This window comes from Odocoileus virginianus, chromosome 5, assembly GCF_023699985.2.
Source record: "Odocoileus virginianus isolate 20LAN1187 ecotype Illinois chromosome 5, Ovbor_1.2, whole genome shotgun sequence".
Lineage (NCBI taxonomy): Eukaryota > Metazoa > Chordata > Mammalia > Artiodactyla > Cervidae > Odocoileus > Odocoileus virginianus.
The window spans coordinates 22606164-22873410 of record NC_069678.1 but is presented as its reverse complement, the minus strand read 5'-3'; the positions used below and the strand labels follow the sequence as shown (position 1 = coordinate 22873410).

Genomic DNA, 267247 nt, shown 5'->3' with positions numbered 1-267247 from the left:
TTCCAATTTATATTTTGTATTGGAGCATAGTTGGTTTAACAATGTTATGTTAGTTTTAGGTATACAGCAAAGTGATTCAGTTATACATACATATATTCTTCAAATTATTTTCCTATTTAGGTTAGAGAAGATGTTCTTTTGATGGGGGAAGATACTTGGGTCGTGGGAGTCCGTGGGAGGTGGTAATGGATTCTGGTATTGGTAAAAGAATGGAATTTCTGTCTTTAACTAGGAATAATAACAGGCTTCCCTGGTGGCTCAGACGGTAAAGGATCCACCTACAATAAGGAGACCTGGGTTCAATCCCAGCCACGGCTACCCACTCCAGTATTCTTGCCTAGAGGACCCCACGGACAGAGGAGCCTGATGGGCTGCGTCCATGGGACCGTGGAGTCAGACACGACCGAACGACTAGGCACACGCAGCAATAGCAATGAGGAGACCAGAGGGCACCGAAGATGTTTCCATCATCTCTAACGCTACCTATGTAGCCTGCTCCCAAAAGGGAAACAGAGAGAGCCTCTTCCAGCTTCTAGCCTGTGATCTCCTAGTGTCTTACAGCCTACTGTCTGCTGGATGTGAGCTCATTGAGGGCAGAAGCCGTGTCTAACTAACATCACAGCCAGCCCATCTTCTTCAAGTCACCTTCCAGCACCTGCAGGAACAGAGCTTGATAGACACACAATTCTGTGCCCCGTAGCGTCATGGAATGTACAACCTGAACAGCTGCACATGGCGTGCCTCCTTACCGCCTTCACACCACCAGAACCTGACTCAGGATCTGGCGTGCAGTACGCACACATAGGGGCTTCCCAGTAGCTCAGTGGCAAAGAATCTGCCTGCAATGCAGTTGCCACAGGAGGCGCAGTTTCGATCCCTGGGTCAGGAAGCTCCCCTGGAGGAGGGCATGGCAAGCCACCCCAGCATTCTTGCCTGGAGGGTCCCGTGGACAGAGGAGCCTGGTTACAGTCCATAGGGTCACAAAGAGTTGACTGAAGTGACTTAGCACAAACACACGCAGGCACATAGTAAAAGTGTGTTTGGAACTGAGTTCCACACAACTGGAAAGAATTCCCTAAAGGGCTTTGTGGATGGCAGATACCTCATTCCCCATCAGCAATTTGTCCTCTCAAAAAAAAAAAAAAAAAAGAAACCCAGGACTAACTTTCCAGTCCAGATACATCCCATCAGTGATCATACAATTTTGAAGAAATAAAAATTGCTTTATTCCTGGGAAAGAAAATTTAGGGATCCCTTATGTGTGCTTCAGTTCAGTTCAGTTCAGTCGCTCAGTCGTGTCCGGCTCTTTGCCACCCCATGAATCACAGCATGCCAGCCCTCCCTGTCCATCACCAACTCCCGGAGTTTACTCAAACTCATGTCCATCGAGTCGGTGATACCATCCAGTCATCTCATCCTCTGTCGTCCACTTCTCCTCCTGCCCCCAGTCCCTCCCAGCATCAGGGTCTTTTCCAATGAGTCAGCCCTTTGCATCAGGTGGCCAAAGTATTGGAGTTTCAACTTCAAAATCAGTCCTTCCAATGAACACCCAGGACTGATCTCCTTTAGGATGGACTAGTTGGATCTCTTTGCAGTCCAAGGGATGCTCAAGAGTCATCTCCGACACCACAGTTCAAAGGCATCAATTCTTCGGCGCTCAGCTTTCTTCACATTCCAACTCTCACATTCATACATGAGCACTGGAAAAGCCATAGCCTTGACTAGACGGACCTTTGTTGGCAAAGTGACATCTCTGCTTTTTAATATGCTATCTAGGTTGGTCATAAATGTGTGTGCTTAGTTGCCTTTAATTCCATTAAACAATGGAATTAAAATCTTAATTATGCTGTTTTTAATCTATATTTATTTGTAAACCATGATGGAAACAATTGGGGTGGGAAGAGACTAGAGTTTAATGGTGGGCTCCCTGACCTCTTTCCTCCACCAGAAGAATAACTCACTGGACACTTTCAGCTGCTTAAGAGGTAACGTGGGGCTTCCGTGGAAACCCACCAGGCCCAGGTGTTCTAGAACCCAAGTTCTATTCCAATCTTTGATCCCTTCCTCATTGAACCCTGTCTCTTGCTTGGAGCATAATTCAGGCTGCAGAAGGCCCAGCAGTGCATCTAAATGTCCATCGCATGGTGTCTCCTGGAATTGTTGGCACAGAACCCACTGGACTTGGCTAAAGCTGGGCAGGCGTCTCTTCTCAGGCTGGTCCCGTCACGGACATTTGGGGTCCCTAAGGCCACCTCCCTCCTGACCTGGTTCCCCTCACACCCCGGACGAGCAACCGAGTAGATGTTCAAATGGCCTTCAGGTTCTGATCCACAGCAGCCTGGAAGCTTCTAGAGTCCACACCTCTGAAGAGTGGCTTCACTTATTCAGTTCACGTCACAGTTAAGAGAAGTCAGCTTTTGGGGAGAACAGATTGTCCCAACAATGTTGAGTAACTTTCCCTGAGAGTTACAGTCCCCATGCTCCCTAGGCTGACTCACACAGACAGCAATACTGGAGGAGTCGGTTTTGTGTTCCCAAGAGTTCTCATAGAGCTGGGACCCAAGTGTCCAGGGTGAGGAGTACGGATTCTGCACACAGTCAACCAGAAACTGGCTCTTAGGTCCCCCAGCTGGTGGTCTTGTGTCTGGGGGAAGTCACCTCACCGCTCTGGCTTTTCTTTCTTTCCCTAATTTGCAAACATCAGATAATAATACCTACCTTGTAGGGTAAAAGATAAATTGACCCAGAAAGCCCAGTGTAGGAGTGTGTGCTTTGGCACAAGACATATTTGAGTTTGAGTCCTGACTTTGCCATTCATGATGGACATCAGTCTCACCAAGCCTCAATGACCTGATCTGAAAGTTGGGATAATTATGCTCTTTGCCCTAGGATTCTTGTCAAGATTATATAGATGATGTGCACAAAGCTTTTATCACAGCACCCAACATAGAAGATGGGCAAAAATACTAATTTTCTTCTAAAGCATGAGATTGTAATAGCTAAAATCTTATCTCTGACTTTGAGACCTACCATAATATTCTATTCCATATCCTGGTCAGGATCACGCAATGTCCTGTATAAAGAATCAAACCATTCTGATTTCCAGTTTTGGTTTAACACTTGTATTCTAGTTTGTATCTTCATCAGTAAAATGGAACTAAGGCCTCACTTAAGTATAAGTGCTGACAATGAAGTGGAAGAGGTTTGGAAACTGTAGTGCCTCTGTTCTCTCACATGCTGGGAACTAGTTTAGGATGTTGCCATGGTTATAAACGGGCTTCTCAGCTGGCACTAGTGGTAAAGAACCTGCCTGCCAATGCAGGAGGCATGAGACGCAGGATTGGGAAGATCCCCTGTAGGAGAGCTTGGCAACCCAATCCAGCATTCTTGCCTGGAGAATCCCATGGACAGAGGATCTTGGCTATAGCGCATGGGGTCACAAAGAGTTGGACATGACTGAAGCAACTTAGAACACAAGCGCATAGTCATAAACAGGGGCTCTGGAGTCAGCCCAGCAGTCCTGGTTAAAATCCCATCTCTGATCACTGAGTGACCTTGAACACGTGACCTGACCACTTAGACTTTAGTCTTTGACTTTGTAAACTGGAAATAATAATAGTACCTGCTCACAGGGGCCTGCTGAGAGCCTTAAGTAAGTGGATCTATGAGACACACAGCACATGGTTAGCTCTTAATTTCAGTTGCAGTATCTATTATTATTGATCCAAATATTTTCTACAGGATTCCTGCTCTGAAAAGAAAGTCCTAGACTCTGTGGCAAAGGACCCTCCCCACTTTCCATACTGTTATTCTTCAACCTGAAGGCTCCCCAGAGTAGCCTCTTCCTCTGTGTGTACACTTCATCAGTGAAACATAGTCTCCCCTACCTTCCACAGAAGATGGCCCTGGCGATGAATGAGATAATGTTATGACACTGCCTTGTACATGGTTAGGGATGATTAAAAAGATACTATTTGCTCAGCAAGCATATCTTGGCCTTGACCACTCCTGTTCTTAGCATCACCAATCAAGTGATTTTTGATGATAAATCACCAACAAAGTGATTTTTGATGATAATCATACCTTACTTCCTTGCTCAAAAACTTTCAACGATTTCCTTTTGTCTGTGAGGCAGGAGTTCTCACCAGGGGGCAATTTTGCCACTTCTTCCCTACCCCCACCCCCAGAGGATGGGAGGTTTAAATGTCTAAAAAGATTGTCACAACTGGAAGAGATGTGTTGGGTAGATGCCTGGGATGCTGCTAAACATTTATGATGCACTGGACTGCCCCTGTGACAAAGAACCGTCAGGGCCAATGTCAATAGTGCTGATATTGAGACCCTGCTCTCAAGCATCACTAATGGAATAGAAAACTGAATGGAATTTTCCTACTGTTAAACATTTGGCTAAAGTCCCAATGTGTGGCGAGGAAGTTCCCTCATAGTCTAAAGAACAAGTACAAATGCTTTCACACAGGACTTAAGATAAATGAGCTGGTGTACATTGTTGGTGGGAATGTAAACAGCCACTGTGGAAAACTGTATGGAAGTTCCTTAGAAAACTAAAAATAGAGCTACTAAATGATCCAGCAATTCCATTCCTGGGTATATACTCCCCTCAAAAAACCCCCACAAATTCGAGATACATGTACCTCAATGTTATATCAGCATTATTTACAATTACTAAGATATAGAAGCAACCAGATCTCTTCAAGAAAATTGGAGATGCCAAGGGAACATTTCATGCAAAGATGGGCACAATAAAGGACAGAAATTGTATGGACCTAACAGAAGCAGAAGATATTAAGAAGAGGTGGCAAGAATACACCGGAAAAATTATACAAAAAAGATCTTCATGACCCAAATAACCACAATGGTGTGATCACTCATCTAGAGCCAGGTATCTTGGAACGCAAAGTCAAGTGGGCCTTAGGAAACATCACTACAAGCAAAGCTAGTGGAGTGATGGAATTCTAGTTGAGCTATTTCAAATCCTAAAAGATGACGCTGTGAAAGTGCTGCACTCAATATGTCAGCAAATTTGGAAAGCTCAGCAGTGGCCACAGGACTGGAAAAGGTCAGCTTTTGCTCCAATCCCAAAGAAAGGCACTGCCAAAGAATGTTCAAACTACCACACTATTGCACTCATCTCACATGCTAGTGAAGTAATGCTCAAAATTTTCCAAGCCAGGCTTCAGCAGTATGTGAACCGTGAACTTCCAGATGTTCAAGCTGGTTTTAGAAAAGACAGAGGAACTAGAGATCAAATTGCCAACATCCACTGGATCATCGAAAAAGCAAGAGAGTTCCAGAAAAACATCTATTTCTGCTTTATTGATTATGCCAAAACCTTTGACCGTGTGGATCACAACAAACTGTGGAAAATTCTGAAAGAGATGGGAATACCAGACCACCTTATCTGCTTCCTGAGAAATCTGTATGCAGGTCAAGAAGCAACAGTTAGAACTGGACATGGAACAACAGACTGGTTCCAAATAGGAAAAAGAATACGTCAAGGCTGTATATTGTCACCCTGCTTATTTAACTTATATGCAGAGTACATCATAAGAAATGCTGGACTGGAAGAAGCACAAGCTGAAATCAAGATTGCCATAAGAAATATCAATAACCTCAGATATGCAGATGACACCACCTTTATGGCAAAAAGTGAAGAAGAACTAAAGAACCTGTTGATGAAAGTGAAAGAGCAGTGAAAAAGTTGGCTTAAAACTCAACATTCAGAAAACTAAGATCATGGCATCCAGTCCCATCACTTCATGGCAAATAGATGGGGAAACAAAGGAAACAGTGAGAGACTTTATTTTTCTGGGCTCCAAAATCACTGTAGATGGTGACTGCAGCCATGAAATTAAAAGACATTTGCTCCTTGAAAGAAAAGCTATGACCAAACTAGACAGCATATTAAAAAGCAGAGACATTACTTTGAAAACAAAGGTTCATCTAATCAAAGCTATGGTTTTTCCAGTGGTCATGTAGGGATGTGACAGCTGGCCTGTGAAGAAAGCTGAGCACTGAAAAATTGATGCTTTTGAACTGTGGTGTTGGGGAAGACTCTTGACAGTCCCTTGGACTGCAAGGAGATCCAACCAGTCCATCCTAAAGGAGATCAGTCCTGGGTGTTCATTGGAAGGACTGATGTTGAAGCTGAAACGCCAATACTATGGCCACCTGATGCGAACAACTGACTCACTTGAAAAGACCCTGATGCTGGGAAAATTGAAGGAAGGAGGAGAAGGGGACGACAGAGGATGAAATGGCTGGATGGCATCACCAATTCAATGGATATGAGCTTGAGCAAGCTCTGAGAGTTGGTGACAGGAAAGCCTGGTGTGCTGCAGTCCATGGGGTCACGAAGAGTCAGACACAACTGAGCAACTGAACAGACTGATTGGAAGCAGCCTAAGTGTCCATAACAGAGGAATGGATAAAGAAGATGTGATATGTCTGTAGAAGGGAATACTACTCAGCTGTAAAAAAAGAACAAAATTTTGCCATTTTCAGCAACATGAATGGATTTGGAGGGCATTATGCTAAGTGAAGTATGCCAAGTCAGACAGAGAAAGAAAAGTACTGTATGATGTCACTTATATGTGGAATCTAAAATAAACTGGTGAATATAGCAAAAAAAGAAGCAGACACAGATAGAGGACAAGCTAGTTGGGTAGAGGGGCAATATAGGGGTAGGGGATAAAGAGGCACAAACTATTGGGTGTGAAATAAACTACAAGTATTAATGTACAGCACAGGGAAAATAGCCAATGCTTTATAATAACAATCAATGGAGTAAAACCTTTAAAAATTGGGAATCACTGTATTTTACACATGTAATATAACAGCAATTGTACTTTAATGAAAGAAAAAAAGATGAGCTGATTCTGTGACTTTTACTTTATACTTCTTGAGCCTAAATTCACAGATTTAAATTTAAGAGGAGATTTCTTGAGAATAAAGGGTACTCGGGGGTGGTCCTGCGGCTTTACCCCACCACTTCAGGGGGCCAAGGAGCGGGAAGGGACCCCTACATACAAACCTAATGAAACAGACAGAAAAGAACACCCTCACTGAGACTGGACATGGGTACCTACAAGAAGGGGAGCCCGGTGCTGGCCAAGTTGCAGAAACACAGAGCCAGCCTGATGGGAGTGAGAGAGTGCCTGGAAGGCCTGAGGAATACCTGTAAACATACAGACTGATGCCTTCCTGTTGACCCAAGCACTCTGAAGACAGGAGTCCATCTTCCTGTCTTCCTCCACCTTCCCCCAACTCATGTCCCTGTGCTCCTGTCGGGCCACAGTAAGGGGCTTGAATTCAACGTGAAATTGAAGTTCAGATTCCACCAGATGTTTCAATGACTGAAATGAGGTGTTTTGAGCATTGCCTGGGGCACCATCAATGGGGAGAGAATGAAGATGCCACAGGGCAGTTTGGGGGCTGTCTGGAAGAAAAGAAAATCTTCCCCTGTCTATCTTTAGAGGTTTTACAATATGATGCGCGTATGTGCTAAGTCGCTCAGTCATGTCCTACTCTTTGTGACCCTAGGACTGTAGCCCGCCAGGCTCCTCTGTCCATGAGATTCTCCAGGCAAGAATACTGGAGTGGGTTGCTGTGCCCCCCTCCAGGAGATCTTCCCAACCCAGGATCGAACCCGTGTATCTTACATCTCTTGGATTGGCAGGCAGGTTTTTCACCACCAACGTCACCTTGGAAGCCCTTGAAACACTGCAGCACTGGTCAAAACCAGGACCCAGACATGCAGCACCTTGACTCTGCTTGTTTTGATTGCCTTGGCAACACCATGCCACTTCCCCCTTGGAATCCCCTTGGAATTGACCCAGATGGCCCATCTCGAGCCCTTTGACCAAGCACATTAGGTGTAATGATTTCATTTCGGATTTGAGATAAGCCCATGCCTTTTAGCAGGGCAACAAATGTGCCCCAAGGCTAGGCCACAAAGCAAAACTTGCTAGCTTTCTCTTTCTTACATATACCAAGCACTCACCTCCTGCCAGCGTAACCTTTCTCTAACAGTCTGCTGGTGATGTCTTTGCTCAAATGGTCTTCTCTGCCTGGCATGACTACTGTGTCAGATTCACTTATCAAGTCTATTCATCCTGTAAGGCCAGCTCAAATGCCACATCTCTAGGAAGCTTGTCCTGGTCACTCCATATTTGCAATTTTTCATTATTTTGTGCCTCCTTCTGAGTACATCTAACATGGTACTTGGCATTATTGGCCATTTGTTTGTGCTATCAACTTTACCTGCAAACTCCTTGAGAGTGGAGATCATGTCTGATTCAACTGTGTATCCATACCAGATCTGAGCAGACTGCAGGGTGCTGTTCAATACATGTTTAGTGGAATTGGTACCTTTGACTTCATTCCCAATAGATGGCAGCCCATTGCAAGTAGGAGTCCTGAAGCAAGCCCAGGAGCCCCATCATTGTAGCCACAAGCCAGAAAACCAGCCTTGGGTAGACTGTTAACAGAAGGTATAAAGTCCCCACTGTCTTCTGAGTTACTCTTCATGGCACATGACCAAAGACATTGAGGCATGTTCTTTGCCTTCAGGGAACCTGAAATTGAGAAAATAGTACAAGGACCACAGGACACTAAGAAATGAAATGCCTATAGCACTCTGGAGTTCACAAAACACATACAGATCTGTGATTGTAATCTGGCCTCAGAGTAATAGGCAGGGGAGCTCTTGCTAGCTCCCTTTTAAATATGAAGAAACAGACTCTGCAGACCCATACCTTGCCCCAGGACCCACAGGCAGACTGAGGGCCTCAACCACCCTCAATGATGATGCAAAGCAAGTGCCACTGAACTCCAAGACCTCTGGTCCTTTATCTTCAGCACTACCTTTATATTTGATAGCCAAGGCGTCTACATGGATTAACAGATTGATAAATACAATGTGCATGCTCAGTGGCTCAATCATGTCTGACTCTTTGTGAACCCATGGACTGTAGCCTGCCTGGCTCCCATGGAATTTTCCAGGCAAGAATACTGGAATGGTTTACAATTTCCTTCTCCAGAGGATCTTCTCGACCCACGGATTGAACCCACATCTTTGGCATCTCCTGTATTGGCAGGTAGATTCTGTACCAACTGTGCTCTAATAAATACAGTAAGCAAAGAAAATAATAAGGAAGGGTGTTTTTAATAAATGTGGAACTTGGGCAAATAAATCACATTGAAATTGTAAAAAATTTTGCTGAAATGATATTTTGTTTGGATCGTTATCTTTTACACTTGTCTTCAGAGCTGGTTTAGAGGCCACTGGAAAAAAAACGGTCTCATGGTTCTATATCAAAAACTCATGCATGCACCTTGACATTCATTGCAGCTCTACTTGAAACAGCCAGGACACAGAAGCAACTTAAATGTCCATTGACAGAGGAATGGATAAAGATGTGGTACATACACACAATGGAATATTACTCAGTCATAAAAAGGAATGAAATAATACCATTTGCAGAGACATGGATGGACCCAGAGAGTGTCATACAGAGCAAAGTAAGTCAGAGACAGAGAGACAAATATCGTACAGTGTTGCTTATATGTGGAATCTAGGAAAATGGTGCACATAAACGTATTTGCAAAGCAGAAACAGAGTTACAGAGGTAGAAAACAAACTGGCTTCCAAGAGGGGAAGAGGAGAAGAGATGAACTGGGAGATTAGGATTGACATATATATACTACAGTGTTAGTCGCTCAGTCATGTCCAACTCTTTGTGACCCCACGGACTGCAGCTCACCAGGCTCCTCTGTCCATGGAATTCTCCAGGCAAGAATACTGGAGCAAGTTGCCATTCCCTTCTCCAGGGGATCATCTTGATCCAGGGATTGAGCCCAGTTTTCCAACATTGCAAGTAGATTCTTTACCATCTGAGCCCCGGGGATACTCATTAGTTATCTATTTTATACATGGTAGTGTGTATATGTGTAACACCTACTGGATAGCACAGGGAACTCAACTTCGTGCTTTGCATGACCTAAGTGGGAAGTAAGAAACGGAGTAAAGAAGGATGTAACAGTCGTTAGCAATTGCAGCCCTCCAATATGAGCCCTAAGGGCACTCAGGAAGGAGAAGAAATCATAGATGGCTGTGATCTAACAGCCATCAGGCTGCAGCCACTCCATATTGTGAGCCCCAACGAAGCTCAAGATGTGAAAAAACACTGGAGACTAGCCCCAGACAGCTGAGATGCATATGAAAGGAATTATTTCAGTGAGCCCAGACACTTGCATCACAAAAAAGTGCTAAATTCCTTAACTTGAGATATCTGGTTTCCCTTAATTAATAATAACTTTTTGATGTTCCCACTACCTGCCTTTTGTTGTAGAACTTCTATATATCCTGGCTCCCCCCACCCGCTCACCTCCTCAGAGCAGTTTTCTCAGAGTTACTTGAGATACCATCACCCTTGCTTGAACTCCTAAAAATACCCCCAGAATAAAACATAACTCTCAACCTTTTAGGTTGTGACTATTTTTTTTAGATCAACAGAATGTCAAAAGATAGGGGATAAATGTATTCGTACTTTACAGCAGAAATTGACACAAAAGGGTAAAGCAACTATACTCCAATAAAAATCCCTTTAAAAAACTCCCTAACGACAACTGCAATCACTGCCAGTGAATCCGGAGTCACAGGTCACCCTCATCTGCCCAGAGCTCCTTACACACCAGGCCCTGTACTTTCATACCTCCAGGTTTATATCATCCCTTATTTAATAGATTTGGGTCCAAATGACCTCTGAACGTCTTTGGGCTGCTTCCAAAAAAACAACAGAAAAAAAGTCAAGTAAACCCTCTGTGAATGTTAATTTGCCACCGCTGATGTAATTCAAAAGACTGGGACTCAGACCTTGGAGGATCTGTCCCCTAAAAGATCTCAGGGCTCCAGGCAATAAACCAAAAAATGCCTTCCTCCAGTAGAGAGATTGGGTCCCCAGATACGGCGTTAGCTTAGGGCGTTCCTAGGAGGGGCTGCGGAGCGAACAGAACGGAAAGCCCTTCCCTCCCCCCTTCCCCTAGGCAGGCAGGAAAGCCGAATCTGGGAAAGGACCCTTTGCGAACGTGCGAAGAGGTCGAGCTCATTCCCAGCCAGGGAAGAGCAGCTTTCACCCCTCTCCATGGAAAACTCCATGAAAACCTCTCCCGTGACAGTTTCGGAGTGCACAGGCCACCTCCGACCACCCTGAGCTGGCCCAGGTCCAGGCCCCCAGGGGAGGGTCTCCGCGGTCAGGGCGGCTGCTGACCGCCTTCACCCCGCCCGGCCCCAGCGGGACGGTGGGTGCCAGGATTGTTTAGCCCTGGGCGCCCTCTGCTGCCGGCTCAGGGCCTCACAGTCACTTTCCCTGGAAACCCGCAGCCAGGAGGGGCGGGACTTTCAAAAGAGAAAACAGTTTGAAAAATGAACCTCACATGGACTCAGAAGGTCAAATAGACGTTCACTCAATGGAGGCTTAGCTTTGGAGAATTAGGCCCAGAAGAGAAATCTCAAAGGAGAAAGGCCGGAGAATCTCATGGAGATTGTGGAGAAACAGAGGAGTCTTCTAAGCTGGGAAGGAATCATCTTCTTGGTAAAGGGGCTGCAGACCTGTGACTTGCTAAGCCACCAGTATTACGTGTGAAGTCCACGGACAAGGCCACATCAGGGATGATTCAAAGCTGGTTACTATTCAGCTACTACTCAGAGCAACATCGGATGTTTCCAAGGCACCATTGACAGACTTCTTTCTCAGAGGTAGAGCTGGAGATTTTGGAGGATGACTGAATGTCAGTTTTCAATGGGACTGTGTTATAAGATGTGTTGTTTTTTTCTCTGTCACAAGGCAGTTGCAATGTAGAGTGTAAAAGTGCTAGATCACTCCTTCCAAAATGTGCCAAGCCAGCTATGGGCATTCTGAGCAAGCTGAAGTCACAGCACACTTGGAGGCGGCAACGCTAATGTCAGGCTACCTAGTGAAAAACGAAAAGGACAAGAGATAAGAAGGCTGGGGTCCCCTCCTGGTCACAGGCAGCAGGCTCCTTTTCTGACCTTGGAGAGTCACTGGACTTCTTAGGACTTCAGATCCCTTCTCGGCAAAGTCAAAGATTTTGATGAGATGAACTGTTTCCTTCTACCTCATTGAATTAGTGTCTTAGAAATTAACTGATCTTCTATTCCATGACTTCATAAGGTAGTAGGAGATCACCCTGATCTCCCAGCACCGATTCTAGAGGAAATTCTGAAAGATCTTATATCTTAGAAAGTCCAGAATCTAAAGTATAAAACAAATAGATTAAAGATTGTTAAATTATTAATGGAGCCCCTGCCCCTGCTGTGGGTTTAGTGCTTGTCCGATGATAGAGCGGTATAACTGGTTTCTAACCCCAGTGGACAGAATTTTGTTTGTCCTTCTCAGTCAATTGAAAAACAAACCATTCACGACACCGCTGTTGTTTCTTTCCCCCCTCATCTGCTATCTCAAGTAGAGGTGAAGTGAAGTCGCTCAGTCGTGTCCGACTCTTTGCGACCCGGTGGACTATAGCCCACCAGGCTCCTCCGTCCATGGGATTTTCCAGGCAAGAGTACTGAAGTGGGGTGCCACTTCCTTCTCCAGAGGCTCTTCCTGACCCAGGGATCAAACCCAGGTCTCCCACATTGTAGGCAGATGCTTTACTGTCTGAGCTACCAGGGAACTTCAATCTCAAGTAGAAATCCTCCCAAAGTTACCTCTTCTTATGTATTTCTAGTAGGTCCCTGAAAATCCACTTTCTGTTTTCTTCTGTCTACATATGACATCTATGGAAATTATACAGTATTGTTTGTATGTTTTAAAAATGTACATGAATGACTTTTTTGCTATCGATCTCCTTTTGATCCATCCTCCTTTGTTTTACTCAGCATTATGCTTTGGGATCCATCAGTGATGTTCTGTGTAACTCTAGCCCATCCCTTCTGACGGCTGCACATTATTCTGGTAGAGTCGTCATTGGCCTAGAATCCTTTCCCATAACAGGCACTCTTGTTCAAGGCTCCTTGTTTACCTGTATGGGAGTTTCTCTGGGGTGTGTACAAGGGGTAGGACTTGCCTAATTGCAGAGTAGTCACATGCTTATTTCACTCATACCTCTACTTCGCTCTCTACAAATTTCACCAATAAATGCCACCACTGGAGCTTGAATGACCCATTTCTACACATCCGTCCTTTCATTTGGTCAAATTCTTGATTTTGTCAAATATGTTGCACATCAAGTGAGATATTTCTCTGAATTTCCTTTCTTTTATTACTGGAAAAGCTGAGGTCCATTCAATGTTCTTATTAGCTATTCAGATTTCCTCTACCATGAATTTCCTATTTACAGTGTTCTAAGGGATGCAACCAAATTCTTGTTAATGATTCAAAGGCCCCCAACATTCTGAAAATTGATTATTTTTTTCTTTCTCATAGGAAACCAGTGGGCTCAGCCAGTTGTTTCTGTTATCTTTTTACTTAAATAAATTACAGCAGGAGTTATATGCAACTTCCTCCAAAAGATAAATTTCACATCTTGGCAACAAACAGAATGTATCATGCATGCACAGATCCTATGAGAAAATTTTGGTTCAAAATTGGACCAAGTTGCTGTTCATTGCAGCTGCTAAAGAACAGAAAGGAGGCTGCTTGTTTAATGAGCCTCAGGTGCCCAATGGGATTTTGACTAATTGTTATCGCTGCCAGTCATTGCTACCCTAAGAGGGTATAGAAGTAACCATCCTCACCTTCTGAAGGGGACGCATAGGTACAGGTAAGTCCTCTAAAACTGTTTGGGGGAAGGGTGCAGGTTTGCTTGTGCATAGGAAGTAAATCACAAGAAAAGGACTGACATACAGATGATAAATTGATGGGTTGAATGACAATGTGTTGGGTAGAGAATAAGGAGGAGACTGAATTAAAATTTGAAAGTATCCAAAGGTTTCTGCTTTCTTCCTATCTTAATTAAAAATTAGGCCTGGCCTGAGTCACTCTTTTTGGACAAGCGCCTAACACATATGTCTTTCATCCAACTTTTTTTTTTTTCCAACTTTCTATTTTGTTTTTCGATGTTGCTTACTGAGTGGCAAGGGTTCCTTAAATAATTTATATATTACATCTTTGAAAACTATAGATGTTACAAGTGCATTCTCCCAATCTAGTATCATTTATTATCTTCAATACAATCTTTAATTTTGATGCAGTCAAAGCTATTTCCCATTATATGGTGTACAAATCTGGAGTCTTGTTGGAGAAATATCTTTCTTCCCAAAGTTAGTGAAACATGTTCTCATTCTGAAGTATGTAGGACATTAACCTAACCACAGACTCCAGGAGCCAAGTGAGAGTCCAAGTATCTGCTTTGTAAGTGGTAGATTTGGACTAGGACTAGATTTGGACTATTTCTTCCTGAATTGAAGATGTCCAGACCCGCAGTGCAGGCTGACCTGATTTGCCCCGGCCCCTTCCCAGGTGGAGAAGCTGGCAAAGGGCACCCTGGGTGGTGAGCGTGGCCCTGCTTGAAGGCCCATCCCGTGGATCTGGGGAACACGTGGCTCATGCACTTGAACACACGAGGCACGCGGCAGCCAGTCAGGGCTGCGCTGCTCCACCTCGCCCGAGAGGTAACGAGGCTGAGCGAGTGTTTACTTGCTCCCTGCCCACCAGTCAGACTAGTCACCTTCCCTCCCGTGAGGAGGAACAAGTGACAGGGCAGAGACGGAAGCTAAAAGGTTTTTCCAGTTTACATCTCTGGTCGAGAAGCAGAAGCCTTTCAGCTTCGGGCTGGGGTGGAAATGTGAGATTGGGAAGAGAACAATTCCTTTCACCAGATGGACAGAATATCTTCATGTTGCAGTTGAAGAGAATGAAACTTAGGGAGGTCAATAACTTGTCCTTGGTCACGCAGCAAGTAGTACAGCGAGAGTTTGAAACCAGCTCTTAATTTCTCCTCTGTGACCCTAAGCAGAAGGATGAACTCTGATCCCCTCCACGCTGTATCTCCCTCAAATCACTGCCTCTCAAGATACTGGAGCCTCATCTTACTGCTGAGAACTCAGAGAGCAAAAGGACTTGTCTGAAGCTGCCAGCAAATCAGAGGTAGAGGATGTGTCTTCCAAACATATAATGAAGTTCCACCCATTGCTGGTTGCTCTTAGCCTTGAGTTTTTGTTCTGAAGAGAACCAGTGTAAACAACAGAGACCCAACTCAAGCTGATTTAAACAACAACAAAAAAAAGGAACACACTGTCTCCACAAGCAGAAAAGTCTAAAGGCAGGTCCAGCTTCAGGCATAGCAGGATCAAGACACCTGGTTGGTGTCTTTTGAATTCCTCATGCCACCTCTTGGGTCTGTCTTTCTCTCTATGGAAACCATTCTTGGTAAGCTTGACCAAAGATGACTTACAAGGAGCTCTCACTGGGCATCCTGGCAGAGCAGCAACCCTGGGAAAAAGAGATGTTTCTCTCTCCTCCTATTCCAGTATAAACCCTGAAGCAGGCATTCACAGCCTCTAACTGGTTGGACTCGAGTTCCAGATACACTTGTAGGGATGGTGGTAGAAACAGCAACACTTGAATCACAGGGGCTGAGAGCGTGTAGGGGAAGCTTCTTAAACTGAAATGAAAAATGAGATATGGTCACCAAAGAGGTTGGGAATGGATGCTGAAAGGCCAGAAAGAAAGAAGATGACACCGCTGGGAAATTCAAGCCGCCGTCACCTATGTGTGTTCGTCTGTGGTTACCTGGCTGTGCTCCCAGGCGCCTACGCTGCACACATACGCTATGCTGGTGTTTTATATAGGGCCTCAGTCTACCCTCCAAGCACTTCTGTGAAGTGGGTACCACCACGAGCCTCATTTTAATGATGAGGACAGCCAAGCTCAGGAAAGTTATATTACTAACTCAAGGTCACATAGTAAGGAATGGAACCCAAACTCAAGAATGCCTTCACTTAAATTACATACCATTCACCACTACGTAGCCTCCAAATAAGACAGCTAATCCCAGGAAAAGAGGACTGCGTGCATTCTGCCGATAATATGTCTCCCTGCCCCCTGTTGCCAAAAAGCGCAAATCCGTACTTTCATTGCCTGTGATTTCTGTCTTGAAATTCTGGATTTCTGCTCTACTCACAGGTACTTCCTCCCTTGGAAAAAGCTGACCACCCATGTGGGAGACCGATGTTGTAAGGGGACAGCTGTTTGGGGGCTGTTCACAGCCATAGACACATTTTATTTATTTTAAAGCTGGAGAAAGATATTCTCCTCTCAAGATGCCTGGTTCCAAACTGGCTAAACCACTTTTTGTTCAAACTTTCCAAGCAGTTTCATCCCTGGGGTGGAAACAGAGCATGGAATGATTTGGAGCAAAAGGACAATTTGGGGACAATTATGAGTGAGTGAAAACAGAAGGTTATAATAGATGTTGTCTTTCAACCCTGAACTCCGGCATCTTGTAACCAAGAATTCTGTCCCTCAGGTTTTGGTGGTGGGAACGTAATGCTGAGCAGTTGTCTGGAACTGCTTCTAGATGTTCAGTAATTAGAAACAGGAGCACTGACTCAGGAGCACATCAGTTGGGTTACAGAGCACCAATTCACACACGAAAAAAAAGTGCAAATGTGCAAAGATTAACGTTGAGCAAAAATGAATAAATATTTCCTATGAATTTGAAAAGTGACTTGCAGTTCTCCTTTCAAAATTGAATTGTCAACTATTTCATGTATCTTAGTCCTATACGAGGAATGAGTTGGAAGCAAAGTTGAAAATTTTTCAGTAATGACGAGAAGGCAAAATCTCGCGTGCAGGGGTATGTGGTCAGCGCAGGGAGGCAGTGCGGTTAGGAGGAAGTCAGGTGACACCCTAGGAAGTTGTCTGCAAAAATGTATGTTGAAATTTGGTCCAGGATGGGATCAGACATATTTCCCATTTCCTTGATGAGATTTAAAAGCTGGAAAACACCCAGCTATTGTCCATGACCTAGACACAAGTCTTCCTGGAGGCAGAGAAATGCTTTTCTAACTTCAGGATTCTTCAGAGCCTGTCCATCATACCGTGGGTGCCACAGCAAGGAGCATGTGGAGACTGTGCACATTGTCCTCACACACACACAGGCACACACGGACTGTGATCATTAGACAGCCAGGCTCCTGTGGGATGCGGCAGAGGAGCGAACAGAGGCTCAGACGGAGCCACAGGGTGGAGCCAGGCTGTCTGGGGCTTCCCACCCAGGTAGGAGTGCCGCTTTTGTAGCAGCTGCAGCCGTCACAGCCGCTGTTTTCCCTCTGGGAAACCAGGGTCGATGAAACCAAGTGGCAAGTAAGATGTTGACTCCTGGATCTTTATCTGTCTCATACACCACTCTGCTCTCTTCTTGGGAATATTTTGCGAGCAAACACGGCCAGAGCCTAGCACACTGCTAGTCTATACCTGTTCTACGAATGTCTACTGAGGGAATAAATGGTACTTTTCAGACGTGGGCAAGGGCTCTGATCTGGCAGTCTCCTGGATCTTCGGCTCAGGGAGTGCTGAGTGCTGGAGTGCTGGGGCCTGGGACAGAAAGGACCGTCCACACGCTGAACTTCGGGCGCCCGTGGGAGACGCTGCCGAGCCCCCAGGTGGCTGACTGCTGCCCAGTTCACGTCCCTTCTTGGTACTCAAAGGGCTGCCAGAGCTCTAACCCATTAACAGAGAGGCCCAAAGGATCTGGCCCTCATGTGCAGCATTAGGCGGGCCTTAGGAAAAGTTTAAGAAATGTAATACTCATCAAACACACGTTATGTGTAAAGCAGACATTTACTGTATGTGCAATTCTATGCCAAGTAACAGGGTGATGCATAAAATGCTATTTTATTTATTAAAAAAAATAACTTAATCTGACACCACACTTATGGCAGAAAGCAAAGAACTAAAGAGTCTCTTGATGAAAGTGAAAGAGGAGAGTGAAAAAGTTGGCTTAAAACTCAACGTTCAAAAAAAAACACAAAAAACCTCAATGTTCAGAAAACCAAGATCATGGCATCTGGTCCAATCACTTCAAGGAAAATAGATGAGGAAACAGTGGAAACAGTGACAGATTTTATTTTGGGGGACTCCAAAATCACTGCAGATGGTGACTGCAGCCATGAAATTAAAAGACACTTGCTCCTTGGAAGAAAAGCTATGACCAACCTAGGCAGCATATTAAAAAGCAGAGATGTTACTTTGCCAGCAAAGGTTCATCTAGTCAAAGCTATGGTTTTCCAGTAGTCATGTATGGATGTGAGAGTTGGACTGCAAAGAAAGCTGAGCCCTGAAGAATTGGTGCTTTTGAACTGTGGTGTTGGGGAAGACTCTTGAGAGTCCCTTGGACTGCAAGGAGATCAAACCAGTCCATCCTAAAGGAAATCAGTCCTGAATATTCATTGGAAAGACTAATGCTAAAGCTCCAATACTTTGGCCACCTGATGTGAAGAACTGACTCATTTGAAAAGACCCTGATGCTGGGAAAGATTGAAGGCAGGAGGAGAAGGGATGACAGAGGATGAGAAGGTTGGATGGCATCACCAACTCAATGAACGAGTTTGAGTAAGCTCCGGGAGTTGGTGATGGACGGGGAGGCCTGGCATGCTGCAGTCCATGGGGTCGCAAAGAGTCGGACACGACTGAGCGACTGAACTGAACTGAACTGAATATGGGTTATATGGTATACATACATGCATGGGGAAAAGACAGAAAGATGTACATTGTTAACAATTGTTACTACCAGGAGTAGAGTGGAATTAGAGATGGTACTAAGGTGTATCTTTCATCTTCTTTATTTCTTTTCACAATGACATGCATTTATATATCACTTCTGAAATTCTTCAAGACATTTGTCATTTTTTGTCATTAAATACTTACAAATGTATATGTATTTATTTTCTGTCTCCCTCATGAAAATAGGAAAATTATATGTGGTGTGTCCAGGACTTGGGAGCACCTAAATTGTTTACCTTTGTGTCCTCAGAACTCCAAACAGTTTCTGGCACAGAGTTTTTAATATATATTTATTGATTAAATGATAAATTATTTATAAAATAAAGAATCAGAAAAGCATGTACTCCAAATGGTGGGCTTGATAATTTAAAGATGGTGGAGGAATAGGATGGGGAGACCACTTTCTCCCCTACAAATTCATCGAAAGAACATTTGAACGCTGAGCAAACTCCACAAAACAACTTCTGATCACTAGCAGAGGACATCAGGCACCCAGAAAAGCAGCCCATCGTCTTCGAAAGGAGAGAGAAGAAATCCAGCTCCACACACCAGAACACCAACGCAAGCTTCCCTAACCAGGAAACCTTGACAAGCCAATCATCCAACCAAATGGCGGGCTTAAGTCTCTAGAACGGAGCCTGGTCATGCGAAGGATCTAATGTGTGCATTTAAATTGAATACTTCAGAAAAAAATAAATTAATTAAATACTTTGATATAGAAGGCTTGGTGCCTGCTGTTAGGGATTTTCAAATCCATACATCCATATTTCCAACCATGTTACAAACAGATTATGACAAGTCTCATAAACTGGTACAAGCAAAGAGTAAAAGGGCTCAGGAAAGGGAGCTGTAGTTTCCAGTGGAGGTAATTAGGGCAGGCTTCATGGAGAAGGTGAGGTCTGAGAAGGGCTTTGAAAGATGATATCATAGTGTCCTGGGCTTACCATATGAGTTACAGTTTGGAGGCTTAAAACAATAGAAATTTATTTTCTCACAGTTCTGGGGGCCAGAAGACCCAAATCAAGATGTCAACAGGGCTGTGCTTCCTCCCAAGGCTCCAAAGGAACCCGCTCCTCACTATTCTTGCTGCTCCTGGATGCCGGGAGGTTCTTGACATTTCCTGGCTTGTGGCTGCATCGCTCTGAGCGCGGCCTTCTGTTCACATTGACTTAGCCTCTGTGTGTGTCTGTCTGAGATTTCTCTGCCTCCATCTTATAAGGATACATGTAATTGCATTCATAAAGTGCTTCTCTCAAGATTATTACTTATCCCTTCTTTTGCCATATGAGGTAATATTCAAGATTCTGAGGTTTAGGACAAGACTATATCTTGCATTTTTCTACCTAATAGTGCTGGAGAGGACTTCAAGGTGTGGAGGAGAGGTCAGTATATACGGGGTGCTGGGAACGGGGTATCACCAGTCCAGGACTGGTAGGTGGTCTGCTCAGTGGAAACTGGGTGGGTGAAAGGGAAGAGTGGGCAGTTCCTTGTCTTTGCACAGTCCACACTCCATATCTGTGGGTTCCTCACCCACAGACTCAACCAACCATGCATTGAAAACATTGAAAAAAGTTCCAGGAAGTTTTAAAATACAAAACTTGAATTTGTCACATGCCAGCAACTATGCATAGCATTTATAATAGATATTGTAAATAATCTAGTTGATGATTTAAAGTACATGAGAGGATGTGCATTGGTTTTATGCAAATACGACACCATTTTATATAAGGGACTTGAGCATCTTATATTTGGATATCTACTAGGTCCTGAAACCAGTCCTCCACAGATTATAAGGGACAACCGTGTATACCACCAAAGGATTTGAAAATAGCGATTCAAACACATATTTGTATGTTAGTGTACATTGCAACATTATTCTCAGTGGCCAAAAGGCAGAAGCAACCCAGGTGTCCATTAACAAATGAATGGATAAATTTAACATATGGTACATCCATGCAATGGAATATTATCCAGCTATAAGAAGGAAAGCAGCTCTGATACCTGCTACAACATGATGAACCTTGAAAATATTGTGCTAAGTGAAGGAAACCAGGCCCAAAAGGAAACATATGTTTCCACATATATGAACTCTGTAAAGTAGGCAAATTCACTGAGACAGAAAGATTAGAGACTACAGGAGCTGGGGTAATTGGGGAATGGGGAGCTACTGCTTAAAGATGATAGAGTTTCTGTTTGGAGTAATGATAAAATTTTGTAAATAGATAGTGGTGATGGTTGCACAATAGTGTAAATATAGTTAATGCCACGGAATTGTACACTTAAAAGTGGTTACAATGCATACACATTCGTCAACACCAAAAGTGAGCCCTAAAGTAACTATGGAATCTGAGACAGATAATCAGCATAAAATGCTGTGCTGGTGTAGGTTTTTCAATTGTAGCAAACATACATATTTACTGGAGGATGTTGATAACGGCGGAGACTATGCATGTGTGGGGATAGGGGGCATATGGGATGTTGTATCTTCTGCTTAATTTTGTTATGAACCTAAAACTGCTCTAAAAAGTACAGTCTATTTTTAAAAAGGTTACAATGGCACATTTTATGTTATACAAGTTTTACTCCAATTAAAAACACAAGGAAAGAGCAGATCTTATGGTTGAGAGGGACGTGGGCATGAGTGAGTCTGAGGGAGAGGAGTGGATGAGAGGGTCCCTGCCTAGAGCCTTCTTTAGGGGTCACAGAGTCATCTCCCACCTTCCTCCAGCTGCTGGGACTATCAGTTGTGGATGTCTCGGAGCCGTGTCCTTTCTGCACTGGGGAGGGCTGCTTTGCCCAGACTGATGCCCCTTTCCTGATGGCAGACTGTGACCAGTAACCGGCTGATGTCTGGACCTTTGCCTCAATTCTGGATCACTCTGCAAAGCCATCCCAGACCCGGGACTCCCCAGCAGATCTGCAGGGGCCTCTGTTACCTTCGCATATGGCCAACTCCCGCCCCTGCCTCCATCCTGCCCTCACTTCCTTACAGGTCTGTCTCCTCAGAGGACCCCCCAGCGAACCTTCTGCATGCAGCTCTCCTGTTCCAGTGTTTCAAGAGGGCCTAACCTACAACAGAGACAACTGGGAATTTTATTTTGGTTTTTAACTTAGGGGTGGCAGCCTGAGAGCTGTGACTTGGGGAGATCATTTAACAGAACTGCATAGGATTAGTTGGAAGAGGAGAGACCAGGGGCAGGAAAACTATTTGGGATCCCCTCAGAGGACACTAAGATCATAGCATCTGGCTCTATTACTTCATGGCAAATAGAGGGGGAAATGGTGGAAGTAGTGACAGATTTCTTCTTCTTGGGCTCTAAAATCACTGCAGATGGTGACTGCAGTCACGAAATCAGAAGATATTTGCTTCTTGGCAGGAATGCTATGAACAACCTAGACAGTGTGTTGAAAAGCAGAGACACTACTCTGCCGACAAAGGTCTGTATAGTCAAGGCTATGGTCTTCCCAGTGGTCACGTACGGTTGTGAGAGCTGAACCCTAAAGAAGGCGGAGTGCTGAAGAATTGATGCCTTGAACTGTGGTGTTGGAGAAGACTCCTGAGAGTTCCCTGGACAGCAAGGAGATCAAACCAGTCAGCCTTAAGTGAAATCAACCCTGAATAGTCATTGGAATGACTGGTGCTGTAGCTGAAACTCCAGTATTTTGGTCACCTGATGTGAACATCTGACTCATTTGAAAAGTCCCTGATGCTGGGAAAGATTAAGGGCAGAAGGAGAAGGGGGCGTTCGAGGATGAGGTGGCTGGATGGCACCACTGATGCAATGAGCATGAACTTGGGCAAACTTCAGGAGATGGTGAGGGACAGGGAGGTCTGGTGTGCTGCAGTCCATGGGGTAGGAAAGAGTCCGACATGACTGGGCAACTAAACCGCAGAGCGCCTAAGGACCTGAAGTAGGATGTTGGCAGGAAACAGGAGAGGATGGGAAAAAGAATTTGAGACAGAATTGGTGGGTGAGCGCAGTTGACTGGATAGAGGATGGAGGTGAGGTTGAGATGCTAAGCCTGAGGGAGTTTGACAGTCACAGGGCATGCGAAGCAGGTCAAGGATTGGGGTGAGGGGATGGGGCGTCTGAGATGCTGCTGAAGGTGCGTCCTACAAGGACACGGTGGTGTAAGTTCTCCCCCAGGATGAGAACAGGCTCAGGGAAGAAATTTGGAGAATATGCACCCTTGAGGAGATGTGACTAACCAGTGAAGGAGGAAAAGGAAGAGGGTATACAGCCAGGGAAGCCAAAGGGGAAGTTGAGCAAGAAATGTCAGGTGCAACAGGGGGAGCCGATGACTGTGGGCTGGTTCTGCACACACTTGTGTGCTGGCAGTTTTTCCCAAGTAGAACAAAGGTGGTGTGTCCCTGGTTGGAGTGGAACCTGGCTCTTGAGCTCTCTCCCTCAGCCACCCTCAGCTGTTCTATACTTTACCCACTTGCTCTTTCCTGCTTCTAGGTGTTTGTGCAATCTGAAACCCACATTACAATCCTTGGCTTGACCCCCCTAGAAACCATTTCAGGCCCCATAGATGCCATAAATATAGATCCACAATAGCAAATATCCAACCCAAGCACTGCAGACTATAATCTTAATATTTATTACTCTAGCTTCTCATAGAAATATCACCGAAAAATGACAATTTATCATTATTCTGTCTTGACAGTGCTATTTTGGTGAAACTACTTTGGTAGATACCATTTTATTGTTCAGTGATATTAATACAAAGAACTTGAAAATAATATGCCCTCATCCTTTCAGAGCTAGGGAATGCTTGCCATTCCACACTATCTGATATACTGTCTCTCTTAGAAAACTACGGGCGTTGTGATATATCCTTGTTCCTGTTTTTTCTGTTGGCCATTGGGATGCTTAAGGTCAACTTTTGCACCAGATTGTGGGAACTTCCTTTTGGTCTTCTGGTATAATCACTCTTCTTATCTGTCTTCTTCACCCCAGTTCAGTTCAGTTCAGTTGCTCAGTCATGTCTGACTCTTTGTGACTCCATGGACTGCAGCACGCCAGGCTTCCCTGTTCATCACCAATTCCCACAGGTTGCTTAAACTCATGTCCATCGAGCTGGTGATGCCATCCAACCTTCTCATCCTGTATCTGTCATCCCCTTCTCCTCCTGACTTCAATTTTCCCAGCATCAGGGTCTTTTCTAATGAGTTGGGTCTTCACATCAGGTGGCCAAAGTATTGGAGCTTCAGCTTCAGCATCAGTCCTTCCAATGAACACACAGGACTGATCTCCTTTAGGATGGACTGGTTTGATCTTGCAGTCCAAGGGACTCTCAAGAGTCTTCTCCAACACCACAGTTCAAAAGCAGCAACTCTTTAGTGCTCAGCTTTCTTCACAGTCCAAATCTCACATCCATACATGACCACTGGAAAAGCTATAGCTTTGGCTATATGGGCCTTTGTTGGTAAAGTCAAGTCTCTGCTTTTAAATATGCTGTCTAGGTTTGTCATGGGCTTCCTTGGTGGCTCAACTGGTAAAAAATCCACCTGCAGTGTGGGAGACCTGGGTTTGACCCCTAGGTTGGGAAGATCCCATGGAGAAGGGAAAGGCTACTCACTCCAGTATTCTGGCCTGGAGAATTCCATGGACTGTATGGTTCATGGGGTCTCAAAGAGTCGGACACAACTGAGTGACTTTCACTTCACTTCACTTCACTTCTAGGTTTGTCAGATTTTCTTCCAAGGAGCAAGCGTCTTTTAACTTCCTCTTCACCCCAGCCTTTTTCACCCCAGGCCTTGTTCCTTGGCCTCCTTTCTTTCTCTTAATAATTTGATGGGTAACAATATCATTCATGGTGCATCTCTTCAAATCCTTTTTGAAGGTTGGCAAGATGTAGAAACTAAATGAGTGGATGAGAAAGATAGGCTTCAGTACTGTGAAGGGCAGATAATTGAGTTATTTGGTACTACTGGCTGGTTTCATCAACAAGTCCCAAGTCACATCACAGAGACAGCGGCCAAGATATAGGTGTGGCTTGTGTCACCAAGATTGTGTCCCAAACCCGAGCCTCCCTGGCATTGTGTAGTGTGGAGGAGATGGAGGTTGCATGATGTTGATATGCCAGGAGCAGCAAAGGCAGCTGATGGATGCCCTAAGTAGCTTCAGCCAAGAGACTGGCCCTGGAGAGAAAGCCCCTGTTGCTGACACTGCCCTGGGTATGCCTGGTGTGGCTCAGGAAGCCACTGTGGGGGCCAGGTGTGGCTTTTCCTCTGTTATATTAAGTAGCTCTACCTGTGTTGATGATGAAGTGGGTGTGAGACTTTGGTTGCCTTAACTGAATGGCTAATTTGCAGTGTGACCCTACTAGACTCCTAGGAACTGGAATATACTAGCACACCGAAGCTCCCACATGGCCTGCCCTCTGCCATGGGGTGTGGCATGAGGGCTGGGCGAGTGCCCGGCAGCCTGGCTGCAGCATGCCAGCTGAGTGCCACCCTGAGCCCTGCCAAGAGGCTGCGGGGAAGCCGGAGGCCCCCTGGGCTTCTCTCTGCGGCTGCAGTGGTTTCTCCTCCAGCCAAGTCCGCAGCTAACGCCCCTGGTTTCAGGAGGACAAATGGGATTCGAAGGAGGCGCTGGAGCAGGGCTCTATTGAGAGCCAGATCTGCAGAAGCTTGAAGATTGACTGCTAGTTCTGTGTGGGTCTGGAAAATATAGCCTGGTGGATGGGATTCGAGAAGACTTTTCCAGGGCCGGAACTCAAGGACCGTCTTCAGGATGAAACCTCTCTAGCCTAGAAGTGCGCCTTCCATGCACGCCGAGGTGCTGTCCCCAGGAAGCCTTCGGCTTACTCACCTTCCCAGTCCTATCAGCTCCTTGTCCCAGAAAAGGAGGCCTTATTCACAATGCTCTCACTCAGGGAGTGGGTTTGGCGCCCTGAGGAATCCCACTGCCCCTCTGGAACCTCTGGCTTTGAGTGGCCCCTAAAGTTCTGAGGAAGGCCTCAGACCCGTTTCCCCCCGAGGTCTGAGGTAAACTCTGGAAACGCCTGAAACACTCCTGACCAAAAACAAATACCCACAGTGTTCGTCCAGTGGCCACTAAAATAACAGAAAGGGGTCCTGGAATGATCATGTCTCCCATGCATCAAGACCTTCTTTTTAAAAAGCCTTTCTTGAAAACTGTCTTTGTGAGACTGAGACAGTGTGACTCTTTGTGACCCTATGCACTGTAGCCCACCAGGCTCCTCTGTCCACAGAATTCTCCAGTCAAGAATACCAGAGTAGGTGGCCATTCCCTTCTCCGGGGGATCTTCCCAAACCAGGGATCGAACCTGGGTCTCCTGCATTGCAGGTGGATTCTTTACCTAGAAAACTATGGAGGCATGTATGCTGCCTGAGCCCCTGAATCATGATCTCTGAGGGTGGCTGGATATTTGTCTTTTTAAAGCTCCCCAGGTGACGCTCATGTGTAGGCAGCGTCCAGATCCAAGATGCTTCTCCCACGTCTGGGCAGTGAGCCCAGAGAGGTGACTCACCAAGACTGGCGGACCTGGGCCTGGAGCCCGAGTCTTCCAACACTCAGGCCAGTGTTACACGCCCCGCGACTGTCGGGCTGCCCTGGCTGAAGCCCGCACGCCCACCCGCACGGCACCTCCAGCCGCTACCCCCGCCCCTGCAGCCCCACTCAGCACGCAGCGCTGCATTCCGTGGCTCATGCTGTGCCTGCTCTTTAACCTACTTTTAGAGGAGAAGTGTTTACCTGTCCCTCTGATTCCCACACTAAAGCATGAAGTCCATGAGGCCACAGACCACAAGAAATCAAACTCAGTCCCAGCCACAGAGCAAGGGCTGCGGGCCTCACAGGGTCTGGAGAAACGTGGAAGCCGACTCCTCCAGGGCACGTGTGCTCAGGTGCTCAGTCGTGTCCAACTCTTTGCGACCCCAGGGGCTGTAGCCCACCTCTGTCCATGGAATTTTCCAGGCAAGAATACAGGAGTGAGTTGCCATTTCCTCCTCGAGAGGATATTCCTGGCCCAGGGATCAACCTCCTGCATTGGCAGATGGATTCTTTACCACTATGTCACCTGAGAAGCCCCACTTCCAGAGTATGAGATGTCAGTTTTCAAACCAGTTTTTGAATCTGAGCTTTGAATTCTGGCCTCGCTGAGCTTTCACTTCTTCAAGTGTAAAATGAGACTCAGAGGGTCAGAGTGCCGTCACAGGAGTTAACATAGGTGGAAGCATCTGGCTTATTAGATGCACGATATTGGTCAGGATAGGCTAGGTTTGCTGCTATAACAAACCTCAAAATCTTAATGCATAAGGCAAGGCTTCATTTCTCCCACACACTGCCTGCTCAAGGGAGGGGTGGTAGAACTTGGCACTCGGTTGATCGAAGGCACTCTGGGACCCAAGCTGTCAGGGTCTCCATAACCAGCTCGGCATCAGACCTCTAAGTTCACAGAACACGGGAATCTCAGCTCTCAAATGTTCTGCCCCGGAATTAACATACATCATTCCATTCACATTTCCCTGGCCATAGCCAGCTGCAAGAACACATCTAACTTAGAGGGACACGTGCTCAGAAGGAGACGAGAATCTGAAACCTTGATGAGTACTAGTAATCCCCACCCCTATATGCAAGGACCTATTACTGTCCAGGTGGCAGAAAGAGACCTGACCACACTGGGACCAGAGCCCGGCTTCCTGGACTCCGTTCGGAGACTGCCTCTCATTCCTCCAACCATACAGCTGCCCATGGACAGTTTCCTGTTACACGAGCTCCTCTCCCTTCTGAGTCATTTGCTTCTCCTCTAGTCAAATGCCAAAGAGAAACATTTCCAATGGGTTACCAAAATGTCTGAGCAAATAGAAAGAAATTCCACTGTCAAGCTTTCCAGTTTGAGGAGTGTTCCTTCTTGCAGGGTTCATAACTCCTGTCATATTTCTAAATGGCTTATGCTTGTCAGCAAGAGTACTTCCTCTGTAAACAATGGAATTTGAGGTATGACTTACAAAAGATTTATCATTCTTCAATACATGCGTTTGACTTGGGGTGTAAGTTTACATTATGGGTCCCTGAGCAGTCATTTGCAAAGACTTCCTCTTATAACCAGGCTCCTCCAGAAGAACCATCACCATTGTCACGGGAGGGAGCCCTGGATTTGGGGGGAGTGCCTTCCCAGCCCTGCAGAAGCTGCTCTGACATCAGGTCCACTGAAACACTGATGAATTAAAATTAAATTTAAAAAGTCAAGGAGAAGAGGCGAGAGATTCAGCAACTGAGACCCTCCCAGGTTACACAAGAGTCTTTCCTAGGAATCAAAAACGCAAGTGGAAGTTCTCTTAGAGACTGATTATGTATGTGTATTATATTCAGCTCTTGCTCTAAGTCACTTCTGATCTAGATTTCAGGATGTGCCAATGAATGAAACAATTCTCTGCCCTCTTGGAGTTTACATTCTGAGAAAAGAAGAGAAAAACAAACGAGGGAACCCACAGCTAAGAGTCCATGAGGAAGACAACAGTGCAAAGTGAGGGAGAAGAGAGTGACCTGTGTTGGGGCGGGGGGGGCAGTGCTATTTAGACAGAGCAGCTAAGAAAGACCTCCTGATGGGGAGACGGCTGATGGGAGAGGTGAATGAGGAGAAGGCGCCAGGCATGCTACGATGTGGCAGAGTGTTCCGTTCAGAGGATGTGCGTGACTGTATGAGTGTGCATGTAAGTACTGACATGCGCAGGCAGAACAGGCTATAAGCCTTCATATTGTGTGCAGGTTGGCGTGCACTTGGGTGCTAAGATCCACATGCCATACAGGCAGGGGTGGCAGCAAGTGCAAGGCCCTGAGGCAGGAAGTAGCTTGGCTTTCTTGAAAAGCAACAGTGACCTAGCGAGTGAGACGAGGAGAGGGAGGGGATGAAGGGCTGTAGGAGGGTGGCCTGCTGTTCACGGTGAGACTTAAATTCTGATGCACCAAACTATGGCCCTTTTCAAAGCCCACACTGGCCTCCATCATCCAACACCATTCTGCTGTGCAAAGCAGGACGGCTGCCATAAGTTACTGCGGCGACGCTGCTCGTGGCAGGCAGGGGTCCAGGCAGGAGAGGCTGAAGCTGCGCGGTGGCCCTCAGTGTCCCCTGGAGGCACGTGAGCATCACTCTGTCGCTGGCTTGGGAAGACGGTGTGTCTTCCTCCCTCCCTTCCTCATTTCTACCCTCCCCACTGTTCACACAGCCTCACGATTCTCAGTGCTTTTGAATCTACTTTCCTTCTGGGATGTTTCCAGGGCTCTCACTGAGCCCCGCTAAGAGATGAGGGTCTGAGGGAAAGACAGGCGCCTCTCTCTCTTTGGGTGGGTTATGGGACCCTGGACCTCGGTAAGGAGGGAGCCCTGGGAGCTTCCAGCCAAAGGTCCTGCTGGTCAGCCCTGAAGTGGAACAGGAGTTTAGAAAGCCAGCCCAACCTTGTCCAGCGCATCCTTGTCCACCATCTGCTGACTGCCCTCCATCAGCCCAATAATTGTTTATCTTGGCATTCCGGGTAGTAGGTCAGGTTAGATTCTTTTCTTTCAAATAGTCTCTTGACATCAAAGAGGAAGGGATGTAAGGTAAAAAGAAATAAATCGGGGAGGATTCCGCATGCTTCACAACTGCTTTCATGTCTGGGATACGCAGGAATGCCGGGGTGGGCACAGATTCTGTTATCTCCCCCAGGTCAAGGAAGGGTGGTGGGTGGGAGTGTGGTGTCCAAGAGCAGAAATGATCTGGACAGATAGCAGGGCAGCGGGCTGCATGAAAGCAAGAGTCAAGGGCAAGATTTTTCAAATTGAGATAGTGTGCTGGATAACATGGGGCTCAGGATGAGCAATAAAGCATCCGAGTTGGTGGGAGGTGGCCGCACAGTAGGAGGAATGCAGAGTGGCTGAGGATGTCAGTAGAGGGGCTCTATGGCTTACATGTGGCCTTAGGAAGCGCTCAGCCCCTGTGGCAGCCCCAAGCTCCTCACCTGTAAAGTGGCATCTTTAAATATGGCCTTTTCGTATTTTCAGCTCTTCCTGAATAGTTTTGACCTGGGGATGATTTATTCTCTTCCAAAACAGCAAATGGTTACCTAAAGAGCTAAAACCGATTTCATTTCCCTAGCTTAGCTTTGAACTTCAGAAGTTGACAGTCTGATGGAGACAGTGGGAGCATGTGGCAGAGATGGCAAAAATCTCAAGCAACACACAGTAAAGAAGCAGCTAAATGTTAAGTAGAAAAGAGCCTTTTAAAAAACTTCTTTCTCTTTAACTGGAGGATAACTACAGTCTTGTGTTGGTCTCTGCCATAATCAACATGATCAGCCACAAGTATACCTCCAGCCCGTATCCCTGAACTTCCCTCCCACCTGCCAGCCCATCCCACCCCTCTAGGTGGTCACAGAGCGTCGGATTTGAGCTCCCTGAGGCACATAGTAAATCCCTACTGGTCTCTATTTTACGTTGGTAAGGAATGTGTTTCCAGGCCACCTTCTCCATTCACCCCACCCTCTCCTTCCCCCACTGTGTTCACTAGTCTGTTCTTTGTCTGCATCTTACAGAAGGGTTTCCTGGGGGAAGACAGAGAGGATCCATCTAGGAAACTTCCAGGAGAGGGAGGGGCTGGAGCTGGTAGAGAGAAGGCTGGGGAGCAGCAGATGCCCATCTGAAGAGCTGGGAGGGTTCATCCAAGTCCCTGTTCTGGAATGTACCCATGACAGCACAGGCACGCAGGGCTCAAGGCAACTTCAAGTTTTAAAAGTTTCCCCCTGTCTCCTCCTTCTTTCAAATGAAATTTATACACTTTTTTCAACAGTGCAACTTGGTGGTATGCCTCAAAAAACTTTAAAATGGTCAAACCACTTCCCCTGAAAGTTCTACTTCTAGGAATGTATTCCAAGGAAATAATCAGAGTTAAGAAGTACCTAGGTGCAGACATGCCAAAGCAATGATTTTATTATAATTTATTATTTAAGTACAATAAAAGTAAGTATTTAAGTAATATTATTTATTATAATTTTCTTATAAAAAAGCATTATTTTATTTTGTTTTCACCATAACCCTATATAGAAGATACATGCTTTGTGAGGTAAACAACACCTAGGAAAAGTTAGTTAATGTACCTAAAATTATTAATATATTGAACAAGTGGTTAAAGCCAGGATTTGAATCCCTGTCTGAGACTGTTTTCAAACTCCAAAAGATTCTCCCTCTTTAGGGACAAATATCATCATTTAGGTGTAAGAACTGATTAAACCAATTATGGTTCATATGTTATATATTATAAAGATGTGAAAAACTCACAATGTCCCAATGAAGTGGAACACTTCAATGCCATGGGAACTATGTATAACATGTTCAGTAAAAAATAGGTTGTCAAACATTGTGCATAATGTGAGGTTAATTTTAGGGAAAAAATACAATGGTTAGGTCATAATAAAATAAAATGCTGATAATTGTTATGTGCTAATATTGGAATTGTGAATGATTTTGATTTTCTTATTTATGTTTTCTGCAATTGCAAACTTTCTTAAAAGAAATGACGTGGACTTTTTGGTCACAAAAAGGTAATTTCTTACCTTTATTTTTTGATAACTGTTATCACAAAGCAGTTGCTTCTTATTATAAAATGAATATGTGACCAGAATTAAAATTTTGGAATCTACCTAAAGGCAGAGGAAGAAGATAATGACCCTAATCTGGATACTTAACGGAACAGGGACGACTGTATGAGTGTACCTCCTTTCAGGCCTTCATCACTGCAAGCCTGTTTATGGGTTTATTTTACACAGTTGAACTCAGGTTTAAAAGTGTGCTATGGCCTTTCCGTAGCAATTGGGAGCAAGAACCTTTCATGTCTTCACTCTCTTGCTCACTTGCCTCTACAGTCTGTGAAGGAGGAGGCAGCTTTTTAAAATTTTTTCTTGTTCTTTATTTGCAGCCCATAGTTCAGCGCCCTCACTTTGAAGACGCTCGATAAATACCGGCCAAATGACTAAGTGGCGGGGCAGGGAAGGGAGTGGCTATGAGGTTTCGCAGAACCTGAGCCGCTGGGCATTGGAAGGATTTGGGTAGGGCGAGCAAGATGGGGGGCTGTGGGGGAGGATCTGAATGCAGGGCTAGAAATTGAGACTTAACATATAAGGCCGCAGGGACTCACTCTGGTCTTCCAAGTGGGGATGTTCCATGATCAAAACCAGGCAGCGGAAACGCGATTCTGGCAGCTGCGCTGGGGACCGCGGCCCTGCGAGCAGCAGAGGGGAGGCCGGGGCAGGGAGGCCGGGAGGCTGTCCTCGCTAGTTCTAGCTGAAGGCTCTCTAGCAGATCGCGGCCTGGGGAGGCTGGGCTGCGGCTGGGGCTGGGAGAGCGGAGGTGGAGAGAACTCCGAGCTCTGCTTGCAGGGACCGGGACCGAACGGGAAAGGAAGGAGGGAGGGCGTCAGGGAGGATTCAAGAAGGCGAGGCTGAGCGCCGGCGGCTCCGGGGCCAGCAGCAGAGGGAAAGTGCGGTTCAGGCAGCACCCCGAGTCCCCACCTCTTTTGGCTCCTCGGTTGCCTGGGTGTACAGAGGAACAAATTTGTGGTGTGGAAGGATTCCAGGCCAGTCATCCATCATCCACAATGAATGCTCACTGAGCACTCATCACACACTCGGCAGCCTCACCCTTTCCAAGAGAGAGTTCTGGAAGGGGTCCAGGGGTCTGCCAAGGTGACTCGCCAGATTCTCCCTTGAACTCTGGGCTCCCTCCCTTGCTCTGTTCCCCAGTTTTCTTTTAATTCAGAAAAAGCAACAAACAGTTCCCAGCCCCTTCCCTCCATCGGCCACGTCCCTCCCTGCGGTTTGGCAGGGAAAGCGCGCGGGCCGTCCCGGAGATTATCTAACGCCGCGTGCGAGGGCCGAGCGGCCGAGCCGTCGGGGCGGGGGGGCCGGAGCGCCCCGGGGGGCCCCGAGTCCCGCCAGCGCCTGTCCTCCACGGAGGGCCCCTCTCGGGAGCGCTCCGGGCCTAGCGCGGCGGGAGAGGCCGGCACCGACCTCCGCGCCCCAGCCGCCGAGGCAGAGGGCAGGGGCCGGGGCTCAGCGCCAGAGGCGGGCCAGCAGTTCACCCCAGCCTCAGTTTCCGCGTCTGTAAACGGTGAGTGACAGAACCCGACCTACTTACAGGTCTGCTGTCAAACCCAGATGTGGGGCTGCTTCTCGCAGGCGCTGAGTACTGGGATTCGTATTGAACAAGTACTGGTCTTTAATATTATTATTAGTCAGCGTGTGCTCAAGCCTTACCTTGAAAGGTGATATAAGGGATACGACTGGGGTTTTTCTTGTGATGCGGTACCGGCTCGTCCTGACAATGGGCGTGCGCACTCCCATGTCAGGACGTTTTACCATGGTGTCTGCCACTGATTATTTATGTAGTATTATGGACCGATCAAATCAAGTATTTCATGTTTGGAAAAACAACATTTTTTCAAAGCACAATAAAAACCCATCAAGTTTGAAAGCCTTGCTTAACAGGCTTATCAAATTTAACTCAATAGACATATAGGGCAGTTGAGACATGGAGATAATAATACCGAGGGAAGGGATTTAATGCAACATGCTAGAAGGCAAAGCCATGTTTCAAGGATTCCATGGCCAGTTTCTTTGTGGGCATCATTCCGTTCACTTTGGAATCACTGGAAAGCACCCCCGGCTGGGTCCTACTTGAAGGCCTCATTCTGTGCTCCCAGCGCACCTGGGTGGATCTTGAAGCACCCGCTGCTCTGTTCTGAAATCTCTGCTTCCTTGGCTGTCTCCCCCAGCAGGCTGTGGGCTGTGTGGGGGCAGGCAGGGACCGGCAGCCCATCGGGCAGCACGGGTCAGAGCCACAGAAAGTGCCCCAGGATCATCTGCTTACTGAATGTGTGCACAGGCTGGTGATCACCAGGAGGGTGGGCCGCACTGGGAGGTGGGTGGGATGAGAGGATCTTTTACCCAAATGGTCCTCTCTCCTCTGCCTCCTTCTCTTGACAGGCAGGATGGCTGCAACATCCCAGCCACGCCAGGTAAGTACAACAAAGGTGAGGTTTTTGCTACTGTGATCGACTCAAAAGGAAACAAGCTCTAATTGTCGCCAGGCTTATCTTGTGATCCATTTGGGTAATTTCATTTTGGAAGGTGATTAACTTGTGAGGGTTCATGAAATATGTTTTCCCTCCCTCTCCTGTCAGCTGATAGAGTCCACCCATGACGACTCTAATGGGAGTTTGGGAAATCTATCAGATGCTCACAGCCCAGGGGGATCTGTCTTAAAAGATGGGAACACAAACCTGCTCCATGTAACTGGGAAATCCAAAGGGATTTCATGCCCAGTAGCTGGGTTTTCTCAACTGAAAAACTGAAATTACTATGACTGGCCTTCGTGCATCTCTCAGGAGGAGGGAAAATATGAACTTACAGAATTTCCCATGGAGAGCTTTACGGACAGAACACGCCAAGTCTGAGGCATGTGTGCTTTGCCCTGCCGGTGACTGACAGCCAGCCAGGAAGGGGAGAGGTGGACCGCTCTTCCCTCTCAGGTGGATGGAGGGGAGCAAGTCTGATGACGGACATGCACAAAGCTGAATCATGGATCTTCCACGTAAAGGGTCAGTCTGTGAAATGGAAGTATCAACTCTCAAATAGCACAGACTTGAAATAAACCACTGAAAATCACTTTAAAACACACAGGGAATCATTTCATAGCTAACTTAAACTCTGTATTTCTTTTGACCAAGGAAGGATGTTTTCTTTCTGAAGACAACATGTACACATGAAAAACTGGTATTCAAAAAAAGTTACCGGCAGGAGAATAAAAGCCATTCTAAGTCACACTAACTCAAAGTGTAACCATCACTAACCTTGGCAACCTATGTCATATGCGAAAGTACTGATGATGCAACACGTCACTAGTGTGATTTCTAAACCAAGCCTGGACACAGGACTTCCTCCAGCACTGCCTTCTGGAGGCCAGAATACTTTGGGGGTCCTAGTTGAGGCAGCAGTACCCTGGGGAGTGAGCCGGATTCTCTGCTCTCTGCTAGGCCTTCTGAAGAGGACCAGCGGGTTTGAGGGTAAAGACCATCTGACTGAAGGGATAGGGACACCGCGTGGGCACCACGCGGCAACTGAGACTTCGGATACTCATGACTTGATTTGGCTCCGCTGGGCTGGTGATTGTGGGAGGATCAATCCTAAGTCCTAGCCCATGACTGGAGAGGAGACTCCAGTGCCTTTGAAACTAATGAGGCCCAGCTGAGTCCCTGCAGCCGTGAGAGACTTCGTCCTACTACAGACTCGGTTTGTTCTAACTTGTGTCCTCCGAGAGCAAATAGATACATTCAGGCTTGGGGTCTGCCCTGGTGATGAAGTACTTGTGGCATATGTGGGTGAGAGGCTTGGCTTACATAGGGTACTTTAGGGCCACATATAAATTAGGGGAACAACTGAGACTAATTTGTGAATTGACATAATTACTGAGAGTTGCCTCACAAGTTACTCAAAGAAATCTGGAGGGAAAAAAAGCAGTCCTGGGCAAGAAGTTTCAACATGCTGTGGACCAGATGTCAGGGTTTACAGGGCTTTATTTAGGGCTTGTTTAGGACACTTCCCAGGAATCACAGCCTGTGCATCCCATCAGCTCTGTATGGACAGCTTGGAAGGAACGCTGGCAACCTAGAAAATTTTACTTGTCCTGTTTATGATTCCAGGCTGAGTATTGACAGGTTTTATGTAGGAGCGGCAGAAGTCCACTTGTCACACCCTAAACCTCTAAATTACCATCCACCGCTGCCCCTACTTTCTCCCAAGCAATGGGGAAATTCATTTCTGAGAGTGATCCCTGCTTCTAGGAGCTGATGCTGGCTTTTGTCAAATCCTGGATGGCCCTGGTTTGCAGGAGAAACACATACAAGCACCCAGAGTCTCCCACACTCAGAACTGGCGATCATGCAGAAATGTTCTCACGTGAAACACACCATGACTCTGAAAGAGGAAAAGGAAGTGCCGGTGAATGGCAAGCATAAAATCATGGAGATTGCTTAAGCTACTTGGGAGCAAGTAACATTCAAGGCATTTTACAGATATTCTTTGCATAAAATTAATGTGCTGATTACAACAATTCAACAGTTTAAAGCAGTTCCTCAATAACTTAAGTTGTCAACACATCTAGATGAAAAAGCTAGACAAGTAATGTTCTGGATAATTGGTTTATGAAAAGTCAAACAAATTAAGTACCCTTTTGTCTTCAGTCATCACCCTGGAGGTTTTATGGGAAAGGGCTAACTTGAGAGTCATTATTGGCCTGCCTGACAGAACAGTGATGTCCTCACAGTCCCTGAAGGGTCCTAACTCTGAATGTCCTGCTCTGAGCTTTCTGAGGTTGATGTATTCAATTTCGCTTCCCTCTTGGTCATCTCTGCTCTCCATTCTCATCTTTTGTGTTGACAATGTATTTCTAACCTAAGTTGTCATTTCAGCCTCTATAATCATTACTATCTAAAATTTGATTCCTTGGCTTTCTGTTTTTTTTTTCCTTTAATTGTTGTATTTTGTGCCTCAGTGTCTTCATCTTAAAATGGGGTTGATAATAAAACCTATCTGATTTGGATGTTACATGAATGCAAACTATAACGCAGTTGTAGTATGGCCCATCATGTAGTAAGTTCTTAATAAATATTAGTTGTCAATGTTGTTTGATGTTATTATTATATCATTATTAGTATCTGTTTCTTCCTGCTCTTCTTGATTTGGATGCTAGGTGAATTTCACTTTATAGGCTTTGACACTCAGTGAGTCTCACTTTCTTTTGGTTAGCAAAACAACCAAATCTCAGCATATTTCCTGCTTTTGGCTATTTTGGGATATTCTCATTGCTGCTGATGCCTGAAGGACTCTTTGATTACTTCTGGGTTTGTGGGTTTTCTTGGCAGTTGAATTGAATTAAAATGAATTGAGAGATTAAGTGTCCGAGTGCTGAATAAGGAGAGTGTCCCTGAGTTTGAAAATAATAATAAAAGTATATTTCACTAACAATTTTAGTAGTCTAGACCTTCCAGTCATTCACTTTTGCCTTATTTCCAGGGTAAAAATGAGACAGGCATGAAGGGAAGCAAGTGCAAAGGCCCTGAGGTGAGATTATGTTTAAGAACATATGAAAGGAGCTCAGACACCCACATTTTATTTTATTTTATTTTATTTTTTTATTAGTTGGAGGCTAATTACTTTACATCATTACAGTAGTTTTTGTCATACATTGAAATGAATTAGCCATGGATTTACATGTATTCCCCATCCCAGTCCCCTCTCCCACCTCCCTCTCCACCCGATCCCTCTGGGTCTTCCCAGTGCACCAGGCCCGAGCACTTGTCTCATGCACGCAACCTGGGCTGGTGATCTGTTTCACCCTAGATAATATACATGTTTCAATGCTGTTCTCTTGAAACATCCCACCCTCGCCTTCTCCCAGAGTCCACAAGTCTGTTCTATACATCTGAGTCTCTTTTTCTGTTTTGCATATAGGGTTATCGTTACCATCTTTCTATATTCCATATATATGTGTTAGTATACTGTAATGGTCTTTATCTTTCTGGCTTACTTCGCTCTGTATAATGGGCTCCAGTTTCATCCATCTCATTAGAACTGATTCAAATGAATTCTTTTTAGTGGCTGAGTAATATTCCATGGTGTATATGTACCACAGCTTCCTCATCCATTCGTCTGCTGATGGGCATCTAGGTTGCTTCCATGTCCTGGCTATTATAAACAGTGCTGTGATGAACATTGGGGTGCACGAGACACCCACATTTTAAAAAACAAGGGGAGGGATTTGAGAGATCTACAAGGCCATAGCTAAACAGATTTGGAACTCATATTCGGACTAGTGAATGTTCCAGATGACAACAAATCATGAATTTGTCTACATTTATGTTTTCAAATAGGCCAAGATCAGGAAGAAGTTTTAATCTCATTTGTCAAACCCAGCTGATCTGAAGTGGCCGTCTGGCACCTCCTGTGGCTGGGCAGCTCAATGCTGTGATCAGTTAGCTGTGTGTCTGAATGCGGCTTTATTGTCATCTGGGACATTCACTCAGTCTGCTAGGCATAGGTTGCGTTTACTCAGGCACACACCTCTTCAGAAGAGGTGACAGCGGTTGACCAGTTAGCTTCTCTGGTCCTAGGCTCCCGGAACCTGAGGTCAGCTGAAGAGTGGTGCTGGAATGATTTACCCACTGTAGTTTCAGTGCCCCAGTCCCTACGGTTGGTTTTCTTCTTACAGCTCTCTAAAACCTCCAATACATAACTATTCCCATCTATGACCCAAGAGCTACTCTCAGGAGTTTGAAGAGCCAAGTCTCGGCTGGGTACTCAGCCTTCAAACAAAAAAGGGACTTGAGCTGAGTCAAACAAACCAGTGGCCAAATGGAGAAAAGGCTGGATAAAAATAAGAGGGAGATGAGGATGCTAAAGTCTGCTTAACGCCACAGGAAGGTGGGAAAAGAACATAAAGATCTGGATAAAGTAACTTTCATCTTCAGTGCTGCTCTTCAGGCCAGTGGACATGGGAGCTGGGCAGACGGCCCTCACGCTTTTGCGGTGATCTGCCACCAGGGGGCGCGCGAGCTCACAGCCGTGTCCTGGTGTTGCTGGAATCCAGGTGGGAGGCATTCTGGGAAAGGAGGGGCAAAGACTTCATTAAAAGGAATCCCAGTAAAATCATTAGGTTGAGTTGGTGCTTCCTAGTGATGACAGCTGAAGAGGTTCTGTTTCTTACATGTCATTGGAAGCTCTGTTTGTCATTTCAGCGGCTCTTGAAAAGAGGGTTTTGACTACACTGGTGGAATTGGTCTACAAAGAGCCCTGCTGGGTTTCAAGCGGAGACACGCTGACCATGACCTCCCTTTTCCTGCTCAGTCCCGGCCAGCCTCCTCTTTCCACGCTTCTCCCAGCACTTATCCAATCTGCTGCTGGGTGTTGTTATTTTAAATTTCATTTTTCACTGATAATGATTTTTGATAATTTTTTACTGAGATCCCATCAGCTGTAAAAGCTCCTCTTTCCTCTGCAGTTCTGTCTTTCTTGAGTGGGAACCACCAGACAGGTTCAGTCCGGTTTGAGGAGGCCGCGAGTTCTGTGCCCCCTTCTCTCCTGGCCACGGTGACTTCTTTCTCTTTCCTCAGTTATGGTACTGCCTGGAAGGAATCACGTCTGAGAATTAAGGCTGTCTGCCAGACCAGTGAAAGCTTACCTGTCTCTCACCAGGCCAAGTGGGGCACTCAATGGGCACTTTTATTTTTCTGGGTTTGGGTGGGTTGGGTGAGAGTGGGCAAGAGGGACAAAGGCCAGCTAACCTGCATTTTTCATCTCCCCCCATCCCACCTCCACCCCCAGGCACAGTCACAGAGCCTCCCTGCTGGATGAGGGCAGAGGGAGCTAGGGTCCCAGGCAGTGTGGCGGGTCCCGAGAGTATGAGACCTCAGAAAGCTGGTGGTGCCCGTTTCTCAGCCTCAGGCCCCATGTCTTTCCCATGTAGGTATATATTGAGCATTTGCAGACTAAATTTTTCAGGTGGGCCTTAGGAGGGTCTGTGATCCAATAATCAGAGTTAAATGTCTAGTTAATATTAGACTCGATAAGAGTTACGTATCTGTCATAGTCTGGTTGGACACAGAAGCCACCCCAGTTACTTGAACAGTGAGGATTTCATATGTGTGTGCTCAGTCACCCGGTTGTGTCTGACTCTTTATGACCCCATGGACTGTAGCCTGCCAGGCTCCTCTGTGGAATTTTCCAGGCAAGAATCCTGGAGTGGGTTGCCATTTTCTTCTCCAGGACCCAGGGATCAAACCTGAGTCTCTTGTGTCTCCTTAATTGGCAGGCAGATTCTTTACCACTAGCGCCACTTGGAAAACCAGAATTAACATAAGGAATAGTTAACTAGGCAGCACATTGTTAATTATGTCACTGAAGAGGCAGGAAGGGAACCCTAGGTTATCATAAATGTGGCAATTGTAGGGGGCCTACCACCCATTGGGCTCTGGGGACAAAGGGAAGAAATTTGAATTATAAAAATTAGGACCTTGGAGGAGAGGCTTGGCGGACGCAGGACCCTGACCTTTGAGGATGGGGCACAGCTGGTTGGAGTGTCTCAGTAGACCCTAAGTAGACACGGGGGAGCTGGCTCAGCAGTGTGAGCAAGATGCACACCAGATCCCGCTGCTCTCCGGGGGAGGCATCACTCTTATTATGGAGAGGAATCCTTGCTGGGGTCCCTCAGAGCCACAGAGAGAAGGAAGGAAGCACAGAGAAGCAAACTTCCAGGACGAGGTGAATCCCTTCTTCTACCACCCTGACTTAGCAGAGCCTAGCATGGAATCATCTGGAAAACAGAAATGTGGTTCACAGAGTTCTGGCCCCAGCAACAAGGCTGAGTTTAGAGCTGCGAGAGAACAGCCTAAAAACTGGTACACTGTGCTTGACTGGTCTAGCAGAGGGGGATCAGGAGTGGGCAAGATGGGAGAAAGACTCAACCAGTATTATTTTTTTTTTTTTTCACCCCTTTCCTTTTTTTTATTTTGCTGACAGTTCAAGACTAACACGTGTGATGATCAACCACTAAAATGTCAGACTGGCTGCCTGGGACCAGCAGGCTTACGTGAGTTCCTGCACCGGAAGACAGCCTCATTCTTGACCATCAATCTAGGGAAAGTCCTGCGGAGGCTGGCAAGGCACTGAGGTCTCCGGGGGCTGCTCTCCGAAGCCTGGAAGGACATCCGAGAAACTGCAGACGGGGGAGCGGCCTCCCTCTTGTGGACAGCTGCGGTACTGCAGGAAGGTGATGTGCCCTGCAGCTGGCTGGCCACTTAGCCCTGAGCACCTTGAACTCCAGGAAGCCCCAGCTGGGAAAGATCGGCTTGATCCCCTGAAGCAGACAGGAGGAGTGCTTCAGCACTGACTCGTGATGGCGCTGATGCCTTTCTCCAAAAGGAATAAGTCTCATCACGGAGGTCTGGATCCCCTGCTCAAAGAAACGAATGGGCTATTTTTTTTTTCCATTTATTTTTATTAGTTGGAGGCTAATTACTTTACATCATTACAGTAGTTTTTGTTATACATTGAAATGAATTAGCCATGGATTTACATGTATTCCCCATCCCAGAATGGGCTATTTATACAGAAATAGGTGCCCAAAGCGGAGACAGACAAGCGCGTCTCACATAGACATCTGCTTTGGGTCTTGGAGCGTCTTTTAAAACAAAGGTTAGCAAGTTTTTCTGTAATGGGCCAGACAGTAAATTCTTTATGCTTGTGACTCTACTGTCTGTTTCAACCATTCAACTCCATCATTGTAGTGTGAGACCAGCCACGGACAGTCATCAAATGAGACAATTGTGTTCCGGTACAGTTTTATTAGGGACACCGAAATTTAAATTTCGTTACACATCATGAAATATTATTCTCGTTTTGAGCTTATGAAATTTTTAAAAATGTAAAAATCATTCTTAGTTTGCAAGCCTTACAAAAAGTGAGCTGGAGCGGGCCATGGCTAGAGCGGACGGGCCCTTGGCTTGCACTTTTCAGCAGTTCAGTCATTGAGTGGTGCCACTGGGCGCTAAACTCATTGGAGTGGTTTCTGTGCCGCCCTGCAGTAACTGGGTGCCAACAGGATCTGGCCCCTGGGGTCCCATGGGCCATGGGGCCATCTGAGTGCTTGACCCCTTGTTAAAGTTTGAGGGATTATCTGTGGGAGACACTCTAAATTTTACCCTTTTCCTAACTGAGCTGAGAACCTTGTTCTCACTGAAATGTATCTCTGGGTTCTAACAAATCGAGGTGTTAGCATATCTGAACAGTTCAGGAGTGCCATGGTATCCAATGTCCTCGTTGATAACAAGAATTTCACCTGGGCATCTTTAAACAATATACCTGTTAATGCACCAAAAATATGATGGGTTTAATGACAAAGTGATTTGTATTTGGGCTTTTCCTGGTGGCTCAGATGGTAAAGAATCTGCCTGCAATATGGGAGACCTAGGTTTGATCCCTTGATCGGGAAGGTCCCCTGGAGAAGGGAATGGCTACCCACTCCAGTATTCTCGCCTGGAGAATTCCATGGACAGAGGAGCCTGGTGGGCTACAGTCCATGGTGTTGCAAAGCGTGATTTTTATGTGATTTTCCAGGAACTCAACCCTTTTTAAAAGCAAGCTGCACTGTACTGTAACTTACATTAAATGTGTGGTCTTATTTGTTTTGTGAGTATTGAAATCTACAAGTTGGACATTTAGAAGGAGATAGTATGAATATGAAGAACTTTGAAGGATTTAAAAGATTTTTTGGTAGAAGAAAAGTTTTGAGTCAGCAGTATTACTGTTGGGGTTACAAAAGGCAGAGTTAAGGATCTGTATTTTCTTTGCTGCACATAAAGAAAGTCTGGAAGGATACAGAAGAACCAAATATCTGGTGGATGTTGGGGAGAACTGTGGGAGGGGGTGCCGGGGGCAAGTTTCCTGCATCCATTTTTATTCCCTGGTGTTTGAGCCGCGTAAGCCTCTGTCTTTCCCAGCCTCCCTCCTTACGGGTTAGCAGGGCCTGACTTGGTCAGGCTCTGATACATGGAGCCCCGTAGGACACAGATGTGTGTGTTTTCAGTGAAGGAGGCAGGCATCTAAGGAAAAGTTGGTCATATTGTGTGATAAATGCTAATCAGCCTGTGAATTTACCCAGAGGAAGTGCTAGTTACCTGTCTGAGAGCATCAGAGGTAGATACTCAACACACCAGAGAAGGAAGAGGAGGGGGTTACTCCTGACTGAGGACACAGCCTGCACCCAAGCGCAGGGATGGACTAGGGTGATGTCTGGGTCATGTCTGAGGTGCAGAGAGAGTTAGTGCATGGAGTTGAGTGGGAGAGCAGAGAAAACAGCAGGGGAGAGGGGAAGACAATGCTAGAAAAGTCAGTGGGGAACCGTCTGTGAGAAGAAGAAAGTGAGACTTTTCTTGGGATGGAGGATCTATCAGAGGACCCCACGTGTTGGTCTAAACACCAGTGATGATGACGTGGGGCAGCAGCTGAAGACCAGGGGTGCCCCCATCTGGGAGGGGAGAGGTGAGACCCACTGAGCCTGGGCTGGGGGGTCCCTTCCTTCCAGGGCTGACTTGTCATGACGAGGTCAGTGTTTCTTCTCTTTGTACGATCACCAGCCCTGTCCAGCTGAGGTTCCACCAGGTGCGTGTGGAACCCTCTCATTAATGCCCTACCATCTCGGGAAAGAAGAAATGCTACCTGCCCTGCTGCTCTGGGGAGAAGACGCAGCTCCGAGGGCAGTCGCTTGCTTGTGCCTGGGAGTGAATCAGTGATGAAACCAGAGTCCTCTACCCAGTGGGAAGACAGATGAGACGCTGAAGAAACTCCAAACTCTGATGGCTGTGCTCCGCCCTCCCCACCCTGCCCAGATGTTCTGGGAGACTCTGGCTGAACTCTGGGGCACACCCATCTGCGTTCCTGGCAAGCATGGCAGCCGGGAGTTTGCACTACCTGGCTCTGAGCTGCTGCTGGCCCAGAACCAGGATGGGGTAGCTTAGTCCTTGGGAAGACTCCGGGTTGCTTGGGATGGGTGCAGTACCTTCGGGTGGGTGCCCTGTTGTTGCTGCAAGAATCCGAGGCAAAAGTTTGGTTCATGAAACTTGGCAGCTCCAAAGAGGGGCAGTGCATTTTTCAGGCTGACGTTTAGGGCGGGTCTCCCTCTACTAGCATATGAAATCAATGAGATAATGAATGTGCAAACATCTTGAAAAGTCACCAAACTTCTTGTTGCACCCCATCCAGCTGCTTTTTCTGCTGCATTTCCCACTTCTGTTTCAACATTACCACACATTTCGTTTACTTTTCTCCTTCCTTCCTCCTCACCTCACAACTAAACAGATGCTGAGCTTTTTGGACTTGGTTTCTGAGAAGTCTTTTTCGCTCATCCTGCTTGATTTCATGTCTGCTGTCCCTGCCCTGGTCCAGGCCCTGGACTTCTTATACCAGAGTAGTAAAGTTTATCTAGTCTACCTTCACTTTCTTCTGCTTTTTGTATTTAGCTACGCCACCCTGCATGTGGAATGTGGGATCTTAGTTCTCCAGCCACGGATCGAACCCACACCACTGCACTGGAAGCACCGTGACTTAATCACTGCCCTGCGGGGGAAGCCCCTGTTTTGCCTTTGAATTATCAGCCACACTGCTACCAGATTTAGTCATCTTAGACCATATGCCTAAATATTTCACTCCTCCAGTCTCAGACTTTCAAAGGCTTTCTATTACCTCCAGAGTAATAAATTCTAATGTGCAGTATTCAGCCCTCCTGGCTTGCCTCACTTCCTTGGTTCACAGAGATCCTCCAACAACTCACCTTGGCTTTTTGCCCTTTGTGCGCTCACTCAGTCTGCCTGGAATGCCTTCACTTTCAGTAACCTCCTGAATACTGCCCCCCCCCCGCCCCCCACCATCCTCCAAGTTTCAAAAAGGATTGCAGATAAATTATTTATGGGATAAGAAAAGTGGAAGTGAATATATTTCAGATGCATCAAGGAATCTCTTTAATGATCTCATTAATGTATTCATGTAGCAAATATTCATTTTGTGCAAGAAATGCTGAAGATTAGGGTGGAATGGTTGACTATTTACCTACTTGTGTGCAGAGATCTAGAGCTATAAGGACTGCTTACATAAACAAACCCACCATCACAACTCTAATACTGGTGCAAAAATATCTGTAGAGTGGCTATTTCCCTTTTTGCTCTAGCTACCAGGAAACTCAAAGACAAATTTGACTTGCAATCACAGTATTCATTTGCTCATTCAAACATGCATACATAAAAGTTGCCAAAAAAGTATTCAGAACAATGTTAGCTCAAACTAGGTGAGCAAGACATAGACATAGCTCCTGCCCTCAAGAGGTGACTATTAACTCATATTTAGCATATCTGCATTATTTCTCTATTCCTGATCTTATAGTTCTATTTTATCATTATCTACCTTCAGTTTTATGTTAAGTTCTTTTAGGAAGAAGAGAGATACAGTCAATATATAAAAGTAAAAATGTTCCAGCACTATTAGTGAGGTCACAAATTTGATTTCTATTGCCATGAGTTACATAGTTTGGTTCTTTTATTACAGACTTTCTCCTAAAGCCAACTAGACATATAAATACAAATGATACACAGTTAGATGAGATCAGAGCAGTTTTCTAGGGCTTTACTTTCTGTTTCACCTTGTAAACTCAGAATGACATTTAACATCTATTGTGATCAAAAGATTCAGTCAGTTCAGTTTAGTTGTTCAGTCGAATCTGACTCTTTGTGACCCCCATGGACTGCAGCACGGAGGCCTCCCTGTCCATCACCAACTCCCGGAGCTTATTCAAACTCATGTCCATTGAGTCGGTGATGCCATCCAACCATCTCATCCTCTGTTGTCCCCTTCTCTTCCTGCCTTCAATTTTTCCCAGCATCAGGGTCTTTTCCAATAAGTCATTTCTTCACATTGGGTGGCCAAAGTATTAGAGTTTCAGTTTCAGCATCAGTCTTTCCAATGAATATTGAGGACTGATTTCCTTTAGGATTGACTGGTTGGATCTCCTTGCAGTCCAAGGGACTCTCAAGAGTCTACTTCAACACCACAATTCAAAAGCATCAAGTCTTTGACACTCAGCTTTCTTTGCGGTCCAACTCTCACATCCACACATGACCACTAGGAAAACCATAACTTTGACTAGATGGGCCTTTGTTGGCAAAGTAATGTCTCTGCTTTTTAATTTGCTGTCTATCAGGTTTGTCATAGCTTTTTTTCCCAAGGAGCAAGCGTCTTTTAATTTCATGGCTGCAATCACTATCTGCAGTGATTTTGGAGCCCAGAAAAATAAAGTCAGCCACTGTTTCCATTGTTTCCCCATCTATTTACCATGAAGTGATGAGACTGGATGCCATGATCTCAGTTTTCTGAATGCTGAGCTTTAAACCAGCTTTTTCACTCTCCTCTTTCCCTTTCATCAAGAGGCTCTTTAGTTCCTCTTTGCTTTCTGCCATAAGGGTGGTGTCATCTGCATATCTGAGGTTATTGATTAACCTCAAGATTAGAAGATTAACCCTGCATCATTATTTTGGGGATGATTTGCTTTTCTGTTTCCTGTACATAATTGAAATTCCATTTCAATATTGATAGTATTCATATGTGACCTAAAAACTTTTTTGGAAATACATGGGATATGTTATGTAAATAAATTAACAACTGACAATATTAATAGTATTAAACAGGGTATATTTCTCATAAGAAATGAGAAGGTGTGTAGGTTAAGGAGTAGGGGCCTCCTGAGTATTCTGGCAGCAGCCACTCTGGTTTCATATTCTTGAAGGATGAAGATGCCGATAGGGGCCGTTCCTTCCTGAAAATCGCTGTAAGTAATGGTGGGCTTGCTCCTGGGCTGGCGCAGGTGGTCTCTGCACCTGCTCAGCGCACAGCTGCCGCTGGGTACCACCTGTCCGGGGCGCTGCAGAGAGCTTAACCAGCCCCCCAATTGTTCCCCTGAATGCAGGGCCCTCCTCCTAACCCACATAGGGGAGATGGGCAGAGGAACCCAGCCCGGGATGGTAACAGACTGTCTCTTCACAGGTCCCTCTCTGTTTAGATGCCTGGGGAGTTTGCTCCTCATGCCCACCGCTCCGCATCCAGGTTCCTGGTGCCTAGCGTGAAGTGCCACCTGTACATGTCAAGAGGGGGCTTGTCAGAGCCCAGAAATGAGAGGCTTGTGCAGAAGTCTGCAGTATGCGGACTTGTTTAGGAGATGTGGGACTGTTCCAAAAGAAACTCCTTCTCAGATTGTACGTGGAACCTAGAGCCAGTCAGCCCTTGAACTTCACTCAGTGCCAAGACTGTCTTCAATTAGGTATTCTGTCCAGTGTAATTCCAGTCACATTCTCTGGATACCACTGCCTGAGGCACTAGGGCCACAGGTGTAATAAAACAGTCCTCGGGGTGCTATTGTCTGATGGTGATGACGATGGTGATGACGACGATGATGGTGGTGGCCAGGGTGCTGGCAACTGAAATTCATCTTACTATGTGCCTATCACTGTGGTAAGTGTTTCGTATGTATTTTTCATTTAACACACAGAGAAACAACTCGATTATTACAACAGTTTATTAAATGGGGAAACTAAGGGTTGGAGAGATAAAGAAACTTGCCCAAGGTTCATCCTAAGTGGCAGAATTAAGCTCAACCTTAAGTCTACGTGACCCCAGGACCCACTCTGTAACTGCCTTGCATCTCAGGCAGAGAGCACAACCTACCCCAAGCACAGGAATCTCTCAATTACCAGTGACAACTACGGTCATTAGACACATGCACTCTGCCTAAATGCTGGTGCGGCTCCTGTTTGCTCATGTGACCAGGGCAAGGTGAAAGTAATTTTCCTTGAGAAACTATGTCTGCTCATTCATGGGGAGGTTAGAGTGAGATAGAAACATCACGTGACCCAGATCCATCATCTCTACTAACTCTTGAGGAATATTTTATTCCTCTCCTTGTAGAGGTAACGAAACTGGAAAATGGAGAGATTGGGTGATTTAAGATTAAACCATTTATAAATCTGAACTCGGGCCTCTCTGTTCCCAAAGTCCAGGTATGTTCTTTCCAGTTCACCCAGTTAGGCCATGGAATTTACTAGAACTTTAGAGCATAAGCCTCGTGCGGGCACAGGAGAAACACAGATGAATCTGACATGGATCCTTTTCTGAAGGAGCTCACAGTTCAAGACAGAGATAAAGTGGGCATGTAGATGGTTCTATTATAAGATGCAAAGAATGCAATGCTTTAAACGGTGCCTTGCCGGCCTGGATGAGTCTCCTCCGTGTCCAGGGCTGTCCTTGTTATGATGGTGGAAGAACCTGGCTCGGACATCGCCTGATTTCCCTTCTTCTGGAGCTTCTCCCTCTCACCCCAGAAAGCCTGGAGGCACCTGGCTCCTTCGAGAGATGTTCGTGTCCATGCGGGGCCAGGAGGTTCCCGGGAAAAGAACCCGGAGGTCAGGGGAGCATGCGTTTCCAATGTGTCCCCACCGCACTCCTCTCTGGCTGCCCCATCAGCGTCAGCACGTTGCCTTCCCTGTCTAGGCAGTAATGTGTCTGCTCTTTTTCCTCTTGCTTGAAATGCGCTTTGACATTTTTTAACAAATAACACAATTTTCCCTTTGTGTTTCCCTTAATAAAACACAGAAATGAGAGCAAGAAAAGGAAAGTAAAAAAATATGTTCCTGTCACCTCCACTCTGTAGCCGGACGTCCTTCTCCCTCGCTTTCTGCCTCCCTCTCACCAAGCACCGGTCCACCCCCTCTCCCAATCTCAGCCACAAGGATTCAGGAGTATGGTGGTGCCGATCTCTTTTTTTGGCCATAGAAAGGCCGTAGCTCCGCAACTGGTCTGAATGTCTCAACCCCACCTTCTGCAGACTACTGCTTGACTGGAGACAGATAATGGGAGAGGACTTGAACGGGATCTGGTCACCTCCCACTGAAAGATGTACCCCCGGTTACAAGGCTCCCGGGCACCCTCTTGGAGCCCCATGGAGACGCCTCATTCACTGGCTTTTGTCTGCCCTGGGTTTCCCTGATAGCTCAGTTGGTAAAAGAATCCGCCTGCAATGCAGGAGGACACCCTGGTTTGATCCCTGGGTTGGGAAGATCCCCTGGAGAAGGGAAAGGCTCCCCGCTCCAGTATTCTGGCCTGGAGAATTCCGTGGGCTGTATAGCCCATGGGGTTGCAAAGAGTCGGACACGAGTGAGTGACTTTCACTTCCACTTTCACCAGTGACAGCAGCTGGTGGACCAGCCTGGCAATGGCTCCACATTTTCTCCTAAAGCAGACAACTAGGCTTACGACACAGTCTTGAAGTTGCAAAATTTCTGATGTTTGGGACAGCTGCCTATCTCTTACCAGGGATAAGTGTAAGTTTCCACACTTGAGGCCAAACACCAACTGTATAATGGCAATCTGGGAAAGATGTGGCTGATCAGCATCCTGTATGGAATAGGACTGAGCAGTTGAGTCAACAGTGACCAGCCCCTGAAAAGGCTAACAAAAAATCTGACTGTGCTAATGAGTGTTTTATGGCCAGAGAAAGGAGATGAGGCCCGGAACACAGGACCACTGGAAAGTTGCAACAGGTCTGGCTGTCATAATTTATGAGAGATACAGAAAAACTGGAGCAGGTTCTGAGAAAAGTGAATTGGATGCAGAAGACTGCTCTGCCCACATATGACAGATTTTGGAACGAGGATTTGACATTGTGAGTGGCCAGCTCTGAGCAATCAATGGACCAGAGGTGGCAGTTCTAGGGGAAGAAATTTGACCATGTAAATGAAATGGTTGGACCAGATGCGCTTTAAGGTCACTTCCAATTCAAAAGGTCTGTAATCTGGCATGTCTCTTCTAATGCCTGTTTACCCCACTTGGACAAATTATTGGAAAAAAATATTTCTTCCTGATAAAAGGGAGAACCTGGCTTATTTTTCATGAAGAGCTTCTGAATGGTGGCTCTGTGTTTCTTTTTTCATTAAAAAGGTAAAATAAGAGTGTTCGGAAAACACAAGGCAAAAAATGGAAAACACAAGGCAAAAAAGGATGGTTCACAAATAGAAATATGCCCGTTCACTCATTCACATCACTGAGCAGACTAAGGCCACAGGGCAACAATATGGTGTAGGAGTGGGATTCACGATCTCTAATTCATTGGCAGAGGTAAGATAAATCATACAAGAGAAAATTCTGAATAAACACAGTGTATCTTTATTGGTTTGGGTTTCACAGGTGGCTCAGTGGTACAAAATCCACCTAACAGAACAGGCGACTTAGGAGATGTGGGTTCGATCCTTGAGTCAGAAAGACCCCCTGGAGAGATGGCACCCCACTCCAGTATGCTTGCCTGGAGAATCCCATGGACAGAAGAGCCTGGTGGGCTATGGACCGTGGGGTTGCAAAGAGTGGGACACAACTTGGCTACTAAGCACTGCTACTGCTATCTGTATTGATTTAGACACATCACTTAGACATATCAGCTAGTCTACCCGTAGACAGATTCTGCAAAGCACATGGTAAGAATACACTGGTTCTACTGCCCATCCCGTTGTCCAAAGGTAGTCTGTTACATGAACTTTAGACTATGAGGGCTTTACAGACCATATTTAAAAAATACAGCCCCCTCATTTCAGAAGGGAAGCACTGTTGGCCAGAGAAATGAACTGATGCTGCAACCGGCCTAGTGACAGAGCTGGGAATGAAACTGAGGTCCTTTGATTCCTGACCCACTATGTTTGCACCTTTACTGAGGTGCTCCCTCTGCCCACCAAAGGTTGAGTGCATCCCTCATCCATCAATTAATCACTTGTTGATCACATATATGTGCCTAGCTTTGCATCAAGGACCCTATGACTTACAATGTATTATCAGATACATCTGCATCCTGCAGACGCCCAAGAACCATCTGGGGAAAAACATTCCCACCAAATCCTTGGGTAATCTACACTAATCAGGCCACTTTCCAGATACAAGGCCCATTTGAAAAAGTTGGGCCACAGATCCAACTCTGTGGATCTACCCACTTTCAGGATATCCTCTCAAAGAAATATTCTCATCACTAGTTAACATATTTTACAAATTCAAGATCTTTAGTGAAACCAAAACTCTGCTGGGCATTTAAAAATATTCTTTATGATTGTATTTGCCTAACTTTCTTTCTTCCCTAACTTCTATTTTATGTATTATCCTAAGAATCCTTGTAATTCATACACTTTTTTTTTCCACCTCTTCCTCTACATGAGGTGACAAAAAGGACAAAGGACTGGTGTCAGGGGACATGCAGCTAGCCATCTGGGCAACATCAGAGAAATCTCCCAGCCCTGCTAAGCCCTGAAGATTCATCTGAAACAACGGGGAAAACTATTTGTTCTGCCTACCTCACAGGTTTGTTGTAAAGATCAAGCAAAATCATGTGTGTAAAAGGGCCTTGAACAGTGTAAAATAACGTTCAAATGTAAAGTATTAAATTCTTTGCCCTTTTCCCTGGTTCTTCTGAAGTGATACTCAGGGTTTGGCGTGCCCTTATTGGTCTAGTGTACTTAAAGTGGGGTCACTGCTCTTAAACGCACTGGAGCAAGTGCTGCCAGTATTTTTGCTTTAAAAATAAGAAAGCTGTCCTGTCCTTGGAGCAGGTAACAGGAAACAAGCTTGCTCAGCGGCATCTCCTCTGCTCAGGTTCGGCTTGCCAAAATGCGTGGCAATTCCAGTTCACTTCTGTTCGGTTCAGACCTGGGGGGCCCCCAGAGAACCCCACCGAATGGAACCTTCCTGGAGTGCTCAGATGCCCTCTGTGTTCTGTTTTCATCGCCTGTTAACACTGGGATAATGTCTCCACCTCATAGGGTTGTTGTAAAAATTAAATGAGTTAACTCTGCGACCAAGACTAAAACAAAAGAAATATTCGGTTAAGTATTAGCGGTGTCATGATTTTTCTTTCTTAATTAGCATCCACTTGGGGCGCAGAACTGTGCTAACCTCCTGGAATACACAGGAGACACAGTTTCTGCTCCTGCAGGGGTTAAAGTTCTACCACCGGAGGCTAGGGTTAGGAGGTTTAGTGAGTTAACATTCCCCCCACCCCACCCCCAGATGCTTTGCTCCGCTAAGAATGCCCCCTTAGCTGACTTCCTGCGCGCTGGTATTCGGAGCTCGTCGCCTTGGGGTCAGATCCCGTGTAGTCGCTCCCAGGAGCCTGATTCAAGTTCTGGCCTTGGATCCTACGGCATCCGCACACCCCAACCTTGAGCGGTTTTCGAACTGAAACGGTGAACGGCGCTTCCAGCCCAATGGAAGCTGGGAACGTGTGGGGGCCCCGGGTGGCCAAGAAGGGGCTTGAAGAACTCTGAGCTTCAGGGTCCCGCAGCCACGCGCAGCAAACTGCTTCTTGGCCTTGTTCGCGACTCGTGAGGTTTGCGGTGCTCTCGAAGTGGCTGGAGAGCGGCCGCGGAAGCAGCGTGCGGGCGCCGCGGTCCAGGTGGCGGGGAGATCTCAGCGAAAACGTAGCGGGGGCGCGGAGCCGCGGGCGCCGCGGCGTCAGCGCGTCCAGAGGTAGCGGTACACGTGGAGAGGAGGAAACTTTGCGTGCCCGGGAGGGTCGCATCTGCCGAGGAGCTCGCCCGGCGGGGGCCGCGAGGCTGGGCTGAGCCGCGGGGCTGGGAAGGGACGACCGCTGGCCCTCCGCGGGACGCGCTCCCAGCCCCCTCCCTGCGCACCCCACCCCCTTCCCTCCGCCGCGCACGCAGCGCCGCGGTCCCTGTCAGAAGCGGCCGGATCCGCCCCAGCCAAGCAGGGCCCGACTCGCACCCAGGACCCTGGGCCTCCGCCTCCGCTCTAGCCTGGGAGAAGCATCGGGCCCTCCTCTCCTCCCGAGGAGGACGCGGGCGGGCAGGACGTCCCAGCAAGGCCGGCCGCCCGCGGCCACGTCCCGGCCCGGCCCGGGCGCGCCGAGGAGCGGAGCCAGGGGCCGGCGCTCGCTCCGGCTCCCTCCCGGGCGCGCCGGAGCCGGGGGCGGCCGCTCCGGCTGGAGCCTCGAGGGCCTGCGCCTCCCCCGGCCGAAGCTTCCCGCAGCGCTCGGCAACTTCTTTTGGCTCCTGCCACGGGGAGCGAGTTCACCCATCAGGTAAGGAAGGCTGCCTGTTCCTAGGCTCCAGCTCGGGCGGGCGTGTTTCTGAAAGTTGATTTGAAATGCATCCAAGAGTGAGCAGGGCCAGCCGCGCTCCTCCCCGAGGCGACTTCTTCGCTTCTGCAGACATTCCCGGCACCGGCCGACCGGCGGGCGGACCTCCCTGCGCGCCCCGCGCGCCCCTGGCAGATCCCAGCGCCCCGAGTCTGGGAGCTGGCGGGACGCTCTCCGGATCGCTCGCTCTGCCCCTTCTCGGCCGGGGCAGGTGAGGGACGCAACGCTGCGGGTCCCGGCGCGGGCTGTAGATCTCATAGTTCCGCGTGCCTGGGCTCGGCCCCGCGAGGGAAAATACCCACTTCTTTTTTCTCTTACACTAGTAGCTGGGTTCCCGCCGAGGCATCCTAGGGCCCTGACTGGTATAGGTTGGGGCGGAGTCGAACTCGGGGTGGGGAAACCTGGGGCTGGGGACCTGGCGAGGGGGTGGGGGACAGGGGCAGGAGAAACGCAGTTGGGGGGCGGAGGCCTAAGTACTTAACGCGTTGGCTTCGAATGAAATCAGATCAGTCCGAGCAGTTCGCTGTGACTGCTTTCTCTCCTCCTAGCCCACGTTTCTCTTGGCTGAATTCTACCCTCGCAGCTCGTTCTGGTCACCCTGGACACTCCCTCCGTCCTTTCCCAAGAGTGTGGCGGCTTGCGTGTGCCGCGTCCTAGGGGTTCAGACGCCCAAAGCGTCGTTTCCTCTCTTCTGCAGGTCCACCCCGCGCGGCCCGAACATGCTGGACGGCCTGAAGATGGAGGAGAACTTCCAAAGCGCCATCGAAACGTCGGCCTCCTTCTCCTCGCTGCTGGGTGAGTGTTCAGGCCTTGCGCCGCGGGCGCACCGTCTTTCCGCCAGGCCCCAGCTCTGGCGTCCAGCTCTCTGGGACACAGCAGTAGGGGAGCTAGCGCCCCGCTTCGCGCACTCAGTTGAGCTCACTCCCTATCTGTCAGAACCTGTGGGTCCTCCCCACCCTAAACCGACCAGCCGCCCCAGGCCTCTTGGGCCGGGCACCGAACTCCCTGGAGCCGAGAGGGGCGGGCGAGCTTGCTCGCGGGCGTTTGAATGGCAAGTGATTAAAAATACCCAAGGCTGGATTTTTAATCATAGAGCTGATCGACATCTCATAAATGCCGCCCTCTTTTCCGAGACTTAGCGATGCGCACACAAACCCGAGGTCTGGAGCACCCAAGTTCGAGACGGCTTCTCGCCTCCAACTCCAGCCCCAGTCTCAGCCTCGAGCACCGCCAAGAGGCTTTTCCGGGCGGGTGGGCAGCGCATCGCGGGGATTAGCCCGCGCGGCGGGGCCCTAGCCTCGGCTTTAATTAACTGGTGCCGGATCTCTCGTCTCGCGGGTCCCGCTCCCTCCTGGGTCTCCCCAGTCCCTTCGCAGTGACTGCGGAGGAGCGGCGAACCCCGGGCCTCAACCCAGACGCGGGTCAAACCGAACCGGAGCCAAGGATTCTCACTCCCACCTCGCCGCCCTCGATGCTTTTCAAGTTTGGTGAATGGGTGTTTTAATTTTTTTTAGTGGGGGAGCGGGGTTTCGTTTTGTCATTTAAACCCCTTGCCTCTTTTCCTAACTCGGAACAGCTAGAGCGGGGTGTAGGCGGAGGATGAGACAGTTCGGCGGGAGAAACCGGACTGAGGGAGGAAATCCTCCCCCCACCCCGCCCCCCCACTCCCCAGACGAAACGAAATCGCGTGCACCGCGTTCCCCTCTTTGAACCGCCGTGTCGGAAACTTCCCGACTCCATACAGCCTCGGAAGAGCCAGAGGGTCAGAGCTGGCCCGGACCTAGCGCAGGGCGCGCTCGAACGTCTGGGGTTCAGCGGGCATCGCGGCCAGGCCGGGGCGCCCTGCCCGTCTCAGGTCCGCTCTCTGCGCCCGGGGTCGCGGCCCTAGACGCCGAGACAGGGCAGAAAACCATAGGAAATACTTTAAAGAGCCCACTACTTCTAGCACTGCCTGCCTGAATCCCAAGGTGACTGGCCCCGCTCCTGAGCCGATAGCTGTGTCTTCTAAGGGGAAAGGGGCCGAGTGTAGCAGGGAAACTTGGAAGCGTCAGGCCCTTGGGACGTCTCTCGCAAAAGTATTGTTACTGGGGGACAAAGCATCTCCAAATAGCTGCGAAACGTGCCGACAGTGACCGAGGTGGCCGAACACCCCACAACCCTAAAAAATAAAAAGCCCTCCCAACCCGCACCCGAAAACTAAAGGAACAAAACTGCCGCGAGTGCAGAGGTTAGGATTGAGAAGAGTCCTTTTCCCTCTGAGTCGGTTTGGGTTCGGTTTAGCCCTCTTTCGTGACTGCTGAGCTCGCCTGATTCCAGGAACACTGGCTGGACACTGCAGTGTCTTGGAGTCCTGCTTCTTTCCTCCCCAGCCCACCCTCCCGCCCCGCCCTTCTCTCCGTTTTGATGTTTTTTAATTATGGAAAAACCCATCTGCAATTTGCAGGCCATCCAGCACTTTGGGGCTCATTGGTTTGAACAATACCGTTTGCCTAGGGCGGGAATGGTATTTTCTTGCAGGCACGGGACTTTTTAGTAAGCAAAGAAAATGTATAAAGTTTTTCTCCAAATAAATAGAACAAAATTGCATTTTAGCAAAGGACAAAACCAAACAACAGAAAAATTATTTTTACACACTCATAGTTTTAATCATAGACAGTGCAGACAAGCATAGTGAATTATTTGATGATTAGCTGATTAACCTGGGAGCACAAATCTATTTGTAGGCTGGTTTTTACATGAGGTGTGCAGGATTGTGCATACCTGGATAGGTTTGATAATTAAAGGCAACTTATTGATTTCTGCCCCTCCCCAGGTAGAATTTAAAACCTTCCCACATAGTCCCTGTTTATCAGAAACGCTATTTGGTTTTGTTTGTTGTACTCTCCCAATCTCAGCTTGGATGTTTAGCAGGGGGCTTTCCGGGGTGGGGCCCGCGGGGGTGATCCGTGAGTGTGGAGTGATGGATCTGTGGCGGTGCGGGCCGGGTTTGGGGGGGATGCTGGGCCAGCGCGGCTCATCGGTGGACGTCTGTTGCTGCTGTAGGCAGAGCGGTGAGCCCGAAGTCTGTCTGCGAGGGCTGTCAGCGGGTCATCTCGGATAGGTTTCTGCTGCGGCTCAACGACAGCTTCTGGCATGAGCAGTGCGTGCAGTGCGCCTCCTGCAAAGAGCCCTTGGAGACGACATGCTTCTACCGGGACAAGAAGCTCTACTGCAAGTTTGACTACGAGAAGTAAGTGCCGGCGCCGCGGATCGCTCCCCACACTGCCTCGGGGGGCGCGGGGGACCCTGTCCTCCTTACCCCTCACCCGCTTCTGGAAGGTGCAGGACGCGCCCGCGTGCCCAGATACGCAGGTGCCATCCTGGAAGCGTCCCGGGGCAGCGGAGGCCTGCGCCGACGCGCGCAGCAGTGCCCGGGGCCCCACAGCAGCGCCGAGGGACGGCTTTCTCTGCAGTCTACTTGTCCAGTTTTCTGGGCCTGGCCATCCCCCCGAGGACACTCCACTGTGGACACTCGCACCCCATCCCACCGGCCTTGCCTCTCCCTTCCCCGCTTCCCTGGGGTGCCCTGCGGGGGTGGCGCGGAGCTGCCCGTGGCCCGCCTCTGCTCTCCGGCTCCCTCTCCTCCGCGCCCACCTGTCTGTGCCTTCCAGGCGCTTCTGCGGAGCGCTGAGGCTGTACCGCACAGCTTGCATGCCCTGTGCTCCTTCCTTCCTTGACTTTGTCCACTGGGGTCCCCGACAGATTGCGCTTCAGGCACAGCGCGGTTGCTCCTCTGAACTCCGACGCTACGCACACCCCGCTGGCCTTTTCGCTCCCCGTCTTCTCCCCACCCCTTACACCGTTTTCTCCAAAACCCTGGGCCACACGGGCAGCTAGACCACGTCGTCCATCCTCCGCCTCCTTCCTAACTCCTGTCTGGGGGTGCGTTTCTGCCGCGCGGCAGGTTCCACAGGAACCCGTCTTGCCCGGTCGACTTGAACGTTCCGGTGTGTAATGAGGAGAGTTAGGAGCCAGGTATTGAGGGAAGTGGACAATTTCAGTTCTAGCTCTCCATAATGTCTGAAGCCTGGATGACGCTGGGGAATGGGAATTTGAAGGATTTGCTGGCTCCGGCCAGGCCCGCCGGCTAAGCAGAGGGTGAGGTGGGGAGGCACTGCTTTTCCGGGTCAAAAATGGCGAAATAATGGGGACACCGACTTCACAGAGGCGTGGGGGTATTGAAGCAAAGAAAAATGGCTGAAACGGAGGCCTCTGTTTTTGTACGCCGGACTGGTGTAAGTGACGGGGTGCCCTGGGGGAACGCGCAGGAAAATTCCGCATTTGTCACTGGTGAATAAAAGGGACAGCAGTATATGAGGAAAATCAAGGGAGGTTTAGTGTTCATGAAAAACAGTTCCTATGATGTTATTAAAAACACACCATGAAATGAGGTGTGGGGGGGAAATCTCAGTATAACACAAAAAAGCTCAGAGAGAGAGAACAGAAATATCTTCTTTTTTTGCCTGGACTCTAAGGTTTACTGGAAACTGACAGAGTCATCAGATCCAGTGACCACACACAAAAATTCTTTATGCTACTCACACTCCTTTGATATAGTATTCCTGCATTTTACCCCCGTGTGGATAGAGTACTGGTCATTTTGCTTTGTTTTGAAAAGATAACTACATTTTTCAGCACATAAAAAATAGAGGTTTGATTTTGAATGAGTTGAGCAATACAGAAATATGGAGAGAAGTGCATCACCATTACCCAAAGTGGTAACTGGTTGTACATTTTTTTAAAAAGACGATGTGCCTGTATCTGTTGTTGATTGTTCATTGCCCTAGTGTCTGAGTGAAAAGTGCAATTTTTAGGTAATTAAGCAAATTTTGCACACACAACTTAAAGTACCACCTTTGGATAAAGCTTCTGTTCACTACCCCCCCCCCCCCCCCATTGCTGTCTGAAAGTTTTGGGATTGTGTAGACCCAATCTTTATCTTTGTGCTTATAGATTACTGAAATGTCCACATCCTTCAGGCACAACACTAGCAAATTCAAAAGTATGGGAGCTTAGGAAAGGATTTAGGTGGTGAATTTCTATTCTGTTTGTGAAAAAAAAATCACGAATCAAAGAAGGCTTACGGGTCAACACAGCTGTCTGGCCAGTCAAATCTTCTTTAAGGAAGTCAGGCTGTGTCAAGAGGAGAAGAAACAGTTGTTGTAAAGTACTTAACACAGCAATGTCCCCTCACTGCAGCCTCCCAGGTTTGGCGCGGTTTGGGGCTGATTAGCCCACTAGGGTCAGTTCTCCCCGCACAAAGCTATTTCTGCAAAGGGAAAATTGCAGGGATCAACTTGCCAGCTGTTGGCCAGAACCAGGAAGATTTTACAGAGTAGTGTGAGCGACATTGTTCAGAGAGATGTTGATGTTGCCATGAGGGTTTTTAATTTTGATTTTAACACGGGTGTCCAAAATGGAGTTGCTTATCTCTTTTGCTCACCATCAGCACTTGTGTGTGCCCAGCGCCCCCATTGTCTTTTAGATTAATTTAATTACGGTTTTTCTCTGCTGTGTCCCATCCACATCCCATTCTTCTTTCAACCAAACCGGGATGTAGTATATTTGGTAGTCTTAATGGCATTAGTCTTCTTGGTAGTTGCTGTAAAACAGGAAGGGTGGGGGGTTGTTTGTTTGTTTGTTTTAAAATTAGGCTCAAGACATTTCCCTTTATTCAGCAAGACATTTCCCTTTATTCAGGCAAGGAACTAGGCTTGGTGATGGGAAAATATTGAGAAAATGTCTCAAAGCCTGCCTTCAGGAGGCTTATAGCCTATATTATCCTAGCTATTGAGTATTTGTTGTAAACCTCTGCTTAGACCATAGGACTAAGTATTGAATGGAAGTTGTCTGGAAGAAATTTATCCTCTGGGGGATGCAATTTAATGTTAAATAATAGTCATAAAACAGACAGCACATTTCCTCTTTAACAAATGCATTTATAGAGATAGTTTTTGCCTTTTTCCTTTGGATCTTTTTAAAAATTTGAGGCCCAGCCAAGACGAACGGAGAGGAAATTAAGATAGAAGTTAAAGCTATAGGACAACACTGGTGGTGAGTTATGGAACAATTCACAGAAATGAACATTCAGGCAGTGCCCTTGTCTCCAGAATAAATGGAGTTCAAATGCTATTTCTGCACATTAAAAAAAAAAACAAACCATATAGCTAATGTGCAGTCTTTAGTGGAGTTCATAAACATATTAACACAGTGGCCTTATCATATTTATGCTAGCCATTTGTATGTGCATTTCTGGCTGTTGGGCACTTTTGCATTTGAATTATGAACTGCCTGTTCATGGTGTCAGACAGCCAGTTAAAAAGTGAAAATTCTACTCTATCAACTAGTTGTTGCATCTTCTTGATGTCAAACACCATATTTGTCTAATTTTAAAAAATTGAATTGACAGTGGCATTTTAGACGTACAACCATCCACTTGAGGACTTCAGGGCATTTTGTTAAATATTTGTCTCATACTTATGACACTCTTAGGAATAATTTATCTTCTCAGCATCCAAAACAAATAAGCATTTAAAGCTGGAGTGTAGAAAACTGATTTATGAATATCCAGAAATTAAGAACTGGAGGTGACCTTTATTGTTCACGACATGGCCATCAACGAAAAATAGCTAGTTCGGTGGGATGATACATGCACAGAATTGCTGAAGGAGCATCATGTCACATAAAACTCAGGATGCTATAGGTGTAGATGCTTAAACGTTGGACTCAACTGTCTTTGACGTTCTTGAAAGCTAGTAAATAACCAGTGTTTTTCAGCTTGGGGAAACTTCTACTTGTATAACTATTGTTCCCTATTTAACTGAGTCCTCTAGGATCTGGTTGGTTTGGAGTTTTCCCTGAATGTGTTCCAGACAAATACTGTAGCTGGACTTAAGTTGGAGACAGAAGAGGCTGCTGATTAACAGGAATGTGGTGATACAATAGAAAATTAAGCCTTCTGGAAGAGATCCCACATTTAAATCAAGTTTATATTGTTTCTTTCATGTGCCTGGCGGCTGTGTGTGTCAGGCAGGGCCCTCTCCCCTCACATGTGAAGTTTATCATCATCCCTTAGATTGTTCTGGACATCCTAGGAGCAGTGTGGGATAGTATTGCTGTCATCAGGGTTCCTCTTATAACATCATAACTCCCCACATGTCAGCAAATCGCAGGTCTTGGGAAACCTTGTCTCAGAGGACCAGTCCATGTTTTCCACCCTTTCTTTTGGAGCAGACCAATTTTTCTGAAGAAGGGGACTCCAGTGAAGCAAAGTGCATATCCTTCATCAGAACTTTCTTTCTATCTTTCTTTCGACCTGCTGATTGGCAGCCCCAAGGAGGAAATTGCTGAGGTAATGATCTCTATTAGGATCAGTAATGGACTAATACTGGATTTTATCAAGGTAGTGTAGGAGGTGTGTAGGGAGGAGAGTTAGTTTGGTTTTATTACTGTGACATTACTTGGAGATTAAAATTGGGCATCAGTTCCTCATAAAAGGAGCCCGCAGATGAAATTACAGAGGCAGTTGTTAGATTTTTACTTTATCTTCTGTTGGCCCCACGCCTGGCATGGTAAAATTTAGGAATATAAAAATCAAACACAGCTAGGTATTAAATTGATGTGCGCATTAAATTGCAGGGGGCTCTTAGCTTGGGATAAGCGTGGTCCATGGGCTGTGACTGTGTTTGTGCAGGCTGACTTATCTTTTTTTTTATTTAAAGGATGATTGGAAACAGTCTTTGTTCAGAGGTGTTTTCTCTTTTTATATGAATTGGTCCCTAGGTAGGATTTTCTGAATCTCAGACTTTAAATGTTGAAATAAAATTAGAGCGTAGGAGTAGATATTAATAGTATTCTGGGGATTAGATATGAACATTTCCTTTCAGAGTAGGCTTGTGGGATTCTTTTTATCCTTAACGTAAATTGAGCATGTTAAAAAAAGTTATTTATTCAACCCAGTTTTGCATACTATAGAGTTCTGGGATTTTGTCATCCACCCAGCTAAGGAGTTGCTTTTGCTGTTCAGATTTCAGTGACAAGAGCTCTTCTGGTAATTCATTGTTTGTGTTGCTTTTTAGTTTCATTTTTCTTATTTATAACTTTTGTATGACCCAAAATACTGTTACTAATTTTAGAGAGCCCTCTTCATTGTTGCTTTTATTTCTGGGAGGATTTTTTGAAGTTAATGAGTAGCTACTGTTTCTCTAATGAGAACAGTTCCCTTCATTAAATGATCAGCTAATTATTTTTTATGGTCAAAGAAATTATTTGGGTTCTAATATTCAGAAGTGAGAAAATAGACAAGAATTTAAAATACTCAATATATTCCCAGGAATTTATTAAAACATCTTGGGATAAATTCGTATACAAGATGTCATTGTTGTGTTATATCAAGTTCGAAATAACCCATATTAAGTTGATTGTTAAGTATATTGTACAATGCTGGGAAATGGACTATAGGGGATAAAGTACAATCACAGCCACCATAGAAAGACTTTAAAATAACTTGAGTTAACTATGAAATCTTAGCTGTACTTAAATGCTTTGAAATTTTTTTTTTATCATCTTTCTAACATGGAAAATTAAATGCCCACCTCTTCAGATGAGAGTTCTTGGTAAGCCACTTGCAGGGTGGGATAAGGAAGATTAGGGACTGTATGGGGTGATGAGTGCCTTCCCCGCCCCCAAAGAAGCAGAAAGTTTCCCATATGGGGTAGTCCTGTCCTATTTCTGGCATAACCTGAGGCTTCCCCCTAGGGAATGAATGCCCTATATATTTTTCTGAAAGTTTCTTAGCAATTGTAGAACAGTATTGCTCACAGTCTTTGTAGATTCCATTTGGGAAAGTTGGTAATTTTAGGAGCCAAATATAGGAAGGTACTGGAGGAAAGAGGCCCTTTTCCCTTTGGTGCTTCTTTCTGAAACTGACAGAGAAGCTTGGTGTGCCTGATGATTTCCATTTTTTCCCTTCATCTCCGCGCGATGTGGGACAGTTTAGTCAATTCATCACAATTAGAATTAGTTGTGTTATCTTTAACCAATGTCAGCTGCAGCTTTGTGTCTCTTTGTCATATATTAAATGAAACCTAGCCAACTGTCTTGCTGAAATGAAGTGAACACCTTCCAAATGTCAAATTGTTATTTTAGTCAAGCACAATTATCTGTCTCTATATTTTTAACCAAGTTGAAATTAATAAAATTGCTGTGGCCCTGGCATTAATTAGCAGGAGGATTAGAGCTATATCAGCTAAAAAGGAGGTGTAAACACTGTAATCTTACTGCATGTTTGTTTTCACACTACTGAAAATAAATAAAATGAGACTTAGGATAGGGATTAAGTTTCTTTTGGCATTAGACAGCAGATGCAATCGGAATGCAGCAGAAACACTGAAGTATTAGTGAAGACATTATCGGAAGAATAAAACTGTGGCTCAGCATTGGTTTCCTACCTTCTGGGTATACATGGTCCCATCACAAATAGCCCCATCTGGGTAGTTAAAAGAGGATTTTAAAAAACTACTTCCATGCTATACTTTTCAGTGGTGAACAAGGCAACCAGATTATCTGTAGGGCTTGTCACCTGGCTGCCATGCTAGGATTAGCTAGAATTTAATGACGCCCTTGCCAGATTCCCCATTATTGCAGCATAAAGTCATAACAACTAAAAATACAAAGTGGACAGTGCTTTTCCTAGTCCTTAACTGAAGTCACATGGAAGAGTCTGGTCTCTTCCAGCCTTTCAAGATTCCAGTTGGGGGATCCTATTTTTGGATAACAGTAAATATGTCTGGCTTTTCTGACTCTCTAGGCCTCCCGTGGCCTTCTACCCTGTTAGATTTGTGTTTTATCATCATAACCCTATAATGGACAAGCCCTGGTTAGATATCTGGCCACTATGGGTTGGAAACATTATGTGATAGGCCAGTTAAACTCTTCATATTTTAAAAAAAATACTTTTGACATTCAGCATTAACACATGGAATAGCACGTGGAATGGACCTCATGCTATATCTGACTTCACATCTAGCTGCATCCCATTCTGCCTCCCCTTCACTCCCCTGTGTCCTGTGGAATTCGTCTCTTGAAGGCACATGATAAGACCTAAATATCATCTCATCATTGCCTCATTTTTCAGCCAGGCCAACCTTATCCTTATGGACTATTGCATGCGTATGTGTCAGTCATGCCTGATTCTCTGTGACCCTATGGATTGTAGCCTGCCAGGTGCCTCTGTCCATGGGATTCTCAAGACCACAATACTGGAGTGGGTTGCCATGCCCTCTTCCAGGGGATCTTCCCGGCCCAGGGATCAAACCCACGTCTCTTATATCTCCTGCATTGGCAGGCACGTTCTTTACCACTAGTACCACCTGGGAATCCTCTTTTAATTTTTCTCACTTGAAGGAAACAACTTTGTTTTTTAGATGCACAAAATAACGGTCCATCCAGTTATGGAGCAGAATTTAGCTACAGCAGCGGGTGAGGGACGTTATGCCCAGGTCTGCATGATCTCATGACTGCGCTGTTTGGGTGACCAGTTAGGGACCCTTGAACATCTTCCTGAGTGTGCCTGGCACTTTCATGGATGCTGCGTTACATTTTTCGGTGGGTCAGAGAAGTGCCTGAGTCTGATGTTGTCACCAATAAACCAGGACAGGCAGTCATTTGGTGAGAAACCTGGCTAGCGTTCTGATAGCGTGTACTCACGCTCAACTTTTTTGGCTGCTTCTCGGGTTGTCACACTTCTCCACCTGGAAAGAATCATCTTGTATCTCCCGAGTACCAGGTTCTGCTGCTGCAGTGAGAAGGGGTCTTTAGAGCAGCCTCCTCTCGGAGTTCCATCATCCCTTTCAGTTATACCGTAGCCACTCCTTGACTCACAATGCTCTTGCCTCCTCCCTCTCCAGCCTCAGGAACCTTTAAAAGGATTTTTCAAAACAAAACAAAACAAAACACCCCCTCCTGAACTCCAGATTAGCCTCTTAAGCTCATTAAAGTTCCTTTAAATACCAAAATGTTGGGCTCCTGGGGACTATCCCCCCAAACCATATTTTCATTCTTAACATTGTTGTCATTCACTGTGCAGCAGATTAAGGCCAGCTCCCTCTGGGCTCAGAAGCGGTTCCCCGTCTCTGCAGGAGGGTCCAAATATGTCTTTGTTTGAGGACTGAACCTGAGTGGAAGCTGATGCCAGCTTGGCTGGGGGCCCCCAGCTCCAGGGTGGAGAGGAGGTTGATAGGATGGGGCCCAGAAAAGGGAATTGGCAGGTGAGTGGACAAGGTGTGGCTCTTACAGTTTTGGGGAGTTTGGTAGTCTTGGGGCCCTCTCCCAGTTGCTGGGGAGAACCAGGACTAGGCGAAATTTAGAGGCTTGCCCTTGCTCAAGAGAGGGCGGCTTTGGGATCTGTTTTGATTGGGACCCAGCAGAGACATGAGAGCCCAGTTTCTGCTCACGCCCAGGCACTGCGGGCTGCCGCTGTCCAGAGGTGGACTTTTACAGCCTCACCTGCCTTTTGCCTGCTGCTTGCTCCCTTCTTTATTTCAACCCCCTTTCCAAAGGGCCTCCCTAATACTTCTTCCCCTCTCTGTCATTTCAGGCTTCCTTCCCTAAAGCTGGCTCTTGGGGAGAGCTTTCTGGTTTTGACAGTGGAACAAATCCTTTTTAACATAACCATCGAGAGTTTCCTCCCCTGCTGCTGACTCCCCTCACCCCTTCTCCTCCTGCCCCTCCTCACACTGTAGCAGAGATTCCCATTGGGCACGTATTCCCTGTGCTTGCCTGGTGACAGCCTGCTGTCTTCACAGGGATAGTGTCGTGGTAGTGCCTTCTTGGTGGGCCCATGAAGTAGACTTTGGAAATCTCAAGGGGAAGAACATCCCAGGAGACCCTTCCCTGCATGTGCTTGGCTAGAGTGCACCTACCTTTCTCTGGGGATTTGTATAACTGCAAGCCCCAAACTCAACCACAGCACTGATTTTTCAACCCCATTTTCAGGATCTCAGCTTTCAGCTCAGCCTTGTATTCTTGCTTATCTTATGCTCTGAACCCATCTTATGACCTTTTAATTTTCAAATTATGCTGTATACAGGTTAGAGCCTACTCTCCACTAGCTGTCAAAATGGAGAGGATATTATGAAATATCACATTGGGATATACGTGATAATGTGTACCTTTCAAAGGTACTTTTTAACTGGAAGAGTGTTCGCTCAAAGCAGTAACTATCTCATGGTAGAATTTTAGGCCCCAGAATGGGATCATTCTGGGCAGAGAATTTTGGGCAGAATGCAGGTATCACTTTGTCAGATGCTCTCCTGTTTACATGTGAGGCCAGCCGTGATTCTGCACCCACTCCTTTTCTTCTGGGTTTTGTTTTCTTTTTGTTCTGTTATTGGTTGGGATCTTCGATTTTAGAAGTACATGTCCACAGATGGAAGAGGATTGGACAGGTGAATATGAATGGTTTGGGCACTCCACAGCTCTCTTCATTACTGGAAAAATAATTTGAAACACATGTCCTACTGTTAAGTGATATCCAAGCCACAATTTCCTCATCCATACAAAGGAATAGAATAATAACAACTTCATAGAGTTGTTGTGAGAATTAAAAAAGATAATGAACTTCAAAAACCTCTTGGTGAAATGTGGAGAACTATATATGCTTGGGTATTGTTATTGTTGGTTTTTTAATATGAGTAAAAGAATACATATTCTTAGGAGCTGTGTATAATAACTCAACACAGTCTAGTGGTTAAGAGCATAAACTCTGGAGCCAGAGTGTCTGGGACCAAATTCTTGCTCTGCTGCTCACTAGCTGTGTTACCTTGGATGGAGGTCATGGTTTCTCTGTGCCTGTTTTCTCTCTTTAAAATGGGGATAAGTACCAGCCTCACAAATTTACAGTTATAAGATAGATTAGCACTAGAGATAAAAAGCATGATATAATAAATATGACAAACACTGCTATATGTTAAGAGAGTAAATCTTAAGAGTTCTTGTCACAAGGAAAACTATTTTTCCTATTTAAAAAAGTTTTGTATCCATATGAGATGATGAATATTCACTACATTTATTGTGGTAGTTGTTTTCTGCTGCATTTAAGTCAGGTCGTTATGTTGTGCACGTTAAACGTATGCACTGCATGCCCGTGTGCCTGCTAAGTCACTTCAGTCGGTGTCTGACTCTTTGCAGCCTTATGGACTGTGGCCCACCAGGCTTTTCTGTCCATAGGATTTTCCAGGCAAGAATACTGGAGTGGGTTTCCATGCCCTCCTCCAAGGGATCTTCCCCACCCGGGGATTAAATCTTTGTCTCTCATCTCCTGCAAGCAGTTTCTTTATAGCATATTCAGTGCTGTATGTCAATTAGAATTCAATAAAATGGAAATAAAAAATTGTACTGACCTCATAATGTCATTTTGGGTTAATGTTTATAAAGCAGTTTAATGATTGTCTCATAGAAAATGCCATAAAAGGATATGTTGGGGAAAATGTATCTTTTTCAATTTTCAGAGAACCTTCACAGATATTACCTTTGTCAGACTTTACAGCAATTTAAAAGGGTAGATATGGAGAGGCTCCCTCCGCCACCCTGCATTTTGTAGGTGAGGAAATTGAGGTTCTGTGAGGTTAAGATCTTGCCCAGGGTCATGCTGTTGGTAGAGAAGCTAGGATGCTCTCCACAGCCTCTGACTTCAGGTTCAGTGACCTTTCCACTAAATCACACCATCTGCTCCTTGAATTCTGGTGTTCACACCCCTGTGAGATCACAATTCTCGGTTTGTCCTATTGAACCGGCTCTTGGAAAACAAGTCCCCACCTGCTAGATACTTGAGCTTTCCAGCAGCTTTCTGACGGTCAGCTGTTTATACATTCTGTGGTTCTAAAGGAAGTCTTTTTGGATTTGGGGAATGCCTGTGTGTGTGTGTGTGTGTGTGTGTGTGTGTGTGTGTGTGTGAAAGCTGTTAGTGTACACTCGTCATTCCTATTTATCAAACTCTTCTGCCAAAGCAAAGCCATCCTGCCCACCCCTCCTCTCCCATCCCATCCCATCTGCATAGGTCTCCACTGACCGGCTAGCATCACTGTTCTCCCACACGGGAAGAATGACAGAGGGAGACACATCCCTCATCCTGCTCTCTAGCTCAGTTTGCTATTGGTGACTTTTGTCCTGAGAGCCTGTCTGCACATTTGGCAGCAGAACTGTTAACCATCAGATCTGGAGCCTTCCAGACATACTTCCATTGGGACCAGCCAGCAGCTGTCCATCCATTCCTCGGATAACCCTTTCCAAGTTTTCTTCTGAACTGGGTTGTATTTTCAAACAAGCCCCAGCCTCAGCTAGGAAAGAACCCACTGTGTCCCCGTGTGAGGCTGATTTCCAGAACTGTTCGCTCCCTCTTGTTTATCACTTGGCCTGGCTGGATTGAAGAAGGGATCATGGAACCTTGGGTTTTGAGGAAATTAAGTATTCCTGCACTGTGTTATTTCTCTCGCCACTGTTGACACTTGGTTCTCTTAAAAATAGTTCTAGTCAATTTTATAGAGATAAAATGTATGTCTGAATTTAATCTCTGTAAACTGGCGGTTAATGAAACTAGAGATTTCGGGTAATATGCCACCAGTTGGAATGCACTTTACCTAGTTGTATGTGGATTTCTCAAATTTAGAATTAAATAGAATCTTATAAACAGTTGGTTAATTAATTAAATTACTCATTCATCCCTTTAATCATCAGACAGACTTATTAAATTCTTGCATGTGCCAGATGTGTAAAAATGAATAAAACAAAGCACTGATGTATTAACAATCTAGCAGAAACTGATCAGAGATATAAATTAACAGAGACTCGAAAGAAGAGTAAACTTGTTTTATGAGAGGCATGGCCAGTGAGACTGGGTACCAGCTTACGTAAATCCCTTGGTTCTATATCACTTTTCATTATCTTTATAGTACCTATCATAATTTGAAAGAGATATTTATTTGTTGATTTACTGTTGTTTGTATTACTGAGCCATAAGCTCAGTAATGAGGGCAGGGACCTTCTTTTTGTTTTGCTTTTTAACTCCTGTATCTCCAGCATCTTACACGGTTCTTGACAAACGTATATGTTAGACAAATATATGGAGAAGGCAATGACATCCCACTCCAGTACTCTTGCCTGGAAAATCCCATGGATGGAGGAGCCTGGTAGGCTGCGGTCCATGGGGTCGCTAAGAGTCAGACACGACTGAGAGACTTCACTTTCACTTTTCACTTTCATGCATTGGAGAAGGAAATGGCAACCCACTCCAGTGTTCTTGCCTGGAGAATCCCAGGGCCGGGGGAGCCCGGTGGGCTGCCGTCTATGAGGTCGCACAGAGTCAGACATGAGTGAAGTGACTTAGCAGCAGCAGCAGACAAATATATTTTGGTTAAGTGGGTAAATGAATCAATGAATGGCTTGCTTGGGATTGTTGAAGAGGCTTCATGGAAGAGGTGATATGTTAACTCGCTCTTGAAGTGTGAATGGAAATGTGAACCATTTAGGTGGAGATGTCCACGAGGCAGTTGCGAAAGATCTAGAAATTAGCCTGGACAAACAGCTTTAGGATATGTTATCAAATAAATATGAGAAGTGCCCAAGGGGATACTACACAGAGTGAGAAGGGGCCCAGGGTATAACCTGGGGGGCTTCTGGCATTCTAGGAGCCCTGGAAGAGGCTGTGATGAAATGACATGGACACAGGAGAGAACGCCAGGGTGAGTGGGCTTCTGGAGGACAGAGCGGAGGTGGGGATTTTAAAAGTAGGGCCACGTATTTGCTCTTGGAACTGGCTTAGTTGTTGGTAAGCTTATCAAGAGTAGCTCTGTCAGAAGCTTGGCGGGAACAGGACAGCATTTTAGTGGGTTTTACAATAAAAAGGAAGAAGTAGTAGAAGGAGTGAGTAGAAGGAGTGATGGCCAACTCTTTTGGGAAGATGGGATAATCTTGAGGCTACGTGATGGCTAACGTGAGTTTCTCCAGGAAAAGGGGGAGCTTGAGGACCCAGGAGAGAGAGGGGCCCCCAGCTGATAGAAGGGAAGCATGGGGCAGGGGCAGGGATACACCCCGAGCACATGCTGAGCCCCTGCTTTGGTCTTTTCCAGCCATTCATTTCCTTTGTCCTTTTCTGCATCTCTCCCTGGATTGGTCAGAGCTGATCACCAGAGGACAGAGGCCAGCAGAAGGTGGCTCTGTTCCCCGTGGCGTCTCAGGATATCTCATCAGCTGGCACTGCCACCTCCCCGTGGCTCCTCTCCCAGGTCACCCTGGTTCGGGGGCCGGCGGGTAGCCATGGGGTGGTGGGGAGCGGGGCTCCAGCTGAGTCCTGCTGCAGATCCCAGTTGTCCTAGTGTAAATCTCAGTCGTCCACCTTCTTCTTGTTTCTGCTCCTCATCCGTGCAGATCTCTGTTCAGCTACAAGTGCGCAGCGGGTGTCTGATTCCCCAGGAGAGGTGCGTACGTCTCCCCCAGGAAAGGAATTAGTCAGTTGTGCTTGGCGAACCGACCAGTCCACACCGCTGCCTGTGGAAGGGCTTTTGCTTCTTCTGATTCTCAGGAGAGAGAAGGGAGTCCTGTTTGGGGACTTTGTCATCCTTATAGACCATGTCATGTTGGCCCGGTCCCCTAACCCACTATCATTCTGTTTTACAGTCTTATTCACGCGGTTGATTCATGTTAGCTTTCCCAGATTGGAGGCTAGAGTGACCTAGGAGATAACAGTGGGTTTTTGGAATCCTGGAGCTGTAGTCCCTCCTTTGCCCCCTGTTTGTCTGGGTGGGCCTGGGCAGATCATTTCAGCATTTTGAGATTTCCCCATTGACCTCAACACCTGTACCTCTTGAACTCTCTGAGCTGTGGAGCATGATCACAAATTGCCTGATGTGTGGCACAGGTGAGCGGTGATGTTTTTGACAAGAAGTTTTGAGACCAGTGTAGGGTTAAGTGGGAATCCTTCCTTAGGACTGTTTAAACCTATGTGACCCAAGAAGAGAAAAGGTGACAGGGTCATAAGGGGCCAGACCTCTTAACTTAGAAGGGAATTACACTAAAATTGGTGCTATCAAGGAGGCTGAGTATTTTCCAATGGCTTTGCCTCTGTGGCTAGTAAATTCAGTGGAGAATATGATGGCTTATGTGATATCGCAGACAGCCAAAAGATTCATGGGATGAATTTTTCTACTTGTCAACTGGTTGTAAGAGCTCAGTTTAAACCGAGCTCAGTAGTGCTAGGAAGGAGAATTGGGTGGAAAACTGTAATACAAATTGCAGTACTTTGTGATGTATTGTTTTTCATTTTCCCTGTTGATAGTGAAAGGGCAAGTGCCAAACGGAATGTACTCTTTTAAATGGCAACATGGACACAATGGGATTGTTGGAAAGCCATTAGTAGCCAATCCTAGTTAATATCAGCTCAGGTAAACACTTTTCATCACTGGCCTCATCCCCCCAACTCAATTATTAAAGGATTAAAAGACTTCCCCAATGAACTCCTTTAAAAATTTAATGATGTGTGGTATTGTAGAGGTTGATCTGTTTCAATGAAGTAATTTCAGCTTCACTCTGACATTGCTGGTTAATCAGAGAGAAAAGGTTTTGAAGCTCGTATGGTAAGACCAACCATCACTGAAGTCACATGCCATGGAATCCAGGGAGCTCATATTCCTGACTTTTTCCCAGATTGAGTTAATTCTGGGGACAAGACGGAGGGAGAAGATGTCCTGCCTGTGACCCTCCAGCCATTTGTGGCTTCCATCCAGATAGCACTTACTCTTTCTTAGAATTAAATAGTGATTTTAGGAGGAGCTGATGGAGAAATTTGCATCCAGGGCCTTGGTTTGATGCTGTGATTGTGCTGCAGGTGGTCAGTCGGTCCTCCATGGTCACCTGTGGCCTTCTTGAACATGAAGCATGTGTTTTGAGTTGCTCTTTCTTAGGGTTGTAACACAAACACAGACCATATTCTGTCCCTTTGTGTAACTGAGGATGTACAAGGTCAGAGGTGTGACTTGTGGCCAGATAACTGAACCATGTCTCTTGATTTCCATGGAGACCTAACCTGTATCCTCAGGCTCACCATCACTGAGTGATAAATGAGTGAACTGCTTGGCTTAAAACACAAGGGCATCAGTGCACAGTGTCTGCGCATGCAGGGCTATAATGGGGAATGCAGCTGGGGGTGAGGTGCTGGCACAGTGGCTGGCACTTCCCAGATTGCTGGCTTTTTTCTTACCTGCCATGTCTCCATGTACCTCAGCGACCATTCAGCATTTAGGAGTCCTGTATTCAAAGGTCATTTCTACTTTTAAAAGCCTTTTTGATATTAGATATCCTGGAGTTTTTTAAAGCCCATTTCTTATTTGCCTTTTTAAAAGTAGGAGCTCAGATTATTATTGTTTTCATGTATAGTAGTTTTCATCTTTCCTTTCTAAAAGGTGACTCCAACTTGACTCAGTTTCCTTCTCCTTGCTTTAAATTTATGGTTTAATTAAGGGTATTGATATTTTCAGGAAGCTTTAGAATTGTGGCCCTAAACCCTCAGTTGTGGCCAGCCCAAAGGTAAATTTAGCTCTTTCATTTGCTTCACTTATTTAGTGCGTTGTCATAGACACTTGGGGTGGAGCAGAGAATACTCACAGAATCCCTGACTTTCAGGAGCCTACCTTCTACAGGGGAGGAGAGACAATAAACAAGAAATGAAATATGCATTCCCTAAATCTCCCCAAGTTTGATTCCTCCTTCACGTGTTTAGTCAAATATCCGGCTATTTAACGTTGCAGCCCACGTTGACACTTCCCATGCTCCCATAACTTCTACATATTTCCTTTTTCCAGCTGCTGATCACCTTTTAGGATGTGCTGTAGTTTACCTTATTTTGCCAATATATTGTTCACCCCTTTAGAATGTAGGCCCCATGACAACAAAGGTAAAGGTCATGCGTCGTTTAATAAAATACTTTGCTTTATTGTGCTTTATTGATTTATTTATTTTTTTACAAATTGAGGGTTTGTATCAGCCCTGCATCAAGTCTGTAGTGCCATTTTTCCAGTAGCATTTGCTTACTTTGTGTTTCTGTGTAATATTTTGATTATTATCTCAGTATTTCAGACTTTTCCACTATTATTATACTTGTTATGTGATCTGTAATCAGTGACCTTTGATGTTACTATTGCAGAAAGATTACAACTTACTGAAGGCTCAGATGGTTAGTTTTTTTTTTAAGCAATAAAGTATTTATAAATTAAAGTATTCCATTTTTAAGATATTATGCTATTGCACACTTAGGCTACAGTATAGTGTATACATTATTTACATATGTACTGGGAAACCAAAAGTTCACGTGGCTCACTATGTTGCAATATATGCTTTGTTGTGGTGGTCTGGAACTGAGCCTGCAGTATCTCTGAGGTCTGCCTGTATTTATTTTGTTCAATGATGAGAGCCTGGGACATAGTTTTGTTTACTAGTCTGGTGCCTAAGAAAAAATGGGTACCCAGTGATTGTTGTGGAAGGCTTCGAGTAATCAATTAATCAATAAAGCTGTCTTAGAGCAGTGGTGAACAAAAGTGAAGACAAGAGGATGATTCCAAGACATTCCGCCCGAGCTGAGTATTTACTGAGATTGCAAAGATGTGGGGGAGTTGGGGAGAGACAGCAGTGGGGGTGGCAAGACTTCTCTTGGTTGTGGACATGTCTCCTTCTCAGCTCCATTATTTCATTCCTTAAAAAGTTACATGCTGCTGCTGCTGCTAAGTCGTGTCCGACTCTGTGCAACCCCATAGATGACAGTACACCAGGCTCCCCCGTCCCTGGGATTCTCCAGCAAGAACACTGGAGTGGCTTGCCGTTTCCTTCTTCAATGCATGAAAGTGAAAAGTGAAAGTGAAGTCGCTCAGTCGTGTCCGACTCTTCACGACCCCATGGACTGCAGCCCACCAGGCTCCTCTGTCCATGGGATTTTCCAGGCAAGAGCACTGGAGTGGGCTGCCACTGCCTTCTCTGAAAAAGTTACATGGACATCATGAAACAGGGGGAAATGTAAAGGAGGTAAGTGAGTGAAAAACCCAGCAGTGTTGATATTTGGAAACTCTATTTGGAATAGAAGTTTTTAAACCTGGGTTTTGGGTCAGGATATATACCTTATTCTCCCATAAGTATGTGTGTGTGTTTCTGGGGGAGAGGGTCCATAGATTTTTATCAGATCCTGGAATCTGCTTTGGTTCCCAAATGATTATGAGTTAGTGATCTGGAAGAAAGGGAAAGCATAAGGTTGGCCAAAAATTTCATTTGGGGTTTTCCATAAGGAAAAGAAATGCAAAAAGTCAAAATGGTTGCCTGAGGAGGCCTTACAAATAGCTAAGAAAGGAAGAGAAGCTAAAGACAAAGGAGAAAAGGAATGATATACCTATCTGAATGCAGAGTTCCCAAGAATAGCAAAGAGAGATAAGAAAGCCTTCCTCAGTGATCAGTGCAAAGAAATAGAGGAAAACAATAGAATGGGAAAGACTAGAGATCTCTTCAAAAAAGTTAGCGATTCCAAGGGAACATTTTACGCAAAGATGGACTCAATAAAGGAAAGAAATGGTATGGACCTAACAGAAGCAGAAGATATTAAGAAGAGGTGGCAAGAATACACAGAAGCAAAGTGAAGTGAAATTGCTCAGTCGTGTCTGACTCTTTGAGACCCCGTGGACTGTAGCCCACCAGGCTCCTCCACCCATGGGATTCTCCAGGCAAGAATACTGGAGTGGGTTGCCATTTCCTTCTCCAAGAACACACAGAAGAACTGTACAAAAAATATCTTCATGACCCAGATAACCATGATGGTGTGATTGCTCACCTAGAGCCAGACATCCTGGAATGTGAAGTCCAGTGGACTTTTCAAGAGAACAGCATCGAAACATGTATATTATCTAGGGTGAAACAGATCACCAGCCCAGGTTGATGCATGAGACAAGTGCTCAGGCCTGGTGCACTGGGAAGACCCAGAGGGATCGGGTGGAGAGGGAGGTGGGAGGGGGGATCGGGATGGGGAATAGATGTAAATCCATGGCTGATTCATGTCAATGTATGACAAAAACCACTACAATATTGTAAAGTAATTAGCCTCCAACTAATAAAAAAAGAAAAGAAGCATCACTATGAATAAAGTTAGTGGAGGTGATGGAATTCCAGTTGGGCTATTTCAGTTCCTAAAAGATGATGCTGTGAAAGTGCTGCATGCAATATACCAGCAAACTTGGAAAAGTCAGCAGTGGCCACAGGACTGGAAAAGATAAGTTTTCATTCCAATCCCAAAGAAAGGCAATGCCAAAGAATGTTCAAACTACCACAAAATTGCACTCATCTCCCACGTGAGCAAAGGAATGCTCAAAATTCTCCAAGCCAGGCTTCAACAGTACAGGAACGTTGAACTTCCAGATTTTCAAGCTGGATTTAGAAAGGACAGAAGAACCAGAGATCAAACTGCCAACATCCACTGGATCATCACAAAAGCAAGAGAGTTCCAGAAAAACATCTACTTCTACTTTATTGACTATGCCAAAGCCTTTGACTGTGTGGATCACAACAAACTGTGGAAAATTCTTCAAGAGATGGGAATACCAGACCACTTGACCTGCCTCTTGAGAAATCTGTGTGCAGACCAAGAAGCAATGGTTAGAACTGGACATGGAACAACAGATTGGTTCCAAATCGGGAAAGGAGTACACCAAGACTACATATTGTCACCTGCTTATTTAACTTATATGCAGAGTACATCATGCGAAATGCTGGCTGGATGAAGCACAAGCTGGAATCAAGATTGCTGGGAGAAATATCAATAACCTCAGATATGCAGATGACACCACCCTTATGGCAGAAAGCAAAGAACTAGAGAGCTTCTTGATGAAAGTGAAAGAGGAGAGTGAAAAAGTTGGCTTAAAACTCAGCATTCAGAAAACTGAGATCATGGCATCTGGTCCTATCGCTTCATGGCAAATAGATGGAGAAACAATGAAAACAGTGAGATATTTTATTTTCTTGGGCTCCAAAATCACTACATATGATAACTGCAGCCATGAAATTAAAAGATGTTTGCTCCTTGGAAGAAAAGCTGTGACCAACCTAGATAACTTATTAAAAAGCAAAGATATTACTTTGCTGACAAAGTTCCATCTAGTCAAAGCTATGGTTTTTCCAGTGGTCGTACATGGATGTGAGAGTTGGACTATAAAGAAAACTGAGCACCAAAGAATTGATGCTTTTGAACTGTGGGGTTGGAGAAGACTCTTGAGAGTCCCTGGACTGCAAGGAGATCAAACCAGTCCAGTCCATCCTAAAGGAAATCAATCCTGAATATTCATTGGAAGGACAGATGCTGAAGCTGAAACTCTAATACTTTGGCCACTTGATGTGAAGAACTGACTCATTGGATCCTGATGCTGGGAAAGATTAATGGCAGGAGAGAAGGGGATGACAGAGGATGAGGTGGTTGGATGGCATCACTGACTCAATGGACATGAGTTTGAGCAAGCTGTGGGAGTTGGTGATGGACAGGGAAGCCTGGTGTGCTGCAGTTCATGGGGCTGCAAAGAGTTGAACGTGACTGAGCAACTGAACTGAACTGATGAGAACTTATGTCCCTGAACGAACTTTTGGGCTATCCCAATTTTAGGCACATTCTCACATGAAAGACTGTAGCATGAGAATGGGTGGCAGGAAGACCCCTTGCTCCTCTCACTCCCTGCCCCACATAGACAAGGGTTCAAATCCCAGTTCTGTTACTTGGCAGATTAACCTCTGAGTAATCTTCCTCCTGACTACTAAAAGGCAGAAACTATCTTCTTTACGTATGTTATAGAGATTAAAAATTGTACATGTTTATACAGCATCCAACAAGGATCCTCACTAGATGGCAGTTAGTTACACTAATGATTTACCTACTAAAGTTAAACAATGCCATCCAATTGTAAATTATGCCCATATTGACCATTTGTTCTCATAGCAGTGGTTTGTTTCTTCCATTACTTTTAAACCTCAACATGACTTTTCTAAGAATTCTCAAGGGATATATCTAATATTTTAAAAGGATATAAAGGCAGACAGATTGCCTTGTGAAGTAAAACACATATCAGATTTCAGAAATAAAGAATAAGGGCAACAAATACCTCATTTGAAAATAGGAGTGTTAAAACAGATAAAATCTACTTACCCTTGTTGGTTTATATAAACTGACTGATACACTTAAGTGTATTTATATGTTACATTAATCCTAAACTGAAAGATAATTAGCAAATTTGTTAAGTAGGCTTATGTTTACTCTTTGCCAACAATTATGATCATTTGTTGGCAACTGAAGGTTGAACTGAGTTCTACTGACTTAATTACAGCTGTCAGGAGGAAATAATGCATTTGAATTTCACAAACCTGTGAATTTACCAGGTTTCGTGTGATATTTAACAGAGGCTCAGTTCAGTTCAGTTGCTCAGTTGTGTCTTTGTAACTGATGGTCTGCAGCACACCAGGCCTCCCTGTCCATCACCAACTCCCGGAGTTTATTCAAACTCATGTTCATTGAGTTGGTGATACCATCCAACCATCTCATCCTCTGTTGTCCCCTTCTCCTCCTGCTTTCAATCTTTCCCAGCATCAGGGTCTTTTCAAATGAGTCAGCTCTTCACATCAGGTGGCCAAAATATTGGAGTTTCAGCTTCAGCATCAGTCTTTCCAATGAATATTCAGGATTGATTTCCTTTAGGATGGACTGGTTGGATCTCCTTGCAGTCAAAGGTCCTCTCAAGAGTCTTCTCCATCACCACAGTTCAAAAGTATCAATTCTTTGGTGCTCAGCTTTCTTTATAGTCCAACTCTCACATCCATACATGCCTACTGGGAAAATCATAGTTTTGACTAGATGGACCTTTGTTGGCAAAGTAATGTCTCTGCTTTTTAATATGCTGTGTTGGTTGGTCATAACTTTTCTTCCAAGGAGTGTCTTTTATTTTCATGGCTGTATTCACCATCTGCAGTGATTTTGGAGCCTCCCAAAATAAAGTCTGTCACTGTTTCCACTGTTTCCCCAACCATTTGCCATGAAGTGATGGGACCAGATGCCATGGTCTTAGTTTTCTGAATGTTGTATTTTAAGCCAACTTTTTTTCTCTCCTCTTTTACTTTTACATCAGAGGCTCTTTAGTTCTTCTTTGCTTTATGCATGTGGTATCATCTACATATCTGAGGTTATTGATATTTCTCCCAGCAGTCTTGATTCCAGCTTGTGCTTCATCCAGCCCAGCATTTCTCTTGATGTACTCTGCATGTAAGTTAAATAAGCAGGGTGACAATATACAGCTTTGACCTACTCCTTTTCCTATTTGGAACCAGTTCCATGTACAATTGTAACTGTTGCTTCCTGGCCTGCATATAGATTTCTCAGGAGGCAGGTCAGATGGTCTGGTATTCCCATCTCTTGAAGAATTTTCCACAGTTTGTTTTGCTCCACAAGTCAAAGGCTTTGGTATAGTCTATAAAGCAGAAATAGATGTTTTTCTGGAACTCTCTTGCTTTTTCGATGATCCAACGAGAGGCTCCGTCTCTCTCAGAAGGTACTGTAATGACAAGATTTATCAAGTTACTGATCATCTTTCTAAAACAAGGCCACAAGATAAAGCCTAATTAATGTTATGCTAATACTAATTTTGTAATATGCTCCAATTTTTAGATATATCTCTGATACTATTTAATTTATACGTATATTGTATGAATGTTTTAGCATTCATGAGAGAGCTCAGAATCTTTGAATTTGTATTGTGTTTTAAAAATCCCATATGGTTGCTTTCAGCTCTAATAATAATTTGGCATCTACCATGCACAACTGATGACCCTGGGCACTGAGAGCCTAAAAGATGAAAGGAGACCTAGAGAGTCTGTGCGGACAGGTGCTGCACCATGAGATCATCGCCACCGTCTCATCTGAGATGAGGCAGGTGAGGCTCAGAGCGGCTAGATGCTGGTCCTGAGGTTACGTGGGCTCTGAGCCGTGGAGGTGGGGTCAGCCCCAGGCTTTCCAGCAGCAGGCCCGCGCTCGTCCTGCACCACGGCTGCCTTGCCTGTGTGCAAAGCCCTGGAGACGCTGTCTGTCCACCCGCCAGGCTGAGCGGACAGGTCATGCCGGTTTCTCCCGTGAAGGCTTAAATTCAAGCACTTCTGAAACAGCTGTGTTGCTGAGCAGATATAGGTTTAAGTCGCTCTCTAGAATAAGTGAAGTGATTTTTCTGGACACACTAATATAAAACCTCCGTCTGGTTACCTGACACAGTGGGTGCTGATTGAGGATAAAATCAGTGCTGGTGGTGGTGCGGTGACTTGGAAAACTGTCTTTTCTATCATTTCTTCTGGGCTTGGGTACACATGTAAATTTGACCATTATGTATCCTGAGTGTAGAAAAAACTATGTATATATTATATATGTGCTTGTGTATATATGCATGTATATATGCATGTGGGATCATTGGGTTTTAGAGCTGGAGGTACTTCATAGGTCATGGATAGTATGATAGGTAAAAGCAGGAGATTCACAACAGACTTTTTTGATTTTTAATCTCTATTTTTAAAGTACCACTGTTATGGGCAACATATAGCTGAATCTTGCTTTTTTATCCATTCTGATAATCTTTTTCTTTGATTGAAGTGTTTTGTCCATTAAAGTTTGGTGTAATTGATGTATTTGGAATTATAGTGTAATTATTCATGTAGTGCAGTTTACCATCTTTCTGTTTCTATTATTTGCTTTCCATTTACACTCTCTTCTCTGCACTCCATTTCTCCTTTCATACTTTCTTTCGGTTAACGAAATGCTTGTTTTTTAGAATTTCATTTTAATTTACTTTTGGCTTTTTAATTATACCTCCTGTTGCTCCCAGGATTATATTATGCACACGTAACTGTTCACAGTGAACTTAGAGTTAATGTTGTACCGCTGCCATAACACGGAGGAACCTTGGAACTGCTGTATGTATCCGTTTACTCTTTCTCTCTGTCCTTTTAGCTGTAATTGTCAGGCTTTTTTTTTTTTTCTTTGTCAGATTGAATTTCTGTTGACCTGTATCTAAGTTCCTTAACACTTTCTTTGTCATCTCTAATCAGCTGGTAAGCCAATCCAGTGAATGTTTGTTTCCAATTGTATACTTCTTAGTTTGAGAACATGTGGCTCAGTTCAGTTCAGTTGCTCAGTCGTGTCTGACTCTTTGCCACCCCATGGACTGTAGCACACCAGGCCTCCCTGTCCATCAACCAGCTCCCGGAGTTTACTCACACTCTTGTTCATTGAGTCGGTGATGCCATCCAAGCATCTCATCCTCTGTCATCCCCTTCCCCTCCTGCCTTCAATTTTTCCCAGCATCAGGGGCTTTTCCAGTGAGTCAGCTCTTTGCATCAGGTGGCTCAAGTATTGGAGTTTTAGCTTCAACATCAGTCCTTCCAATGAATATTCAGGACTGATTTCCTTCGGGATGGACTGGTTGGATCTCCTTGCAGTCCAAGGAACTCTCAAGAGTCTTCTCCATCACCACAGTTCAAAAGCATCAATTCTTCCGCAATCAGCTTTCTTTATGGTCCAACTCTCACATCCATACATGACTACTGGAAAGACCATAGCTTTAACTAGATGGACCTTTGCTGGCATGTGGTTATTTAAATCTAAATTCATTAAAATTAAATACAGTTTAAAATTTAGTTCTTCAGTTGCAGTAGCCACATTGTAAGCACCCAATGGCCATATGTAGCTACTAACACTGTTTTGGGCAGCACAGATAAAAAACTTCTATCATTTCAGAAAGTTGTGTTGGACAATGCTACTATAGAATTTCCATTTGATTCTTTTTTACAGCTTGAATTTCTGTGATGTTCTTATTTTTTCATTCTCCTTGAGCATATTTTTATGTCCTTGAGCATAGTTATAATAGGTGCTTTAAAATCCCCGTGAGCTAATTTTAACATCTGGATCATTACGGCGGTAATCTCTGTTGATTTTCTTTTTCCTTAAGTATGGCTTCCCTGGTGGCTCAGCTGGTAAAGAATTGTCTGCACCTGGGTTTGATCCCTGAGTTGGGAAGATCCCCTAGAGAAGGGAATGGCTACCCACTCCAGTATTCTGTCCTGGAGAATTCCATGGACTGTGTAGTCCATGGGGTTGCAAGAAGTCAGCCATGACTAAGCAACTTTCACTATCATGGCTCATATTAATAATTTTATATTGTATTCTGTACATGATACATTATAGATAACCTGAATTCTTATGTTCCTTCAAAGAGTCTTTGTATTTTAAAGAAGTTTCTAGTAGGCAGTTAACTTGGATGAACTCAAACTGCAAACTCTGTATTCCCTGTGGTAGGCTAGCCTGGAATCTCAGTTCAGTTCTTTGATCTTTAATTGGCAACTTGAAGTCTACCCACTACACATGGGGTTCTGGAACCAACTAGAGATTTGGGGCTGTCCCTCTCTGGGTGGGGTTTCCTGATGGTTCAGTCGGTAAAGAATCTGCCTGCAATGCAGGAGACCTGGGTTTGATCCCTGGATCAGGAAGGTTCCCTGGAGGAGGGCGTGGTAACCCACTCTAGCATTCTTGCCTGGAGAATTCCATGGACAGGGAAGTCTGGCGGGCTGCAGTCCATGGGGTCGCAAAGAGTCGGACACGACTGAGTGATTAACACACACATGCTCTCTGGGTACTTCCTGGCTTCTTTTCTCACTTTTAGCTGCGGCAGTTGCTGTAAATTCTGTCCTTTGGGGCTTTCAGTCAGTAAGACTGGCTTTTTCATCTGAGTCTCAGTTATTCTGTGTGACTGAAAGCTTTTGAAACAGGAAAATTACCCAGTTCTTGTCCATTCCTCCATATGTGGGTGCCTGCTTTGGGTCATCATCTGGTATCTTCACATAGTTGCTTCCTTTATTTTGCCTAGAGTTTCTAGTTATCTGTGGGGAAGCTGGTCTGATGGGAGCTCCTCAGTCACTGCTGATGAGCAACCTTGCTTTATTTATTTTTTTTAAAGTTAGAACTTTACTAAGATTTCCAGCTTTTTCTTTTTTTTTTTCCATTTATTTTTATTAGTTGGAGGCTAATTACTTTACAACATTGCAGTGGTTTTTGTCATACATTGAAATGAATTAGCCATGGATTTACATGTATTCCCCATCCCGGTCCCCCCTCCCACCTCCCTCTCCATCCGATCCCTCTGGGTCTTCCCAGTGCACCAGGTCCGAGCACTTGTCTCATGCATCCAACCTGGGCTGGTGATCTGTTTCACCCTAGATATACATGTTTCGATGCTGTTCTCTTGAAACATCCCACCCTCGCCTTCTCCCACAGAGTCCACAAGTCTGTTCTGTACATCTGAGTCTCTTTTTCTGTTTTGCATATAGGGTTATCGTTACCATCTTTCTAAAGTCCATATATATGTGTTAGTATACTGTAATGGTCTTTATCTTTCTGGCTTACTTCACTCTGTATAATGGGCTCCAGTTTCATCCATCTCATTAAAACTGATTCAAATGAATTCTTTTTAATGGCTGAGTAATATTCCATGGTGTATATGTACCACAGCTTCCTCATCCATTCGTCTGCTGATGGGCATCTAGGTTGCTTCCATATCCTGGCTATTATAAACAGTGCTGTGATGAACATTGGGGTGCACGTGTCTCTTTCAGATCTGGTTTCCTCGGTGTGTATGCCCAGAAGTGGGATTGCTGGGTCATATGGCAGTTCTATTTCCAGCTTTTTAAGAAATCTCCACACTGATTTCCACAGTGGCTGAACTAATTTGCATTCCCACCAACAGTGTAAGAGGGTTCCCTTTTCTCCACACCCTCTCCAGCATTTATTGCTTGTAGACTTTTGGATAGCAGCCATCCCGACTGGCGTGTAATGGTACCTCATTGTGGTTTTGATTTGCATTTCTCTGATAATGAGTGATGTTGAGCATCTTTTCATGTGTTTTTTTGCCATCTGTATGTCTTCCTTGGAGAAATGTCTGTTTAGTTCTTTGGCCCATTTTTTGATTGGGTCATTTCTTTTTCTGGAGTTGAGCTGGAGGAGTTGCTTGTATATTTTTGAGATTAATCCTTTGTCTGTTGCTTCATTTGCTATTATTTTCTCCCAATCTGAGGGCTGTCTTTTCACCTTGCTTATAGTTTCCTTTGTTGTGCAAAAGCTTTTAAGTTTCATTAGGTCCCATTTGTTTATTTTTGCTTTTGTTTCTAAAAGTCTGGGATGTGGGTCATAGAGGATCCTGCTGTGATTTATGTCGGAGAGTGTTTTGCCTATGTTCTCCTCTAGGAGTTTTATAGTTTCTGGTCTTACATTTAGATCTTTAATCCATTTTGAGTTTATTTTTGTGTATGGTGTTAGAAAGTGTTCTAGTTTCATTCTTTTACAGGTGGTTGACCAGTTTTCCCAGCACCAACCTTGCTTTAGATCCTGACTCAGCCACATACCATATGACCTTGTTACTACCTTTTGTATCTCAGTTCTCCTGTTTGTAAAATGGGAATGCCAATACCAACTTTGTAAGATGAAATACGTGCAGTAAGGGCATTTAGTTATTTCTGGCATAGACACATTGCTGTGTGTTAGCTGCTTTGATTTTACGAGTCCAGCCTTCTTGTTTAGCACTGGTGGGAGTCATAGAGCTGGTTGGTGACAGAGTCAGCCCTGGAACCCTAATCTCTAACTGGGCTGCACAGACACTCCATGTATATACACAAGAAATGTAGCAGTCTTAGTGATCCATTTGCCCATCAATAACATTTGTAATTATTCAGTGTGCTATACCTCTTTATACATTATTTTGTTTTCATAGGAATGATTTTTTTTGAGAGGTGGATGAGAGGGCAGTCCGACAGACCCTACTAAAATGTTTCTTTCCATTTTGTCCGCTTCATTCACCTACATCACTGTAAGGCTTCTGGGGAGGAGATATTTTGATATGTGGGCACTTACTGCCTCTGATCATGTTGCTGTCTTTTCTTTTCCAGTTTAATGAGACTGTTCAGTTTCACTCTCTGTAAAGAGAGTGCATGAATCAGCCTTTGCAGACCCATGTCATGCTCATGCTGGCCTTCACTGAATGGCCTTCGTGTTGCTGAATTGTTTTAGGGACAGAGAAACCTAGTCTTGCTTGGAAATCCAGCCAGGTCTTTGCACATCTGCAAAGGTGTGGGTGGGAGGCCCTTCCAGCCCTCAACTTGAGGCATTATTTTACCCTGGTGTGTGGTCTGCCCGGATGCAGGTCAATATAATCATTTTGTGTTTTGAAATTTCTGCCCCAGAGAAACATTGCTTTTCTCCTGACTATTGCATTGTGAGTCCACATTGTCCCCAGAAACCACATTCTTTTCACATGGCTTTGGAATAAAACAAGAGCTCGAAGAGAGTGGGGGGATATGGCATGCCCTTCCCTTTGTCATTCAACAGAACTCATTGCAAAGGTGGTGTCTACCCTCACTCTCTCTGTGAGTGTGATTGAACTGCAGAAACTCAGGCACTTTGCTGAGGCTCATTCTCACAGCTGAGCCTCCAGCGGGCTGCCGGCCATCATGGGCACAGGTGCGCAAGCTCTGATGGTGTTCCCTCCAGGTGAATCTCTTGAGTGTCTTCACCGAGTTCCTGATCAGGTGCTGGGACAGGCTTTCAGCTGGATGAGGGCACTGCAGAGGCTTCATGAAACTGAAAGTGTTCGTCGCTCGGTCGTGTCCGGCTCTGGGTGACCCCGTGGACTGTAGCCCACCAGGCTCCTCTGTCCGTGCGATCCTCCAGGCAAGGATACTGGCGTGGGTTGCCATTTTCTTCTCCAGGGGATCTTTCCACCCAGGGACTGAAGCTGGGTTTCTCACATCACAGGCAGATTCTTTACTGTTTGAGCCGCCTGGGGATATATCACGGGGCGCCTGCTTTCCAGCCTGTGGGACTTGTCTGCTGGGCTTCCTTGTACCCACTTGTCCACACGAGGGAGGCAGCCCCATGCCTGGTGACGGAGTGGCAGCCACGCACCCCCCTGTGTATGCTGCCTTAGTCTCAGGCTAACAGGCTGTTGCTGGAGCTGGGAGTGCTGTTGAGCAGAGTGAACCTTCAGGCCCCAGGCTGATCACAGGAGCAGATATTTGGCCCCGTGGGCACTGCGTCCCAATGCAGATGCTTCCGTGGGAACTTGGGAGAAAGCGCTGAACGGGGGGCGTGCCTTGGCGTTGTGGTTAGTGAGTTTTCCTTTCTCCCGCTTTCTGTCTCATGCCTTTTCCTCACCTTCCTCTCTTCCTCTCCCCCAGTCTCTATCCCAGAGCCAGAAGGAATGAAACCATGCACTTTCCAGGTCTCCATGTTCAATGGAAACATTTTTCCATTAAAGTTCCTTGTTAGACTGGCTCAGTAGAGGTGGTGGCTGCGGCAGCTTTGGCCTGTCCCCACCTTTGAGAATTGCCCAGTCAAGGCCTCTTGGGGAGAAGGATTTACAATTGAGACAATGCCCCTTTCACAGTTTTTAATTACACTTGACTCCTTCCAAAGTCTCCTGCTGGCAGTAGCTACCTTGTTGAAAAGAGCCTGGATTTGGACTGAGAGCAGTGTGGGAGGCCCTCCCTGGCTGGGCTGTGTGTCCAGACCATGAGTGGCCCCTGCCATCCAGCCGAGCTTCTCCCCCTGGTGGCGGAGGGCTTTGGGGGGATACCCAAGGCTGTCCATGGGGAGGCGAGTCCTAAGTGTGCTTCAGAGGAGCCAAGGAGGGCTGCACTTGTGTCCCATGTCTTTGCTTTGGCTGCGCCACTCAGCCTGTGGGATCTCAGTTCCCCGACCAGGGATTAACCCATGCCCCGTGCGGTGGAAGCGCACACTCTGAACCCCTGGACCACTAGGGAAGTCCCCCCGTGTCTTTTTGGAGTTCGGTGCTGGGCCCTGAGATTCAGCAGTACCGTGGTTGCCCTGCAGACCCAGAGGGCTGGTGTGGCAGTCCATGGCTGTCTCTCTGAAATCAGGTTTGTCTCTGTTGAGGTCAGGAAGACCTCGGTCCTTTCCTGGGTGTCTGTATCTGCTGTCACAGCCTCTTGAACGTGGCTGGGGCCTGCAGTTGCTTTGGATCATGTGCAAAGGCTGAGTTAGCCCAGGGTTTAGGATGCACTGGGGCGCAGCCTCTTCGGGATGCTGCCTTTTTCCGTCCTCTTAGTCCCTGTGTGGTCCTTTCCCATGCCCCTCTCTCTCACCCACCTTCTCCCAGCCAGGCAGCCACTCTCCTAGTTGCTGTTGGCATCCCTCAGAAAGTGACTTTTGAATCCCAAAACTGAAAGTTCATCTCTACTCTAGTTTCTGGACTCATGTTATCAATGTCCTAACAAGGAGATTGGAACCAAGTTGTTGAACCAGTGGGTTCCGTAGGGTTTCTCCATCTCAGCCCTGCGGATGTTTTGGGCTGGAGAATTCTTTGTTGTGGGGCACTGCTCTGCGCACCGTAGGGCGCTCAGCAGCTTCTCTGACCTCCCCCCGCTAAATGCCAGTCTCATTTGTGACAACCGGGAATCTCTAAACATTGCTGTGTCTCCCCTGGGGGGCACAGTCTCCAGGGAGACCCACTGGGATGCAGTGATAGCAGTCCCTGAGACAGGGACCTCAGGGAACTGAGCAGATCTGGGGAAACAGATGAGCTTCGGTACCAAGGATGCTGGTGGCAGACAGGATGAGGGGGGCCTAGGAGGAGGTGGGGAAGAAAGATCTAAAGGCTAGGGGTCCAGTCTGGGCGCTCCTCTAGCCAGTCAGCCTAGTCATGTGACTTAGCTGAGCCTTAGTCTCTCTCTCCATAAAATGAGGGGTCAGCCTAGACGGATGCTGCAGCTCTGTTGCCCTGTGAGGGCTTCTCCACTTGTTTCACCCCATTGACCAATTTGAAAAGGTCGCCTTCTTCATGGATGGAGGGATTCCTGCAGAGGGAAAGAGAACAGATGAAGGGGGAACATGCCTGCTGAGAGGCTGGAAGGTGCTGTGGTTCATATTGCCCTTATTTGCAGGTAGGTATTCCTAGCTGATCCTCAAAGAACCAACCGCACATTGCCTAAAGGATGCAGAAAAATACTGAGCCTTAGAAGCCATCATATGGAAATTGAACTCATGACAGCTCACACATGTCCAAAACCCAAATATACTCCCTCCCATCGCATTTGCTGGCTTCCCCTTGTCCCTCTCTCCAGCTCCTTTAATCATCATTTCCATCCCGGCTCCTTCAGCCTATTGGAAAGATCTGGGAGGCTGGTGATGGATTTGACTGAACAGTGTGTAATATAAAAGGGCAGAGCTGAGCCTGAAGGGACTGGGGGCTGCACGAGCTCCAATATTGCTTCTTCCAACAGGGCAGTGCTGGGGAACCCCTCTGGGATTACTCACACAATATTACTGCCACCGGTGAGGGTGGAGGGGGGATGGGGAGGCAGGCAGCATGGGGGAGGGGCTTAGGAGAGCTGCCACTATGGCCTGGAATAACAACAACAATGGTAATCTCAATATTTGAATAATAGTAAGAAATAGTAATCATTGTGTTTTCCAGGTTTATTAACTTTGGGAAGTCTGGTTTATTAATTCTCCTGGCTTATTAACTTGGAGCCGCCTTTGCTGGTTGCCGCAGATGCCCGAGGCTTGTGGGTGTGTTTGAGTTCATCCGTCTCAGGCAATCCGAGAGGAAGAGGGGCACAGGAGAGCGGGGAGGAGGCAGGAGCAGTGATATTTGAAGTAATTAGAGAGACTTTATTGAAATCAAATGCACAGGCAAGAGATGGTAATTAACTGAGGGAAGAGGATGCTCTGTTCTCTTTCATCCAAGGACTGTGGGGCTGTCATAGATAATCCTCATCTTGGGGGCACTGGATAGACAGTGAAAAAGCAGCACTGGAAAGAAGACTTGAAAAAGCAGGGATCTAAAGTGAACGATGAAGGAAGGAAGCATCCCTTTCCTCCTCTAGTTACCATTGGTACAACATGTCAAGAAGTAAAGTAAAAAAGACAGACTTTATCTTCCTTATTTAAACCTTCCTTAATTGGAAATTCAAGTTCTGTCCCTGATGCCATTCACTAGTATGAATAATCCAAGACTCACTAAATAAGGGAGGAAATTGATTACACAGATCTGGAGAGGTCAGGTAGAAAACTTGATCAGAATTGCAGGGTCTTGTGGGGGTGGGATTTCACTATTTGAATTTAGTATTTGAAGCTGAGGTCATGCTATTGGCACTAGGAATCCAGAAGGTTGCGTTTCCTTGGGATCTCTTTGGGTCTGTGCAGGTACCTTTGGAAGGTTTTGGAGGTGAAGGGGGGTGGCCATGGGGGTTAAGGAGTGGGATGAGCTCCTTGGAGAAATGTTCAGTCCAACGTAAGGAAGACTTTCTAACACTGCTTTTGAACTTAGAGTCAGCCCTTTATTATGGTGGTGGCACAGAGGGTGTTAAATCTTATGTTGAATATATATTTATTTTCTACCATCTTTCAGTACAATAAGGAAAAACTGGCTTAAGTAGATGACTTTGAGATCAAAAGAGCACTGGATTTGGAGAAAGAAAAGCAGAGTTTAAGATACCCTTTGAACCTCAGTTTCTTCATGTGTAGAAATGGGCAAATTATATCTCTGGCAGGGTTGGTATAAGAATTGCAAGAGACAATGAAATCTGAGTAACACTTGGTAGACTGTAAAGAGCTGTGTACCTTTAGAAACAATGATTATTATTACTACTAGGTATTGCTGTTTTACGAATACTAGCCTCCATGGTTCCAGTTGCAAATACTCTTTTTCTCCCAGCATCTCTGGTGGTTTTGCTTTATGTTAGCCCTTCTGGAGCTGGACGGGGAAGAGCTGCTCTGTCAACATTGACACAAGGATTGCTCTGGGTCTGGATGTATTCAATCAGTAATTTCGCTTGCAGCTTCTTTTGTTAGTGCTTTGAGACTCATGGCCAGAATGCACTGTGGACACACAAAGTCTCTCCTGTGTTATTGGGATTGACTTCTAATTAGGAGAGTATCTAAGTTGAGAGCTAGACCCCTCATCAGTGTAGAACCACTCTTGGGTTGGTGGAAGGAGGCTTAAGCTGGAGCTGGGGGTTGAGCTGTGTGGTCCAGGCTCCCATCAAGCGCAGACACTCACCCACAGGTGGGCCTTCGTCTTCCCAGCATGACTAGTCCGTACTCACCCCTCTTATCTTTGCAGGTGGTCTGTCTGAGAAGGAATCATCCCACTTAGGCAACACTTATTCCTCCAGATCTACTGAATGCCTGCTATGTGCCACGCCTGGGTCTTATTTTAGCAAACCGTCCTTCTCACTGGTTGGTATCTGAGTTAAGCTGTTGATGTGGCTGCACTGTAGCCTAGGAAATGAGGTGGGTGGGTTTTGCTCCATCTTTGAAAGAGAGATGATAAAAAGATTACTAGTATTTAGTGGGCACTTTTCATCCATTTAAACCTTTATCCATTCAGCAAATGTTTGCTGTACTGTTGTTGGGCCTACGGGAGGGAATTAAAGAAGCAAGATCCTTACATTTTGGTGCTTTATGATCTAGTGAAGGAGTTGAAAGCACAGATGAGAGAGTATTGGGAACAGTGAAATCAACAAGTGCAAAAGTAATGGAGTGTAAATTGAACATGCAAGGACTTATCGTAATGAGCAAAAGAGTCACTGTGTGTGTGCATGTTCAGTCACTCAATCATTTCTGACTCTCTGCAACCCCATGGGCCGTAGCCCCAGGCTCCTCTGTCCGTGGAATTTTGTTGGCAAGAATACTGGAGTGGGTTGCCGCTTCCGACTCCAGGAGATCTTCTTTACCCAGGGGTTGAACCTGCCTCTCCTGAATCTCCTGCATTGACAGGCAGGTTCTTTACCACCGCGCCACCTGGGAAACCCTACAGGAGTCATTAAAATGAGCTTAAAAACATGGCAGGGAGGGTTTTCTGGAGTAGGGAAGTTTTGATTCAGGTCTTTCAGAAGGCAGTTGGCAGAGACCAGTGCTTCCCAGATGTGCTGCCAGTGGTGGTACAAATGGTGAGTGGACCTGGCACATAGGTACACATTTTGTCTTGCAAATCTTTACTTTTAACATGTATCTTTACTTTTAACTTGTATAGACAAATAGCATCAGTCCAATGATGTCATTGTAGTGATATAAAGTTTCTATCTTAAAATAAATCTGGGGATTCCCCTGCCGCTTCAGTGGTGAAGACTTCACCTTCCAATGCAGGGGGCGTGGGTTTGATCCCTGGCCAGGGAACTAAGAACCCGCGCACCTCATGGCCAAAAAGCAAAACATAAACGGAAGCAATATTATAATGAATTCAGTACAGACTTTAAGTAAAATAAGTGAATTGATTACAAATAAAAGGTTATACTAGCAGTAGAGGTAGTGAGATGCTTGGCCTAAACCGTGTCTGTGACATGGAAATTCTTGGAGTTTGTGAAGTACTGGTAAAGATGATGTTGTCACCTTAAACACAGGTTTGGTGCTTTACAGCTCACGCTTTCATGTATTTTGGGTAATGTATCATCATATCTACCCCATAGACCTGTCCTCTGACTGGGCAGGTAATGTTACCCTGGCACAAACTAGAATTTTAATATGTATGTTTATTAATTGAATTTTAACCACGCATTCTGCATGTAAGGACATGACGCTTGGAGAAGTTGATTTACCCAAGGTGAGACATCTAGTAAGTAGTGGACGGGGATCAGATCCTGAGTCTTTTGGTTCTGAAACAACGATTCCATGGTAAAGGATTAAGGGAGGTGGTTCCAGGTAATAGGGATGGCATTTGAAGAAATGGTGTTAAAATGAGCAAATTGTGGTCTTATTTAGTGAGTACAGCAAGAAGTTGTTATAATAATTAGGACATGATTACACATGAATTGAAAAATCAGAAAGGATGCCATCCCTCTGGCCTGATCCCTGGACGCACCCCTGCCCTCACCCCAGATAAGGAGCAAGCTGTCCCCATCTTGGGAGTAAGCACGCAAGGGAATGTGTTGTTTGTTCTTGCTCCCCGCCGCTGCTGCAGGAGCCCCAGTAAAGCCTTGCCTGAAAATAAAAAAGATGGGAGTAACTGGAGAAGAGTTTTCAAAGACCGTGTTAAGGAACCATGGTAGGTTATTAATTATCATCATCATCATTATTATTATGGTAAAAGTCGTATAACGTGAAGTTTTAACGTATACAATTTTAACGTATACAATTTGGTGGCTTTTAGTACATTCACAATGTCTAATTCCAGAACGCTTCCATCATCCCCGAAAGAAACCCTGTACCCATGAGGCAGATCCTTGTCCTTTCATTCCCCCAGCCCTTGCCAAGTACAGCTCTTCTTTCCATTTCTGTGGATTTGCCTATCTGTATGTTTAACGCGGGGACTTCCTCGGTGGCTCAGAGTAAAGCATCTTCCTCCAATGCAGGAGACCCGGGTTCAATCCCTGGGTCGGGAAGATCTGCTGGAGAAGGAAATGGCAACCCACTCCAGTATTCTTGCCTGGAAGATCCCATGGATGGAGGAGCCTGGTGGGCTACAGTCCAGGAGGTTGCAAAGAGTTGGACACGATTGAGCGACTTCACTCACTCATTCATGTTTAACGTGAATTGAATCATACAATATGGCTTCTTTCACTTAGCATTTTTTTAAAGGTCGTCCATGCCATAATATGTGTCAGTACGTTATGTCTTTTTATGGATGAATAATATTGCATTGTGTGACATACCACATTTTGTTTATCATTCATTCATCAGCTGATGGACCTTTGGGTGGTTTCAGTCTTTTGGCTAGTATGAAACATCCTGCTGTGAACATGCATGTACAAGTTTTGTTTCACTGTCTCACCTGTTTTCAGTTCTCTTGGGTACATACCAGGGATGAAATGGTTGGGTCATGTGGTATTTCTATATTTAACTTTTCGAGGAATTGTCAAACTGGTTTCTACATCAGCTACACTGTTTTGTGTTCCTACCAGCAGTGTATACCAGTTCCAGTTTTTCCACATTCTCACCAACACTTGTTATTCTCCTTCTTTAAAAAAAGTATAGTCATCCTAGTGGATGTGAAGTTGTATCTTGTGATTTTGATTTGTATTTTCCTGATGGTAATATTTTTATACACAGTTGACCCTTGAACAACGTGGGTTTGAACTGCACAGGTCCACTTTATACGTGAACGATTTTCAATAGTAAATGTTGTTTAGTTGCTAAGTCATGTCCGACTCTTTTGTGACCCCATTGACTATAGCTTGCCAGGCTTCTCTCTTCATGGGATTTCCCAGTCAAGACTACTGCAGTGGGTTGCCATTCCCTTCTCCAGGGCATTTTCCTAGCTCAGGAATTGAGCCCACATCTCCTGTATTGGCAGGTGGATTCTTTACCACTGAGCCACCAGCGAAATGCTCAGTAGTAGATACTATAGTGCTAAATGGCCCTCTATTTCTTAAGTCTGAGGGTGTAGACAATAGATAGCTCAGGTGGTAAAGAATCTGCCCGCAGTGCAGGAGACCTGGGTTTGATCCCTAGGTCAGGAAGATCCCCTGGAGGAGGAAATGGCAACCCACTCCATCTTGTCTGGAGAATTCCATGGACTGAGGACCCTGGTGGGCTGCAGTCCATGGGGTCACAAGGAATCAGACACGACTGTGACTAACATACACACGCAGATAATGGATCTGGAACAGCTGAAGGGAGGGCCAACCATAAGTGGATTTTTAGCTGTTTAGAGGTTAGGTCCTCTGAATCCCACATTGTTCAAGGGGCAATGTACTTATGAGCCATTTCTATGTTTTCTTTGAAGAAATGCCTATTCAAGATGTTTTTAAATTATGTTTTTTATTGAATTTTTAAGAAGCTTTATATATTGTGAATCCTAGGCCCTTATAAGTGATAAGGCTTGCAAATGTTTTCGTGTATTCTGTGAGTTGCCTTTCCATGTTCTTGAACATGTCTTTTGGTGTGCAGAAGACATGGACTTAAGTTGAACTTAAGTCCAACTCCTTTTTTTCCTTTGTTTGCTTGTGCTGTTGGTGTCATATTCAAGAATCCATTGTCAAATCCAAGGCCACTAAGGTTTACTCCTATGTTTTCTTGCAAAACCTTTATCGTTTTAGCTCTTTTGATTAGGTCTTTGGGTCTGTTTTGAGTGAACTTTTGTAGGTATGATGTGAAGTGAGGCATGTAAGTTCTTGACCACAAAAAGTTACTCAGTGGTAACATAGGGAAGATTATTCTGGCAATTATTTTTCTAATGAAATGGAAAAACTGGTAGAAAAATGAGGAAGCTGTGGTAGAGGACAGAGGAATCAAAAACATATGGTTTATTTTTAACATAGCAGTTTTATTGAGATACAATTTGCTTATCATAAGATACACTTTTTAAAGTATACAATTCAGTGGTTCTTAGTGTATTCATAGTGTTGGGCAATTATCACCCCCATTTTCATTTTGGAATGCTTGCATCATCCCCCAAATGAAACCCTGTACCCATTAGTAGTTCTAACTATCCACAACCCCCCAGACCATGGAACGCACTAATCTCCTTTCTGTTCCTATGGGTTTGCCTGTTGCAGACATTTCTGATAAAAGGAATAAAAAAATACGAGGTCTTTTGTGTTTGGCTTCTTTCACTGTTTTCAAGGTTTATCCATATTGTAGCAAGTATCAGTACTTCCTTCCTTTGTATGATGAATAATATTCAATTGTATGGAGAGACCACATTTTGTTTAGTTCAGTTGATGGACATTTGGGTTATTCCCACTTTTTGGCTATTATGAATAATGTTGCTATACCCATTCATGTAAAAGTTCTAGGGTAGATGTGATGTTTAGCTTCTCTGTAATACTCAATAGTATTTTTGTTATCACCCTCTACCTTTATTTTTCCTTATGGTATCTTCGACTGAGCTCATGGAATTATTAATCAGGTACTCCAGTGAGAGTTGCTGTTGCTTCCTGCGCTTGCCACCGTTTGCTGTTTTCAATATTTGGATTCTGGCCATTCTAATAAATATGTAGTGGCATTGTTGTTTTTCATTGACCATTGTTTTATTAACAAATATTTGATGATTGATAGTGCTATATTGCATTTTTAGATTACATATATATTTGAAGCCATTTGTATTTTTCTGCTTTTCTGATTCCTTCTTTTATAACATACCTTTCAGTCTCTTTCATGTGATAAATTAACCCATTATCATATTTAATGGGTATGTTTGCCCCAGTTTGTAATTTGCTTTGCAAGATTTTTAATCATATACACACATTTTATCTTATAATGAAATATTCCTTTTCTTTTGTAATTTCTTTCATGGTATTAATCCCAATTAGTGAACAAATGTGTATGGAAGCCCTTTTTTATGTCAGGAACTCTGCCAAACACTTGAGAAATTATAGTGCAAGTCAGATGTGGTCTCTGTCTTCATGAAGCTTAGAACTGCTGAGATCACTTATACTATATTTTTGCCTTTAGGATTTCATATTTTTATATTTAACTCTTCCATCCATCTAGAATTATATATTGTCAAGTGAAGAAATTACTTTTCTCTAATATCCAGTTTTCCTGACATCTTTTGTAAAGTAGCTTCTCTTTCATTTGTTTATGATGCTTTTGTTATCATCAGCTGAACTCATAGCCATGAGGGGATTTCCCAAGGTGACTTAAATAGATATTTATTGTCTATCAATTCTAGGCATGGCAGTGTCATACCATTTTAACTCATGTAGTTTTATAATATATGTTTTAATATCTTAATAGAGCAAGACTGCCCTTATCACTGTAGTTTAATTTTTTAATAAAGACTTTTTGGTTCTCTTTGATTTATTCTTTATGCTGTATGTTTTATTTTGTCAAATTAAAGAAAAAATATTATGATCTTGACTGAGATTGTCTTAAACTTTGGAAAATTACTGCCTTCATAAACCAGTCTTCTCATTAAGGAACAGGACATGTCTCTATTAAAATCTTTTACACCTTTCAGTGATGTTGTATTTCATCATATTGAACCCACATATTACTTTTTAGGGTTATTCCTATATTTTGTATGTCTTCCTGCTGCTGTGAATAAAATGCCCCCTTCTGTTATAAATTTTATTATTAACACTGTAGGAAAAATACTCATTTTTACATACTGTCTTGTGTCTCTATTTTACTAAATTTAATTTCACGAGTTATTCATTGCCCTTTTGGTTTTACTCATTTTCAAATAGTGACTGTAATATCTCATTATTTCCAGGTGTTGTATATCTCTTTTATCTACTTTTTATTTTTTTGACTGTGGCTCAGAGCATGATTTATCTACTTTTTAGAAAGAACTTTTCATTTTTTTAAAAGACAGTTATTTACTTATGTGTTTGTTTTTGAGTGCATGGAGTCTGCATTGCCTTGTGTAGATTTTCTCCAGTTGCAGCGGGCGGGGGCTCCTCTCTGTTGTGACGTGTGGGCTTCTCATTGCAGTAGCTTCTCTTGTTGCAGGGCATGGCTCTCGGTGCATGGGCGAAGTAGTTGTGGTGCACAGGCTCAGCTGTCCTGCAGCGAGTGACATCTTCCCTGACCAGGGATCAAACCCATGTCCCCTGCATTGGCAGGCAGAGTCTTATCCACTGGACCACCAGGGAAGTCCCTAGACAGAACTTTATGTTTAAGTAGCAGCAGTAATAGGGAATATTCTTGCCTTTTCCCATGGATTTTAAGGGGAAATGACTGCTTTTTGATTTTTTAAATAGGATGTTGGCTATAGGTGTAAGGTTGATATTCTTTATCATGTTAAGGAATAGCTCTATCTTCTATGAAAAGGTTGGTGGGTACTGGTGTGTCTGTGTCTGTGAGAAGGAGAGAAAAAGAAAGAGGGGAAGGAAGTGTGGAGAAAGAATAAGAGAGGGAGAGGGAGAGAAAGAGACAGAGAGGGATGGAAATTCAGTTGAATTATATTCCGCTTCAAATAACATTGGCACTAGTGGGAAAGAACCTGCCTGCCAATTCAGAAGACTCAAGAAATGCAAGTTCGATCCCTGGCTCAGGAAGATCCCTTGGAGAAGGGCATAGCAACCCACTCCAGTATTCTTGACTGAAGTATCCCGTGGACCGAGGAGCCTGGCAGGCTACAATTCATATGGCTGCAAAGAGTTGGACACGACTGAAGTGACTTAGCATCAAGTAACAGAAACCCAATTAACCTGGCTTAAATGGAAATGGAGTTGCTGATTTTTTCCCCACTACCAGAAGTCTAGGGGGTAGGTAGTACTGAGACAGTGCCATGGCGCGTCAGCAGTCAGGCTTTTTCTGTATTTCTTCTTTCCGTTCTCAGCTTATAGACCTTTATCCTCATGCCCAAGAAAGTCTGCACAGCTCAGCCTCGCAATCACATCCAAGGCAGGAAGAAGAGGAGGGAAAGGGCCAAAGAGGCTCACCAGCTGAGTCTTTTCTCCTAGGAGCCGCCCAGGGGCTTTCACGTACATCTCATTAAGTCAGACGGGTAACCTTTAACAGTACGAACTGGGAGAAGGGGCCTGAATATGTGGGTTGGGTCAGCCAGGCAACAGCAGTGCCCCAACTCAGAAGCGAATGGTTTGGAGCCCCTAGAGAAGAGGAGAAATATGCCTTAGGCAATGCTATGAAGGGAGCCAGTGGATTTTGTTTGATTTTGGACTTCTCATCTGGCCCTTTATGCCAGAGTGGATAAGTTACTTAACCTCTGTGTTCATAGGGTGATGTCTGCCTTGGCTGCCTGGGTGCCCGTGAAGTACAGATGAAATCAAATCCTAAGAGTGCCCCTATTTTGATTCCTTTTTTTGCATTAGGATAATTTTTTATGTTAATAAGTAAACGTCTCTTTCTCTATGATTTTCATGGTATTATTATTAAATTACCTTAGCCTTAACTGAGCCGGAAGGTGAGCAGCATGTCAAAAAAGGTAGCATGGAGAGCTGTTAGCAACAGGGATGATGTCTCCAAAATGGAATAGAAATAAAGTGCTAAAAGCCAGAAATTCATTTCACCTTCTGCAGAATCACGGGAGGGAGGCGGATAGAACATGTAACAAAGTAATTCAGTACTTTGCCCCAATCTGCTTTGCCTCTCTTCTCTGACTTGGGGTAAGAGAAGTGCTTTGCTTCACAAGTTTTATGGGGGAAAGCACCGTCCATCATGTTGCTTTGTGGCAACTATTAATTGCTTCCTGAATTCATACAGCATAAATGAAGTAGGTTGCCAGGGAGTGAATTACCCAGCAGAGAAATGGTGGGTCATTAATGCAGTGTTGACCCTGAACCTGGAGGATGACGTGAGATCTACGAAAGCTCTTAGGAAATTTACCAGAACCCATTTCAGCTGGAGGTGATGTGTTTTAAATCCCTCTGTAATGCCGTGAGGGGAATGAAATTAGATAATAGTTTGCAGAAATCTTCTGGGCCTGGAGCCCCACTCAAAAGGATTTTATTCTCTTGTGTTATCACGCTTCACTTTTTAGGGCTATCCCTATGTCCCAGTGACTCCCAGAATGGCTTGATTTTCTCCCACATGTTGAAACTCCAAATTGACACATCTGAAATGGCTTGTTATGTAGGAGTTCTCTGTGCCCCTATTTTTTTATGGTTATTTTGTATTAATAAGTAAATTCCAACTTTGCTGGGAAGGGGGAAGGGATTGCTGGGGTGTTAGGAATCCACATTTACACATTGGTATATTTAAGATGTATAACCAACAAGGACCTACTGTATATCACAGAGAACTCTTCTCAGTGTTATGTAACAGCCTGGATGGGAGGGAAGTTTGGGGGAGAATGGATATATGTGTATGTACGGCTGAGTCCCCTCACTTTTCACCTGAAGCTGTCACAACATTGTTAATTGGCTATACCACAATGCAGAATAAAGTTTTTTTTTAAGGATTATTTTAGCTTGTATTAAAAAATTCCAACTTTGCCTTATTCCAAAGTCTAAGATTTTAAGTAACACAAAGAGAAGGATAAGTTTAATATGTCAAGCTTACCCACCCTCCTGCCTTCTTTGTAGCTTTCCTCTGTAAGAATATTCAGGGTATTGTTCCCTGGGTATCACACAGTCAGAATAGTTGGAGTGAGTGAATTAATTGCATTTGTGGATAGTTGTATTTCTGTAAGTCTAACAAATAGGACTTGTAACTGTTGAGGGGTTTCATCTCTTTCCTCGCTCTGCCTGGGTTCCGCAAATCCAGGGCACCCTTGAGGAAGAGAATAATTCCCATTGGTTAAGGGTTACCTGTGTATGCACTGGGTGCATGGAGGTGAGGTGGGGTCAGAAATGTGGGAGAGAGTTCATTTTCTTCTTGGGCATTTGTGAGTATCAATTTCATAAATGATCCTTTCAGGGTATTTTTTTTCTTGAGTTCATTTCTTCTTCTTCTGGTTTTTCTAAACTCACTTTCACTGAACCAGATCCTGATCAAGAATGTAACTGTGTCAAAGGGGAAGGGACACCTCAGTCTGTTGGGGGTAGCAGAAAGGAAGGCAGAAACCTTTCCTGGGTCCTGGGGTACTTTGGGACCCAAACGCTGACTCTTGCCAGCTGCTGGACCTTCTTCAGCCTCTTCCTTCTGCATTTCCCTTGTGCTGTATGTAAAAGGGCCAACACACCTGCCTCCATCTTCTGCTTCGTATGTGTAACTCAGGTGTTCCCGGGAGCTGCACCTGCATGTGGATGCAGATGGGGCCGTATTGACATTGAGGATTCCTGGGGCTTCCCTGGTGGTCTGGTGGCTAAGACTATGTGCTTCCAATACAGGGGGCTGGGATTTGATCCCTGGTGGGGGAGCTAGATCCTCCATGCATCAACTAAGTGTTCGCATCCTGCAACTAAAGGTCCACATGCTATAATGAAGATTGGAAATCCCATGTGCCACAACCAAGACCCACAGCCAAATAAATGAAAATTAAAAATACGAAAGATTCCTTCCTCTGGTTCCCCTGCTCACGTGGGACATTTAGGACCCTGAAGACTGCCTTCACCCCCGTCCAACACACATACTTCCCAGCTTGTTGCTGCCCAGTCTCCAGGCAGAATTCTGCTGAGCCCCACAGGGCTGTCATGAAGCAGCCTGAGGAGAATCACGGCCCTGCAGTCAGGAGTGCTGGCTGGGGGGAGGCGCTGGTGTGCGTCCTGAGGGGACGCGTGGGGACGCGAGGTGCCGGCTGCACATGGAAGTGGGTGTCGTGGTCTGTCCCTGGGCCCTGCGGCAGCAACACTGGTGCTGGCAGCCCCGACCACTCTGCCCTCAGCCAGCTCCCCGTCAGTTCTCAGCACAGGTTCTCGGGGCTGGGGAGGCGACAGGCGCTGTGACTGCCTCTGTCGCCCGGAGTCTGTCTGTCTCTCCCTCAGATGTGTGTGGTCTCCCTGTCTCTCTGTCACACACACACTTGTACATACGTGAGACAAAAAACCACCATGAGGGACTCAGCCACACAACTGAAAAGGAAAAATCTCCCTTGTTTTTTGAATCGAGAAATGAAGCACTCCGTGCCGCCACATCATGAAAACAGCCTGTGGATGAGGAGCGTCCGGGCATAGCAGCCTCTCTGATCCGGGCCCTGCTCTGAGGGCCGGACAGCAGGTCCTCGCTTGAACAGCTCTCGTCTGCCTCCGTGAGGGTACCTGAGGCCCTGCCGTGGAGAATAGCCCGTGAGACCTTCTGTGTTCCGAACTCTTGGTGTAAACCCACCACTGCTGAGAGGGGCACGCCTTGAATACTTCCTGGGCGATAACTTGGGTGAGGATACCTGACTCAGCTGCTGGACCCAGGCTTTCTAGGAGAGGGGCGGAGGTATTGGGCGGTGCGGTGAGGGCCACGTGTGTCAAGAGGAGTGTCAGGAGTGGGTGGGACCCTCTAGACCTTCCTGAGCCTACTTGGTGGTTTTGAGGTCCTACCCAGGGCCCTGCCAGTCAGAGGGGCCAGCTGTTGACGACCCTGCTCTGTGCCTGAGACTAACACCCAGTCAGGGTGACAGGGATTTAGTTTTACAGTGTTGGATTAAGGACCAAATACAAGTTGACATGGACAATTTTCTCTCTGCTCGCTCCTTAGCTACAAGTAATTTATTCTAACCTTCTTTCATAATGCCAATTACAGCTGTTAGCACGTACTTCAAAGGCAGGGTTCAAAATACAAAGCTATGGTTAGCATTTCCTGCACTGATATCCCAGGGGGCTTTAAGCCAAGGTTGGATTGGTGGAGATGAAAGGGAGTGGGACTTTTCCCGAGTGTTCTTTGGTCCGTATGGATGCTGGGAGAGCTTAAGGAGGTGGAGGGGAGCCAGTCCAGAGAGGGTGTGGCCAGAGAGAGGACCAATCAGGACTTGTGGATGTGACCTGACATCACCTTTGTAAACACAGAGGTTGTGTTTTACTGGAACCCTGGCTTTCCCTGAGTAGTTGGGGGTGGGTGATAGAATGAAAGGTGGCGATGAAGAAGGAGAATGGGGCCATTATGAGACGGGATTAAGTGGTAGATGTGTCCTGTTGGACAGCTCACAAGGGGCACACAGTGGAACTCCTGGCTCTCATTTCCAGGGCCGGGCTTCTGATCAGTCGCTTGACCTCGCAGCTGAGGGGTCGACAGCAGAAGGAGCTGTGTGCACGCCCACCAGGAGCTCTGGGCTATTGGCCTCCAGGGCTTCTGTCTAGAGGGAGGGCATGCCGCCTGTGGTCATTCTGCCCCTAGCTGGTGTGAACAGACACCGTGGACTGTTATCTGCTGGCTGTGCCCTTAGTCTCGTGATGGCTCAAAATTATTGGGTGTTTATTGTGGGGAAAGGCAGGCTTGCCCGCTGGAGAAAAGGGAAACTGTCAGTCTTGCATAAAGGAAGAAGGTACTGGAGGGCTTGTGGGTCTGGAGGCCATGAACATCAATGCTGTTTGCTCAGTCAGAGAGACTAAAGAAAAGAAAAAAGGGAATGAATCTCAAAATGAGAGGTAAAGCAGAAAAATAAAGATATCAGGAGAAAAAATAGTTTTTTCAAGGGAGAGCACAAACAGGAAGTAAAACAAAGAGAAAGAGAAGCTGAGAGGCAAAGAAGGAAAACAAGACATAAGACTAGCTAGAAAGCAGACCAGCCTCTTCCCTGACCTTGAGGTTACTGTACTGTCTCTTGGTGGATCATCAAATTAGGAGAAAGTGACTTAGGAAAATGCTGCCACTGACCTAGAGGTTGTTTTTCTTGTTCAGTCACTTAGCCGTGTCCAGTTGTTTGCAACACCATGGACTGAAGCACGCCAAGCTTCCCTGTCCCTCACCATCTCTCAGACTTTGCTCAAACTCATGTCCGTTGAGTTGGTGGTGCCATTCAACCAGCTCATCTTCTGTCATCCCCTTCTCCTCCTGCCCTCAATCTTTCCCAGCATCAGGGTCTTCTACAGCGAGTTGACTGTTCACATCAGGTGGCTGAAGTATTGGAGCTTCAGCTTCATCATCAGCATCAGTCCTTCCAACGAATATTCAGGGTTGATTTCCTTTAAGATTGACTGGTTTCATCTCCTTGCAGCCCAGGGACTCTCAGGAGTCTTCTCCAGCACCACAGTTTGAAGGCATCAATTCTTTGGTGCTCAGCCTTTTTTATTGTCCAGCTCTCACATCCGTACATGACTACTGGAAAAACCATAGCTTTGACTATATGGACCTTTCTCAGCTAAGTAATGTCTCTGCTTTTCAATATACTGTCTAGGTTTGTCATTGCTTTTCTTCCAAGGAGAAATGCATCTTTTAATTTTATGGCTGCAGTCACCATCCACAGTGATTTTGGAGCCCAAGAAAATAAAGTCTTTCACTGTTTCTATTGTTTCCCCATCTATTTACCATGAAGTGATAGGACGAGATGCCATGATCTTTGTTTTTTGACCCAGAGATACCCAATGCTTAAGTACAAGCTTAGAAACAAGGTTGCTTGAGTCCATTTTGAAGCAGCCTTGGACATTTGATTTTTAGAGGCTGAGTCAATGAAGCCCTGTACCCTTTTGGCCATGCTCACTGCTTTGGCCTCCAGGGGCCAAGCTGACGCTATGTCCTAAAGCTCAGAAAAAAGCATGTGGTGACTCCCCACTCCTCCCTACTCTGCCCACCCCGCCCCCACCCCTGGCCCCGGCTCCTGACATCTCCCACACAAACGGCTGAGACAGCATTTATTTCTCAAGGAGGTGTCAGCTTGTGGAGATGTTTGCTGCCTCTTTTAGGCCTGGCTTCATGGCCTCTCTCTGTTTGCTGTTAACTCTCCCTCTGTGGCTGTGGGCTGAGGGCTGGCCCCAGCCAGGTCCATCTTAACCCCTCGCTGCCCTCATTGCCTCACTGCTCAGTCCAGCCCTGGCTTGTGAGGGCAGCTGAGGAGATGGCAACCAAAAGATACTTCCAGTGACACCGGGCTTGTGTCTTAGATGAAAAAAATAAAAGGGCAAAATGTTGAGGTTTTCTAAAGGCTTTCCCAGCTTCCTAACAAATAAGACTTGGCTCTCACATATGTCCCCATGAGACTGACTTGTGAGCTGTGCCGCTGTGGACTCAGCTGAACTCTGACGTCTCTTGGGTTTGACCAGGAAGAGATGATGCTAGGAGAGCTGGGGGCAGAAGAGGATGAGGCTGGCTATTTATTCCCCTGGCTCTGTTCCTGTGCAGTCCTGACATGCTGTCTTTGTCCTTTGACCAAAGCTTTAGCTGCTGTCAGATGTCCTTTCCACACAGATTTCTTGGGTGCCTGTAACTGTTCCTCCTGACTCAATCCTTGAGCTTTGAGGTGGACCAGCTCCTTGAAGCTCCCCACCGTGGGCTACTGTGCCACCCTTGGTTGGTTTCCTTAAATCCTTCCCACACTTTTGTAAATAGTCCTAAAAACTCTTCTCTAGTACCTAGCCCAACAATAACAAAAAGGGGAGGATATGTGTGTTTGCCCAGGTATGAGGTTGGGTTACTCATTTCTAAGATGCTTTCTGACACTAGGCAACTTCTGCTTTTTGTTTTTGTCTGGATTTTTGCCTTTTGTTTTTGTCTGGATTCCAGTTTTGTCTGGATCTTTCTAAATGAAAGTATGAGCATAGGGCCCAGAGGAGGTGGCTTTCTAGAGTTTAGGATACATGTGCCTGTGATGTCAACCAAGAAGCTCACTCAGCTGGGATGCAGGGCTGGCTTCATGGATGAGAAACCCACGCAGTCACAGAGAGCCCTGGTCTCAGAAGGGTCCCACATTTAGCTTAATTCTTTGCTGTCCCATTTTGAAATTCTTAATAATTTTCTATAATAACAATTTTCACATGGAGGGTCTTGCATTTTTAATCTATCACTGGATCCCATATGTTATGCAAGTCCTGTTGGTATAAACTTGCTATGGATTTTATCCTGTCTCCAGCGGGCATAAGTTGAGCATGACTCATCCTCTGCCAGTGATGGGGATACAAGGCTGTGTGACTAGAAGGTTACTTCTTCTGGAGACCTTTAATTTCCTGGTATGTAGCCTCTTTGAGATACAGAGCAGTCACTGAAAGATAATTCCTCTGTATTTGTTCAGTCCCCTTTTCTCCACTTAGAAGTCTGATTATAAGTTCCCATTACTTATGGCTGCATAGCAGAGCACACCAAAAGTTAGTGGCTTGAAACAGCGGCCTTTTATTTTGCTAATGAACCTGCGATTTAGGAGGGCTCGGCAAGGATGGCTTGTTGCTACTGGAGGCAGTGTTGGCTGGAGTAGCTCAGCTGGAGACAGAGGACCTGTTTTTGAGGTGGCTTAAACGTGTGGCTGGCAGTTTGGTTCTGGCTTTTGCCTGGGAGCTCAGCTGGGCTGTTGGCTAGGGGCCCTGGTTCCTCTCCATGTGGGCCTCTCTGCACAGGATTCCTTGGGCTTCCTTACAGCATAGTGGCTGGTTTCCAAGAGTGAAGGATCCAAGAGACAGGAAGTAGAACCACCAGTCTTAAAATCTGGGTCCAGAAACTGGCACAGCGTGACTTCCATTGTCACTTTCACTGTTAACAGTGCCCATGCAGATCCACGGTGAAAAGATATCGTCCCAGCTCTTGGTAGGAAGAGAGTCAAAGAATTTATAATCAGATATCCTTAATCTTCTACAATAAGCATACTTATTTTATATATGGAAAAATTCAAGGCAGCAATGCGATGAAATCTTTCTCTGAGCAGCCACAATTCTGGGACAAAGCTGGACTCAGTGCCTGTGAGCTCGTGATTTCCCAGACTGTGCTCTATCTAGCGTATCATACTGCTGTTTTGCATAATCTAATAAATAGCAATAACTCTTCTCTGTCCTCATGGCCCAAGTTTTCAACCTCAAAGCACATTAGAATATTAATAAGGGAGATATACCAGTACTTTTGTCTTGAACTACTGAAATAGAGTCTAGGCATTTGGAAAACAAAGAAAAACATCAAAACCATAAAAACAGACAGTCCTCATGGTCTTGGTTGATTAGGTGATATGGGGGGTGTAATATGGTAGCCTCAGGTTATAGTGGCAGAGTGCATAGCCCAGAACCACTTGACTGAATGCCCATGATGGGACTAGGAGGCCTCTTGTGGGTCATTTTGAGGTTATGAGTTCATCCCCCACCCCACCCCCCCCAGGCCTCATGAATGGCATGCCACACACTGTGCCCTTTGGAAATCTCCTGAAGCTTATAGTAACAGTTGCCTCCATCTTCTTTGAAAGAACTTGATTATCTTGTCCAGATGGAGCCCCAAAATGAAGAACTCCCTTTCCCAGGAGCCTCTGGGTCCAGCATACCTTTATCCTTCTCCAGTAGTGCAGGTCTATAGGTAAGAACTGTCCCAGCCCAAGGTAACATCCCTTAACCTTTGATGACAATGCTGGAAAAGAGGTTGATGATCTCTAAACTTTGCAGTGCATGGCCCTTCAGCTTGGCACAGGGATTCATTTTGTCTTGTCAGGCGTGTCTGTGCAGTGACTTCAGGGACATGAAGTAGATGAGAGCCAGCCAGTGAACCTTCACATCTGTCAGTTATGGTACCTGGAGTTCAGAGGGATAGGCTACTCCTGTCCTGCTCTCTCTTAGGTCGAAGCAGAATGGTCTTGGGAATCCATTGGTTTCAGAATCCAGTTGAGTGGAGATTTCTTGCCATAAAGGGTTTCCCTGATAGCTCAGTTGAATCTGCCTGCAATGCAGGAGACCCTGGTTCAATTCCTGGGTTGGGAAGATCCACTGGAGAAGGGATAGGTTACCTTCTCCAGTATTCTTGGGCTTGCCTTGTGGCTCAGCTGGTAACGAATCCGCCCTCAGTGCAGGAGACCTGGGTTCAATCTCTGGGTTGGCAAGATTCCATGAGAAGGGAAAGGCTACCCACTCTAGTATTCTGGCCTGGAGGATTCCATGGATGGTGTCCATGGGGTCGCAAAGAGTTGGACATGACTGAGTGACTTTCACTCACTTTCTTGCTACACAAAGCCATATGAAACTGGGAATGTGGCATAAGCATGATTGGACCTGAGACTCCTTTTACACATAGGAGATTCTTTTCATTGGTTTATGAACCTGATAAAGTCCTTATCGCTTCAGGCCTATGTGTCTGTCATATTGAAGAACTCAGAATAATAGATGCAGTTCTAGTCTGTCCTCGCCTAGCGAAAAGTGAAGGACCCAGGGGGAGGAGAAACAAAATGTGAATCCTGTTGACTGAAATGCTTAGTTCCTGGGCTTCCACTGCATCTGTGGAGGTGATTTCAGGTAAGTTTTAAGCTCTTTGAATATTAGAGGACATGGGAAAGTCAGGATAGAAAGAGACTTCCAGATTTGGGGGACATTATAGCAAAACTGGGCTTCCCTGGTGGCTTAGATGGTAAAGAATGTACCTGCAATGTGGGAGACCTGGATTCGATCCCTGGGTCAGAAAGATCCTCTAGAGAAGAGAATGGCTACCCTCTCCAGTATTTTTCCGTGGAGAATTCCATGGACAGAGGAGCCTGGCGGGCTACAGTGCATAGGGTCACAAAGAGTCAGACACTAGTGAGTGACTAACACTTTCACCTTCATATAGCAAATACTGTCATGATGGCGGATTTTGTATAGAAAGTTCTTTCCCTGTCCTGTGGGTGATCAGATTTACCCAAGATTATTCTAGGAGTCATAATCAAATATAATATCCTTTCCCAAGTCCTTACCCACATAGCATCCCTTCTGTATTGCCGAGTACCTAAGTCTGCACAAATGAAATGCTCTGAGCTCTCCCAACTCTAGGTTCTGCAGTGAGCTGTAATTACTTTCCAGTTGATCTCAGTGACCCATGCTGACTGCATGACTCCCCAGATCATCTTCTAAGATAAGGAAAGACTAAAAATACAGGGACGAAGAGAAGGAAAGGTGGGAGAGGGAAGGTGTGTGGGCCACATCTGCACCTCTCTCTTGTTGGGTGGAGGACCCCTCTGCTAATTGTTCCATTTGCACAGTCGCTGATCTGCTTTATCTCCAGTTCCCTTAGGGGTAAGATGATGTTCAGGTACCCTTGATAACTCTCTTTGAATTACTGCTCCATCTTGGGTATCCTGTGGATTTTGATGGTGGCAGTTTTGAGTTTGAAATGCTCCATCTTGTGACTTTCCATTGAGTAAGAAGTAAAAGGAACAGGCAGTTGAGGTGCTTCTTATCCTGTTGCCCTGCTCGTTTATTTTATAACTTGAAGCCTGCTAACTCTTCCCATCCAGGAAGAAAGCTTGGATGGAGGGGAACAGAAAAGGAGGAGTAGCAAGAGACCAAGTCTGGCTAGGAGAGCAAGTATCACTGTCACCTATCAGTGATGAAAATTCCAGTTTATACTGCATAAAGCTAGGACAGATTGCTGGGGTGTCAAGGTGCCTGCCATCCAGGAACTGTCAGACCACTGAAAGGGTCAGGAATCCAGAGAGCAACAGCCTTCAGTCACCAGACCTGGGTTCATCTGAAAACAGCCACTTACTAGCAGCAGGGCTTTGGGCAGCGTTCTGTATTCCTGAGGCTTCTGCTCAGCCGTGAAACAGAGAATGTGCCATGAGATTGCTGTGAACATCTAATGAGATGACTTTGAGAGATGACCACTTAGTGTAGATAGACAAGTGTTTTTCTCACTTCTGTTTCTTTATTTTCTCGTTGAGGCAGCAAGATGGGCTATGTCTTCTCTCTGGGCCTTAATATACAGTGACTTTTGCAGAGGTGAATGCTGTGATGTGGTTTGACAAGATCAGCTCAGCAGCAAGCTTGTAGCTCCAGATACGAAGAAGTGATGGTTTTCATGGGTCACGGGGAAGGTAGATGGTTCATGCGTCTCCTTGAGCCCCTGGCAGTGTCAGATCCCCAGCAGTTTTCATTCCTCCCTGGGGAAGCTTCTTAGAGCCTTGTAGGGAGTGCAGATTACTCTGAGAGTTTGTAGCAGATGAACTTCCAGGGAGGACTGGGTGGAACTTGACTAGAGGTGGTGGGTTGGAGGGGAGGACTCCTCCAGGAAGAAGGGAAGAAGCCACTATATAGACTGTTGTTGCTGTTGTTAGATCCAAGGCGGAGGGCCTGAGAGGAGGTCACAAGTGGCCTTGCATCTCGGGCTGAGAGGTAACAGATGAGCTGACAGTCTGCCCTCCAGCCCCCTACCAGGACTTCCTTGGTTTTGCCACTGGGAGCTCTTGCTAGGCAGTGATGCCTTCCCTGCCAGGTTTTTGTTATTAAAGTTGATCCCATGTATCAGAGAGTGGAAAGCAAGCCTTGGAAATCGGCATCCAAGTGGGATTCGAGGCTCTCTGTAGCGGTGTGTGCCAAGGGCTGGGGGTGGGGATGTGCGGCGAGCTCTGCGCTCAGCATCCAGGAGCAAGCCCTCAGCATCATTCACTCTGTCAGGGTATCTCGGTGGTAATCACTTCCAAATGGCTATGGGGCGGGGAGGGGGCTCCCCTCCAGTCGCCCAAGGAATGCCTTGACTTAGGGCGGAAAGGGAGGTTTTTCCGTAAGCAGCTCCTCTTTCCAAAGGGGACCAAGGGGAGAATATGAGACACCCATAAACCTCTCTTAGCATCATCTTTAATAATATACATGTCAGGAAAACAGAGGGGTAGGCAGTGATAATCCAGGGTAGTGTCAGGACCCATATTCTGACCTGGGAGGTGCTTTCAGGATGAGCAGCTCACCCCTCCAGAAATGACCATTACGGCTTGAGCATCTTCTGTGATGGAGATTGTAAGTGTATGCATAGACACAGACTCTGCTCTAAATGATAGGTGCTATAAAAGTCACCTGTCACACATAGACAAGAGCTGTAGGACATAGTACAAGAGTCCAAGTCACAAGTGTGGGAGACTAAACCCACATTGTTCCTTATTAGCTATGTGCTTTTAACTGAGTCACTTAACCTTTTTATGCCTCAATTTTTCTTACCTGAATAGAGAGTACACTCCCTACTTAGTAGAATTGTTGCTAGGATTAAGTAATAAAACTTTTGAGAAAGAGTGAATTACTAAGTAGGTGCTCAGTACAGTTTAAAAAAATCATGTTAAAGGGATTGAGTGTCTTTCCTGTTGCTTTACCTTAGACACCTTGCTGTCTTCAGTTGCTACTGAACACTTTGCAGAGTCATGTGTAAAGATCATATCCAAAATGTGTCTGGAGCTTTCTCGCATTAAAAAGGGTTTCATCTCTTTCATGCCACAACTCACATCACTTGCCTTTGCAGTGAGGAGCCAGAGACTAGTAGGGCTGGAGTGATTTGGTCCTGTGACTCGAGTACAGGGTGTCCTGGGTGCTCTCGGCTCTCCTAGGTGTGGGTTCTCAGAGGTCTGACCCGGGGCTCTCTGGAGTCCACTGAAAATCCACCTGGCCACTGGCCTGGCCTCCTGCACTGAGGATGTGTTAGATGTGTCTATTTCACACTTGGACTAATCCTTCCTTTATTAATATGCTAACTGGTTTTCTCCTCAGAACTATTTCTTCCACAGTTGATTCCTTTCTTTCTTTTCCCCTCGCACTGGCAAACAGGTTCCAGCAGGCCTTCTCTGACTGCTTGGCCTCCAGCAATAATTCTGTGTCTCAACCTCTATTAGGGAGGAAGGGGAAAGTAGCATTCCTTACCGTGGTTAGTGGTCTTCACTGTCTTTCTCTGCAAGTTGAAGTTTTAAATGTGCTGTTGCTCAGAGACTATTTCCACGTAAGATGTGAGTCCAAATTTTGATGGCAGAAGGAGGTGCCTGCTGTTAGCTCACTGTGTGTCCTCTAGATCCTTCCATCATGGGGCAGGCTCCTCTGGGTGGAAATTCCCTGGAGGTGTGTGCAGAGTGCCAAGACCAGCTGACCTAGCACAGGGTGGCTGCTTAGTTGCAGACTCAGAAGGATCTGTCCTAAGGGTATTACTGAGGTCTGGAGGTTGCAAGTGAAGCACCAAGTAACTCACCAGCATCTTTATTAAGTATGTACACACTGCATACATAGACACAAGAGCCTGGCAGGCTACAGTTCATGGATTACAAAGACTCAGACACGACCGATGCATACACACTGCATTACACGTCACCTAGAATTCCTCCTGGGTGTAGCATGACCCTGGGGATGGAAGTCCTGCTAGTGGTTTTTTTTTTTCTGTCTGTGGGACAAGCATGTTTGTGGCTAATATCTGTCTCGAGTTGTACTATGGTCTTGGCCTTGTTCACACCAGCCCTTCCCCCACCCCTTTTACATTTCTGTCTGGCACCTGAGCTATCCAAAATTCTTGTGGAATGGCAGGCCGGCTTTCTGAACAGAAGATATCTGCCAGATTTAAGCCTTTTTGGAACTAGATTCGGTGAGGTTTGGATGGACAGAGTTATGAGACTGATGAATTAATAGAGATTGATGTTCACACAAGAGTTAGAGTTCCTCTCTCACTTTCTTTGTCTCTTGCTCCCTATTATCTTTCCTCTGGCTTTCTCTCTACTTCCAGAGCTGTGCCCTGGCATTGCTTCCTGTGTTGGTCAGCAGAATGAATTTCCTGCCATTTGTTTCACTGTCATTTCTGGAACGGGAAGGGAAGCTTGGCCTGCCTTGCCTGCACCGCCTGATTCCCTTGCATGAAGCCACAGGGAGTTGTCATTACTACTGCCCATATGCACAGACACAGCATCTGTCTTCTGCCCGGGAGGACACAGTGAGTGTAGCTGCCAGCAGCTCAGGCCTGAGCCCCAGCTCCTGCTGACCACTTCACTCTATGTGCTGCCTGAGCAGGGGGAAGAGAAGGAGGGTGGGCTTCCAATAAGGACTGGGGTGAAAATCCTGTGATGCTGGAGAGTCTGGTTAAAGCAGCCATCACCGGCCGCCATATCTCTGGGCAGAATCAGGGGTTGTATCCTGGGTGTGCGATGGTGTGAGAGACCCGCAGGCTGGCAGTGAGTTTCAAAGACCATCTGCGCTGACTGCACTTGGGAAGGCGCTGTCACCATGTGATGTATACAAATGGAGGAAGAACAGGCAGATGATCACATTTAGCTTTTTGAGAGTGTATTGGTTAGCTATTGCCACAGGAACGCAGCATAACAAAGCATCCTGAAGCTAGGGACTTAAAAACCCAAGCATTTACTTTTCTCACTTATGGGGCTCTGGGTTGACAGGGGCAGTCTGTTTCGGGCTGTGGGCCACTTGGACTTGGCTTTAGGTGTCAGGTTGGGCTCAGGTCTTGTCTGCATTCCCTTCGGATCAGCAGTCGTGAGCCATGTTCTCAAGGAGGATAATAGCAGCCACACCACGTGTGCACATTTGCTCACATTCCATTGGCCAAACAAGTCCTGTGGTGAAGCCCAAAGTTAATGAGGGAGAGAAAGTTACTCAATCTCAAAGTGAAATGGTGGGAGTGGAGTGAATATTTATTGTGCGTAGCTGGGGTATAGTTTCCCAGGTGGCTCAGCGGGTAAAGAATCCACCTGCAATGTAGGACACACAGGTTCAGTCTCCGGGTTGGGAGGGTCCACTGGAGAAGGAAATGGCAACCCACTCCAGTATTCTTGTCTGGAAGATCCCATGGACAGAGGAGCCTGGTGGGCTACAGTCCATGGCATCTTGAAGAGTCGCACATGGCTAAAGCAGCTGAGCATGCATGCACACAGCTGGGGTGCGGGTCCAGGCAGGAGTTGGGCAGTGAGGACGTTAGCTTCTTTGAGTGCACGTCTGGGCAAAAGGGCTGTCCTGACTTTCCATGTGCTGTGGCTCTTGGCTCATCAGTCCTTGTCTTACACACTGCACCTTATCTATCTCACAAAACTTTACAGAGGAGGAAACGGAGGCATGGAAACGTTGAGTAAATTTCCCAGAGGGACCTAGTTAGGAAAGAGTGGAGCCTGGCTTTACCACCTCGGTTCTGGCCATCTCCAGACCTGAGCTTCTAACCAGTATGTGACAGAGTGTCTGCCTGTGGCTCCCCCTCCAGGCTCAGAGTCTTTACACTTTGGATGGAGGGTGTGCATTTTAAGAAAACAGTATCTCATCTGGGCTAATCCCACAGAGATACTAGACAGGACATCCTGTGTAGAAGACATGGAAAGTTTTATGCTTTGTAGCTTCTGCCTTGAAAAATCCACCCTGAGCTCCAGAGCTTGAACCAAGGCTATTAGTCTGAGGGGTCTCAGACCTGGCAGGGCATTGAGTGTGGAGGAAGTGGCTTCCTTCTCAATCTTACCTTGGCTCCTTGCATTGCTATCTGGTAGTTGTCTGCTTCCCATCATGCTTTCCCTCCTTGGGACCCGAAGGACTGGTGGTTAGAGGGAAGAATAAGGCATGGGCGTAGGTGCTGTCTGGAGGAACGAGTCAGTGGGCTGCCGAAGCCAAGTCCGTGACCAGCAGGGTCCCAGGAGGGCCAGCAGTTTGTGGTTACTTGGCCACTCTTCCAGCTGAGGAATGTGTTTCCCCTTTCTCATCTGTCTTGTGTTTTTGTAAATTTTGACGAGGATCCATGAATAACCCAAAGCTCCAGAGTGGGTACAAGGTCAGCCAGCCACAAAGTGTTCCCAGCCCCCAGCACATTTGGAGAAAGTCAGATGCCACTGGTGAGCCATAAAGGAGATAAGCATGTGTGTAGATAAATGCCCATGTAAAGATGGGTGCACAGGGACCTGTCCTGGATTTACCTTCACATTTGGGAGCGTGTTGGGCTTTTCTATCTGTCTGGTATTGTAGTCTTAGCACAAAAGAAATGTTCTCACCAGCTCTGTATTAATGGATTTAGCCTAAGACATATGAAAATTACACATTCTCTTTCTCCTCAAAACTTGAGAATTTCAGTATTATTATTTATAAGATACCCTTCCAAAGATGATTTGAGGCAATAATAATAATATTATTAAAATAATAAAATAATTATTATAATAAATATAATAATAAAATAATAATAGTTATTATTAATCTGATAATGATATCAGATGCTATGGACTGAATGAATTGAGAGGAAGGGACAGTCATATGTTTAACCCTAATCCCCCATGTGATAATATTTGGAGATAGAGACTTTGCGAGGTAATTCGTGTTAGATAAGGTCATGAGGGTGGGGACCCACATGGTGGGATTAGTGCCCTTATAAGAAAACGAGGAGACCGGGGCTCTCCCCCTTCCGTGTGAGGACAAAGCAAGAAGGCTCCATCTGTAAACCAGGGAGCAAGCTCTCACAGAAGTCAGATCTGCCAGCACTTTGATCTTGGACGTCTCAGCCTCCAGAACTTAGGAAGTAAATGTTTATGCTTTAGGTCACTCAGTCTGTGGTATTTGTTATAGAGTCTGAACTAAGATAACAAAGACACAATAAAATGATTGAAAAAAGAATGAAAGAGGGAAAACAAGGGTGGTGCAGAGCAAGAGGTGCTCCAAAAGACACAGGCTCAGAGGAGTTCATTCAGGTGAGCCCATGGAACTTAGTTCTGAACATCCTGGAAGCCAGGGAGAAAAGCAAGTGTGCTGAGTTACATGGGGCTCAGTTGCTAGCAACTGGCAGCCTCCCCAGGCATCTGGAGAGAGAAACTTCCCCCAGCACTTTGGTCTAAGGAGGAGAAATCGTAGAGGTGATTATCCTAGGATCGCTGGACCACTCAGAGGGCAATGATTTTGTAAAAATGCCTTTGCCACAAATTCAGTAAGAATTACTGCCTCATCAATCTTCATGGCACCCAGGTAAGGTGAAAGGCAACTGGGTGCAGGTACGTTTGTTGGGCAGCACAGGACACTGAAGGCAGGGATAAGCAGCACCGCTGCCGAGGGTCATGGGGGAGAGGAGGAAAGAAATCAGCCTCACGGACATCTCTGAGCATCCTCTTCCTTCAGTGCTTCAGTGTGGCGGAGCAGGAGGCAGGCAGTTGAGGGCTTCGCTTGCCTCCACCGTCAGCCTTGGAGAAGTCACTTAACTGTGGGCCAGCACAGTGTGGGCCTCGCAGTTTCCTCTTCTGTAAAACAAGAAGACAGTTCATGTCCTGAAGACCCCTTTGTGCCCCAGCCTTCTATGATTTGGTATTTTTCCCCTTCCCCGAGAGCCATAAACTTAAGTGGAACCCAGTGAAAGAAGTCATCCTACCAAGAAATACTTCACCTTAAAAAAGCAAGTGGCTTTCCAGAGATAAATAACTTGGCAACAGTTGAAAACAAAGGAGAAAGAAAAAGAACTGATTTAATCTGTGTTCTTTCTTTTTTGGTCCTCTCTGGCTTCACTGTCCCACTGCTTTTCCTCCTGATTTTGTTTTCTTCTTCAAGTACCTCTTGGAACCTGGCTGTCAGTTTTGACACTAGGGGAGCATATTTAGCAAAGTGGTCTCACCTTTTTTTCTTTTGACACTGAATTCCATCAGGTTGGAAGCTGCTTGTCTGTGTCAGCTGGGAGGAGGGCAGTGCTTGGGTGCTAAGGAAGCAGAGAATGGTTACATGAAGAGATGTGGTGCATTTCCTGGCTACTTTCAAAGAAAATAAATGTCAGAATTTTATTTTTAAAATTTTATTTATTTATATTAACATTTATTTATTTGGCTGTACCAGGTCATAGTTGTGACATGCAGAATCTTTAGTTACAGCATGGGAACTCTTCCCCTGGAGAAGGGAATGGCAACCCACTTCAGTATTCTTACCTGGCGAATTCCATGGACAGAGGAGCCTACTCGGCTACAGCCCGTGGGGTCTCAAAGTGTCAGTCATAACTGCGAGACTAATGCTTTCATTGGGAACTCTTACTTGTGGCGTGTGGGATCTAGTTTCCTGACCAGGGATAGAACCCAGGCACCCCTATATTGGGCGTATGGAATTTTAGCCACTGGACTACCTGATAGCTCCTTCTCGTCCTCTGTGTGGGCTTGCTTTACATAAACTCCAGGTCTTACAGAGACCCTAGAGGGCCAAAGCATTGCATCTGCAGAAGAGTGTATGTTTGGGGGCAGTGTGTCTTGGGCTCAGGCTAGTTTGGGTGTGTGTGTGTGTGTGTGTGTGTGTATATATATATGGGAGTCCCCCGGGATTGCAGTATTCAGCTCCATAGGTGACAGGTGGGATGACAGGCAGGTGGGTGTAACACCCAGTAGAACTGGAGTCACAGAAATGTCACTTGTTAAAGGGAAGGGATATTAAGTGGCCCGTCGGGGGTTTCCACAGATGGCGCAAGGTGGCTGCCCCACAGCTTCTCACCAGGTTTGGGATTGTGTTAAGCTGGTCCTGAAAGTTGGCAGCTTGGAGTCAGCATCAGGCATATTTGCACAATGAGGAAAATTTACCATGATTTCATGTGTAAGGAAAATACATAATGAGGCTCTTACTTTTTTGAGGGTCCAGAATCTACTGCCATCAAACTCCTGACCCTTAGATTCCCTCTCTTTTAGATGCCACTCAGAAGTCTCTCTGGTTTAGCTCTCCAAGATGCAAGTCCCTCTGTAATTTGCCTGCGTCCACAGGCATCCTGGGATTCATGGATGCAGAAAAGCAGGTGGGGTAGGTGGGGGAGGGAGTATTCTGGGCATTTCTACAATATTATATGCAAGTGCTGTGCAAATAAAATGCAAATTAAAACTGAGCGCTCTTGCACTGCGCAAAGGTGATGCAAATTTGCTTTTAATTTCTCTTCTGTGCATTGGCAGGCACCACAGAGGCATCGGGGAGCTGTTATGGGAGGGGAAAGAGGGAATAGCAGGGAGAAGCTGAGGCTGCTTTTGGTCAGTTGTGGACTTGACCGTGGGCCTTCCTATTTTAAGCGCAAGTACAGGATAAAGTGCGGCTGAGCTTATGAGAACTGCTTCCACCCTGGCATTTTTCTCTGTATTTAGAAATGAGGGGAGGCTGGGGGGAGAGGAGAAGAGGACTTAATTGGGGTCAGATCAAGATTCTGATGGGGAAAGAGGTTGTGTTGGGCACTTTCTTGCATGTCTAGAGGAAAACCTGAAAGCAGTCTGAACATCAGTGATGAGAAAAATCCTTTCCAGAAGGTCAGTGAGAGAGTTAAGACAGTCCTGCATCAGGCCTAAGGTTGTGACTAAGTACATTTTAGTTGACAGCAGGTTCTGGTCAGTGTTGAGCTCCGAGTGATTTGGTGGGAACTCAGGATGCCAGCTGAGAACAGTATGGGTTTGGAAGGTTGGATTGATGAGGAGGCTGGCTTGTTCCCACCGGTTAGAATCAGGCTCAGCGGGCCTTTGTGAATCAGAATCGCTATGTGGCTGACTCTTCCCACAGGGCCCCGAGTGAAGAGGCTTTTGATCCAATGGCCTTTGTTCCACAGAAGGTTCTTGGGCAGCCTATCCTTGATGCCTGAACCAGTGATCTGACAATCATGCTTGGTCAAGGTCAGGCCCCTTAAGCAGGATTTAAACTTGCCCTGCCTAGGAGGAAGTCTAAGGGAGAAAAGAAAGGCTTTTGGAGATAAAGTCAGGAGTCAGGAAGAGCTGACTGCCACCTCTTGGAAGCTACTAATAGTATAGTTCCAAAAAGAATACTTCTTTTTTTTTTTTCTGGTGTGTTTCTTGGTTGCCCTGTTATCAGTCATATGTGCAGGAGCTCCAAGAGAAATATGTTTTAACATCCTGAAACTGAATTATTAAATGGGGATTAACTTGGTGTTGATTTTTCTTCATGGCTGATTTGCAGTATAAACTGGGTTTAAGGCATCTTTTACTAAACCGTCTGGATTTTAGTAAATCGCCTTGGATGAGGCATTCATTAAAGATTTCATGCTGATGTTATTTGTTTAGGCTTTGATGCCCTTTTTCTGTTTTCCCTCCCCTTTTATTCAATAATGATATCTTTCAGGCAGAGAATACCTTCCATCCTGTGGTATTAAGGGCTTTCCATAGTGGAGAGCCGGGCCCCATGGCCAACAGTGAGGCAGGAAGTCAGAGGACTTTGGTGGACTCCTTGCCTCATCCCCAGATAGCCAGGCAGCTAGGACCTCAAGGATGGAGCAGGTACCAGACACCCTGTTTGGCAGATGCCTCATCCAGCTGCTCTTTGAAGACTGGGGTCCATTAACAAGGGAATTCACCTTTACCTTTCACTCTTAAATGCCCGGAGAGAAGTAATGGCTAAAATTCACCTGGACTTGTGAATGTCCATTACCGCATTCTGGTCGGAGAGCAGATCGCTGAAGGGAAAGAGGAAGGGGATGGTGTCTGTGGTTGAGATACACCAGGACACTGGCTTGTTAAAAATCTTGAGTCTGAAACATGCTACTCTCCAGCAGGTTATTCAGGCTCTTTGAATCTTATTTATTTTTTCATCTACAAAATGCAAAAATTAAAATCTCTTGGAGTTGTCGGGATTAGTTATAATTATTCTTGTAATGAGCTCAGCAGAGAATAGATGCTCATTATTCCCTTCCCGTGTGCAGACACAGTTCACATAACTGAAATCAGAGTGTTGGCATCACTTTACTACATCAGTCTTACAAAACAGGTACCTTCTTTGATTTTGCAGTCCCTCTCTTCTTCATTGTTAATGGCTGACCACTATTATGTATGGTGATTTGCTAGATTCATTATTGTTGATTAATTTGGTGTTTCCCGAAAGCTACAGTCTCTTCTGTGGGCCTTGGAGCCTGCCATTTCCAGAACAGCTTGACCTCATGGGGATTCATAGCCCAAAGTGTTGCCAGGCTTTCTTCTGGAGCATGGTGAGGAAAGGTGATCTCAGCCGGCCTGGCAGCATTTCAGCCAGACCAGCCACCTCGCTCTGGCCAGAGGTCAGCCACCAAAGCATAGAATGGCGCTTGGAATGTCATTCGCAGCCCTTTGGATCCCTGCTCTGCAACCAGGCCTTCAGACTGTATGTGTTGGAGCCCCTGCCTGCAGCACCACAGATGTCCTGCTGTCTGTTTGGAGCCCTTTGGCCGACTGTGCAGAATTCCTGCCTTTGACCCCACTAACAGCAGCCTCAGCCCCTGGGTCACACGCCTTTCAGCTGAAAGTTGCACTTGAGCCTCCAGAGTCACTTCGGTCTTCAAGTGATGGAGGTCCTCCCTGGCGGTAAATCAGCTCTCATCTCCCCAGCTGGCTCTGTACAAAGCAGCCTTGCCGGGGAGGAGCCTGCATCCACCAAGGTGCATGCACAGTCCCAGGAAAGGAAAGGAGGTGGGCCTAGGGCTTCAGTACCTGAACTCAAGGAGGTGCTTCTCCGGGACATTTTCATTGTCAGCTCTTATCTCAAGTTTAACTCTCCCCAGTTCTGTAAAGTTACTTCTTCAAAGACCACTTCAGATTGTCTATATGTCATGTATTTTTGCTCTCCTGGCTTAAGAAACAGGAATCGATTTGTACAATGGGGTAGACACTTGCCAACCATTGTCACATGTGAAGCCTCCCTACAGCTCAGTGCAGTGGGTTGGGTTTTTATTATCCCTGTTTTACAGATGGAAGATTTTCACAGATGAGGAATCAGGTTTTGAGAAGTTGAATGATATGCCTGAGTTTGCACAGCTATAAATATTTATGTTGTTAATGGGACTCAGTACCGCTGATTCTGGGGCTTGGAGGTGGCAGAGCAGACTGGACCTTCTCTCTGGCTTCATGGGCTGCCCTGAGACTGGCTTTAGAAGATCTCAGAAAGGATCAGTTGGGACACAGGTTTGGAGGACATAATAAGAGCCTGAAGTTGGGGCCTTGAGTCTCCTGGGAATCTATTTCTGTTTTGACCAGCATCTAGCTTCTAGCTCGCCCAGACCCCCTACTGTCTCTGTTCAGAAGGTAGAGGCCATTGCCTACCACTTTGCTTTTCCATGTTGAGTGTTCTGCTCCTTCTTTGCAAACTGTGGAGATCCAGAGACTTTAGACATTTTAGCATCACTTGGAGTTGAGACTTTGGAGCTGCTTTCAGCTCTGTGTTTCTCTGCTGTGATAAAAGACACAACATTCCATCCTTGGGAAGCTTTAGATGCCCAGGACCTGTCCAGGCCTGTTCTACCAGAATCTCTGGGGGTGTGGCTTGAACATCTGAGTTTTCAAAGGTTCTTTGGGGATTCTGAGAGTGTGCAACTGGGATAGAGAAAAGACTTTTTAAAAAGTCTCCGAAGGAAAGAGATTTCTAATACATGGGCAGACCCAAGGGCAGAACTGGGGAGGGTCTGAGTGAGTAGGGATGGATGTTCCAGACGCTGTGCTGGATACTGGTGTAGAGATGTCTAAGGTGCTTACTCTCTTCATGGTCTGAGGGGGAGACATACGCAGAGAAGTAACTGGGCACCTCTTAGGGGTTTGTGAATCCATGTACACCTAAATCACCCATGGAGCTTGTTGTATGTGCAAAAACCCTTTGGTTAACACACACTAAATGTGGGCTTATCCTCCTACTAAATCACACAAAGTCAAACCCCATAGATGTTCTTGAAACCCACACCATAATGGAAAGGAAATGCACATTCTTTAGAAACACCGTGCAACAAAATAAAGGTGTGAGGATACATTGCCTGTGATACCAGCCAGTTCAGGGAGCCCTGTTCTTTGAGATGTCTGTCATTCATATAAGGAAGAGCATGTGTCAGAAGGAAAAATATCCAAGGCCTGGACCCCACTGTACAATATCTGATTTAGTAACTTTGTGGTGGGTAGCACGCATCTGCCACTTAGCCTTCCTTCAAGGCATGAAGAGAATGCTCTAAAGCACGCGGGGAAGAAGCAGTTAACTCTGAATGGAGGCGGTGAAGGCTTCACTGTCAAGGTGATGTCTGGAGCTGGTTGGCTAAGAACAGGCTTCTTCTCTTGGCAAGCACCCCCCCCCCCCCCATTATGGCACTTGACAGGGCACAACATTTGCATTTTGCAGAGTGTGCTGGTACCTCTCGTTTGAGATGGCAGCCTCTAGCGTGCCCTACAGGACCGTCTCAGTTTCCTTTCCCACCTTTCCCTCCTGACTCTTGGTCCTCTGGTGCCTTGCATGCTCTTCCCTGTCTGTGATGTCCTTCGCACTTTTTTTCAGTTGCTTGACTCCTGTTTGTTGCCAGACCCCTTCTGCAGTCAAATACTCTACCGCTGAGCTATGCCCCCTCTTCTTTCGCACCAAGATTCTGCTATAGCTGAGGAGCATCCTATGCAAGTTTGATACTCTCTGTTTCATGGTTATTTTTGTCCAGAGATGGACAAAATTTGACAGAAGGTGGTTGGGAAATAGTATTCAGCAAAGGGGAAGAGTGTAAGCAATTGAGGGCAGAGTTCTCGCGGACTGGCCAGCCCCCAGGGCATGGGCACAGGGCTTGGTCAGGGTGGTGTATGAGGCTGGGATGGAGGCTTTAATGGGCTAAACCTGAATCTGGGGCTCTGGTGTGGGATTTTCAGCAGTGCTGTGATGTGATCAAAGCTGTTTTAGAAGGGAAAAGACGAACTTTTGATGGCAACGTGGAGTATATGATTGCTTCCTCAGATCTCAATAGAAAAGATATTTTGGAGCTAATTATAAATAAAGACAAGAGGCTGTATTTTTCAAATGTTTGTCCCATGTGTTTGTGTGTGTTTGTATTCAAGCAATTTGAAAGAACTCACAAGCAAGTTAGATTTTATCAGTTTCTATTTATGTGTATAGTTTGAGTGGGATTGCTAAACTGGATTTCAGTCAATTCTCCCAAGGTTTCAGCTATTTCTAATCAGCCTTTTCTGGCTAAAGAAATATATAGATGGAGAGAAAAATAAATGTACAATATTTTCTCCTGTTGTTCAGGATGGTGCCCAGACCTGGTGTACAGATTTCAGGATGGTCTGTTTGACTCATTCCTATCAGTAACGTGAACTTTCTGATCCCAGCTGTCCTCCCATCTACCTCTGGGGAGGGAGTCTTCTCCTGGGCTTGTATCTGAGAACTGTCACTAGGAGAGTCCTCGCCTTAAAGATTTTTTTTCCCAACACAGCACAAGCTTTATTCAGTGGCCAAAGAATAGAGAAGCAGGAACTAAGTTCTCAGATTGACTTCTCATTTTGGTTCAGACATGGGTGCGCTTGTCCTTAGGAGGGCTGGGAGCTTTTGTCTGGCAGTGGGGAAAAAATGAAACATCAAGCTTGTTAAGGTGATATCATTAGATTATTCTTTTTAGAAAATCATTATATCTTATTATAAAAGGGCTTTGTATTTATTATAAAGAATTTGGAACACATAAAACACCATAAAGAAGAAACTAAAATCATCTACCATCTCACTATCTAGAAATTGCTATTAATGTTTGGATTCTAGCTTCCCATCTCCCATGGTTTTATTTTCCTTCTGCCTGTGTATTTTTGTAGGGATCATATTATTACATAGTATTTTAGAGTCTGCTTTCACATTTGACAGTTTATTGTGAACACTTTCCCATGTCATTGAAAGTTCTTTCACATATCCAACATTGTTTAAATGACTGCATATTAAGTTGAATTTATGTACCATAGTATCCAGGTGTTAGACATGATTGATTTCTTTTTTCTCTTCAGGGATTTGGAGCTGAAACTCACAGATAGGTGTCAGATTGACATCCATGCATCCTCTGTAATTGCATGCAAACATTCGTGGGCATTTGATTTTTGAGGAGAGAAGGACCCTATCTTTTATTAGATAGTCAAGGGCTTAGCTGCTGCAGGGTTGGAAGTGAAGCCATTTCTCAGGTCAGATCCCCAGAAGGGCAGTCGCCGGTCTAAGTGGTTTGTACACTGCCACCAGCAGGAGCTGAGGGTGCTCGTGTCCCTGCATGTGGTCAGCCCCGACTGCCGGGACCACGCCTGTGCATCACGCCTTTTGAGACTCATCAGTACGTCATCACTAATGTACAGGCTTTTTAAAGACCGGGATGTTGTTGCTTTACGATGTGTTAGTCTCTGCTCCTCAGCAAAGTGAATACTACGCATCCATCCCATGTTGTTTGGATGTCCTTCCTGCTGAGGTCACACAAAGCGCTGAGCAGAGTTCCCCGTGCTGCATGGTCAGTTCCCGTGAGTTATCTGTCTTACACACAGTAGTGTGTATCTGTCAACCCCAGTCTCCCAGTTCATCCCCACCCTGCCTTCCCCCTTGGCGTCCATATGTTTGTTCTCTACGTCCGTGTCTCTATTGCTGCTTTGCAAATAAGCTCATCTGTACCATTTTCCTAGATTCCACATATATGCGTAAATATGCACTATTTTTCGCTTTCTGACTTCTTCACTCTGTATGACAGACTCTAAGTGTACTGACTCTTTACTCGTAATTTACTCTCAAGTCTCATAGAATTAGTGCTACAGTTGGTGTCATCCCCACCCCAAAAACACTGAGAGGCTTGCCAAGTTCAGCTGAAAGAGCCTGGGTTTCTAACTAGAAGATCTAAGTTTATGTTCTGTGTCGTCATGACCACTATAGTGTAGTTTGTAGGAACTTGGTCACTGTGTTCAGACGTGATTGTGTTTTTACTTGGGGCCTCTGCTTCTAACTGTGTTCCCTTGCACTGGATACGTAAGCACTCCATCATTTTCCTCACTTATAGGATAGGGGTCTAACATTAGTGCCCATTTCACTTGCAAAAACTGTGGTGAAGACCCGCAAGAAAACCCTTGTATGGCACTTAGGTTAGCATCTAGCCATAGCACATGCTCAGCAGTCATTAATGATCATTATTAGGCATGTGCCATTCTTTAGGTCACTTCCTCTGAGTCTTAGTTGTAATGTTGAGAATCATTGCCTTTTAGAACTGGAAAAGGTTTTAGTGATCTTTAGCCCACATCTCTTATTTAACAGACGAGACAACTAGGGGAGAGATGGTGATGTGACTTGTACAGGTAATCATGCTTCCTAGCAGAGGATTGTTTTGAGGACCAAATATTGAGTGTAAAGTTCTTTTAGACCCTGCACACTAATCCAACATTAATTGTGCACTGTCTGTATGGCCCATGAAAAATAAAACCCAATAGAAATTGGCTAACTGGAACTCTGGTTAAACGGACTCTTCTTTAAGCCCTTGTTTCCCCAAGGGCTTCTGGGTCAATGTGTTGCATATAGCTTTAATTCAGTAAGTGTTTTTTGATACTAACAATGAGTGTGAAAAGGGTGTAAATCCCAAGACACCAGGCTGTGTAGAGGGTCATTTATATCCCTGGTTGTATTTACTTTTCTGAGTTCCCTGGGTCTTGTCTATCCCTGAAACCCAACACTTTGCACACATTTTGAGGGAATGAACAAATAAATAATTACATATCTAGAAGAAAGAAAGGGAGATAATTTTCCTCACTGTGTGTTTTAAAGTACAGATCAATCAGACCTGTTATCTGGTAGGTGTGGATTGAGGCCACAGTCTTGGCACTTCTGCTGCCCAGGTGGCCTTCGAGGTGGGAGGCTGCTGGCTCCGCTCTGAACGGGCCTTAGAACCACCTTGCCTGTCTAACCTGTCTTCTTCTTCCTTCTCTGCTATTTGGTGTATAAAAATAAATCCTACCCCTGGGATGGGCTTCCAGCTTTTAACACAGACCTCTCAGTGTGGTTCTCAGAGCTTTTAAAATGAAAACAGTGTTTCCAGAATGGGCAAGTATGATGGAAAGCTGCTATGAAAGAGATGTTCCAAGTCGCTGTGCTCATTTTGATTCACTTGTTTAAAAAAAAAAGAAACCCTCCAGAATCCTGCAGAAACATGATGCCAAATCTTCCTTTTTATAGTTGGTTTATGTTGGCTGTCTTTCAAAGCCAAAAGTAAGTGTTGACTGCCTTTGTGAGGACCATCTTAGTCTATGTGAGCAGCCAAATAGCAGAGTTGAGTACAGGTTCAGCCCTAACCTATGGCTGATTCATGTGGAGGTTTGACCGAAAACAACAAAATTCTGTAAAGCAATTATGCTTCAATTTAAAAAACTTCTTTTGAAAAAGGGAAAGAAAAAGAGTATAGGTTCAGATCCCAACTCTAGCTGTGTGATATTGGGAAAATTATTTCTCCTCTCTAACCAGTTCTTCATGTATAAAAGAGAAGATGACAGAACCAACCTCGTGGGGTTGAAATTAGGACCAAAATGTTTAAGATGGCACTTGCTGCAAGTTCCATTCAGGATTAGGCATTGTCGTTACTTGTTAATAATAATAAGGCAATGAGAGGAGCACTCTTGGCCCCACTACAAGCCGTAGATGGTTAGACATTGTCCAGTTCCCTTGCTTCATTTTCTAGATGAGTGACGGGTCCAGATTTGGTCAGCTGGTAAATCTCATATGTGGAAGGAGGCACACCCAGGCCTCGAACCCTCCTCTTCATCTCAGGGTGAAGTCCAGCAATCTGTGTTTTACCAAGCCTGCTTTAATCCTCTTCATCTCTAAGCTAGGGGCAGAAAGCTGCTGCCGCTTTACTTGTGTGCGAAGCGTACCTTTGATCAGTTTCTCCATTCTGATAGTCACATCCTTAAAGCTACCCCCTCTGCGTTGTATCCCTTTCTGTCCTCTCCAGTGTCTTGGGTAGCACTGTTGACCAGAGGTTGGCATTCAGCATTAGCTGGCTGCTGAATTACTCAAGTTCTGGGCTGTGAGATTGGAGTTATTGCTAAGGTGGGGTGTATTGGCAACATGTGCAGTGTGTAGGAAACAGTAATAATGATTCTTAGATCTTGTGTTAGTAGCTTGAAACCGTTTCTCACTGTTTCAACTGTGAGCAATGAAATGGGCAGGTATATAAAGCGGTGGTATGTAAGCAGAAGCTGGTTATAAACTTAGCAGAGATATTTGAAAAAGAAGTCTAGAATATAGGAACTCCATGGTCTCTAGTCCAGTGGTTCTCAGGCATTATCGTGCGTCAGAATCACCTGATTAAAGCAGGCTTGGTAAAACACAGATTGCTGGGTTTCACCCTGAGTTTCTGATTCAGAAGGGAAGAAAGAGCAAGAATGTGGCTTTTTAATAAGTTCCCAGGTGATGCTGGTGGACTGGGGACCACACTTTGAGAAGCACTGCTCTAAGTGTCTTTCAGGTCTCAGAGTCTGTAATTCTTAACAGTCCTTTAAAAGGCTCTTGTTAGCTGCTGTGTTCTCAGTACTTAGCACAACATCTGACTATAGTAGGTGTCGTGGGCTGAAGGTGTCCCCACAGAGATATGAGGTCCTAATCCCTGCAGCTTGTCAGTATGATCTTATTTGGGGAAAGGTTCGTTTTCCCCACGTGACTAAGAGAAGGATCTGAAATGAGGAGATTACCCTGGTTCAATGGGCTCTAAATGCCATGACTAGTATCCTTATAAGAAAGAGACAGATCACTCACCCCCACCCCCATACACACACACAGTTGATGTGAAGACGGAGGCAAAGGTTGGAGTAGTGCAGTCATAAACCAAGGAACGTCAGCAGAAGCTGGGAGAGTCCTTTTCCCTGCGTCTCTGGAGGGGGTTGACTCTGCTGACACCTTCATTTCAGCCCCGTGAACTTCCAGCCTCCAGAGCTATGTGAGAATACAGTTCTGCTGTTTTAAACTGACATGTTTGTGTGACTTTGTTGCAGTGGCCGTAGGAAATGAGTGTAGTAGGTACCCAGTAAGTATCAGTGAAATGAATGGGGGGCTCCATGCAGGTGTCAGGGTGCCCATCTAACTGACACATAAACTGAGGGTTTGACATATGTGATCGGTGTGCTGCTCATATTTATGGCAAGGGAGACCCACATCTGTCAACTACTTCAGTTTCCACTCCACCCACCTGGTGGCTTTCACCTCCAGTTGCACATTTGTTGTTGTTTAGTTGCTGAGTCACGTCTGAATCTTTTGAGACCCCAGGGACTATAACCCGCCAGGTTCCTCTTCCATGGGATTTCTCAGGCAAGCATACTGGAGTGGGTTGCCATTTCCTTTTCTAGGGGATCTTCCTGACCCAGGGATCTAACCCATGTCTCCTGTATAGCCCCAGTTGCATATTAGAACAATTAAATTGGAATCTCTGGCCATGGGGCCTATGATGTTTCTTTTTTTTTTCCCCTAAAGAACTCTTCTTCAGACAGAGCTTGTACTTTTTTTGTTTTTTTAAATTTGTCTCTGTGCCAGGTCTTAGTTGCGGAATGTAGGATCTTCAGTCTTTGTTGCAGCACGTGGGATCTAGTGGCATTCAACCTCTTAGATGCAGCGTGTGGGGTCTAGTTCTCTGACCAAGGATCCCTGACTCCCTGCATTGGGAGTGCAGAGCCTTAGCCATTGGACCAACCACCAGGGAAGCTCCTGGTTCAAAAAGCTCCTTGAGTGATTCTAATCTACAGCCAGAGTTGAAATGGCTGAGACCAGGCTCTTCAGAGAAGCTGGCTGGTCCTTGTGATGACTATTAAGAGAGGCTTTGAATCTGCAAAGTACCCCTATCAAATTGAATCCCTACCATAGCCCCATGAGGCAGGCAGGGTAGGTGCTGTCCTCTTTTTTCAGATGAATTACAGGGCTGAGGAGAATTTAGATGATGCGGAGTGATCGGTCCTCACCCAGGTTCAGTCCTCAGACCCGCACTCAGCACCGCTTGTACATGTGGCATGTCACCCGCCTAAGCAGCAAGTTACGATTATGTGGGCCTAATGATATTCGCATGGATTGTCGGCCCTGAAATTCTGGAAACAGGACACTGGAAACAGGAACACTCATATATTGAACCACATAAAATGAGCAATAGGAAAAGAGGTTGGTGAGCTTGGAGGCCAGGGAGACAGTGACAGTTATTCAGAAGGAATTTCAAATCCATCCCAAGTCAGTTCCTGGGGCACTCTGCATCTGACTCTGCCCAGGGTTGGGTGACCAGTGGCTCCAAACGTGGTTAGCGTGCTCACTGGCCTCAGCATCCCACTCCAGGGACAACTTGACGCACAGTGCCATTTTTCTTATGTGAGTATCAGGACTGCTGGCATCACCAATTCAAGGGACATGAACTTGGGCAAACTCCAGGAGATGGTGAGGGACAGGGGAGCCTGGCATACTACAGTCCATGGGGTCTCGAAGAGTCAGACATGACTTGGTGAACAACAATAACTGCTTTATAATGCTGTGTTAGTTTCTGCTATACAACAATGTGAATCAGCCGTATGTGTGCTTGTGTCTCTCCCTTGTGAGCCTGCCTCTCCTGCCGTCCCACCCATCTAGGTCATCACAGAGCCCTGGACTGAGCCCCCTGTCCTATGTATAGGACTTACGGATATACGTAGGACCTATGTATAGGACTGTGTATAGCGGCTTCCCACTAGCTCTCTACTTTACACATTGTGATGTGTATGTCAGGGCTGGTCTCTCAGTTCATCTCACCTTCCCCTCCCCTCACCCTGTGTCCATAGGTCTGTTCTCTACCTCTCATCTCTGCTCCCTGCAAATAGCTTCACCAGTGTCATTTTTTCTAGATCCCACATATATGAGTTAATATATGATACTTGTTTTTCTTTTTCTGAGTTGCTTCACTTGAGTCTATGGTGTTTAAGGTCGTGGTTCAGATGGTAAATAATCTGCCTGCAATAAGGGAAGAAGACCCGGGTTCGATCCCTGGGTCAAGAAGATCCCCTGGAAAAGGGAATGACTACCACTCCAGTATTCTTGCCTGAAGATTTCCATGGTCAGAGGGGCCTGGCAGGCTATGAGGTCCATGAGGTCACAAAGAGTCCGACATGACTGAGTGACTAACAGCACACGACAATAGCCCTCCCCTGTCTAACTCCAGATGGACGCATAATCATAACTTCATAAATATTACCACAAAAGATTAGATGCAGGCACAGGCAAGGAGGCTGGAGTCTCTGGCATGGGTGTTCCCAAAGGCACCTCCCGTGGGGGGCCAGAAGTCTGTTTGCTCTGTCCACGCAGCCCAGCTGCCAGCTCCTATGATTTGCTCCGCCAATTGGATATTACCTAGTGATTTTTATGGAGTTTAAGCTAAAGGAAATTTGAGGAGGAGATCACTTCCTCTGTTTTAATTAGAGTTCTGAGACTGCACCACCGCACATCTGTAGCAGACCGGCTGCCGGGCCAGTAATAAGGCCCCGTGAATTTTAAGTATCTGGAGAGGTTATTTGAAGAGCTGGGTCGTGACTGCTGCTGCTGCCTGAGTGTGTATGAGTGCACACTCACAGGCACACATGGTGTGCCGCGTACAGATGTTTGAACAGTCCCCGGAGAACACACATTTTCTGTTGTAATAAAGGAAAACACGGTCCTCAGCTGTAACCTAGGAGACACGGGGTCCCACCAGAGCTGGAATCTCGAGCCGCGTCGTGGCTGCCTGCAGGAGCGGCCCAGGAGGGCTTTTCCTCTTGCAGGCGTCCCGTTGCCGTGCAGTTCCCGGCGGCAGCTGCCTGCTGTTAGCTCACACATAAATCCCCGGGGAGAAATAGGAGCTAAGTGGTTGTTACAGAGGGGCGAAAGCGTCGACTCCCACGGCTAGTCACAGACACGTTTCTGGCTCTAACGCAGGACAGGCACTGCTGATCCCAAGACACCTTTCTGCCCTTCACCTCCGCACATATTTGGGAGTCACAGAGCTGGAAGAGCGTTCGGGGGCCACCTACCTGTCAATTCTCCGTCTCTGCTGGTCCACCCCGGGGGAGCTGTCCATCCAGGCCCCCCTGGGGTGGGCATAAATATTGTTATCTCCACTTAATAACATGGTGCGAGAGCAAGGTAGAGCGTGTTTGTTCCAGGGGAAATGACAGCGGTTTTAAGCCTAGTGACTTGGAGGTGATTTAAACCCCCTCATCTGGATTTGTTTAACACACTTCAGTTTTATTATTCAGTTTTCATACAGGGAGTTAATGAATAACTCAGTCTGGCTGTATGGCTATACAACCAAACAAGGGACCCTGGCTGGGAGTTCATTCTTAGGACAGGAGGACCTCGTTTGACACAAGAATAGCATCCTTGGGAAGTTGGCTGTACATCAGATATTTGAAATAAAAGAGTTTTTAAGGAATATAGTGGCCAGTTGGTTTGTTGTTATTGTTTGTTATTGTTTAGCAAAACCAAGAACATGGATAACTTTTCCCTAATTGACTTTTTATAGGTTTGTTGGGAATAGAGTAATCCTCAACAAGACCCTTATATTCTTAAGACTAGTATTTTAAAAAGTACTCTTGTATTTTTAAGGCAGGTGTGGCCCTTGTAGGAAATATTGTCTGGGATTTGAATGAAACAATACTGTTAGCCACTAGAAGTTTGGGATGGGTGATCTGGGTGGAAAGACTCAGCTTCACCCTTCTAGGACAAATAACTGCAGCCTCCCAGACCTCTAGAACAGAAAGAAACAAGAGTTCCCAGATGAAGTCCATGCCGAGGGCCCAGTTCCAACCTCATCTTGTCACTGCCTCCTTTTTGGCAAATCACTTTCTGAGTCTGGGCTTCCCTGTTTAAGGAGGGGTGTAGTCCATGCTCTCATTTACCTACTGGGAGTGGCGTGAGAAGGAGTTCAGTGCTTCAAGCCCCAGAGAGAGGTGGATTCTTTTGTTTGTGAAGAGGATTTCTTAAGTCACTGATCATATTCTGCCAGCAGAACCATCTCTAGGGTCTAATAAATCAGGCTGGATCAGATGGATTTTATGGAAGGCAGCCCAACCCACACTACCTGAGGCAGCTGGCTAGGCAGTGGATAGGAGATCATTTAGACAATATTAGTAGTTTGCATTTTTAAAGTTCCGAAGCTTCCTATTATCAAGACAAATACAGTGGGACATTCTTCATTTATTTTTCCTATTAACCTAGTCTTACTGTTAATTCCCATTGTATTTATCTCCTGGATTTCAACTGAGCTGGGTGATAGGAGCGGGTAGAGGATTTAAGGTAGATACACCTTGGATACTGCGCTATTTAAGAATTGTTGGTTCACTTCCAGTATCAAACATTCTTTATAGTGTGATATTATCATTTACTTTCCCCTAATTATTTCTAGACACAATTTTGCAAATACTCAGAACACCTCTTGGAGGTATTTAAAAAATGCAAAAGGACTTGTCTTCAGAGCTGAATAGGTTGAATTTGAATCCTGGAGCCACACCGGATCTATGTGGTCTCAGGCAGTGTACTTTTCCAAAGCTGTTTCCTTATCTGTGAAATGAGTCAGTAATAATAAACTTGCAAGAGTTTTGAGGATTCAAGGACAGTATGAAAAGTGTTAAGTGTAGTGCCTGGTACATGGTGGGTCCTCTCCCCTCCACGCTGGATACTCTTGTGCCATCTTTACCGAATCAGGAAACTGAGGCACAGAGAGGCTAAGGGAACTTGATCAAGACAAGCCAGCTGAGGAGTCCTCAGATTCTGGTTTCGGAACCTGTGTGCTTTCATCGCCCAGGTGCACAGAGTTGGGGTAATTTAGACCTTTTGAGGGTCCATCATGAAATGAGGCAAAGGAACTGTCAGGCTGACCCTCTCTGGCTCTTCCTTGCTTCTGTCTTCCCGCTGAGACCTCTGAGGTCAGTGGGGTCAGTTCCTGCACAGATCCAGAGCCTGCCAGGAGGAAAAGAAGCCTTCCACTTACACATTTGCCAAGTGCCCGTATGACAGACGCTCTTACATAATTTATGTGATACAAGAACCTTTCAAGGTGGAAATTGCTGATGATCACTTGAAATCAATTATGATAATTATTGATTATTTATCGATGAGGGCTTTAAAGTTCAGGGGTTTGAGGTAGTTTGTCCACAGTCACAGAGATAGTGCAAATGGTGATGGATGCAGTCAACCCAGCCCTTTGGACTTGAACCTCAGCCCGTTGGACTTGAGACAACAGCCTTGCTGCCAACTTCACCTCCACCTGCACGGTGACTACTCAGGGATCTTGCCCCTTCTTGGACTCAGCCTTTGAGTCTGGATAAGTCCTGGGCTGTTTTCTTTGTCTGCTTGTTCTTTCTTCTTGTTTTTTTTTACTGTCATTTTTCTAATTATTAACAGGTAGTCCACACCCTGTCCTACTCCAGGGAGGATCACATGGCTTGCAAAGGTGGGCTATCGTATCGTAAAGCCCCTGCCCTTCCTCCTGCTTCCATTCCCAGGCAACTGAGCCACCTCAGACAGACAAGGGCCCATCATGCCAGAGCGGGAGTTTGGAAAAGAGGCTTATGATGCTTCTCTTAGTAACTGGTTGCTGTGTTTCACACCCTGTCATGGCTAGGAATGCTTCCCTACTTGTAGCCTAAGCCCAGCCCATCAGCCAGAGCCTGCTTCCTTTCATTTGGTTCTCGGTGGAGATGGTGAGCAGCCGGTTCTCGTGGGCTAATCCTTCACAGGGAAGCCTGTAAGCGTGCATTCACCTTGGAGATGTCAACCTTCTCTTGCCTGCTGGGTAAGAAGACTGTCCTTCCTGGCAGCCCTGAGACTCAGAGCAGCTCTTAACCAGAACAGGCTTGCAGGGTCTTGGAGCTGTCCCTGACTTCTTTTTCAGAATGGTCTCTGGTTTTGTGGATGTCATGGGAGGGGACAAGGAGAATTGTAGGCTTGTGGTGTTTAGACTGGAAGAGACGTAATGCCCCGTCTCCTCCACATCTCATTCTACAGAGGAAGCTCATCCCACAGGCGCAGACTCACCCATCCTGGGCAGAAAGTAGCGAATGGAGTTCCTGCAGAACTTTCTTCTCCCAGGGTTTCCTTCCAGGGGTGGGATGGGCTATAACTGTGAAGTGAGATGAGAATCCTTTCACTTTCCTCCCTGGATCCCTTCATCCTGGCTGGAGATCCTGCTGCGTGTCCCATATGAATGTGTAAACCTGGGAAACACACTTATTCTTTTCAAGAAGAGTAGCCTGAGTTGTGGCTAAGTTGTAAAGGACATTCTTATAAACATCAAACACTTCTTACCTTTCAGAGCTTGGCAAAGTCAACATCCATTTTTCCTGTCGCCCATTGCACAGATAGAGACACTGAGAGCCTCTGGTTCTCCTCAACGCCACTGGTGTTTACCCCCATTGTGGCTCCTAGTCCTGGGGCCGTTGCAGGCTGGCCGGAAGTCTGAACGCTTCATGCGAGGCTCCCACATGCTCTTCTCTGTGGGCAGGAAGATCACCCAGAGGAGCTGGCTCTTCTTCACACCCAGGGCTCAGGCCGGCTCTGTGCAGCTCAGGCTTTGTGAAGGGAAGGACTTCCGTGTTGGCAGACCTGCTCACCCTCAGCAGAGATGCCCGTAAATCCTGCTGAAAACAAACGCTTTAGAAGAGGAGGAAAGTTTAAGAGGCCCTGTGGGCATATTCTAATCAGTGCTCACTAATATCAGCCAGCTCCGATTTACAATGTGGTGTTCCCAGTGGAGGAGGCCTGGGTAGGCACCATGTAAAACGCCGCCGGCTGTAATTAACTCTGACCTCCACTGCCTGCCGGCTCACTCGCTCTTAATATTAGCTTTGACTCCCAGAATGCGCTTTCCGTGTTTGTTGTCGGGATGCATTCTTTAAAATTCATTGTTAGCAGCCCTTCTTTAGCTCTTTTTCTGACCCAAAATACACATACACACAAACATATGAGCCAAGGTGATCAATGCTATCAATGAAATCAATAATCAGGTAGATCTGCAGTCACTGAAAATTCCATTTATCTCAATAATGGGCAACAGCCCCTACATTTGTAGCTTATACTTTACAATGTGCAGAGTGATTTTATGTACTTCATTGTTCCTTATTACAACCATTTTCAGGTGGGCAGGGCTGCTATTACGGTCATCTGCTTGATGAGAAACAAAGAAGGCCAGAGTGAGCCTGAGGTGTTTGGCATCCCCTGTGTAGTGAGTGGCTGAGGTTCAGATTCAGACTTAGGTCTTTGGCTCTTAAAACTGCTTCTTAACTACTGGTGTTCAAATGGACAATAGAGCTAGTTTGTCATGATGGAGGTTGGGGTGAGGGGGAGTGAATTGCATCTTTTCCTTACTTCTCGCCAATCTAGGCAATGACTGTTAGCAATTTCTTTCTTCTGCCTCATGGCAATAAAAAGATATTAGATATAAAGTAAGCGCAGGCTTGTCATGTGTAATATCTTGCGGACAAGGAGAATGATGAGAAAATTCTACCTAAGTACCTGTGACCATAAGGCAGTGTTTGCATGTGTTTTTTTGGTTATAAGAGCCCCACAAGTGAAAATGCTTTGAGAACCTGCAACATGCCAGGCTCTGTTCTAGCCACTCAGATGTGATGTCTCTGTTCACTGAATTACATCAGAGCTAGAGGACACAAACCGGGAATAAAGATGCAAATAAGAAAGCCAGTGCCATGTAGGATGATATGTAGAAGCTGAGCAGGTGGGTATTTCAGGCTGGGTGATTAGGGGGCCTGTTGGAGCTGAGACCTGACTGCCAGAGGTAACCATCCACGTGTAGGAGGAGCAGGAGTAAAAGGGGGAAGGGGACGCAGGGAAGGAGGGAGCGGAGGAGCAGGAGGAGGCGGAACAGGCGGCGGAGGTGGCGGTCGCTCTGGACAGCGGAATGTGGTCAGTGAGGACGCCCTGTGTAAGGAACAAGTCGGCCTGCTTGAGCCCAGAAAGAAGCAGTGAGGCTGGAGCTGAGTGAAGGAGGGGAGTGGAGGCTGGAGCTGGTGGCAAGGACTGGACTAGAAGTTCCATCAGTCAGAGCAAGGATTTTGGATTTTATTCTAGATCCCTTGGGAGTCCTTGGAGGGTTTTCCACAGGGGAGTGAGATCTAATTTACATGTTCAGAAAGTCCCCCGGCTGCTGTGCGGCAGAGTTCAGGAGGGCAAGGAGTGGAGCTAACAGCGGAGACAGGGAGAGAGGAACGAGCTCTCTCGTGACGTGGAGGCCGCACAGGACGGGCTGGCTTAGATCTTACAGTGTGGATGCCTCCTAGGTGGATGGAGACCGCCCCCCCCCCACCTGCCCCCCCGCATTCACTGCCACATGGACAGTTTCGGGAGTTGATGGGGAAGAAAGTTCTGCCCGGCCCTGTGAAGTTTGAGATGTGTTTTATATCCAGGTGGCGGTGTCACATAGCAATTGGACATGCGTTTGGAGTTTGGAGAAGTAGCCGGAGGCGGGGATTTGGGATTTATCAGCCTGTGGATACTGCTACTTGTGGGTTCAGGAGCCTGAAAGGGAGGTCTTTGACACACAGTCCCTATGCACGGCTGAAGGCACCAGTACACGCGTGTAGCCATCATCTGGAAAAGGCCTGCTTTCTGCTCCATCTGGAGTCAGCCTGAAAGTTTCCTGGTCCTCACCTCTAGCAATCCTGGAGTCTCTTCTGTGTCTTGAGGTTGGAGTTGGACTCTGTTGTTAAGCTCTGTGCTTGACGTATTTCCCGGCTTCCATTTTTGCAGTGATCACCTCTTAAATCTGCAGTCTGAGGCCATGGACGCTTAGGTCACCAGTCCAGGTGGCTTCAGCTCACAAACGTTCAGAGGCTCTGCTTCATGTTTCCGGGTCGGGTATCGCTTCCCAGCTGCAGCTTTGCAGTGGTGATGGGGGTTCAGGGAAGCCACATGCAAGAATATTCAAGAACTAGAGAGTCTTGAAGATTTTTAAATAAAGTTTAGTATCTTGCACTTGTGGATGAAAAATGTCACCTGCCAAATCAGTAAACAAATGATATTATAGCCATCAAACCATCAGTCACTGCAGCCGTTCCTAACTGCACTCTGAGGGGATTCAGGATGGCCCTAGACAGTTAAGCTGTGGGCTGCACCTAAAAGACCCTGCTTGCCACAACTGAAGATTAAAAGGTCCCATATGCTGCAACAAAGAACCAAGATACTGGGTGCTGCAGCTGGGGCCCTGTGCAGCCAAATAAATAAATATTGAAAAAAATAGGAAGAGTGCTAAATTCATTAACTTGAGATATCTACTTTTACTTTAATTAACAGTAATCTTTTGATGTTCCAAATATCTGGTTTCGTTGCAAAAGCTCCTATGTATCCAGGCCCCTCCCTTACCTCCTTGGAGCAATCCTTCAGAGCTATCTGAGAGACTGCTTTCTGGGCTTAAAGCCTCAGCAAGTCCACCGATATAAAACATAATATTCAACTTTTGTGCATTTTTTTCCCAGGCAACACATCTTTCTCCGAGGCACTAAAAGTATTGATATTTTCTGCTCCTTATTCCATTCACCCCAAAGCCTTGGAGTAAGAAGTGCTACTCTTGTCTTATGGAGGAGGCCCCTAACAAAGAATCCTGTCTGAGGTCCCAGAGTTAGTTAGCAGGGGGTGCTGGTGGGGCTGTAGCCATCAGGACCAGCTCTTCATCTCTTGGAATGAAGAGGTACTTTTTCCTGCAGGAAAAGCTTTGATCTCATGAAATTTGCAGATAGTCCATATGTAAGAACCCCAGAGTCTAGTCTCTGGACCCTAAATTCTTGTTCTCTACCAAGTAATACTCAAGTCCTGGGGAATTTGGGTACAGGATAAATAGGATAACTGGAGGGGGACGAGGGGAGACGTGAAAGCTATGCTAAGTAAGAGTAGAGTTAGATGATGTTCATGTCTGATTCCATATATAAGCCTGCTTCCCTACCTTTTGCCCTCTTTCCGTTGCCCCATACATTCTACAACAGAAAACAGTTCTTCAGTTGCTAAGTTGTGTCCAACTCTTTTGTGACCCTATGGACTGTAACCCATGAGGCTTCTCTGCCCACCGGATTTCCCGAGCAAGAATACTGGAGTGGGTTCCCATTTCTTTCTTGAGGGGATCTTCCCGACCCAGGGATCAAACCCATATCTCCTATGGCTCCTGCATTGCCAGGCAGATTCTTTATCACTGAGCAATCAGGGGTTTCCCAGCTGGCTCTCTGGTAAAGAATCCACCAGCCAAGCTGGAGACATGGGTTTGATCCCTGGGTAAGGGAGATTCCTGGAGGAGGAAATGGTTACTCACTCCAGTATGCTTGCCTGAAGAATCCCTTGGGCAGAGAAGCCTGGCAGGATATAGTCCATGGGGTTGCAGAGTCGGACGGGATTGAGAGACTGAGGACGCACACTCGCATCTAGGAAGCAGCAAAAAGCAGGCTGGACTACCAAAAATCGCCTGCTAGTTCATTAAGCTAGCTTTCCATGTGGGTACACACATGCTAGTCATGGTACCTGTGGCTTTAAAAATAACACTGACAATGGCATCACCAAAAATAAAGTAACCTCAGGTTTGAACTTTCACAGTCCTGGTCATAAACAGTTTGTTGACAGCACTGAATAAATGTGAGATGTCATCTGAGGCGGGATGCTGAGACGTGGAGGTGAATCCAAGAACTCCATGGCCTTCATCTCTAAGCGATCGTCCTGCAGACCACTGAGGGCACCAGCCTTGGGTGATGGCTCATCAGAGTGGGGGGCTTTGGGACTGGGGCCAGTGGTTCTTCAGGGTTAGGATCAAATTTAAAAGCACCATCATTTACCTTGGTTGCTAAGCCCCCCTGAGCCTGAAGTGAGGAATTCTGATTGGCAGAATCTGTAGGAATTTAGACAAGGGGAACAGCACGGAAAAACGGGAAGCTTAGGATGGGGAGCCTGGCTGCAAAGCAACTCAGTGCTTCAATGAGCCCGAATCTGCTGAGAATACATTTTAGGAACATGCAGCTAAGTCGGCCGCCTTTGTTTGGGGGTTTGTTAAGCATTATCTAAAGAATGCCATGGTTCAGCCTGCTCGGTGTGAAGTCTAATTCTTCCCCTTTCTGGAGCCACGGCCTGGTGTGTTCAATTTTTCTCTCTCCATAGGGCTGCAGGCTCTCTGGTACTCCAGCCAAAAAAACACTCATATTTTAGCAAGCTTAGTCCCAGTCTGGTTGCCAGGCAGTAAAACGAGCACTTGCCCGCCCCAGGGAGAGGGGGACCACTAGACAGAAAGGGGTTATGTAAATGGCTCCTCACCAAGCCCTCCCTGCAAATCCCCGTTTGAGAGTCTTTGGGGCAGTTGATATGTTTATTGGTGTGGAGAGATGTTACTGCATGGGCTCGAGGTGTGGTCATTTGTCAGAACTAATACTGTGAATTATTTTTATTATTATAGAGATGCTGATTAGAAGGTAAGTGTGCCCCGTCCTGCTTCTGGAGGGGCTAGATGTACTCAAGTGACTGATGTGGTTGGAGAGGCGGTGCGGATCCCATTTAACTAGAGGAGGTCCTGAGGCATGAAGCAGCTGAGCTGCTTGTGTTGCGGGAACAGACGACTCGGCCGTCCCCTCACGGGAGGGCAGCCTTGCGGGTGGAGTCCATGCCAGCGTCTCTCTGAGATCTCTGCAGCTCCCCCGCTGTGCAAGAGTCTGCGAGAGAGAGAATAGCCCTGGGAAGACTTCCTAGGGCTTATGTTAAGAAGAGGGTGCAAAAATAAAAAATAAAAAAGAGGGCGATGAGCTGGACCCTCTGGTGCTTCTTCGAGGCTTTGCTGAAACAGGAAGCAGACTTGGGCCAGTGCCTGCTGACCCTGGCGCTAATTTTCAGGGGCGAGGCCTCTGCCCCCTGGATGGAGGCCACACTTGCTTATTTTTTCACAGACCGCAGAGTCCCTGTCAGGGGATCACTGATTTCAGCCATGATTGGACAGACCTGGGGAGTTTGCAGCCCACGGTGGAAAGGATCCAAGTTCTGGCCTGGAACCCAGTGGCATGGGAAAAAGCGTTGAATGGCTCACAGGATGTAGCTGGTGGTGGGCGTTTAACTTCTAAGTTCCTCAAGCCCAGACTCCAGAAGAATCCCTCCCAAACAGAGGAGGCTGCCTCCTTTGTTGACGCACGCCTCGTCCGCAGGGCCGTCTGCACTGGTCTGGGTAACGCTGCAACGCCTTCCTCTTGGCCTGGCTGCGGTTGCCTGGCAGGCAGGCTTCCTCTGGGTGAGGGCCTTTTACCGTGTACTCTCCCTTGAGGACCTGTGTGCTGAATTTCGTCGAGTCCTATAACCTTCTCTGTAACCACCAGGAAGTAGTCCTGAATCGGGTGCTGGGGCTGGTCCTCGGGCTTATGAACCAGTGAGGTCCGGCGAGACTGCTCGGGTGAAGAGGGAGGACCAGAGAGGGGATGAAGCAGGTGGGCAGGGAGAACACCCGAGGCAGGGCAGCTCCCAGGTGTGATGAAGGGCTGGGCATGGTGGAGGTGCCAGGGAGAGGTGCGAGGATGTGAGAAAGAGACCGCTCTGAGAGGCAGGAGGAAGCTGCGGATGGAGAGCCTGGCTGCTCATCACTGTCCATCCTTCCCCAGAGTGGCCGCCGCGTGTCTCCTGGGTGCTGGGTGCGGTTCTCGATTCTCGGCATGCGGAGCTCAACAGGGCATAGCCATGTGCCAGATGTTGATGTGTAGATGCCTCTAAGACGGTCAGGCGTGGTGAGGTCATGGGCCTCTCTGACAAGGTGACTTACACTGAGACAGTATGTCAAGGTAGTTTTATGAGCTCTGGAACTGGATGTCCTGGTTTGAATCCCATCTCTACCATCCATCAGCTGGTTCTGTGACCTTGGTACCTTAGTCTCTTGGTTCCTATGTTTTCCCCATCTTTAAATGGAGGATAAATGCAGTTTGTGTCTCCTCTGTAAGGAGATAAATTAGCTGCTATGGTTTAAGCTCCTGGAATAGTAACTAGGGCACGGTAACTGACATTATATTAGCTATGGTAGTTATTCCTAGAAATGCACATTAAGCACCTACACACAAAACCGTGCAATTTCTGGGGGTTCATAGACCTCCTCATGCCCAATTGTACACCCTTGGATATTGGAAGAAGCTAGATTCTTGCCCTGAGAGATAACAGATGCCCTTCTTTCTCTGCTATCCTAGCAGAATGCATTTCAGGTGTGTGCGGTGCCATGGCTTGGAGATGGGGTTCTTTCAACAGAAAGGTGAGACCTGCCTGTGGCCACAGTGAATGGGGGCAGGGCAGATTCCAGGAATCTGAAGCTCACAAGGGGCTGATGGAGCAAAGGAGGTCTTGGGTTTTTCAGGAACTCACTCAGAGCAGTGACAACCCGAGTTAGATCCGTCTCTGAGCTGAACGTACACTTGCCTGTGATGAGAGGAGACCTGATGAGTGATGTTATCCCAGGTCTGGTTACCCTGTTTGTGGGCCCTGAACAGCCTTCCAGATGCTGCGTGGCCCTGGAATGCCCCTTCCTGGGTGGAAGATTTGGCAGAGATGCCCTCTCAGAGCTGGTGCCCCTGGTCATGAGCCCTGGCAGAGAGTGGAGGGGTGGGCAGATGCCAAGACAACTTCATTGAGCGGACACGCCTGCCACAGAGCCTCTCCGGCCCCACCTCCTCCTGCTGCCCGTGTCTCGTCACTCAGCTCCGCCCTGCCTTCGGGACCCCAGCAGCCCCAGCACACTGGCCACACTGCCCTGACTTGCGGCACTCACCAGTAGCCCCTGCAGCTTCCTTCCTGGGGGTCCCCTGTTCCTGCCCTTAACAGTGGAATCTAGGTCCAGAGCTGTTCCCCGCAGCACCCTCCTTTCAGCTTCTGCTTATTCGTACTCTCTGCGTACATCTCCTCCTCCACCTGCAGTCACAAGTATATGCTCTTTTCTAACCCCTCTCTTAAGAGTTGAAGAATGTGTTTCAACCAAGGAAGCTTGTCACCAGTCACACTTAAAAATGTGTGTGTGTGTTTCATTGCATATATGTAGAATATCCTTGTCTGAGGTGATTTTAGCAGCCTGAATCTGGAGAGTAACTATCACCTCAGGTTTTTGAGTCCTGTGTTCACTCTGGGTTAGAGTTTAAGGTTGTGGGCCCCTGGCTGTTCATCCTCTTAGGTTATCCATCAGGTCACACATGCAGATTCTTTCCGGGACCTGAGGCTGTGTACTTGGGTCTGGGCTTTGCCAAAGACTGTGAGCGTGAGGTTGGAGGGGCAGCTGCCTCTTGGGCAGGGCTGTCTGGTTGGAATCTTTTTATGTTTCAAGAGCTCTTCATCAGCAAGGGGATGATTTTAAAATCCCAGCCAGCTCTTGTTATCAGAAAAAGAGGGGCTTGTCCTAGCTTTAAGGACCTCTTGATGGGCAGGAAAAGGCTGAGAGGGTTTTCCAAGATAGGCTGTGACCGGGGAGTTTGAAAGTTGGGGAGGAGAGTCAGCAGATGCATTCTCAGGACTGCAGTGTAATGACTTGACCTGAAGGAGTGCTGTTTAGATTTTTGCTCTCTCCTCACGACACCTCTCATGACCCCACCCCTCCCGATCCCCTGCCTCCCTCTCCCTCCTCCCAGCGTCTCGGGGTGTCCATCCCATCACTCGTGCTCTGGCTCGCCTTTGGAGCACCTCCGTGATAGTCCTAACACAGCTGTGGCTGACTCCTGGCCTCACCGCAGTCTGCTCTTCTTCTGAGTGGGCTAGTGTTCAAGCTCAGGGGGGGAACACACACACACACATGCACGTGAATGTTCTAGAAACCTGTGGGACAGGGGCACAGCTGTCTGTCTTGGATGCTATCCGTTTTTCATTCTCTTCCCTCCCCTTCCATCTGCCTCCCTGCCCCCCTCTTAGAGCATCTGACGTCTCTGCCTCCAGAGCACCTCTTCTTTCCCTGGAGAAGGAAGACTGGGTGTTTGACGTCTGGATTTGTTACATTAAAAAAGAGGGGATTCTGCTGGGGAAGTGGACGTGAGTCAGAGGCGTGACGCTGAGTGAAGAGCAGAGGTTCTGGCCGGGGTATACGTGAGGGAAGGTATTGCAGTGTGGCTGGGCGTCTCCTGAGAGTGAGTGGGCCTCTTCGCCCTAGTCAGGCTTAGTGGGATGTTCTTTGGAGCCTTTTACTGCTGTATTTCTCACAAATGCTAACAGGCAGTTGCGCTGGGCTCTGTAGCAGAGCTTAGACTGCTGCTGGTTGGGGGGTATTATCCACACTTGCTAATGAATAACTCCCGTTAGTGTATTTAGCAACCACGTGACTGTGGGGACCCAGAAGCAAATTACATGCCTGGTAGAGGCCCAGCCTGGGACTGAGCTTGGGAGGAGTTGAGTCCTGTAGCTCTTTGGTTGCAGTTTCAGATGTCAGTCTGGCTATGTTTGATCAATGAGGAGCTTCGCTGATTGGAAACCATAGGGTTCCTTCCACCCTTAACCCCAGAGTCCTACAAACTCTGGTCTAGGGTGTGTGAATTTAAAAACCGAAATAAGAGCCCCCCCACAAAGCTCACTTTCACAAGATGGGATGACACTAGAACTCGTAAAAACAGGTAAGGGAATGGGAGTTGCTATCGATGGTTGAGAGCCCACTATGCTCTTGCCATGGTGCTCTGTCTTATTGCTGAATTAAATCCTCCCGACAACCTTATGAGCTGTGTTATCATCTCCATGTTACAGGCAGGGAAACTGAGGCTCAGAGAGGTTAAGTAGCTCACTCTTCCCTGTGATGAGTTCCCATCAGCGTTGCACCTCTAGGGAGATTTCATTTTTTCGCCTCCATGGTGCGTTACATCCGTGACCTCCATGGCAACACTGCCATAAAGTTCCAAGGGAGTTAGCAGCCCTGAGGCTGTGGCTGGAGACTGCGTCCCACGGCTCTTTGTGAGGGTGGTGGCCATCCATCAGTCCCGCTGCCGCCTCCGATTTCCGCAGTAAATACTCACCCCTGGAGTCCAGTGCTGGGAAGGTGGGTTAGTGGGGCAGTGTGGTCATTCCTCAGTTCTGGGAGAGAATTAGCAATAAACCCTGACTTCTGTACCCTGAAAACCCAAACCCCAAATCAGTTACATTGAAGTTCATTTTAATTCAGTCTGACAAACAGTTGTTGAGTACCTACAATACTGCGCATAGCTAGTTCTCTGTGTCCTGGGGAATAAAAAAAAAATGAATATTATTCTTCTAGGGACAAAATACAATGAGGGAGACAGATATAAGCTGATGGCTGTAAGTTCAGTGACACAAACCAAAGCAGATGTATAAAGTGTTCTCAGATTATGAAGACGGAGCACAAATACATGTGTGTGCAGAGCTGCTGAGAATGGGCATGGGGCATGGCCAGGAGAGGACCAGTTTCAGGCCCACAATTGGACCTGAAAAGCAGAGGAGAGAGATGAAGTAATTCCAGGGGCCCAGGCAGCTGTGCCCTGCTCAGGACTCAGGGCGGATCCATCACACTCAGGCTGAGCTTACGCTCCCGTAAGCTCTCTGTGGGAATGTAATCTCTAAGATGGGCATGGGCGCCGTGTCTGACTCGGGGTAGTGACGAGGAATAAAGGGCCTCGTCTGGTGCCTTGAAGGGTGTCCCGCGCATGCGAGGCTTCGGCGAGTGTGACAGCGCTCCTGCTCTTCTCTCTTGTCCTGGTGCCGTCTGCAGGCATTGCTCCGTGGTCCTGCATGTTCTCCTAAAGCTGCCCGATTTGTGCTCAGCATGCCACTGAATGTTTCCTTGCACCCTTATCTTCTTAAATTCCTGTATTGTCAGCACGCTTTTCCTACGCTTATGTTCAGAACATATTAGCTGTTAGACTTCCCTGTGCTTTGCAATAATCAGCACTTGTTGTTCAGCCACTCAGTCATGTCCGACTCTTTGTGACCCCAAATAGTCAGCATGGAGTGACTCAATCCAATGGGTGCTTAATAAAGGCATGTGTATTACAAGTAAGATAGTACATGTAAGATGCACTGTGTTTGCTGGGGGCAGCGTTCATATTAGAAGAGACTAAACAGGTGTGCTCATTGTATGAACCCATCTTCCCAGATGAGAAGGTGACGTTTGCCTCAGTGGACCAGCTCCAGAGGAACCCTGGTGGGTTGACCTGCCTCACTTGACAAATTCCTCCCCTTTGCGGCAATTACACATTTGTACCTGCTGGATGAATGGTCTTTGCATGGACGCAGAGGATCCCAGAGCTTGCTGTTAGCTAGGAGGGGCCGCTGGGTGGTGTTGGGCTGTGCCTCAGGCCCCCCTTATTAGACCACCCATGCTATGACCCTTTGAAAGGCCTGGGGATGGCTCTCTAGGCATGACGGGTCCTTCCGTGACGGTGCTGGCTTCACAAATCCCTCCTCCAGGAGCTTGCTCGAAAACCGTTCTCCGTCAGCCAGACACAGCACATCGGGACGAGCCTAGATGGTGAGTGCACGGAGTGCTCCCCACGCACGGCTGGGGTGCTCTTACCTGAGCCAGAGGGTCCGCGCTCTGTCCCCTCCCACGTCGTGTCTCCAGCTGGGCTGGTGTGAATGCAAGCCGAGAGTGCTCCTCCCGGGACAGATGGGAGTGCGGGTGCAGTGCGGAGGCCTCCTGCTTCCTCTGCCTGCTGCCGGGGTGGACTCGTGAACGCCGCTCTGTGGCCCGTGGAAGAGCGTTCATGGCAGGTTTAGGTCCTGCCTTCTTCCCAGCTGTCGTGCTGTTTGGGGACTTCCCCAGGCTGCAGGCTCAGCTGAGGGCCTTGTCAGCCCCAGGCTGACCCTCACTAGCCTCTTCCTGAACCACACCATCAATAACTATCTCTCACATCCCCAGGCAGACCCCTAACAAGCCAGCCTGACTGACCTGGGCCTCCTGGGGGCTTCTGAGTTTCTCTGTGCCTCTCATTTCAACACTCACCAGACAGGGAAATACAGCCAGCTCACTTCTCTGGCCGTCATCCTTCCGCCCCTTCCTGCCATCATCTCTTCCTGCCCCCACGGTGGTTTTCCTTCTGAGTTGATGGGGAAGCGGGTTGCACGCCCTGGACCTGGGGCGTGCACTTGCTGAGCACAGTGGAGGTGGGAACAGGCTGGGTGGGAGGGGAGAGGGGTGCTTGAGGGCTGTTTTCACACTTTGGTTGCCACCCGCATGTGGGCCCTGCCTCTTCCGATGAGCGAATGAAGCTGGTTGATGCTTCAGCCACTGGTGTAACCAGATCTCTGTGGGCTCTTGAAAAATGGAGTTCTCTTCAGCAGCAAATGTTTGCAATTAACTTTAACATATGGTGGAATTTGTTTTTGTGTCCGTAAAGCATGATAGGCAGTGAGGATCTGGCAGGGAATGCACCCAGCTCGTCACGCCCCGGGCTGAGCTGCTGGGCGGAATGTCTCCACTCGGTTTATAGCACCGAGACGTTCGGTGAGCGGAATGGTCATTGATGGGTCAGCCGGGGCCCTGGCGCATCCTCTTCCTTCCAGGTGTTTCTGCCTGGCCAGCAGCAGGGTAAAGTGCGGTTCTCTTCCTTTTTACGATGGGGGCAGCAGCCACTAGCTTTAGTGACCCCTGCTTCTCAGTTCTGGCCACTGTCCCCCTCCTATAATCTTGGAAGACTGTGCTTGCCACTGTCGGGCTATCCTGCAGGGTCCACGGACTTTGATCTGCATGCGACAGGAAACACAGGTCAGCTCTGGAGTAAGTCCCAGGTGACATTAGAACTTACTAGGTACTGAGCTTCAAATAGCATGAAAACGAATGATCAGGGGTTTAAATCAACAGGAAAGTGATTTTTTAAAATTAACCAGAAATTGGGCGGGATGCATTTCTGTGTTGGTTTGGCCTTTTTACTGTGTTATCATGGCTCCCGTCTCTCTCCAGATTCCTACCCTCTGTCCTCTACGTGTTGACCTCATTGTCCTGCTTGCCACCTGGGCCTGCAAGATGGCTTCTTATCCTCATAAGACAGGACCCAGAGTGAGAAGGGAAGGGCTTCTGTCCTTGTTTGCTTCCTCAGGGCAGAATCTTTCTCTGAAGCCCCCAGCAGGCTTCCCTTTATACCTCCTTGGCCGTAACTGGGCCACACGCCAACCCCCAGGTTAGTCACTGGCAAAGGGGCAGAGATTGACCTGCCTGGTCTAGATCAGTTGTGACTCCTCCCTGGAACGTGGTACATTGCTGCCCAGCAGTGTCGGGGTCCCCTTTAGTGAGGGAGACGTGGCAGTTGGGAAGGCAACCAACGCTGTCAGCTGTGGGGTTTGCCACTGTCAGCAAAGGCAGGGCTCACTGGGCTCAAAACTGCTGGAAGGGGAGAAGTCACTCCAGGAATCAGAAGGCTGTGGGGTGTGTGGTGGCTTGGCCCCCACCTCCCCAGGATTCTTTTGCATCTGTCCTCTGTGATGCCCTGTTAGTTTTCCTCCTAGAGTGGCCTCTGCTCAAAAGTGCGTCGACTCTGTCCATTTCCTAGGAAATAGAGGTCAATCTCTGCTTAGCATTCAAGGCCCCCTCCATCTGGCTCAAGACAGCCTCACATCTGGCATGAAACACACCTTTCCTATTTTATCTCTTAATGCTCCTCTGTGCCAAGCAGGGAGCAATCAAGCTACTTTCTTTAATTAATTTTTCAATTTCACTTTGGAGTATAGCTGATTAACAGTGTTGTGATAGTTTCAGGTGGAGAGCAAGGGGACTCAGCCATACATATACATGTATCCATTCTCCCCATTGAGCAGAGTTCCATGTGCTGTACATTAGGTCCCTGGTGGTTATCCATTTAAAATTTAGCATTATGTACATGTGCTTCCCCAAATCCCTGACTATTCCCTCCATCCTTACCCCTGGCAACCATAAGTCCATTCTCTACGTCTGTGAGGCTATTTCTGTTTTGTAAGTTCATTTGTATAATTTCCTTTTAGATCCCACATATAAAGAATGTCACGTGAAATTTCTCCTTCTCTGTCTGACTTGCTTCACTCAGTATGACTCTCCCTAGGTCCATCCACGTTGCTGCAAATGGCATTATTTCATTCTTTTTTATGCCTGAGTAATATAGTCCGTTGTATACATGTACCGCATCCTCTTTATCCATTCCTCTGTCAGTGGATATTTCGGTGGCTTCTGTTTTGCCTGTTGTAAACAGTGCTGCAATGAACATTGGGGTGCATCTGTCCTTTTGGATCATGTTTTTCTCCAGATGGATGCCCAACAGTGGAATTGCAGGGTCATACGTTAAGCCAGGGAGAAGGCAATGGCACCCCACTCCAGTGTTCTTGCCTGGAGAATCCCAGGGACGGGGGAGCCTGCTGGGCTGCCGTCTATGGGGTGGCACAGGGTCAGACACGACTGAAGCGACTTAGCAGCAGCAGCAGCGGCAGCATGGTAAGCTAGTCTACTTTCTACCTGTTTACCTCACCTGGAGCTTTTCGTCTGTGCATCTGCGCTCACTCTAGTGTCCCCACTTGATTTGTCTGACTCTGAAACTCAGCATGTTCAGACTCATCATGTAAGGTTCTCTTTAAGTCACCGTGTCTTTGGAAGATGCCTCCTTGCCTGTCCCCAGCTGAGCTTTCCCGTGTCTTCTGTAGGTCTCATTCTCAGTGTCCCCACAGGAGACACAGAGAGAGCCCAGTGGGCAAGGGTGACTTCATGGGGGCAGGTATGAAGTGAGGCTGGAGCTGACCCGTAACGGCGGGGGGACAGAAGCCATGCTGTGCATTCACAGGACAGAATGAGGCTGTGCATAAGAACACAACAGGGTCTTCACATTTCTGCTTTTGCTCCACCTTCAAGCTCCTTAATGCTCTTTCTCCAGGAGCATGTAAAATTGGCTCCTGACTACCATATTGAACAGACAGATGCAGGCATTTATGTCATTGCAGAAAGGTCAGTGTTGATCTGAAGGGTTACCCAGGGAGGTGTCTAGTGGGGCTGAAATCCTAATGTCCTTTGGTACAGGGGCAGCTCCCACATTTATTCTCTTAGTTTGCTAAGCCCTGACCTGGTGATCTCTAGTGTGGGGTGGAGATGCAGCACTGTACACACAGGCCGCTGAGAAGCTAGTTCTCACCTGGCCACTCCTAGGTAGCCCTGCTCTCAGCGCTGGCATAGGTAACACCCTCGGGAGTCCGTCTCCAAATTGAGAGTCCAGATTGAGCATCTCGCCCTCCTTTTCAGTATCTCAAACCCTTCAAAGGGGCTGAAATGTGCTTAAGGAGGTCATGGGAGTGAATGATGAAACAGGGCATCCGACTCTGGGTAGCTCTTGGTGAGCCTTTGGCGGCTCAGCCAGGGATGAGTTGATGAGTCTGGACTGTTGAGGAGGTCAGACAGCTGAGCTGCTGGGGACTTCTCACCGCCCCGTCCTGGGCTCTGACCTTGGCTCCCCTCTGGGGATTCTTGTTGCTTGTCATAGGGTCTTTATGATAGCTTTCAAATTAAAAAAAAAAAAAGAATGAATTTGAGTCAATTCTATTGAGGTGGATGACCTAGAGCCTGTTATACAGAGTGAAGTAAGTCAAGAAAGAGGAAAACAAATATCATATATTCACACATATATGTGGAATCTAGAAAAACAGTACTGATGAACTTATTTGCAGGGCAGAAATGGAGATGCAGATGTAGAGAATGGACTTGTGGGCACAGTGAGAGAAGTAGAGAGTGGGAAAGACGGAGAAAATATCTTCAGCATGTGTATACTACCACGTGTAAAACAGGGAGCTGGCGAGAGGCCACTGCATAACACAGGGAGCCCAGCCCGGCCCTCTGCGACGCCCTGGATGGGGGGAGGAGGGGCGAGGGTGAGACTCGGAGGAGAGGATATGTGTAGTCGTGGCTCACTCACACTGCTGTGTGACGGAAACCAGTACAACAGTGTAAAAATTAAAAAACAAAAGATAAAAAGTTTCACACACACACACACAAAAACACTTGTGAAGCACAACTAGACAGCTGAAGCCAGGTTGTGTGGGTAACTACGGAATATTTTACAAACTGCTTTTAGTGATGTCCCCTCGTTTGCTGCTGAAAACTGGTGATATGGGTATCATTAAGCCCGGTTTTTGATTGAGAGCTTCAGGCTCGGAGAGGTTAATGCACCTGACTAAAGTCACGCAGATAATGAGTGGCTGGGGCGAGGGGTCTCAAACCCAGGCCTTCAGTGCTCGTTTGACTGCAGAATCATTGCCCCTTAAATGATGTTATAAAAAGATATTTTAGCATCCGTCCCACCTTACTTCCTGTTTGTGCATATTGGCAGTAGATGTGGGAATTCTGGTGAGATGCTACTGGAGATTCTGCTGAGATGGTAACGATATCTCTCCGAGCTGTTCCTAAGCCTCGGCATCTTGCATGTTGTGCGAGGTGCAGGACTCATTTTATGCAGTCTCTCTGCTCCCTCCTGGGCCAACTGCTCCACTATTTATGATTGTGGCTTTAATGTTAGCCCAAAAATATCACAAGAAGGGTAGATCTGAGGCAGAGGACAATTATTTGGCATATATGGTCAAATATTAGTGCTTTGATTTATGTGATGTTCTGACTTAAGCTTGGCTCCCCTTGTGATTAGATCAGACAATCCAGAGTGATCCAGACTTGGGCTTCTTTCAGCATGACTTTCTGGGAATTTTGCCTCCAGCACCTGGCAGGCTCACCTGGCTCTAAGGTGAGGCCAGTGCTCGCTCCACGCGGGCTCTGGGTTCCGAGTCCTTTACTGTGGACGTTGCTCCGGCTCCAGCACTTCTCTGCCACCTCTCACATCCATCCTGGAGATCCCCTTCATGACACATCGTTCTTATTAGCAGACATTTCAAAATTACTCTCCTTAAACCCATCCTTGACTCCTCACCCCCTCCAGCTATCATTCCCCTTTCCTGTGCCTTTGCGGAAGTCCTTGAAGGAGCTCTTTGCTCCTGTGGCTCCCTGTCCCCACCCCTACAGAGGCCCCCAGCTGCCCCGCTCCCTTCATCTCCACACTGCCGAGCCCAGTGGTCAGCGCTCAGCTCTCATCTTCCTGGGCCTGTTAACGACACAAGATGGGTTTCATCATGCCTGTCTCCTTGAAAGGCTCCTTCACGTGCTGGCCACGTCCCTTCCCTGCTTCCCTCCTCTCTCTGGTCACGTTTTCTCAGTGTCTGCATCATCTTACCTGCAGTGTCTCAGAGCCTCCTACCGACTTACCCCCCTCCATACACAGCTCTCAACACAGTGCTGAAAGTGATCCCAGTAAAACTTCATCCTTATACCCCAAAGAATGGAAAACAAGGACCCCGTCAAGTTCATGGGTGCACGTTTGTTAGCAGCATCATTCCCAGTAGCCAAAAGGTGGAAACAGCCCAACTGTCCGTCAAGAATGAATAGATAAATAAATGTGATGTATCTGTACAATGGAATATGACTCAGCTATGAAAAGGAAAGCTTTCAATATTCCATTGTACTCAGCCTTCCTTTTTTTTTTTTCCATTTATTTTTATTAGTTGGAGGCTAATTACTTTACAATATTGTAGTGGTTTTTGCCATACATTGACATGAATCAGCCATGGATTTACATGTGTTTCCCATCCCGGTCCCCCCTCCCACCTCCCTCTCCACCCGATCCCTCTGGGTCTTCCCAGTGCACCAGGCCCGAGCACTTGTCTCATGCATCCAGCCTGGGCTGGTGTTCTGTTTCACCCTAGATAATATACATGTTTCGATGCTGTTCTCTCGAAACATCCCACCCTCGCCTTCTCTCACAGAGTCCAAAAGTCTGTTCTGTACATCTGTGTCTCTTTTTCTGTTTTACATATAGGGTTATCGTTACCATCTTTCTAAATTCCATATATATGTGTTAGTACACTGTATTGATCTTTATCTTTCTGGCTTACTTCACTCTGTATAATGGGCTCCAGTTTCATCCATCTCATTAGAACTGATTCAAATGAATTCTTTTTAATGGCTGAGTAATATTCCATGGTGTATATGTACCACAGCTTCCTTATCCATTCGTCTGCTGATGGGCATCTAGGTTGCTTCCATGTCCTGACTATTATAAACAGTGCTGCGATGAACACTGGGGTGCACGTGTCTCTTTCAGGTCTGGTTTCCTCGGGGTGTATGCCCAGAAGTGGGATTGCTGGGTCATATTTAGCCTTCCTTTTTATGGAAAAACAGGAAAATGAAGTGGACACCAAGTGAAGGGAGTGTTTCAAGAAAACAGATCAGTTCAGTTCAGTCGCTCAGTCGTGTCCGACTCTTTTTCGACCCCATGAACCACAACACGCCAGCCCTCTCTGTCCATCACCAACTCCCAGAGTCCACCCAAACCCATGGCCATTGAGTCGGTGATGCCATCCAACCACCTCATCCTCTGTCGTCCCCTTCTCTTGCCCTCAATCTTTCCCAGCATCAGGGTCTTTTCCAATGAGTCAGCTCTTTGCATCGAGTGGCCAAAGTATTGGAGTTTCAGCTTCAGTATCAGTCCTTCCAATGAACACCCAGGACTGATCTCCTTTAGAAAACAGATAGAATGAAAAAATTGCTGATACATGCTTCAAAGTGGATAAACCTTAGCATAGTAAATATGCTAAGTGAAAGAAGCCATACAGAAAAGGATACCTACTATATGGTTACATCTATATGGAATATCAAGAATAGGTATATTAATAGAGACAAAACAAAATAGGTGGTTATCCACATTTGGAAGCAGGGGGAGAACAGAGGAAAAACTGATTAATGTGCAAGAACTTTTATTTGGTAGTCATGGAAATGTTTTGAAAAGAGAGGTGGTCCTTGTACAACACTGTGAAGTTACTGAATGCCCCTCCATTGTTGCAATATGTTAAGTGAATTTCATCTCACTAAATTAAAAAGAATGAAAAAAAGCTTCACCCAGCACATCACTTCTCTGCAGAGCGCCCTCCACTGTCTTCCGAAGGAAGAGTCCCCACTGTCACCTGCAGGGTCCTCTGTCCAGCCTTGGCCCCATGACTTCTCCAATCTAGCTTTTTACAAATTTATTTGTCTGCTTTTAGTTTTACTGAAGTATAGTGGATTTATGGTGTGTTAATTTCTGCTGCACCGCTAAGTTATTCAGTTTTACATATACTGTTTTTCATATTCTTGTTTCCATTGTGGTTTATCTCAGGATACTGGATATAGTTCCCTGTGCTATACAACACGACCTTGTTGTTTATCCATCCTACGTTTAACAGTTTGCATCTGTGAACTCCAAACTCAAAACATTCAACACTTCCCTTCCCCCCTTCTCCCCCTTGGCAGCCCCAAGTCTGTTCCTGCGTCTGTGAGCCTGTTTCTGTTTTGTTGATATTCTTTGTGTCATAGCTTAGATTCCACGCACGTGTCATCACATGATGTTTGTCCTCCTCTGTTTGACTTGCTTCACTTAGCATGATAATCTCTGGGTCCTTCCATGTTCCTGCAAATGGCATTATTTCATTCTTTTTAATGGCTGAGTAGTATTCTGTTGTAGACATATGCCACATCTTGTTTATCTATTCATGTGTAATGGACACTTAGGTTGCTTCCATGTCCTTGCTATTGTAAACAGCACTGCAATGAATATTAGGGTATGTGTGTCTTTTTGAATTCTAGTTTTCTTATTGCAGCACTTGCCACTCTTCCTCTCAGAAATGAACACAACACCATAAATGTCATAATGTCATCCAGTGATAAATGTCATGCGCAAGTGTCATCCAGTCGCACTGAACTCGATGCTGTCTCCTCAGCATGCTGGTGGTGCTTCTGCCCCAGGCCTGTGCACTGAACTGCGGTCCTCTCTGCCTCGAACGGGCCTCTCACAGAGAGTGTCCAGGCTTGCTGCTTACCAGCTCCCTCAGACCCCTGCTTATACATCAGCTACCCAGTGAAAATTTTAACTCCCACCCTGACACACGCCATCCTCTTTATGCCTTCCTTTTAATCTGCTGCACTCATCTGACATTCTGTTTGATGTCAATAGAATGATTGGCATCAGATAGACGATTTGTTTTCAATCAAATGTAAACTCTAAGGACTGGGGTTTTACTTTGTTTGTTCACTGTTATATTTCAAACACTTAAAACAGTGCCTTGATATTAGCAGCTAGAATCGTGGACACTCTGCAGTTATTTGTTATTTGCATGAATGATCTGTAATTTGGGCTTCCCAGCTTCCTCTTCAATATTTCCTATTTGTGAAGACCTTGTGTGTCTTTATGAGGAATACTGCAAAATTCATAATTTCCCCCCAATTGTGCCCGTAAACTAGTTGGTCGTGGCCTTCATGCTGTTTTCTGCGTAGTGAAGGTGTGTTGTGGTGCATGTCCACCCTCTTTTTCTCTGCCCCTCTTGTGGCTGCAGTTTGGGCAAAGTTTTTTTTTTTTTTCCATGGAGCTACTGACCTGTTCTTGGAGGGATTCAGCCCACAGCAGTAGTCTAGGTAGCAGTATGTTTCAGTGACAATAACAATTATCAAATGTACTTCCTGTGTGTCTCTTCTGGCTGCAGCTGGGATAGAGATTGATGCTGGTCCATGAAGTGCCTTCGTCGCAGTGGAGAAATGAGTAGAGCTCAGGAAACACTCATGTTTGAGTGCAAAATAGTTCCTGCCTTTCTTTCAGAAGTCCATTCTTCCTGGACCGTGTCTGCAGGCCTTTGAGAGGTGTCTTCACTACAGCTCCTCTGCCTGCTTCTCTGCCTAAGTGGAAAATAAATCCCGCCTCTGTGCCTAGTGGAAGTAATCTGCCTGGCACCCAGTGATGAAGGCAGGTACTTCTGTAAGTGACAAGAGGACCTGCTAGCCTTAGATTTTGACTTGGAAGAACAAGTCTTCAACTTTTTAATTGTTCTTAAAATTCTAACTGGGATCCTGGAGAACCCCAGGAAGCGGAGAAGTGGTGGATTCTTTCATTATCCTCCTCCTTCTTATCCTTCCCTATAGATTCTGAGCTCACTGCCCTGAGTGGAACAGAGACAGCGCTAAAAGTTCATGTTCCCTTCAAGACTTCCCCTGGCTTGGGGACATTCTAGCTTGTCATTATTCCCATTGTTGGGGGGATTTATGAATTACTTCTTTTAACTTTTGCCTATAGTATGCTTATATAGTAAACATCCTTACATATGTGTATGTAAGGGAGTGTGTGTGCCTGTGCACTCACATCTGTAAGGGAGTGTGTGTGTGTGCACTCACCTCTGTAAGAGAGTGTGTGTGTGTGTGTGTGTGTGTGCACTCACATCTGTAAGGATGTGCGTGTGTGTGCACTGACCTCTGTAAGGGAGTGTGTGTGTGCACTGACCTCTGTAAGGGAGTGTGTGTGTGTGCACTCACCTCTGTAAGGGAGTGTGTGTGTGTGTGTGCACTGACCTCTGTAAGGGAGTGTGTGTGTGTGTGTGCACTGACCTCTGTAAGGGAGTATGTGTGTGTGCATTCACCTCTATAAGGGAGTGTGTGTGTGTGTGCACTGACCTCTGTAAGGGAGTGTGTGTGTGTGTGTGCACTGACCTCTGTAAGGGAGTGTGTGTGTGTGTGCACTGACCTCTGTAAGGGAGTATGTGTGTGTGCATTCACCTCTATAAGGGAGTGTGTGTGTGTGTGCACTGACCTCTGTAAGGGAGTGTGTGTGTGTGTGTGTGCACTCACCTCTGTAAGGGAGTGTGTGTGTGTGTGCACTCACCTCTGTAAGGGAGTGTGTGTGTGTGCACTCACCTCTGTAAGGGAGTGTGTGTGTGTGTGTGTGCACTGACCTCTGTAAGGGAGTGTGTGTGTGTGTGTGCACTCACATCTGTAAGGGAGTGTGTGTGTGTGCACTGACCTCTGTAAGGGAGTGTGTGTGTGTGTGTGTGTGTGCACTGACCTCTGTAAGGGAGTGTGTGTGTGTGTGCACTGACCTCTGTAAGGGAGTATGTGTGTGTGCATTCACCTCTGTAAGGGAGTGTGTGTGTGTGTGCACTGACCTCTGTAAGGGAGTGTGTGTGTGTGTGTGTGCACTGACCTCTGTAAGGGAGTGTGTGTGTGTGTGCACTGACCTCTGTAAGGGAGTATGTGTGTGTGCATTCACCTCTATAAGGGAGTGTGTGTGTGTGTGCACTGACCTCTGTAAGGGAGTGTGTATGTGTGCACTGACCTCTGTAAGGGAGTGTGTGTGTGTGTGCACTGACCTCTGTAAGGGAGTGTGTGTGTGTGCACTCACCTCTGTAAGGGAGTGTGTGTGTGTGTGTGTGCACTCACATCTGTAAGGGAGTGTGTGTGTGTGCACTCACATCTGTAAGGGAGTGTGTGTGTGTGCACTGACCTCTGTAAGGGAGTGTGTGTGTGTGTGTGCACTGACCTCTGTAAGGGAGTGTGTGTGTGTGCGCACTGACCTCTGTAAGGGAGTATGTGTGTGTGCATTCACCTCTATAAGGGAGTGTGTGTGTGTGTGCACTGACCTCTGTAAGGGAGTGTATGTGTGTGTGTGCACTGACCTCTGTAAGGGAGTGTGTGTGTGTGTGCACTGACCTCTGTAAGGGAGTATGTGTGTGTGTGCATTCACCTCTATAAGGGAGTGTGTGTGTGTGTGCACTGACCTCTGTAAGGGAGTGTGTGTGTGTGTGTGCACTCACATCTGTAAGGGAGTGTGTGTGTGTGCACTCACCTCTGTAAGGGAGTGTGTGTGTGTGTGTGTGCACTCACATCTGTAAGGGAGTGTGTGTGTGTGCACTCACATCTGTAAGGATGTGCGTGTGTGTGTGTGCACTCACATCTGTAAGGCAGTGTGTGTGTGTGCACTCACATCTGTAAGGGAGTGTGTGTGTGCACTGACCTCTGTAAGGGAGTGTCTTTGTGTTTGCACTGACCTCTGTAAGGGAGTGTGTGTGTGTGCACTCACCTCTATAAGGGAGTGTGTGTGTGTGTGTGTGCACTCACATCTGTAAGGGAGTGTGTGTGTGCACTCACCTCTGTAAGGGAGTGTGTGTGTGTGCACTCACCTCTGTAAGGGAGTGTGTGTGTGTGTGTGTGTGCACTCACATCTGTAAGGGAGTGTGTGTGTGCACTCACATCTGTAAGGGAGTGCGTGTGTGTGCGCACTCACATCTGTAAGGGAGTGTGTGTGTGTGCGCACTCATATCTGTAAGGGAGTGTGTGTGTGTGTGCACTCACATCTGTAAGGGAGTGTGTGTGTGTGTGTGCACTCACATCTGTAAGGGTGTGCGTGTGTGCGCTCACATCTGTAAGGGTGTGCGTGTGTGTGTGCACTCACATCTGTAAGGGAGTGTGTGTGTGTGTGCGCTCACATCTGTAAGGGAGTGTGTGTGTGTGCGCTCACATCTGTAAGGGAGTGTGTGTGTGTGCGCTCACATCTGTAAGGGAGTGCGTGTGTGTGTGCGCTCACATCTGTAAGGGAGTGTGTGTGTGTGCACTCACATCTGTAAGGGAGTGCGTGTGTGTGTGCACTCACATCTGTAAGGGAGTGTGTGTGTGTGCACTCACATCTGTAAGGGAGTGTGTGTGTGTGTGCACTCACATCTGTAAGGGAGTGTGTGTGTGTGCACTCACATCTGTAAGGGAGTGTGTGTGTGTGCACTCACATCTGTAAGGGAGTGCGTGTGTGTGCGCACTCACATCTGTAAGGGAGTGTGTGTGTGTGCACTCACATCTGTAAGGGAGTGCGTGTGTGTGTGCGCTCACATCTGTAAGGGAGTGTGTGTGTGTGCGCTCACATCTGTAAGGGAGTGTGTGTGTGTGTGCACTCACATCTGTAAGGGAGTGTGTGTGTGTGTGCGCTCACATCTGTAAGGGAGTGTGTGTGTGTGCACTCACATCTGTAAGGGAGTGCGTGTGTGTGTGCACTCACATCTGTAAGGGAGTGCGTGTGTGTGTGCACTCACATCTGTAAGGGAGTGTGTGTGTGTGCACTCACATCTGTAAGGGAGTGTGTGTGTGTGTGCACTCACATCTGTAAGGGAGTGTGTGTGTGTGCACTCACATCTGTAAGGGAGTGTGTGTGTGTGCGCTCACATCTGTAAGGGAGTGCGTGTGTGTGTGCGCTCACATCTGTAAGGGAGTGTGTGTGTGTGCACTCACATCTGTAAGGGAGTGCGTGTGTGTGTGCGCTCACATCTGTAAGGGAGTGTGTGTGTGTGCGCTCACATCTGTAAGGGAGTGTGTGTGTGTGTGCACTCACATCTGTAAGGGAGTGCGTGTGTGTGTGCGCTCACATCTGTAAGGGAGTGTGTGTGTGTGCACTCACATCTGTAAGGGAGTGCGTGTGTGTGTGCGCTCACATCTGTAAGGGAGTGTGTGTGTGTGTGCGCTCACATCTGTAAGGGAGTGTGTGTGTGTGCGCTCACATCTGTAAGGGAGTGCGTGTGTGTGTGCGCTCACATCTGTAAGGGAGTGTGTGTGTGTGTGCGCTCACATCTGTAAGGGAGTGTGTGTGTGTGCACTCACATCTGTAAGGGAGTGCGTGTGTGTGTGCGCTCACATCTGTAAGGGAGTGCGTGTGTGTGTGCGCTCACATCTGTAAGGGAGTGTGTGTGTGTGCGCTCACATCTGTAAGGGAGTGTGTGTGTGTGTGCGCTCACATCTGTAAGGGAGTGTGTGTGTGTGCGCTCACATCTGTAAGGGAGTGTGTGTGTGTGCGCTCACATCTGTAAGGGAGTGTGTGTGTGTGTGCACTCACATCTGTAAGGGAGTGTGTGTGTGTGTGCGCTCACATCTGTAAGGGAGTGTGTGTGTGTGTGCGCTCACATCTGTAAGGGAGTGCGTGTGTGTGTGCGCTCACATCTGTAAGGGAGTGTGTGTGTGTGCACTCACATCTGTAAGGGAGTGCGTGTGTGTGTGCGCTCACATCTGTAAGGGAGTGTGTGTGTGTGTGCGCTCACATCTGTAAGGGAGTGTGTGTGTGTGCACTCACATCTGTAAGGGAGTGCGTGTGTGTGTGCGCTCACATCTGTAAGGGAGTGTGTGTGTGTGCGCTCACATCTGTAAGGGAGTGTGTGTGTGTGCACTCACATCTGTAAGGGAGTGCGTGTGTGTGTGTGCGCTCACATCTGTAAGGGAGTGTGTGTGTGTGCACTCACATCTGTAAGGGAGTGCGTGTGTGTGTGCGCTCACATCTGTAAGGGAGTGCGTGTGTGTGTGCGCTCACATCTGTAAGGGAGTGTGTGTGTGTGCACTCACATCTGTAAGGGAGTGTGTGTGTGTGCGCTCACATCTGTAAGGGAGTGTGTGTGTGTGTGCGCTCACATCTGTAAGGGAGTGTGTGTGTGTGCGCTCACATCTGTAAGGGAGTGCGTGTGTGTGTGCGCTCACATCTGTAAGGGAGTGTGTGTGTGTGCACTCACATCTGTAAGGGAGTGTGTGTGTGTGTGCACTCACATCTGTAAGGGAGTGTGTGTGTGTGCGCTCACATCTGTAAGGGAGTGTGTGTGTGTGTGCTCACATCTGTAAGGTGAGTGCGTGTGTGTGTGCGCTCACATCTGTAAGGGAGTGTGTGTGTGTGCACTCACATCTGTAAGGGAGTGTGTGTGTGTGTGTGCACTCACATCTGTAAGGGAGTGTGTGTGTGTGCACTCACATCTGTAAGGGAGTGTGTGTGTGTGTGCGCTCACATCTGTAAGGGAGTGCGTGTGTGTGTGCGCTCACATCTGTAAGGGAGTGTGTGTGTGTGCACTCACATCTGTAAGGGAGTGCGTGTGTGTGTGCGCTCACATCTGTAAGGGAGTGTGTGTGTGTGCACTCACATCTGTAAGGGAGTGTGTGTGTGTGTGCACTCACATCTGTAAGGGAGTGTGTGTGTGTGCGCTCACATCTGTAAGGGAGTGTGTGTGTGTGCGCTCACATCTGTAAGGGAGTGTGTGTGTGTGCGCTCACATCTGTAAGGGAGTGTGTGTGTGTGTGCACTCACATCTGTAAGGGAGTGTGTGTGTGTGCACTCACATCTGTAAGGGAGTGTGTGTGTGTGCACTCACCTCCATAAGGATGTGCATGTGCACTCACATCTGTACACATAACTTGTGCACGTAACTGGGCACTGTGAGTCTAAGCCAGGAGTCTTGTTCCAAGAGATTTCTGTGGTTCTTTAGCTCCTCATGTCTGTCCCTGCTCTCTAATCCTCTGAATGGAGCTGGCTCTGGGGAGTGGAGCCGTATGAAAGGCATCCCAGATGAAAATCCTATCCCAGACTTGCACATGGATATTGTGGTTGGGGGTGGGGGTTTGCTGGCTGGTGCTCCACACGCACTGCTGCTCCTCCTGGCTTTCCTGTTTTTCTCCCCATTTTCCGCTTGATTGTTTCTTACAGAAGTTCCAAGATTGATGCTGTTCTGGGTTAGTTAGACCTGGACCGGGTTGTTGATCTCAGAGCCTGAGCTCCCTCTCCAGAGGTGGTGGGCAACCTCTGGCCTTTCCTTTCTCTGTAAAATATTTCAGTAGAGTTGATTGATATTACACTATAGATATAGATGAACCTCATTCATCTAGCTTTACCTTATCTGGATCTTTGGTTGATAATGGTGGTTGGTAATAAAGATGCTGGGTGGATATAATTTAGATTAAGGAGAGTGATCTGAGTGGAGATAGAAATGTCAAAGTAATTTGCAGATACATAACACTTAAAGTAGTGAGATTGGAGAAGATCTCCAAGGGCAGTGGTTTAGGTGGAGAAGGGGATGGAATACTTATAGGTTAGGAGTGAGGGGAACTAGTGAGAAGACCAAGAAGGAACGACCAGTGAGATAGAAAGAAAACCAAGAAAGCCAGTGGTCCTGGAAGCCAAGTGGTCCCAGTGTCAGATGCTGCTGATGGGCTCAGTATGATGATGACTGAGAAATATAGAGGCCACTGGTGACCTTTGTAGGAAATGAGAAAGAGTACGTAGAATAAGTGCCTCCTTGGGTTGGCCTTTAGAGAGACAAGAAGGAGAGGAACTGGAGATAGAAAGCAGAAGTAATTTCTTTTTGAATTTTTCTACAGAGATTATCAACTAAATGAGGACATACCTGGTGGATGAAGTAGTATCAAGAGAAGGGTAATTTTTCTTAGTGTGGGAGAAATTTAAAAAAAAATTAAAATGTTTACACAGAGAGGAAATATACGACGTAGCTTTTGAGTAAGCCTGAAGTGATGAGGTCTACTGTTTAAGTGGAGTAGTTGGCCTAGATAGACATTGAATGGGATGGGGAAGTCCTTCATGTAACACTTGATTTCATATAACTGAATCCTGACTACAGCAGGTTAAGTAAAACGGGATTTTATTTTATTTTGTTGAAAGAGAATCAGGAGGAAATAGGAAGTCCAGGGATGGTACAACTGTTCACAAAAGTTTTCATAAACCCAGGTTTCTCTCCTCTTGTATTGCCTGTTTAGCAGGCAGCTTTCACCATGGGGGCTCTTTCATCTCCAGATGTTGTGTTTTAGTTCCAGACAGAAATAAGGGAAGGGATGAAGAGCAAAATGTCTGTATCAGCTGAGGCTGTCTCATTGTCTCAAGAGGACAACAGCTTTTCCAAAACTTCCTCCTTGCACCCCCACCCCAAATAGAACCCCATATACTACCTCACATGGCCACTTCTAGCTGCAAGGGGGCCTCAGCAGGGGAGATTTTCAACTGGGAACACAGTCACCTCAATTCTGGTTACAAGAGGTAGAGTATGAATGTGTCTTATAGTTTTTTAATTAATTAATTTTTGAAAATTGTGGTAAAAGACATATGAAATAACATTTACCATCTCAGCCATTTTTAAGTGTACATTTCAGTGGCATTAAGTGCATTACATTGTTGTGCAACCATGACCACCATCCAACCACAGGTCTCCTTTCATCTTGCAAAACTGAAACTTTGTACCCGTTAAATAATAACTTCCCATTCCCTCTTTCCTCCAGCCCCAGACAACCACTATTTTACTTTCTATCTTTCTGAATTTGATTACTCAGGTTACCTGAGTGAAATAATAGAATATTTGTCCTTTTGTGACTGGCTAATTTCATTTAGCATAAAATGCTCATTATGTTGTAGTATGTATCAGAATTTCCTTCCTTTTAAGACCAAATAATATTTCATAACATTTAAGGCTGACTAATATTACAATATATTCCAACATATATACAATATTTTGCTTATCCATCTATTGATGGACATGTGGGTTGCTTTCTCTTTGCAGACTTTAAAAATTCTGCTGCTATGAATATGAATGTGCAAACATCTGAATCTCTGCTTTAAACTATTTTGGGTGTATACCTAGAAGTAGAAATGTTAGATCATATGGTAATTGTATTTTTAATTTTTAGGAACTACCATACTCTTTTCTGTAGCAGCTGAACCATTTTGCTTCCCACAGTGCACAAGGGTTCCAATTTATCCTTGCCGAATTTGTTATTTTTCCACTTTTTTTTCCAGTTTTTCATGTGTGAGGAGAGTGGTAAAGGATAAAAAGAGTAAAATATTGAAGGGTAAAAATAAAAACTGTTTCTCTTCCTAATACTTGCATTGGGTCAGACTTTGTTGAAACTTTCCTGGAGATCTGAAGACAGGTGGAGTCTAACTTGAAAGGAAAGCAATGCAGTATTTTGGGAAAGAGGCCGTCTCAGAGGCTCAGAACACCTAGTTTTCTCACCCTGGGCTCCAGCACTGCTGAGTTGTGGTACGGTGTATAACGTGCGACCCTCTGCTGTGATGCTAGTTTCTGTGTGATAAAGGCAATAGAATCAGGTAATAAAACTTGACCTGCCCACATTTACTTCAGAGCTGAGATGTCACACAAGATTGTATGTGCTTTGAGGCCTTTGAGCTAAAGGCATTCTGGAAATTCAGATTATCTGGAGATATTTTTCGCCTCTCACATGGGAAGGGAAAGTCCTCCACAGTGCCCCCTTGGGCTTTTATGCCACAGTGGGAGATTTTTACTCAAAAGGTGAGGCAGTGTGTGTCTTTCCTTGTCTCTCCACAAAGAGTGGGTCACTGTTGAGGAGAGGCATTACAAATGAGGAGAAGGTGAGTAATAACAACTGGAAATGTTTGAAGCATTGTGGTGTGCTGGTCACTGTACTAGATGATTTAGGAACATCGTCACTGATCTTCAGGATACATCTAGTTCCTAATTCCATGCAGTTGATATCAGTTGATTATGAGGTACTTTTGGATTGTGGCAATGTAGCTTTTCCTTCTTTTTTTTGGACATGGATCACAGTGCTAACAGATGAAGAGTGATAGTGACTGAAGCAAACAGGATTCATGGAGGGCTCAGTGTTGCCCCCTGCTGGGATCTCAGAATCTTTCCCATCAAAGCATCATCAATAATGTCCTGTCCTCCTTACTATTAACACACACGCGCGCACACACACACACACACACACACACACACACAGAGCCCAGGAAACATACATTCTTTGTAAGCGTGTACATTGTGTTGGCCACGTGCCATCCAGTCAAGCCAAAACTTGTGGAACAATAGGAATCTGTGCCCAGAATATCAGCTAAAAATATCTCATTCCCTCTGCTCTGTTCTTTGCTGGTATGTTTATGAGTGTCCCAGGAGGCTAATGAGGATGAAGGGAAAGGAAAACTGACATTTTTCAAAGGAAACCAAACCTTTAATTCCCTAAACCGGGAACACGCATGTTCTGTGTGTCTGTTTGTGCTCCTTGCCATCTTTGCATCTGTGTGACAGTATGGGAAGTCTGTAATGTATGTCGTGCCACCTTGGCTTGCATTATTGGAATCTGTGCTTCTGCCGCAGTCTTTTGCTCTCTGGCCTGACTCGTGGACCACTTCCCAGGTTTCGGCACAGAAGAGGGGGAGGGGAAGATAGCCTGACACACACCGTCTGCTCATTCCGCTCACTAGGGTGCCACTTAGGAGCCTGTGCGTGTGCGCTTAGCTGCCCAGCTGTGGCCAGCTCCTTGTGGCCCCGTGGGCTGCAGCCCACCATGCTCCTCTGTCTGTGGCATTCTCCAGGCAAAAACAGTGGAGTGGGTTGGCATTTCCTCCTCCAGAGGGTCTTCCGGGCCCAGGGATGGAACCCAGGTCTCCTGCATCGCAGGTAGATTGTTTACCATCTGAGCTACCAGGGAAGCCCCCCTGAAGAGCCTGGGGGAAACATCCCCATCCCTAGTTGGGCCAGGCAATAGCCTCCGTTATTTATTTATTTTTAAGCCTTTTATTCCATCTTGGAGTGTAGCCGCTTGACAATGTTGTGATGGTTTCAGGTGGGCAGTGACGGGTCTCAGCCATGCACACACATGAATCTGTTCTCCCACCAGATCCCTTCCTATCCAGTCTGCCACATAGAATTGAGCAGAGTTCCCTGTGTATTTCTTGATCACTAACTGAGCCTCCAGCTCTGGCTGGTCCTGTTAGTCATCTGAACTTTCTTTGTGGTGAGGGGTAGTTTCCTTCTCTGGCCCGAGTTTCTTTCCATTTATAAAATGAGGGGGCCAACGATCTGACCTCTGGGGGCGGGGTCTGTGAGTTAGGGGCACAAGGCAAGAATCTCGGCATCTCAGTGTACTTCCACACATACAGTGGTCAGTAGCCTCAGTGAGGAGCAGTCACCCGAGAAGTGAAGTGATAAGGGGAAAGGATCTGTTCTAACTATTTGTCAGATAATGTCAGCATTAACCAAATAGCAACTGTTGGCTCTGGTCAGTCAAACATGGAGCTGCCGACTTCCTGAACATATGCTGGGTGTTGGGCAGTGAGCGCAGGTGTTGATCAACACTGGTGGGTTAATGTCAATATTGACCTTAGGTTAGGATAGATCATAGCCATAGTAGCCTGAATGAAATGTACCCTGTTTCCTCTTGAGCATTTGTACTTCCATATTTGTCTGTTAGTCTCTTCTCCGGGAACATATGAAAGGCTCATTAAAGTCTGATTTAGTTTATTATATAATGAAGAACAGAGACTTGGGATGCTCATGAAGTTCTATTTTTGGCTCACTTGGCTGTCTTGAAATAAATGATCTTATACAAACCCTTACACGGACAGATATGGTAAACTGATTTCAATAAAGGGAGTTAATAGCTGCCACTTACTGAGAGCAGCTAGTATGTATCAGATCCTTCAAAACCATTATCTTATTGAAGCTCCAAAACCATCTTGTGAGAGTTATGATCTCATTTTATGGATAAAGAAACTGAGGCTCCAAAACAGTCTATAGCTTGCTCAAGTTCTCAAATATGGAATCCAGACGTGAATCCAGGTTCTATCAGACTTCAGACTCTTCCCGCTAACCTTGCTGATTCCGGAACAGATTCACTGTGAGAACAACAACAAAATGTATTGGGTTGGCCAAAACGTTCATTTGCATTTTTCCGTAAGATAGTATGGAAAAACCCAAACAAAGTTTCTGGCCAACCAGCTACTCAGCCCCCCGTTTTGAGGTCAGCGCTGCCCACTGCCAGCAGCGTGCGTCCTCAGTGATGAGCCGTGCGTGTTACCCTGTGCGTCTCCGTGAAGCCAGCGCCTCACAGAGCCTCTGGGGCTGCCGACACCACACTTAGCAGTTCTCATCCCATTGTGCGGTCCTGCTTACAGCTCCCCAGGAGCCCCAGGGACACAGAGGCTCTGGTTGGCTCTGCCAGCCGCTCATTGTTTCCCGTTTTCTCCCCACTGCAGAGTCTTGAGACTGTCTCCTATAGAAGATCTTGCCACTCCCATTGTCCCTGCAGACTTTCCCACCATCCCAGGACCACGGGCTCCGTTGCTCATTGTGGTATGTTGGCGCAGCCTCAAGGACAGAGACCTTGAGCCAGCTGACAAGGCTGCTGGTGTCATTACTTCTAAGGCCACAAGCCATGCTTTTGGTTCCCGACACTTTTGAATACTCATCTCTCTCACCATCTCTCCTTCTTTTTAGCCACATGGTCTCCCAGACTCCCAGCAGCAGACTTTCCCGGACAGACAGTTTTGGCATAGAGCCAATCCCTGTCTCAGTGCCTGGATGACCTCAGTTACCAAGTCAACATGGCACGTAATGCATGCTGCTGTGCTGCCCCCTGGTGGCGAGGGTGGGAACAGTGCTGTGCTAATCTGCACAGCCTGCCTGTTGAAGAACTGTGCAAAGTCCCACGTCTACTTTCTAGACCAAAGAGTTCACAGCCTTCATTAAAACTAGTGTCGTCAGTGACTGTGGAAAGGCAGTGTGATCTGCAGTGATCTGCTGTCCGACGCTAAAAACGGCTCTGATTTCCCATTTTGGCGAGAAAGAACAGTATGCAGTCAGTTGGCCTTAAGTCGGCATCAGGGCTTTTCATGTACTTATGTGTTTTCCATCCTTCTACTTAATTATCTATGGTGTGGACGCTTTGAGAGTCTCCCTTTGAGGTCTGAAGTACTCTGGGTCAAGGTTAATGAAGATCTCCGTCTTTCCAAACATAGGCTTGGTTCTGGAACCTTCTAACATGTCATAATCAGGGCTCCCCTTATAGTCCTCCTCAGCCTTCATGGGTCTCAAAGCCTTTGTCCTGGGATAAATTTGGGTTTGCATGAGGCTGCCGTGTGTTTTAATATTCCGGTATATGGGAAGTTGTATCATCAACTTGGAGACTAAACGTGGGAATAACATGGCATCTAGTGTCTGATTTCTAGGGGATAATGTGGCAGGAAGTGGGAGAGATTGGAGGGAGCCATGGGCATTCACAGGTGAAAAAGTATTGATACCGAAAAGAAAACTAAGCCTGAGTTAACCTCTTTGTTTGATATTTTAAGTTGATACACAGAGCAAGAGGACATTTCATCCAGCCATGCCAGCACTGTTAGTTGGGTGAATCCAGACAGATGCTGTGTGGATAGGTAGCATGCAAACCCTAGCCTGAGGCCATTAGAGCAGGTGGGAACTCAGACCTTGGTTCCGTTATGTTATCAAGACTGGCCCCCATGTCCACAACCAGTACCACTGAAAACCTGACTGATGACACTCTTGCATCATCCACGGCCATGTTCCTAAATTATTTGCCCCAGACCTTCTCTTTCCATACTCCTTTATCTCATCTTGATTCTCCCAGTCTCTGACATTATGGCTCATCATTTTTCCTGCTAATTTCCCTGTCATATTTCATATTCAGCTCTTTTTCTCCATCCTCTTCCTCCTCATCATAGTTACCATTTTATTGAAGATTTACCATGTGCCAGGCACTGTGCTAAGCAGTTCTGATGTGTCAGTTCAATTAAATCTTACTGTGCCTCTCTGACAGAGGTCCCTTGATTATCTCCATTTTATAGGTGAGTACACTAATCCCACCATGGTCTGATCGAGATCACATAGCTAGCTGGTAAGTGGCGGAGCAGGGACTTGGATCTCAGTTTATCTGATTATACCACATTGTCCCCCTGTCTCACTGCTTCTGTAACTCTAATCAGCAGCGGAGCAGGGACTTGATCTCAGTTTATCTGATTATACCGCATTGCCTACCTGTCTCACTGTTTCTGTAACTCGGTCTCTCTGGTTGGCCTTTCTTGGGTCTTTCTGGGTCCAGCCTCACTGACCTACATTGCTGCCTATATCTTAGAAACAGTGACCCACCAAATGCCCCGGTGACTGGGGTTCCTGCGAGAATCATCTTGTTTCCCAATCATCTTGGAATCAGAGTATACTCTTGGGCATGGTGGTGTTAGGTGTAAGAACATCTCCTGGATACTATTTGTTCTTAACACAACTCCGTAGAGGGTAGACCTCTTTCACAGATCCTTTCATGTACTTTGGGGCCCAAGAACCAAGTAACTTGAAGGGATCAACTTGGTTCCTGACTCCTGCTTTTCACTTGCATGTGGGCAGCAGAGTCTCAGGACCCCCTGCGAAGCCAGGGGCGTGTCCAGGGGACCTGTCGGGAGCTCAGACCACCACATTAGCTGCTTGATCTGTTTGTTTATCTCTCCTGTGAAAGGAGTGCTAGAGAGGATATATGAGGAAGAACTGAAGCATCAGCCATCCCACAGCCTCTCATTCTCATGGAAGAGAGGTTTCATGAGCCAAGTTGAGCTGGTGAGATTCTCTGTGAGTTTATAAAATAGCTCTATTTGCTATTACTACACAAATTTATTTAATGAGGGAGTGAAAATAAGAAATACTGCAGTTCCTAGCAGCAAGTAAGTATTCAGTGAAGACCAGTTTCCTCTTCTTCTATCTTCTATAAGCTTCTTTTTTTTTTTGCAATAAAATAATTTGGGGATGAAAGAGATTCTAATGATGAGGACCCCAATATTTATCATGTGGAGTGATTGTCTTGAGCTCATATACCCAGCACCAAAGTCCAGGTGTGCACACAGGATCCGGGTGCAGTGTCGTCTCTCTGCCATAACTCCTGCTCGACAAGGCCTGCTGTTGCTTCCCGGAGGTCTGACCTCGTCTCCAGCGCCTTAGTCGTGTCTCTAGGAGTTTCTCAGGTCGCACGCCTTCATCTCTGCCTTGGAAACATTCTCCTTACCTACAGAGTAGGACCTCCAACACTATATAAACGCATGAATCATAAAAATGGGGGTGAGTTAAGAAATTATCCAGCCTAATGGGTTTCAAATGTACCCTAGGAGCATTTTGCTATCTTCAAATGAAATCTTTTCTAGAAATAGATATATTTGAAAATTTGTATAATATATATATGTATATAATTTACATTATATTATATTGACTTACATTATATTAATGTAAATCCTTTCTGGAAGTACTTACATATTTATGCTGTGCAGATAGGAAGAAAGAGAGAGATACGTGAGTGAGGTGTTGGTTTTAGCTGGTGTGTGCATATGTATGTTTTGTGTGTTTGTGTGTTCATTCATACATGTCCTCTTCTTGCCTTACCTGTTATGTGTGTGCATCTGTGTATATATTTGTGTATACATATACACAGATGTATGTATATTTGTGAATGAACCATAACATTCACAGATATACAGATATATATATTTGCACACTCACACACATATGTGTGTATGCATGTCTCTGAATGATATGTTTCTGGAAAATACCTTGTTTGGAGACTTTCCATAGTAAGGCCCTGTCATGCTGGAGACCTGGGCTTAGGTGTAGGCAGAGTTGGCTTCTCTAGTTAAAAGGAGACAAGCAGAATAGAGACTGACCCCTTCCACAACCTCTAAGAACTTGATGTAACGACTAATATGCTACTGCTAAATCAGTTCAGTCACGTCTGACTCTGTGCGACCCTATCCCTGGGATTCTCCAGGCAAGAACACTGGAGTGGGTTGCCATTTCCTTCTCCAATGCATAAAAGTGAAAAGTGAAAGTGAAATCGCTCAGTCATGTCCGACTTTTTGCGACCCCATGGACTGCAGCCTACCAGGCTCCTCTGTCCATGGGATTTTCCAGGCAAGAGTACTGGAGTGGGTGCCATTGCCTTCTCTGAACGACTGATATAGGGCAGTACTTTTTCATTAAAGATAAGAAAACAGGCCCAGGGAAAGACAGGATATTTCCTGAGGCCTCTTGATAAAAGAAACCTTGAGCCTAGGTCTTCCTACGTCAAGTCCTGGGTCCTTTGCCTGCATCAGGTCACCTTTTATTTTCTTCTTTGCTGCCCTCCATAGCACCTAATACTAGATACCTCATCCCCGTCGCATTATCTTGGTGCGTGTGGTGGGAGGACATGCCTTGTCTAAGGTGTGTGCTCTGCATGTCAGCGGTGCCAGCCACGCCGCTCCCGTTCTTCTTTTGGGTCAGTGCTGCACGCTTTGAAGAGGAGGTCGTGCTAATGTCAGAGCCGGGAGGAGTCAGCAAAAGGACTCCTGCTGTCAAGGAAGAAGCCATCTCTCAGGACACAGCTTGGAAACTCTTGAGCACAGACAGCTGCCTTTGGAGGGGGGAAAAAAAGTCAAAGACAGAGGCAAGGCCTGTCATAAGAACTAAGAATTGTGCCCTTCCTTATGGGTCTCCAGGTCCTCAGACCTGCTGCCATTTCATCCCCAGTAATCCAGGAGTGCAGGCATCCTCATCGGAACAAACCGAGGCTGCCAGAGGTTACATGATGGGCCCCGACCCACAGGGACTGCCTGGAAGTGGCCGAGCCAACAGCCTCGACTCCAGCTCCCTCCTAGAACTGCCAGTTATGCATCTTAGCATGGTGCTCTTCAGGAAGGGAGATAGATGGGCAAGGCCTGGGATGGAGCTTCAGTCAGCCTTGGCCTCCCTGCCTGTGGTCAAGCAGGAAAGGGCCAGAGGGATGAAGAAGAAAGCTAAACGGAAAGGGTGGGAAGGAAGAGAAGGAAGATGTGGTGACCTCTAGCCCAGGCCAGTCGGGTAGGGCTGTTTGGGGCTTCTGGCTGGGCCCCTCCTACATGCCCCAGACACAGCCTCCTGTGGTCATTGTTGCCAGCCTGTTGGGGAATGTGAGCTCCCTGAGGACATGGCAGCCTTGTTCAGGGTTGCAGCCCCAGGGCTGCCCCACGGAGGGCAAAGGGCGTTTAGCAGAGGAAGGAGAGCTCTTAACAGAGGACTTGGGCCCTGGACATGGCTCCACCGGCTGGATCCTGTTATTTCCATCTTACAAGTGAGGGAATTAGATGTAACAGAGAGGTAAAGAATCATTTACGGAGCCTTCAGGAGTGGGTGAATGTCTAGTGGTGGGCAAAGTTGACAGTTGTTATATATGCCCGGCAGAGCTGGACTTTTCTGGAAATCAGGCTTAGCTTTCCAGGGCACAGCCAGGCTGCCAGGTTCTGAACCGGGAGTGAAGTCTCATTAGCATTCAGAGGGTGAAGTCACCGTGGGGGCCGCCATCCAGGGCATTGGGAAGAGAGAGGCTGTGTTTTAATTACGCCCTGGACTTTTGAACAAATCCTTTTCTCTGCGTGTCTGAGCCCTAGAGACGACAACCTGAGGAAGTGTGCAGTCAGCAGCTGGGCCCACAGTAGCGCCCCTGCGGACTGTGTGCGCCTCTTCCCCTTGGGGTGCCCTCGGGGTGGTGAGAAGCAGTTAGGTGAGGTCAGCCTGGACTTCACCCAGAGTGGGGGAGCTGGGGAAGAGAACGGAGACAAACAGGTCTGCCCCCCTCTGCCAGGCCTCTGTACCCCCCCACCCCTGCCCATCGCGACCATTACAGGATCTGAGCCCAGGCAACGCCCGCCGCTTCCTCCAGCCGTTCCTGAGTCAGTATGGTGGGATCTCTTTGCTGAGCTCCCCATAGCCCTCCCTTTTCCAGCTTGGGGGAAGTTTTTGGAGTGGGGGTTGAAATTAAGAAGGGGAGGAGGAGATGAACAGGGTAGAAGTTAGACAAGCACAGATGCCACCACCTGCGACTGGATTCTCAAGAGCTTGTTGACCCCCGGAGCATTTGCCTTGATTCTGTTTGACAGCTCCTTCCCGGGGCAGGGCAGGAGAAGGAGAGCTTGGGGACAAAGCGCATTTGACCAGCTCCTGTTAAAGCCCTGATTCGTTTGCTTAGGTTGGCAAACAGTGTCTGGGGACTCGGGGCCGGGGGTGAACTAGGTGGATTTTCTGTCTGATACACACGACATCCAGCATCGGGGTGGGGGGTAAAGGCCTTCGTTCCAGGGCCTCGTGTGTGCCCTGAAGTTCAGACTTGGAGAGCAGAACCACCCAGAGCAGGTGGGGGAAGGGAGAGGGTGTGGGCAGAACAGCGGGGGCCTGGAGCTCTGTTTAGGGGGCTGTCACATACCTGCCTGGTGGTGAAGGAGCCACAGCGGCCCCCGAACGGTCCCCCCAGCCTCAGCCTCCTTTCTGAAATTGAGGGGCAGAAGGCAGGCATATCAGGATGGGTGTTTCTAATGAGCGTCCAGTGGTCAAGGAGAGGGGCAGGCTGGTGTCAGGGCCCGAGGTCTAGGTTAACAGTGAGGCTGCATATGTGCTTCTCATCCCGAGCTGAGTCCCCTGCAGGCTGGCCTCTGTCCAGAGGCTGTTCCCTAGCAGACTCACAGGAGGCGGCTTCAGTCCCTTCTCCAGGCCTCGGCTTCCTTCATCTAGAGACTCCAGCCTTCCTCTCTCTTGTGCCAGTTTCTTTCTTGGTAATTCCTTATTACCCACTTCCCCACTCTACCCTCAAAACTCTTCCCTTTGTCCAGGAAGTTGCCAAGATAAACACACTCTTTCAGATGTAGCCCTTTACTAGTATAGCTTCAGGGCTGAGAAGTGATTAACTGTTATAAACAGGCTAGGGCTTTGCCCCCTATTATGTGTTCATGAAGCATGGCTTCATATCATTCTTATATTCTGTTCCCTGAAGGTAAATCCCTCTGGGTAGACATTATCTGTTTGTTTCTTTGTTTGCTGTTTCTCCCACTGTTATGGGAGCTCTGTGACAGAGGATGGAGACTGAGGATGAGGACTTTGTTTTGGATTATTTGGGCCTGCAACAGACACTCCTGGAGACTCTTAGTACGTGAATGCTGCTGGGGGCGGGGGGCCTCCTTCCCCCACCCCTCCGTTAAGACACCGAGTGTCTGGTGTAGTGTGTGGTGGATGCTTCTGAATCAATGAAAGAATGAATGGAAAGAAGACTAAATGAGTGAGTGAGTGTGTCAAAGGACTGTGGGATGGGACTGGCCACACTTAGGCCAGCACGGTGGAGGGCCTCTCTATAGAGTAATGCTCTTGACCAAGATTTATTGAATGTATCATAAAACGCAGATTCTCCTGCCAACTCCCTGACAGTTAGTCATCTCCTCTTCTGTGTTCTGGGACCCTCTGGTTATTTGGACATGTCTGTCTCTCTTATTAGCCTGAGCTCATTTCTGGAAGGGAATTATTTCATTAACCTTTATATCACTAGTATCTACTGCCTCCACCTGGCATAGATGGACACCCTCTTCATGGTTGGTTGAAAGTAAGTGAAGTGAGATAAAAGTCCTGAAAGTTGGGCTGAATCCACTGAATATCAGGCTCGGAAGCTGGGGTGCAGTTTCTCTCTCAAAAACTAGGCGACATCTCAGAATGCCCTGGGGAGCTTTTTAAAAATTCACATGCTGGGGCCCATCCATTTGCATGCGATTGGAATGGGCCTGGCCCTTTCTGTTGCTGGTATTTTGTTTTGAATAGTCAGCCCTTGGGGACCCTGGGCAGCCTGCCTAGCGCCAGTCTGTAGAGCATCCTTTGAGAGCACTTCGCCATGGACCACACCAGATACACTGGGCTCCAACTCACATTTCCTCCAAGGCTGCTCATCCTTCTTTTCCTAAGCCTTTGAGAGAGTAACTCAACTGAATTCTTTGGTTCAACCTCCTCAGGGAATAAAATCACCTAGATTTAAAGCCTGTTCCGTTCCGAGTCTCCTTATCCCAGTTCTTGAAGTTCCTTTTGCGATCGACTTGAGGGAAGACTTGGGCCTCAGCCGTCTTTCTCACAGACCTTGCTTCGCTTTTTCCCTGCTGCTAGGCTGTTTGCTGTCAAATGTGGGGGCTGCTTTGAGGCCATCGCACCCAACGAGTTTGTTATGCGGGCCCAGAAGAGCGTGTACCACCTGGGCTGCTTCTGCTGCTGTGTCTGCGAGCGGCAGCTCCAGAAGGGCGATGAGTTTGTGCTGAAGGAGGGGCAGCTGCTCTGCAAAGGGGACTATGAGAAGGAGCGGGAGCTGCTCAGCCTGGTGAGCCCAGCAGCGTCAGACTCAGGTGAGTGGCGCGTGGTGGGCGGGAGGCCGGGGGTGGGAGAGTGGGTGGCAGTGGCAGTCTGGGTTGCTTTCTCCCTTAGAAGGCCACCACCAAGGCCACCCTGGTTCCGTGACGGGGCAGTGCTGTGCACTCCAGCAAGTTTCTTTATACGTTCAGAGTAAGTTCTTATCAGTCAGGTATTGCTGTGATGATGCTGTGTAACAAAGGACCCCCAAATTCCTTGGCATACAACCAGAAACATTTATTCACACATTTGCAAGTCTCTGGGTCAACGGAAGTGACTCTGCTTCACACTGAAAGTCTTCAGGTCTCTTAGGATCTGTTGATCTCAGCTGACCTTGGCTCTAGGCTATAGACCAGGTTCAAGTCTGCTCTGTGTGACTGGGTTCAGGCTTGAGAAGCAGCAGCTATGAGGCATGATCTCCTGGGAGTGGTGAAAGTGCAGGAAGGCATGCTTACCCATTCAATCATGTTTAAAACCTCTACTCATAAAATGGCTGCAAGGACTGTGCTGGTCAAATCAAATTAGATGAAACCTGAAGTCTGGGGAGGGGAAATGCACTGCATGCACCTCAAGGCCTTGACAGGGTAGAGATGCATAAAACTGTGAAGGAGAAGGGTGAATTGGAACCAGTCATCCCATCAGCCACAGTCATGCCAAGCTGCTGTCGCCTTTGTTTCTCACCTGTCAAGTGGCAAAGCTGGACTCTAACTAAGGCTTGGTGGGTCACATAAAGAAAGGATCTAGAATATATTTGCTTCACTCACCTAAGACACACCCTCCCTGGAGAGGTTCAGAAACTTTGTGGATTGGGTTTCACAAGGCCAGAGAAATTTCAGCTGCCCAGGTGGAGCATGGAATGCCTTCCCAGGGTGTCAGTCCCACGGGGAAACATTTGTGTTAACCTGGCCTCCCTTTTTGTGGAAGAATCTTATAATCGAATGAGGTCATGTCCCTGTGAACTTAGTAGTTTTTGCCGTTGCCAATTCTAGTCAAGTTCCATGCCACTTAGCATGGCTTACAGGGCCTCTGGACTCACTGCTCATCTCCTCAGCCTCATGGGAGCCTCTGACCCCTCCCGCTACATTCAGCTCATATCTATGTCTCCCACTGACTTCCGCATCTTAAGAGTTTATTCCCTCTCTGTCTCTCTTACTCACTCTTTAGTCTTGCCAGCGTATCCTTAAGCTTCTTTCTAAGACTGACTTCATGGAGGAACTCTTATTCCCTTGTGCCTGGGGGGTTTACCCTTACCCTCTCCTGCCGTGACATGGATCCCACTTGATTGGGGTTGCTTGTTTGATTGTTGTTCTTGCCAGACTGCTAAGCACCATCAGGGACCATGTATATCTTTTTTTTTTTTTTTTTTTTTACCACTGTGTCTGCAGGGTTTAAATACTGAGGGTGCTTGATAAAATCTGTTTTAAAGGGTAAATAAACACATGGGACAGAAGCCCTGTGGGGTGATACTTGAGTTCAAGAGCTTTAGAGGCAGTCGGTTGGGGACCTCACCTTGGGTATGCCACTTAGATCTGTGAGACTTTGGGCAAGTTTTGGAACCTCTCCAAGCCCTCATCTTTATAGCTGTAAAATGGTGATCATGGTGTCACGGTGATCACGGTGTTAATGCTGATCATGGTGCCTTATATTGGGGAATAAAGTACACATGTATGTTAGCAGTCTGGTGTTTTGCACGTGCCAGCATCTTCATCACAGCTGTGTTTTGTTTCCTTTCCCTCCTGAGGGTTGGTTCTTCGTGCCCGACTCTGACTGCAGCCTCAGGTAAGCTGATACCAGGACAATCCCAGCTTCTGTTGGATTCACTGGACTTAAGTTTTCCTGTATGTTTTAATTTGGGGGAAGTTCCTCCTATTGAACATCTCACTCTGGGGTAGCTGGGCCCACTCTAAACAGCTGCTTAGTAGATCAGCTAGTCCTGTCTTTTCCTTCGGTGCCGTCCTGTACCCAACCACTGGGCCTCCGCTATGCTATATTGCAAAATCTTCAAATTCGCAAGGGGCTTAAGTGCTATGGGGATCAGAATACCAGCGTGACCTTAGAGAGACATGCAGACCCAGAAGGACATACCATTCTTTCTCACACGGAAATAAATGCTGCGGTCTAGCCTTCCTTGGTACCCAATTGTGTGACTCTTGATGACTGTTTTCCAATTATAGATTTTAATTGGGTACAAACTGTGTGTCAGTGTGCTGCCTCCTCCCCACACACAAAGACAAAAAGAAGCTGGACCTAAGGACCATTAAAAGTGCAGTGTTCAGGACTAGCGGTTGCGGGGGGGGGGGTTGGAAGGAGGAGGGATGGATTGGAAGTTTGGGGTTAACAAATGATGCTATTATATATAGAATGGATAAATAACAAGATCCTACTGTACGCACAGGGAACTGTATTCAATATCCTGTGATAAATCATAATGAAAAAGAATTTTTAAAAGAATGTATATATATGTGTGTGTGTGTATACATATATATATGTGTTATATATGTGTGTGTGTGTGTGTGTGTGTGTGTCTGTGTCTGTGTCTGTGTGTGCTTCCCTGATAGCTCAGTTGGTAAAGAATCTGCCTGCAATGCAGGAGACCCCGGTTTGGTTCCTGAGTCAGGAAGATCCGCTGGAGAAGGGATAGGCTACCTACTCCAGTATTCTTGGCTTCCCTTGTGGCTCAGCTGGTAAAGAATCTGCCTGCAATGCGGGAGACCTGGGTTTGATCCCTGGGTTGGGAAGATCCCCTGGAGAAGGGAAAGGCTACCCACTCTAGTATTCTGGCCTGGAGAAGTCCATGGGCTGTCTAGTCCAGGGGGTTGCAAAGAGTCAGACATGACTGAGCAACTTTCACTATACATACATACATATGTGTGTATATATAGGGCTTCCCTTGTAGCTCAGTCAGTGAAGAATCTGCCTGCAGTGCAGGAGACCCTGGTTCAATCCCTGGGTCGGGAAGATCCGCTGGAGAAGGAAATGGCAACCCACTCCAGCATTCTTGCCTAGAAAATCCTATGGACAGAGAAGTCTGGTGGGCTGTAGTCCATGGGTTCATGAGTTGGACATGATTTAGCAGCTACATCACCACATATGTGTGCATAATTGAATCATTTTGTTTTAAGTGCAACATAAATTAACACAACACTGTAAGTCAACTATGCGCCAATTAAAAAAATAGTGTAATGTTCAGAGCAGGCAAACTGCAATAGGTCAACAAGTCCACTTCTCTGGCCACATTTTTAGCAATATGTTTCCTAGCTCTAGGCATTTGGTTTTGAGGCTGATATTGACAGACTGGAGCTTTCCCGTTCACTTATTCATGCACTTGTTCAGTAGATGTATCTCGGGTGCTTGCTTTATGCCAGGCATGGTGTCAGGCTGTAAATGACAAGAATAGTCCTCAACCCATGTCAAATTAAGGAATAGTAGATATTTAGGCTAGAAAAGTAGAGAGTAAATGGAGACATAATTATTGACTTCAAATGGTTGGACCAGACCTGTTTTTTTTACCTAGCTTCAGAGAAGAAAATTAGAATCCATTCAATTCTTTAACAAAAACCATTGAGTGTTTATACTATACATGAAGAGAAAAAGGGAAGCAATTTTGACTTGACGTAGGAAATGTTATGATGTCACTCTAATTATTAGGTCTAATACAGCATAGATGGTTGGATGGCATCACCAACTCAAAGGACATGGGTTTGGGTAGGTTCCTGGCTTGTCCATGTTGCATTTCTTAATTATCTAGCCCTTCTTATCGTCACATTTCTTTCAACATCAGCGTTCATCTAAGAGTGTCTTGTATAGTGTTTTTTTAAAACTTTCAAAATTTTGAAGTAAAATTTTAGATTTATAGAGCAACTGCAAAGTGGGACAGACATTCCCATACATTCTTCACCCAGTTCCACCTAATGTCAACATTTTACATTTAAATGTACATTTTGATAAATGTACCATGTAAACCAAGAAATTAACATTGGTTCAGAACTATTAACTCTAGCTTATTCAGTTTCAAGATATTTCCTACTAATGTCTTTATTCATTCCAGGATCCAATCCAGGATACCACATTGCATTTAGTTTTATGTTATATTTGTGTTAAATTGCCTTTTTCCTTCATTTTTGAGATCACCAGAAATGCCTAGTCAGAATTTCATTTTTGCCTCTCCCTCCAGCTGTATCTGTTATGTTTTATTTCCTTTTAGCATTTTTTACCATGGGACCAAGCTGTATTTTTGCTTAGTTGTTTTGGGGTTTGTTTGCTTACCATTTAAAATTTTTCTGAACTGAAGAAGAGACTGCATTTTAGATTGTGCTGAGGATTTCTTCCTTGTCTAAGGTTTCCTTCCAGGATTCAAACCATTATACCCTCTTGGTTTACCAGCTCTTCTTTGGTCAGACCAGAATCCAAGAATAGCTGGCCCTGCATTCCTTCTTAAAGTTATAACTGTCAGCAGCCTAACCCAGGATTCTTTCTGATGCTCTGCTTCTAGAGAGGCATTTTCCCAGAAGAAGCCTGGGTCATGAAGTCCCATAACGAGAAACCTTTCTTCAAAGGAAGCATTATGTTGTAGATGACTACAGCAATTCCATCAACAGCCTCTGTTGATCCACTGGTCTGGACCACACTGAAAGGCATCTGCTGCCTTTCTCCTATGGTCTGCATTCACCTGGTCCGAATGCAGTGCCTGGCACGCGGTAGATACCCAATAAATGTTTACCGATCATATGAATAAGTTACCTTTGTCCTGTCCACGTTAGCCTGTGTGATCTTTATCAGAGAAACACCAGCCTCCGGTATGACTTTCTTCTTACTGGAGAAGGAGTGGATGGATATTCCTCACCCATACCAGAGTTTGTGAATCCTTCTTCCTTCTTAATTTTTCTTAGGATGTGGGATATTGCTGCTTGGAATGATTCAGATGACTCTTAGTGTTCTCATTGTAGAATACATCTCTCCTCTTCTGAGTCAGGTTCATTCCCACCGCCATTCAGATGCTGGTTTTCATTTCCTCCTACAACCTTGGAATTGATTTTTTTTTAATTCATTACACAAATATTCCAGCCTATCTTGGAAGTCTTCTTGTTCTTCAATAAATTAGAATAGAGAGTCAGTGGTTACCTCGTGAATTCTGGAAAATGCCCCACTGTCCTGTGGGATTATCTTGTCAGTTCATGGTCATGAATTTTAAAATGCAAGAAAAAGTCAGCGGGGTGTATCAGTTAGACTCATGCTCCACATTGTAGTACAAAGTTAGACAGGTCTGAATTTGAGCTGTGCCTATACTCACAAGCATTGTGACCTTGGGAAAAATTATAGGCTTGGCAAAAATTACAGCTTGGAGATTTACAATTTATAGCAGGTTTGGTTCCAGACCACCTTAATAAAGAGACTGTCTCAATAAAGTGCGTCACAAGAATTTTTAGGTTTCTCAGTGCATATGAAAGTTATGTTCACACTATTGTAATCTGTTAAGTGTATAGTGTCATTATATCTAAAAACATGATGTATATGCCTTAATTAAAAAATACATTACTGCTTAAAAAGTGCCCAGTTACAATAGCAACATCAAAGATCACTGATCACAAATCACCACAGCAAATATAATAATAATGCAAAATTTTGAAACACTGTGAGAGTTACCAAACAGTGACAGAGATATGAAGTGGGCACATGCTGAGACAAATACAGCACCAACAGACTTGTTCAATGTGGGGCTGCCACAAGCCTTCCATTTGTTAAAAAAAAAGCAATATCTGCAAAGTGCAGTAAAGTGATACACAATAAAATGAGGTTTGCTTGTACTTCTCCTCTATAGGACTCTATTTCTTAATCAGTAAAAGTGGATTATAATACTTTTGTGAGTTGCTGTAAGAAGTCAGAGAGGTAACGTGTATCAACAGTTTGAAATTTGGTGCGTGCGTGCTAAGTCTCTTCAGTCGTGTCTGACTCTTTGTGACCCCATGGATCCTGCCAGGCTCCCCTGTCCATGGGATTCTCCAGGCAATAAGTCAGAGTGGGTTGCTTAAACCCAGTAAATAGTATCAGTATTATCCACTGGTGCAGAGGCTAGCATACTTCTGGATAGCTCACAGCTCATAAGCTTATTTCCCCAAAGATCTATCATTTTACAAATGTCTCATCTTCTGACTTTGCACTTCTATTTTAGATGCTTCTGGATAGCTGACCTGAGGGCACCTCAGGGTAGGCCTGTCATTTGGGGCAGCTAGGCTGACGGACTGGAGAGGGATCAGTTCACTCCTTGGGCCTTCGTGTCTCAGAGGTGCTGTCCAGTCTCTGAATGTTAGATCTAGCGTTGTACCCTGGAAAGTCAGTTCAGAAGAGCAGGAGGAAATGTCTTACAGTCACTTCTGGGCCTCAGGAGGCATTTCAGGCAAGAATGGGAAGGGCATACTGAGTCTAGCCTCCATGCTCTCTGGCCCACTCATCTGTGAGTCCGGTAAGGACACCGAGCCGGACAGTCACCCATTAGAGGATGCATGCATCCCTGCAGGGCCTCCTAGCATTGCTCCGTTACAGGCCAGGATCTATTTCTGTCCTTCAGGTAGCCACCTAACCGACTTTAATCCAACAGATATTTCTCATGAACCCCTACGCTGTGTCTGGCTCTGTCCTAAATGCCGTGTTTTAGTTGTAGAAAAAGAAGGGCAGAGGAATTAGGAATACTGAGCAACAGAATTCAGAAAAACATCTCAAAGCCAGTGCCTTAATACAGGGGGGACAACGAGGCCAACCTTGTTAATGTACAAGGGTTGAGAGCTAGGAAAAAGAACATAGCCTAGAGCCTTGTCACCCTTTCCGTTAAGAAACAAGGGGGTGAGCCACTAAAATAAAAGCAAAACCAAAAAATCTTGAGTAGATGTTAAAATACTCAGATGAACATTATTCTTGCTAAGAAATACATTTAAATTCTGTTTTATATTTTATAAAGCAGTGTGTTCAAGATTCCTCTACAAGAGCATTTTCTTGAAAAATTTAACTGTGGCTCAGTAAAAAATACTTTTTAAAAGTCATGCCCTATCATATACATTCATGTGTGTATGTGAAATAAACATTCAACCCCTAGATTGACTTAGTGCTTAACCTACATGCTGATTTTACCCGTTATATTGTTTTTTAGCTCTAGTCTTAGGCTCCTCTATTAATTTCATAATCTATTTATGGATCATGGCCTGAAATTTTAAAAATACTGCTTCACAGGACAATTACTTTCAAACCTATTCCCAAGTTTTAGAACTATAAATTCTTTGAATCTCAAGCCAATAAATATGTTTTAATCTTCTGCATATACCCACGCTGTGTCAGGTGCTAGGACTAAAACCAGAGACACAGAAAATATCGCCTGGCCCCAAAGACTTGGCTCAGTGCCTTATAGAGTAAACATGTGATAACTGTTATCTGTTTTCATTTTTGTTGGTATTATTAAGGAGTCATGAATAGCACACATATTTATATCATGACTAGCACAAAGGTTTTCATGGACATTTTTGATTTATTAATCTGGCATCTGTGGATAGCATGCAAGAGGCAGATATAATTGCCTGAGTCTCTCAGGTTTTTTTCCAAAATCAAGTTTTGTCTCTTGTTGGTATCAAAGCCATGAAACTGACTCTCAGAATTATTTGTTGCCCTCAGTCTGAGGCCCCATGCTTCTTTTCTCTTCTGAACCTTTGTCTTCTAGTGTATTTGTTTTGTCTTCATGTTATAAATGGAGAAATAAGGACACAGGATACTTGAGTCAGAGGTAAGCCAAAATAAGAACTTAATTCTACCAATTACCGAGTCAGGACGCTTGATACTCAGCCTTTGCTGTAATTGTGAGTTGGGCAGAGTTTATCTTTGGTGCTTGAAAAGTTACAGGCAATACATAAATTGAGATGATGATGCTTTACCTCTTTTCCACTGAACTGTAATTTAATTTCAGATATGTGCTTTCACTTAATAATTTTGGTTAAAAGCCATAATTTAAAATGAGCACAATGGCTGCAGATCATATTTCATCTGTAATAGTGTTCTGCGCGCATTCATTTCCTTTGCACGGTCCCTGTAAGAAAAAGTTGGTCAAGTGGACAGTTGATCATTGTGATCTTTGCTTGGTGATAATGTTATCAATTACGGACCCTCACTCTGCACATTGCATTGCCTTACGCATTTTACATGAATGGACTGACCTAACTGTTATATCAAGCTGATGAGGAATGTTGTGATTATTCCCATTCTATAGATTAGGAAGATAAGCACGGAAAAATTATTAATATTCTTAAGTTCTATAGCTAGTAATGAAAAGAGCCAGCATTCAAACGCAGGCAAACTAGTTCCAGAGCCAAATTACGTACACATATATTAAAATTTTGTTCTCATGTTTCACAGACAGTTCTCCCTGCTGGTTATGGCAGGGCTCCAGGTGTTCGGTCGGACTCACTACCTGAGAGACCCCAACTGCAGAATCTTTTCACACACGATAAAAACAAGCGATGAAGCAAGGAGATAAAGTGATAAAAACAAGGAGATTTTAACTGAGTCTCCACTCTTTCAAATCTATCACAAGTTTGCCTTCTGTCCTAACCTCTGGTTCTTCTTTAATAATTAACCTCTATCACTGTACAGCACATGCACACCTTTTAGAAGGAAGTAGGACGCTTGCAAGGATCCAAAGCAAACATGATGTGTGAATGTGGAAGTACTTTAAAAGTTTGCTGAGGATACTATTTTTTTTGTTTGTTTGGTTTTACAACTACTCAATAAATTTCTATTCTGTTCCCTATGGCTTATTTGATGACAGCGGGAAAAACCAGTTGCTCTTTTTGTGCAGATGAGAATTATCAGCCATGCAAACCAGAGTCCTTGTGAACAGGCTTCTATAGGCTGACCTGGAATATCCTACCATCTGTTATAACCCCCTTTTCAGAAGAAATGCACTTAGGTTTGTTTTTCCAGTAGCAGTGAGGAAATCTGTGCTTCTATCCACCTTTTTATTGGCTCCTTTTTGGGTACAAGGGCAGGGCTTTGCGGTGTGGCTGGTGTATGCTAGGGGTGAAATCGCTGGCCATGCCGAGCCAACCCATGACTTTGACCTTTCATGACCTGAGCTAAATAATCAGATATTCACTTTACTATCATGTATCAATAGTAAAGATGGGGGAGGAAGTGCAGAAAAGACACTGGTTTTCTTGCGCTGGCATTCCAGCTAAGCCCATCAACTTTTAGATTTCCAACCAAGAATTTTCATGCTGAGTCTGAAGAAGCTTGACTGAGCAAAAGGAAGAATCACCTCCAGTATTTCCATGTGCCCTGGGAGTGGTGACCTAGGAAAAACCCAATGTCCAGTTTACTAAGGATTGATGGCAAACCAGGTTATGGCTTCCTTTGAGTACTTTTATATTTGATGCTGTGAAAGTAAATGGAAGGCTGAGGATTTAAGAACCATTTGGACTCTTGTCTAAGTCCAGGTTTGCACGCCAGGATCCAGAGCCATGCTTTTTTCTTCTTGGGGATGTGAGCAGGGTTTTGAGCAGCATGTACATGTATGCACTGGGTCGGATCAGTGGACCCAGCTGGTGTTCAAGGTGAGTGTCCAGGTATTCCTTCTTAGGAATCCTTAAGGATGGGAAAGCAGTGACTGGACCCGCTCAGCATCCATTTCATCCACAGAAATGGACTGAGTGCCTGCCTTGGGCAAGGACTGTGTTTGGGGCCTGGGGGAACATACAGAAGTGTGTGAGGTTTGACTCATGAGCAAATATCGTGGAGCGCCCAGTGTAGCAGCCTTTTTCAGGTGGTGCACTGTGAGCCCTGATGTCATGTAACATTCTAACAGGCGGTGGAGCGGCCAGCGGAGGGAGACGGTCCACAGCCATAACCAAAGAGATAAACAAGACTGTATGTTCAAATGAGAATTACTCTTCAAAGTAGTCACCCAGTATGACTTCTTATACTTATGTATGTAAAAAAATACTTTGGATTCCTGTGGAGTGGGCCTTGAGGATTTAATAAGTCTGGGGTGAAAGCTCCCTGGTTCAATCTGATGTACAGACTCAAGGTTGAGAATCATAGGTCCAGCTGAAGGTGAAGTTCAGGGGGACAGAGTGGGGGCTTGTCAATCGGCTGTTTTTCCCAACTGCAGAGCTTTGGTGCTGAACCAGAGAGATTCTAGAATTAAGACGGAAGGCAGCTTTTTCAGCAGAGTGAGAAGGGTGGTGAGATTTAGCAAAAAAACAAAAACAAAAAAATCTAGTTAAATTTGAATTTCCCATAAATAGTGAATAATATTTTTGGTATGACTGTGTCTTCTATCATATAAAATCACTGTTTCTCAGAAATTCAAATTCAACTCTGTGTCCTATATTTTACCTGGCACCTCTAGATGTAGCAAGAATCTAGTGGGGTGGGTGGTGACCGACGGGATGGTGATTGGTGCTGGAGACTGCACAGGTGTATAAATATATGGTCGATTGATTGACTGGCTGGTTGATGCTAGCCAGATAGGGAGAAATGTAGTTCTGTTCCCAAGACACCCGATTTCTCTTCCGTGTATGGCTTTGTGTGTATCTCCCTGCTGTGTGTGGCTTGGCTGCAACAGACACGAGGAGGCTTCCTCTCTTGGGCCTCGGAGGAAGGCGGCGGCGGCGGCGGGGTGGGAATCTTCCGTCACCTTGGCAACGCCCTCCTGCAGTCAGCTCACAACAGTTTGAGTGACGCCGCCTGCTAGACGCTGACCAGCCCCATTTCTTTTCTTTCACGGTATCGTTTGGTTTTTTTTCCCCCCCTCCGAGTGCTCAGGGCCGGCGAGCCCGGGCGGGGCTCCATCCGGCCGGGAGGGAGCTCAAGGTGCCGGGAGTCCCAGGCATGCGGGCACCGCATTCACCCGCTCCTCCCAGAGCCTTGAGAAACGTAGAAGGGCGAGTGCAGAAACACACCGACGGCAGTTTTATGAGAAAATGCAGATAAAGAGCCCGGCGGTAGGGCCATATGTTCCCCATAATCTCCAAAGCCGTCACTTCAATTAGAGCCTCCCCTGAGTTCTAATGCCCAGTCCTGAGTAAACAAGCCGCTCTGAAAGCAGAACTCGGTTTCCAATTAAAAGTGTACTAACATTTCTCCCTTCCTTAATTCCCGCCGAGCAAAGCCCCGCGCGGGCGGAGGCGCGCCCGGGTCGCGGCGAGGTCGTCGCCGGTCCCCGCCGCCCAGCGCCGCCGCGTTCCCAGGTGACGTCAGGCGGGCCCGGGATTAGGGCCCACCCCGCGCTCCCCGCACCCGCGGCAGAGTTAATTAAAAGTAATGCCACGGTAAATCCGCCGCGCTCTTCTGGGGAAGCCGCCTTCGCCCCGGCCAGCCTTGGAGGGAGGGCCTTCCGAAGCAGGTGCTGGGGATTTGCGTCTGTGAGAGAGAGAGTGTGTGTGTGTGTGTGTTTGTTTTAAGAGGGGCGGGCATATTGTTGCATTTTCGAGGCCGAGATGACCCTCCCCCTTCCCCTTCTGCCCGCACACGTGCGCGCAGGAGGAGACAGGCCACAGACACCTGCCTCCCGAACTGGGCGTTCCCTGTGGTACCCGGGCGCCCTGTGCGGCCTGGATTGGATTTTGTTCCTGGGACACAGGACTCCTGCACACTGGGCTACAGATATCACTTACTGAATTGTCTCCCCCCGCCCCCGTCCTTCCGCGACCTTGAGAATTTCTAAGGGCGTGAATAAATGGTAGCCAGATTTGAGGTTATTAAAATAGCAGGAAAGCAACTTAACACCAACTGGCATTCTTTTGGAACTCTTTGGAGGGCTGAATTTGAACCTTGCAGACCCTTCAACCCCTACATTATGGCATTCTATAATATGTATATATATTACTGGTTTTATGGACACTTTCTGTTCAGCATAACTGGTTGAAAGTTGCCTGGTTTAAGAAGGGAGAGTGATTGCTAGATTAACTTTCTGGCCTACTCTCTATACTAAAGAAAGAATCAAAGAATTGAAGTCATTATCTGAAAAATTCCAGAAACATCAACAAGCAGAAAATCCTCCATAGAGCATTCAAATGCAAATGGTTTTCCTTCTTTCATGAATTATCTGCCCAAGTAATTACTTTAGTCTTCAGCTTGGCCTTGATGGTGAAGACCTCTGAGAATTAGTCTCACTAAGTCCAGGACTGTTTGTTTATTCCTTACTCTCTGATTGATGCTAACTAAATTAAATTGAGGCCAGTTCAGCAAACATCGTGAGGACCTATCTCTCTCGTCAGATTCTGGGTTAGATACTGGTGATTACAAGAGGAAGGGAAACAGCCTTTGTGTTACAAGCACTCAGATTGCTCTGGGGATAAGATACTGCTGTAACAAAATAATCATGGTAAAATATCGTCTGTGTATATGTTACAGTGCAGATACAAAGGCTATGATTGTAGAGATTGGATCAGTAATTCCCCTTGGGGTGTATACATGTGTACTGGAGCAGAGGGATCAAAGGACTGTTTTAAAAATGCTCACAGTGGATGTGACATTGTCACCAGGTCTTGACAGAGTATGTCATTTTCAGGTGATGCAGGGCAGATGAGTATGTCTTAGAAAGGTATAGCTTCGCATGTACAGTTAGAGAAATAAGGTTGTGTCTGGCATGGGAGGAAGACTGGTATGTATCGTTCATCTGGGGGACTGAGATCCTGGTGTTGGTGAACAGCAAGATTGATGCCAAAGTGTGAAGTGCTTTGTGTAGTATCTTATTTGTCTTGTGTAGCACCTTATGCTGAGAGTTATGCAAAGTCTGATCAGAAGTTTGTAAACACATTTGTGATGTTACTCAGTGTGTGCTTTCAACATAGAAGTACAGAGGGTTGGAGCTGACAGAACACTGCGGGCAGGGAAGCTGGGCAGGAGGTTATTGTCGTGGTACAGGTGAGGGATAAGGCTTGACCCACTGCACAGATTAGAGAGAAGTTTCGGGGACCTCATTCCTTTAACACCTGTTGAATCCAGGCATCACTTAGAGGTGCTGGAGATATAATGGTAAACAAAACAGACCAAATATCTGCCGTTCAGTTCAGTTCAGTCGCTCAGTCGTGTCTGACTCTTTGCAACCCCATGAATCACATCACGCCAGGCCTCCCTGTCCATCACCAACTCCCAGAGTTTACTCAAACTCATGCCTATCGAGTTGGTGATGCCATCCAGCCATCTCATCCTCTGTCGTCCCCTTCTCCTCCTGCCCCCAATCCCTCCCAGCATCAGGGTCTTTTCCAGTGAGTCAACTCTTCGCATGAGGTGGCCAAACTACTGGAGATTCAGCTTCTGCATCAGTCCTTCCAATGAACACCCAGGACTGATCTCCTTCAGGATGGACTGGTTGGATCGCCTCTCAGTCTAAGGGACTCTCAAGAGTCTTCTCCAACACCACAGTTCAAAAGCATCAATTTTTCGGCTCTCAGCTTTCCTCACAGTCCAACTCTCACATCTATACATGACCACTGGAAAACCCATAGCCTTGACCAGACAGACCTTTGTTGGCAAAGTAATGTCTCTGCTTTTTAATATGCTATCTAGTTTGGTCATAACTTTCCTTCCAAGGAGTGTCTTTTAATTTCATGGCTGCAGTCACCACCTGCAGAGATTTTGGAGCCCCCCAAAATAAAGTCTGACACTGTTTCCACTGTCTCCCCATCTATTTCCAATGAAGTGATTGGACCACATGACATGATCTTAGTTTTCTGAATGTTGAACTTTAAGCCAGCTTTTTCACTCTCCTCTTTCACTTTCATCAAGAGGCTTTTTAGTTCATCTTCACTTTCTGTCATAAGGGTGGTGTCATCTGCATATCTGAAGTTATTGATATTTCCCCTGGCAATCTTGAGTCCACCTTGTGCTTCTTCCAGCCTAGCGTTTCTCATGATGTACTCTGCATATAAGTTAAATAAGCAGAGTGACAATATACAGCCTTGATGTACTCCTTTTCCTGTTTGGAACCAGTCTATTGGTCCATGTCCAGTTCTAACTGTTGCTTCCTGACCTTATCTGCCACTGGGGAGCTTAAATTCTAAAATTAAATGATATTAAACATAAGAAGAAAAGCTGAAGTTGAAGATGACTTTGAGGTTTCTAAATTGAGTGAATGTTGATATCACAAGCAGAGGGAGAAAGTTCAGAAAAGAAGGAAAGATCTAGATAGTGAATTCAGGTGGAACATGTTGAGTGTGAAAGCTTTTGTGGGCCACATGGATGTGGATGTCTAGTGGGCAGTTGAACACAACTGTGTGGAATTTACAAGGGAGGTCAGGTGTGGATTTGAGGACCACAGAAAAGCTGAGGGTTTAAAACCAGGTAGGTTTTCACCAACGTCTCCACTGCTGCAGTTTGAGTTTGCATGGGAAAACAAACAATAGCAGCGGCAAAGATCAAGTGCAACAGTGGTTCTCAAAGTATGTCCCAGGACCAGCAGTGTCAGTGTTTCCTGGGAACTTGTTAGAAATGCAGATTCTTAGACTTTACTCAGATCTCCTGAGTCAGATGCTCTAGGGGTGGGGCCAGAAATCTGTGAGTCTGTTGCCTGGTGAAGTTTGAGAACCAGTGAACTAGAGCAGCCTTTAGAGCAGAACCCACCAGATACAAGCCATAGTGATGGTAGGTAGCCCATGCAGAAGCAGTGCTGGTTAGGGCCATTGTGTATGGAAACTGATGTGTCTGCATCCAGGACACTGTGGGCGCTTCTGACTCCCCGGGGAACATGTGGACTCAGACAGTACTTCCAGCCTTGAAGGATTATGCTTTGATTCTCAACTGTTTTTCATTCTAGTGTAATCTGTGATACTGTGAGACTTCTGCCCTGTCCCACTCACCTCAGATTCTGATTAATGCAGTCTTCTGTTTGTCCATGCTTTTGCTACATCCCCGATCATACTATGAGTGAATGGGTATGAAAGGACTTAAGCATCAGATAAGGCTTGACAAAACAGTTTCTAAAATTCCTTCTAACTCTGATTCTGTGGTGTGAATCATGCATGCACACACACACACTCACACTCATTCTGCAGATCATCCCCAGTGTCATTCATTCAGGCAACACTTGAGCCCAGCCACTGGGACCAGCCTTGGACTGGTCACTCAGGGAACATTAAAGATGCAAAGACTCTGTCTTTGTGATTCATATGGACTCCAACACACTAGAATCATTCAGTGAGGAATTAATTACTGTCTGTGAATAAATTGATGATTTGATGTATATTCTAGGTGTTTGAATAATTTTAGAGAAGAGAGAAATTGACATGGACAAGAGTAGTCAGTGATTCAGTTAATGTATTGATTTAAAACAAAAGCTTTAAGGTTATGCATACCTGGATTTAATTTCTCTTTCTCCCATTTGATAAGTAGTGACATTGGGTAAGAACTTAGAGCTCCCCTTCCCCCACTTGGAAAAAATAGGCTGTTATAAGGCTTGAATAAGGTAATACTGCATGTGTAATGTGTTTATTGTGGTGTCTGACACAAAGTAAGTGCTCAATAAAGTGATTTTGTCATCATACATACATACTGGGGACTTTTGCTGGTCATTTTGACATCCTATCCATACACTGGCAAAAGAGAGTGAGTAAATCCAAGAAGTAGTGACACTCCAAGGACATCTTCCTGACTCACAGTGTCCTTTTCATATGGTTGAGAAGCTGTATGTTAGGCAGCCTGACAGTGATGCAAGGAGCCACAGCTGGCATTACCTCATCTAACAGCTGGGGTGTGATGAGAGGGAATTCAGACCCTCAAAGCAGGGACACAGGACACCAGACACAGTGCCTGCAAAATGGAATGTGCCAAAGGGAATGTGACATTGGGTCTAGCACTTTCCCCAGAATTTGTTTAGACTCATGTGAAAGGGGTAGTATGCTTTAAGTTGTGTTTATTTTCTTCTTAAACAAACTATGACTTGAAAAGTTCCTTACCTTTGCAGAAGCATATGCCTCCTCCAAAGCAGATGAGGTGATGATATCAGATGTCTCCTACCCTGAAAAAAGTACAGGGAAGCATTCACCATCCGTCACTCTGTCCTTTGCTAGTGTCTCCTGGTTCTCTGGGATGCCATAAGCCTGCTGCATATCATCTGTAAGAGAGAGCTGTGGAGACTGGGTTTTCCCTTCAAAAGACTCGTAGAACCATGCACTGGCATCTTCTGGTGCTTTCCCTGGGTTGAGAAAGAGAATGAAAATGCCTCCCCCTCTTCAATGAACCCTGGGTCTTTGAGCCCAGACCCAGTAGCTGCCAAAAGGAAAGACTCACAGCAGGGCTGGGCATCTCCCCAAGAGTACCAAGGCTCCCACAGGCCTCTGCACACCTAATATTCAGCCTAGGCTGCCGTGGTATGGGGCATAGCCCCATCTTCCCTGTACCGTGGTCCACAGAGACAGGTTTTACAGAGCCCTCCTCACCCTGTTCATTGTTTATTTTAACCTTGGATGTGCCCAAGGACCAGTGGGACAACAGAAGGAGGCTTTTTTTCTTATCTGAGAGTTCCTCCTTTGCTTTGTCAGATGTGTATATAGACTGGTTTCGTCACTGTAATGCCCTGAATGCATTTAGATGGTCTCTGTAGGCAAAGTCTCAGTAACCACAGATTTATAATCCTTAAAGTTTCCAGAAAGTTGGGAGAAACTTGAATCTCAATGGCTAGAATTCGCAAGTTATAAGCTATACAGTTTATGGTTTTCAGGACAGGTTAAAATGCCTATTATATCAGTGTTAAGTAGGGGAAAAGGATTATTCAGATATAACAACAGTTTTAGTTTTGCATCAAACACAGCTGAATGGAACCCAACTGATTTGAACTCTCAGTGGAGCAGAATGTTATTTGAAGTTCTCCTTTAGTATAAAGAATGAATGAATCAGAAAATAAACAGATATTAAAGATTTATTTCAAGCAATAACCTTGAAATAATGTTTTTCCAGGGTTAGTCCCTACTCAGCTCTGTCTTCTATACTTTCTACCCTTGCAGTTGTATAAAGAATTGTTTATGTTTAAAAACAATACCCCTTAGGACTTACTGAAAGACCAAGAACCATACAGAAAAGATCAATTAGGTCTATAAACTCTAGTTTGTGAACAAGAAAGATGGCGTAATTGACTTTAGAAAAATTTTTATCAACAAATGTTAGGGGTGTCGGTGCTCAGCTCTTCAGTTTGAGTGCATGGAGTTAACAAGAACAGTACTTTTCTACATCAGTCCTGTGGTTCCTGCCCCAAAATGCATGGTTTAAAATGAATGATGAGGAAGCATCAGACAAACTCAATTTGGAAGATGTTCTGTAGAATAACTGGCCTGTATTTTTCATGAGTGAATCCTCATGGAAGTAAAAGTTTGAGGAACTGTCCTAGATTGGTGAAGGTTTTGGTGGCACAGCAGGTGACTTCCTTGTGGGTCCCTGGGTTGGACTGTGGACCAGAAGGAGGCCACTGAAAGACAATTAGCAAAATATGATGAAGATTCAAAATAGTATTGATGTTGCAACACTGGCAAGGTGGAGCAGTGGTAAAGAAACTGCTTGCAATGCAGGAGATGCAGCAGAAGCTGAGGGTCTGACCTCTGAACCGGGAAGATCTCCTGGAGTCGGAAATGGGAACTCATTCTGGTACTCTTGGCCTGGAAAATTCCATGGATAGAGGAACCTGGTGGGCTGCAGTCCTTATGGTCACAGAGTCAGACACGACTGCTTGAGCAAACATGCGGACAAGTATGCAAGGATGTAATTATTAGGAAATACTGAAGGTCTGGGTCAGCCAAAATGTTTGTTCAGGTTTTCTGTAACACCTTACAGGAAAATCCAAATGGACTTTTTGGCCAATCCAATATTTGTTTGTGCATTGGGGGAAGAGTAGCCCATTCCCTGGGCAGTGGGTCAACAGAGTTCTATGCTGAAGTGTTCACCTATCTGCTGAGCAGAAGCCTGACTCAGAACTGTTGAGGACTTTCCTCCTGTCAACAACTATGATGGACACTTGGTGTGGGGAAGAGCTCTGGACTCTGAGTCAAGAGACTAAAAGCCTGTTTGCAGGCTGCTGTAACTAGGTGTGTGACCTTGGACACACCCCTTCACTAAAGAGGGGCTCAGGTTCTTTACCTGCAATGTGAGGGCATTGATCTACAGGTTCTCTAGGTTCTTTTATTCTTCTCAACGTGTTCCACCAAGGAGCAGCTAGAGTAAGTCATGATGCTATGTGTATGTACTGAATTGAACAATATGACAAGGCAGTGGGAAACTTTTTCAACTCATGAAGGAAGTTATTGCCTTAAAGGTAGGGCTGGCTTCATCACCTTAAATGTAGAGCTCATTTTACATGTAGGAAAATAGAAACTTGAAAAGTTCCTGGAAGAATATTAAGATTTAGATTGTCATCTTGAGAGAAAATGTGGGGGAGGTGGCCCTTAGGCATTGCGTGAATGACAGTCTTGCTATCTCTCTTGTATAGCTATTGACATTAAATCATTACAATAAAATCAGAAAAAGTCATAATGGAAACAGAATACAAGCACAGTGGTTTCTGTCCACCATCACAAACACCTTTGCAGAAGACCTCAGTCAGCATATTTCAGTTTGAGCACTGTTGGCATTTTGGGTGTGGCAGTTTGCAGTTTTGCGTCTGTGGCTTTTATGCCCTAAATGCCAGTAAAAGTGAAAGTGAAAGTCGCTCAGTTGTGTCCAACTCTTTGCAACTGTAAAGTCCATGGAATTCTCCAAGCCAGAATACTGTAGTGGGTAGCCTTTCACTTCTCCAGGGTATCTTCCCAACCCAGGAATCAAACCAGGGTTTCCTGCATTGCAGGCGGATCCTTTACCAACTGAGCTATCAGGGAAGCCCAAATGCCAGTAAGGCCACCAGTTATTGCAACAAGCAGGAGAAAGCCATACATTTGACCCTGTGGAACAGAACATTCCTGATTGAGTACCACTGGTCAGTGGAGTGACCATAATCAGGCAGTAGTTAGTATTTTCTCCTTTCATTTAAAAACAGAAGATTGAGTTGAAATGAATCTTAGGACATTATCACTTTATAGTTGAGGAAATTAAGATTAAGTACCTCATCCAAGGCCACGTTGTAATTATTGGAGGAGGCACATTTAGTATTAGACTCTCACCCACTGCAAGACTCACTGATATGGTCAAAGAGCTATTTGGGACTAATAAATTAAATGACTGGGGTGCTATCTATAACTTCTATTAACTTCTATTAATGAATGCTTTCCCCAAAGCCCCAAGCCTGAGGGTTTTCTAGAATAACCAGTCCTTAGCCAGTTTTCCTGGTTAAACAAACTTAGGTGCCTAAGCAGAGCCAATACTGTATTTCATATTCTAAGACATTTTTACTGGTTGTGTTTTAATATACCCAAAATTGAGCCATAACTCACGGTTAGTATGATGAGAAAGCATTGTATCGTATCATTGTATGACCATTGTATGACCAACTTTAGTTGGTCACATTCTTTTCCCTTGGTGGCCCATAAAACAACAAAATATTATATACTTAAAAGCATCTTATATTTGATGAGCTATGGTAGATTATTTTCAGGACAGGTTGTCGAGGTATAGAGATCGCTTCAATTTTAACTGTTCCTAGAGTTGTAACAGCATGTGGCAAAGTCTGCCCTTTCAATTGTTTGGTTCATGTGTGACACAGTAGTATAGGTATTGAAGAGAAATTGAAGGAGGCTCTACAAGTAAAAATGATCAGCTGTCCAGTGCCTCTCTCTTGTCCCTGGAATAAAGTTCTGTTGTAGTCTTTTCTGGGCTCCAGTCTTTGTCCCTGGCCTTTGGATCTGGCCATGGTGCTGACTGCTCATAGAATTTTATTACTTGTTTCCAGTGACTCCTGTACCTAATATCTAAATGCTGGGGTAGATAATTGCCATGTCTCATTACCTAACTGGTACTCTGGAAGAAGCCTTCAAAACTAGTCCCAAGGAAACTAAAGGAAGTGAGAGGGTGATTTGAACTGACTTGGGTTTCAGTAGTGCTAGTGAAATGGGGTGTTTGGAGATGCTCACCTGGCAGATGAAGGGACAGTTGCCAACCCTGTGAAATCACCTGTCAGTCTCAAGATCTGTATCGGCCAGGGACCAGCCAGGAGGGCAGAACCAACTGTCAGCATTTAGAACAGTTTCATACAGAGAATTGATTACACAGTAATGAGATTATTGGCAATACAAACAGGTCAGGATGGTGAAACAGTCTACGGATTTGCAACAGAGAGAAGCCTCGGAGTGACAGGTGATGTGACTTCTGTGGACATCCAGTGGAAGCAAACACTGCAGTGGGATTTTTAGGTGGGACTTTGAGCCATTCAGGAGATGCAGAGAAACCACCCAAGGCAGAAGGGGGTCAAGGAAATACCTTGGTTTCTCTCTTTCTTATTCCTTGTAAGTGCTTCCCATTGGCTGGACCCAGGCAGACATAGCAGCCTGCAAGGGTCAGCACCCCAGGTGATGCATAGGAGATAAAAGAGAAGCAAAGGAGAAATATGAGTTCCAAGGAAGTGCACTTAATTTGTGACACCTATAAAACAGATGAAGAAGAAATCTAGAGACATCTAAGATAGTAGAAAGAAAATTTAAAAATCAACATTTGTTCACAGAAGAGGAAGCCTTTTGTGTTAGAGAAAAGGTCGGTCTCTTGGCTTCCTAGAGTGGATTAGACATGGAGGAAAGTGTAGGGAAAAGCCCTGAAATAAGGAGATACGGGATGGGGACTAGAACTCTGCTTCAGTCTCTGCCCTGACTTGCTGTGTCTTCCCATAGTGTTAAGAACAAGCCCAGGTCCTGGCCTGTGTGCCCTGACTCGGTCTGGCATCCGCTTCTACACCTTGTCTCCCGCCTCGCTCCTGCTGGGGACCGTGGCCTGGCCCTGACCGCTGAGCCCGCTCCGCCCACTCTGCTCCTCTGCTGGGACATCCTGCCCTGATGGTTTGCTCTTTCTTGTCACCTCCAAATGGTACTTTCTCTGTAGGGGCTCCACTGATCGCCCTGTCTAAAACATCATCCTTCACTGTGGATTTCTCCATCACAGTCACCATATTTTAAATCTCTCCTCATTACTTTTCACTATTTAAATTCTGGAATGATCTAGTTTGTTCCTATTTGATATGTTTTCCCCAAAGATAGGTAAGTTCCCCAAGAGGAAGGAGTCTCATCTATTTTATTTCCCACTGTAGTCCCCAAATCTAGAACAACAGTGGCAACATTTTATGAGCTCAGTAAATGTTTGCCAACATAGTGAACCAAAGAATGCCTTTAAGTGGTATTTAATTATCTGCTGCTTGACTGTTTCCCTAGTTTGGCACTAAAGATATTCCCCCCTTCCTTCCCTTTTTTTGAAATTAAAAAAAAAAAATTGGCCATTTCTCATGTTAATAAGACCCTTGTGGATAGAGTATATGATATTACTTTATGAATATGTACTTGTAACTAAGAAAATTAACATTTTAAATTTCTTAAGTGTTTACTCTGTGCCCAGTACAGGAAACAGATCTGGAGAAATTAATTTACTTTCAAATGAGCCAGCATGGAACCCAGGTCTCTTTGATTTCAAAGCCCCTACTCAATCCTTTCACCGTGGTGCTTCTGTATTTTATAAAATTGAAACACAAGGTCAGTTTTGATCAGTTCCACTTTGCCCTTCTTCACAGTCCATACTCCGCTTTCTCTCCGTGTCTGGAATATCCTTGCCTCCTCCTCCTTTATTTTACATTTATTTTTGTTAAGTCCAACCTGTTCTTTCCATCGGTCTTCTTGAGTAGCCCCACCCTGACCCCCAGTGACCACACTTGATGCCCTTTCCGGAATTTTGCCAGCATCACTCTGATGGGGATTGTCCCTGTCAGAACACCTCGCTCTTCTTGAGTAGTCCCACCCTGACCCCCAGTGACCACACTTGATGGCCTTTCCGGAATTCTGCCAGCATCACTCTGATAGGGATTGTCCCTGTCAGAACACCTCTCGCTGCTTTGTGAGTGCTAACCTGCCGTCTCCTCCACCAGACTGTGTAGTCCTGAGCCAGGACTCTGTCTTGTTCATGGATGTGTGCTAAATACTTTGCAAAAATAAATAATTTAAATATAGAGAAGTGAATTCTGGTTACCAAAGACTGGGTGATGGGGGATCTGGGGAGATATTATTTCAGGTTACAAACTGGGAACTAGCAGATAAATAAGTCCTAAAGGCGGAATGCACAGCAGAGTGAACGTAGACAACAGTACTCTATCATAAACTTCACGGTTGCTAAACGTTTGTTCAGTCACCAAGTCATGTCTGACTCTTCGCAACCCCATGACCTGCAGCACACCAGGCTTCCCTGTCCCTCACTGTCTCCTGGAGTTGGTCCAAGTTCATGTCCTTTGAATCAGTGATGCCATCCAACCATCTATATCATCCTCTGTTACCCTCTTCTGCTTCTGCCTCAATCTTTCCCAGCATCAGAGTCTTTTCCAGTGAGTTGGTTGTTTGCATCAGGTGGCCAAAGTATTGGAGCTTCAGCTAAACAGATGACATCTTAATTGTTCTCACTACAAAAGAGAGATGATAATTATGCAACATGATAAAGGTGTTAGCTAATGCTGTGGTGGTAATCATTTTGTTGTACATCTTAAAACTACACACTGTTATATGTCAGTTATTTCAATTAAAGATTTTTTAAATTAAAAAACCTTAAGATGAATACTTGAATGATGGATGTATTATGACCCCTGCATACTGAAAAATATTTGTCTCTGAAGATAAAGAATCTGTGAAACTAAGAATTCTTCTTCACTGGGAGAATAAAATTTAGTTTTACATAAAGAGCTTGATCCATGCATGCTTCTCAGGTGCACATTCATTTTATAGAGCAAGATGTGTGATATAAAGAAAACCTATATTAACTTAGACCCTAATAGCAAGGTTAAGCTACAACTGCTGTTATAGTCTATCAGCCACCTATATTTTCCTGAAGCTCAGCTGTACCTGTAATGGCGGGGTATTTCCATGTTGTAAAACTAAAAACAGAGCTACCATATGACCCAGCAACCCCACTACTGGGCATATACGCTGAGTAAAGCATAATTCAAAGACACATGTCCCTCAGTGTTCGTGGCAGCACTGTTTACCACAGGCAGACGTGGAAGCAGCCTAGGTGTCCATCAACAGAAGGATGAATAAGGATGTGGTACCTATACACAATGGAATATTAGCTTTTAAAAAGAATGAAGTTGGGTCTTTCCTGATAACCTCTTGTCCCAGCTCCCACTGGCATCAGTAGAGATGAAACAGCTGACTGCGAGGGAGGATACATTTAGACTTGGTCTAAGACATTAAGCTAAATGGACACATGATGATGTCCGTGTTTTGTGAGTGGTTCATAACTTTGAATCATTTGGGTGAGACAAGCAGAAGGGCCACCCAGCCTTTTACCTCAATCCTGGAAGAGGTGGTCCTGAATAGAGGGGAAAAGAGCAACTCCACACCAGGGTGAGGGAGAGCTGAGCCCTTTTAGGGCTCTCTGCTCTCTCACCAGCTTAAGTATCTGTGGGTTTGGTATTTTAGGCCATCACACTTGACAAAGAAGAGGCAAATCTGACTCACGTGCTTGGTAGGGTACTTCAAGATGATGGATAACAAAGGCTATCCCTGCTCATGTCAACCCGAAGTCATCGTATATTCAGCCCCAATTTTCCCATTATTCCCATGCACAACTATTAATATTTTTAACATTTATTTCAGTGAGAACATTTAAGTGTTACTCTCTTAGCAGGTTTCAGTTATAAAATATAGTGTTATTAACTCTAGTCACCATGTTATATGTTAGAGCCTCAGACCTGATTCATCTTGAAGTTTCTATCCCTTTACCAGGCTCGCTCGGTTTCCCCCATTCCCAAGCCCTTGGCAATCACTTTTCTTCTCCATGTTTCAATATCTAGTCATTCTTAATGTGGCCAATTCATGTAACAGCTTAAAAGCAAAAATACTTTGAGGGTCAACACTGTCAAGGTCAAAGTAGCTAGTTTGCAACCTCTGGCTTATAGACGCACACCATTATTTTTTATCATAATTTTATTCTCCTCTAATTATCAAAACTGGCAGAAATTACTCTGAAGATTTGGGACTCGTTGCAAAGGTATGAAGGCCACTGTTGACTGAAAGGATGTGTTATGATTGCAGACCTCCCATCCCTGCACATATACGTATCCCTGTGTACATCTAGGGATAAGGGTGGAGAAAGAGAAAGAGGAATGTTCTAGACCAGTGATTCTCCAAGTGTGGTTCCTGGACCAGCAGCATTGGTGTCACCTGGGAAACCATTAGCAGTGGAAACTCACAGATTGCATCCCGGACCTACTGAGTCAGAGACTGGGGGTTTGCCCGGCAGTCTGGGTCTCACCAGCCTTCCAGGTGATTCTGAGCATGCTCAGACTGGAGATCCACTTCTCCAGAGTCTAGACTAGAACCTCAGTGGTCCTAGCTTCATAATAACAGTCTTCTTCCTCTCATCCTTATTTCAACCATAAACTCTGTGCTTTACGAGTAATGACAAGATGGCAAAGAAAAGTTTTTAGTATTAGAAATTCAAGGCTAACTAATTATAAGAAGGATTCATGATGGTGCTATTAACTATGACTTCATCAAGCTCAAAATCATGTTGGGACACCCAATTTCACTTATGAGTAATAACCATAAATACTCTGTAAAGGGCTATAAAGGAGTTCAGTGCACACAGTTATATTCTGAGTAATAGTTAAATTAGGGAGAGCTCTTCTTGTGATAAATATTTATTTTTCTCACCCAGTCTTGTGTTCTCACCCAATCTTGTGTCCTCACCTGTGAAGAACCATGGCTAGGGGATGGTCTGTTGAAGATCTCTCACTTGGGAAGGGCAGCGCAGCCAGATGGGGTTGAGGGCTTCCAGGTCAAGGGCCCCATCATCCCCCCAGCTGTCCTTGGAGACTTGCTTTCCAGTCCCCTAAGGGATGGCTGCAGAACAGATTGTACCGTGGCACCTGCCCCATCTGGTTCCATCCCTTCAAGGCAAATAGAAGGGCAAAAAGTGGAAGCAGTGGCCGATTTTATTTTCTCGGGCTCCAGAACCACTACAGGTGTCTGCAGCCATTAAATTAAAAGACATGCTCCTTGGAAGGAAAGCTATGACAAACCTATCATTGTATTAAAAAGCAGAGACAAAAAAAAAAAAAGCAGAAACATCAGTTTTCTGACAAAGGCCCATATATCCAAAGCTATGTTTTTTCCTTTGCCTTTAGCCTCTCTTCTTTTCTCAACTATTTATTTGTAAGGCCTCCTCAGACAACCATTTTGCCTTTTCTGCATTTCTTCTTCTTGGGGATAGTCTAGATCACTGCCTCCTGTACAATATCATGAACCACTGTCCATACTTCTTCAGACACTCTGTCTATCAGATCCGGTCCTTGAATCTATTTCTCACTTCCACTGTATAATTGTAAGGGATTGATTTAGGTCATACTTGAATGTTCTAGTGGTTTTCCCTACTTTCTTCAATTTAAGTCTAAATTTGGCAATAAGAAGTTCGTGATCTGAGCCACAGTCAGCTCCTGGTCTTGTTTTTGCTGACTGTGTAGAGCTTCTTCATCTTTGGCTGCAAAGAAAATAATCAATCTGATTTCAGTACTGACCATCGGGTGATGTTCATGTGTAGAGTCATCTCTTGTGTTGTTGGAAGAGGGTGTTTGCTATGACCAGTGCATTCTCTTGGCAAAACTATGTTAGCCTTTGCCCTGCTTCATTTTGTTCTCCAATGCCAAACTTGTCTGTTACTCCAGGTATCTCTTGACTTCCTACTTTTGTATTCCAGTCCCCTATGCTGAAAAGGACATCTTTTTTGGTGTTAGTTCTGGAAGGTCTTGTAGGTCTTCATAGAACCATTCAACTTCAACTTCTTTGGCATTAGTGGTTGGAGCATAGACTTGGATTACTGTGATATTGAATGATTTGCCTTGGATACAAACGTTGATAATTCTGTTATTTTTGAGATTGCACCCAAGTTCTACATTTTGTACCCTTTTTTTTGACTATGAGGGCCACTCCATTTCTTGTAAAGGATTCTTGCCCACAGTCATAGATATAATGGTCATCTGAATTAAATTTGCCCATTCCCATCCATTTTAGTTCAGTGATTCCTAAAATGTCAATGTTAGCTCTTGCCATCTCCTGTTTGACCACTTTCAGCTTACTTTGACTCATGGACCTAACATTCCTATGCAATATTGTTCTTTACAGCATCGGACTTTACCTCCATCACCAGTCACATCTACAACTGGGCTCTGTTTTTGCTTTGGCTCTGCCTCTTCATTCTTTCTGGAGCTATTTCTCCACTCTTCTCCAGTAGCATATTGAGCACCTACCGACCTGGGTAGTTCATCTTTCAGTGTCATTTCTGTTTGCCTTTTCATACTGTTCACGGTGCTCTCAAGGGAAGAATACTGAAGTGGTTTGCTATTCTCTTGTCCAGTGGGCCACATTCTGTCAGACCTCTCCCATGACCCAGATCTCTCCCATCTCATCCATGACCCATCTGTCTTGGGTGGTCCTACACGGCCATGGCTCATAGTTTTATTGAGTTAGACAAGGCTGTGATGCAAGTGATCAGTTTGGTTAGTTTTCTGTAATTGTGGTATAATTCTGTCTGCCCTCTGATGGTTAAGGATAAGAGTCTTATGGAGGCTTCCTGATGGGAGGGACTGGCTGTAGGAGAATCTGGGTTTTGCTCTGATGGGCAGGGCTATACGCAGTTTTCAGTTCAGTTGCTCGGTCGTGTCTGATTCTTTGTGACCCCATGGACTGCAGCATGCCAGGCCTCCCTGACTATCACCAACTCCCAGAGTTTACTCAAACTCATGTCCATTAAGTCAGGGATGCCATCCAGCCATCTCATACTATGTTGTCCCCTTCTCCTCCCGCCTTCAATCTTTCCCAGCATCAGGGTCTTTTCAAATGAGTTGGCTCTTCGCATCAGATAGCCAAAGTATTGGAGTTTTAGCTTCAGCATCAGTCCTTCCTATGAATATTCAGGGATGATTTCCTTTAGGACGGACTGGTTGGATCTCCCTGCTGTCCAAGGGACTCTCAAGAGTCTGCTCCACACCACATTTCAAAAGCATCAATTCTTTGGTACTCAGCTTTCTTTATAGTCCAACTCTCACATCCATACATGACTACTGGAAAAACCATAGCTTTGACTATATGGACCTTTGTCGACAAAGTAATGTCTCTGCTTTTTAATATGCTGTCTTAGGTTGGTCATAACTTTTCTTGCAAGGAGCAAGCATCTTTTAATTTCATGGCTGCAGTCACCATCTGCAGTGATTTTGGAGCCTCCCAAAATAGTCTGTTACTGTTTCCACTGTTCTCCCATTTATTTGCAATGAAGTGATAGGACACTGAGAGATAAGCTCCCCAGATCAGTAGGTGCCCAATATGCCACTGGAGATCAGTGGAGAAATAACTCAGAAGGGATAAAGAGGCAGAGCCAAAGCAAAAACAACACCCAGTTGTGTGGTGGAAGTATAACTGGTGATGGAAGTAAAGTCCGATGCTGTAAAGAGAGTATTGCATAAGAACCTAGAATGTTAGGTCCATGAAATCAAGGCAAATTGGAAGTGGTCAAACAGGAGATGGCAAGAGTGAACATTGACATTTTAGGCATCAGCGAAATAAAATGGACTGGAATGGGTGAATTTAATGCAAATGACCATTGTATCTACTACTGTGGGCAAGAATCCCTTAGAAGAAATGGAGTAGCCCTCAGAGTCAAAAAAGGAGTCCGAAATGCAGTACTTGGATGCAATCTCAAAAATGACAGAATGATCTCTGTTCATTTCCAAGGCAAACCATTCAGTATCACAGTAATCCAAGTCTATACCCCAACCAGGGATGCTGAAGAAGATGAAGTTGAATGGTTATATGAAGACCTACAAGACCTTCTAGAACTAACACCAAAAAAAAGATGTCCTTTTCATTATAGGGGACTGGAATGCAAAAGTAGGAAGTCAAGAGATACCTGGAGCAACAGGCAAATTTGGCCTTGAAATACAGAATGAAGCAGGGCAAAAGCTAACAGTTTTGCCAAGAGAATGCACTGTTCATAGCAAACACCCTCTTCCAACAACATCAGAGAAGACTCTATACATGGACATTGACCAGATGGTCGATACCAAAATCAGATTGATTATTTTCTTTGCAGCTGAAGGTGGAGAAGCTCTATACAGTCAGCAAAAACAAGACTGGGAGCTGACTGTGGCTCAGATCATGAACTCCTTATTGCCAAATTCAGACTTAAATTGAAGAAAGTAGGGAAAAATCACTAGGCCACTTAGTATGACCTAAATCAAATCCCTTATGATTATACAGTGGAAGTGACAAATAGATTCAAAGGATTAGATCTGATAGACAGAGTGCCTGAAGAATTATGGACAGAGGGTCATGACATTGTACAGGGGGCAGTGATCAAAACCATCCCAAAGAAAAAGAAAGGCAAAATGGCTGTCAGAGGAGGCCTTACAAATAGCTGAGAAAAGAGGAGACGCAAAAAGCAAACGAGAAAAGGAAAGATATTCCCATCTGAATGCAGAGTTCCAAAGAATAGCCAGGAGAGATAAGAAAGCCTTCCTCAGCAATCGATGCAAAGAAATAGAGGAAAACAACAGAATGGGAAAGACTAGAGATCTCTTCAAGAAAATTAGAGATACCAAGGGAACATTTCATGCAATAGTGGGCTCAATAAAGGACAGAAATGGTATGGACCTAACAGAAGCAGAAGATATTCAGAAGAGGTGGCAGGAATACACAGAACTATAAAAAAAGATCTTCACAACCCAGATAATCATGATGGTGTGATCACCTAGAGCCAGACATCCTGGAATGCGAAGTCAAGTGGGCCTTAAGAAGCATCACTGTGAACAAAGCTAGTGGAAGTGATGGAATTCCAGCTGAGCTATTTGAAATCCTAAAAGATGACTGTGAAAGGGCTCTGTCAGTAGATCTTTGATCCAGTTTTCTGTTGCTGGGTGGGGCTGTGTTCCCTCCCTGAAGCTGGCCTGCGGCCACACTATGGCAGAGATTCTGGAGACCTGCTTCCAAAGGCCTTCTGGCAGGACGGGTGGGTTCAGTGCCCCCAACCCCATGGCAGGCTGCTGTCAGCTTTGCCCCTCCTGCCACCTTGTCGGGCTCTTCCTTTGCCCTGGGGTGTGTGGTATCTTTTTTGGTGGAATCCAACATCCTCCTGTCAATGGTTGTTCAGTGGTTAGTTGCAATTTTAGTCTTGCCCAGCATCGGGGTCTTTTCCAAGGAGTCAGCTCTTCACATCAGGTGGCCAAAGTATTGGAGTTTCAGCTTCAACATCAGTCCTTCCAATGAACACCCAGGACTGATCTCCTTTAGGACGGACTGGTTTGATCTCCTTGCAGTCCAAGGGACTCTCAAGAGTCTTCTCCAGTAGCACAGTTCAAAAGCCTTAATTCTTTGGCACTCAGCTTTCTTTATTTCATCCTAGCTGAGCCCAAGTATGGAAGTAGCTAGTAATTCTATAGTAATTGCTATAGCTACTGGAAGTTGGTTGACACTGGTGAATTAATCTCTGAAAAATGGAAAGACAGGACTCCTCAGCATGGCTGTTAATGCAGTGCATCACTTTGTTCCATATACTTTAGATACAAACTACTTAAAAGTAATTATTAGTCTTCTGAGTGTTCAGTGAGGTGGTGTATGTGTAGGATACAAAGATGATTTAGATATGGTCTCTATAGAAGGGATGCAAAATTATAACGATGGTGATTAGCCAGCATTTATGAAGTTCTTTTCAAGAGTTTAGTACTATAAATACTGTATATAAATTATCCATATAATTATTCTAACTATCCTATTAGATAGGTGCTATTAACCCCATTTGACAAACCAAAACAATGTAGAGGCATCTTGGCTCAGACTACTAGCTAGTAAGTGATGGAGCAAAATACTGAGGCCAAAGCACTGGTCTTAACCACTATGTTCTAGTGCCCATAATGAAATTTCATTTATGTATTTATTTTGCTATTCTGCAAGGCATGTGGGATCCCCAACCAGGGATCAAACTCACGCCCCCTGCAGTGGAAGCATGGAGCCTTAACCACTGGATCACCAGGGAAGTCCCCCATAATGAAATTTTTATATTAGTCCAGTACAATTTTTTTTTTTAAATCTGAGCATTTGTAATTTTGTTTTTGTTTAAACCATTGGAGAATAATGTCGAGCAACATATACAATTGTCTTCTAACTTGAATATACTTGAGTAACTAAAACATTGGAGGTAGACAACCAGGTGCTCTGGGTATTTGGAAAGGGATGAAATTGACTTGGGAAGGAGCTAAGGGAGGCTTCAGGACAAGATAAATTTGGATCTTTTTAGTGGAGAATTATGGAAATACAAGAAGGTTTCGCCCTGCCCCCAATCATTCCTTGGCTAATTACTCTGTTTTATTTTATTCTTAGCATTTTAACATTGTTAGCAGCTACATTATGTTTTTCTTTACTCTTTACCTCTCTTCTCCCCCTAGGGATAGGAGAACAGTGACTTTCTGGACCTTGTCCATCCCTCCTTATCCTGGGTCTAGTACCTGTGCATAGTAGGCACACACTTGTGGTTAGTGAATCACAGGAATTTCATGTGAGAACTGTGAGTTTCTTAATCAGTGGAAACATATAATAAGTTCATGAACACCCAAGAGGCATAATGAAGTAAAATACTTAAAATATTTCACATTTTTTTGCTATTTTACAAATTTTTTTCAAAGTACTTTTACCTATTCTGGGTTTCCCTGGTGGCTCAGAGGTTAAAGCATCTGCCCGCAATGTGGGAGACCCAGGTTCAATCCCTGGGTTGGGAAGATCCCCTGGAAGAAGGAAATGGCAACCTACTCCAGTATTCTTGCCTGGAGGATCCCATGGACAGAGGAGCCTGGTGGGCTACAGTCCACGGGGTCACAAAGAGTTGGACACGACTGAGCGACTTCATTGCTGAATTCATAATACCATCAGGGTAGCTTATCAGGTCTTTATTTCTCTGATTTTACAAATTCAGAAGGCGGGGCTCAGAGAAGTTAGGTCATTTGCCTTAGGTCACAGAGCAGATGAGTGGTGGATGTAATATCAGAGGCTAGGTGTCTGACTTCACTTGGCCCTTTTCTGTTGAGTCTGTCAGTGGTTTATAGAATGGTCTAGAGTCTGAAGGCACAGGCCTGATTGGGTATTGGCCTTGGTTTGTCTTTCCAAACCAGCAGAGGGCCTGGCAGAACCAGGACGACTAGACTAAGGGGGTAGGCAGTCAGATCGGCTGCGGTTCTCTAGGCAAATTCTCTCTGTGATTAAGCCCGCAGTGAATTTGTCCTTATATTTAGAATGTTTTAGCCAATTCACCCCAGCTCCCCAGTCACCTAGAGGATTGTTGATCTGGGTCTTTTTAACTTAGACAATTAACCCTTTGTCTTCCATTCCAGATAATTTTATCTTCCTGAAGACTGGTGATTAATGCAGCAAAATTGGACTATTCCAAAGAGATATGGTGTTCAATCCATTTAAGTCAGTTCCTAAGTTTGGAGCAAACACACTCAAACCTTAATAATGTAACCAAATACAGTGTCATGCATATCATACCCCATGCCTAGTGAGCCATCAGGCTAGCAGATTAATGAGCTTTTGTTGAGACTGAGAGGCTTCCCAGGTGTCTCAGTGGTAGGTAAAGAATCTGCCTACCAACAGGAGATGTGGGTTTGAACCCTGATTTAGGAAGATCCCCTGCAGAATAAAATGGCAACCCACTCCAGTATTCTTGCCTGGGAAATTCCATGGACAGAGGAGCCTGGGGCTACAGTCCGTGGGGTCACAGAGTTGGACATGACTTAGCGATTAAACAGCAGTTAAGACAGAGCAGAACCCCAAACATCTGATTTGACTTGTTATGAGCTTCCTGAACTTCTCTAAGGCCGGCTGAATCAAAAAGAACAAGTTATGGTTTATGTATCCATGCTTGATTGGAATATAGTGATGGCGGTAGAGAGGTATTTTCTGATGTCCTGATTATCAAGATTTCCAGTAATGACAAAGCTATGCATAGTTCCATGGAACATTTACCTCTGCTTATCAGTGTGGGTTGCATGTGGCCATCTTTTCATTAAAAAGGGGAGGACAAAGAGATGGGAAAACTCAGAGAGGAAAAGATACAGAGCGTGTGTGTCTGTGTAGAAGGGAGAGGGAGTGAGGCAGGGTAAATGTCAGCAGAAAGCCTACTGAAATGTGAAAAGACCCCAAACTGATGCAGATCCACAGAAATTCCACCAGTCAGTACCAGTACTGTCTCTGCTCCCGACAAACCTCCTAGGCTCAAGGGGAACTTCGGGAACACCAGCCAGCCAAGGAAAGCAGGAGACGGTGCTCGGCTGCTGGGGGCGCCCGCATTCCCAGAGGAGACCGAGCTCCCCTTGGGGGACTACCTGGACGTCTGAGCTGGACGCCCCTCTCCCTCTGCTTGGCACGGGAGCCTCCATCCACAGTGGACATCGCTGAACAGAGGGGTTCTTCTTGGGACCCCTTACCCGTGGCCTGCTCAGGAGTGTAGCTCTGCTTCTGGTTGCCCTGATCTTGAAATGCTAGGTGCCCCGTGACTGAGGATCCCCCCAGAGTGAGGGTTGGAGTTGCAGGGTGTGTCTGGGGAGAGTGAGGAGGAGTGGTGGGAACCAGGATTTAAAATAAGGCCTGTCCTTTTTGCACTGAAAAGAATGGCTTTTCCAGCAGGAGCTCGGAGTGGAAGATCCATCACCCCAGAAACCCTTCCCTTTCCTCACTTTTTAATGACAGTGATGCTGCCTCACCCGGAGCTGCAAGACCCAGGTATCCTTGGGTCGTCCCAACAACCCTGGGAGGCAGCGTAGGCAGGAGAGGGAAAATGGACGACAGAGCATCCCAGCTGTGTGCCCTTTGGCAAAATATCACTCACCTCCCCGGGGCCTGGTTTACTCATGTGTAGTTTAAAAACAAGGGGGACGGGTAATAACACCATTTCTGCCTCCTAGTGTTCCAATAGAAACAATGAAATAATGCAATTGTAAAGTGAAGCTGTCAACTATTAGTTAAGGGAGAGGGCTGTTTTTTCATCTTGTAGATAAAGAAATTGAGTCTCAGCAATGTGAGGAATCTATCCAAGGATACACAGCTGAGTAGCAAAATTAGAACTAGATTCCAGGTCTCCTGTTTCATGGCCAGAGTTACCTTCCACCATTCCTTCTGCTCTTTTGATATAAAGAGTGGTCTCTCAGTGATTACGGGAGACCTAGCACCTAAACTGCCCCTACCCTTGGGCCAGGGCACACACGGATGACTCTCATTTGTTTATGCCTTATTTTCTGGTTAAAAAGTCTGAATCTCTGCTCCCTGCAGGAGTGTTTCTGACCTGGGCTTAGAAGTAGACAAGCTTGGCGTGAAACCTGGCCCCACCACCTGGACCCTGAGTGTTGGGGGAGGTTCCTGAAGCTTTCTGAGGCTGTGACTGTTCCTTAGGTAGGAGAGGAGTTCCTCCAGGACCTGCCATGCTGTGTTGCCATGGAGATGAGGTGAACTTTTACCCTGGACACAGAGACTGACGGCTAACTGGTGCTTGGGATGTGGGCCTTTTCTTCTTTTCTCGGGTCCCTTGTCTAGTGCTGAGACCTGAGACTTCCTCAGCCCAGGCTGCAAGGTGGGCCTGGTGGCCGGTGGTGTCCTCACATGTAGACACTGGTGTCTGCTTTCCTGGACCACGGGGCCCTGTACCCTGGGTCCACACTTTTCCCGTGTAGCTCCAGCCACAGGACTCCCCCACGTCTCATCATTGCTAATGGCATTGGCTCAGGAACGTCTGGGCCCCTGGAGAAAGCTCCACGTGGCCTCTCCACCCTGCTGTTCCTCTTCCCCAGACGTGCACACCCTCTGAGGCCCTGAGACCCCCCTACTGGCCTGCATGCACATTCTCTCCCCTCTTCTCCAGTCTCAGGCTGAGCCCTTTTCCCCACCCCTGCCTTCTCCCCTTGGCCTATCTGGACCCACTCCTCCTTCCTCCCTTGCACTTAGGCCCCTGCCTTCTCTAGCTCCTCCGGCTCATTGACACCCTGCTTTCTTCAATGCCTTTATTTTTTAAAATTGAAGTATAGTTGGTTTATAATATTGTGTCAGTCTCGGGAGTACAGTAACGCGATTTAGCTATGCATACATATATATTCTTTTTCAGGTTCATTTCTGTTATAGTTTATTACAAGATATTGAGTTCAGTTCCCCGTGCAATATAGTAGGACCTTGTTGTTTATTTTATATATGGTATAAGTGTAGTGCTATATAGTATAAACATAATACTATATAATACTATATGTATAATAGTATTATCAGTATATAGTGTATCTGCTAATCCCAAACTCCTAATTTATCCCTTCCTTCTTTCCCCTTCTATATGCCTCCATTTTTATTGATAGTCTTTTTTACCATGCCTAAAACTCATAACCAAATGCTATGTCATATTTATTGTTTCACACATGCTAACTCTCACATGCTCGCTCTCTGTTCCTTGAGAGCAAGGGGCCACGATCTCTGTCGTCCCCCGTGCTGAGTGTCTGGTGATGTGCAAGTAGACTGCATATTCAGTGAGCCTCACTTGCCAGGTCCAGGTCTTGCTCCCCTGCTATTTGAAGTTCTCTCTTGACACAAGACATCCCCTCTGCCCTTCCCTGCCTGGCAGCGTCTGTGCGTTGCCTGTCATTCACTTGCACCTCCAGTGACACCTGCATTCTGTCGCCTTCCCAGCCCCATCCTCCAGCTCCTGTAAGCAGAGTTATTATTTTGGCACTTGATCGTTCTCTGTTAATCTGGGATCTATAAGAGCAGAGGCCAAATCTACATCATCTCTGAAGCCCAGAATTGTCCTTCTGCAGTGCCCAACATGGGAGCCCACAATAAATGTTGAGTGGATGCTGATGCAAAGTCCAAGGCAAATCTAGAGAAACTTAATGTGGGTCTGAGTTGAGACCTCCTTGAAGGACTCTGTATAAGGCAGTTTCAAACTGTAGCTGCAGGGCCGTCATTATTCTAGAGAGCTTTACCCCCTGCCTCTTGAATGTGAAATGCTGCTTTGCATCTGTGCTCAGGGAGTGTTCTGATCCTCTAGCACAGAGCAGCGGCTGAAATAGTTTCCTATATATTCTGTCCTCATAAATTCCTCCCTTGCTTCTTTCCCTCCCCCTCCACACACAAGTCCCAGAGCCTTCCTCTTCTCCCCTGCCTGAAGAACATTTATGAGGACCATCACGGGGGGAGCATCTGAGCCCTGTTCCTGCCTCCCACTTCCCTCACTTGAGGGTCTCTGGTCCCCCTCCCTCACCTTCGCCTCCTGGGCCAAGCTCTGACATCTCTTGCCCAGTTTATGGGCCGTTGGGATTTTTCCAACAACCTGAAATGAATCTGGGAGGCCCCACAGGTAGAACAGCTTGTCTCGGAGCCATAAACCACGGCTGGTCTTTCATCTGCCATTGCTTATGTCACGAATGAGTGGGAGGACCAGGCAAAGGGAAGCTATAGCCCCTGAGCCATTCCAGATTTTCTTTTTTACAAGAAAGCGGGAAGAAAGGCCCTGAGAAACATGCTCCAACTTCGTGCCAAGCAAATTCATTTCAGCCTGGTAGGCTGTGCATGGAGACTTAATCTCTGGACCTTCCCTCTAGGAGTCAGATTTATGCTGCGTTTGTGTCTAAATGGCCTCCAGGGATGCTGACATTTGTTGTTGGAGACAGCAAGTGGTGTTCCTTTCATCTCCGCTGAGGGGTGTCAGCTTAAATTATGAGGGATCGCTCTGGCCTGCATCTGGGTGTGGGAGCCTCTGGCGAGGCAGAGGGGCCAGCCCTCCCTCTGCTCCCGCGACGTCTCTGCTGTTAGAAGGTTTCTCTTCATCTTCTGCTCTATGGTACTCCTGCTGGCCCAGTAAGAAATCTCCTGGCTCGTTTAGAACTTTCCTTTCTCTTGGACAAATCACTAAGTATATACTTTAGGCACTGCGTACTTGCATGGAGAAGTTGGCGTCAGAGTCAGGCAGCCCTCTGCTGCTGAGGGAGGAGGCAGGAGCCTGTGTTAACATCCCAGGAGTGGCCTGGAAATTCCCCGAAAGAGTCAGAGGGCACTGTTGTGCTCATGTTCACCACCTGGCAGGCTGAAGCCAGCGATGGTCTGCACTCCCCTTGGCAGCTGGGTCGCGACATCTGTCTGCATTTTGGGAGATGCCCAGAGGCGCTCCGTTCCTCCGTCTTCAGACTCTCTTGCTCAGATCTGCCGAGACACCTGAAATTTCACAGTGGTGAGTGTTTGGTTGGAGGCCTTTCCTGTTCCATGTCTGTGCACTGCTGATGGTGCCAAAGCACACATCAGACTATGGCAATCACTAACTCCTCAGTGTGGAACAGTGCTTCTTGCTCCAGACGCAGAGTCTGAAAGCCTGGAGCACAGGATATCTACGTTTTGACGGAGAACAGGTCAGGAGCGGTCCAGAGCAGGGGTCAGCACACTGTGGTATGCAGGCCAGGTCTGGCCGGGTGCCTGTTTGGGAAATGGTTTTATTGGAACCCAGCCATGCCTCTTCATCCTGTCTCTGCTGCATTCATGCTACAATGGCAGAGTTGAGTGATTGCAATAGAGACCATACGACCTGCAAAGAATAAAATACTTTACTCCCTGGCCTTTTACAAAAGAAGTTTGAAGATGCCTACTCTAGAGCATCTAGTGTTTCTTGGAAGGCAAAATGGGGCCCCTTAGGAGACAGAAGAGAAAGACTGAACAGCAATAAGGAGGAATCAAAGGGAGAAAATGCAACACAAAAATGATAGAAACACTCCAGGGTCAGATCTTAATCTCACCCTCCCTCTCCTCCCATGTCTGCCCATCTTCCTTCTCCTCCTCTTCTGAAAACAAATGTTTTCATCTGTCCTCTCAGGGCTGTAGAGAAAATGAGTGAGCAGCTCCTTGTGATGCTCTTTACATCCACCAAAAATGGGCACCAAAGGCTGCCCTAGGAGATGGTTCTTTTTGCCCTGCCCCTGGCTGTTCCATGATGGGATCTTGGGAAATGCGCACGTGCCTTAGCAGGGGTGAGTCCAGAGTACACAGATGTCAGGGGCCCCAGCCAACCACTCCTGGGGCTCTGAACGAACTTCACCCATCACATCTTCCTTCTGGAACCAGCCCTGATCCCCTGTCCCTCTGTCTTCCTCCTTATAAACACTCGCACACTCACTTTCTATAAAACCAACTCACAGTGCAAGCTAAGGTCATGTCTGCAAAGAGAGAGGAATGAATGCTCTCACTTAGAACCATAACTCAGACTCCCATCAATGTGCAACTGTTAATAGGAGAAAACATGGATCTCAGATTAAAAGCACGTCCTTTGAAATGATGATGATTTACTACATACGTATCATACTTAGACAGGGCTAAACCCTTTACATATATCATCTCATTTAATTCCAACAGCAATCCATGGCTAATTCATTTCAATGTATGACAAAAACCACTGCAATGTTGTAAAGTAATTAGCCTCCAACTAATAAAAATAAATGGAAAAAAAAAGAAACTAAAAATAATAATAATAATAATTCCAACAACAACAGTGTCACTTTCTCCAATAAGATAATTGAGTCTTGGGAATTTCTCGAGAATCACACATCATCACCGGCAAGGCCAGAATTGAAACCCAAGTTCCTATGGCTCCAGAGCCCATGCTTGTGGGCACCGTGCCATTGTGTTTTTCTGAATGGTGTCAGCATGTATGAGCCATTATCATGGAATCTAGCATTATTTTAGATTTTTCATTTTCAATAATTGCATCATCCTAGTCATCAATATGCATCTGCATCAAGTTATGTGACTATAAAAGAACCAGACTGACTCTGTAAGACGTTTGCAAATACCATTTTATGGACAAAACAGGTATAAGACATGTAGTTTCTGAAGGTGATAAAATTGCATTTTAAAATCAGTTCTGTGCTTTGGATTGCTCACTCATTTGTTCCAGACTCAGTAACCTTGTAGTCATCTGCCTTGCAGGAGATCTGCACAATGCTTGGCATGGGGTGTCACCCACGTTGCCTCAGAAATAGTACCCAAAGCATCAGCAGTATCAGAGGAGCATCATTGGATCCCAAAGAATCCACTCAGAATTACTGGCTTCACAAAAGGCTGAGTTTTGGGAGTCTCCAAGCAGCAGGATGTAGGGCCCAGCGAGGATGAATCTGCACCATCAATGGCCTCCTTTTTTCTACCTTTTCTCTCCTTGTGGGATCTTAGTTCCCCCAAGGCTTTTAGTTCTTACATGCTTGTTTTTTTCTTGAAAAAAAAAAAACAAAAAAAAAACACCCTTCTAGAAAGATCCTAAAACCCCTTACATCTGACTTAGATCAGCTTACTGAATTCTCCCCTGGGAAAAGAAGCCTAAGAGTTGAAAAGGCCAGAGTGGCCAATCCTTGTCATGAGGAGTCTTCTCTAATCTCACCTTCATCCATCTTTTAGGTTTTATCATTTGTACTCTCATAGGGAGTGAGGCAGAGAGGAAAAGATGTCCTTCCCATAACACCTAATAAACGCCTCCTCTGTGCCTCTGTGTTACTTGCTTTGGGTATTCTTGTCTCCAGGGCAGGCTCAGTGTAGGGCATCCCTTACATAGGGTTGGACTTAAAACAAGAGGACAGAGCTGGATGGAGACCCAGGTCTGTCTATGTCAGACTCTGTTCAGTTACATTGCAAAGGTCATGCTATCAAAGAACTCAGAGGTTCCTCTTCCTTCACATGCAGACTGTATGTCTAAAAGTTCACAGAGGAAAGCATCTTAGCCATTCTCTTTCAGATGAAAATAAGGTTTTTTGGCTCTAGCAGAGCCAAAAAGTAGGATTAAACTAAGTCTAAACTCGAACATGGTATGCAGAAAAGCACCTTTCCAGAGGAGGTTGGCATGAAGAACTAGGATGTAGAGCTTACGCCCAGTGGGTCCCCTCATCCTGGATTTCTTGAAGGGGCCAGAAGGGGACTAGAATGAGGGGACTGGAGCCGAGGAAGCTCTGGGGACAAAGGTTTCTCCTGGATGAAAGAGGGCAGCTGAGCTGTGTAAGGACCCAGAGAGAAATGAAGGTCTTGTTAGGGTAATGTGACTACACACTGCCTGTGGCTTTTAATGCCAAAAGTAGGAAGGAATCTCTCTCACAGGGGTATTTCCTAGATCCTAGAAGCATCTTCTCAGAAGTGTGAAATCTGTGGGATGCAAAAGGGAATGAATGTCATATGTACTAGAGGCTTTATTTCCTTCAAGTTACTCCTTGTATTGATCACTGCTGATAAAGTTGAAATAAACACATAAATAGTTACTTTACTAGAGAATTATTTCTTTTATAGACCTGCAGTTTTGACTAATTGCCTATTATCTGTCTCTGTACATAGTTTTATGTTGGTCTTCTGCGGCCTTTTAAACAGTATTGTTTTTTACCTCCTGGCAGTGGCTAGTATTGCAGACATAGTATCTAGAAGTTATATAATAAATTATCCAGGTCAAGAAAACTACACAAACTATTAGTATACTAATAACCAATGCTTACTGGGCATTTATTATATGCTTATCAGCCTTCTGAATGCCTTCTTGGTAACCTCATTGAATCCTCAAATAACCTCAGTGAAGTGTTCTCCTCTATCCCGATTTTACAGAGAAGGAAATTGATCCACAGAGAGTTAAGTCACTTGCTCAAGGCCACACAGCTGGTAAATGTGGAGCTCGAAGAATATCCCAGGAGGAAGTCCTGAGCTGTGATGGTGGACTTCCTGGTTCCTGTCTCCAAGTTTCAGAAGTTTTTCCTTAGCCCCTTCCTGGGGGCTTTGGGATCAATACCACACAGGTTGTTGCATTCATATTTTAAGTCATCCTCAGAACGTGGACCTGAGTGTCTTATTATGGAATAACATACAACTCCAGATCGCAGCCTCGAGGGACTCAACACATTACTTCTGCTTCTTTCAGGGAAAAGTGATGATGAGGAAAGTCTTTGCAAGTCAGCCCACGGGGCAGGGAAAGGAGCCTCTGAGGACAGCAAGGACCATAAGCGCCCCAAACGTCCCAGAACCATCCTGACAACCCAACAGAGGAGAGCATTCAAGGCCTCGTTTGAAGTATCCTCCAAGCCGTGCAGGAAGGTACAGAGGGGAAGAAGGGAAGAAGGGGGATAAGTCCCCTCTTCTCCGCGTGTGCCCTGGACTCCTTCGGGGTGTCGATGGGCACCAGGGTGGACAGTGCTGTTCAGACAGTCTGGGCGGGTGGCCCTGACCCCGTTGGAGGCTCCAGGGATCACTGTGGCTGTGGCTGGGGCAGTGGTAGCAGCTCCTTTTGCTTTTTGCAGGCACCATTCCAACTGGCTGCTTCCTCTTACCTTTCATTTCATGGAGAGCAATGAGGAGAGTAACAAGGGGTTCCAGTTGGGGTATAGGTCAAAATGTTACAAGAGAGGAAAAATACAGTGGGTTGTAGCACATGTTCTTTTTTTTGGCCCAGTTCGTTCTGCTTCAGGTGGTGATTTTGGCATTCATCCATGTTGCAGTTCACCCATTTTTGTTGTTGCATGGTATTCCGTGGGTATACCATGGGTTGCTTGTCCACTTATCTGCTGATGGGCATGTGGATTGTTTCCAGTTTGGGGCTGTTACAGATAAGGCTGCTGGGAACAGATATGTAAAAAAATACAGTGACTTAATGAGACAAGAGTTCATGTTGCTCTCACATCCTAGTCCAGAGGTGAGCAACACAAGACTGGCCGAGAAACTCCGTCTCATCACATGGGTCTAAGGGACTGCTCCAGATGTCACCATTTTTTGCAGCTACCATGGTGGAAAAAGAGGGAGTAGGGCGGAGGGTGGGGGCAAGCAGTTGCTTTTTACAGGGCATACACACCCTAGGATTTTTTGCATCACTCTCACGTGTTGGCTAGAATTTAATCCTGTGATTACAAAGGGACCTGGGAACTGAGTCCATCTGGGTATCCATATAAATTCCTAAAATTTAGGAATTCAGTTGCTAAGAGGAAGAAAGAGAGAATTCATTTTGGAGACAATTAGTAGTCTCTGTCACAAGTAGCTGCATTTACTTGTTAAGTACCCACCATTTATTGACTCTGCCATACTAGGTACTGTCTTTTATGCAACAAAAATAAGAAAACAAGGGTTCTTGAAATTGAATTGAAATTCGTAGAATAAAGACATTTAAAAATTTTTAGCATTGTTTTTCCTCTCTCCCTCTGTGTAGGAATCAGTTTTTGCTGCGGTAACAAATAAAATCTTAGCAGCTCCAACAAACATTTATTTCCTCCTGCTAGGCTGTGGGTTGGCTGGGGCCCAGCTGGGTTCAGGTTCAGGTCTCTGCCCCACATGTCTGTCATTAAAGGGTCCAGGCCAAAGGAGCAGCAGCCACCTAGGGCACATGGGTCTCCTGACGATGGCAGAAGGCAAGAGTCTGAGTTCCACTGGGCATGCCCAGTGGATCTCCGTGGAGATCACTCGCTTCACATCTAACAGTCCAGGGGCCACAGCAAGTCACGTGGGTAAGCCCACTCTGAGTGCAGGGGAAGTGCATACCCATCCAGGAATGGGGAGGATGGTTATTTGCTGAACCATAATACATCCTCCCACCACTTCTGACTTTTGAAGTTTCAACTGCAGAATGCTTTCCTTCCCTGACCTCACTGCCCCATAAGTTCCAGCAGAAAGAGCTGGTAGAAAGTGAGCCCCAAAGTAGGCTTGCACAGGGGCCAATTCCCACTTCTCTCAGCAGTTTACTTGTTCTGCATGTACTAGACCCCCGGCCTCTGTGTGGCCTGTGCCCACTGCCTGTCCCTGGGCCACCAGCAGGGAGGAGATGTGCCCTGGGGCACTGGGGAGGAATCTCTGAGGGCCGAGACAGAAGGGCAGCCTGGAGCCAAGAGAAGGGACAGGTCACTCGTGTCTGGGAAATCAGGCGAGGCTTTGTGGAGCAGGTGGCCTCTGAGCCGGGCCTCTGAAGGATGGATAGGGTTTCTGCAGGTGGCTGTGGGCCCCTGGGTACACTGGTGTTTAAGTTGGCTTAATAGAACGATGTGCTTTAAAAACCTGCTCTAATCATCCCATTTCTCCTAAGCTTGAGTCTGAGTGGCGTGACAAAGGTAGATGCTTCCCAAGACCTCCCAGCACTTCCAGCTTGCCCTGTTTATACGTTTACTGAAGGCGCTCCTAAGTCTGACCTCCTCAGAATCTAACCATGAGGAGCCAGTGTGTCTCAGGGCAACTCTTGGGAGATATGTGCCTCTTCCCCCGTCCCCTCTGGCCCGTCCCTCGCCACGTGCCTGTGCGGAGGGCAGACGTTTAGACCCCTCTCTTCACGGGAGGGACCTCGATTGTCCTGTCTCTTCATAGCCCCAGGCCACATACCCACCTTAGCGTGGTCTGCCATGCTCTGTCAGATCCAAGATGGCTCTTGTCTTATCTTTTCTGAGGGCTCGCTGTAAATATGAATATTCCTGAGACACCCAAAGTGATCTAGAGCTATAAGGGACAAAACCAAACATTTAAGTCAGTGAATTAAGGTAGGAGACGAGAGCAAGACAGAACCATTTGTTTTTGCAAAGTGATTTTTCACCCTCAGTTCTCCTTAAGTAGATTATGGCGTATACCTGGCATACAGCTAAAGCACAAAAATAGATTTTGCTAGTATCTAAGAACCGCTTGAAGGCCCAGGTTCCAGAGGATGAGAAACCCAGGAACACTTCTTAAAATACAAGCCTAGATGAATGCTGCTGCTTCTCCTCACTTCCCTGGGGAAGCACTGTCTCTCCAGCTGAAGGGAAGCAATGCTCTGTTTGGGGTTTTGCTGAACGTTGAATATGCACCAGCTCCTGGAAGGTGTGGCCTGCTGGGCTCGCTGTGCAGTGCACAGCGAATGTTCTGCCTTCTACTCTGACATGCCACTATTTCTGTATTTCTAATGTTACGTATTTTTAAGGTGAGGGAGACCCTGGCTGCAGAGACAGGGCTGAGCGTCCGTGTGGTTCAGGTGTGGTTCCAGAACCAGAGAGCTAAGGTAATCTGCCTCTTACTTCTGTCTCTGTGTGGCCGGTTTCCTGAAATAATAGTAGAATGTTGTCCTTGCACACAAATTTTCCAACTTCAATTCATTGGATAGACTAGTTCTCTCAATTCAGAAAGTCTATGATGAGCAGTCATTTCAGCCACAGCATACTTGCAGAAGGGCACTTGTTCTAGTGGGATGCTGTTATTTTCCTCGTGATTGTGATTGTCAGTCATTTTCGTGAAGAAATACCTTTCTGTGTCTTTTGGTAAAAGCAGGTTCTTTGATTCCTATTCATTTAACCCAGATGCCAGAGTACCTTTGAGATTTCAGAGGGAAGCCAACATAGCACCCATATGATTGGTCTAAGACAACATCATGGCGCATGGAATGGATGGCCTAACTCACCTTTCCTAGGGCCCCACCTGTCCCTGTTATATAGTCATATTGTCTAACGCATCCTACCAAAGTGTGCATGCCCCTGCCGTGGTCTCTCGCTGACCTTAGACCTTTACCTGCTTATCTTCCTACCTGTACACGTGCATGTGTTGGGCTTCCCAGGGGCTCAGTGGTAAAGAATCTGCCTGCCAATGTAGGAGACGCAGGAGATGTGGATTTGATCCCTGGATTGGGAAGATTCCCTGAAGGAAGAAATGGTGACCCACTCCAGTATTCTTGCCTGGAAAACCCCATGGTCAGAGGAGCCTGGTGGGCTATCGCCCAAGGTGTTGCAAGGGTTGGATATGACTGAGCGCACACACACACACACACACACACACACACACACACACGTGTTAGTGGCCCATTTCTCTAGACCTCTAATCTTTAGTGGGTGATGGATTCGTATCTCATTAGCTGATCGTGATTGGTTAAGATACCATTTCCCTAACTGAATTCCTCAGACTGGGCTTCTGGTGTGTAGTCCATGGTCTTTTCTATGAAAGAATTTCATAGTTCAATAGGTTTGAGAGAACCTATAGCCTATGTATTCATAAGCAGGGAACATATTCAAAGTTCTGAGAAATCTTGCAGTAAAGAAGTTTTTAAAAAATCCAATGTTCCCTACACACACACACACACACACACACTCAACCTCCTGAAGGCCCAATTTCCCGAGGATGAGAAACCCAGGAACACTTCTTGAAATACATACCTAAATGTATGCTTATTCTTCTCTTCATTTACCTGGGGAATGAAGGTTTACCTAATGCTCCCTACACACACACACACACACACACACACACACACCAAGGATCTCATGGTACCCTAATGTTCCACAGAAGACACTTTGAGAAAGACTGAGTTGATGTGTTCCTTCTGGGAAGTTAGTGTGCTAACAGGGTGCTCTGGGAGACAAGCTCCTTACCTAAAGGCATGCATCTGCTGGTCGGAGTCTCTGCCCCAGGGGCCAGGGGGTGGGGCGGCCTCTTGGCTCATGCCAGATCACAGCTGTCAGCAGGCCCTCACTGCACAGCTACGCTGGGCTGCAGGCTGCGCGTGCCTGTCTTATACCTCACAGCAAACTGTGACGCCATCAGCAGCAGGTTTTATGTGCTGAGAGGGCATCCCTGTTCCTGCTGAGAGCAGCTGCCCTGTGGCTTCCTAGCCAGCTGTCTTTCCACAGTGTAGAAATCCCTCAGCCGGCATGCATCAGGCTCAAGGGGCCGTTCCTGAAACGTGGATTCTCTCCTGAGTAAAAGCTAGGGAAGGGGTCCCTCTGCTTCCCCCCTGAGCCAACTCCCCCTGGCCTAGCTGTGAGAACCTGCTGCAGGCCCCCTGACTTCTAATCCTGAGTTCTCTCCTCCCCAGATGAAGAAGCTGGCCCGGCGGCAGCAGCAGCAGCAGCAAGATCAGCAGAACACCCAGAGGCTGAGTTCCGGTAAGCTGGCACCTCCTCCTGGCCCGGCCTCTCCTGCCCGGGGCTGCCAACCGCCCTGCCCTTGGATGGCATCTCTGGGCTCCCTGAAGCCCAGCCCACACTCACTTGGGAGAAGGGGCCTTCCAGGGAGGACCAAACCATGGGAACTGTGAGTTCAGAGGGCGCCGGCTGAAGGCCCAGAGCTGTGGCTCAGAGGTGGCACTAACCGAGTCCAAAGCCCGCTTGGCAGATCCTGCTGTGGTACCCGGGCCTGTGTCGGGGCCTACCTGCAGAGTCAAGGGCACGCCCAGCTTCTCATCCAGCCGGGCCCTGCTTCTCGGCAAATCAGTTTCATAGAAGACACCACAGTGACGTGCAATCCTTTCCAAAATACTATGAAAGAGTAAAAATAATGATAGTGGGGAAAAAGAACACTCCCAGGTTGAGCACTGTTGCTCTCATGCTGACCTGACTCACAGCCGCCAACCCCCACGGTGAGCAGAGGAGTTATTAATGTTTCCATCTTACAGATGAGCAGAGGCTCTGCAAGATGGACCACAATCCTCGATCAGTGAAGGATGGAGTTGGGCTGGAACCAGTCTCTCTAAGGCCCACTTGGTCACGCTGCCTTAACTCGCCCTTACCTCCATGTACCTTCATTTGTTGGTTTTTAATAGGGGCAATGTGAGGATTGGGGAGCGTGTGAAACAGGACAAGCTGTGGGACCCTTTAAGGAAGTTAAGAGAGAAAAAGCAAGAATGACTATGTTAAAACAATATAATTCTTAACAGGATATGCCCCCAGCCTCAGCTGTCCAGCAGAATTTCCTGAGTGGTCTGTTTGTGCCCTGGAGCAGGGATTCTGATGTACCGAAACCACTTGGTGTTTGGTATAGATTCTGATTCTTGAGACTATGGTGGGCCTGAAGAGTCTGCACTTGTAATAAATGCTCATTCGTGCCAGCCTGTGGGCCACACTTGGAAGGCTGTGGAAAGTGACATTGGTTGTCTGGCCCCTAAACAGAGCTCCTTACCTTCATGGACCTTGCCTTATGCTTGATGCCAGGGCTAGGCTCCATCAAGAATTTGATTTTCCCAGTTAAGAGTTCTTTCTATACCTTTGAAGCCAAATTATATCTTAATGACAAGAGAGATGCTCTGGTAGAAAAATCAAGCAAGAACATGGGCAGCTTGGGCAGGGTGGAGCCAAGCTGGTCAGGAGACCTGAATTTGCCCCGGGTCTACGTGCAGTGCTGTTTGGAGATCTGACACCTGCCGTTCCGTCTCTTTGCACCTCGGGCTTGCGTCCCTGGGGTAGGCTAGTGCTGTCTGATAGTCCAGTCACACAGCCCTGTGGGCCTCAGAGAGGGTCACAGACCAGACAGGGCCTCAGGAGGAGCCGCGCAAGCTGAGTCATACAGGCCAGCGCTCAAAGGGAGGAGGAGGCATCATGGCGTGATGAGAACACAGACTCCTAGTGCCGGGACTTTGAAGAATTCTATGGGCAGTTCCTAGGGTAGACTTAAGAAGGTGGAACTAGAGTCCCTGAGAGTTAATGCAACCACGTTCAGAGAACCACAGCAGGAAGTGGAAGGAGGAACTGAGCCCTCCTTTTCTGATAAAACTGTGTACACAGCAGAGCAAGGTGCAGACCCAAAGCTCATACCCACCGTCTCATGGAGCCTTCACATCAGCTCCACAAGGTCCCCTGGATCCATACTTGACTGATAGGATCCTAGTGTGGTGACACTGCAAGCATCCTTAGACGTGTCTACCCCATTGGCTGCCAAGCCTGTGTGTAGCATCAAATGTCTTTGTCTTACTGATATGGTTCAAGGAAGCTCTCCAAGTACAACACTCATCCTGCAGCTCTATCCTTTGGCATAATCATTGGTGGCCCATGGTAGGGCACAAGCTAGGAACCACTGATGTCACCTCATCCCTTCCCTTCTGTAAATGACGAAAGTAAAATAATGTCGCCATGTCCACACAACGTGTGTGGTCCCCAGCCAGTGGGGCACGTGAAGTTCAGAGCTTGTTCAGAGGCCCTGCCCCACCTTCAGCATGAGATACTGGGCTGCACGTGGAGAACTATTTATCTTCTTCTTTGTCCCACAGCTCAGACAAATAGTGGTGGGAATGCTGGCATGGAAGGGATCATGAACCCCTACACGGCTCTGCCCACCCCACAGCAGCTCCTGGCCATCGAGCAGAGTGTCTACAGCTCAGATCCCTTCCGACAGGGGCTCACCCCACCCCAGATGCCTGGAGACCACATGCACCCCTATGGTAAGAGGGACTCAAGCCCCGCAGGGACCTCGCACAGCTTGCTTGCGTGAGTTTTTCACCCCCTCCCACTCCCCCTCTCTATGTAGTTCCTAGTTGCTCATTAAAGTTTCAAAGCAGAATAAGTGTCCCACAAAATACTGCTACAATCACATAGCCTATGGCTCCAGAAGTAAGACCAGTATGCATGTCCATGAGTCGTGTTTCCATTTATTCTCCTTTTTCAAAGCTTTTTATTTGTTTGAAAAGGAGGTTGTGTTTTCCTTTTTTGTGTAGACATTTTTGTTGGGATTTAACTTCCCAAGTCTTCATTTCATGCCAGATACCACACTTCCGGGAGCAGGAAATGGCAACCTACTCCAGTATTCTTGTCTGGAGAATTCCTTGAACAGAGGAGCCTGGCAGGTGACAGTCTCTGAGGTCGCAGAGTCAGTCATGGCTGATCAGTTAAGCACATACATACACACTTCCCTTCCTGTGGCATATTTTCACGCCAGGTACCACACTCGTGCAGTGCATGGGACCCACGTGTGATCCCTGGGTCAAGGAGAGCCCCGGAGAAGGGAATGGCTACCCACTCCAGTGTTCTTGCCTGGAGTATTTCATGAACAGAGGAGCCTGGTGAGCTTCAGTCCCGGGCGTCGCAAAGAGTTGGACACGACTGAGCGACTAACACTATCACTTTCACCACACTTACAAGTTCATAAGCATTATCAGCAGTGATACAGTCAGGGGCCTTAATTATGCAAACTCTTACATAGGAAAGAATACATAGAAAAGCACAGAAAAAAAAAGGTTCTAATTGTATTCTCCTATTATGGATACTAGTAGGTATTCTCATGTAATTCCTAGAACATAAGCTGACTTGTGAAGTAAAGTCCCAGTCCCACTGCAGCCAAAATTGGGTTGCTTTAAAGGCAGGGTGTGGGGGCAGCTGAGATTCCCCCACTTTCCTGGCTTGCTTCTGAAGCCAGTGGACAGCAGCTGGGGCCTGGATGCCCTGATGGAGTGGGCAGGCTTTAGAGTTGAAGGCTGAAGTTCAATCTTAGAGTCAAATTTAGGCCACTGGGTTTTTATACAGAGAAGGTATATGGCCTATGTAATGCATTTGCCTGTACTGTGAAATCTGCAGTCCAGTAACCCTGATAGCTAAAAATAAAGTTTTATACAGTAAGCCTTCAAAATGTTAGTATCAGAGATACATGCCTCAGTGCACAGATTTTGTCAACTTCTTTTTTGCCTTCATTATAAAATTAGCTATACTGTTGACATCAGCCCTATCTTTCCCTGTGATGCGTTCAGCAAATATTTATTAAGATCCAGTCACTTGCAGGGCCACCATTGACTAACCTCATTCATTCATACACACGTAGATATATATGCATGTGCTCAGTGACAGCCATCCCCTTTGTTTCCTGAGAAGACACATCTATGCCTGTCTTCACTGCTATGCAAAAACAGGACAAATAGCTCTGTTTTTTTTTTTTTTTTTTTTGCCAATTCATACATTTTCAGAGTCCTAGGGGTCTTGTTACATAAATTGCTCCTGTGATGAATCCTTTAGTAAAATGAATAATTAAAGCCCCATGACGAGTTTTATAAACAGCAGTTTTCTCTCTCCCACTTACTTGAAGCGGAGGTGGAATGTCCACGCCTCAAGCGTCTGGTCACAGCGGTCCCCCAGCTCTTCCTCATTTTGCCCTCCCAGTTTCATTGTCAGAGGTTTCACTAGCTGAGTGTGGACACCTAACCTTCCTCTCCCTTGCAGCACAAATCTGGGGAAAGAGCTGGCATTCAGTATGCTTGTGCTGTTTGAAAGGACAAGTGTTATCGCCAGTGGTTTCGTGAGCATCCTTCGCAGAGTCACTGTTCGTTTTCTTACCCTCCCTCCTGCAAGAACCTTTTCTGTGGCCGGAGTCTTCTAGAAGCCCTGCGCCTGTGTCTGCAGCCTGCGGCGCTGGGTCCCGCCCACTCCGCACCGCCAGTGTCTGAACACTCTGACGTTTGCCTTTGCTGCGCTCCGTTAGCCCTCCTTTGTCAGATCCTAGTTTACCTTAGTTTCAGTTGTTACACGTTAGACATAACCCTCTGAGGAGGTCTTTGGTGGGCAGGGGTTATGCCCCGTCCTGCTCTTCTATGTAGCCCTCCTGTCACCCCCAGCGCTCCCCCTTCCCGGCGCCCAGTAGAAGTGGGGACGGGGTGGTGTGCCTAGACCGCGCAGGCCGAACTCAGCTGAATGCCCCAGCTTCGAATGAGTCCCTCCTTCTGGACCTTCATGGAGTGTTTCGTCTCCGTTTCAGGTGCTGAGCCCCTCTTCCACGAGCTGGATAGTGAGGACACCTCCCTCAGTAACCTGGGTGACTGTTTCCTAGCAACCTCAGAAGCCGGGCCCCTGCAGTCCAGAGTGGGAAACCCCATTGATCATCTGTACTCCATGCAGAATTCTTACTTCACCTCTTGAGTCCTCCCCTTGAATTCTGTGGCTCAGCTCCCATTCTGGAACAACTGTATTACGTGAGGGGTCGACTGGCTTTAGTATGGGGAGGCAGGGAAGAGGTGGGGTGGGTGGGAGTTCTGTTGGGGATGCTGTTGTATAATGATATGGTGTAGCTTGGCATTTCCAAAGACTGAATACATTACGGATTGCATAGTTTAATGTTTCTAATAAGAGTCTTAGTGTTAGGTACGAAAATGTGTTTATCATTAAGGACAGGGACTTTTAATATAGGCATTTTCATGCAAACTAGATACTAGAGACCCCTAGCAACTTCCCACCATTTTGGGGGGAATCTCTTGTCAAGAGGTGCATATGTCTACCCATCCACACACCCATAGACAGACAGACGGATAGATAGATGTGTGCGTGAGTGTGTAACCTTTCATACTTTATCATCAAAGTTTATTCCTAATTATGACAGACACCAACTGTACAGCAAAAAGTAACTTTATTTTCAGTGTGAACTATATTTAAGGAAATGCTTGATGCACTTAAGTTATAAAATGAGATAATTTACTTTTATAAACTTTATTTTGAGTTTGAAGAGACTTGTGGGCAGGGCAGAGAGCGCCGCTCCACTGAGGCCTGTAGCTTTGAGTGCTTGAGTTAATTCTGTTTTCAGAGAGTGTTGTTGAGGTCTGGAAAGCAATTACCCTGTGTGGCTGACAGTATTTACTGGTGGATTCTTGCTCTGTTTGAGGTGGAATCAATCACTGGGCTTGTGGGGGGGGGGGGGGATGGGCAGAACAATTCCTGATCATTAGGAAATTTAAAGCCTAGACTCGTACGAAATTTAAAGCCTAGACTCTTTGGCTTTCTTTGAAATTCAGACATGTGACTGTTGGGAAGTCACACGACTAGGAAGTTGACTAGGAAAGTCAATTCTGCTCTTGAACTTCACCATCTGCAAGTGTGGGATGAGGCTGATAGTATTTACCTACCTCACTGGGGACACTGAGGCTTAATTCAACCCCAGGACACATGAGCAGGGCTGAGACTAATATCTATACTTGCTTAAAATCCAACCAACCAGCCACTTGGCAAAGGAGGGTACCTGGGCCTATATGGCAGGAGCCTGAGGGCAACCCTGCCTGCCATAGTACCCCCTGCAAGCCTGGGCTGCACATACTACATCAGGGCAGCCCAGGGACTAGAGGCTTTCGATAGGGAGGAAGCTGTAACGAACGGGTTGGACAGGTTATTATCATGTTTTAGACCAGAGGTTGCAGCCTATAGGCCTGTATTTTATGGCCTGCCTCCTAAGAAGAGTTTTTATATTTTTAAAGGGTTGTAAAAAAGGGGAGGGGGGGAATATGCAACAGAATATATGTGAGCTGGAAAGCCTGAAATAGTTACTATCTGTAATATCTGGCTCTTTTCATGAAAAGTTGGCTGACCCGTGGTCCAGATGCTCTTGGAGCTCATAGCTCACAGCCTCTTGGAGCTCATAGAGGCAAAGGAGGTCCTGATGGAAACCCAGGGCTCCTCCTCCTGGCTCTCTTTCCTGTTGCTGAGCACGGAGGACCCAGCTGCCATTGTACACAGGGACAGTTCCACACCCTGTCCATCACTGTGGTGCTAAGATGGGATCCTTCTGTGTTAGGAGGCCTCCTGAGAAACCAGAACAAGTTGATGGGGAAGACGGAGGACTCCTCCGAGAGGGGCCGGGACAGGCTTGGCCTCACTCCTAGGGATGTCACCCGTCATCAGAGCTTTGGTCACCGCTGCTTGTCCCCATCACTGTCTGCAAGGCCAGAGGGAACACAGCTCCCTATGATAGAGTCACTGTTGTATGATTTTTGTGCTCTTTTTTTATAATTTATGCAAACCACCGAGAAACCTAAACCAGTCTGCTGAGTGAAAATCATGCAGACACGCTATGACTACACAGGCGACTATGGTGAAGATCAGTTAGAGAAAAGTAGTGGATACTGTGTGAGTGAAGATGAATAGAGATCCTTATTCCACTCCTTAATGGCATACCAAGATCGAATTAAAGACCTCTTACAAATGAGCTGGTGTTTATTTAGGGGCAGGGGTGGTTGGCAGGGGACTGGGGGGCCTGGATGTTTTGTCAGCAGTGGCTGAAGCTGCCCATGAAGGGAAAACCTGACCGAGTGATGACAGCAAACAGAAGGGGAAGGCCGCTTTCACCTTCCTGCCAAGGACTCAGAGACCTCAGTCCTTGCAGACGTCTCTCCAGGAGGAGGAACTGGGAACACTCCATCCTCCCAGCAAGTTCCCTCAAGGCAGGGCAGTCTGTGATATGCATTTGCTTGGAAATCAGAGCAGAGTCATGGGCAGGAGAAAGATTTCTCATGCAGGACTGCAGGCAGGTGCCTTGCCAGGATCAGGGTCAGAAAAACAGACAGTATGTCTCCCCTGATAGATTCTCCCCAAACCCTCAACAATTTTAAATATGATGTATGAATGGGCAAAGATTATGCTTATGGAGTAAAGAAGTCAGGAAACAGTATGGCTGGAAGACATAAGACACACTCAGAGGAGAGGTGGCATTGTTTTGAATATTCTTTCTACCCACTGCGGTATTCTTGGGCTTCCCTTGTAGCTCAGCTGGTGAAGAATCCACTTGCAATGCAGGAGACCTGGGTTTGATCCCTGAGTTGGGAAGATCCCCTGGAGAAGGTAAAATCTACCCATTCCAGTATTCTGGCCTGGAGAATTCCATGGACTGTGTGTCCATGGGGTCTCAAAGAGTCGGACACGACTGGGAGACTTTCACTTTCACCCCTGCAGTTGTTCAGCCCCTTCTGCCCCCCACCCTGGCTCATGCGCCCACCGTTAGATGCTGGCTCTGGTTCTCACTGAGGGTCTAGAAGGAGAGATTGGTGGGCACGTGGTACCCACCCAGGAAACGTCTATCTCAGACTGGCCTTGACTGGGCTGCCCTGGGTTTCATCTCCAGTTTCCAGACAGAGCTTAGGCATGAGACCTTCACCCCTCATGTTTGCCTACTTGGCATCCACTCATCCTTCAGCATCAGCCTAGACTTGGCTTCCTCAGAGAAGTCTGCAGGGCTGGGTTGCGTGCCTGCCTGTGTAGAGGAATTGGACTAATGCTACCAGCTATGACCACCCCTCCCAATTTTAGAATAGCTCTAACACAAGAGAAAGTTCTAGTTTTGCTCACATAAAAGCCTGGGAGGGGATTTGTGTGAGAAGGGCACCTCTTTTCCATCCAAGATTCCACGGGAGATTGGTTGTTTCCTGTCTTCTTTTCTCCCCACTTGCAGCTGAAAGTGGATATGTCTAGATGCAAACCCAGCTTCTCCCCTTCCTAACTGCATGGCTTTGGGCAAGTTACTTCCCCCTGCTCAGCCTCTGACCCCTCATCCTCAGGACAGGCCCGGTGCCTTTCCTCTGCTGCAGAGGGGACGATGAGGACCAGTGAGAAAGCTCACGCCAAGAGCTGTCCTGGGCATGCGTGTTAGCTGCTGTGCCAAGGGCCAGACCCTGCTCTCATGGTCTGGTCGCTGATGAGAGGCTCCCAGGAGTCTCAGACCACATCCGAAGAAGGAAAGCGCACACTGGTTCACCGCAGGGGGAGGCTCCTGATCCCACCTCGGTGGAACTCCTTTTAATCTCAGCGAGGGTCTTCTCTAGCCTGCCTCAGCAGTTGTTTGGGGATGGTTTGTTTTGATTTGTGTTTCAGACGCATGCAGATAAAATTCCAATTCCAAAGAAACATCAAGAACTCTGGCCCCCAAGGAGAAGCAGCCAGGTCATAGGTGACTTCTCCAGTCATCTTCCACTTGGGGCTGAGACGTTAGGGCTGAGATGAGAGTGAGAAGCAGACCCACAGGCTGAGTGGGAGAATTCTGAGCTGATGCGACATGAGTGAAACATGGGGACAAGGTGGAATGAATCTGTCAATTCCAAATTCAAAGACAAAATAAATTTTTAACTGAACCTCAAGTAAAATCAAAGTGTTTCTCTCCTTCTTTCCCCTCTTCCATCTCCTTACATACAAATACAAATACAATACAATACAATCCAAATTGACCTGCAAACTGATATGATTTCACTAGAATAAAAACCAAATGCATACCTTGCTTTCCTTAATCCTTTTGTTTATTATGTTGCAATATTTCAATAACAAAAAAGAGTGAGCTATCTTTAGGGCTCAAAAAAAAGACCTTGTGATGTTTATGCTAAAACTATAGTCCCTCTACACAGGGATGATATGGAGATTCCCTAACCTTGAAGTTTGTGCAATATTTAAAGTTACCTAAAAGACCCTGATGCAGGGAAAGATTGAGGGCAGGAGGAGAAGGGGACGACAGAGGATGAGATGGTTGGATGGCATCACCGACTCAATGAACATGGGTTTGGGTAGACTCTGGGAGTTGATGATGGACAGGGAGGCCTGGCGTGCTACGGTCCATGGCGTCACAAAGAGTCAGACACGACTGAGAGACTGAACTGAACTGAACTGAAATAACCTTAAGCAAGGCTCTGAGCCTTTATTTCTTCATCTGTGACATGGAGCCTGTCTTACAGGTTGGTCATGGAGAGCATCAAAGGAGATAATTAGGAAAGCTTTTTGTAGACCACGGGCTTTCCTGATAGCTCAGTTAGTAAAGGATCTGCCTGCAATGCAGGAGACCTCAGTTTGATTCCTGGGTCAGGAAGACCCACTGGAGAAGGGATAGGCTACCCACTCCAGTGGTTCTTGGGCTTCCCTTGTGGCTAAACTGGAAAAGAATCCGCCTGCAATAAGGGAGACCTGGGTTTGATCCCTGGGTTGGGAAGATCCCCTGGAGAAGAGAAAGGCTACCGACTCCAGTATTCTGGCCTGGAGAATGCTATGGACTGTATAGTCCAAGGGGTCTCAAAGAGTTGGCTACAACTGAGCAATTTTCACTTTGTAGACTGCAAATGCTCTACAAACAGGAGGGCTTCTTAGTATCTTGTCTCAGGAAGCAACCACAGAGCCACCACTCGGGGGTCATGGTATCCACGGGAGCAGTGCTCCCCCTTGGGTGGATGCTCCCGGCAGGGATGGGCCTGAAGGAAAGCAGTGAATGGAGGATCAGCGTAAGATTATCTTATTTCCTCTCCCAGAAGCTGTGAATTACTTCTCCCACTGCCTGATGGGCCTTCTCCCCTCTAGCGGCAGATTTTGGCAAAAAAAAAAAAAAAAAGGTGGCCCAACCCCTAGTGGATGGTGAGTTAGCTAATCTGCCAAATCTGCTCCATCACCCTGTGTGCCTAGAAAGGAAAAGGTGAAACCTGCCCCTGATTTGTGATGGAAATGACCCTCCCTAGATAGTTGTGCAACTGACTGCTCTGGCCCTTTGAGCACCTTATTTATTCATGTATTTAATTCACTCAGTAAACATTTACTGAGCATCTAGAATGTGGATGGGTCATAGAAATAGAGAGGAGCAGAGACATTGGCCCTGCCCTCATGGAGGTTACAACTTACTGGAGGAAATAACCACTAGTCATAAATAGTACTAATTTAACTTACTCAGTATCAAGAGCCACCAAGAGGACCAGGAACCATAAGGAAGTAGAAAGCACGGAGGCATGACCTAGTCAGGAAGGTCAGGAAGGTTCTGTGACCCAGTGATGATGGAGCTGTGACTTTATTCATCTGTCCTTGTGCTTTCCCCCATCAAGTAAGTAGTTCTGCATCTCCTTCCTATAAAGGCATTAATATTTTAACTGCCATGGATGGAAAGAATCTGAGGAACTCATGCCCTCCAAGGTGTTTGCTGATAAGGTCTAAAGAAGCTGCTTATATTATCTTTAATGCAAAATGTCTTCAGAGTCAAAGGAGTGGACACTGTCAATCAACACTGTTTATTAAGCCTATTGTGGACATTTGCGCTTTCTGGCCGTCCAGCCTTCTTTCACTCTACTGATAACATCACTCTGATTTCCTTCAGGGCTTTGACCTTTCTGCATGGAGTAGACTCTGAGACTATAAATCAGGGTGACTCCAGGCTGCTCTAACCAAGAAGCAGGGACGTACAGAGTTGGAAGCGTGTTCAGAGTTAGCTCACTTCTGCAGGTGCTCCCAATGAGATGGCCAAACAGCTCCTGCTGAGTGGACCCTGGAGTCGCCCTGCTGTCCATCTGTTGCCAAGGCTGGGTTCCAGACACCTTATGATTCTGCGGGCGATCTTCTCTGATCTTCCAATAAAGACCCTTTTTGCTCAAGTTAGCCTGAGTTGGTTTCAGTTGCTTGCAGTCAAAAAGTCCTGACAAAAGCTTTGTTGTTACTGTTTAGTTGCAAAGTCATGTCCAACACTTTTGTGACCCCAAAGACTATAACCTCCCTGGTTTCTCTGTCCAAAGGATTTCCCAGGCAAGAATATTGGAGTGGTTTCCATTTCTTTCTCCAGGGGATCTTCCTGGCCCAGGGATCAAACCCGCATCTCCTGCATTGGCAGGCAGGTTCTTTACCACTGAGCCACTAGGGAATCCCTTCTTACCTACAATTTGTGTAATATTTGACATTATATAAAGGGTGGCTGCTGTCCTTGCCACAACCTCTGGGTTAGCCTGGGCTGGTATTCCTTCCTTCCTTTTATTGATAAGAAACCTGTAGCTCAGAGAAATTAAGCCCAAGGCTGTAGAGTTAGTTAGGATCAGAGTGCGGTTTCTAATTCATTCCTTCTGGCTTTTAGTTTTTTGCTGTTTCCCCAACCCTGACTTCTAAGTGTCAGAATACACAAATTTAGAAGTACACGCATGCCAGGGACACTGAGAGGTATACAGAATTATGATCTTTCCTCCTGCAAGGAGACTAGATGTACACACATTCAACGTTGTTGTTTAGTTGCTAAGTCATGTCTGACTCTTAGGCACCCCATGGACTGCAGCATGCCAGCCTTCCCTGTCCTTCACTATCTCTAGGAGTTTACTCAGACTCATGTCCATTGAGTCAGTGATGCCATCCAACTATCTCATTCTCTGTCGCTCCCTTTCTCCTCCTGCCCTCAATCTTTCCCAACATCAGGGCCTTTTCCAATAAGTTGGCTCTTTGCATCAGGTAGATTCGACATAAATGCCTATATATGCAAGAGGTCAGGTCACTGACATAGGTAATATGTGCTTTGGGCATTCTGAAGAGAGTGAGGTTACTGGGAAATGGGGAGGCAAGAAGAGGCTTTACCAGGAATATGGGACTTCCACTGAGCCTTCAAAGATGGATAGAATTTAGAAAAGTATCAAGAGAGAGGACATTCTAAAAAGGACCAGAGTAGGTACAGAGGAAAGGATGCAAGGCATGTACAAGTACAGATGCACAAAGGCCATTCTGCTTGGAGTGGAGGATCCACTAAGGCACTGAATGAGGTTGATGGTGAAGCTGTTGGCGACAGTAGCTTGTTGCTAGTGATTTCCTAACACAGATCAAAGACATCCTATTTCAAGGTGTAGGCTGCTAGTCGTTCCCCTTAATCTATTCTTTCCTAAAGCAACACCTTCCATTTTTAGCTGGTACAAGTTAACTTGGAATAAAGTCTACATTTCTCAAACTCCAGTGCAGCTAAGTGTGTTCATTTGACTAAGTCTTGACCAATGAGATAAGCAGAAGTATCACAGGACGCCTTTGAGGTGATTCCTTAAAAGGCAGCTGGCATGTGCCCTTCCCTTCTTTTGTGTCACTTTCTTCTTCCTGGCCAGGGATGTAGTGTGACGGCTGGAACCGAAGCAACCATCTTGAGGTCGTGAGGTGAATTTGTGACTGGAGGCCACACGTGGTAACACAATAAGGTAGAAGGAACGTGAATTCCTGAGGACGTCTGAGAGCCGTGCTGCGTTTTAACCCTGAACTATCTATGCCCTAATGCATATGTGAGAGAAAAATAAACTTCTTTTTTAAGTTACTGTTGTTCTGTATTTCCTTGACTCATAGTTCAATCTAGTCCTAACCCAGTTAGGAAGCAATCTAGCCCTGTTGGATCCACTGTTTTAATCCACTCCTGTGGATAAAATGTGAAATGTTCAGATTCCTCAGGTAATGAGAGTCAACTGAGGCAAGGCCGACAGAGGGTAGAAGGATCACTTTGTGATTTTAGAAGATACAGATGATCTGAAAAGCACCAACTTTGGAGCTTGGTCCTCTTGTGGACATCAGTGTGGTTTATCTATTTAATCACTTTTATCACAAATTTCTCTGTCTCATTAAATACAATTACCTGGACATCTGCAACCAATGTGGAACTTGTGCAGGTTACTTGGCCTCCTGGAGGAGAATGAAGAGGCAGTTCTACACACTGTTTCCTACATACCCCAATTTTGGCCACCAGTGCAACTATAAAAATCATTTATATGTATATTATATATGTTACATATTATATATTCATATTAAATTTCAATTTTTCACATATATATTATTTACATACACATATGTAACATGATTTGTACACACAAATATGTACATTGTACATATACACACATACATGTTGTTGTTCAGTCACTAAGTCATATCCGACTGAGACCCCGTGGACTGTAGCACCCCAGACTCCTCTGTCCTCTACTATCTCCCAGAGTTTGCTCAAGTTCATGTTCCTTGAGTTGGTGATGCTATCTAATCATCTCATCCTCTGCCATCCCCTTCTCCTTTTGCATTAAATTTTCCCCAGCATCAGGGGCTTTTCCAATGAGTTGGATCTTCCCATCAGATGGCCAAATTACTGGAGCTTCCTTCCAATGAATACTCAGGGTTGATTTTCGTTAGGAGTGACTGATTTGATCTTGCAGTCCAACAGACTCTCAAAAGTCTTCTCCAGCACCACAATTCAAAAGCATCAATTCTTTGGTGCTCAGCTTGCTTTATGATCCAACTCTCACATCCATACATGGCTACTGGAGAAACCATAACTGACTATATGGACCTTTGACTGCAAAGTGATGTTTCTGCTTTTTAATCCACCGTCTAGGTTTGTCACAGCTTTCCTTCTAAGAAGCAGTGAATGTTAGTCACTCAGTCATGCCTGACTCTTTGTGACCCCGTAGACTGCAGCCCACCAGGCTCCTCTGTCCATGGGATTTTCCTGGCAAGGATTCTGGAGCAGTTTGCCGTTTCTCCAGGGGATCTTCTTGACCCAGGGATCAAACCCAGGTCTCCTGCACTGCAGGCAGATTCTTAACTGACTGAGCTGCCAGGAAAGTCTAATTTCAAGGCTGTAGTCACCATTGGCAGTGATTTTGGAGCCCAAGAAAAGAAAATCTGTCACAGCTTCCACTTTTTGCATATACATACATATTTATGAGGAGGTTTGACCAGAAGTCACATTCCCAGCTAATCAGATATTTTCTCAATCCTAGCCCTAAACTATAATTTGGGCAAATACTGAGAATGGTTTTATGTCTGTGTTGAAGATCTAGAAGACATGAGAGCTGAAGAAAACCAAAATGCTCTTTTCATTTCCTATACTACACAGAATGCTTCTTCCAACCATTTTCTATAATCTCAAGGAGAAAGAGAACAGCAGGCCAAGCTATTACTCTAAGGAAGACTGCTCCTACTCTGAAGTAGGAAAAAGGACATGAAGACACCTAAGGCATCAGGTCTGTCCCATTAGATCCCTGAACAGATAGGCCTGGGTGGAGGCCTCCTAGTAGGATTAGCAGAGGATTAAGGCCTTTGGGAGGCCAAGTGGAGCTGAGAGATCACATGTCATGCATCATGCCAGCAACACACTACGTATTGATTTAGAGAGGAAACGTCATTCCCCTTGTCTCATGTTTCTGTGAAGAGAAACACGTTTCCCTAGAGAAACACCGCTGGCCTCTTTTGTCCCCTCTCATTTGCTTACTCTGAAGGAGTCGGATAAAGTATCTGGCTGATGGTTTGAGGAAAGGAGCTGAGCGTGTGGACTTGCCCCACTGAGTCTGCGGGTCTTTGGTGCTTCGGGGCCGGGATCGTGTTAGGGATCCTGAATGTGGCTACAGATCTAAGCTTTACCCTTTAGTTAGATTGACCAATAAAGCTGATTTAAAAAAAAAAAAAAAAACCCTCCATATGGCTGATTCCTTTGTAATATTTGTAAGTTAGTTACAAACTTGGGAAACAAAACCAACGATGTTATTTATCATTCCCCCAAACTCCAACAATTAAATACCCATTAAATCTACCATAAAAAGTTCAGCAATTGCATGGCAAATCTTAATATTGATAAATTTATTCATTCATCCATTCAACATTTAAGTTAAGACAAACTTTTTCAGAACCATTGCTGCGTCGGTCACTAGTCTGGAATAGTCAGCATGAATTTTAGTTTGAAATCTCAGCTTTATAAGAAGCATATATGTCTTATTTTCTGTATGCAACCTATGTCTAGTTTCAGTCCCCTTTCCTTAGGCTGAATTTCTCTGTCCAGCCCCATGGCCATATTATAGTCTTGGGTCTTGGACAAGGTCAGTGTAGCTAAAGACGTAGGGTTAAGGACCCGTCTGGTGTTGGACATTATTCTGACGTGCCCATCATCATGGTCCATGCAGTCTTTCCCTTTTCACAGCTGTCACAGTCCTCACCCACCTTGCAGTGGTTTCTCTTGGGTCTTCTGTTAACATTACGAGGATGCCTATGTATTCTCCCACCCTTTTCCTTCGCCTAATCAAGCCAGGGATCCCTTTTTATTGAATAACACTAGAAGAAGCTTTTCTTAATTATGTTTTCAATCAAGACATCCCCCCCCACCATGTCCTGAATCCTCACTCTTCTTCCTTTGCTTAATCCTCCTGCAATAAAATAAAATACTATTTTAGAGTAACATATTTTCCTGTCTCACTAGGTTCTGGAAGTAATTAATCTTTCCCCACAGAGCATAACTCTAGCTGGTGAGGAAAGATTTGTAAATAGATCATTATGATATAATTGGACTTTTAACAAGGGTATGTGCAGAGTTCCATTGAGGCAAAATGAGAAGAGGATTAGGAATGACATCATGGTGGAGGTGATATTTAATTGGGGCCTTGAAAGATGCAGAGAATGCCAGGAATACAGGGAAGGACAATCCAGAAAGAGGAAATAATTAGTGTAGAGCACAGAGTGCAGGAGGAAGATGCCTATTGTGGCTGAACACTGGAGGCAGGGGAAGGGGTCGGGGAGTGGCTGAGCCAAGGCTGTGAAATTAAATTATGGCTGTATGGACTGGGAAGGACTTCACCTGCCTCCTTAACAGATGGGACTTTATCCACCAGGCATCAGAAAGTATTCAATTCAATAAACCTTTCCTGAACATCGATGGGAAAGAGGCCCTGCTAGGGGATGCCATAAAGATAAGGATACAACTTCCATCCTTATAAAAGGTTAGTAAGGAGGCAAAACATATTGGTAAATATCTTTAGCATGTTTATTTAAGAAAATATTTGACTATTTAATGACATATATGAGACATACACAATGCAAAGCACAGTGAGCAATATAAAACAGAGACCTAAGTATAAATCCCAACAAGTCAAGACTCCAACATGTCAGCCAGCTGGGTCCTACAACCTGCAACAGCCAGATGTTTGGAACGCCTAGGTGATGGATTAAACTTTCACTTTTCATCCGCACATTGACTTATGGAGAAACTGAAACAACTTAGACAGATAGGACCTCAGTTCTTCCTTTTTCATTTCACAGAGATAGGGAAACCAGTGTAGAAGGCTCATAAGAGCACTGTGAACTCAGACATGCTTTCTGTGTCATTCTGCCACTTCTAGCCACACATTTACTCCCCTTCCCCCAAATCTCTGTTATCACTAAAGGGAGATGAAGATTCCTGATTGCCAGATTGGTGTTAGGAGTAGAAGTGTGAGATCAGTAGCTGCGTGGAACCTGGGGGCCATTATTGTAGCAAAGTAGTGGCCTGGTGTAGGGGGATGGAAAGGGGGAGTGAAAGTGAAGTCGCTCAGTCGTGTCCGACTCTTTATGACCCTAGGGACTGTAGCCTACCAGGCTCTTCCGTCCATGGGATTCTCCAGGCAACAGTACTGTAGTGGGTTGCCATTTCCTTCTCCAGCGATCTTTCTGACCCAGGGATCAAACCCAAGTCTCCCACACTGCAGGCAGACGCTTTAGTGTCTGAGCTGCTAGGGAAGCCGGGAGGATGGAAAGGTGAAGAAAGGGTCCTAAGAGGGGAATGATCTAGTGGCAAAGGTCACAGGACTTGTTCACTGACCAGACAAGGGAAGAAGAGAGATTAAAGACCTTTCGGGCCTGAGTGACTGGAAGCATAGTGATGCCTTTTGATACAAGGAATATCAAGTAAGTCTTACCACATCCTGTCTTCCCTTGTGGTGGAAGATTGCCTTTGACGAATACAAACACAGAACACGGAACCGGGTTCTAACTAGCCTTTGTGGTATATCAGGCGAGTGTCTGGGAGCCAGCCTGGCCAGGGGAGCAGCTCAGAGGGAGTTTTTCTAGGGAGGCTTCCATGCCTGCCTCGAAATCAAGGCTGCTGCCGAGAACTCTGGCAGAGCAGGAAGGCAGGGAGGCTCAGAGATAGGGGTCTTGGAGGGGAGCTTCTAAGGGGAATGAAGGTTTCCTCAGGTGCAAGAGGACGTGGAAAGGAGAAAGGATGAATTTGGGATTGACCTTCCTCTAAGGATTGGAACGCTTCACCAACAACCCTTTCTTTGTCCTCAGATCTTGCCTGATGGCCAGCCTGAGATTTGCTGGGAGATGACCTTTCAGGTGGGGGGTTCCACGTGATGTTATCAGGAGACAGGCAAGAGCCTGTTCTGAGTGATCTTAGGTTAATTACCTTGCTTTGCAAAGGCAGGCAGAGACCATGGCTTGGAGTTAAAAGCAGGGCTTTCTAGCCAAGTGAGCAGTCATATGGGACAGAGAAATGACTTGAACCAAGGCCTCTGCTAACTGGAATATCAGATGGTAAAGTGAGGCTGCAGTATCCACTCAGCACAATATGAGCCACTTGTGAAATCTAAGGTTTTCTATTAGCCTTGTTTAAAGATGGTAAGAAGCAATGGATGATATTAATTTTAATTATATATTTTTAATAGGTCCCATATATTCCAAATATTACTTTTCAACATGTCCCACCAACCACATTTCAACTGCTCAGTAGTCACATGTGGGTAGTGTCTACTGTATTGAAGAGCACACATCTAGACCATTTGGGCCAAAAAATTTTCATGTACCAAGTGAGTGGCAAAAAGGATGCTGCTGTGATTCTAGCCTGAAATATCTGAAAAAGCAGTGTATTGGCATTTACCCGCATGTGCCTGGCAAAGAGCACCACAAGTTGAATTCTCTTTTTTGCATCATCTCTTTCTATTGTCTTCTTTGTACCTCCATTTATCTCATGCCTGCCAGAAAGCAAATGCCAAAATACTGAGGGAGCAAGGACTTGGTCATGTTCACATATCATTTTCAAGAGGAATGATAGCTTTTGAATCTGGATCAATCTGACCACTAGCCAGCATAAGATCTTTTTCACATTCCAATACTGAGGCTAGCTGCCTACAGTTTTTTAATTCACTGGATAATTGCTTGCTCCTGGCTTATTTATGTTCTGAGATTACATTTGGGTGCAGCTGACTATTCTATGTCCACTGGCCCTGAATGCAATGACCAGTTATTTCCTGCTAGACAACTTCCAAGATGTGAATTTCACTTAATTCACATGAAAAGATGGAGTTTCCCTGGTGGCTCAGACTGTAGAGAATCTGAATACATGTAAATCCATGGCTAATTCATTTCAATGTATGACAAAAACCACTGCAATGTTGTAAAGTAATTAGCCTCCAACTAATAAAAATAAATGGAAAAAAAAAATTTTAAAAAATAAAAAAAAAAAGAATCTGCCTGCAGTATAGGAGACCCAAGTTCAAACCCTGGGTCAGGAAGATCCGCTGGAGAAAGGAGTAGCTACCCACTCCAGTATTCTTACCTGGAGAATTCCATGGACAGAGGAGTCTGGTGGACCCATGGGGTCGCCAAGAATTGGACAGGACTGTGAGACTAACACTTTGACTTTCCAAGATGTAAGCACTTGGTTTTTGCCCTAGGGAAATGGAGAAAAACAGATTTCATTCAGGTGTAAAGCCAGCAGAGATGCCTGATCAGTCACTGGAAGAGACGGTTTCACTGGGTCAGCTGTTCAACAAACATATCTGAATGTCAAATATATGCCTGGCATTACATTCTGACCATGATAGAGTAACAAATCACAGACGCCTCTGTCCTTGTGCAAAAGAGAAACAGGTACGTGTAATCCCATTAAACCCAAACTTGACAAGCTGTAGCTCCCTACAGGTTATTTGAATCTGAAACCAAGTTCTCTGTTATGTTAAAATCTATGAGTACTTAGCACCTAGATCTTGATTTCTAATACCATTCTCTAATACAAGAAACTGGAGGTCCTGGAAAAAATGACTGATTCTAGTAGGGTTGAGGCAGGATGAGGCAAGATGAGCCTCAACACTTTCACACACACACACACACACACACAATGATGGGGACACATCAAAGGGACATGAGAGTCAATTGCAAGAGTTGATGGTGCCCAAAACTAAAAAAAATTAAGGAACAAAATTAATAAAGAAGTATACTGGATTATAACCCAAAGTATAAAATAAATATGAATCCATATTGATGTACAAGAATGACTGAAAAAACAAATAAATGGAGGAGAAATGATAAATTTTCTATGTGGACAACTTCAAATATGTGTATACTCTGCCTTCAAGGAAGGGGGTATTTAACTTCCCACTCCTCAAGTGTGGGCTGCAGTTAGCAGTTTCCTTCCAATAATGACAGTTATGAAAGGAAAGAGTAACTTCATGGTGGAGTAACTGCAAACACTACCTCAGCCGTGTGACTGAAGTGAACATAACAGTCACACATCAGATTGATAGTATGTACCTCTGATACGATGTGGTGAGAACTCCACTTTACTTCCATGGCCTTTATCCCCCAAGCCATAACCCCAGTCCAGTCATGAGAAAACTATCAGACAAATTCATAAGAGGAACATTCTGCAAAGTACATAACCAAAATCCTTCGAAACTATCAAGGTGATCATCACAAAGAAGGAAAGTCTGAGAAATTGTCAGAGCAAGAGAAGACATGGTGACTAAATGTAATATGATACCCTGCATGGGGTTCTGGAACAGAAAAAGTTAATTAGGTAAGAACTCTGGAAATCTGAATAAATAATGGACTTTTAGTTGACAATCATGTGTCCATATCAGATCATTAATCACAGCAAATGTATTATATTAATACAAGATGTTAATAATAGGGCAAACTGTGCACTGGTTAAGTGGGAACTCACCAAGCTAGCTTCATAATTTGTCATTAAATCAAGAACTGCTTTAAAACAAAGTTTATTTTTAAACTTAGAGAATAGACTCGTGGTTACCAAGGGGAAGAAGGAAGTAGGATGGATTGAGGGGGATGGATTGAGGATTTGGGATTAGCAGATGCAAGTTATTAGCTATAGAGTGGATAAACAACAAAGTCCTACTGTGGACTAGCACAAGGAACTATTTTCAATATTCTATAATAAACCATAATGGAAAAGAATATGAAAAGTAATATATATTTGTATAACTGAAGCACTTTGTTGTACAGAGAAACATAGCATTGTAAATCAACTCTAATTCAATAAAATGCATTTTAAAAATTAAGTTTATTTTTAAAAGATTCACTGGTCAGTCTTGCACTTTGAGTAGATTATTTTAATCTATGGTTGATTTTGTAATCACGGCTCTGCTTATTTTTCGTTGGTCTTTTGATATCTAGTGATTCTATGAGGTAGACAACTCCTCCCAACTTTGACACATTTCAGTACACCATATTCAACATCACATTTGTCAGTATCACCACTGATCGCATGAGAAAAGTCTTCCAGGATTGGGGAGCTGTCAATCTCAAAAGCACTGGTGAGTGTTCAAGAGTCTAATTTTCTTTTGAATTCTCAAATTCTGTCATTGGCCACAAAAACTGTCCGATGTTTCCCCCTGAATTGACAAATTCACTTTGCTTATTTTTGAGAAAATGTCTAATAAATCAGAACCATAGTTTGTGCAGTCACTTTTTCCATGAAGATGGTATTTTCCAGGAAGAGCAGCTAGTTCAGCTCACAGCTTGAGCAATAAAATAAGAGCTTTGTGTGGACAAAACATCATCCTTCAGTAAGCAGCTGAAGTGTTTGCGTGTGCGCCCCACAGCCTCACATCAAATCTGAAAACTGTGTGTACTCAGAGGGTGACACTTAAGACAATTAACCATTTTCACTGCCTTCTCTATTACACTCTTAAATTTCAGTGACTTTTTCAAAATTGGGAGCGTGTGGAAGTGAAGAAGGTGACGACTACTTGTACAGCCTGGGGCGGCTGCCTTCCTCCAGTTTAAGGCTTCTGCGGGGTTAACAGCTTGAACGGCACTGAGCAGCTCCGAGCAGACGGATGATATGAGAGGCTATTTCATGCCAGATCCCTCTGGCGGCAATGGGGAGGACGGATCAGAAGAGAAGAGAAAGGAGACCTGGTTGCCCCCGACAGTGGCTCTGGGCTCCCCGAAGCTCTGACGGGGTTGGACCCCCAGCCCCATGGTGGTGCCTGCTAGGCGGTGCTCCTGCCAAGGGCACATGGGTCCATATAGGCAGGTTGTGGGTTCTTGCCCCCTGAGTTTCTGACCCTCTTTCCCCCAGGGGCACGCTCCACGGCCTTGGTGCGTCCTCTAGTGCAGCAGGAGGCTCTGCCAGCCTTCTCTGGACCCTTCCCCAGACCCAGCTTAGAAGCTGCACCCCTGCACCCATGACAACAGTGGTGTTTATCCCATTGTGGTTCCAGTGGTAAAGAACCTGCCTGCCAGTGCAGGAGACATTAGAGATGCGGGTTCCATCCCTGGGTTGGCTACATCCCCTGGAGGAGGGACGATCCCCTGGAGGAGGGCATGGCAACCCACTCCAGGATTCTTGCCTGGAGAATCCCGCGGACAGAGCAGCCTGGTTCATGGGGCTGCAGAGAGTTGGACTGAACTCAGCAGCTAACACTTTCGCTTTTTTCCCGGGGGCCTGGGGCTCTGTAAGAGCCCTACCCTGCTGAGTCTGACTGTGACTGACTTGCATGCCATGCAAGCAGGGAAGGCTGCTCTTTCCCTGTGTGCCCTGAAGCCAGAGTGATCGTTCTAGAGGCAAGCCGAACGTCATGGCTGTGCCTTTGAACAGCCACGGCCCTGTTTTCTCTCCCTTCACTGTGCCCTCCAAGTTCTAGTCCCCAGACCTCCACTTCTGCCAGGCTCGGCACTCTCTCCTACTGCCAGGTCTTCGCATGGGTTATTTTCCTTATAATCTCCCAATGCCTTCAGCACCAGCACCACCCACCTGGCTGACTTACTCATGCCTCAGTTTTCAAATCAGACATCAGCTCCCCAGGAGGTCCACTGGCCCCTCCTTCCATGGCCGGGCCCCTGCCCTTCTTCAGGCTCTCAGAGCTCCCACTGTGCTATGTCAGGAGCAGCAGAGACTGGGACCTGCCCTGCCCTGCCCTTTTCCGTGTCTGGCCTCGTTGGTGGCAGGACTCACAGGCATCGTGTGTGCGGCGCTCAGTGCTCTCAGCCCTACTCTGCGACGCCACGGACTGTCGCCCGCCAGGCTCCTTCCTCTGCCCATGGGATTCTCCAGGCGAGAACACTGGAGTGGGTTGCCATGCCCTCCTCCAGGTCGGGGATCTTTCCAACGCAGGGATCAAACCCACATCTCCCACATTGGCAGGCGGATTCTCTACTGCTGAGCTGCCTAGGGAGCTCTTACAGTGGTTGATATTTGCCAAAAGGAGAGGGTTTGGCCTGTTTCTGGTCTGGTTCTGCCTTGGCTTCATAAGAGCTCGGAGCCTGGCACCCTGTGGTCACAGATCAGAAAACCGAGCATAGAAACAGACTTCTGTTCTCTGTGGGCTTAAGAGCAGAGGGGAGCAGGTGATGGAGTCAGAGACCCTGCGCTCACAAGACTAGCTCTGGACCTGACTATCCTGTGACCTTGTGAGACTCCCATGCCTCAGTAGAACGGGGCTAATGCTGGTTTCTGCACCTAAGGTGGTTGCCAGGATGAAAGGACAGCAAACTTGTAAAATGCTGGGCATACAATGATCAGGTAAGAAAATGTGGCTCTTACTATCCAGTTCGTTTTCTATTATTATCCCTCACTGCTGTCTGCTTCTGACCCTTCAGTTTGGTCAGGCTGACTCCACCCTCTAAGTGGCTCTGTGTCCCACCTTCCTGGGGACTGTATCTGATGTGAGTTCCGTGGGTCCTGGAAGCCTCCGAGCCCGGTCCCAGCTCCTGGCCCTTTGGGTCTGAAGTACGTGTGCTGACCCAGCACGGGTGCTTCCTGGGAGCGGGGAGGGGTGGCAGGGCTGGCGTTCCTGCCGCAGTGTCTCTGCCTAGGAGCTGGCCTCAGGCAGACCTCCGGAGGGCACGTGGGCGCCTCCCGCTGCTGCGGCCCTGGGGGAGCTGCCCCAGTCCTGGCATGGCCAGAAGGGACGGAAGGGCTGTCTTCCTGTCCCTGTGTGTCGAGTGGCCCACCTGCTTGCTCCTGTGGCTGAGCTCAGGTGGGATGACATTCCTAAACCTCCAACCTTTCAGACTGGGGAGAGGGGGTGCTGCTGGGGAGGGTCAGTGAGTGGCACAAGGGAAGGGCTTTCTCCAAAGGTGAACAATGGGTTTGGGTTGCAGTCCTCCCCCAGCCCCCAGGGCCGTCTCAATTTCTTGACCTGAGCCCAAGCATGACCTGACTCTGCCCCCGGGGAAGCGGGTATCTTTGCTCCATCGCAGTCTTCATTCATGCTCATTCAGCGATACAGGACGTGCCTGCTCCCATGAGGCAGGTGAAGCTTATTGTCAACACTCTTTCTGCATCCTTATCTTTGATTGCAGGAGAAAGATTCTGTCTGCCATTCAAGGGGTGCAGAGAGCAGTCAGTAGGAGGGGAGGGGTTTATAGTCCTAGAGGCCTCTGTCGGCAAGTGATCCAGAAACATGTTTACAGGGAGGTCTAAGACCTTGGGGCCAAAGCATTTGGGGGACCAAGGAATATTTGCATAAAGCTTTAGGAGGTGATCAGCCACATTCTAAGCACTTTCTAAGCTGCCCCTGATGGGGCCTGGGGAAAAAGAATACCCACTGCTTAATTGATTTGCCTAAGGTTCTAACGTTTAGAGCCTGGACTTAGTCTTAGGCTTTCATCTCCACAGACTAGATTTGAGATTTAAGGCTCTAAATATGCAAACACCTGGAATATAATCCGTACTCTGTCTTTCCTCCTTTCCTTGCTTTCCTCCTTTCCATCAGGTATTTAATGAGTATATGCTAAGTGCCAGGCACTATAGGTGCTGGAATATAATGAGGGAAAAAAAAAAACCCACCATCCTTTTCATGGAGTTTACTTTGATAGAGGTTCTCAGTGGCCTGGAGAATGCTGTGGACAGAGGAGCCTGGCAGGCCGCAGTCTGTGGGATCCCAAGGGTCAGACATGACTTAGCGCTATCTTACTTTGTTTCTTCTCAGTGGAGGCAGGAACCCCTGAGAATTCCATCTGGAAAAGTAAAAGTACTTTCCAACAAAATTTTACATTTGCATTTCACAATTTACCTTACTCAGAATGCTAAGTTACTTTTTAAATTGCCTAATAGTGAAAAGTTTTTTTGTTGTCATTTTCATTTGCATTTCTCTGACTATTAATGTGCTAAAGCATAGTTTTCACAGGCGTGTCAGCCATGCCTGTCTCGAATGTGAAGTGCCTAGCTGAGTTTTTGATCCTTTCTTAAAATTGTTTTGCACTGATATGTAGAGTGCTGTTAGCAATCTGGATAAAGTCCTTTGTTTCTTTTTTTTTTTTTTCCATTTATTTTTATTAGTTGGAGGCTAATTACTTTACAACATTGCAGTGGTTTTTGTCATACATTGAAATGAATTAGCCATGGATTTACATGTATTCCCTATCCCGGTCCCCCCTCCCACCTCCCTCTCCACCCCATCCCTCTGGGTCTTCCCAATGTACCAGGCCTGAGCACTTGTCTCATGCATCCAACCTGGGCTGGTGATCTGTTTCACCCTAGACATACATGTTTCGATGCTGTTCTCTTGAAACATCCCACCCTCGCCTTCTCCCACAGAGTCCACAAGTCTATTCTATACATCTGAGTCTCTTTTTCTTTTTTTGCATATAGGGTTATCGTTACCATCTTTCTAAATTCCATATATATGTGTTAGTATACTGTAATGGTCTTTATCTTTCTGGCTTACTTCACTCTGTATAATAGCTCCAGTTTCACCCATCTCATTAGAACTGATTCAAATGAATTCTTTTTAATGGCTGAGTAATATTCCATGGTTTGTATGTACCACAGCTTCCTCATCCATTCATCTGCTGATGGGCATCTAGGTTGCTTCCATGTCCTGGCTATTATAAACAGTGCCGCGATGAACATTGGGGTGCACGTGTCTCTTTCGGATCTGGTTTCCTCAGTGTGTATGCCCAGCAGTGGGATTGCTGGGTCATATGGCAGATCTATTTCCAGCTTTTTAAGGAATCTCCACACTGTTTTCCATAGCGGCTGTACTAATTTGCATTCCCACCAACAGTGTAAGAGTGTTCCCTTTTCTTCACACCCTCTCCAGCATTTATTGCTTGTATGGATAGCAGCCATCCTGACTGGCATGTAATGGTACCTCATTGTGGTTTTGATTTGCATTTCTCTGATAATGAGTGATGTTGAGCATCTTTTCATGTGTTTTTTTGCCATCCGTATGTCTTCCTTGGAGAAATGTCTGTTTAGTTCTTTGGCCCATTTTTTGATTGGGTCATTTCTTTTTCTGGAATTGAGCTGCAGGAGTTGCTTGTATATTTTTGAGATTAATCCTTTGTCTGTTGCTTCATTTGCTATTATTTTCTCCCAATCTGAGGGCTGTCTTTTCACCTTGCTTATAGTTTCCTTTGTTGTGCAAAAGCTTTTAAGTTTCATTAGGTCCCATTTGTTTATTTTTGCTTTTGTTTCTAAAATTCTGGGATGTGGGTCATAGAGGATCCTGCTGTGATTTATGTCGGAGAGTGTTTTGCCTATGTTCTCTTCTAGGAGTTTTATAGTTTCTGGTCTTACATTTAGATCTTTAATCCATTTTGAGTTTATTTTTGTGTATGGTGTTAGAAAGTGTTCTAGTTTCATTCTTTTACAAGTGGTTGACCAGTTTTCCCAGCACCACTTGTTAAAGAGGTTGTCTTTTTTCCATTGTATATCCTTGCCTCCTTTGTCGAAGATAAGGTGACCATAGGTTAGTCCTTTGTTTCTATATGTTGCAAAATATTCTTCCAGTTTTGTGGCTTTCCTCTTACTCTCAATTCTATAGATGAAAAGAAAGTCTTCATTATTTTACAACTTGATTGAGGTATAACTGAAGACCAAAAACCACACATCTTTAATGTATACAATTTTCATACAGCACCATAGCATCATGAGAATCAAAGTAATAAACATATCTATCGCCTCCAAAAGTCTCTTTATGCACCTGTGTGTGTGTGTGTGTGTGTGTGTGTGTGTGTATTGTAAGAACAGTCAATATGAGACTTATCATCTTAAAATGTTTTTTGGTGTACCACATTGCATCGTTAACTAGAGGTAGGATATTGTTGGCCTCGTTCATCTTGTTTAACTTTAGCTTTATTTCCACTGAACAACTCCTTCGTCTCCACAGCCCCTCCCCTGGTAGCTGCCTTTCTGTTTGCTACGCCTATACTTCTGACTGCTTTGGATAACGCATACATAAGTGGAATCATTAGTATTTGTCCTTCTGTGACTGGCTTGTTTTATTGAGCATAATGTCCTCCTCCAGATTTATCCATGTTGTTGCAAACTGTAGCATTTCCTCAATTTTTAACGCTGAATGATATTTTACATATTTACTTGGCTGTGTCAGATCTCACCTGTGACATGCAGGATATTTTGTTGCAGCATAGCAACTCTCTCACTGTGGCAGGAGCGCTTAGTCACTCCAAGGAACGAGGAACGTGGGATCGTTGTTCCCTGGCCGGGGGTTGAACCTGCGTCACCTGCACTGAAGGCTGGATTCTTAACCTCTGTACCACCAGGGAAGTCCCAAGACTGAACAGTATTCCACTGCATGTGTATATCACATTTTCTTTATCAATTTGCTGGCGGACATTTGCCTTGTTTCCATATTTTGGCAATTGTGAATAACGCTTCAGTGAACATGGGCGTGCAGGTATTTCTTGAAGATCCCAATTTGAATTCTTTTGGATACTTGCTCAGAAGTGGGCTGCTGAGTTATATGGGTAATTCTATCTTTAAGTTTTTGAGGAATTTCAAAATTGTTCTCCATAGTGGCTGTGCCATTCTACATTTCCCCCAGAGTCCGGGAGAAACTGGGTCAGAACCCAAGATGGCTCTCCTGAGGTTTCCCTTGAGCTCTCAGTTAACATAGTTTCTTTTTATTTGTAAATGTGTTCGTTCTCAGGCTTCCTGTCGGCTCAGCAGTAAAGAATCCACCTGTAATACAGGAACCACAGGAGACGTGGGTTTGATCCTTCAGTCAGGAAGATCCTTTGGAGGAGGGTATGGCAATCCACTCCGATATTCTTGCCTGAAGAATCCTATGGACAGAGGAGCCTGGCAGGCTGCAGTCCATAGGGTCGCAAAGAGTCGGACACTATTAAAGTGACTTTAGCATGTATGCATGCATGTTCATTCCCACCTTCCAGACACTATCCCTTGTCAAAATGCTGGCGTTGTCTCACTTTTCAGAGTATAACCATCCTTATAAAATACCAACCACATTTTAGTTTTTCAGACGTCCAGTGGTGAACAAGTCTCTCATATTGCTTTTGTTCATAAAGGCACAAAATGGAAAATGTTGATGTGCTTTTAAAAACTCGAGACACTGTTGACATATAACATTAAATGAGTTTCAGGGATACAGCATGATGATTCAGTATTTGTAGATAATGCAGAATAATCACCACAGTAAGTCTAGCTAACCTCCATCACCGTATATAGTTACAATTTTTTTTCTTGAGATGAAGACTTTTAAGATCTACTCTCTTAGCATCTTTCAAATATGCAATATGGTATTATTAACTATAGTCAACATGCTGTACGTCACATCCTCTACCTTAATGATTTTGTAACTAGAAGTCTGTACCTTTGGACAGACTTTTGACAACCACCAATATGTTCTCTATCTATGAGCTTGGTTTGTGGTTGTGTTTCTTGCTTAATTCCACATATTAGTGAGATCATGTTTTTCTCCATCTGACTTATTTCAGTTAGCATAATGTCCTCCAGGTCCATCCATGTTGTCTCACATGTCATGCAAGTTTTTATGGGATGTGACAAAGGGAGAATTAATTCCAAGTGAGAGGATGGTATTCCAACTGCATTTTCAATGATGACTCTCAATAAGCAAAGATTAGCTAGTGCATTTTAAATAGAGGGAACAAACTCCTTGGGCAAAGGCAGGGAGAACTATGAATTTAAGGTGAGAAGAAGGTTGAAGGCGGAGTATGGTTCTGGGTTGTGATGCAGTGAGAGGAGCGTGGGGTCTACAGTCAGACTGATATTGACATTGTCAGTTGCAGCGAACTTAGGCCTTGGCTCTTTGCGCTGAAACAGAAATAGCAGTACTTCATTTATAGTGTTGTTGTGGGCATTTAGGGACGTTCACATAGCAAGCAAGGCACTTAAAAAGCACAAACACCGTCTACAGTGTAAACTCTACTGTTAAAAAAGGAGGAAATAAAGATCCAGAGAGGTTGTAACTTGCTAAAACCACATAATTGGTTAGAGGCAAGACTTCTTTTCACTATATTTATACTGTTAATTCACAACCCCTCACACTGTTTCCTTCTTCAGAAAAGTCGTGCTCTCTTTTATTAACTTGCATGGTGACCATCTACATGTAAAACTGCTCAAAGAGTTGTTGACAAATGGATGGTTAATTGGCTGGATGTTTGGTCCAGCCACCTGTATTACAGGCAGCACTTTGGGGTTTTTCTTAACTGTCTCCTCTTTACACCTGTTGTAAATCCCTTTTAACTGAGAGAAACTGTACTGGATTCTTGTATGCAATGTTAGCATTAAATGGAATAATGACATTTCCTAGAGAAACTATGGAATATCCAGAAAAGTGTGCTTGGAAGCATGACATGAACTCCATGTTTGGAAAGTACATGAGAGTAGGGTATCTCATTTTGGCAGGAAAGCAGCAGTAGGAACTGGAACCAGATTGCAAGCACTTGTATCAGTTTCCTGTTGCTTCTGTAACACTTGATCACTGGGACTTCCCTGGTGGTCCAGTGATTAAGAATTGCCTTGCAATGCAGGAGACACGGGTTCAATCCCTGGTCAGGGAACTAAGATCCCACAAGCTGCAGAGCAAATGAACCCACTTGCCACAACTAGAGAACTTGTGGGCCACAGTGAAAGAGCCCACATGATGTGCTGAAGATCCTGATGCCACAAGTAAGACCTGATGCAGCCAAATGAATAAATTTATATATTAAAAAAACCCAAACAACTGATTACAAACTTAGTGGCTTAAAACTACACAAGTTTATTCTCTAGCAGTTCTGGCAGTCTGAAGTCTGCACTGAGTCTTCTCGGACTAATTTTCTCCCAGGCGGCTCTAGGAGAGAATGCCTCATTCCACTTTTTAGAGGCTGCAATCATTCCTTGGCACTCCTTGGCTCCTTACATCACTTCAGTCCATGACTTCCATTGTCACATCTCTTACTTAGATAGTCAAGTTTCCGTTTGCTCCCTTATAAGTAAAGACCTTGTGATAACATTTAGGAGCCACCTGGTTACACAGGATAATCTCCCCATCTCAAGATCATGAACTTAAACAAAGGCTCTTTTTTGCCATATATGGTAACATTTCTAGGTTCCAGGTATTTAGGATGTGGCTATATTTGGGGCCACTATTCAGCCTTCCATACCCTCTAAAGTGCCTCTTACCTGGGTGCATCGTCCTCTCCTGGACACGAGAGGATATCACCAAGTCTCGCCCTTGCAGGTACATAGCCCTTGACAGTGTTCACGTGGATCATCTCATTCCATCCCTTCGACAGCCTTGTGCCACTTCATACATGAGAAGAGATGCTCAGGGAAGTTACATTGTTTGCTCACTGTCACATCATGAAGTCAGAAATCTTATAACTGAGTCCAGGGCCCTTTCTTTTATATTTTATTTAACAAATAGGTTTACAGTGGGGGACCCCTCCCCTCATCAGATCTGTGACATGACAGGCCCAATGTTCAAATGTTGGGTGTTCTCAGAACTAAGGAAAGTCACACATTCTTGGATCTCAGCTCTTTAGGAAGATTAAGAGAAAGGGATTATTAGATTCCTCCATTCTCCTACTTTTACAAATAGGAGAGAGATTAGTTTTCTCTAATGTTCTCAAGATCTAATCTGTGAGCTTCATATGTGTACCTGATCTTAAGCAGAGGGAGTTCAGTTGCAGAATTAGAACACAAATTGCTTAGGAACTTAATTTTCTAAACGGGAAAAAAAATATTTCTAAAAGTAAGAATACTCAGGCAGAGCAGGGCATGGGAGGAGGGAGCTGGTCACCAACCCAGGTGACTGCTTGCTTGATCCCACCAGGCAGTCTGTGAAGCCCTCGGAAGTGCATCTCAAGACCAGCCGCATGGGGAATAAAGGGGGCATTTACCCACTGGCTCCTGTCTATCATCGGTCCAAGTTTTGCCCTTGTAATATTAACTCTCTCGCACTTCTGGGTTATGTGGGTTGGAGCTCCAGAGAGGTGTCCAGCATCAACAGAGAAGGAGGTAGAAGGTGAGGGGAGAGGGTTTGAGGTAAGGACTGTCCAGTCAGACCTACATGAAGCTGCTTGCAGCAGTCAGGGGAGAGGTTTGAAGACAGACTAAAGGAGATGTCCAACAGAGGGCATTAAACGCACATCTTAGTAAATGATTTTATTGCGCCCAAGACACTATTGTTGTTGCTGTTTAGTTGCTAAGTGATGTCCAAGTCTTTTGTGACTCCATGGACCATAGCCCACCAGGCTCCTCTGTTCATGGGATTTCCCAGGCAAAAATACTGGAGTGGGTTGCCTTTTCCTTCTCCCCAGGACACAATACATCTGGATTAAAAGGCTGGAATGTTTTCTTTCCAACCAGTTCTTTTAACACTGCATAGCAGGGCTCTGAGAAAATGTACACAGCTAAACGTTGCTATTTTTGTATTTTTCTTCCCACTAGTGGTTGCTGTAAGTAAATCAAACTCCTCAAGGAAGTCCTTGCCTCTATTGTCCAGTGAATACGTCTGTTCTACCAAGTGGCTACACCCGGCGCAGTGGCAGCTGATTTGGGTTGCTTTCAAGCTGGGTTCATATTAGCACTCTTCTTTCTTGATGAGGCCCTGATCCCCACCTTCCCATTCCAGTATACCGTGCCCTGGGCCTCTGGGTCGTGCCTGATGGACAGTTGTGAGCACCCCACCCCCACCCCATCTGGTAGGTTGCTGGGATCCATCCAGACCCCTCCCTCTCAGAGCACACTCTGCTCTCAGGACACTCTCCCGTGCCAGCCTCTCGTGATGGAGAATGATGTGCCCAGCATGGCCCTCTTCTCCAGGTGCACACACACGTGACATTCCTTGCCGCCTCTGTGCCGCTCTACAAATGTGCTGCCCCTCACTCTGAAATGCGCTTCCCACACTCTCAGCCGCATTTCATGATCCACCTGCAGACTCGCACTTGTCATGATGCTGCCCTGCTAGAACCTCATCGTGACATCTTTCTCCCTTTTCTCTGAATACCAGCCGCATTTGATAGATGCCCAGTCTCCATTTATGCTGTGTCTGGGCTGTGCTTAGTCACTCAGTTGTGTCTGACTCTTTGTGACCCCATGGACTGTAGTCTGCCAGGCTCCTCTGTGCATGGGGATTCTCCAAGAATACTGGAGTGGGTTTCCATGCCCTCCTCCAGGGATCTTCCCAACCAAGGGATCGAACCCAGGTCTCCTGCATTGCAGGCGGATTCTTTACCATCTGAGCCAGCAGGAAGCCCGAGGAACCATTGATTCAGTTTGTGTGCTCATTAACCTGCTCTCCCTTTTAAAAGAGAAAAACCTGATTTGTAGTGTTTCCCAGTTTCCACAAGGTGAATACTTCCATCATAGCCTATTTCAAGCTGCCAACAGCTTAGCGACCAGCTAGCAAAGTCCTGAGTATCTTACCGTGGGTTTGTGGCAGAGGACATCGCTGATTCAGTTCTCTGATGGTGCTTACCACCCTAATTCTAGTTGTGGTACTTAGTAAAGTGTACTGTAGGTTTTGATTACTGATCTAGTTTCTCGCTGCACAGCCGAGCATAAAGCAATAAAACAGGTTCTGGAATTAGGTGAGATGGGTTCACAATCCTGGTTCTGGCACTTGCTGGCTGTATAATATTACTCAATTTACGTATCTATGTCTCAGTTTTCCAATCTATAAAATGGTTATACTAGTTTTCTATTGCTATACAGCAAATCTCCACAAATTTAGCAGCTTAAAACAGCATTAATTTATTAGCTCAAAGTTCTGTCCATCAGAAGTCTGAACACAGCATGATTGATTTCTCTGCCCAGAGTCTCACCAGGATGAAATCAAGGGGGTGGGCTGGGCTGTGTTCTCATCTAGAAGCTCGACTAAGTAAGAATCTGATTCCAGGCTTATTCACATTTTTGGCAGAATCCTGTTCGTCAGGCTGAGGTTCTTGCCTTCCTGCTATTGACAAGAAGTCGCTCTCAGCTCCTAAACGCTGCTCACATTCCCTCACCCAGCGACCTCCTCTGTCTTCAAAGCCAGCAGTGAAGAATTGCCTTTACATCAAATCTCTTACTCTTTGAATCTCCTCGGGAACTGCTCAGTCTCCTCTTAAGATCTCACCTGACAACGTCTGGCACATCCATAATAATCCCCCCTTCTTAAAGTCACCTGATCAGAGACCTTGATTTTGTTTTAGTTTGTCTTGGTTTTTTAATGCTTGGTATAAGTTTATTTGAGTCTGAGAGCAAATTTGGGTTTACAAACTTTCACTACAGGCAATTTGACTATGCAGAATAAAATGGTTTCGTTCTGTGGTTTCAGATGCCTGTTTGGTTCTGCAAAAATGAAACAACAGCTAAGTTTTAAATGGTGGGAAATTGCTGGCACTGAGTTTTTGCTGTCTGTTGGTACCATTAAACACTGATGTTAGAAAATAGTCTATTTTACATATTCCAGGGCAAGTTTTTGAATTGAACATATTTTAAAATAAAAATTTTATATCGTTAAGGTTAACAGCATGAGGATAGTTATCCTTATTTAGGTATCATTTTTTTGTGTGTGGTGAGAGAACGTGAAATCTACCCTCTTGGCGTATTTCCAGTGTTCAGTATGGAATTAGTAACTATAGTGATTATGCCTGCACATAGACCTCTGGGCTTATGCACCTATGCACCTCTAGTTCTTGTGAAAGTATTTATGTGCATGGTTAGTTGTTCAAATTAATGTTTTTGTGAGAAGATAAGTTGTGGAAACTTCTATATTTCCAACTTGTTGACATCACTGTTTCTCCTGATTCGGGACTTTGACTCCATCTACAAATGCCTTTTGTCATATAATACAGCTTAATCGCAGAAGTGACATCTCATCAATTTCACAGGTTCTACCATCATTCAACAGGAGGACATTCTCTAAGGACAGGAGCCATTGGGCTTCTCTTAGAATTTTGCCTCCTGCAATGGGGTCAATAATAGTATCTTCTTCAAAGAGTTGTGAATTTCTCAAAAGATGTTAGTCTATAGAACAGACTTTTGGACTCTGTGGGAGAAGGTGAGGGTGGGATGTTTCGAGAGAACAGCATTGAAACATGTATATTATCTAGGGTGAAACAGATCACCAGCCCAGGTTGGATGCATGAGACAAGTGCTCGGGCCTGGTGCACTGGGAAGACCCAGAGGGATCGGGCGGAGAGGGAGGTGGGAGGGGGGATCGGGATGGGGAACACATGTAAATCCATGGCCGATTCATGTCAATGTATGACAAAACCCACTACAATATTGTAAAGTGATTAGCCTCCAACTAATAAAAAAAATAAATAAATAATAAATAAATAAATTAAATAAATAAATAAAATGCATTAATAAATGTGAGATTTTTTCAAAGAAAGTTTCTTGGATTATTTATCTTGCCTTCAGAGCCAAGTATTAATATTGTTGGGAATTCAACAGATGTTTATTAAGTGAATGCATAAACCTGTATCATACAAATGTAAAAAAATAATATTTTACCAATGTAAACAACTTGAAGGTCATCTGGTCCAACACCTGCATTTTAAAATGTAACAAAATTGTGCCTAGGTTGGTGAAGTCATGGTACAACACCACTAGGGGCAGAATGTCCTCTAGGTAACAAATCTCGTGCTTCTCTAATATCTTTCCCTGTATTCTAATGCACTGCAGACATTGACCTAGAATTATTCTCTTAGCTATTTTATCCAGTAAGACTCTCAAGTGCTTAGGCAAGGGCAGTGGTTTCTTTCCTTTTTTTTTTTTCTGTGTCTCTTTTTATGTCTTGCATATAGGGTTATCATTACCATCTTTCTGAATTCCATATATATGCATTAGTATACTGTATAGGTGCTTACCTTTCTGGCTCATTTCACTCTGTATAATGGACTCCAGTTTCATCCATCTCATTAGAACTGATTCAAATGTATTCTTTTTTATTTTTTTTTAATGGTTTCTACTTTAGTGTATCCTAATAGTACCCAGAGTAGTGTTAGGCAAACAAGGGGTAGGTGGACTGAATTATCCTCTCGGTGACATTATGAGAGGAATCTGATGATGTAATCAGTTATGACAGCAAAGATCAACTCTGCCTTTCGCTACTTACCTGCATGATTCTCAGTATGATCATTCATAGTGAAACAGATGACTTTAAGAGCAGATAAGCCCTTAGACACTTTCCAGGAGAGGGATGCCCAGGTTATGTTTTTGCACAACATCAAGTCCAGAGATATTAATAATTATTCTTAAAGAATACTGGTCACTCACACCTCCTTTTTACCAAGTCTCTTCCTTGGTTTATTTTATTTCATAATACTTTTCATCACTTTTCATATACTATATACTTTACAATTTTTTATTTTGCTTTCAGTGTCTCCCCCATTAAAACGTAAGTTCCTTATGGAAAGGCATATCAGTGGGTTTTGTTTCCTGCTTAATCCCTAGCTCCTGGAACACCGCCTTAAAGTAGATGCACAATAAATAATTATTGAATGGATAATGAAATGGGCTTGGGAAAAGTTGGCTTGAGAATAGCTAGACTAGGATCTTTCCTTCAGAATCTTTCATAGTCTTTGTTACAAGAAATCTCTCAAGCTTCTTTGAGACAGGATCTGCTGTATGGCAGCATTTCCCATGAATGATCACTAACATGCCAAGGCGGAATACAGTGCATGAAGCACTCTAATTTTCTATGTTATTTTTCTAATGAGGAAACTGAGACGCAGGAGGATGAGTGACTAACCCAGTGTTCCAGACTCATTCTTTGGACTGGAACCTCAAACCTGCTGACATGCAGACCACTGCCTTCTCAACTTCTCTCTTCCTGCGGGTTCATTACATTAATTTATCTGACAGATAATAGCTAATGTTTTAAAAGATTACCTTGGTCCAAAAATCTTTTATCAGGTGGAAGCATGAAACTTGATAGAACAGTTCTCAACTAAAAGGAAGCACAAAAGATACTTAAATGGGCATATAGATCAAATCTCAGTAATAAGAAAAAGATGCTATTAGTCACCTAAATTCCTTTCCCCATAATGATATTTGATTATATTCACCTGAAATGGAATTTTCAGAAATTTAAAAAGAACATGTCAAGCATGTAAACTTCACAATGAATCTGAAAATCAGAGAAAATGTACTGAGCACAGGAAGTACAAAAAAAGGGAGAGCTCTTCCCTCTCTGCTTCTCTCTCTCTCTCTCTGTCTGTCTGTATCTGTGTCTGTCTGTCTCTGTTTCTGTATCTCTCTGTCTCTGTCACACACACTTATTTCACTCTTTCTGCGTGAAGATTCTGGAACTCTTGTTCAGTGGTGAGAACTCTTTGGAAGGAAAGCGTGATGGTGGTTGAAGGATCACACAGTGCGATGCAGTAGAAACAGACCTGAGCCTGCAAGCGGGAAGCTTGGGTTTCTTTCTGTCTCTGTCATTAACCAGATGTGAGCTTCCTGGCAAGTCATTTCCTTGGGTCTCAGTGGACAGTGGGAAAAGGTTATCTTGGCACTATGAATAGTCAGCAAGAGCTGATGAACGCTTTTCTATCCTTTGTTGCAATAGTCATTTTAGGTACTAAACTTAGCCTCTAAGGCTAAGCTTAACCTGTAAGACAATAGCTATGATGAGAATCACTTGGAGTGCTTGGCTTCCAGGCCACATTTCCAGGAATCTCTATTTACGAGCTCTGGGATAGGCCCCAAGAATCTGCAGTTTTACCAAACATTCCTAGAGATTCTGATGAAGCTAGACTGAATATCATGCTTTTGGAGGTGTTTTTTTAAAGCTGTGGAATTTCTGTTCAAATTGATCAGAAAAAGCACCTGTATTTTCAAGATCAGGCTACCCTGTTGCTTATTTATTGCAACCTCATTAGGAACACTATTATAGGGGGAAGATTAAAGCCAGGGAAAATGAAAAGATAATAGTAAAAGTGGCTAACAAGAGAGGTTAATGTCCCCATAATGTCCTCCAGTCCCCATAGCTGAGCAGGGCCCATGGCTTCATTGAGGGTTCTGGTTAGGCTCAGATAGAGATAGAGGGGAAAGGAGAAATGGTTTGGTGTGACCCAATGGTATCGACCAGGCTACATTGAGTCTTGACAGCTCTCTGCTAACATTGGTATAACTTATTATTCTCACTTTTCAAAGAGAAAAATAAGACTAATGATTTGTCCAAAGTCACATAGCCACTAAACAATAGAAGCTGGGTAAACAAAACCCTTGTACTGTTCATCATATACCTCTCGGCCCTTATGTTAAAGAATGCCCATGAAATATGTATGGATGTTTCTGCAGCCTTGGGATAGATGAAGTAGAGAGAAAAACAGAGAAGAAATTGATTGAAAGGAGAGAAATAATGGAAGGAGAGAGGTAGAAAATGCACAGAAAGAAAAGTAGTATCCATAGTGAAGAGTGTCATAAGATTACAATAGTTGGGCTGGGACAAAAGCACTTGGAATATTTGAAAAGGAGGTGACAGTGACTCTGGGACTTGAAATCCTCTTTAGAGTACTCCCAACTATCCTGACTCAGGTAGCAAATCCTGAGGTCTGGAGTGGATTATACCAAGTAATATATAGGGTAAATGATGGATACGGTTCAAAGCACAGACTGCCAGGGATGTTTGCATTTTAACAGGGAAGGAAATACTAAGCCAAAGGAATGCATGTCTAATTGTGGAATTTCAGATCATCATGGACAATTAGGAGTAAGTAAAGTGGCCTCCCTACTGCATCTAAAAGAAAAAAAAAATCCCATGACAGAGGCTTCCTGCTCCGCTTCTGCCTACCATAGAGGAGAATGAGGCTTTATCCAAGCACAGGTTAGACACTTTTCTGAAGAAAAGTTGATTTGTGGGCAACACCCTAAACCTTAAAGACGAATGAATTGTCGGGTTGAAAGGCCGTTGTCTTCTGATTAATGACCCGTTTCTTTCCCCCGCTTCTGTTCCTGTGTTCCCACAGCAGGCAGAGTCCTTCTTCCTGTTCAGAGTGGCCCCAGGCTGGCCACTGGGTGAGCACCACACCTTGTACAGCCACCTGCAACTCCTTTAGGTGGCTGCTCACCCGGCAATCAGAGAGGCCTCTGTTATCAGGGCGCCTGGCCCTGGCCTATGCAAGGTTCCTTCACTTAGTCCAACCACTCCGCAAACCCTTTGAGGGCTGGGGTCAATGACTCCAGCAAATGGTACCCATGCTCCTTGAAGAGATGCCTCTACGAGAGTGAGGCTTTCACCCTCTGTCATCCGACAGGAGAAAGTTTACTTTGCTCGAGCCAGTCACCTGCCCAGAGATCAATCCCAGAGGATGCTGCCTGATGCTGCCTCTTCCAGATGCCACCAAGGGATTGCAGGGTCAGGTGTTTCTTCCCCTCCTATTTTCACTTATATGTTCATTGACAAATGGTTATTGAACACCTAGTGTTTGTCAGCCACTGCACTATGCACTGTGAGTCTTCAAAGAGCCCACAGGCTAGTGGGGGATGATAGATAAATGAGCAGGCAATTATAATCACTGTGCCAAGAGCAGAGACAGAAGAAAAGCAGGATGCTGCGGGGACCCCTGGGGGTAGGGGTGTTAGACTAGGGAACACATGGGTCACAGACCAGGGCTTCGGAGACAATCCTGGAGGAAGTGTCAGCTAAACTGCATCCTGCAGGACCGTCAGAAGGTAGTGAGACAAAGGGAGGAAGTGTGGGGCTAAGAGTCTTCTAGACAGAGGGACCAGCATGAGGAAAGGTCCAGAGAGAAAGGCTGCACGGTGAAGAACTCTATAGTGGTTCAGCAGTAAGAACGGAATACGGGGTGTTGGAGAGAAAAGCTTTAGAGATGACGTAAGGTAGCGGAGATAAGTAGGGCTAGCCCATGAAGGACCTTATAAGCTTTATTCAAAGACTGACTACTATTATGAGGGCAATCCAAGGTTGTTTCAAAGACCCGCTCGCTTCTTTGTCCCCACGGCATAACCAGTGAGTGTGAAGTAGCCTCCATGACTACCGCCATCACCAGATCCGCTGTGGGCATGGCAACTGCTTGGCGGCTTCTAAGAGCTTCCTGGCCATCATCACCTTGCACCATTCTCCCGACAGTCCCAGGGACATTCTCTATTTAAGCCCCATTTCATATATTTTCCTACTGAAACTCAACCAAGTTTGATAGACTTGGTCAAGTTACATAGGCAGTAAATGGTAAAGACAGGGCATAAATGCAGGATGATAGTGAACAACAATATAATAGGTTAATGAAGAAAGGTAATATAAAGGGGCAGAGTGCCATGAAGCTGATGAATCTTCAGTCTGAGGACAGCTCAGACTGAGACCAGCTCCCATGGTGCCTTCAAAGAGCCTGGAGAACTTCTAGGAATGTGTTCAAGTGGTCATAGACTTTTGTAAAATTTGCATGATTAAGACACTTAAATCAATTAAGACCTTCCCTTCTACTCTTCCTTTCTTTCCATCCCATCTCCTAGGGCTGGGTGATGCTACAGGAGCAGCTTTGAGATTGGGTTAAGGGGCAGGAAAGTTGCCGTAATAGTTGTTTTGAGATTAGTGCTTTCACCGTGCATAGTGAAGTTGGTACAGAAACGGCTCCCACAAATACGCCCACCACCTACGTTCCAATTCACTGATGAAATGAAGATGCAGGGTCAGAGGTCACATCACTCCTGGGACCAGAGGTGTCTAGATTGTGGGAGAGAAAGAAGACTTGAAATATATGGACCGAGAAACCAGCCTGAAAAATTCTTTCAAACATCAAATTGGGAGTGGAGGGTTTGACTTTTGTCAAAGACTAATCAAAATGGAACTTTTCCCAGGTCAGGAACATACTTAAGGATGGAATACACACAATTATAAATATATCCACACCCACTCTACTTACATAGGTAGAATGTATGGATGTGTAGTGAGAATTACATAATATAGAATTTATCAGAATTCCCGACTCTTGTGCTTGCAGGAACAAACTGTAGCTGTAGCACAGTGTTGCGTAAATCTCTGTATGTTTATATGTTTTATGCATCCCACCTATTAATAGTAACAAATTTTAATTAACCATGCTCAAAGAAAGATGAAATAATCTTTCTATTCTCTTTAGTAGAAGACACTACAAGAATACATATGCATACAAAATAGTATATAGCTAAAAAGGTAGGGAAAATATAAAAATGTATCAGGCAGTTAATTCATGAAACTGAGTTTATTTCTGGATTTTTGCAATGTCTGTTGTACTGACCATGTTTTAGGCTTTTATAGTTCATAATTTCTTTTTTCATTCTATATAAATATTTATCTTCCTATCAAATTTGAATTATAATTTTGTGTTCCTTCTTTTAAAAAGTCTCTCCCTTCCTTCTACCTCTCCTAAATTGTATAAACTTACTCTTAGACAACCCAATCTGCTCTGGTCACCTGTATTGTGTAAACACTGGACTATGATGGACCTGGGAAGTTGAAGCTTTTGCTGAGGAGGTGGTGTTTGAGCTGGGCTTTGATGAAGGATGAGATTTTCTGTTAAGTGTTCCAAACAGTTATGTACCCATGAGTTTTAGCTATGAGCACATTATGTAGAATCAGAAGAGGATCCTACTGCAGAAAGAGGCTTCTAAACAGGGTCCACTACAGCCATAGGGAGATAGTGAGTCTTTTGTCTGTGAGCCATGTGCATGTCGAGGCTTTCCTCATACGTAGAATTGAAGCCAATGCCTGTAATCTTTGTCAGCAGGAGGTTCAGTACTGCCTTAAGTGGGAAAGGCAGTCTGAGGCTCAATAACCCAAGCTTGTATAGTTCCAAACCTTGTAAATGACACTATTTCCCTCTATGATGACCAAATCTTTTCTGGTCTAACCCTCCTCTATCAAACTTTCAGTCCTGTGGTCCGGCCACAAGGTTTGCTCTGCTCCACACGTTACAGTGCGTTCCGTGTTCTGAGGGGCCCACAAATACAGATGCCAAATAGAGCCACACCACCTCTTCCGTCCAATGTCACCTCCAGGGGGGATCTGCATCCTACAGAAGCCTGTCAGGGTTTTGGCACTGGAAGTCAGGAAAGAAAATGCTCTGATGACTGCAATGTTAATAAGGAACCCACCTAAATGTGATTTGTGGCTCACAAAGGCCACTCTGTCCTTGATCGGCCGCGTGGGAATCCTGTTTCAGCTCTGGGTCTGGCCACCCCGGCTTGGCCTCTGTCCCAGCGTGTGGAGCAGGCAGGGCCCGCCTGATAACATCGCCCCGGCACAGGGGCGCTTTGTGTGCTCTGGTTACCTGGGGCAGGCATGACGCAGGCTCGGTGCCGGAGGCCACGGGGAGGCAGTGACTAAGTAAAAACAAGCATGAAAGGGGAGTGTTTTGGAAACCCTAAAGGAAGCTTTCTTCCCCCCCGGTATCCTCAAGGTGCTTCCCAAGGAGGCTGCTCGTTCACTGCCATCAAATTCAACCCAGGAAAGGAATTTGGGCAAGATGTTTCAACCCTCAGCTGCTGTGGTGTGTGTGTTCCTGCCCACAGCGGGATGTGTGCCAGCTTGTTTGAATCATCAGACACTTCTCCTTAGTCCCTGGAGCCTTCTTGGTGTGACAAATCACAGACGAACTGCCTTCCAAACTAGGGTTGGGTTCCCTGCGACTTCTTCACCTGAAGCCAGCAGCCCTGTGTTTCCCTTTGAGCACAAGTCAGACAGTTCTTCAAGACGCCACTTCAGAGAAATGCAGCCTGAGAACACTTCCCATAAATCTTTTTGCTCAGCCCAGGGCTTATTCCAACGAGACTGAATTGCTTCAACAGCTTGTTTGGGGAGAGCCAAAGTCCCTCCTGGGAATGAGGTCCATTCTGTTAAACTTGTGTGAGAAGATGCAGAGACATAAAACTGCGGGAACATCAAGCTCAGGCTGTGGGGGCTCAGGAAACAAACTTATGGTTACCAGAGGGGCAGGGCGGGGAAAAACCAGAAGTCTGGGGTTCACAAACACACACTACTATATTTAGAATGGGGTTTCCCTGATAGCTCAGCTGGTGAAGAATCCGCCTGCAACACGGGAGACCTGGGTTCGATTCCTGGGTCGCGGAGATCCCCTGGAGAAGAGAACAGCTACACACTCCAGTATTCTGGCCTGGAGAATTCCATGCACTGTATAGTTCATGGGGTTGCAAAGAGCCAGACATGACTGAGCCACTTTCACTCACTCACTCATATTTAGAATAGATAACCAAAAGGTTTTCCAGGTGGCACTAGTAGTAAAGAACACGCCTGCCATGGCAGGAGACCTAAGAGATGCAGCTTTGATCCATGGATTGGGAAGATCCCCTGGAGGAAAGTACAGCAACCCCCTCCAGTATTCTTGCTTGGAGAATCCCATGGACAGAGGATCCTGTTGGGCTATGGTCCATAGGGTCGCAAAGAGCTGGACACCACTGAACCAGCTTAGCACAGTGCAACCAAAAATCTACTCTTTACATCTGTGTCTCCTTTTCTGCCCTACACATAGGCTCAGTGGTACCATCTTTCTAGATTCCATTTACATGCATTAATATATGATATTTGTCTTTTTCTTTCTGACATTTCATTCTGTATAATAGGCTCTAGTTTTATCCACCTCATTAGAACTGACTCAAATGCTTTTCTTTTTATAGCTGAGTAATATTCCACTGTGTATATGTACCACAATGTCCTTATCCATTCATCTGCCAATGGACTCAGTGGGAGAGAGGGTGGGATGATAGGAGATAACAGTATTGGAACATATACATTTTCATATGTAAAATAGATAACCAGTGTGAGTCTGACATATGACACAGGACACCCAAACCTGGAGGGATGGGTGGGGAGGGAGCTGGAAGGGGTTTCATGATGGAGGGGACACATGTGTAATTCCTATTAATGTATTGCAAAAACCATCATAATATTGCAAAGGGATTATCCTTTAATTACAATAAATTTTAAAATTAAAAATAAATTAAAAATTTAAAAAATAGAATAGATAACCAAAAAGGACCTACTGTATAGCATAGGGAACTCCACTCAATATTCTGTAATAACACAAATGGAAAAAGAATTTGAAAAAGAGTAGATATATGTAAAAATAAAAACAACAGCTTTATAGAACACATGTGAAGTCAGAATAAAGAGCACTGGTAGATTCATGCAATACGCTTTGTAAACTAAATTTATCATGCTCTCTTGGAATGAAAAAACTAAATAAGTAAAAAATTTTAAAAGTAGAAAATAAAAGACTGTCATTACCCCATTTAAAAAAAAATGGTGCAGACTGCAGTGTCAGCTCTCGTTTCCCTCAGAGTCCAGGCCCTGGCCCCTTCCTGGCACCACTGCCCCTGGTGCCCATGTCCTCCCATTCCCCAGAGTGTTCCGTGATCCCTCTGCCACCTTCTGGGCCTCACCTGGGTCTGCTTGTCACAGTCCCCTTCACCAACAGTTTTAATGCATTTCCCTTACCTATGAGACATATAAATGTCCCACATCCCAGACTTCTGAGGTCCAGAAGAGAAGAAGAAGCAAATATAACAAATGTAATGCTAAATGTAAAAATATAATGCAAGGTGTTATTTGAGTTTCCTGGGATTGCTGAAACAAATCACCACAAACTTCGTGAAAAAGTGAAAGTGAAAGTCGCTCAGTCATGTCCGACAGTTTGTGACCTCATGAACTATACAGACCATGGACTTCTCCAGGCCAGAATGCTGGTGTGGGTAGCCTTTCCCTTCTCCAGGAGATCTTCCCAACTCAGGGATCGAACCCAGGTCTCCCACATTGCAGGCAGATTCTTTACCAGCCAAACCATCGGGGAAGCCCCTACAAACTTGGTAGCTTACAACAAAACACTATCCTCTCCCAATTCTCTCCCAATTTTCTCACAGTTCTGGAGGGCAAAAGTCCAAAGTCAAGGCGCTGACCAGGGCTCACATTTGGAAAGCTCCAGGGGAGGGTCCCTCTTCGCTTCTTCCAGCATGCTGTGGCATTCCTTGGCGTGTGGCCATGCCACTCCCTCTCTGCCTGTTTTCACCTGGCCTTCTCTTCTGTGTGTGCGTGTTTTATCCCCTATCTCTCTCACAGGGACACTGGTTCTGTTCACAGGTTCTGGGGTTCAGTTCAGTTCAGTTGCTCAGTTGTGTCCGACTCTTTGCAGCACGCCAGGCCTCCCTGTCCATCACAAACTCCTGGAGTTTACTCAAACTCAGTTATGTCCATGAATCAAGGCAAATTGGAAGTGGTTCTGGGGTTAGGACATGAAAATACATTTTGGGGGGCCAGGATTCAACTCACTCAGGTTCCACTCTAATGGTTTATCAACACTGTGCCATATTTGTATTTTTTAAAAGGAACTTCTCTGTTTTAATTCAAAAGAATCCCAAATGCATGGTAGACATTTCAGGCATCCTCATGGGCAGGCCTGTTCAGAATTTTTGGAGTAGAAGTTTTTGCTTGGTTGATTGTTTCCTTCTGATCAGGCCAGTGCTTTGCCTTACAAAAGGCTCTAGGCGAGGTGAGCTTCAAGGTTCCTGAGAGTAAGAGAATGTGGCTTCTGAACCAAGTGGGGCACAGCCAGTGGGAACCTCGCCTCCCTGAGTTGCTTTGGAAAAAGCATCGTTATCTTCCAAGGAGCTGGAGGAGGCCAGTGGGGCTATTCCAGGGCTCTGAACAAGAGAGCCACTGGAACAAAGAGAGCCGTCTGCAGCAGAGCTCTTGGAAAATCACTGCCCACACAAACAGATGGCTATATTCCAGCTGGTCCTGGAAGGAGTGAGGAAGAAAAGGAAAGATTCTTTTTTTCCTAACTCTCAATACTTGGTCTTTCCAAGACAGAGCTGGCCTAGCCTTCACACTTCTACAATTTCTAAAGGAACCAGGTTGTGGGAGGCCCTCTTGCCCCTTTGGAAATGTGTACAGGATGCAGTTCAAGGATTCAGAGAATGTACTGTTCTTCCTGCTTCCTGGATTGTCTTTCCCCCAGGTATCCACGTGGCTCTTGAGGGACCACCCTGCCAAGAACAGCATCCTCTCACTACTCTTCTTTCCTTCTGGCACTCACTGTCGCCCGAGGATAAGACTTTGTCTGGAGCTATAGACATTTGGGAAATACCTTTGACTCTATAAATAAACTATGTCCTGACACTAATGAGTACATTCTGTGTGATTGTATTCTGTAAAGCTCTAGGAAAGGAAGAAAATGTATGCTGATGGGAGGAAGAGATTACAAAGCAGTGTGAAGAGGAAACTTTGAGGGTGTTGGATGTGTTCATTGTCTTAATGGTGGTGCTTGTTTCATGTTACTTGTCAAACGTAGCAAATTGTTTTCTTTAAATATTTACAATTTTTTGCATGCCAATCATATCTCAATGAGTCTGTTTAAAAAAGAATGAAAACTAGATATAGAAAAAATGAACTGTGGAACTGGAAGGGATTCATAAATCCAGTTATTTGACATGGCCACCTGCCATCAGGTAGGCAAAGTTTCATCGTCATCTTTATTTTCTTGAGGCTTGAGATTATAGTAGTTTAGGATATGAGGAAATAAAGTTTGATTCTTGTGATTTCCAGTTCAAGGATCTTTCTACTAAGCAGTGAATCATTGCATCACTTTCTCTTTGGTTTAATTCAACCTAACTTTCCATCTTGATTATCAAGTGGTTTTCCACTGGGGGTGATATAAAGAAGACTGGAGGGGTAGTGGAAAAGGTGTGTAGACATGTTCTTTGGACAGGAACAGATGCTCAGCTAAACTCAGATTGCTGAGTTCAGAGTGCTGGGAGCAGTTCTCAAGTACTTTGAAATGAAAGGTGTTGTTTTTGTTGTTCAGTCACTAAGTTGTGTCCAACTGTTTGCAACCCCATGGACTGCAGCATGCCAGGCTCCCCTGTCTTTCACTATCTCCCAGAGTTTGTTCAAGTTCTTGTCTATTGAGTCAGTGATGCTATTTAACCCTTTGGTCCTCTGCCACTCCCTTCTCCTTCTGCCTTCAATCTTTCCCAGCATCAGGCTCTTTTCCAATAAGTTGGCTCTTCGCATCAGTTGGCCAAAGTGTTGGAGCTTCAGCTTCAGCATCAGTCCTTCCAATGAATATTCAGGGTTGATTTCCTTTAGGGTCGACTGTTTTAACCTCCTTGCAGTCCAAGGGACCCGCGAGAGTCTTCTGTGTAATGTGCTGTTACTATGATGATAATACCATTTCCTGGTGTGTGTGTAGGGGTGGAGTAGGGTAAGGAGGCTCTATAGCGAACAGAGTAGTCAAATGTTTTCACGGTAAGCTAGTAATTTTATTGACTCTTCTCTGCCTGTCTTATCTTTGAAAGAATCAAAATTTTCTCCCAGCAGCCTTATTCCCCGAGCTCTTTGGAAATTCAGATTTCATTTCTTCTCCCACTCCCCCTGTGGCCAGTCCTCATGCCCACTGATCCTCACCAGGAGGGATGACCTTGGGGGGAGGCAGCTAGTGTTTCCCTCTTCCCCCACCAGAGCCACCCATGATCAAGTGCATGTTTATTTCTCTCCTAATTCAAGAATGACTCTTTATATGAAACTGCTCCTTAGTTGGGCCTCAGAAACTAAAGATTAAAAAAAAAAAAAGACCCAGAGAGGCCTGTGTCAATGATGAAAGGCTTGGACAAGTGCCCTAGAGAAAAAAAAAGAAAAACAAAGAACTGATGCTCTTTGCCCCGTAGAGAGGGGATCCTAGTGGAGGTGATCAACAGGGCTGGGCAGATGCATGACAAGGTATTGGACGTGGCCTTGACTTAGTGGGTGGGGTGGAAATGGAGTGGACGGGCAGCCAGGTCTAGTTGCAGGCACCATACATTAGCAACTTCCATGGACATTCTTGGATCTTGATTTCCTTATTTTTAAAGTCTCTAAACACTTGCAGCTCTGTCTTCCTGTGATTCTAGATATCCCCTTCATCAATCTTAAAAATAAAAGCAGAGAAGTAATACTCTAATTTTCGTTGTTTCTTTTGTGCTCAGTAAAGAAGTAGTGACCTTTACAGTGCAGATTTGAGTTAAAGTGTGGTGTATTGTCGAGAGTGTGGACTCGCTTATCAGACAAACTCAGTTGAAAATCTTGGATTGACCTCTAATTGGGGGCAAGTGCTTAACTCTTTTTAGACTTGGCTTCCACACCCTTTCCACAAGGGCTTCCTTTGTGACTTAACTGGTAAAGAATCCGCCTGCAGTGCAGGAGACCTGGGTTGGATCCCTGGGTTGGGAAGATCCCCTGGAGAAGGGAAAAGCTACCCACGCCAGTATTCTGGCTTGGAGAATTCCATGGACTGTGTAGTCCATGAGGTCACAAAGAGTTGGACATGACTGAGCGATTTTCACTTCCACATCTAGGAAATGGGAATATTGATGCTTCCTTAGCTTGTTGAGAGGATTAAATGACATAAGTGAAAATTCAGTTCAGTTCAGTTCACTTCAGTCGCTCAGTCGTGTCCGACTCTTTGTGACCCCATGAATCACAGCACACCAGGCCTCCCTGTCCATCACAAACTCCCAGAGTTTACTCAAACTCATGTCCATTGAGTCGGTGACGCCATCCAGCCGTCTCATCCTCTGTCGTCCCCCTTTCCTCCTGCCCCCAATCCCTCCCAGCATCAGGGTCTTTTCCAATGAGCCAACTCTTCGCATGGCCAAAATATTGGAGTTTCAGGTTCAGCATCAGTCCTTCTAATGAACACCCAGGACTGATCTTCAGGATGGACTGGTTGAATCTCCTTGCAGACCAAGGGACTCTCAAGAGCCTTCTCAAACACCACAGTTCAAAAGCATCAATTTTTCGGTGCTCAGCTTTCTTCACAGTTCGACTCTCACATCCATACACGACCACTGGAAAAACCATAGCCTTGACCAGACAGACCTTTGTTGGCAAAGTAATGTCTCTGCTTTTTAATATGCTATCTAGTTTGGTCATAACTTTCCTTCCAAGGAGTAAGTGTCTTTTAATTTCATGGCTGCAGTCACCATCTGCAGTGATTTTGGAGCCCCCCAAAATAAAGTCTGACACTGTTTCCACTGTCTCCCCATCTATTTCCCATGAGGTGATGGGACCAGATGCCATGATCTTAGTTTTCTGAATGTTGAGCTTTAAGCCAACTTTTTCACTCTCCTCTTTCACTTTCATCAAGAGGCTTTTTAGTTCCTCTTCACCTTCTGCCATAAGGGTGGTGTCATCTGCATATCTGAGGTTATTGATATTTCTCCTGGCAATCTTAATTCCAGCTTGTGCTTCTTCCAGCCCAGCATTTCTCATGATGTACTCTGCATGTAAGTTAAATAACCAGGGTGACAATATACAGCCTTGACATATTCCTTTTCCTATTTGGAACCAGTCTGTTGTTCCATGTCCAGTTCTAACTGTTTCTTCCTGACCTGCATACAGGTTTCTCAAGAGGCAGGTTAGGTGGCCTGGTATTCCCATCTCCTTCACAATTTTCCACAGTTTATTGTGATCCACACAGTCAAAGGCTTTGGCGTAGTCAATAAAGCAGAAATAGATGTTTTTCTGGAACTCTCTTGCTTTTTCGATGATCCAGAGGATATTGGCAATTTGATCTCTGGTTCTTCTGCCTTTTCTAAAACCAGCTTGAACATCTGGAAGTTCAAGGTTCAAATATTGCTGAAGCCTGGCTTGGATAATAGCTAGTATTTATTGTACTAATTTAGGTACTTGGGTAAATGCTTTTCATGGGCTTTTCATTTAACCTTGTGAATTAAAGTTTTATGGATGAGGGAGAAAGATCAGAATAATGCCTAGGTTTATCTGGATTCAAACCCCCAATTTACAATCATGATGCAATAGCACCCTCACCAACTTCCCTTTTCTTTGGAAATTTGCCATAAACACACATTAGATTTCTTTTTAATCTCTGTAGGCTTCTGAGTGATATTTTATTTTTACAACTCTTTCCATAAAAGGAAAATAAATTGTTTTCTTTGACTACAAAAATAACACAGGCATAATATTTGTGTTTTTTTAAAAATCACAAATCTAAACAGCCAAAAGAATAAAATGGTATTATTTAAGACCTGTCTACTGAAGAAAACCATTGTAAACATTTTGTTATATGCTCTTCCATACTATTATGTATGTTTTATTATTATGTACATGAAGATACACATCTAAATGAAGATGCACTATTTTTCCCAAAATAGCATCACTTTGCTTTCCTGGTTTTGTGATTGGCTTCCCCTGCCCCAACAATGATATATTATGAATAACTTTAAATGTCAATTTTTCATTCAACAAATTTTATTGAATATTATGTGTTGTAATAAATCATAAAACTAAACAAATTAAAATAATACTTTTTGTGGAATGTGCATTGTGTTGTGCCAGACAACTAACAGCATAATGAAAAGTAAATCATATAATATCTAAAAAGATGATATGTGTGATCAAAGAAAGAAAATACAGGAGCATTAGGGTTACATATTTAACCAAAGACCTTATTGAGAAGATGGCATTTGAGCCCAGACTTGAAGGAGGTGAGAGATTTAGACAGTGGTTGTCTGAGCATGCCAGTCAGAGAAACCAACCAGCGGCAGCAGAAAGAAAAGGGAGAATGTGACTGATTTCTATACAGGTTTGAAAGCATAACCAGTAAGGTTTTCTGACACATTGAATGGGGAGGCATGAGAGAAAAAGAGGAGGCATGGAAGACTCCAGGGCTTTGGTGTGAGCAAATGGAAGTTTGGAGAAACATCAGCTGGAAGGAGGGAAGGCTGAGGACGGAATGGGTTTGGGGAAAGATTTCAGGGTTTGGGGTTTGGGGTCAGTTTCAGACACAGTGAATCTGCGATGTCTCCTGGGTGTCCACATGAAGATGTTGGATATACACTCTGCAATCCAGGAGTGAGAGTGAGGCTAGGGGGAGAGATAGATATTTGAAAGTTATCACCATATACATGGTACTCAAAGTGATGCATCTGCCTGGAATCACCAGAGGAGAGCAAGCAAGAGAAGAGGATGAAGGTTTGAATCCTCAGGGGACTCCAATGTTGAGAGGTGGAGGAGAGAAGGAAGAACAGGTAAAGGAGCCCAAGAAGGAGGAAGCAATGTAGTAGAAAGAAAGCCAGGAGACTGTTGTGTTGTGTTCTGGAAGGTCAGAAAGTTTTTTAAGTGTTTAAAGGAAGAAGGAGGAAATCAACTGTGTTGTATGATGCTGTTGAATCAAGTAATGTGAGGACTGAGAACTGTCCACGTGCCTACAACTGCAATGAGGGCCGAGGGTGAAGGAACCTCCAAGAGTATCTCTGGTTCTTATTTTATCCAACAGATGATAGCCCGTTACTATTATTTGATGTATTTATTCATGGCTGGGCTGGGTGTTCACCGCAGTGAGCAGGCTGCTCACTGGGGATGGCTTCTCTTGTTAAGGAGCACGGGTTCTGGGGTGAGGGCTTCAGTGGTTGTGGCACATGGGCTTGGTTGCCCACGGCAAGGGGAATCTTCCCAGACCAGGAAGTGAACCTGTGTCCCTGCTTTGGCAGGTGAATTGTTAGCCACTGGACCACCAGGGAAATCCCCACTACTATTATAATTAATTTTAAGGTGCAGTGTCCTAAATTTGGTCACTGGGAACCCCTTCCTCCTGTCCCTGTGTCCTTTTCACAAATCCATACTATTCTTGGAACTCATATTTATTTTCTAATGGACATTTCAAATTTCCACTATCACTAGTGCTCTTATGGGATATCCTTGTATCTTAGGGCACTTGTTAAACTTGCTCTTATTTCAGAACATACACTGACTGTTTTCTTTTAATTTCCTCCCATGCATGCTTTTTTGCTAATATTATCTATTTCATTCCCTTATAGTGAGCATCTGTGTTTTTTTTTTTCAAAATGAAAGTTGCTTTATTGTTTCTGATTATCATGCTTACTGAAAATATGTCAAATGAAATAAGAAAATAAAATCTGAAAAGTCATGTGAAAGCTCACCAGACTGAAAGAACTTACTAATAACTTCTAGTGGAACACATTTATTTCTCTTTGTATAGCATATAACTATGTCTGGTGTGGTGCATACATCCATAACTTTGCTTAAATGAGATCATAATCACACCAAACAGATGTTCTGTAGTCTACTGGTCCTCTACTCATTAGCATAGAGCATGTATTTTAATATATGTTGCAACAGAATAGAATTAGCTTTGCAAGTAGAAAGATAATGATAACAGTTTCCTCACACAGGTGCTACATGTTCTCATTTTATTTATCCAATAAATAATTATTGAGCACATAGTTTGTGGCAACCTCTCTGATACCCTCTCCCTGGTTTTATATTAGATGCGAAGGAGTGTTTGGATAATCATCATTGCTATTCATTAATGTTTCAGTTCTGCTGTCCTTCTAGACAGGTAGCAGGATCACATGGTCCTCTAGAGTCTGGGCGTGGTCATTGGGAGTGATCAGATGTCATTTCCAGGCCAAAGCCTTCCGACCAGTGCAAGACTTGTCACCTCTTCTCCCTGGTGTGGGTCCCTGGAAGCACGTGTTAACATAAAACTTTTACCAGCCTGGTTCCACAAATGAACCAAGTCCCCTGCCAAGTCCACTGAGGAAGAAGTACAGTTCTGTAACATCAAGTCGCTAGGATATTGTGGTTGTTACTGCAGCCTATCCTCTCCTATGCTGATTAATAATGTCTAACCAGCTGTTAATTTACCTAATTGTGCTAATAAGAGATTTTGACACTTGCCTTGTTGAATACCAGGTATATGATGTTTGCAATTTGTGACTGATCTACCAAGCTAATAATTTTGTAGATGTGAAATGGCAAATTACCCTGTACCCTGAGCATAATGGGAAAGAAGGTTGCAGGTTAGTCACTGTTCATCAAAGTGTATTATGAGAAACATTAACATCAGAATCACCTGGATGCTTATCTACAAATGCAAATATCTAGACCCTACCCATAGAATAGTCAACAGCTCTGTGATCTGCATTTCTAACAAACTCTCTGGCTGATTCAAAGGCACTGGTGTGAGTGAGGAAGGTCACACAATGACTTGGTGTTTGCGGGTTGTTGCAAAAGCAGTTCACTAGCACCAACTGAATACTTCATACATGTCAGAGGTTATGCTGGATCCTGGAAACACAAAGACTGACAAAGTTCCTGCTCGCGAGAAGTTCAGAGAAAAATTGTTTAATTTTGATGATGTCCAATGTATCAAATTGTTGTTTTATGACTCATGCTCTTGGTATTGTATCCAGGAATTCTTTGCTTAACCTAAGCTAGCAATGACTTCCTTCTGTTTTCTTTTAAAAGTTGTATAGTCTTAGTTTTTATATTTATGTTTATGATCCATTTTGAGCTAATTTTTGTATGTGGTGTAATGGCTGAAATTCATCTTTTTGCATGTGGATAGCCAATTTTTCAGTGCCATTTGTTGAAAATATTACATATGTTGTCAAAAATCAGTCACCCATATATGTGGTACATAAATACAACATTTCATTTTGGCAGCTTTATAAAAACTCTTGAAATATGCTATGTTAATCCTCCAAATTTTTCATCACTTTCAAATTTATTTTGGCTATTTAGAGCCTTTGCATTTTCAAATAAAACTGAAGATAAATTTGCCAATTTCTGGGGAAAAATTAGAAGCTCAGAGACTTTTACCATGGGAGACATTTGTGTAAATAAGTATCTTTAGTCATGTGTTAGGATGGAAGCCTTTTCAAATATGCAGGGCAAGCCCCAAGGTAGAAGTGGTCTTTCATATATAGAAGGCACAGAGGTGATTTAAACCGAGGTGGAATAGGTCTCTCTTGAAAGCTAATATCAATAACAAGAGCCTGATAGGATGTGTGGTGAGGAAGGAATCCTGGGGTAGTTTCTGAAAAGAAAGATACATGATTAAGAGTGACTGGAGAGTATGTTTGAAGAGAGTTACTAAAATCAAATAGAACATCTTCAGAGGTTCGTCTTAGCAGATGGTGAGGAAGGGAAGCAGTTGGTTTTATGGTGCATTTTGGTGGAAGTGAAGAGGCGAGAGCTGGATACAGGTAGGACTAAAAATAGATGCTGAGTGACCTATCCACTGACCTATGCAATCACAGAAAACTAATCAAACTGATCACATAGATCACAGCCATGTCTAACTCAATGAAACTATGAGCCATGCTGTGTAGGGCCACCCAAGACAGATGGGTCATGGTGGAGAGTTCTGACCAAATGTGGTCCACTGGAGAAGGGAATGGCAAACCACTTCAGTATTCTTGCCTTGAGAACCCCATGAACAGTATGAAAAGGCAAAAAGATATGACACTGAAAGATGAACTCCCCAGGTCTGTAGGTGCCCAATATGCTACTGGAGAAGAGTGGAGAAATAGCTCCAGAAAGAATGAAGAGACGGAGCCAGAGGGAAAACAATGCCCAACTGTAAATGAGGCTGGTGATGGAAGTCAAGTCCGATGCTGTAAAGAACAATATTGCACAGGAACATGGAATGTTAGGTCCATGAATCAAGGTAAATTGGAAGTGGTCAAACAGGAGATGGCAAGAGTGAACATCGACATTTTAAGAATCAGTGAACTAAAATGGACTGGAATCAGTGAATTTAACTCAGATGACTGTTATAGCCTTGCGTTCCGGGAAACAAACTCACTCAGAAGGACAATGCAGATAGTGGAGTGAAGTTTATTACACCAGCGGGCCCAAGGCAGAATCTTAGCCAAGGACCCCAACCAGCATTTGTAAAAATCCTTTATACCCTATGTGAAAATCCTT

The 267247-nt window shown here is 45.6% G+C and overlaps 1 protein-coding gene across 1 annotated transcript; it reads left to right on the top strand.

The window, feature by feature from the left end:
- The first annotated feature begins 53106 nt into the window (after nucleotides 1–53106).
- LMX1A (LIM homeobox transcription factor 1 alpha) lies at nucleotides 53107–220740 on the top strand. The gene is made up of 8 exons (XM_020885237.2): nucleotides 53107–53341; nucleotides 55589–55775; nucleotides 168713–168945; nucleotides 209018–209190; nucleotides 212021–212098; nucleotides 213896–213965; nucleotides 216062–216232; nucleotides 218530–220740. The coding sequence occupies exons 1-8, from the start codon at nucleotides 53266–53268 to the stop codon at nucleotides 218688–218690; spliced, it is 1149 nt and encodes a 382-aa protein (XP_020740896.1). The 5' UTR covers nucleotides 53107–53265; the 3' UTR covers nucleotides 218691–220740.
- Nucleotides 220741–267247: the final 46507 nt, after the last annotated feature.

What these genes read in the sequence shown, in the direction of transcription:
- LMX1A (XM_020885237.2), top strand. Translation starts at nt 53,266, where the DNA reads ATGCTGGACGGCCTGAAGATGGAGGAGAACTTCCAAAGCGCCATCGAA. An exon ending in CACCCAGAGGCTGAGTTCCG is followed by an intron (nt 213,966 to 216,061) that starts GTAAGCTGGCAC and finishes TTTGTCCCACAG; the next exon opens with CTCAGACAAATAGTGGTGGG. An exon ending in AGACCACATGCACCCCTATG is followed by an intron (nt 216,233 to 218,529) that starts GTAAGAGGGACT and finishes TCTCCGTTTCAG; the next exon opens with GTGCTGAGCCCCTCTTCCAC.